Genomic DNA, 288358 nt, shown 5'->3' with positions numbered 1-288358 from the left:
CCCTGCATAACATAAACATACATATAAAGACATAAATAATACATGAAAACATCCTTAAATGGTGAATAGTAAACATGATATACCAGAAAGAAAACAGATAACATTTCAAATGTAAATGTAAACTCAGCAAGTCAAAACAAATCAGGAAAATCAAACATAAACAAATTTTTTAAAACAAATCCTTATATCGTAGTAACAGAGTGTCTAAACATAAGAATACATAATTTGTAGTCTGTAGGATAATTGTGAGAAATACAGTAATATCTAAGTGGTAAGTAGTAGGCCAACTATATATATATTCATGTTTGTGACAGACTCCCTGTTTGCGTGTAATATGTTTTGGCTTTTATTTACATTTTTCTCAAATAACTTGTGCAAAAGGACTGCTTGGTTTGGGCATTTCGTACCAGAAAGATTTCGAACCCTTAGATATTTCAGTTTCTTATATTATGTAACACAGACAGGGTTAGTCTACGTTGACCAGAATCACAATAATGAAAGTGAGAGAGAAAGAGGAGGAGAGGAAAGAGAGAGAGAGAGAGACTCTCACACACACACGCACACACACACGCACATACACACACGCACACACACATACACACGCAGACAGAGGAAGTTCGATTGGAATAGGTAAAATCAGAAAGTAAAAATAGAAATAGGTAGAAAACAAGGCCACAACCGAAGAGAATGGGTTATGAGCAGTGTCATAGTAAAGAGGGTAAACATAGTTTTATTCATTTTAAACCACAATTTAGTTTTTACAATTTAATACACTTGTTTTCATATAAATGGTGTTTGCATTCATGAATAACAATATTCTAGATTTTTGTAGCAGATAACGCTTCTTTATCTAACTCTAAGTGATATACATTCCTTCAGCGAACATTAGATTTGCCCGCACACAATAATGAGACATGTATGTCTATATACGAGAATTGATCAACACACCAAGCAATAATTCCCTTTTGTACAGAAGTCGATGATACACATTTACAGAAATAAATACAAGAAAATTTTAATTTAGAGAGCAAAAGTGATGGGGACAATAAGTGTCGATGCAAAAAAGGGACACTCTACTTTCAAACAGTTCAGGTGACACCAGGTATTGTTTATATTATACCTTTACCTCTACCGAACTACGTTTCACTTTCACTAATAAGCAATCCTGCTAATTGAGAACATATGCATTTCCTCGGTGAGCAAGGGGATTGCGGGGGAAAGCAAAATAATCTGGAAGCCTGTTTTTCAATACACTTAGAAGCACGAAAAGATTATACCCAAGACATTGATACGTGTTTTGTTAGCGTGCATTCGATACGAAAAAATGGGAATTTAGTCATCTTGAGTAAAGCCCCCCTCACATGTTATGAAAACAGTCTCGATTCTTTTATAACGCATGTGCTATGTAATACAATGTAGATAGGATTGGAGGATGAATGACTTTCAATATAAAAATCAGTGCCTGGTGTACAGTGTAAATTTTCGCTCCACAAATCCGGTAACTCTACGCTATACGTACGATATGCCACGGTAACTCTACGCTATACGTACGATATGCCACGGTAACTCTACGCTATACGTACGATATACCACGGTAACTCTACGCTATACGTACGATATGCCACTGTAACTCTACGCTATACGTACGATATGCCACGGTAACTCTACACTATACGTACGATATGCCACGAGATCAAGCTGAATGCTATGAATTGCAAAACACAGTAATCCATGTCCTAAGCTGGGTTCTGCATATGTAACATTTTTTTTTTTTTTTCGGGGGGGGGGGGATACGAGAAATTTCTTAAACCAAATAGTCTAACGCTATGCCGCAGGCTATCAAATGTTTATGTGAAACATTCTCTAAAATGAAACCGCAAGGACCTCTGTTTTGGACACACTCACAAGGAACATTGAATGTTTAAAACATTCTACAGCAAGTGTCATTAGCGCCCAGCAGAGGCGGATACCGGCACTATACAAAAAACAATGTTATCATAAAAATGAAGGCGGACGCAATTATTGAATTAGCATATCCGTTCTGTGCTATACCAACTGCCTTCGAGTTTTGTATGAAAACAGTAAAAATAGGTTTCTTTCTATTCATATTGCTAAAACGACTCATAAATGTATCTTTTTAAAGCAGGCCTCCCAAATAGACCACCTAGGGTATTAATTACATCGACGTGTTACCAGACGGTCTGGTCCGTGATTCTATGGCGGTTACGAGTTCTGAAGTATTAAATACGGGAGTTCGAATTCATGCTACAGCACTAACGTCCTTTGACAAGACATCAATAAACATTAGCCACACTCTAGCCAGGTTAAGTACGTGGTAACCTGGCAGAAATTAACTCCTCAAAAAACCATAGTTTCGTAAAACCAGCCGGGGTAATTACTGTGTAGCGCAGGAGTGTCGAGACTTCCAGACATAAGCGGTCTACAAGTACCCACTAATATTACTATATTTATCATCCATTGGATATGGTGACACGTGACATCTAGTGCACGTTTCTTCCCTTGGGTAATGCCTAATTTGGATTCATCAGTAAACAGTTTTCTTTTCTCGGAACGGATTTAGATTGGATTAAAAAAAATACATAATACCTCCAATATCTTATAGTAACAAATACAACCGTTAATTTCATTGTGAAGGGCGGGATGATTAACCTGAAGGGGGAGGATTATCTGTAATCAAGAAAAGTATTAAAACGCAAAATACCTTACATATATAGTCAGTTAAAGAGAACAACGATTATACTATCTAGATTACAATCTTGAGAAACGAATCCCGATCAAACTGAAAATGACATCCCTGTTCATGCGCTGTCCATTTTGTCTCCTCATTTTCGAGAGGGTACGAAATTAGATAGTGCATCGAATTTCGAGTATACCTTATACGCCTAAATCACAATAGGCGTACAACCGGTTGCCGACTTCTGAAAAAAAAACACCAAAAAAACCCCAAAACGCTGAGATCATCGACAACCGATTTGCAAGAATTGCAAAATGTTACTTTTACCTATACCCCTTCTCCTAACCGTATGTAATTACACCTGACGCTATCCCTATCCTAAAATCGAACTTGCTTTACCCGAACCACCATTGTAGATAAAGAGAGAGAGAGAGAGAGAGAGAGAGCGAGAGGGGGGGGGAACAGAGTCAGAGACAGAGGCAGAGACAGAGCGAGACAGAGATACATAGAGAAAGAGATTTTTTTTAAATCATCCCGCGAAAGCTGATGGAGTATCCCTAAAACATCTTGTTTTCTCTCAAAAATGATTTACAGAAGTCCCGTAAGCACGTCAAGCCCGTCCAAGACCCACTCAGTTGGAGGGGAAGGGGGAGGGAGGCGGAGGAAGGGCGGTTGTATCTTCATGCTTGGGATGAACTAGGTATTCTACCCAAGAGCACTGACGAGAGGAAAATAGACAAACATTTTTCTCAAATCTTGGTTGTCAAAATACAACGCCCACTATCCTAGATGTTCAATTTTTTCTGGTGAATGTCGAAGGAAGACACTGACGAGAAAAGATAAAATTAAGAAGCTACATTTGCAAAAAGTTATATTGTGTAGTTTTACACCTGATGTATTTCATCAAATTTTGTCTACCGTTTCTACCCTGAACAAATGTAATAATGCAGTTTACATCGAGTCCTTTGAAATGCAATACTGAGAAAAATATTCAGCTCTATTAGGTTCCTTGCTCTTTACCTCTTTCTCTACAATATAAACACGATACATGCATGACCGCATTTTTGTACCCACACCATATCAATATGCTTTTCTTTTTACTTCACTCTTTTAATATGATATATTTGTCCTAGTTTCTCATAATTCCAAAAACAACACTAGACCTATTCACCTTTTAGAGACGGCGAAATATACAAGCAGGCGTATTGAAATACATAATTGATTTCATAAGAGATGGAAGAGATTTCCTCTAGGGACAAGGAGTGAATAAAGAAGTGCTTTAATACCGCCACTTTTTTCTCTTGTCCGCATTGACTTCGTTAATTCATATATTGCCTTAAGTATTGCATTCCAAGGAACAAAGAACACCGACTTTGATATTCTATTCATACTCTCGTTCTGATGGATAGGCTTAGGTGTTTTTCGTTCAGGTAGTCTTATATAGAAGTCATAGCGAGAAATCAATTTGTAATCATGTAATGAAGTAACACAATTCGACAACCATGCTAATATAATCATGGATTATCATAGAAAGTGGTTCGTTGGTATATCCAAGTTTCAAAAGCTCAAAGACAGCTTTACCGTTTAAGCATGTAAGATGGATTTTAAATGCTTGAGGTGAAATACTCCTGAGTTTAAATGCTTGAGATTAAATAATTCATTGTAAATGCAACAGAGAATAGATAATTTGATAGATAATGCATGGTTTGGACCATACCGCAAGCTTCTCATGCCAAAATTTCGATCAGCACTTCTCTTAATTTGGACCACTGGTCATGCACCCTTCAAATGCCACGTATAAGTAGATTGTAATGGCCCGGTCCCACTGGCCGATGGACACAAAACGTATGCATAAAGGACACATCGGACGAGCAAAATTTCCGGGGTGGCTCCATCCGTTTTCATCCGCGCCAGAAATGGACAAAATTGGCGAAAAATTTGCGAAAACAGAACGGAAAATAACGGAAGTCGGTAGTATGTAGCGGGGATGTTAAACGGATGTTCATCGGAAGCCTAGCGGATGAAAGCGGATGGAAGTGGATGACAGCTTTGGATACTTTATATACGAGATGCATACGCTTACATCCTTTCTATTTTCGTGCTACTAACGATGTATAGACGTTCTATGTACCTTATCTTTCCTCCCTGTTTCCGTTTTCAGCTGCATAGGATGTGAGTTGCGAGGATGCCCGGAGGATGCAGAGAGGATACAGCGGACGTTTAACGGATGATAACGGACATGGAACGTTTGTTGCTCGTATTTGTCGCGGATTTACATCGTACACGGCGGAAGTTCATCCGTTATAAAAGTTTTGTGCAGCTCAAAACTTTTTGCGCGGATGAAATCACAGTGAACGGATGCTCGATGGATAGAGCGTATGAAACACGTATGCAATGAGTACACAACGGATGCATAGCGTTTTCCAACGGATGGCAAGATTTTTTTTTTTTACGTTTTACATCCTCTTTGCATCCGTAAGTGCAGTGGGACCGGGCCTTAAACCTTCAAAAGCTCACAAATTCGTCAGCTATTGTTTAAAATCACAGGGACAGATTGAATGTGATTTTCGAAGTTGCATTTTAGTTAAAAGAGCGGTAGTTTTTCTTATTTTAAATAATATTTTAACAGTTGAAAAATTTCTCGTCATAACCTTGCGATATCACGATTACTGAAGGATGAAGATACAAGCGTAATAGAGTGTATGGAAAGAAGCAAATACAGCGACTTCGGTGTTCCTGTCCAAAAGTGCGTCTGCCTAGATCTGTCTACATCCTGAGTAGAAGACTTTTAAAGGCACCACTGCAAAAGTTGATTGTAGGCAAATATTAGGGTGATTCAATTCGAGGGGACTATAAATAGCGTCTTGCAGAGTCAAGTAAATGCTCGAGGCAAGGACCAAGAGAGGTGGCGTAAAATAACAGCTGTTCCTTCGCGACGCTTCCCCTAGTCATACACCCTCCCCACGTTCCACGCCATCGACGCGGACTCTCTGTACTATTTTCCAGGTTTCAGGTCCCGTCAAACTACTGCCAAAGTTGGTCATATTATCATATCATGAAAGTTATCTATAAACATCGATTTGAGTTCTGGTCATGCGATAAAATGGTGAAAAAAATTATGTAGAAGCAAAGCGGGTTCTTTTTAAATCCCACAAGAACTGGGTTGAAAGTGATATTCTTTTATAAAATTCACCCAAAACAATTGATGAGAAATAATTGAGTAATCTTGCTCAAAGTCACATAAACTTCACACAAAATAAGTATTTAGTTTGGTCCAAACTTCACAACTGTTTCTCGTCTTTGGAAAATAGGATCATTTTATTTTAGAACAATCCTTTCGAGCATACATTTCTGCAGTAATATTTCTTTTCAAATTGGCAAAGAACGAGAGGCTCACAAATTACTAGACACTTTTTACCGTCACCAATTATATCAGAGGAGGTTTAAGAGGCATCTGTTTACAAGATGTTGGCCAATGCGGTTCTAGTTTGATACAATATTACGAATGTTGCTTTGTTGAGCAAATACAAACGAAAGAGTATACGCCATGTTGAGTCCAACTTAAACCAATTTTTTCAAACTCTTTGGCCCGAATTCACAAAGCAAGGTTTGAGCTCAGACCAAGGTTTGAGCTCAAACCTCCTTTTGTTCCGCCAAACCTCCTTTTGTTATTTACAAACCTCCTTTTGTTATTTACAAACCTGGTTTGTAAATAACAAAAGGAGGTTTGGCGGAACAAAAGGAGGTTTGAGCTCAAACCTTGGTCTGAGCTCAAACCTTGCTTTGTGAATTCGGGCCAGTGTGTATATATATATAGCTCGGGGGAGTTTCACATTTGCCATCTAACGGCAGTCCAACAGAAGTCACACGTCAACGGATAAAACTGTCATATCTGTAAATCTAGTCCATCACATCACATCACATTAAATAAGCTCACCTATTTGAGGATGTGGAATTCTTCTCACGTACATCATAGATCAAATTCCATGCTACATTAAAAATGCGTGATAGTGTTCTAAACGTTGGGGGAAAAAAGAATATTAAGATTGGTATACCTACTGCGGTGGCGGAGATTCAACCATAAGAAGGGTGGGGTGCGCACCGGTCTGTAGGTTCATGAAATGAGAGAAGAAAACACTGAATGAAGGATTAGATGTCATCCTCTTCCAATGTCGCCTTACCCCACCTCTTGTTTTCCCTTTCTCAATTGCTAATTTTTGCTATTTGCATTGGGATCGGGCACGTACCCCCGTGCTCCTTATGGCTGCGCCACTCACGTACTTATATGATTCGCGAAAGATGAAAGAAGGTTTCAAAAGAGTTTGTCTGTTTGTTGTTGATGTGTTTAATTGGCTTCGTGACATCTTCTGATAGAAATGAGTTCGGTTAGCCAGTCCAGGAAAAGATTTTGAAAGGATTATTAGTCATCATTTCTTCAAATTAGAAATACTGGTGCCTTTGTTTGTATACTTGCTTTTTAGAATAAAGAGCCATGAATCATTGAGGAATGGATAGAAAAAAGAATTTTCACCGTGTTTTTAAAAAGAGATTCTATGGAAAAGTATTATCACTCAGTGAACAATTAATCTGTGTAATAATAAACATATACCATTGTGTGAGATATATGATTCAATATCGTAAACCTTTTACCTTATGCCTGGATTACATTTGGCCTGCGATTAGTCTACGGAGCCCGTATCCTGCCCGTATCCCCTTTTCCGTGCGGCCTCTGTGCGGAGGCAGGAGGCGGCCGTGAGATTTTCGTACGGATTCACAATAAAAAAAATTGAAAAAATCGTAAGCCCGTAGTCCGTATACATGTCGTAAGTGGCATTGCACAATCCCCATACGGGCATCGCCCGGAGGCCGCACTGATTGTGCAGCAAACGTACGATTTTTTGGTGAACATGGGGACAAACAAAAATCGTACAGAGATTGTAGACTCGTGGGGCATTCGCACGGCCATTGCACAGTTATCGCAAGGCTGTTGCTCGCTGCCCGTGCACTGTCCGTGGTATTGAGCATTCAAATTGCACGATTTCCGTACAATCTCCGAGCAGCCTCTGTACGGATTTGCCCCGGCCTGCCACCGAGGGCCAATACAATAAATGGCACGATGCTCGTAGATAATGTAAACACAAACACCGTAGCCCGTAGCCTCCTACGATATCTACTACGTAGACTAATTTATCGTACGGCGCCCGGGGCAAATGTAATCCAGGCATTACTCAGCGTAGGTGTGATGGCTATTTGTGGATAGAGCGGAATTCCTCCGGGTTCAAAAACAAGCTGGTACGCTAGAACTTCTTAATAAGGCATTAATCCTTAATTACCAAGTCTAATCGAATTTAGTCCCTTAAATGCACAGGTTGATTGTTTTTTTAATAATACTGTGTAATGCTTGTCTACATGAACAAAATCACTAAGATTTGATTATAAAGCAACAAACATCTCTTAAAGCGCACATGCGCTTGTTTAGGATTAAGAATTTACATTCACCTAGTCGTACAGCTGTGTCAATGAATTTTTTAATGAATGCCTAAAGAAACATAGACCTATTAATCTGAACCCAACTCTTTTTTTCTCATAACATAACTGATACAAACACACCCTGTAAAGAAAACACTGTTTATATGAAAAAGAAATGTCCTTTACTGTGTTATTAAGTATAATAATAATACATTATAAAGAACTGAAGAGTTTGAAAAGGTTAAGAGAAAAACACTTTGAAGGGAGTGTGTTCTGGACACAGATGAAGGGGTAGGGCAAGAATATTGAGAAGGTACAATGTATTTGAATTGAAAGGAAACTTAGTCATGTTAATAGGATAGAAAAGGGAGAGAGGAGAGGAAGAGAAGGTTTTTTTTTTTGGGGGGGGGGCGTGAGTGTTTGAGTTGGAGAAAGAACTGTTCAGATGACTCCCGTGTGTGTGTGTGCGTGTGTGTGTGTCAGGGGCGTCGCCAAATGGAGGGTGTGGGGGTGCGACATCCCTCCACCTGTCAGAATATTGTCGGTAAAATTGCGCTGCCGTCGGGAAAAAAGAGAAAAGGGGGAGGGAAAAAAGAGAGGGAAAGGGAAAGAAAAGAAAAAAGAAAAGGAAAAGAAAAGAAAGAAAGGAAAAGAAAGGAAAGAAAAGAGAAAGGAAAGAAAGAGAAAAAAGAAAAAGAGGGAGAAGAGGAAAGAAAGGAAAAGGAAAAAAAGGAAGAAAGGAAAAAAAGAAGAAAAAAGAGAAAAGGGAAACAAAAGAAACAAGGGTGAAGAGAGGAGAGAGGGGGGGAGGTAAGAGCCTGAGAAAAGAGGAGTGGGATTAAAAGAAGGGGGAGGGGTTGTGGTTGGAGTCGTCTCGTCAAGGAAGCAAGAAAGACATGGGTAAATATGTTGCTGTGTCGGGTCAGCTGTGTCGGTATTCTTGCTCGATCCTCGTGTGCTATATCAATGCAGAAGTTCGAAGTCGGTAAGATGTATATTGTCGGTCGGCCGATAAGTTTTTTCCCCTACGAACTGTGAATTTTTATCCGCTGTGACGACTTCGAGAGTGACTACAACTACAGTACTTGTATTTTCTCGAAGTTTCACTTTCCTGTAATATCAGCTAAAGAAATCAGAGGTTTAAAATTTTCGGGTAAACTAATTCAAACAAGGATTAAGAGTCAACAACGGTACGACGAATCGTCTTCCTTTCTCTATACTTTGATGAAACGCCAAAATTTCCGCGCTTTGCGCGGGTGGGGAAAACTTCATTTAGACGAGTCGAGAATGGTACAACGAATCGTTTTCTATCTCTAATAATTTGAGGAAACGTCTAATTAAGCTTCCGCGATTCGCGCAGAGGGGGGGGGGGGGGGAACTGAATTCAGATAAGGATTAAGAGTCGAGAACAGTACAACGAATCGTTTTCCTTTCTCTATATTTTGATGAATCGCAAAAATTCCGGGGCTTCGCGCGGGAGAGGAAAACTTCATTTAGACGAGTCGAGAACGGTTCAACAAGACAATCGTCTTCTTTCTCTCATAATTTAAGGAAACGTCAAAGCTTCCGCGCTTCGCGCAAGAAGGGGGAAACTGAATTCAGATAAATAGAGCTTAATAAGAGTCGAAAACGGTGCAACGAATCGTCTTCTTTCTATAATAATTAAATCAAACGTCTAAGCTTTTCGCGCTGGAAGGGGGAAACTGAATTCAGACAATTAGGGCTTTATATTAAGAGTCGAAAACGGTATAACGAATCGTCTTCTTACTCTAATAATTGAATGAAACGTCAAAACTTCCGCGCTTTGCGCGGGAGGGGGGAATTTTATTTAGACTCGAGCACGGTTCAACGAATCGCCTACTTTCTCTAATAATTTAATGAAACGTAAAAACTTGCGCGGGAGGGGGAAAATTGAATTCAGATACGGATTAAGCGTCGAGAACAGTAGGCCGACACCGAATCATCTGCTTTTTCTCATAATTTAATGATACGTCAAAGCTTCCGCGCTTCGCGCGGGAGGGGGAGAAACTGAATTCAGACAAGGATTAAGAGTCGAGCAAAGTTCAACGAATCGTCTACTTTCTAATAAGTTAATAAAACGCCAAAACTTCCGCGCTTCGCGCGGAGGGGCAGAACTGAATTCAGATGAGGATTAAGAGTCGAGAACCAAACACCGAATTGTCTGCTTTTTCTCATAATTTAATGAAACGTCAAAGCTTCCGCGCTTTGCGCGGGAGGGGAGAAACTGAATTTAGACAAGGATTAAAATCGAGAACGGTACAGCAAATCGTCTACATTTTATAATAATTTAATGAAACGTCAACAATTTCGCGCTTCGCGCGAGAAGGGGGGGGGGGGGAAACATCATTCAAACAAGGATAAACAGTCGAGATCGGTACAATAAATCGTCTTCTTTTCCTAATAATTTAAGAAAACGTCTAAGCTTCCACGCTTCGTCCGGGAGGTCTAACACCGACACCCCCCTAATGAGCGCGCTATGCTTGCTCACTACCGCCCCTCCCCAAAATAAGATCCTAGCTCCGCACCTGCATTAAAATATACAGTTTTGATGTTGACTAAGTTGACGAAATAATTCGTATATTTATGTCGTCGAGGAAAATGATCATTTGCGCATACGCAATTACTATAGATAGTCCATAGGAAAAACAATTTAGCCTTCGGCCCCGGGTTTATAGGGTTAAATTTGTAGATATTGGGATATTTGATTATGTCGTTTATTGGTGGCTAGTTTTGTCGGTAATTGTTGGCCTCTACACCCCCCACTGAAAAAGGTCTAGCGACGCCCCTGTGTGTGTGTGTGTGTGTGTGCGGACATGCTTTTTAAAAGATGCATATATCAACCTATGTGGCTAATTGTTAACCAATGAAAGGCAAAATCAGGGACAGTTTAGAAGTCCATGATGTAATGTAGACTGATACGACATTATGTCTTTTTCCACCTATTTTCATTCAAATATGAAGAATCTTTATCATGAACATTGAATAATGGTGCTTTATTGTATCACTCCCATTTGTCATACCCATATAAAGAGATTATATTATTCATTTGAGTAGATATATGGATTAATGTAATTTTGTACGGGACACGTTGCATTATATCACCCGCAAAGTGAATATTTTTAGCTTTAATCAATTTTCAGGTCATTTCAATCTAAACATGATGGCAAAGAATTTCGAAATATCAACCTAAAGCAACTTCAATAGCCTTGTAGGTCACGTGTTGAAATTACAATAACGTATTACGTTATTCGACCAGGATTTGTATATGATATACGGCAGGGCATGCCAAATCGCTTTCGGCTTTCGCTGCGATTGTGTTTCTATTACGATATATAAACTTACTCTAAATGCACACGAAAAATAAAAAAGTGATCAATGTTGCAAACTGAACCGAAATATTTTGCTTTAAATGTTTTCAAAATTTGTACTCACACTATCTACAATATTTGCGATTATGTTTTTGATATTGCATTCATTCCTCCCAAAGTATGTCCCAGGGAAGTAAAATAAATGTCTGAATTGGAAGCTGTGTTAAATGAAAGGAAAAGCACGATAGCTTACAAAATGGTTTCGTTGGAAATGTGACATGAACAGATTTTTTTTGCTCTAGCAAGGAATGTTTTTGTTGAAATGAAGTACAATATAGTACGCAGGCAGAACTTATAATGAATCATTTGGGACTAAAACCACTATCACTTTCTCAAGAAATAATAGACAATAGTACAACTATCACCTGGGCAAGGTGCGCCTCGGATATTTTACAGACTAGAGTTATTCTCTACCGCATGCCACACGTAGCTACCACGTGAAAAGATAGTAGAAACCTTTATGGACTGACTAACATCATGGACAATTCTATCACGGGTAATAGTACAACCTGTATAGCCTGTCAAATCATGTATAATCAGTATTATATAAATGGTTCAATCGGGTTGGACAGCTTGTAGGGCCTAGCCCCATGAGAAATTAGATTAAGAGTAACAAAATCAATGAAAACAGTTACTAATTAGTGACCTGCGAGTGGAATTTCTGGATCGACAGACATTTGTTTATTTTGATTTTCTAAGTGAAACAGATATGAAATACACGATAGCTCACAGGAAGATGTTGGAAAATATTCAGACCAATAAACTTAGGCTTGATAAGTATAGTTTAAAGGTTTTATCCTCATCTTTTCTTTACGACAACCATCATTATTTTTCAATGCGTTGCTCTGCTTTCCGTTTTAAGGACACATTTCGAAAGGTGACACGAGGACGACGATTATCATTAAGGTAGTATTAAGCCCATATTCAACTTTATTAAGAATGAAATGAGCGCCCAGAGTAGTGCTCTAAAGACTTTTGTTTGCCTCCTGAAGTCTATTTTAAGGTGCATGTCGGTGGGAAATATGTACAAGTAGTACATGAAAAGAGTCCCCCGTGATCGAACGATGACAGTGTCACTACGAACTTCGGCATCGATGTTTTTCAATGTCTCTAAAATGGACTAAAATATAGCAACTTGAAACTAGTAATCATCACCTGAAACTCCTTTCCACTTGTTACGTCACTTTCATTTCGTAATAATCTAGAACGATGACGTAGTACCTTAGTAGTACCGTAGATGTTCAAACCTTAGTGCATTTAAAGTTGGTGGTGTGTCACTTGGCACTTGGCCACACACCACTGCGCACAAATTTGGCGCCTCTTAATGAGTGGGAGGTGCGGAAGAGTATGTGCGTGCTTCACGTGTATCACTTTCATAATTATACCGGCTCTTGCTTATCCCGCTATTGAACGAAACAGTAAATCTACACGCTGAAGAGTCAGAACTTGAGTTTGAGATATGTATCCGTCGCGCTTCATGATATAATTTATTACGTTCGTACAGAGACCCAAATACCTGGAAGTTGTTTACGCACACCATTTCAGAGCTTGGGTATTTCAGTATGACGAAATAGAACCAGTCTGGTGTGTGCTTTATTTTTGATTAAGCAACTTGTCTGTTAACAGATATAATCTCCGACAGAAATACACTATGTGGGCGATGTTTGAAAATCATCAAGAGAGATTTCGGCCAGTTAGGAAAGGGCTTATTGTGTCAGTTTATGACGTCAGTACCCCTGAAAACTCTACGTACATGTCTGGATACTTTTATTATTTGCATTATTTCGAGCGTCATACACAAATTAGTATACTGCTTTTTTCACGGAATAGTTACTTCATACTAAATACGTATAATTGCTTTTCATTTACAGGATTAAAAAAATTTTGTGAAATGGAAATCTAAAAGGGTATCATTATACAATTTATATGGATTTTGTTCAGTCATATCTAGTCAAAGAATGTTTAACACGAGGACAATGCACAGGCAATATATACTTAAACGATGAATAAACACTAGGAATAGTCATAACAGTGGAATGATACATTGCTTGCAAAACTAGCTATGTATAATGATTCCTGTTTTTCATTATTATTCATGCAGTATTTCGTTATCCTAATCTTTTGAAAGGAAAATTCAACCTTTATAGACAACTACTCTAAAAGCAGAAAAATCAGATAATCACACTGGGAAACGGTTAAATTAAATATAACAAGAAATAAGAAAGATTGTTATTGTAAGTTGTAATCACTATAATGTGCACTTTAAATTGACTAAATAGGTAATGTCACTGTGTCAAAGTTCAACACATAAAATCATTAAAATGCCAATTTGACAAAATGAGTTATTAAGGAGGATCTTTTTCTGATTAGAGGACCTGCAATAATATGCTATGCTAGACATACATCGATGACTATATTGGGGTTGCTACTTGCTCATGGGATAGTTTGATGACGTCCATCGATCACTTCTTCAATATTCACCTTCTCTCCAATTTAACACATCTCTGATGAGTCTGTCCCATTCCTGGATATCAATATCTGGATTGGGGTGCCCGGATAATTACAAAAGTACACTACAAGCCTACAAATGCCCACTGCTACCTCAACATCTCTTCTTCGCACCCATTTAGCTGCAAACGGTCCATTCCATCCTCGCATCTTACAAGAATTCGCCGTCTGCGCAGTGATGAAGAAGGTTTCTTCAGCCAAAGAGGCTACCCAGATCAGGTGATATCGCGAACCATTTAGTGTTGAGACAGCGCTTCACAGGGTCCAAAATGACCTCTTGAAAACTCTAGATGCTCGACAGGAAGCGGTACAAGTGCTGCTATATTTTAACGCAGCGTTTTATACGATTGAGCATGATCTGCTGCTTGAAAGAATGGAATCCTACTTTGGAATCAGAGGAAGTACTCTCCGATGGTTTTCCTCATATCTGGAAAACAAAACGCATGTTGTTATAATAAAAAATCCTCTTCGCAAACCTACCATGATAAACAAGGGGTTAAACAAGGATCCGTCATCGGGCCCCTTACCTTCACAATGTACATAGCGCCAATGGATGACATCATAACATCTCATAGACAGGTGTAAATGTAATGCTTTATGCAGATGACACGCAAATGTATATCGTGTTCTAGCACAGTCAACGTGGAGAATCGTTAGAGAGGCTGAAAGCCTGCATAACTTATGTAAAGATTTAGGCAATGAAAAAACAAATTGTCTTTGAATGATTCCAAAACTGAATTTATCCATTTCACATCTAAGTTTCGTCTAGTTCCGTCCCTATCAAGTGTATATATCGGTGACTGCCACATTAATCCTGTTCCTTGTGCCAGAAATGTGGGGATTATCTTTGACCAGCACATCACCTTGAACGAAATAAACATGTACAAACTGTTTGCAAATCAGCAATGGCAGGAATCAGGTGCATAAGTTAAATCAGATGTTTCCTTTCGAAGCAAGCTTCACTCACACTGGTGCATGCATTTGTGACCAGCAGATTAAAGGTATTACAAAGTTTTGGTAAAAATATTTAATTCATCTGAAACTCTTTGATGTTATAACAAGATGCTATAGGAATATCTTTAACCAATCTCCCCCGCTGAAATACTTTTTTTTTTTTTGTAGTGAATTAAACAGTAATTAATAAATCAATTATTAGTTCCAAGCTGCCTGTATTTAAACCAGCTCATGTTGTTGTATACTAGCGCCATCTACTGTTGTAAATGGTTCATGGTATAATCGATATTGAAAATGGGCTTTCGCCCCGCTCTGCGCTGACCCCGCTCCACAGCGGGAAAGCCACTGCATTCGCATGGCTAAGGTCCACGGTCTCTTTTAGAGCTCAATGGTTCCAGCATCTGTGTGCGTTTGTGTGAGAGCAAGTACCGTTCACGATTGTATCGCACAAATCAATGGAGTTATAGTCTCCTTGCAGAGTGAGTAACCTATGGTTTGACGTACCCGTAAACCCTCCTCCGCAACCGTCTCAATCTAGTCTCAGCTTCGACTGATCAGTCATTTTGATATACATTTATAACAAACAGTTTCAATATGCTACGGGATACATGAAGTCTTATCATTTTTTCCAATTATTATGTCCGTGAAATGCATTCAGAAAAGAATATCAGAAAGAAAGCAATTTGAAAATGAATGACCACACAATCGTTCAAATAAACATGAAAGAAATACAATAAATATGTCTATCCATATACCGCTCTCTCTCTCTCTCTCTCTCTCTTTCCTACAGAAGTTCGTTGTAATGTTCATCATACCAGGGACTAACAAGTCCCTGATCATACCCTTGGAAGTTTCGAAAATAATCATTTTCACCACATAGACCCTCTCTCTCCGAAATATAGACCCAGGCTCTCTCTGTCACTCTCACTCTCACTTGTTCCCTCTTTCCCTTCCTCTCGCACCCTCTCGATCTCCCTCTCTTCGCCTGGACCTCTGCACTGAATGTTTGACTTGTTTTATGATCATTATTTTCTTTCATTCTCATCTACATTATAACCCCATCAAAAAACTATGATCCTATCACGTTGAATGAAAACTTCTATCGTCTTTGTGATTATTATTATCTTTGTCATATCTTTATATCATCCTCATTTACATACACCCCAACAATGGTCCTATCGCGTGAATGAGAACTTCTATCGTTTTTACGGTTATTATTATCCCTGCCAAACATATATTATCATACTCATTTACATGAACCACAACCAAAAAATATGGTCCTATTACGCGAATGAGAACTTCTATAGAAGTTGTCTTCGTGATTATTATTATTGTTGTCATAAACTCCAACCAAACACTACTATCCTATCGAGTGAATGAGAACTTCTCTTGCTTTTGTGATAATTATTATCTTTGTCATATATTTATATCACCCCCATTTGAATAACCCCGATAAAAGAAATATGGTCCTATCACGCGAATGAGAACTTCTATAGTCTTTGTGATTATTATTATTGTTGTCAAAACCCAACCAAAAACTACTGTCCTATCACGTGAATGAGAATTTCTCTCGATTTTGTGATAATTATTATCTTTGTCATATTTATATCACCCTCATTTGAATAACCCCGACAAAAGAATTATGGTCCTATCACGCGAGTGAGAACTTCTATCTTTTTTGTGATTATTATTATCCTTGTCATAAACTCCAACCAAAAAATACTGTCCTATCACATGAATGAAAACTTCTCTCGCATTTGTGATAATTAGTATCTTTGTCATGTATTTATATCACCCTCATTTACATAACCCCGACAAAAGAAATATGGTCCTATCAAGCGAATGAGAACTTCTGTCGTCTTTGTGATTATTATTATTGGTTTCATATATTTATATCACCCTCATTTACATAAGAAAATAAAAAATAACAAAAGAAATATGGTCCTAACACGCGAATGAGGACTTTTATCGTTTTTGTGATTATTATTATTGGTGTCATATATTTATATCACCCTCATTTACATAACCCCGACAAAAGAAATATGATCCTATCACGTGAATGAAAACTTATATCGTCTTTGTGATTATTATTTTTTTTGTCATATATCTATATCATCCTCATTTACATACACCCCAACAATGGTCCTATCGCGTGAATGAGAACTTCTATCGTTTTTACGATTATTATTATCTCTGCCAAACATATATTATCATACTCATTTAAATGAACCACAACCAACAAATATGGTCCTATTACGCGAATGAGAACTTCTATAGAAGTTGTCTTCGTGATTATTATTATTGTTGTCATAAACTCCAACCAAACACTACTATCCTATCGAGTGAATGAGAACTTCTCTTGCTTTTGTGATAATTATTATCTTTGACATATACTTATATCACCCCCATTTGAATAACCCCGACAAAAGAAATATGGTCCTATCACGCGAATGAGAACTTCTATAGTCTTTGTGATTATTATTATTGTTGTCATAACCCAACCAAAAACTACTGTCCTATCACGTGAATGAGAACTTCTCTCGTTTTTGTGATAATTATTATCTTTGTCATATATTTATATCATCTCATTATTTTGAATAACCCCGACAAAAGAAATATGGTCCTATCACGCGAATGAGAACTCTTATCGTCTTTGTGATTATTATTATTCTTGTCATAAAATCCAACCAAAAACTACTGTCCTATCACGTGAATGAGAACTTCTCTCGTTTTTGTGATAATTATTATCTTTGTCATGTATTTATATCACCCTCATTTACATAACCCCGACAAAAGAAATATGGTCCTATCAAGCGAATGAGAACTTCTGTCGTCTTTGTGATTATTATTATTGTTTTCATATATTTATATCACCCTCATTTACATAAGAAAATAAAAAATAAAAAAAATATGGTACTAACACGCGAATGAGGACTTTTATCGTTTTTGTGATTATTATTATTGTTGTCATATATTTATATCACCCTCATTTACATAACCCCGACAAAAGAAATATGATCCTATCACGTGAATGAAAACTTGTATCGTCTTTGTGATTAATATTTTTTTTGTCATATATTTATATCATCCTCATTTACATACACCCCAACAATGGTCCTATCGCGTGAATGAGAACTTCTATCGTTTTTACGATTATTATTATCCCTGCCAAACATATATTATCATACTCATTTACATGAACCACAACCAAAAAATATGGTCCTATTACGCGAATGAGAACTTCTATAGAAGTTGTCTTCGTGATTATTATTATTGTTGTCATAAACTCCAAACAAACACTACTATCCTATCGAGTGAATGAGAACTTCTCTTGCTTTTGTGATAATTATTATCTTTGTCATATATTTATATCATCCTCATTTGAATAACCCCGACAAAAGAAATATGGTCCTATCACGCGAATGAGAACTTCTATAGTCTTTGTGATTATTATTATTGTTGTCATAACCCAACCAAAAACTACTGTCCTATCACGTGAATGAGAATTTCTCTCGATTTTGTGATAATTATTGTCTTTGTTATATATCTATATCACCCTCATTTGAATAACCCCGACAAAAGAAATATGGTCCTATCACGCGAAGGAGAACTTCTATTGTTTTTGTGATTATTATTATCCTTGTCAAAAACTCTTACCAAAAAATACTGTCCTACCACGTGAATGAGAACTTCTCTTGCTTTTGTAATAATTATTATCTTTGTCATAACCCTCATTTACATAACCCCGACAAAAGAAATATGGTCCTATCACGCGAATGAGAACTTATATCGTCTTTGTGATTATTATTATTGTTGTCATAACCCACCCAAAAACTACTGTCCTATCACGTGCATGAGAGCTTCTCTCGTTTTTGTGATAATTATTACCTTTGTCATATATTATTATATCTTCCTCATTTGAATAACCCCGACAAAAGAAATATGGTCCTATCACGCAAATGACAACTTCTATCGTTTTTGTGATAATTATTATCCTTGTCATAAACTCCAACCTAAAACTACTGTCCTATCACGTGAATGAGAACTTCTCTAGCATTTGTGATGATTATTATCTTTGTCACGTATTTATATCACCCTCATTTACATATTCCCGACAAAAGAAATATGGTCCTATCACGCGAATGAGAACTCTTATCGTCTTTGTGATTATTATTATTCTTGTCATAAAATCCAACCAAAAACTACTGTCCTATCACATGAATGAGAACTTCTCTCGCATTTGTGATATTTATTATCTTTGCCATGTATTTATATCACCCTCATTTACATAACCCCGACAAAAGAAAAATGGTCCTATCAAGCGAATGAGAACTTCTGTCGTCTTTGTGATTATTATTATTGTTTTCATATATTTATATCACCCTCATTTTCATAATCCCGACAAAAGGAATATGGTCATATCACGCGAATGACAACTTCTATCGTCTATGTGATTATTATTATTCTTGTCATAAACTCCAACCAAAAACTACTGTCCTATCACATGAATGAGGACTTATCTCGCATTTGTGATTATTATTATCTTTGTCATATATTTATATCACCCTCATTTGAATAACCCCGACAAAAGAAATATGGTCCTATCACGCGAATGAGAACTTCTATCGTTTTTGTGATTATTATTATCCTTGTCATAAACTCAAACCAAAAAATACTGTCCTACCACGTGAATGAGAACTTCTCTCGCTTTTGTAATAATTATTATCTTTGTCATAACCCTCATTTACATAACTCCGACAAAAGAAATATGGTGCTATCACGCGAATGAGAACTTATATCGTCTTTGTGATTATTATTATTGTTGTCATAACCCACCCAAAAACTACTGTCCTATCACGTGAATGAGAGCTTCTCTCGTTTTTTTTGATAATTATTAACTTTGTCATGTATTTATATCTCCCTCATTTTGAATAACCCCGACAAAAGAAATATGGTCCTATCACGCAAATGACAACTTCTATCGTTTTTGTGATTATTATTATCCTTGTCATAAACTCCAACCAAAAAATACTGTCCTATCACATGAATGAGAACTTCTCTTTGGTTGGAGTTTATGACAAGGATAATAATAATCACAAAAACGATAGAAGTGGTCCTATCACGCGAATGAGAACTTCTATAGTCTTTGTGATTATTATTATTGGTGTCATATATTTATATCACCCTCATTTACATAAAACCCGACAAAAGAAATATTGTCCTACCACGCGAATGAGAACTTCTATCGTCTTTTGTGGTTATTATTATTCTTGTCATAAAATCCAACCAAAAACTACTGTCCTATCACATGAATGAGAACTTCTCTTGCTTTTGTGATAATTATTATCTTTGTCATAATTATATTACCCTTATTACAGTCATAACCCCGACATAAGTCCTATCACGCGAATGAGAACTTCTATCGTCTTTATGATTATTATTATTCTTGTCATAAACTCCAACCAAAAACTTCTGTCCTATTACGTGAATGAGAACTTCTCTCGCTTTTGTAATAATTATTATCTTTGTCATAACCCTCATTTACATAACCCCGACAAAAGAAATATGGTCCTATCACGCGAATGAGAACTTATATCGTCTTTGTGATTATTATTATTGTTGTCATAACCCACCCAAAAACTACTGATCACGTGAATGAGAGCTTCTCTCGTTTTTGTGATTATTATTATCCTTGTCATAAACTCCAACCAAAAATACTGTCCTATCACATGAATGAGAACTTCTCTCGCATTTGTGATTATTATTATCTTTGTCATATATTTATATCACCCTCATTTACATAAGAAAATAAATAATAACAAAAGAAATATGGTCCTATCACGTGAATGAGGACTTTTATCGTTTTTGTGATTATTATTATTATTGTCATATATTTATATCACCCTCATTTTCATAATCCCGACAAAAGAAATATGGTCCTATCACGCGAATGACAACTTCTATCGTCTATGTGATTATTATTATTCTTGTCATGAACTCCAACCAAAAACTACTGTCCTATCACATGAATGAGAACTTCTCTCGCATTTGTGATAATTAGTATCTTTGTCATAAACTCCAACCAAAAACTACTGTCCTATCACGTGAATGAGAACTTCTCTCGCATTTGTGACAATTATTATCTTTCTCATATATTTATATCTTCTCATTATTGTGAATAACCCCGACAAAAGAAATATGGTCCTATCACACGAATGAGAGCTCTTATCGTCTTTGTGAATATTATTATTCTTGTCGTAAAATCCAACCAAAAACTACTGTCCTTTCACATGAATGAGAACTTCTCTCGCATTTGTGATAATTAGTATCTTTGTCATGTATTTATATCACCCTCATTTACATAACCCCGACAAAAGAAATATGGTCCTATCACGCGAATGAGAACTTCTATCGTCTTTGTGATTATTATTATTGTTGTCATATATTTATATCACCCTCATTTACATAAGAAAATAAATAATAACAAAAGAAATATGGTCCTATCACGCGAATGAGGACTTTTATCGTTTTTGTGATTATTATTATTGTTGTCATATATTTATATCACCCTCATTTACATAAAACCCGACAAAAGAAATATTGTCCTACCACGCGAATGAGAACTTCTATCGTCTGTTGTGGTTATTATTATTCTTGTCATAAACTCCAACCAAAAACTACTGTCCTATCACATGAATGAGAACTTCTCTTGCTTTTGTGATAATTATTATCTTTGTCATAATTATATTACCCTTATTACATAACCCCGACAAAAGAAATATGGTCCTATCACGCGAATGACAACTTCTATCGTCTTTGTGACATATTATTATTCTTGTCATAAACTCCAACCAAAAACTACTGTCCTATCACGTGAATGAGAACTTCTCTTGCTTTTGTTATAATTATTATCTTTGTCATAATTATATTACCCTCATTTACATAACCCCGACATAAGTCCTATCACGCGAATGAGAACTTCTATCGTCTTTATGATTATTATTATTCTTGTCATAAACTCCAACCAACCAAAAACTACTGTCCTATTACGTGAATGAGAAGTTCTCTCGTTATTGTGATTACTATTATATTTGTCATATTTATATCATCCTCATCTACATAACCCTAAAAAAAATATATATGGTCCTATATCACTCGAATGAGAACTTCTAGAGAGAGAGAGACAAAGTTGGAGCGAAAGAAAGAGAGAGAGAGAGGTGTGTGGATAAAGAAAGAGAGACAGTCATCAGACAGACGGTCACAGACCGACAGAGAGAGAGACTAACAAGTGATATGGATATAGAAATATGTAGAAAGGGATAAACGAGGTGATGCGATGAGAGGGAGAGAGAGAGAGAGAGAGAGACAGATTATATACAATATACATCAAAAGAGAAATAAATAGAGAAAGGGTAGAATGGTATGGGGTACTGAGAAATAAAGAGTGAGGGAAAGAAAATGGGAGAAATAAAGATAGCGAGAGAGAAGAGAGAGAGAGAGAGAGAGAGAGAAAGGAGAGAAGGGATAGAGAGGGATACAAAAGAGAGGGGGGAGATGAGAGGGATATAGAAGCGACAGAGAGAGAGAGAGAGAGGGTGAGAGAGAATATCAAGTGAGAGTGTTATAACATAGACGTAATAACGTCTATGGTTATAACACGGACCTGGTCAATGCAGTTGGTGCATGGTTATGAGACGGAGGCGAAGAATATAATTCAATTATACGGAAAGAGAGAGGTTAACCCAAACACGTGTAGCAATTACTGACCTCTACCAGAGGTCATTAGGCTAAATAAACAAGCGTACCGTACCCGTAAACTCACAAAGGGATGATCTCAAAATAAGAATGTGCAGTATACACATAATCGACTGTTCGGGAAAACGTCGTCAACCTTATTATTGATTTATCTTCGTTTGTAAGATTAAACGTATCTTCTTTATTTTTAATAAAGAAATGCAAAATAAATAATGTTACGTTCTGTATATAAATGATTACCCAAACTGTCCCCGTACAACGACTTTGGGGAGTATTTTGAGATTATCCCTAAAAAAAATGTGCTCGGAAATTCTTCTGGCCAATCCGGCCCTACACACATAGACCAGGGTACACACGTAACATGTACTATACGTACACAGGGATCAATGCACAGGGATCAATGCCAGATCTTTGCAGTTCATCACGGCCAATTGACTTGACCAAAATACAGGCAATATGTGCGTTCGTTCACAGAGCTGGCGAACAACAATATTTTCAAAGTCGAGTAATAACAAATGCATTTCAAAGTTGAAAACACAGAAACGATTAAGAGAGGGAAATGGAAAAATGAGTTGAAGAGAACAACACAGGATATTCCGGTCCGCGCAGGAAATTCATAGATTAACGTACGTAAGTACAGTAAAGATGGTGACGGTCCGATCGATTATAAAATTATATATTGCGATTACAGTGTACAGACAAGTATATTTTTCTTCAAATTTAGGAGACAGTATAAAAATCTTACACTAAGGCAACTCGACTTTAAAATAATTATCTTCATGATTATATATATTGTTTAAGTCTGGTAATATGATTGGGTGTCAAAACATGTTAATTATTACACTTTGACAATAGTGCTATGTATGTGTTATGCTGTTCAGATGACATATAAATTTTCGAACTGAGAGGGAGCTATACCAAATTTACCGGGAGTACCGGTAAATTTTTTTATTTTTTAAAATTTTAATAACTCCAAATCAAAAGCTTTTTAGAGCCCAATTTTTTTAGAGTTGGGTGTTCTAACACTATATTTCACAATAGTAATGCAAATTTTAAATTTCATGATCCAATCCTGATGAAATATTCCCAAAACTTTGTAATACCTTTAACCTCCTGCTACAGCTTGTGGTTTGGACTTCCCGCAATTGATATTTAGCGGATCCAGATGATACAGAACATTGCAGCTAGACTGGTCACTCGCACTCCACTCAACAAAATATAGCTAGTACTCTCAAGAAACTATACTGGCCTCCTGTAGATAAGCGCGTCATGTTCAACTCTTTTTAATTACATAAAGCACAACACAGTTCTTCTCCTTCATACCTGGCTGATTTCCTCAAACAATACCACCCACCCTAACCCTCCGTTCAAGAAATCAATCATTACTTTGTGTATCAAATACATTATGGTGGCAGATCTTTTGCAGTTGCAGGACCTAATCTTTGGAACAATCTTCCCAAATGTATACGACAGGCACCCCTTTACTTCTGCAACATTCAAATCTGTACTAAAAACGCACCTCTTTGGCCTCAATTAATTAGCTCACACTGTATTTTGTCCTGACTTACGTTATTTGTTTAGACCGTGTTAGCTATCTTTCTATTATGTTAAGTTCAGTTAGACATTTTCGTAGTTTTTTTATACTTCTCTATGCTGATTCCTTTTGTGTGATTATATTTCTCTTGTCATTAATGCTTTTCAGCGCATAGAGAAACCTCGTTTATTATGCGCTCTATTAATATTGTAATATTATTATTAAAGCAGCTAATAAAGTTTCTACCATAGTTGACAGCCCTCGTATCCTTTAACAAGACTTATCGCCTCGAGAACTCTTCAAGGAGCCGCCGTTGGTAGCATACGAGAAAGACCACAGTTTAACACAACTCGTGGTCCGCTCACTGTTGACACCTGATGCTCCAGCGATTGAACAACAGATCGGCACTTACAGATGCAAGAGGAGATGATGTAACACCTGCACCCATGTCACTGATGCTACTCACCTAAATAGGCCAAAGATAACATGGTTCATAAATGAGAAGGTCTCATGCACTACTTCCAACATAATCTACGCGATGATGTATAACGCTTGATCGACGATTATGTAGGGGAAATAAGAGCAGGATGGCGGATGGGATTACTGTGCATTTGAGACCCATTAAGCCTAGAACGGAACCCCAGGACGACCCATAGCCAACTACTTCACCTTGCCGGGACATACCATCCAGGATTTAAAGGTCTGTGGAGTCGTTTGATGCTATGGCAGTACGGATGACCAAAGGAAGCTCCGAGAAAAACATATCACCTGCCGGCTGAGCTACAATCACTTTCCACTTATTTCTCATTGTTGACTTCTTACTTCTCTCTCTTCCTCACCCCTCTCCTATTTGTCCTCCTATACTGACTTGTTTTGTTTATTCTTGTCCTCTCTCCTGTACGTTTCTTCTCGGTCTTTCTTTGTTTTGTTCAAGTCTTATTATTACATCACACCTCTTTATTAATATTACCACCTTTTCTAACTTGCTGCGTTCTTCTTTCTTAAAAATGTGTGTGTTTGTGTGTGTGCGTGTGCGTGTGTGTTAAAAACTTATGCGCTTTCAAAATTATATTATATCTCATCTCTCGTTATTGTCCCTTATTGGGTATACAAAGAAGTAGCAAAAATTTCATTTGAACTTATACGGAGGGGGAATGATCGAATAAAACGGGCAATAGTGTATCAGGATTATGACTGTGGAGGATTAAGAATGATTAATTTGGAAATTGTGTGGGTGAGTGTGTGTGTCTGTGGGAGGGATGGGGCAGGGTGGGGCAGGGTTTAAGCCTTTTTGAAATAAGTGAATAACGTGCAATTGCCTTATATATTATATTTATGTACTTAATTGTTGCCAAGTTATATACTGCAAATGAGTTTTTGTTTAATTATGTTTATGTATAAGCAATTCATATCAATATAGAAAACGTTTATTTATTATATTCAATTGTATTTTTTTGTTTGTATAACACATTTGTAGAAAAAAAGAAGTAAAAAAAAGGGTGTGTGTGTGTGTGGATGTGTATATGTACATACAATGTGCCCATAAAGTGAAATAATTGTGACAGTACAGTTTACTTTGACAGATTTATAGATATATAGTTTACATCTTCCCGAAACTTTATTAACGAAATGTTCAAAGAGCGATAGAGTTTGATTAATAGATTGATGAGAAAATGTAAACTATATTTAAATCTATCACAAATAATCCATATTGTCACAATCAGTTGAGAATTTTTTTTCCAACTTTTTTGGCAACAGTGTAGTTATATATACTTCTATGTATACATGTTAATAAATATCTATATACCTTACAGCGTTATTAGAAGGACATATGTAGTTAAAAAATGAGTCATTAAGTAGACATAATCATTAGCAGGACATTGTCATGTCCTGTTAACGATTGAACAATACAATTACTGCCCTCTACGTATGTTTGCAGGCAGGGGAAACTTAAAGGCCTCCCAAGAAAGAAAAAAAAAATGTTAGTCATTAGTTTAATTAGTTATATTTTTTGGAATTTAGGGTTAGGATTAGGGTAATATACCAGTTTTGATGATGTATGGTTAATTCACCGTTGAGGGTTTAGATGTCCTGTTAATACATCATGTAGGTTTTTATATATATATATATATATATATATATACTATTGCATACCACTCATTTCATACTATTATCGTGGGAGTAACTACAATCTAAGACATTTTCGCAATAACGATTTAACATAGGAACATAAAGTTACGTGAACCCTACTGTTCAAGGAACTAAGTCTTGGAAATAGACTACCTAGAAACTTTCTAGTGGAAATGAAAAAGTCGAGAGCTTTATCAACAGCAAGTACGAGAATTTGAAGTGTGCCGTAATGGTCTAATCGAGTGCCCCTATTTAGTATTGTTGATACACTAATGGAATAAAGTCAACATAATAGACAAGTGTTATTCTACGTTATAATGGAAAAAGGCAACGGATTCTTTAAACAATATTTGCGGTATTAGGTCTTGAAATTAAATACTGCAATTCGGGGGTAAATATGAACAATAGCTGGAAAATGTTTGATGTAATCTTCACCATGTTATGATAGAGACACTTAACAATATCTTTTAAATTCATTATTCCATGGGTGAGACGTGTCTAAAATGCTTTCTTTGTATTTCTTTTATTCGTGTCCAACTCGACGTTCATAACCACCTCGTTTTCTTCATAATGAAATAAGGGGAACATTACTTTTAGTGACATTATGCTTTCAAATAAGATGAGGGTATACATATGATACTGATATAAATGAATAACTTTATAACAACATTATAAAACAGTTTCAAATGTGTCCTTTTTTGTGTCACTAGTTGTCCTGCTTATTGCTGTTCAGCATCCGCCTACAACATACAAGGCATGGGAATATAAGGAGGTCAAAATTCCACAGCGATGGTGTTTGCGAATACTGCTTTTCCTCCTGAGATAAAAGGCAGCAAAAAGGCTTTTAGATTAGAAACCTATTAAAAGTGAAGGGCTTTCGTAACTCCAAAATTAATTTTTTAAAGCACACAAGAAATCTTAAACAAAATACAATTATCTCTCTAAGTCCTAGTGAAAAGCTTATATCAAAAACTAAAACGTGACAATTATTTTATAATTATATCTGATCTGTCGTAATTAAGTAGATGTACGGTGTCGCCTTTCATTCTTGTTTCACAACTCCTTCAATTAGTTAATGTCGTTAAAGTCGATATGTCATTTAATATGTACAAAGGATATATTAAAGGTAATACAAAGTTTTGGGAAATATTGAAAATTGGCTGGATAGCGATTCTTCACAATTTTGATATATTTGGATGCCCCTTTGGATATATTATAAGCACTAGAGAATTTAGCTCCTAAAACACTTCTACTCTCGAGGAAAATGTAATATAAATTTTTACCGGTGCTCCCGGTTAATGTTGATAGATTTCAAATAGCGCCTATGGCCATACAATAGTAGCTGCGACCATGAAAATTTCAGAATATGTAGTTGTGATACATAATTTCCAAAAGGGAATAGTCAATTGGTCTATGTTAGTCAAGAAACATTGTTTTATAGCTTAATTATTATCTTGACCTTAAGAGGGAGCTATACAACATAAAGAGTTTATTATTTACAATTTCATAACTTTAGACTCAATTTCAACCGCGACAACGATCACTGAATATTTTAGGATCGCATATGCTTCCAATATGTTAATTTGAACCAAATTCATGACCCCCATACCCAAACTTTGTATTACCTTTAAAGGCACTATTGATTTCTTGGCAAAATTACGTGTTGGCATGAACAATAATTTCCCATTTCACAACGCCCCCTATCATCAGAGTCAGCAGCCTAACATGTTAGCCTATGGAATTTTACCCCCCAAAAAATCGTTAAAAATTCATTTTTTGTTTAAACGAAAAGCACATCCACCCCGACGTACGTCACCACTGGCTCTTTCATTGGAATCCTCATGTCCCATTGACTTTTGAAAGTTCACCCAACGTAAGTTGATCAAAATAGGTTGCAAGCTCGTCATTGCCTATAATACACATGTGAAACAAGTCGAACTTTGGACTCAGTTTGCCAAGCGATTTTAAGATTATAGGTCAAGCACACGAAGGATAAGAAGCATGAATTATCATAGATCACTTCTGCTTGGTTCATTATGCCCATTTCATCTAACCCCTACCGTCATTTTTCCATTTAGTAAAAGCAAACATTTTGACGAGGTAAGCAAAAACATGAATATTCATGAACGGTCAGACAATACAGCCTTTTACTACGTAACGTATGGTGAATGGGATGGGCGATGATCCGTCCAGGAGGTAGAGGTCAGTGGTTTGTGCTGGCAATGTTCCAGCGAGCGAAAATGAGACAACCGGAGCAATATACTCTGATATGTAATTATCATGATGATATCTATGGCTTTAGAGTTGCAGCAAACCGCAGTACGAATACACTTTTAGGTTCCGTTCCGTTTCGATCTGTTCACTAGCCGTGAAAAATAGCAACATTCAAAGACAGAGTCGTTCCTGGTTATCTTCCTTTAATAAAAATGTACAGGACAAAATCAAATGCACAATGAAAGACATACGTTCAAACATAAACTATACAAAAAACATTACAAGTACTATGCGTCAATCATATTTACCTCATACATTCAGGTACATGTATGTGTGACTTTACATTCTAAATTAATACTGAACAATTTAGCTTGATGTACGACCACGTCAAGTTGCCAAATACAACGTAGTAATATAAAACATTATGTGCCTATAAGAATGTAAGTAACGAAAACCCCAACATAAATTTGATAATATTTTTGTGCACGACAAATGGGAGAGTTGTCCATGACTACGTCAGAATGCACTGACTTATATTGCTAATTTAGTAACATTAATAACTTTCCTGTATCCCCTTAATATCATCCGGTTTATTTACAAACTTTCACCAATCTGTTTCTCTTATGTTCTTACTTTTATACAACAAAACTTATTACAAAGGTAGGATTGCCCTTCATGGCAGCATTTTGGTTTCATCTGTTTGTTCTAAAAAGCTCGTAAGTAAAAGAGAGGATGGATATGCATACCTGGCTGTCTCTGATGGTTATACAAAGCTAATGCATCCAATTGTTAACCACACATTGACTCTTACCAAATGGAACGACAAGGTCTTGAATTTCCTTTTAACAACTTTGATTCTGAAAAGAAAATCACTTAAGTCAAGATAATACGGAGCGACTGCTTGTTAGGTCGAGGCCTTACAATACTTTAGTCATTATTTGACCTGGTCAATGAACTCGTACTGTTACATGTGCGTGGGATAATTATGATAATCATTTAAGTCACGTGGCGACACCTGCCTAAAATACATTTTAAGACATACGTTCAACTATTGTCTTCAATGGTATATGATTTAATAGGCTTTACATATTATAAACAGTTGTATCGTTGTGTATTTCATAAGCCTTATCCTGTTCATTCTTGTATAGGCGTATATTGTACTTGAAATAGTTCATGATTATGAAATATGAACAGCATATTTCAAGGATATCTGCTCTCTTTTATCTTTACTTTCAGTTTTTATTATTCAATACAAATGTTCGATATAAAGAGATGTGTTTTTTATCAAAATGAAAACGGTATTCAATGTTATCTGTAAGAAATGTGATCAGTGCTTTATTATTCTAAATTGTATTCTTAGTATCAGAATTGCACTTTATCAGCGGAACTAAGTATCATTTGGAGGTCAGTTACATTAAATATTTTAATATAAACTTATAAGACGTAATATTAATTTCCTTCAAGGATATTTCATCTATAAAATTGTTCTAATATACTTACTATTTTTTGTACTGATTTGTACATATTCTACAACTAGAAAGGAACGTATTCGATTGGAACTATTAGGAAATAGTGTATTGATCTCATGCCCATGCTCGGCTCTCAAACTTATATTGATAATGTACACATCCATATGCATGCCCCGTCTTATATTTTGTTCATTACCGGTCACTGTCAATGATGTGAAAAGAATATGCCATCGGTTCAAGGAACCGCGCCCGAATCTTGTTTCCATATTCAATACTGAAGCAGGAAGTTTATGTGTGACTTGAATCACAAATGCTTCTTTTCTTATTTCCTCGATTCAATATTGTCGTAGAAGTGTTGTAGTCTAGTGTATATGTCACCGAACTGTGGACATAAGTATCATTATTGTTTTCTTCCACAGATACCTGTATCAGCCCATCGGGCAACGATTCTGTACTTTCTTCTGCTGCTTGTCTTTCTGGCTGTGTCCCGTAGCCATCAGGATGCCATGCCCAAGTACTGTTCCATGCGGTTAATACCTCGTTGGCTTGAAGAGGCCTGTGAAGGAAGGCAAGATAGGGATGCCAGTACACGTAGCACACACAGTGAGTAAAACTAATCTCTGTAGGGAAAAAAATATTAGGTAAAAAACTTTAGGGTACTTATGTGTCCAACCAACTCTTGGAATTATATGCCCGACTCGAGTCATTTGAGCTCAATGATTTATAACAATTAATAATTGGGTGTTGTAGGTCCATGCTTATACCAAGTATAACGAAATCAGTATTAATACTCTTCCCGTGAGCCCTGCAATTATTATTACCCCAGCAACTGCAAGGTACCCATTTACACCTAGGTAGAGAGTTTTTAATGTGGATAAATATCTTGCCAAATGACGTAAGTGCCGGGCTGGGATTCGAACCTTCATCCGACGGATTGAGAGTCAAGTGAATGAAACACTATACCACGACACAATATACAATGGAATATCTTGACTGGGTAAAAGCTTAATCAAGTAAGCGAAGGAATTACCCAAAGTTGGCCATTCACATCATTTGGGGACAATACATGTATATTACCCAATATAGATTTTAACATTTTCAATCAAAATGAAGCGGATAACAAATTTGTCAAAAATTTGTCTAGTACAACTACCACCTCAACTACCAGCTCGGACATTAGATCTTACCACAAACTGACTCTGATATGACCCAGGTTCGAAAGTGCGTCACGTCTTTCGGATGATGAGGTTAAAGGTCGGTCACAGGCGTGAATAATCATTTGTGACTGATACCTGTTTATGAAAACCCAATTTAATACACACTATTGCAAGTAACATTGCAATTTCCCCGATATCTATCTCGGACTCCTTAGGACAACTATTGCCTATTAAAAACAAAATCAACTTTCGAAGAAGTAATTCTCCTCTATCAAAGTAAGCGGTCATATTTGCAACTCTTTCAGTTATGGGGAGGGGGAGGGGCAGAAGCCCGGCAGAGGAGAATACATTTTGTTTTTGGTAATAAGTTGTCGATTGCAAGTTCTTTGTGGTTCTTGACTGGAGGTAATAGGTTATTTTCGTAATGTAACCAAATTTAATGCATACGTCTTTGTGAAGTGCCTCAATACAAATTATTTCATCCACCTGATAAAAATGATAGTATTTAAATAGACAGAATTCGAGCTGCATACATAATTTGTTGCCAGGTAGGACAAACATTATGACTTGACCTACCTAGCAACACTTAATATATGCATTTAGCATTCTGACTATTGAAATACTATTATTCTTATCAGGTGAATGAAATGATTTGTATTGAGGCACTTCACAAAGACTTATGCATTAAATTTGGTTACATTACGAAAATGGCCTATTGTCCGAGGGAGGTAGTCCGGTAATAGGCCATTTTCGTTGGGACCTCCCAATTTTAGAAAGTATTTTATTTCATTCATAGAAGCTGGTAGGGATGAGCATCTGTAAAATAATAACTACATGTCTTTTAATATTTCTTGTGAAATGAGAACTGAAAATGAACCAGACATATGAATCCAGCTTATCAGTTCCACGATTCCACACCACGTACAGGTGTAATGTTGTACAGGTGACCTGTATCATCAAATTTATTATTAATGACAAGTTACAATAACTGTTATAAGCTACAGATTTGTTCGCATTATATTGGTTGAGAGTAGATAAGTCATAAAATTCTAGCATTTGTCATTGATAACTCGTTTTTTCTAATAACAGGGACTATAGGTATAATTGATATTTATGTCTTTGGTCAAAGTTGTAAACATCTACAAATGGATTTGACGGAGAAACGCATTACCTAATTTCCTTTGCCTTTATTTGATTATCAAGAGGGGCTCTTTCTACTACAACTGTTTTATCATAGAAATTTGATTAAAGTTTGTCACCATCCACTTCTCTTTGATGGAGTTGAATACCCCTGTTTCACTCAAATTAATTTGCCTGATACACAACACAGACAAATAAGGTGGAATTCAATTCCGTGTTGTTTAAAACTAAGTAAACACCCACATGTGCGTCCTCACCCACTCAAAAGCATTATTCAACCGAGAGACCGCTAAATAAATGTAAAATGAAATGCAGCCTTCATTCAAGTGGTTGATGTTATGTTTATTCAAGCAAAATGAATCCTAAATGTTCTTAAATGGCAGGGTTGAAGAAATAAAAAGAGTTAGATATTTTAAAATAATTTTTTAATAAATTATTCTGGTCAATTTTATCATATGAGACGCAGTGTGTTAACAAAATAACCTCTTTGGAAATCGGAAAAAATAACTTTGAACTTTCATCATAATTTTGATCGACCGTTAGAATGTGTTGTCAGTATTTTACAATGGGGAGGTTTGTAGTTGTGCAGCACAACTTTTATTTACACTTTAAGTGGTCGACATTTACCGAATATTCACATGGGAATGATTGCATCTTCAGTTCTGTTTGATTGAAGTCTCAAAATTGAATATTGATTAAATCACAAATGAGAAACGTCTTTACTCGGAGACCCCAGAGATTCGAATATGTTTTATGCATATACATATCTTCCTACAATTTTTCTGAGAAAGACGATTATCTAGATAATCAATTATAATCAAATTTCCTCATCCATTATACACAAATTGACCATGCAGCGATGTATGTACGCGCTTTTATGAATTCATCCTTATTAATGTTGTTGTGATTATTGTTGTATTCTTGTCATTATGATTCGTATATTTTCCTCAATAAGGACTCGTTTCCTACATGATGTGGTGTAGTTATAATTAGAGGAACAGTGACCAGAATTATTTTACCTGGGCCGAGATTTATAACCACTCACAAAGAGATATTCGTATGTCATATACAGAATGAATACGAACTGGCAGGAAAACCGCCTTTATTCGTTTTCGTATATCTTTCTTTTTGGAGGATTAAGGACTATATTCCAAAACAAGAATAAAGAAATAAAAGTTACCTTTGTGCTCAGTACGTCCTATTTTGAAAACAATAGACCGGCTATTTTTTCTCTCCTCGTAATTAAAATAATAATAAGTAGTTCTTGCCCTTTTCATAATTTTAGACCAGCTATATAACCTATGGATTTGCATCATATTAGGTCACATTTCCTTTTCTAATCCCCTTTTCAGATGTGTGTTTGTCTCTCCCTCCCTTATTCTTTCAATGCACTCCGGGTTGGTCTGTCTTATCATTTCCTCTTATATTTGTCTCGCTCTCCTCTCTGTGATATTACTGCTTTCTTTCCTTTGCATTTGCTTTGTACTTTACACTCGATTGCTTTGAAATTATTACGAAAAGAGTTTTTAAAATATTTTTGTAAGATTGTGAACAAGTGATCAGAGCAGAAACCGTTTAACAGGAAACTAATTTCTTTCGGCTATTCTCAATATAATTTTTCTATTTCCTTGGAGATAAATATTGACATAGGCCTATATACAATAATCGCAATAATTACCATTTAGATGAGTTCGTTTTCCAACAAGCTTAGATGATGGGCTGACAAACTGTTGGCAATTAGAAAGCAGAATCCAGTCATGTTTTAAGCTTCAAGAAATCATTATTGGCCAAGCTCTAAACAAATTATTGTTTATCCTTTGGCCTGTTCGGTCTGTAGTTTTATCCATAAATTTTGGATCTGGGGGAGTCAATCTCTGCTTACCAGGTCAAAGGCATTGTTTAGGTCAATGAAGGCGATAAAGACGGGCATCTGCTTTTCCCTACACTTCTCCTGAAGCTGTCGAAGAGAGAAAATCACGTCAAAGGTAGACCTTCAAGCACGGAACCCGCAATTTGACTCGGGGTAGACATTCTGGGCCTTTTTTTGGAGACGAACCAAGATAACTCGGTCAAAGATTTTTCCTACAACACTTAGGAGGGAGATGATCCTGTAATATGTATCATTCGTCTCGAAGCATTCTTGCTTCAAAGCAGTCATTCCTCTTTGGTATCCATGCTGTTATAGGCAGTACATAGTCTCTCGTAATTTTGTTTCCTCTGATTTGAAAATGAACGAGTCTCCAGGTCGGGCGGCTGTCCGCGCATCTTCAAGGAATTTAGAGAACTGGTCAAATTTCTCTGGTAGTTGCATCTAAGCGATACCAATGCGTGGCTTTCCATCTTGTATGGAGCGGCAAAACTTCTTTGGTAGCAGCCTGATTTTGCAGCATATCAGTGAATGATCAGTGTCGCAGTCGGCCCTGTGGTATGATCGTGTGAGGAGGACAACATTAAGGTATATTCGTATGACAAAAATGTTGCTTCGATCTTGGGTGTCTCCGTGAAACCTTATGCTTTGGCTTGAACTGGAAGATTGGGAGATTGAGGGAGCACCAGAGCTAGAGAAGACGTTGTCCTTATTGATCTTGCCTCTTGCTCAAGCAGGATGGCCAGGAGTCGTGATCGGCACCCCCTTGGGCATTGAAATTACCAAGAAGAATTACATGCTCCTGACTCGGGGTATCACTGATGGCTGTCTCCAAATTTATGTTGAACTAATCGTTTTCCTCGTGCGTGAAGTAGAGACTATGGAGGCGGATACGCTGGTGAAAGTGACTAGGCCGTCAGAAGTATAGGGAGTCGGAGACTCAACAAACGTTAAGATCAATTTTTATTAGGTTTTTAATTTTCAGCATGCTATTCCTGACAGCAAATCCTACTCCATGTTCTCTAGGAGCATCATGTCCCTTACCTTTCTAGAGGAAAGTATAAACTTTCTATTTAAATATGCCACTATCTGCAAGACGTGTTTCCTGAAGTGCGGCTATGTCCACACCGTGGTGTCTCCAAAGTTCATCATTGATCATGGCTGTCTTTTGAACATCGCTGGTGTCCTGAATATTTCCATGTATTCCGGTCCACGTGGTACGCACGTTCCATTATGCTAGAGCGCCGCAATGGCAGCACAGCTAAAGCCGGGGTAATAATCTCCAAGTTTAGAAGCGCTTAGTGATTCTAATAAGCGCCATATAAAAAAACTGAGTATTGTTATCATTATTATTTTTATCTTTAGAGTAGGTCTCTGTTTCGTTTTGGGGTTGTTTCTTGTTCGGTGTGAAAGGTGGGAGAGGATTTTGGATCTTGACTTTACGACTACCGCATGCCTTAAAGGCATCGTTTAACAATGGTAAATCTGAGATACACGGCCCTAAGTGTTATCAGTGTCTGTGATATGGTGTTATATTGAAGCCCTAAAAAATTTGCGCTTCAAAATGATCAAGAAGTGCCTCAAAAAAGTAAAAATCTTTGAGTGACCGGTTTTACCATACTCGTTTATCCCAATAGACTGTAGTGGTATGAAAACTGCCGGTTTCGATTTCCAGTCATAAATATCTTGATAATCAGACAGGCGATCGGCTTTTAAAAGTCATGGGGTTCCTGAATGACCTTAAGAATTATGATTGTCATTGCAGCATGAGCTAAATCCAGGATTTTGTTTCAGAATCTGAGGCAAAGTTACCGGATCCCTTTAAGGTGGGAAGTCCTTAGTCAATAATGTGCTGTCCCGCCGCAGTCTACCTTCCTCACTAGGTGGTTGGAGATTAGGAATTATCCCCGGCCAAAAAGTGGAGTTTACGTGTATATATATATATATATATATATATAATTGTTATTTTACAGAAAACAACAACGACAACAAAAACCATGTGAAAAAATTAAAACAATAAACACAAATATTAGTCAATAAAATTCGTGAACATATTTTCGAAAGCCTTTAGCTGATTGGAGATGTATCCAGAGGAAGAACGGGTTTACTGCATACTTAAGCACCCGTAGTGCCCAAGTAATAACCGTAATTGATCTCATTTTCATGCAGCCATATTTCGGTCACGAATGAATTCACAAGGTTATCCCCCGGATTGAAAATGAATGAATATCATTGATTTATTTCTTTGCCGTTTATGATTGTTTTCTATTTCTCTTTCAATCTCGTGTTTTTTTTAAATTTCTTTGATGAGTCTTCCTCAACTGAATATTTGAGATGTGCTGAATAGACGTCTGTTAATGACTGGGCTGTCTTAGCACGTGAATAATGTCCAGTTCATCAGAGAATTCGAATCGAACATTGATTACACTTTGAACTAAAAAGTTGTACACGCCAATTGCATATACTAATTGTCTCTTTTTTGTTTGTTATAGCCGTTTTACTTTTATTAGAGCAACGTATATTATCTCTCGAGCTTTCGTGGGTTATCCTGTTCAAGCTGATTTAATTTGGATCTGTTAATCTTGTATATTGTTGTATGTTGGAATAAAAACCAATCATCAATTAATCTATGTTTAATTTAATCGTATACAAACAAGTCATATTTATAACAAATGGCCCGCGGGACATTGTTTGAGCCTACTACAGATATCTCTTATAACAATGTTTCGAATACTTACAAACCAAAATATTGTTCATCTTTCACAATATTCCTTATATTATACTTTTATTTTGTTTGCATATATTAGGAAGAAGGCCTATTACCCAAGCCCCAAGATATGGAAAGCGGAACTGGGATTTTGAAGGCAAGAAGTCATCATGGTCCCCATTATTGGATAGAGATCTTCGAGAAAAATACACCCACATCCTCTCTGGCGATTCGCAGATAAGTGATCCAACCCGATTTGTGCCTGCCTATTTTTCGTCGTCGTCGTCGTCATCATCATCATCATCGTCTTCAGCCTCCACATCGAATCCACATCTTCTTCGCCATCGAAATCGACTCGTAAGCATAGACGCAAAAAGCTATCTGGAATCAAGAGAACATCAGCACAGGAACGATGTGCTGGAACGTATACAACGGAAAGCCCGGATACCAGTGGGGGATTTAAACACCTTTACTACGCAAGCTATAAAAGAGACCATAGACAAAATATTGAAGTATGGAGCAAGGAGAAATGCGAGGACTGTGAGGGAGTCGTAGTACTATGTTACAATAATCATGTACGATATGTATTTGGGTGCTCTTACTTTCTGTTTCTTTTATATTCCATGTAAAGTGTGTCTTTGTAACGTATTTGAAATATATACACCCTGCGTATTGAATTGTTTTGAAGCGGGAAGATTGCTCGAAGGTAAGGTCATTGGCCTAACTTCGATTCAGTTTTAACTGCGGATGAGTCCCCTTCAGATTAGAGATATGTCTCCGTCGACGTTCACGTGTATTAGTTAGAAAATGATATTTACTTTTATGAGTTGATTACAAAACCTGTTTGGGAGACGGTCTTTTTTTCACAATCATGTAGGCATAATTATGGTAATCGGGTAGCCCAGGGCATCCCCATTTCTCCCCAAGTATCTGATTGTGAAATTAAAGAATCTCGCAACACTGAAAAAAGGCGGAAGCTGAAAAATACGTAACATCAATACACATGTGGGGCAAATGTTTGACTATTACATATTAGTCATCATTGGGACACTGTTCTGACTACTTTCATCAAAGAGTTGTTTTTTCTTCATTAGGATATTCGGTAAAGTAAAAGCCCGTGCAGCAGTTAATACTTTCCCCAAATGTGAACCTTCTTTTTTTAAACAATTGACCTATTATCTGAAATAAGAATCCCATATCAAAGGGTCAGATGTTATGAAAAAGGCGGGTATTACAAAAAAAAATACGAGTAGATTCATATTTTCTGGTATATGGACCTGCGCATTGACAGAATACACAATGGGAAGCTTTTTCCCGAAGAAACTAATTTTAGCATTTTTTATGAACATCGAAGAATTCCTTGAAGGTTTGCTCAAAGAACATCTTGCGATAGAAATTGCATATTTGTCAAGATAGTCTGTTTAATTTGTGTTTTGTGATATGCATTCTAATCATAAAAAATAAAAAAATCATAACTGAAAATCAAATTAAAGTATATGAACGAAGCATTTTTCAATGAATTGCCGTTTTTTTTTTGATTGATGTTTGTGTCTTTCCATGATAATCTCCTCATAAACTCCTACATAAAATATTATAAAAAAGAATATTTCTGCTTATATATCTGGCCTCTATCCATCAATAGAGTCATCAACTAAGTTCATAAATGTGTCGTAAAATATTTTACTACTTCAAAAGAATTTGCACATAAGTACCCTTACTCCTGCCTTCACTTCTTTTATGACTATAATTACTGCAAATTATAGCCCCAATACGGGGGGGGGGGTCTAATGTATGACCGGTTGAATAGGACAAGGGGTTTAAGAGGTGCTTGCTCCCCCTACTTCTACTACTATTTCTTCTTTTCCTCCTCCCCGACTACTTCTATACTGCTACTACTTCTACTACAACTACTACTACTAGTACTAATCTTAATATTATTACTACTTTTATTTCTGCTACTACTACTACTACTACTACTACTATTATTAATCTTATTATTACTAATACTACTACTACTACTACTAGTACTACTACTACTACTACTACTACTACTACTACTACTACTACTACTACTACTACTACTACTATTACTACTACTTCTTCTACTACTACTACTGCTACTACTACCACTACTACTAACTACTCCTCCTCTTCCCCCTACTAAAACAACAACTACTACTACAACTACTACTACTACTACTACTAATACTACCAATCTTACTATTGATCCTACTACTGCTACTACTAATACTGCTACTAATTCTTCCAATCTTACTATTGATACCACTACCACTACTACTGCTACTACTACTACTACTACTATTATTATTACTACCTTTTCAAGTATAACCACACCTTCTCCTCTTCCCCCTTCTACTACTACTTTGAATACTCCCACTATTAGTATTACTGTATGTATTAAGGCATAGGGTCCTCTAACATTACTTGTCTGCCCCCCTAAAAAGGGGTCCAAATTGTTTGTCAGGGATTAAATTGATTTATCCCGTGAGCTTGGAAGTTTATTTTTTACCAATACTACTACTATTAATTTGATTAATACTAAGACATTTACTTCTACTATGTTACCACACAACCACTTTTACCAGCCATTATATCCTCTCTACTACTTCTACTACTACTACTACTACTACTACTACTACTACTACTACTACTACTGCTGCTACTACTACTACTACTACTATTACTACTATATCTACTATTATATCCTGCATCAAAAACGTACCGCTTTTTGATTGGTTGAGAGCTCTTCACGTGACCAAAAATATTTCAACCATTTTAAGGATGCTCTGAAAAAGTAATATTTGGTAGTTGAATAAAAAATAAATTTCCAAAAAATGAATTTTATAATTTTGTTAGATATAAAAATAAAAATTGTTGGTGGATTTGTTGTTGTTAATGCAGGATATAAAATAAATATGTCCTGCCTTCTTGTCGAAAAACTGGTTAAACCTTTGGACTTCGGTGACTCAAATAGTACCGTTTGCTTCGGGGCTGCGCCCCTCAGAAAAGAGTATTATTGGAGTCAATTCTTGCCCTTAGTTTCAACCAGAACCTCTCAAGACATTGTATATTGGTATACTATTACTACTGCTAGTGCAACTACTACTACTACTATTAATATTACGTCTACTTCTTCCTCTACTACTACCACTACTACTGCGAATACTTCTATCAATATTACTTATACTACTTTCACTATCACAACCACTACTTCTACAACTTCTACTATCATTACTAAAATTTAAACTACTACTTTCACTACTACTACTACTACTACTACTACTACTACTACTACTACTACTACTACTACTATTACTACTACTACTACTGCTACTGCTACTACTACCGCTGCTGCTACTGGTGTTGTTACTACTACCATCACTAATTATACGACTATGACTACTACTACTACTACTACTACTACTACTACTGCTGCTACTACTACTACTACTACTACTATTACTATTACTACTACTGCTACAGGTACGTCTTCTTCTACTGCTGCTGCTACTACTACTACTACTACTACTACTTCTAAAGCCTGGTAATAATATGCTTGCTGTGCCCTCAGGGAGAAGAGTATTAAGACTGATGACGCTACCCTACGTAACCGTCACATATTATTATTATAACAATTATTATTATTACTTCTAATCTTATTACTTCTACTACTTATAATACTTCTAGTACTCCTACTATCACCACTACAACTACTACTACTTCTACAACAACAACAACTACTACTACTACTACTACTACTACTTCTACTACTACTATTTATATTACTTGAACTACTATGATTATTACTATGAATATTAACATTAACATTACTTCAACTACTTCTCATACTACTTATCCTGCTCTTTATACTACTACTGCTACTACGACTACTGCTATTACTACTACTACTACTACTACTACTACTACTACTACTACTACTATTATTATTATTACTACTACTACTACTACTACTACTACTACTACTACTACTACTACTACTACTTCTACTACTACTACAACTAATACTAATACCAACACCACCACCACCAACACCACCACCACCATCACTTCCATTATCACCACAGCCACCACAACTGCTGCTGGTGCTGGTTCTACTGCTATTGCTACTACCATAGTACTAATATCAATTCTACCATTACTAATTATGATACTATTTCTTCCTCTCCTTCTTCTTATTCTGCTACAACTACTGCTGCTGCTACTGCTACTTTTACTGCTTACATATTGCTATTACTGATTACTATTGATAATCATACTTTAACTGCAACTATCACTACTATCTACTATAACTCTGTCTGTTTCCACTGTAATCAATAATGAAAGCACGGTTATCAATCATAGAATATGTCAGGCTCTTGCGTTTCTTTTCGTCATCTATATACTACCTAAAATATTTTTTTACGAATATCATTTTCGCTTTAACTTGCACACTTTGAATGACTAACAACTTAAACCTACAAATACCTGTACCAACAAACGTCACTTGTACTAAATTATCTTGTATACCTCATTGTAAACTATACATTTTAAGGTCTTTGAAGCTAAGTAAGCAGCTACTTCTCTGTGGTCACAATTATTAGATGTGTATGTGTCATATAGGTTATATGCATTACAACAAATCAGTATAAGCTGCTGATCCAATCAAAAACACAATCCATTAATCTTTGAGCATGTCAGTGGGAAATCTTTATGTATATCTATTCATATTTTCTTATGGAATGATTGTCCGTTTGAATGAGCTGTAAAGCTGTATATCATCCTTAACATTTGAAGGCGGCTGGGGTCTTTGAACGAACATTCCACATCTCGTAATAACTCTCTCCTATAACATTGACGCAGAGGCAGCTTTGGGAGTATGCCAGGTAGTGTCTGGATTTGCTAATTTCTGTTGCACACGATGCGTCATTTCGGTTGCGTTATTGCTTGCGCCAATCGACCTGTAAATTTTATAATTCCATGAGCCACTAATAAATGTTTGCGCTTTTCAATTCGCATTTACTTTTAAAACTTAGTCATTTACATGACGCATAACCAATAGATTGTGCCATCCAGTATCGCTAGTAAGTCTGGTGCACCCGCGGCGTCCTTTCCTGACGTAAGATGGAGTCAGGGATTGACTCTCTCTCTCTCTCTCTTAGGTGTGCCATGTGGGTGTGTCATCACACAAAAAGGAAAGGCTAAATGTACAATGAGTTAATAGCGCTGAATTACTGGCAATAATTGCCTTTATAATCTTGACAACTAACGGGCATAAGAATTTCTAACAATACAATGCATACGGTGCATCTGAAGGAACATAACATTATTTTTTTAATGGTTTAGGTAAAACGCTCGAGAAAAAAAAGCTGTGGCTGATCTCCTTAGCCAAAATATATATTTTACCAGAGGCCATTTATATCCCTGAGCCTGCAAGTGAGTTCACTAATCTCAGTGCTTCAGGATGTGAGTCTTTGTGTTGTTCCCTTTAAATCAGGCCAGGTAAACATGCGTTAAGCATCACCAGTAGAGTAAATATTGCCAAATCTATATCGATAGAAATCACAGATACCACATACAGGCGATATGTATTTGGTTTTATTGTAGCCTTTCCCACCGATGGAGCGAATATAATTCTCGTCCATTAATTCTCGTTGGTTGATGGATGAGGATGAGTTGATTATCATCTCTTTGCGATATTGTACGTTTACTCATTAATCACAGCTGTCAAATCGATGATGATTAATGATCTGTATAATGAAATGGTCGTAAAAATATGTTTGTGTGGACCATATGTTATGCCATATGAAATGTAACAATAAAAAGCACTTTACATATATTCTAATTGTGTCTTTATTCTTGTTGTTGGCATGAGTGAATCTGTTATCATATTAAAACAAATGTGCACACACCCATACACACGGTTTTCATGATCCTGATTATACCACTTTATATCACCAGTACGTTCTACCATAACAACGATATGCCATAATAGATTAGAAATTAATACACCAAATGTGCTCATATATAAATCCATTTTTTCTGATAATGTGTATTCAAATACAACCATAAGTCGAGTGTAATAGATATGCATATAGATGTTACCATCTGACATAAGTATATTTTTCTGATGGATGATTTTAATAAAAATCCATAAATGTCATCTAAGGATTCACGCTCTGTTCAAATCAATTTAAAAAGAAAATCCACTTGCCCTTATAAAAAACAAATCGTGTCGTTCAGCATAGATTATAATATGTAAAAATTCATTTTAGGTTATATATTTTTTTCTGCTAATACATAACCCCTGGCAGGTAATAGTTAACAATTTTTCTTTGTCTGAAGGTGGATTATGAAACGACCTCTTAAATTCAGGGGCGCGTCTATTTAGCCTGACCCAGTACATACCAAGAAAGGTAATTTGTTACGCCATTTACACATTTTGAAAAGGGCAACAACATTACAACTAATCCTAAAATAAGAATAATATAAGGGGACCAAGCACCATCTGTTATCCGGCACTGGAGAGGAAAGCCAATGCATTTAGAACGTGATGATCACAAAGAAAAACTATTACTGTATGGTTTGAAATCAAATCACGATTCTTGCTAACGTAGTTGATCTAGCTTTTTTCGACAGTAATGTCCTATGAAGATAATTGCTAATGCATGTCTAGATGATCTTTCCTGATTTAAATTAATTACGTGTCATTGCCAAATGCTATCCCCTGTCTAAATTCAAAGTAAGTACGATTATTTATAGACACTGCATGGTGTTCAGTACGTCTGTTTTTGTTCTGTTAATATATACATTTACATGTACAGGGGTGATTTAGTATGCAGCTGAAGTTTTACAAGAAAATTACTAAAAGTTCATTTACAAAGGTGATGTACAACGAGTGGCATGTACAAAGAGATATACATAACTAAATGATAATTGTGGTACACAACTTAAGCGTAAACAGTGGATTGATAATAATGAATTTATATAGCGCAGCTTTTATTCAAAATATATTCAGCTGCCCTGGTACAGAGCTCCTTTTTAAAACTCAATTCTGCAAAATAGAATTTCTAAATTGAACTATATAATATGTTTTTAATTTGGATTTGAAGACATTGAAAGATGGAGAGCTAGAATACGAGCGACATATTTCTTCTGGTTATAGGAACAAGAGTATAGTATATTCTAATTGTATAAGTGATATAATATATCTACAATGCTGTCAGGTTACATGCGATGAATATCGAAGAACAAATAATAATAGCTATCAGGCACAAGAGAGACACAGTTTTTTGCTAGAATGCAGTGGGAGGATTACTGCTCGTTTAAAGCGGGGGAGAGAGAGTTTGCTTAGGAAGATTATGACACCTTAGTAATATCATTCCGAGAAATTACTTTATAAGAACAAATAATCCAGTACCTAATCTCTAATATGGGGCTTTACTGTGGTCCTTATATTTCCCCTGGCTATATTACTCTCTTCCTCTATCTTGATTTCTCCCTTTATCTAACCATCTTCGTTTTAGATGTCTGCCCTAATTCATTTTCCCCGTAGAATACTTTATTATTCTGTAAGGCTCTTTTGCTTCTCATCCATTTTTTGTGATGTCTAATTGCGATATATCATAAAGTCTAGAAGCTACACATTGGTCTTCCAAGCGGAATGAGGTTTTCGCTAAATTGGCATAGAAATTAAGAAGTTTTGGGTTTGGAGTATACCGGCAAACTAATCCCTGGAATGATTTGTATTTTAAATTACCGAGCAATGGTGTGATGTTCTTCAGGAGCAAAATTTCTTTGAAAAGCAGGGAAAAGCCAACTCAATAACCCTGAAGTTCTAACATGATCCTAGGCACACAGGCCCGCACCCACACACACACACACACACACACACACGCGCGCACATAACCATGTATATATTTCTCTCCTTGTAATTTCGGTGAACTTCTTTCTAATGATAATTAATCCATTGCCTTCCTTTATTTCTCATTTTCCTTCCCACATTTATTTCCATTAATCAAACATACATGTACATACATACACACACGCACATACTAATGACTCTCCCTCTCTCTCTCTCTCTCTCTCTCTCTTTCTGTCCTTATTTCCATCTCCTCTCCCCTTCTCACCCAATGTCCCTACCTCTTCATACCTTTTCCTATTTCATCACCTCCCTTCGATTTATTTGTCAGTGTTAGATCACTGTACGTTAATGTTTTTCGTTTTTATTAATAAAATTGAAAGTAATTCACTCCTAAATTGGCATGTTTATACACCTGTATATATGATTGATGATGTCTATGAACTTCTACCTTGTGTGCTGAAAATTACTCCGTTGTCTTCCTCTTCTCCCCCCCCCCTACATTTTCTCCGGTATTCGCACTCACAAACATACCCAAACACACCACCTCACATACACACACGCGCACACGCGCACACACGCGCACACACACACACACACACACATTCTCTTTCCGTATTTCCACCTTACCTCTTCTTTCCCACTTCTCGACGTCAGTGTAGGTCATGTCTTTCCTTTTCCATCACATCCATTCACTTTATTCGTTAGTATTAGATCAAAGCACATCAACGTTTCTTGGTTTATTAATGAATTTTAGATTAATTCACACTAACAATCTTCTGCTCTATCAAACGAAATAATCCAACGGTCAGATAATTATTGTGTCAGTGCTTAAAACAAGATCGCTGCTGTCTTTTTGTAAACAGATGGAACATTGATAAGTTAATAAAAGTACTTTAAACTTGATGCGGGACTGGATAGGTAGCCAACGTAAATTTCTTAAGACTGGAGATATTCATATTTGTTTAATCGTGTTAATAGTCGCGCTGCTGAGTTTTGAGTGACTTGTTATCTTTGAATTTGATAAGACGGAAGTCCAAAAAGCAAAATATTACAACAATCAAAATGTCACATAACAAAAGCATGAATTATGCATTTAGTGGTAGTCCTGTCCAAAAGAAAATCGAATTTTACGTCTTTTGTACAACCCACAACAAGAAGCTGAGGGACGTTTTTGTGGAACAAAAGTTTAAAAGTGAACTTTCCTTCAAAAGTAACCCCTAGATTTTTACATGTTTTGTTTGCATGAACAAGATTGCCATCTAAATTCACTCTCAATGTTGGGTAACCTAATCTGTGCCGTGAAGAAACATGAAGAAATTCAATCTTGGTACAGTTGAGTTTTAAACCATTAACCCATGACCACTCCTTGACCGATCGCACTCAATTGATATTTCTGTAGTAAATCAACATCACTATTTCCTCTTAAACACGATGAACAGTCGCGTATCGTCATAAAAAAACATCTTAGGAATGTTATGGGTAACAACTAACTTTCTGAAGGAGATGTATAGAGAATAACTAAAATTGGGCCAAGTACGAACCCCTATGGGACTCCTTGAGAAATGTCATGTCTGAATGACCTCTTGCTTCCAATTACTACAGTGTGAGGGCGCTGGGATAGGTAGGACTCTATCCACATAATTGCTTGACTTTCAATTTCAAAACGCAGTCTCAAGCATTGCAACAATATGTCATGCTTAATGGTGTCGAACACGCGTGAAAATCACACGGATGACTTCCTCTTCTTTATCAAGAGATAAAAGGACATAATTTCTGACTCGCAAAATTGCAGTTTCAATGCTATCAAACGAACGATAGCCAGATTGTGACTCTGCATATAAACTGAGAGTCCTCAAGCACTGTTGGAGCTAAAATGCTACAATTCTTTTTAAAAGTTTACCAAAATACCTCAGATTTGCAATGGGACGTTAAGTTTTAAATCGAAAACATCAGTGGCTGGGATGTGAAACCGGTAATTGGATGCAATTGCTATTCTGCATATTATTTTGCACTCTATCAATCCTGTGGTAAGCATTCCAGCTATAGACCCCATTTTACACGTACACACGTGCTAATTCAACCATGTGGACTCCTGCAGTGGCGGATCCAGCCGGTGGGAAGAGGGGGGGGGGGGGCCAATCCGTGAGAAAATAATAGTTGCGACTCAGCCGTCGGTGAATAACGGGGGGGGGGGGGGGGGGGGTAGGAGGCACTTTTTTGGGGTCCAATTTTTCAGGAAATATTTTGCGCCGGTAACCGGTAATTGGATGCAATTGCTATTCTGCATATTATTTTGCACTCTATCAATCCTGTGGTAAGCATTCCAGCTATAGACCCCATTTTACACGTACACACGTGCTAATTCAACCATGTGGACTCCTGCAGTGGCGGATCCAGCCGGTGGGAAGAGGGGGGGGGGGGGGCCAATCCGTGAGAAAATAATAGTTGCGACTCAGCCGTCGGTGAATAAGCAGGGGGGGGGGGGGTAGGAGGCACTTTTTTGGGGTCCAATTTTTCAGGAAATATTTTGCGCCGACTCAGTCAGCCGGTGAATAAGCGGGGGGGGGGGGGGGGGGGGGTGAGACCACTATTTTTTGGGGGGACCTAATTCGTGAGATTTTTTTTCTTTGAATTCTTTTTGTTGTTGTTGACCCGTCAGCCCCCCCCCCCCCCCTCCCCGTGGATCCACGCCTGCAGAGGATCCAGCCGGCGTCAAGGGGGGGGGGGGGCTTTTGTTTTTGTTTTATAAAGGTTAACTTTACGTTATTATCCTATTTTTTTATCGTTTTGGGGGGCTGGGGGGGGGGCCGGGCCGGAAAAATCGCTACGTGGATCCGCCCCTGGACTCCTGGGTGGAGAGAAGCAGTGTACATAGAATGTCTTGCTTGTGGACATAATGTTTGGCGGAGATCCAACCTACGACCCTTCCATCTCGACGTAGTGTCCAAATCACTCCACTTATACACACCCCTGATTTTATTATATTTTCTATGAACACGATCGCAACTAATTTCGAAATAATTATCTACCTCATGCAATGTTAACGTTACCTTTTCAATTGTGCGTACATTTGTAAGGCAAATAAACGGTTTGAGTTTGAGTTTGAGTTTATTGATTTCACATTTCACATGCAGAAATATTTTGATATCGTAAAATAGGACATTGATCCACTGTATAACGAGGTCTCCTGACAAGATTTTTACGATAGAGATTTGGCTATAGTTTTTAGCAACATATAACGGCAAGCAGGAAGGAGGGTCGTCCATTCCACAAACTTTCCGATTTTGAGAGAATATGGAAATGTTTCAACGTAAGGGGCAGTCGGCGATGAAACGGGCCAGAGCCAGTGCCACTTATATAAAAGAAAATATATATCAATACAACCCATGTTTCCACAATAATGCAATATTTCTATCAACGTGCGCTAAATACCTGAATGCTCTCAATACAAAAAATAGATATGGCCATATTTTTTAAAATTGGAGGTCCGTGTCATAATTCTTTCTATTAATATACGGAGCCCACAAACATGAGTTTGGTCATATTCTGCAGATCTGATTAATACCCAAATGCTGGATCTAAACAAGATCAATTTTAACAAAGGGAAACTGTAGACACCATAGACACCAGTCTAACTCCTTTGTTTAACTGACCTTTACTCGATCTTTAAACAAAATGTTGAGTGTGGTATCCTGAAGTGCGGGTCATTCGGTTCAAACAAAATTACACGAAAGCATAAGCGAAGTTTCAGTGACGTTATTGAATTAGAAATGATGTATATATCGAGGTTTCGTAGTCTAGTCACCTCCGGTGGACTTTGTCAAGCCGAGTGATTATTGACACATTGTCTGCGCATTGAGATCACTGGAGAGATAAAGGGTGACAGTGAATTTGCAGAATCCATATTCTGTAATAGTGACTCGGCTATTCATTGTCGTCATCGCTTTTTGTCGGGAGACGTGTGTTTTCTTTTTCATCCATTAACCTGAAAAGGAGCAAAATTAGTGAACTCTTTTGTTGAAAAAGAAGAATTCATCCCAGATTGTCTACAGCATGGAGCTGCGTACTATTAAACAATATGAAGAGATGGCAAGGCGAAAACTTACAGAACCATTTTTCAGATATTATGCGCTTTCGTCAGGAGAAGGCTTGACATTGCGTGACAGTGAGCAGGCTTTCAAAAGGTAAGAGCGTTTCCCATAGTCAATCAGCAAGGTGCGGAATGGGGGGGGGGGGGTAATGTATATGTCGAGAGTTGTAATCACTTTACGAATGGGCTCTAATGTGAATGTAACGTAGTGCCGGATTACTTTCCAATCTGTTCCAGCATATAAAATGGCTAAAAATGTTCATAAGTTCATTGCCCAGGAGGGTCTATTCTTTTTAGAGCACCTTTTATAATATGCTAGCTAAGTAATATTTAATTAAGAGAAGAGGCACTGAAGGGGAGGTGGGGGTGGGGGGGGGGGGGGGGGGGGGGGGGAAGAGGACACTTTTTTTTTTTTTTTGTCTCAAAATTGAAAAATTGACATTTTGCTCCGTTGGGGGGGGGGGTAAGGTCACCTTTTCTTAGGTCAGCCATGGGGGTGATTTTTTTTTTTTTTTTTTTTTTTTTTTTTAAATTAAAAAAAAAAATTAAAAAAAACAAAGGGGGGGGGGGGGGTTTAGGGATTTTTTTAGGGGGGTTTACACACATAAAAATACCAAAGGGGGGGGTTTTAACCCCCCAAACACCCCCCCCCCCTGCGTACGCGCCTGCATGTTGGTACCAAACATGTCGACTGAATGGAATTGAAATTAATCTATCTATATTCACTTTTTTTTTTTTGTCTCAAAATTTGAAAAATTGACATTTTGCTCCGTTGGGGGGGGGGGGGGTAAGGTCACCTTTCTTAGGTCAGCCATGGGGGTGATTTTTTTTTTTTTCAATTTTTAAAAAAAAAAATTAAAAAAAAAAAATTAAAAAAACAAAGGGGGGGGGGGTTTAGGGATTTTTTTAGGGGGGTTTACACACATAAAAAATACCAAAGGGGGGGGGGTTTAACCCCCCAAACACACCCCCCCCCCCCCTGCGTACGCGCCTGCATGTTGGTACCAAACATGTCGACTGAATGGAATTGAAATTAATCTATCTATATTCACAGCAAAAATTTACACTCAGACAAAAGGACCACTTATAACAGGTCCGTATGATTAACATATACCCCCAACAATCTACTAAATGGCTTACAACTTTTCCTTTTGAAGGTAAACGTTCAAATGTTTCCTGACAGATGAAATAGAAAATTGCCTACATGAGTCTAACTTCTTGTAAAGTCAAATATTTGCGCCGATATACTACAACTAGGAAAACAGCCCTACATATTATAGATAGATGTACTTGTACAATAGAAATGCTAATGTTCTGGATTTTCAATCTACACGTGGTAGAGTCTCAAACGTCCTACATTTCAGTGTTACTTGTTTTCTCCTTTTTTATAATTTCTAATGTGTCTCAGTGCAAGCGTGGTATTATTTAATAAAAAATATAAAAACATATTTATTCATGCATGAGCATATAAATTAAAATTATATTTGTACTCTTTTTCAACATACTTATTATCGTTCTGATTTGTAAAGAAAATACATTCAGCAAAGAATAATACTGAAATGAAATGAAAACATGAGCAACAGATATCTTCAACATCAATATCTCCAGCACAAAACAAGTATGAGATTGTTTTTCTTTTCCTGAATGACATTATTCAAGAATAGATACATATTGTATTTTATTTGGAAAGGGATTTCATCAATATATGCCCTTGGCCTTTGTTACAAAACGAAAAAGAAAATGAAGTACGAAATTTTAATTTGAGTGACATTTCGGACACCCTTTAATCTGCACATTGAATCCTTAGAGCAAACCTATGATTAAACCTTCGCAACGTTCGTTAAAGATAAAGACCAGTTATGGTCATGCGATTGCATTGTGAAAGTTGAACGTTGTGGAATCGATCAGAAAAGGTTGATCATCTAGCATATAAGTATTGGTACTGCAAGGTTCTGGAATCGTCAAAATGATAAGAAATTTGGCCCAGTCTTCGTAAAGTTACAAGCACTGTACACAGACAGATGTATATGGGACTACGCAAACGTGCGCGACACGTGCGTTTATCTCTCACAGTCCAATAGATAAACTAATTTACCAAATTTATCAATTAGTAGGCGGTTTCCCGGCAAAATTTGTATCATCATGTATTAGTCAAAACATATTCTTTCACATGATTGGTAATAAGAGCTTCCATTTCATTTTTTGAAATTGGGGCGTTTCCAATACTGGTCTTTACTTAAAAGGTTTCTTTCACAATGCAATCGCATGACCATAACTGGTATTTATCTTTAACCCCACATTGTATGATAACAACGATATCAAAAATGATTGTTATAGGTTTCTTTCACAATGCAATCGCATGACCCCACATTGTATGATAAGAACGATATAAAAAATGATTGTTATATGTTTTTTTAATCAGTGGCGTAGGTTCTATACAAATACTGTAATCCGCATTTGACATGAACAAACTACATGTATCATGATACTACATGTACAAAGTGTCAAGTATCGTACTATACGTCTTATTATCGCGTTGTAGTTCCGGTTTTCACAAAGATTTTATCAGACAACTGCATCTGACAATAAAGAAATGGGAAACAATAAGAAGGATTGTCAGCATGACTGCCGAGTAAATTTGACACTACAAGATGAAATTTCTCATTAGCATCCGTGTATAGTACCCGTACAAGCAAGACCGTCATAACCAGGCGCGTACGCAGGGGGGGGGGGGGTTAAACCCCCCTTTAGTTTTTTTTATGTGTGTATTTTTGAGCAACCCCCCCCCCCTTTTTGTGGATTTATAAAAAAAAAAAAAAAAAAAAAAAAAAATGATGCCAATGGCTGACCTAAAAAAAAGTGACCTTACCCTCCCCCTACGGAGCAAAATGTCAAATGTTCAAATTTCGAAACCCCCCCCCAAAAAAAAAAAAAGTGTACTCTTACCCCCCCCCCCCTCCCCCCTCCCGCTTATTCAGCGGTGGGCTGAGTCGTTGCGAAATTTTTGGCCCGATTTCAAAATGTTAACCCCCCCCCCCTTGAAAAAATCCTGTGTACGCCACTGGTCGTAACAATGGTTACCCTATAATACCTTGGAGTAAGGGACCTCAGGCTTAAGCTTCCTTCTATTCTAATATGTTTATAATTATACTCATGAATAAAGAGGAGTAGTGGTCTTGTGGATAAGTATCCAAGCTATCCGAAGGTCCGGGGTTCTTACTCCTGGCGTGGCACTGGCGTTCTTTAGCGAGACATTAATCTACATTTGCCGTTCTCAATCCAGGTAATGTGCTTGGAGAACCAGTAAGAAGAAATTGCCTGAATAAAAGAGCGGCTTATCATAGTCATCACAATTCAGCCTTTAAAAACAGAGTAACCTCGCTAGTCTTAAGGACCGCTATTCATAACGTGAAACTTCCTATACGTGAATAACTGCTATTCATAAAACAGAAAGGGGGTCACTATTCATAAAGGCATAACGTCCTTATGAATAGCGGTCCTTAAGAAAAGTGAGGGGACACCTTAGAACCACTATGAATGGCTATATGAATTTATCATAGTTTATCACTATCATTGATAGTAGTAGTAGTAGTGGTAGTAGTGTTATTATCGTCCTTAAATCGTTAAAAGTTATTTTAAAAATACAGTAAAAACTGAATAATACTTCAAACCTTGAATGCATATCAACCAACAACAAAAAACACAAAAAACAAAGGAAAACAAATCACAAACAACGAAACAGACAGACAAAAAAAAAAAAATCAAGATTCTTTTTGGCATCCATATCTACTAAATGAAATATTCTTTTGAGTTCTGCAGGTATAGATTTCGGCCACGCCTACTCGTAGATGTGTCTGATATCCAACTGTCAACCAAGGTCTTGGGTCAATCCATTAGTATGCCTATATGTGTCTCGCCAACTGGAGCTCATCGCTTAGCTAATGCTGATGGGGAAAAGGCCACGGCAAGAGGTTAATGTAGTATTCTTCTGATTATTATTATTAATTAATTATCCATATTACAATTTTGTTTTCTTTTATCTTCACACTAGTTAATGAAAAAAGCCTAGCACATTATATTCCGTAGTAAGTGAAGAAAACGGGAAATTAAACCGTAATTTTTTCCAAGGGATAAATACTATTAGTAAATTGAGAGCTGTTCTTGTATATAAGGATTAAAATGATAACTGCAATGATGACAAAGTATGCATGCATGACATTTTATGCATCTCTTCACAAACTTTGAATACGAATATTCGCTCCTCTAGTCTCGTTCGCTCTTAAAAGTAATACAAAGTTTTGGTATGGGGTCATGGATTTGGTTCAAATGAACATATTGGAAGCATTTATATACGATCCTACAATATTCAGTGATCGTTGTCGCGGTCGAAATCGACTCTAAAGTTATGAAATTGTAAATAATAAACACTTTATGTTGAATAGCTCCCTCTCAAGATCAAGATAATTAAACTATAAAACAATGTTTATTGACTAAAATCGACCGATTAGCTATTCTCGTTCGGAAATGATATACCACAACTACATACTCTTTCATGATCGCAGCTACCATTGTACGGCCGTAGGAGCTATTTGAAATTTATCAAAATTTACCGGGAGCACCGGTAAATCTTTATATTCAATTTTTCTCGAAAGCAGAAGTGTTTTAGGGGCTACAATTTCTTGTGTTTTTAATACATCCACAGGGGAATCCAAATATATCAAAATTGTAAAGAATCACTATCCACCCATTTTTCAAAATTTCCCAAAACTTTGTAATACCTTTAAAGTAGCTACAGTTTAATTCACGCCTAATGGCACTATCAAATTTTCCAAATAAGAAATAAAAATGAAAATCATAGTACCTTGGAAGTCGAGAAGAGAAAGAATAAGAAAGTTCTATTGCCCCGGCCTCCCGCCCCCTCCCCCCTCCCCCCCCCCAAAAAAAAAAAAATAGCGTCCAAGAATACCATAGACCCATTTTCACCAGGGACTCGGGCTTTGAAGATTTTGCCCGAAATTAATTACATCTATTAAATATCTTATCAGTTTGGTTTTATTGCCACCAAGCTCTGGGACTATCATTATCTATTAAATGAATTAGAAAACCTCTTCCGACAGATAATCAAGTACTAACAAGTTTCAAATTATTGGATTCAAATAAATAGGAGCAATGGAGGCAGGAACTCTCATGATCCAGAGTTGCTTCTCAAATGAGAAGTATTCCGACGTTGCACGTGCCGCGCCGGAGGGACTTCGCTGGTGCCAGATTATATTTTTAAAGATCGCCAGGTGACACGACATCTCATCAGGGAGGCTGAGAGGGCGGGCTATAAAGCTGTGGTTCTTACCATCGATTCTCCGCTGACAGGGTTTAAAGCTGATGAAGTCGGTCCTGATTACATGTGCCATCGACACGATGAGTACAGGTATGTAGTGTACAATACGTGATTATATGGAGTATGTACATGATAAGCTATTCAACCTTCAAGTTGATAAAATGCGATCTCGGATTCGTGGCACAGCCGTAAAATAATGGGACCGCTGGTTTGTCTTTTGATCCATTCCTATTTTTGTTTTGTTTTGTCACCAATTTCAATAAAAAAATTTTTTTAGAAACTCATTTTCTCATAACTTTGAACCAAATTACACTTTGGATACACATAAACAACATTAAATTTTTAGAAAGGAGTGATTATTACATGTGTATAAGAACTTCTTTTGATAATTGTCCATACTAGGTTTTTGGTATTAAAGGTTATCCAGAATATTTATTTTCATGTTAAGTGGTTACTTTCATATACTAAGTCCATACATGGAACGATACAATGTACTGACAGCCGATTTATTTGCTCTCTTCTAATCTCTACTATTTTTTCTCTTCAATTCTCTTGTCTCATCTCTCTATATCTTTATTTTCTCTTCTTTTCTCTCTACCTCAGATATTTTAACATGGAGATGGACTCATCGGAGTCCCAGGCAGCAGCTAAACGAGCAGGAGATCCAACACTCTTCGTTCATTTCGGAACAGACATGGACAGTAGTGTCACGTGGGATGACGTCAAGTGGCTTAGAAGTGTGACGTCACTTCCTATCGTGTGTAAAGGCATTCTCACAGGTATATGGACATGCACCCTCCTCGCCCCATTCAATGTTGTACGATGTTATACAACACCTACGTGGATCCCTGTCATTTGATTGGAGGATTGTTGGTCACATGATATTCAATAGATGGTATATTGCACGGTCGTGCATTTTTGGTTATATGCGCCGTGCATTTTTGGTTATATGCAGACTGCGTACCTCTCTGCCGTGCGCGCGCGTATCCCTGCGAGTATCTGACGCGAAGGCAATCTGAATGTAATCGAGAAGGCTTGAATCCAACTTGAATTTATCTTTAATATAAGGAGTAAAGCATAATTTGTTGATTAACGTTCTATTAGATCTTCTTCGATGTTGTGTAAAAAAAATAATGAATGTTTTTCATTCGTTCAATGGTGCGAATATTTTCATTCGTTGAAAGATTAACATTAATTCTATTCAACTCGGCTAACGCCTCGTTGAATAGAATGTTAATCTTTCAACTCATGAAAATATTCGCACTATTGAACTCATAACCATTCATTATTTGTATATTGTATTGATTATGTAAATAATGTAATGACAACTAGCACATTGACTGAACTATAGATATTAATCCCTATGGAAATATGGTAGTGAATTACGATGACAATATTATTATGATAACAATGTCAATAATTATGATAAAGATGTATAACACTGATAATATTGATATTTTGACGGCAGGCGCGTACGCGGGGGGGGGGGGGTTAAACCCCCCCTCCTTGAGTTTTTTTTTTTATGTGTATTTTTTTGGAGGCAAAAAAAAAAAAAAAAGTGTCCGCTTACCCCCCCCCCCCAGCTTATTCAGCGGCTGGCTGAGTCGTTGCGAAATTTTGGGCCCGATTTTAATCCCCCCCCCCTTGAACAAATCCTGCGTACGCCACTGTTTGACGGCGAGACTGTAGTAGGTCTACATGTCGTATCCGGTTTGGTGGGGCTGGACGAAATTAAGTAAACACAAACGAACAAACAAACAAAACAATAACAAAACGTTATATTTAATGACACGGTGATGTGGAATGATATACATATCACGTTACGATTACGACTCTTTTTTCATGGAATTGTCTTAATAATAATTAAAAAAAAGGATTTATAAGGCGCCAAATCCACTTGATATTCAAATGCTCAAGGCGCAGCTTGTGCAAGAGATGAAATACGTACATGATACAAAGTGCAATAGGAAAGGTACAGACATGAAAGGTTATGGTAATCAATTATAAGCTAAATTAAGCAGATATTTCTATGATTGTTTTTTTTAACACTTCAGCAGGTGTTTAAGTCGTAAGGCTTGTAAAGTGTGTGTGTACCTGTTACGTTGAAATTGTGGCGACCTTAATGAATAAAAAAATGCACCACCACTTAATGCTAGTATAAGAAAGCGTTTAAGTTTTGATTCGCTATAATTCAACCTCAAACAAAGGCACGTGGGCACCATTTCGGTTAGGATGCTGATGTTTCATGCCCGAATATGAACTTTCACAACTATCAATATTCCGAGTGTGCGAGCAAGTTTTGACACTTTATGGTAGTTACAAGTCAATTTTTTCTTTTAAATGTAATAACATGATGCAAAGGTTATAAATAGACCACCTCGCCGCCCGAATTTCTTGAATATAATCATTGAAGTTGAGGTATCGATTCTCTGAATTTTGGTAATTTCTTAATTCCCACGGAGAGGGGGGAAGGGGTGGGGGGGGGGGGGCTAGGATGGGAGGCTGCAGTTCCCCTTCTTCGCCTATGACCTAACACACACATTCACACCAATACACACAAAAACACACACATATCATAACGTGCACACTAACACATTTTTGTAAATTCTTTCTATGGTTTTTATAATTTAGGTCAAGCAGCTCGACAGGCGGCTGATGCCGGGGCAAGTGGTATATTCATATCTGCTCATGGTGGAAGACAACTTGATGGAGTACCAGCGCCTGTGAGTTATTTCTGAGTAAATTTGAGCCTGAATCTGAATTTGAGTTTGCATTTGAGGTTGAAGATGAGTTTGAGTTTAAATTTTAGCTTGGTGATGTTTGAGTATGGGTTTGGGTTTTAGATTGAGTTTGAGATTGAGATCGAGTTTCTTTTAAAAAGAGTTTTAGTTTAACTTTAAGATTGAATTTGAGATCGAGTTCCCAGATCGGTTTGTGTCCGATTTTAAATTTGAGTTTGGACTTAAATGTGAGTCAGAGATTGAGTTTGAGATTATGTTTCCGATAAAGGGATAAATCTTTTAAATGAAATCCGGAAAAAAGCACAAGAGTTAATCAAGTTTTCATGTACAAATTCATTAAAGCAATATTTGCTGTAAAAATTGCGTTGTTAGTGTACTCCCTCAAACATGGTTGGTGAATTTTGAAGACGTTTTTCTCGTGCTGGAACTAGTTTTTATAACGTTTCTTATTATGGTACTATCATTTTTGTTTAAATTTTATTTATACCCCAAATATTTTGCCTCGTCTAGTTTGTCAAAAGACATGTATTTTTTCCATAATTGAAGATCGACGCATTAGCTGAAGTAGTGGAAGCAGTTCGTGGTCGAAACGTAGAGGTATATATGGATGGAGGAGTACGGGCAGGAACAGATGTCCTCAAGGCTCTAGCTAGAGGTGCCAAGGCTGTATTTGTAGGGAGACCTGCTCTGTGGGGACTGGCGTGTAATGTAAGTTTGAGGATTCGGACCTATTTCTATTCTATCTTGCTACTAGACACGTATAAAATATACTTTAATTTTTGATGGTTGATTATTTATGGTTTGTTTGTCCTGCATGACTACTAATAAAACGTGTGAATGCTTGTAAGTAAACGACCAGGGCACCAACTGCTTTTAGTCCTCTCCGAAGGAATTGGTAATGAGGATAAATGCATTACCCAAAATTTCACAAACGCATCGACTTAGTTTCGAACTCGAGACCTCCCGGTTAAGAGGCCATTACACTACCATTGAACCATCGCTCTTACTGTTATTAAAAGTTGTGGACATGGCTGAGTTATGAACATAACATTACATTATATCTGTCATTTGGCTTTACAAAAAAAAACGTTCTGATCAAAGCTCTGGTAGGACTATTGTAATGCAATAATTATATAACACTTCAAGTAATAAATAGGATCGCCAACGTATGAGACTAAATCACTTGCAAAATCCTGTGGTGATTGACTTGTCCAATCGGTTCGTCTTGAGAATTCACGTCATCAGTAAACACTTTTTCATACACTGTTATTTGTACAGATAATGCAGATAATCATAAACGAAAATATTGTTAAACAAACCAGATATTTTTAAGGTTGGATATTTTGTGGTATATTGACATTCCCGAGTGATTCTTCTTTGAAATACATGTTATAAAAAAAATATATATATATTTATAGAACAAAGCCCTAATGGTGAAATTTGTAATCATAGTTTCTTGTGTTTTTGTACAATATATATATATATATATATATATATATAGTTTGGTAGGTACTAACACATTTGTTTACCCTTGTAGGTATCTTTTTTTTAGAATAAGGACTTCAGTCTCCTAAAGCCAATATTGTGGCTTTCTAACATGGCCACACATTCATATTCATGATTACAGTCTCGGAGATATTTTTTCTTGAACTCCGTTTGTGTATTTACAATGACTTTCCCACACCTAAGGGATACTGCTCATGCATGAATATGTTGCGTATACATATTTCCCTCTGTGGGCAGACCACAGAATATAATCATATCATTTGACACAGATTTAGCGCTCTTCTGGCTTTCAGGAGACGATATGATAATTCCTTTCTCAATACTCGAAACGGGTCAATTGAATATTTACTGATTTACCCAGATTACTAGCTTTCCCGCGCATTTTACGAGATCAGAAAAGTGTGCATAGCCTTCTGCTAAAAAAACCGAAAAGAAGTACGATATTGTCGAGCAACAACGAGCTTCAGGGTGGGCATGTGTCCAATCTCTCTGTTTTGTATTCTCATAGTTTACTTTTGATTTATAGCATTAATAGTGTTTTTCTTTCACCTTTCAAACCTCATTTTCGGAGAAAAGTGAAAATTACTTGGAAAATTTACAGTAGTAATTGTGAGTTTATTCATAGTTTTTTTATTACATTTTTGGAGAAAAGTAAAGATTGACTAAATCTTATTATGCATGGTTTCCATCCGCTCGAGGACATTAATTTGTTGAATGTGTTTATTTTTCTCTCTTAGTTTTTCTTTTACAGCTCCAATCTCCACCTCTTTTACAAACGAAGAACGCTTTATAAGGGGAATTCTGTTTTTTTTCCTTCTATACCACACATAGGCCCGAATTCACAAAGCAAGGTTTGAGCTCAAACCTCCTCTTGTTTCGCCAAACCTCCTTTTGTTCTTTACAAACCAGGTTTGTAAAAAACGCGTAAAACGCGTCATATGACGTACGAAAACCAAGGTTTGTCGACAAACTTCCTTTGTGAATTCGGGCCTTAATGTTGAACAAATATTTATTTATTAACCATACCCTTTTGTTGTTTTTTGTTTCTATTTTGTTCAGGGAGCCAGCGGTGTTACTAATGTGTTAGAAATCCTTCGACAAAATTTGAGATATGCGATGGGACTATGCGGTAAGCTAAATCATTTTAATTGAGTCCCATTAATTTTTTGAATTGATACATATTTATTAACATGACTAATTAAAAATGCACGTATACAATAATGATAAACTTTTCGAACTAACGATTATAAAAAAACACAGTGATGAAATAGCTTAAACATTGATTGGGATGGCTAGACTAGTGTAAATGTCAATACAAATACAAAATGCAAACCTTACATTTCGGTGGCTCATATAAAAAGCCAGCAAAAAAAAAAATCTAGATACTTTTTCGGAAGGGGACACACATTACACTTTTTAAAAACATGTTTAGATGCTGTTGGTATTGGCGACTGAGTATGACCCCGTCCCCAAATCCATCAATTTTTCCCGTTTCCCCTTTTTGGAAAAACATAGGTTAAGCATCAGTTCCCCCCCCCCCCCTGTAACGCCGACCCTCAGTGCAATTACAAAATATCCCCTATCATAGTGTAGAAAACTTGTATCTTTTCTTTCCAGAAATTGTCCTTGGTAGTATGTACCCTTTAATCATGGAGTCGGCGCTTTTGATGTTCTGTCTTCCCTTTATATCTATCATGCATTTTAACCCTCTTCTTCCCATGAATCACTTAATGTGAGGAAAAGGATTATTACCCAATGCATGGAGAGTGACCAGTTTATTAGTAACATGCATTCTTAATCAGGAATTAGAGGGGTTATTGTTTCGTCCAATCGATCATTTTCACTCCATGTCATGTTGTACGTGAGATGATTTATTTATTCGTCGGGAACATTCCTTTTTAGTATCGTGAACATTTCCTCGGCTAACGGACTTCACTTTTGGAAGAATTTTCCAATTTCTTTATTAAGAATGACGAACAACTGGATTTGAACCATTAATCGGTATTTTTTTTTATCTTGGGTTATTTTGTTGTTGTTCTTGTATATTTAGTCATTCATGTTTAAACATTTCTAACATTTGCTCCATTATTGGTCATTTTGTCATTCGCATCGTGCTGAGTGGCGTAGTTAGAATGCCATTATCAAATCTCAAATGACAAAAGAATAATGAAGACTGGTGCCCCCCCCTCCCCCGCCTCAAGCCAGTGCTCCCTTCATGGAAAGACTCATATGCTGTGCCACGGTAAATAGTCTCAACGTTGTATATGGCGTATTCTTTTAAAAAGTTGTGAGCACTCCAGACTGAAGAGAATTAAAATGAAATAATGTTATTGATTCAGTAGTTCGACATCTTTAAAAATATGTTGCCTGGCGTTTTCTTTTCAGGTTGTGCCAATGTCAATGATATCCCTGACGACGTCGTTGTGCATGAATCGTTTTATCACCAGCCGAGGCCAAAATTGTGAGGATAACCTATAACGAAATTTGATCACAGGCGCTTCATCGTTATTCTATTTGTCTTCATTGTTCTTTTCTTTTCTTTTTACAACAACAGTTGTTGATATCGTTTTTTCTTCTTTTCGGTTTGTTAGTATTTAAAGCTCACTCGGCCCGAATTGGTCCGATGAGCTTATACCGGGGCTTGGCATCCCGCCCACAATTTCAAAACGCTTTTCCTTCAGAATATGTATCCTTCATTGACTGATTTTTATTTTGCTTCTTTTCTCTAAACAGAGCTAATTAAGTGAGATACAAGGATTTTTTTCAAAGAATTTTGAAATTTTGCCTTAAGCATTGATTATAATAATTTATGTAATTTTTGTCAAAATTTACAAGTAATGCCTTTTCTCCCATAATCATCAACTGAGTTGTGTTTAATAAGGCAAGATGGGGCATTCAATATTCAACACATAATTGCAAAATTCTTATGCTGGGGTAATTTTGATGTTGTTTTCTTTATAAAGATATTGATTGGATTGGTACAAATCCATCAACAAATATATCTAATTCATTTATCAACTGATTATGATCTGTAGTATTATGTCTAATAAAGCTAGGTTGGGTGCTTAAAAAATCTACTCAGTATCTTTATATTTTGCTTCAATCCTCATCATGATAATTAAAGCACACTCATTTTCAAAAAATGCTTCTTCTTTCATGTTTCAAGTTTGTTTGTTTCCACTTTATCGAAAATAACATAATTGAACATAATGTTCATGGTAAAAGTTACGAAAAAAGATACACTCATAAGTATGATAAATACATTGAAAAAGCAAAATAAAATGGAGAATCTTCTAAATAGCAAAGCTTTTATTATTGAGGTCCCAATTAATAATTGTGTATATAAATTAGGATATCTGAATAAACGTAAGGTATTTAAAATATATGAGTATATGAGGGTTGTCTTTAAGTGACGTATTTTTTACTAAACATAGCGTTAACAATTATGAAATCAGGGAAAAGTTCTGTGCTTTCCTCAGCATAACCAAATGTTTATAAATCATATAAAAGGATCAGTGTTCATTTTAGCAAACCAATTTAGAAGAGAGATTTATAGAATCGTGATAATTACTTTAGCCGAAGGCCGGATGAGCTTTACGCCAGTGTTGTTCTGGTTTAATTGTTTAAATGATTATACGAGGGTTGTCTTTAAGTGACGTATTTTTACTAAACATAGCGTTAACAATTATGAAATCAGGGAAAAGTTCTGTGCTTTCCTCAGCATAACCAAATGTTTATAAATCATATAAAAGGATCAGTGTTCATTTTAGCAAACCAATTTAGAAGAGAGATTTATAGAATCGCGATAATTACTTTAGCCGAAGGCGGGATGAGCTCTACGCCAGTGATGTTCTGATTTAATTGTCTTCGTTTATATGATTCGATTTATTCATTTCGGTTTTAATTTAAGCATAAAGATTGTGCAAGGTGATTTAGTAATTAAAAAAAAGTAAACACACTCCGTGTTATATCATGATTCTATCAACTGAGTTGGAAAAGTATTGCTTCCAGAATAACGTGTATTTTATTGCTTTTTGTAGTGCTTGATTGTGTCTATATCTCTTTACGGCTAGTTATGCTGGGAATGTACGTTGCATTTTTCGTTACGTATCGTAGAGAAAGTTCTTTGAAACAAATGTTAATAAAGGAGTCGGATTACCTGCAGACTTAGGCCCGTATTTTTAACGGCCGTAACTAAATCCTGTTTTACTAAACAGTTGTGTATCAAGAGCTTCCTGAAACCTTGATTCATTTATTTAGTAAATGCACAGTAATTGCTCCAATATGGAAAAAGCTTGCAGATTATATTGATAATATGACGAAGGAGACAACACTGTACTTTCACTTCGCTCATATATTTGGTATTGATATCGGTGGCAGGCATGATGTATGTATTAATTTTGTATTTCTGTGCCTCAAATTTTATATTATTCGATGTAAAGAGGAAGGAATACATTTCCAGGGTTTCTTTTCTTTAGTAAAAATGAAACAGACTAATAAGTTAAACATGAGTTCATAGTTATACACGACTTTAAACAGGACTTAAACAGTTGTTTATTTAGATGTGGACACTACGAAATTTAATTAGACAGGGCGTTTAAGTCCTGTCTTACAAAACAGTTGTTTAAATTTACTCATGACTAGACCCGAATTCAGAATACCGGCCAGTCTTAGGCCAGGACTTAGGTATGACGTTTATTGTATTTGATTATTCAAAATGAAGTACTTTCTTTAATAAACTGAACTAAACGTTAATGTTTGTGTTGATGTGCATTATATTTTGTGTCAATTGAAGTAATGCCAAATCGCATTATTGTTAGGGGTGCATCTCCATTGTGAAGAGAAGTATTGGGTACGTGCTATTGGTATCGGCGTGCATTAAAAATATTTAAAAAAACGTTTTAGCCCTCCATAGGCTATTTTCTTCTTCTAAGAACTAAAATTTGTAATTTTGCTATAAATTTAAACAAATAGTTGATGCTTAATCAAAGTCACCAAGCAATTTAAAGCATCGTTTCTTTTGTCTTCAAAACCAAAAATTACATTTTCTAAATTAAACTCTTTATGTAATCGAGAACCTTCATTTATCCATTTCACCGTTTCATTCCAGATTGATTTACTGATTTCACAATTGTATAAGAAATGTTCTATATTTTCCAGCTCTCTTTTACAAAGCGAACATTTATCATTACTCACTATTTTCATCTTATACAGTTGCTTGTTCAAATACAGAATCCTATTTAATATCTTATACTGAATATATCTTAAACCGATATCTGAAGTAAAATGAAATATCATTCTATGATACTTCTGCATTCTTGGACATTCAGGGTTATAATCTAAATGTCGTTCCTATTTCAGACATATTGAGTGCACACAATTTGTTTTTCCCAGAAAAGTTTTGTAAATATATTGACAACTTTTTATGTCATGTACTAATATTTTGATATGCGACGGTATTAGAGGATCCACTCATTTTTTTCACATTTTTAAATATGCATTTGATATCGACACTTTATAGCCTGAGTTACAGAATAATAAGACAAATAAATTTTTTCATCAATCAAATCATCTGATGCCTTTTTCATACCAAGATTTTTAAAATACAGATTTTTGTCCAATTTTTTTATTGAGCTATTTCTCCACAACGGATTATCTAAGCAATCATCTCCCTCTATACGACTCAACATAGACAGAGCGTTAAACACATGTCTCCAAAAAGGATTAGCAACTTCATGAGACAATGCCGAAAAATATTCATCACCAAACCCTGCTACAAATGGTTTTGTTAAAAACGATTGCATTAAATGACTAACATCATTACATGTTCCTAAAATCATTCTTCGAAACCATAACTTTAGTGACATGTAAAAAAACTCAATATCTGGCATTTTAAGTACCCCTTCTTCATATGTGCCAACAACCTGTTTCCTACTAAGTTTATTTGGCTTATTCTTCCATTTAAAGTTAAAGAACTGAACTTTTATGGTTTCATTAACTAAGCTGGGATTTGGGATTTTAGGATCTGGGATTGCCATAACAAGATGATTAAACTGTGGTATAACAGTAATGATTTAGCACTGAGTTGTAACTCTTCCAAGAACCGTAATGTTCTTTTTGATCCAAGAAATCATCTGGCGTTTTACTTTGTCAAAAATTCTATCATAGTTATAATCTGGTATTTTGTCAATAACAACATGAAAGTCAGCACCAAGATTACGAAAAAAATCATTATGTACAAAATTCACTCAGCGTGCATACTTCAAATATTTAATTCGCCAAAGGCATATTTTCCTCAAACTTGACAGGTCATTTCTGTGTTGAATAGTTGGACAGTGTGTTGATAAGAAAGAAAACACAGCAACAAAAAAACAAGAAAACAAAACAAAAGTAGTGAATGGTTAATGGGAAATAAAAGGTGCCATGCATATTGTGGTGTTCTTGATAAATGTCTGATACAGATAGCTTTGTTTTGTCCAAAATCAGAATAAAACTTCGAAGCGTAAAAGACCGGTTTACTATCCGGTTTTCAAATTTATGGATGTTCCCCCCCCCCCAAAAAAGTGCCCCTTTTTAAATAGTAAAAGTGCCCCTATATCTTCGTAAGAAGTGCCCCCTTTTACATAGGAAAAAAATATCCCATTTTATTTTGCAATAAGTGTTCATTGTCCATTCTCATAAGTGCCCCTTTTCAGGAACGAGAAGTGCCCGTTTTCATTTTAGATAAGTGCCCCCTTCACCTCTAATAATTACCCTTTTCAAATTTGAGAGGTGCCCCTTTTACTTTGACAAGTGCCCCTTATCCTTTGTGAGAAGTGCCCATTCCCCTTTTAATAACTACCCCTTTTATACCCCGATAAGCGCACCTTTTATTTTCACATGTGCTCCTTTTCCTTTCTAATAAATGACCCTCTTCCTTATGATAAGGGCCCCAATTTAAAAAAAGAGCTCCTTCCCCTTCTCATAAATGCCCCTTTTCACCTAGAAAAGTGTCCCTGTTCATTCTCATAAGTACCTCTTTTCACATCTGGTCAGTGCCTTTTGTCAGGTGCGATAAGAGCTCCTTTTCACCTCTGATAATTTCCAGTTAACAATGATACGTGCCCCCTTTCCTTTCTAATAAGGGACCTTTCCCTTTTTTCATAAATGGCCCTTTTCACCTCTTATTAATGCTCATATCAAGATCTGATGAATCTTGGAAAATGTGACTCAGTAATCAGCAACAATACCATTTCAGTGAACGAAATGAGGCAGAATACTAAATGTAAAATATTTTTAATGCCATGTTTCACGAGCAGTCGAAAGGCAAGCACAAATATAAAATCCCCTTTTTTAAAAATATAAAAAATCACACACTTTCAAGGTTCAATCTTATCTTCTTTTTTTCTTCTTTTTTCTTCTTTTTTCCTTGTTGAGTTTTCTGTGACACCAGGACCATTTTGAGCCTTTTTCCTGATTACAGAACTTCCAAACTATAAAACTATCAGCTATGCATGAAGTCTTTCGTCTGCGGTTGATTGTCAACGAAACGGAGTTAAGTCTTTTGTTAATTCTGTTTGTTGCTACGGCAGGTAGCCAGTGAAAACGAATTCGTTTACTAAAATTATGGAAATGCAAGCACTACTTTAAACAAACAGAACTTTGTTATTCCTAGCTCATTTTCCTGACTGAGGTGTAATATGAAAGGGCAGGAACTCGGCTTTCTAGAAATGTGATTTTCTCTTTGAAATTCAGATACCGTCCGCCAAATTACGTTTTGGTTTCCTCTCTTCAAATTCATTTTACTCACTCATACGTGAAATATGCATCATATGAGTTGCATCAAATGAAAGAGAAGGATCTAAGCTTTCCAAATATGTGTCATTTATTGATTATAAATGTGACTAAGTTATGATAAAACATCGACAATTCTCGGTTTCGTTTTTTCTGGAACGCACTGTATAATAACCTTCTCGGTGGTGGTGAATACGAAGAAATGTCGTTAATATTCAAAAGGAATTTTGGATAATGAATGCATCGACGACACAGCCTATGTCTTTTTTCTTAATTTTTTTTCTTCTACTCTGTGTTTGCATTGAAAAAATGTTTGTCCTTAACCGTGGTCGGTCTGCAGCCCCAACTGAGAAAAGAAAGATAGTAAGATCGGAAGAAGACAAAGAAATAGAGGAACTAGATCAAAGAAGAAAGGAAATACGACTGAAAGAATCCAAGACAACAACAGAAAAAGTGGAGTATGCAGAAATAGTCAAATTGGTGAAAAAGAAACGACGCCAAAGGAACAGACGAAAAAATTCTAAACTCATTTTTAGAAACTCTAGAAAGCGGAAGGGGACCAAAAACAATACAAAAGATGGCAAGCAAAAAATCAAGAATGAGCAAATTGAAGCAAAAAGATGGAAATATAACTTCTGAGAGATCGGAGATACTAGAAATATGCGCCGATTTCTACCAGGAACTTTATGGTTCAACGAAAAAACAACCGAAGGATCATATAGATATCTCATCCAAAAAATCAGACATACCACCAATACTACAGAGAGAAGTTGAGGAAGCTGTAAACAATATGAAGGACAACAAGGCACCGGGAAATGACGAAATAACAAGTGATATTATCAAACATGGAGGGGAGGAGACAATCACACAGTTAATGAAACTATTCAACCAGATATTGGAAAAGCAACAGATTCCAACCACTTGGAAAGAGGCAAAAATAATTCTTTTATACAAGAAAGGTGACAAAGCTGATGTAAAAAACTATCGCCCTATCAGCCTTCTATCTCATCTGTACAAGATCTTCACCAAAGTAATCCAAAATAGAATCAAAGATATATTGGACACAAATCAACCCAGAGAACAAGTAGGGTTTAGAGCTGGATTCTCAACAACAGACCACCTACAAGCTATAAATCAACTCATTGAGAAGGCAAACGAGTACCAACTTCAACTATGCCTCGGATTCGTAGACTACCAGAAGGCGTTTGATTCCATCGAACACACAGACATGTTTAATGCCCTACGAAAGATTAACATTGAAGAAGGGTATGTGCGCATCCTGGAAGATATTTACACCAACGCAGTAGCCAGAATTCACATTGATAATGATGTATCAAGGGAGGTCAAGATCCAGAGAGGAGTCCGACAGGGAGACACATTATCTCCAAAGATATTCACAGCCACTATAGAGGAAGTATTTAAAAAGTCGCATTTAAATGGAGGAATAAATATTGATGGGGAAACACTTAATGATCTAAGATTCGCTGATGATGTGGCCTTGATCTCAACATCAACCAAAGACTTGGAAGACCAGCTGACAGGTCTCAACAGGGAGAGCAAACATATTGGCCTAACTATGCACAAAGAGAAAACTAAATATATGACTAACTATGACACAGATGAAAACATCAAAATAGAAGGTCGAATGTTAGAGAGAGTGAGCAGTTACAAGTATCTGGGACAAACTTTGAAAATGGAGGACACCACAAAAGAAGAAGTTATGATGAGAGTAAAAGCAGGATGGATGAACTTTGGAAGATACAAAGACATGTTGACTGATAAAAACATACCCATGCCACTAAGAAGAAGAATGTTCAACCAATGCATTTTAACAACTATGACATATGGATCAGAAACATGGTCATTGACAAAGGATCTAGAACAGAAGCTTGTGACTACTCAACGAGCTATGGAGAGAAAGATGTCGCATTTATCTCTGCGAGACAAAATCAACCACAAAGTCATACGCCAGAAAACAAAGGTTAAAGACATCATGGAGAAAGTCAGAGAATCAAAGTGGAGATGGGCTGGGCATGTAGCAAGACTTAAGGACAATAGATGGACAAATCGTTTAACAGAATGGGAACCAAGGATGGGAAAGAGAAGAAGAGGAAGGCAGAAGAGAATATGGAGAGATGACCTAACATCATACATGAGAACGGCCGCTTGGACTAGGACAGCTAGAGACAGAAGAGAATTGAAATTTCATGAGGAGGGCTTGGTCCAACGTCTGGATGAACTATAGCCTGATAGATAGATAGATAGTGGTCGGTCCGTAGATCTTCTTTTAAAGGTAAAGACCAGTATTGGAAACGCCCCAATTTCAAAAAATTAAATGGAAGCTCTTATTACCAATCATGTGAAAGAATATGTTTTGACTAATACATGATGATAAAAAATTTGCCAGGAAACCGCCTACTAATTGATATATTTGGTAAATTATTATATCTATTTGACTGTGAGAGATATAGGGTAGTCCCATATACATCTTTCTGTGTATAGTGCTTGTAACTTTACGAAGAATGGGCCAAATTTCTTATCATTTTGATGATTCCAGAACCTTGCAGATGCTAGATGCTAGATGATCAACTTTTTCTGATCGATTCCACAACGTTTCTTTCACAATGCAATCGCATGACCATAACTGGTCTTTACCTTTAAGTATTCTTACTAAATCCATCTCCCACAACAAATCCAGACAAATCTTAACTTTATGCATTAGAATGTTAAATACTTTGAAGGAAGGTCGACCGCGATAACCTTGAATTGCAATCCAGTGAACCAAAGATATAAGCAACCAAAAAATAATATCAAGATTAGTGGATTACACATGAGCGGAAATTGAAATAAAAAGTAAATACCCAATTCATGATTGGATACGAAATACGTCAGTAACAGTGGCGGATCTAAGATTTCAAACAGAGAGGGCGTTTGCCTCTGGAGCGCCAAGCTTCATGCGTTCAGTAATCAGCATTACAAGCATAACATTCCAGGGGAGGAGGCGGGGGGGGGGGGGGGGGGGCTTAACGAGGAGGTTAAGTTCTGATAAAGATGCCAACATGATTTAATAGCTTATTCGTTCTTTATAATCAGTTTGGGGGAATATCATAACAGTAGCTATCCCCTGGAAAGGACAACTTTTCCTTGGACCAAAATTTCATGTCAAATGTGTGAGTGGTCCCATGTTCCAATTTCTGGGTGCAGTGCATCTACTGCAAAAAAGACATTCTCACATAATCAACCTTATCAAAAATAGCTTCCAGACAGTTTCTTTCACAATATAAATCGTATGACTAGACATCATCTACATACGTCTTGTCATAACCGTAGTGACCCAACAAAAAAAATCTGGGGGGGGGGGAGGGGGGGGGAGGGACCTGCTCATAAAAAACCCTTGAGATCTACCTCTATATAATCATGGTAAGTTAAAGTTAAAGACAAGAATAATTTCTGCATATATGCTTTCAAACGATTGTATTTGATATCTGTCTATAAAAAACATATTCTTCAATGCCCGCCTAATTCATTCAAGTGCATTCTGATTAAATCAAAGTTGAAGTACAAGCAACAAATTAGAAGTAGAAAGAAGCAGCATAAATCATGAATTTGGAGGATAAGTCTGAGCTGATTGATGCTTAGTTTTAAAGGTCATTTACTAATTTTATCCGATCGAAATATTAGAAGGATTTGGGGGCATACAAACAAATACGCATACAAATTATATAATTAGCAACGTGATTGCTAAAATGGCTATGAGTGGACTCATACAATGATGACCTCTAGTTGTCAATTTGCTTCTTGGCATTCCGGTTGTGGACGCTCTTGATGAGTCCCCCCCCCCCCCCCCCGCCGCATAAAAAGCCTGAGATTCCAGGAAGCCTTGTGTAATGGTTTTGTTTTTGTGTTTGCCTGACTCCTTAATGAAAGTGTAGAAGCTAACAAATTTATGATGAAAGATAATATAGATCTTCTGGTCATACTGGTTGTAATCTAAGATACCTTTTTCCATCTGTTCTCCTACACAAATCTTTGTCACATTTTAACATTCAAGTGGGCTTATGGTTAAACAAACAAAACAAAAACTTTACGGAGAGCATTTTAATAATTATCAGCACCGAAATTGTATATCTACCAGAAACTCCAGATGTCATGAATGTTTCTAATGTTGGCTAAAGATGTCATATGCGTTGATACTTTTAAAGAAACGGTGGTACCCCTTATAGGTCATGTTAACAATCGTTTATTGTTCTGAAGCTATAAGCTGTTTTCATGGTTAGAAATCTCACTCAACCGACGCTCTCATTTTTCAAGTGTGTATTTAATAAATTTTATAAGATGATGATGAGGATCCTAATCAAATGATTGGTTGAGAGCGTACACGTGACCAGGCATTTAGTTTGCCTAACGCGTAATTTGGATAATGACCGGTCATTATCCAATGGTAATGACTGGTCATTATTAAAATCATGTTATAAAACAAATCAAACATAATCTTATAAAGCAAATAATACTCATCATTTTGTTCAGGCATTAGTAAAATTACCCACACTCGGTACCTTCAAAACAGTCCAAACACCCTCGACTATCGCCTCGGGCGTTTTAGACTTTCCAAAGGTACCTTGTGTGGGTAATTCTTACTAATGCCCTCACTGCTGTGTATTACTTGTATAATTTGTTTTACACAACCTCAACTCCCATCGATTATGTATCGCTTCCATCATAAAATTATCTCGGTTCAGCATGAATGAAGGAAAATACTTTCCTCAATTCATTGTTCTTATACATTCTTCCACTCTTCCAACTCTCTCTGTCTTTCTCTATCTTGCTCTGTCTTTCTCTGTATTTCTTTCTTTTTCTCTCTCTCCATTTCTTCCCACCCCTCCCTGTCTCTCTGTTTTTCTCTGTCTCTTTCCCTCCCTCTATCTCTCTTTTTATATCTCTCTCTCCCTCTTTCTCTCTCTTTATCTCCCTATCTTAACCAAATTATGTAATATCTGTTGAAAATAGTATTCTCGTTTTCAGAAAAATCATGCCCTTTGAGGGCAATTTTGTTTTTATTGCGACCCGTAAATATGGTAAATATCGGTTTAAATGAATATGGTTCAATCATTTTTTAATTACCTCGCGTGTTTTCATCCTCATAGCGACGAATATCAGCAAAGCCATATTAATGACGCTTGACAAAGAACAATATCGAATAAACATGCATCATAGTAACATCAAAGACTTGAGAGTTATTGATTAAAACATTAAGCTCAACTGCATACTTTCATTTCAATAACCACTGTGACCATTACGTTGCATTTACTGAAATAATCAATTGATGTGCCGTTATGAATGGAGAAAAGAAACGGCAGAGAACAAATGTTATTTTCGGAGCAACAACAATTAACTACCCCACTGGGGATCTTTACAGAAGAAAAGATGTGAGACTTTCAATAATTACTCTTTTCCGGAGAAACCTTAATAAGTTAATAAGCCGACTTTTGCCCGAATTAGCCATGAATAAGTTATTAATCTCAGGAGTTCTACCTTCATAACTAAATAACATAATCAATCAATGTGACTTAATGATCTTTAGACAGTCATGAAAGCGGGATACCGCAATCCAGGGGTTCGAAAAAGTGATAAATTGCGGTGAATAAAAGTAGGGTGGGTATCTCATTTATCAACTAGATTACACTGTATAGAATCGGCGGAACTGGGATGTAATTTATTTCCTTAATCAATTTCCTTTTCCCATCGATTTTTAAAGTGGGCTTCATGGCCTCAGATATACTCTTAGCCTATCAACTGTATTGGTCGAGAATATTGAAAACGTTTTTAAAATATTGTTGTATGACAACAGTTGGTCTTTACCAAACCGACCCTTTCGATAATTCTGGACTCAAAATCGCGGAATCATTATTAAACATGTCAAACAATTGCACATGTAAAAATATACAGATTTGACGAAGTTTTCATAGAATGCAAACACAATAAACATTTTCTTTTCTTCAAATATACATATATATGAAAAGCATTTTATTTACAATCGTAATTATACACGAGGTTTGTGCTGACGACGTTAAAAGGCACAAGCATTGTCGATGACAGATATCGTCACCAGTCGAAAAAGATGTGAAAATCTAGCTGAGATTATGCAGATGATGACGTCAATGATGCAAGGATGATTATTGTATCAATATTCATTATGTTGTTGCTTAACAGAATATTTATTCAGTTTAATGGTTACGGCCACAATTGATACAAGAAACAATTACTGCTGTGTTTTATGTTGGAACTTTGTTTTGTGCCGTACTCAAAACTTTTGTTGGTTAACAAAATGTCAACTTTAACATGACGAAGTGGTATCATCCAGTCGCTCTATAAAAGAAAAGCAATTTCTTTCTCAATTAAGTGCAGGGAATGGCAATGAAAGCCTAATAGTCAAAGGATCATGATTTTTTTTAAAACCCAACTAAACGCCCCCCCCCCATTATTCCTCAACGCATCTTCATTTAACCTTCGTTTAATCCTGACTACGCCAGTTCAGCAGCCTGAACAGTGAACATAATGACTTAAATAAAATGGTAATAGAAGGAACAGAATTAGACATAAGGAATGTTAAACTTTTGATTTGCCAGTTGCCTGCAACAAAGCCTCTTCTCTCATCAGTTAACAAAGGGGCATTCTAATACTCCTAAAAATGCTTCTTATCATTCGACCATTACATTTCTTTCTTTTTGTGCTCCTTTCTTTAAATATGTTGCGATCTTAATCGCTATAGAACGATTTCAGTAAGAGTCCTTGTACGTTAAAGCATTATCATATGCGATTAGTACTTAGTTTAAATCGGATGAGGCGGCATTTTGAGGGTATTTGTTTCTTTTCACATCTTTTTGACGGAACACTGCCCTAAGCTGGTAAAAGGAAACTCACCCATCCAGAAGGCGTAACCGACATTTAAACGGGTTGTCTCGCAAATTGTACCCACAGAAAAGAAAAGACAGGTGTGCGTGCGTGTGAGTGTGAGGAGGGAGGGAGGGAGAGTGTTATATCCCAATTAATTAGTGCATGCTCAATGAATTTGAACATGGTACTTATACAAAGCATGTTTACATCTCATCCAGATAGCAATATAGAAGAGTCAATTTAATATCATAAAAACAAATTTCTTTTGTACAATACAATTTGTATTCATTACGACTGCGTTAAGGTTAATAGTTATCGGCCAGCCTGTTTTTCTGTTTCCAAGTGGAGAATTTTAGTTATTTCTACTCTCATCTCATCCATCACTATTTAGATTTCAATATTCTCCGTTTTGTATAGAAGTTTAATCGAATTTTAATTAGCAAATGTACGCGATGCATGTGTATGAGACAGCTCTTGTCCTATATGTTGTAGATAGGTGTGTGTGTGTGTGTGTGTGTGTGTGTGTGTGTGTGTGTGTGTGTGTGTGGTGTGTGTGTGTGTGTGTGTGTGTGTGTGAGGGGGTGGGTGGGATATGCCTTTATTCCTCTTTCCTGTCTCTAGTGCAGATTTTCTTATTAATTTTTTTATTCCTTTATTCTTTCGTTTCGCCATTTCTTCAACCCCAAATGCACAGACACGCACGCACGCACTCGCGCACACATCTGTTTTCCCTTATCCATCGCGCAGAGAGGATCACACAATGGTACTTCAGAGACGAAAAGTAATAATATGAGGAGAGAGGATTTGAGGGACTTTGAGCTGATTTTCGTTGATGCGGATCATGACATTTTAGAAGCATTTGTCATCGATTGTAGGAATTGTTATCTTGTACACAATTGGTTAGTATATAGACCAAAGTAGATTAAAACTGCCGAGCAGTCAAGCGTAAGCTATTAGACACTAAACAGCTTTTACCATTAACTTTCCTTAGTCATGTCTGTTTTCTGAGTCATCATATTAATATAACAAGACCTAAATGGTTGTCCATATTGTTCCGTTATTGCAAGTATAATGTCTCACTCTCCACGTTGCATGTTCCTTTCTTGTTACCTATATTTTAACTGAGCCATATTCGATGGTTACTCCATAGTAATAAGAAGATAAAACTTCGTTTATTTGAAGAAAATCGTAACGTCCATCAAAACTCATTTGTGTGTATATATCAGGCGGGAATACTGACAAACATTTGCAAGGCTTGATGTTTACACTTTATCCATTGCAAAATGTCAAATAAAGTACCACATTAATCAATCTTGCAATTGAATATGCGTGAATAAAACGCAAAATAACTTGATACATTTTTTACGATTTCATGACTTCTTTGTGTCCATTATAATCAATAAATTATCATCGAAGCTGCTCAAAGCTTGTATAATTCATATTTCCTTTTCACCAACTCATAATCACCTTTGAAATCTGTCGTTTTCTTAGGGGATCAAATTGATTATTGGTCCCTTTACTCTTGTGAGGTAATTAATAACAATAATAATACAATTGTAAGACGGAATATTTTCCATCGTAAATTCGTAGGATCAGAATAATTCCCATCATTTCAAAAGCTATCTGATTTATATAAAAAAAGAAGCAAAACTGCAGATGCGTTTCTTATAGTCTCTTCCTTTTTTAGTTTATATAATTGGTTTTTACCAAACAGAATGAAACAAGATAGTGCATAAAAGCGAGGGGTTTGAGCAGATTAGTTGAAGATTAATTATCATTAGTCGATCTTTTAGCCGCTCTTATCCGTTTTGATGGCCGATTAGATGAAGGCGGGAAGAGACCAGGAGTGTCAGCATGAGGTGCTTTAATTGCCCCCATCGATTTCCTAATATTGGTGTTCTTCCGACTTGTCATCTCTCCATTCTTACAACTCGAGTGCAGGGATAGGAATAAGTCAGCCATCCTTTCGTTAAAACGCTAGCGTTTTTCAAGCTTTAAAAAGCTATTGTCCATTCAGTCGATTCGTTCTAATTCCTACAGATTATCATGTTTAATTGCATTCTGTCCTACAACTTCTTTGTTCGCTTGGTTGCATTTGTTCCCTTAACTATCCCTCTTCCCGGGGCAGAGTACTCTCGACACAGAGGATGCGATCAATACCTGAGGCTTTTTAGAAAGTTAAACCTGACCGACATGTCTTTGTGTCGCGGTGTGTTTTTCACACTTGGCGCTCTATTGAAGTTCCTCAAAATATCTATTTTGAAAGAACCAAATTGATTAAGTGAAGTGACAGGCATTTTTTCATATCGATCACGGTATGATTAGATACAAAAACTAAAAACATCCCTCGTACTTACGAGTCCCCTAATCCCTATCGACAAATTTTCCTCCTAATGATAGGATTCTGCTAACTCTATTGGGGTTTTCGCATCTTGGGACCGTTATATCCACTTATCCATGTGATGCTCGCAAAAGAAATTCTGCACTTCTTAACAGGATAAGCGGAGAAATTGTCACACATCGCAGGAGCTACAAAGACTATCGATTTTGCCAAGAGCGGAGGCTATTGAGGAGTCCTCCCATCATGCTATAACGGTCCCATTGACAAAACCCTGTAATTATGAGCAGTTTAAAGCTGTGCTTTCATGAGGACCATATAGATTTTTTTTTGCGAAGCTCTCAAAATGAAATGATTGTTGTGGTATCCCGGGATAGTTACCGATGACGCACATGTCTCGAACTCGTTTCCCGTGCTCGTCCCTTAACGATGGCATCATGATAGATAGGATGCCTAATTCCGGCTGTTAAACAACAAGAATCTTGAAAACAACCATCATTTATTCAAACGGTTCCGATGTCTGCCTCATCAACCTTGCCTCAATATGGATTGAAGAAGGCCTATTTATTCGAGAGAAAAAAAATATTATCGTTTGGTCAATGGGGGGGGGGGGGGGATAAAATGAGAAAATTTTGTTCAAAAATAGATGTCAGATTACCAGGTTGTCGCCATGATGATGCTCTATCGGCACTCACCCTTGCATTGAATCTAAATCTCTATTTACTATCAAAGTATCATTTAAAAAAATGTCATATCGTAGATTGTGTAGAAATAGTTAGCAGGCTCTGGGTCTTTATAACAGAGTGAAATTAAAAGTGAATTTATTCCTGCCCAGTTAAATCTTGACATGTGTTCAGTCAGTCCACGACCCCCCCCCCCCTCATACTGTTCTCGACTGTCGGCGCGGTCATTTAGTTACCAATTTTGCTAATGTTACTGCTTATTTTACTTCAAGCTGTACTTCATGCCAGATTATTTTGATACTACTAATACTAATACTACTAATAGTACTTTGACTTCTTGACTTGACTTCTTGACTCTACTACTACAACTACTACTACATATGATAATAATAACAAAGGTATTAATAGTAATAAAAATAGTAATAACAATAAGAATAAGAATAACAATAATATTGATAGAAGTGAACATTTGTAATTCGCCATGTCTTTCAAAACAGACACATCTTCCGCAATTACATGTACGAGAAAATTGTGTAATTGTGAGCACATATCAGTAATTCAAGGAAAGAAAGGAGGAAAAGAATGTTAACATACTTCAGAACATCATTTTCAATATAAAATCAAGGTTACATCTCCTTAGAAAACAGGTTTGAAATTAAAAACGAATGGGAGATACAGTTCATAGTTCATACAATGTATATATCAGTTATAGCTGTATTAAAAGGGTGGTACAAAGTAAGACATGATTAAACGAGCGAAGACGTAGAGAACAGAAACGTTTTAAATCGAGATTTGAACTGTGAAGGTGTTCTCAATTCTTTTTCCAGAAGAAAAAATTCTCTCTTTTTGTAATCGTTTTTTGCTTTTGTCTGTTTCATAAACCACAATATAATATGTAGCTTGACGTATAAAGTGGCGTATTCAGAACTGATTATTACGGGAAGTTGCAGCATCCTCCCTAGAAGGGGAGGGTGTACCTTGCGAGTTCTGTACACCGTCTGAAACCCTTTTCCTTCAAGCGGGGGGGGGGGGGGTATGCAAACTTTACCTACGATGGATGTGCCATGAGTATACAGTGCGTCCCAGAAAAAACGACTTTATTATGCCTGCCGTAGCAACAAACAACAAACTCCGTTTCGTTGACAATTAGCCTTGCATGACGTCTTTCGTCTTCTTTGTTGTTAGGTCAGACAACCAATGGAACGGATTCGTTTAATAAGATTATGGAAATGCAAGCATTACTTTAGAAAAACAGAACTTTGTCATTTCTGGGTCATTTTTCCTGATTGAGGTGTCACATAAAAGGGCAGAAAATGAACTTTTTAGAATATGATTTTCTCTGTGAAACTCAGATACCGTTCGCCAAATGACTTTTTGGTACACTTTCTTCAATTTTTGTGTTGATCACTCATGCGTGAAATTTGCATCATATGAGTTGCATCAAATAAAAGAGGAGGATCTAAGCTTTAAAAATGTGAGTCATTTATTAATAATAATTGTGATTAAGTTATGATAAAACATCGATAATTCTCGGTTTCGTTTTTTCTAGGACGCACTATTAATATAACAAAAAGGGGGTTAAAAAAGACAAGGTCTCGGCATCGACCAGCGGATCCTAGGTCGATTGGCCTCGACACCCTTGCATGTGGTAAGATCAGAACCAACTCGAAGACAGAAAGTATCAAAGGATACCAATTACCTGTACAACAGACTTCTTCATGGGTGTCACTAGACAACAGGAACCATAAAGAATTTTTTCTTAAAGCATTTTTTTCTCTTAAAGGTAAACAATTGAAGGACATTTTTTGTTGCTATCGCGTGTGTGGAAATTTCTTGCAACATAATGGCGGCTTTATTACTTATCTTATGTTGGCTGGGTATTTTACAGGTAGTTTGCGTGAAACATATTTATACGAGAGCCGCCCCCCCCCCCGCCCGCCCTTAAAAATATTTTAACGTTGTCATAATTGTTCTCATTGAATGAAAGTGATTCTTTTTTCTTACTTCAAAACATACCCTAGGATTAATGTATTGAAAATGGCAGCAATAAGTGTAGTCTGTCAATACACACCTCTAATTGTCACGAAAGGCTATAGCTGAAAATAAAAAAAACGTCAGATGCTTTTTATTTGCTTTCGATTATTCTACTTGTTTTGTTTAGAACCTTGTTTGTTATACATTCCAAACACAACTTCGCCTCTTTTAAAAACCAGATATCGACCCTCCACTTGAGGTGCGAAGTTAGGATCAGGCGGTGGAGTGGTACCGCGTTGGTTGTCAAGAGAACCCTGACTGGCAGTGGACCAACTTGCTCCAAGGGGCGGGGACAAGCTAAAACGATTTGGGTCCTCGTGCTGACCACTGGATTAGACACGGTTGAATTGCTCGGCTAGCGGACCGACCTCTAAGTGTTTCACGCCTCAGCTGACCGGTGTGACGCACACAACCGAACAGCAGTGGTGGATGGAGGACACAACTAGACTAGGAACTCATCTGGATCGGCCCATGTCGAAGGCACGGTTCTGGAACAAAGAATCAAGTGTCGGAGAAGGAGCCCCATTTTGATGTTTGGTGTTGGACCGTGGAGGACGAACTGAGGACTTCGAAACAGGATCGCATATCAACATCATCCTTGGGTTAACTAGGTTGTGCTGAAGCCATCTCACTGGCAGCCAAAACATAGACCAAACATAAAAGCTGATTTCAACCTAAGATCTGTGACATTTCTTGAAGCAAGGGCATTTCTCCTGGATTTTTATATTATCTCAAAGAAAAGAATATTTTTCCCTTCGTCTTGGAAGCAATCCTCGATCGGACGAAAACTAAAACAGCGAAATGACGCATAAAGGTAAGAATTGTTGTAAATTTGGGGTAATTGCACTATTGTTTTCAATAGTTTTGATTACAAATGCACGTTTTTTTATATTTGCTTTCAAGAAGGAAGTCCACTCAAAATGTTTTCTCCATTGTGTGATTTAGCATTCTTCTTTTTATTTACTCTCAGTTGCGTATCCAGCAGTTAAAAAGCACCGGATGAAATATGTAAATACACACAACGGGTAATAAACTAAAAAAAACACTACTAATGCTCCAGTATTTTGCATTCTCAAAATAGAAACTTATTGTCATAAAGGAAATAATAAATTGTTCAAAAAGATCGAAGAACAGATGTGGAAATTGACGTACGTTTATACAGGTAATTTATTATGATTCTATTTAAATGAATAGTTCTAGTCGGTGCTTCAATCTCAGAGTGGGACTAAAATTCATTACAAAATTGTCAAGAAAAAGATCAAATCTTCAAAATTAAGCTCTTGTCTGATAAAGTTTACGGTCACGTAGATCAGTAAGCTGCTAAATCGCCTACGGTATTTCCATAAATTGCACGGCCAAAGTTGGGCATCGAACAGACTATCTATCTACACTATATACTTTTAAAAGGAATGTACAGGTTTATTGAGTAAATCTATTGAAATGAAGAATTTAAACTGTTTTCACTCTTGGTGTGGTTATAAATCTTGGTTAACGTTAATGTATACAAATGTGCCTCAAATTTCAGTATTCTTATCACTCTTAGAAACATTACCTGAATGTGGCATGTGACAGTAACCCGCATGAACCCTGAATCTTATTAGAGTAATAAGGTTCAATCATTGTATAAATTGAATAAAATCTTTGACGACCACCAAGTTATGTCCCCATGGTAATTCTTGATCTCGCTATGATAACAACAACATCATTTCAACAGTGATTTTTACAAAACAATGTCACAACCTTTGTGGACCTTTTTAGACATAAAATTGTGACCTTTCAGGTTAGGTCGGATATAAAGCAAAATCTATTGAGCAATAATGATAGTCACATTTATATAGCGCTTAATACTAGGTTTCTAAGTTCTTTGCATTACAATTATTACTATCGCGGTCATTGGATTCAATTATTGTTCATCCGCACACGATAACGCATACACCCCGCTCTCTGAGGAGTATTTCGGCCTGGCGCCATTTTACAAAAGCGGACATATTCCAATCAAATTACATCAACGTTCGCATCCTACAGGGTTATCATTAAGCACCTGGGTGGAAAGTGGCAAATGTAGATTTGTGTCTTGCAAAGGGACATTAGCGCCAAGGTGGTACTTGAACCGCCAACCAAGCGATCCACAGCCCGGTGACACATCCACTAGACCACGACACCTCTACATGTTATCAGCCATCATCTTTCCCATCATATTTAGGCTACATGTGCTGTAACAGCTTAGATACGTTGCAGGTTTTTGTTTAGCGTTCGGTAGTGTTTGCAAATTCATTTTGCGAAAGGGCGTCTAAACTCATTTGACCCAGCATTTATGGAATCGCTCCCTAATCTGACAGTAATTTGTTGTGCCGGGGGGTAAGATATATATACAATTTACTTGAAACAGTTTACTTCACTTAGGGAAAAAAGAGAAGTGGAACAAAATTAAATTCATGGGTTATACATATCTGTATTCAGGGAATACTACTCTTCCATTAGTTATCCATCCCCTGTATTTATATTGGCATAATCTTCAGAATATGGGCATTTTCCACGCTAGCGCCATAACTGGATCACATTGTAAATCACTTGGTTGGAATTGTACGTATACTTCCGTCTAGGACTAGCTTGTCATCACTGTTCATGCAACATTCACAATATATTAGGCGATTTACTTGTTCTCATACGAATACAACTACTACTTATTAATCCTTAAAAGAATGAAGAATGAAAGGAACATTGGTAACTGAATAACACCAGAGAGTTTCTAATTTATCACTTAATATCGCAATAATAAAATGTTGTGCATGAATAACAAAATAAAAGATATTCTGGGCACAGCATTGTCTCTTTTGGCTAATGCATTTTTCTTCCTCTTGCACATCTACACCTACTATACTGATATAAAGCGTCCGCCTCACAACCGGGAGGTCGTGGGTTCGAACCCCGGCCGCGTCATACCAAAAGACGTTAAAAGATGGGAGTTGTTGCTACCTTGTTTGGCGTTCAACAATAAGGGATAGAGCAACGTCGATCTGGCGCTGCTCAGTGGCTGCCGGGCTCACGATCAATTGGGCAAAAAGAATTTCCGTTTCGGTTTAATAACATTTGGAGTGGACTATTATAGGCTATTATTATTATTATTATTATTATATATAGGCCTACTATCCAAACGATCGCAAAGACTAAATTCAATTTCAACAGTCTTGCATGTGCATCACCCGAGTAAATTGTGCGAACATTACGATTACATGCTATAATTCGAACATGATTTTCATAGGCAATACAATGTACTTATTGCATTTGCATTTGAGATCATAATTATCAAACTAGTTTTCATATACGAGAATTGGCATTATATTAATTCTGCTGCTCGTATGTTTGATTAAGAAACTCCCGTCTTATATTTATTAGAGGATTTTCACTTTTTCAGTGAACACTGTCGTACATGACGTGAAGCCTTTTGATTGTCTGTGTCCTAATATTCAATTCCCTCGTCAATATACCCGGAAATAAACAACACAAAATAGACACAAACGCATTCAACGTGGTAAATAATCCTTATTTAGGACCCCCCCCCCCCAAGTAGCTTACAACACATATGACTCAAGGAATATAAGGGTTCAAAATTCAAGTACGGCATTGTGCTTTCAAATTGTTGAAAGCCGTTTGCTTCATATTGTTTACTTTTGTACGGATAAGTCTTATACGCGCTGAACTGAATACCTAGAGAGCGTAAGCATTTTTTTTGGGAAAAAGAGTATGTCTATAAAACGATATACATACATGTACGTACGCAACAACTGCACAAGGTGCAATTTGTTAGTAGGCCAATCTATCAAAGCAGTAATAATGTGTAAATTCCAGTCTTATATTTTAGAATATATATCTCAGTAGTATGTTTCTTACGGACTTACGATTTCCAATTTGAGATGAGTTCCTTTACATAACCAGTGTTTGCATATTATTGGAGTAACCTTGCCGTTAGCTGCCGTCCAATGTTCACTTGTCATTTTCTAAATATAATCAACCATTCCAGGAGCCCTCCTCATTTGGTCCCATTGAATTACTGCGCAAGGCGTGTCGATGTTTGTGATGAAGTCAAAAAACCATGCCCCGCAGGATGTATTTTCTGCATTGTTCGAAAAAAAAAAGTGTAAAAAGGGAAAGTCAGTCGTCTATGCTTGCCATACGCAAGAAGATCACAAAAGACACTAGACATGTTCAAAACAAACAATTATTCCACTGCTAAATAGAAGACGTGGAATTTCTTTCACGCCTTCTAACTCGTCTGCTAGCCGTAAGGAAAATGGAATCAATTATAAATGCACATGAAAACATACCAGAAGTAATGAAATGAAAATGTACCTGTATATTTTTTAAAGCGTTAACAAGAATTTTTCAAACATTATTCAAATTAAGAATTCTATTAAGATGAAACAAATCCGTTACGTTAATTCTCGTTTTGTGCCATCGTGTCTCGGTTATAGAAATCCTCTTTTTCTTAAAAAGAATGCATCATCAATATCATTTCGATAAGCAATGGGATATTGAAAATGTTATCCTCAATCAAAATCTAAAATTGTAATTACATTCCACCTGTTTTTCAAAGGATTACAATGAGTGCCTTTCAATATGAATTGCGTATTTTGATATGAAGTTAGGGATTATTCCAGGATGACTATGTTGACAACCAAATGAGAAGGAGATCGGTGTGAATCTATTTTAGCTTAAAGAATATGGTCGCATCTTAATAACAGAATGAATATTTGCAAGTATAGTTCACTTGTGTTGTCATGCAGTTTCTCTCCGTTTCCTAGATACAATTTATTTTTTAACTGATTTTGTTTGTTTGTTTGAACGTTTTCCATCTTCATTTCATAAAAAGTGTGCTTGCGTATCTACACGGGAGGATGTAGCGTCGTTGTTGTTAGTAGTCCAAGGAGTAGTGAATGCAATGGTAGTTCTACATGTTGTAGTTGTGCTTGTGGGAGTATAGATTATAATAACAACGTATTGTGTAATAGTAATGATAATAGAAGCAGTAGCAGTAATAATAGCAGTTATAGTAGCAGTAATAGTAATAATTAGTAATAATAATAATAACAGCGCTAGTAATAGTTTCTGTAGTAAATACAAATCCGGTGATGGCAGGAGTAGAGAAACTAGTAAAGTAGTAGAATAAGTATAATTATAAGGGCAGTAGTAGTAGTGGCAGTAGTAGTACAGAAATTAGCAGAAGTAGTACAATAATTGTACCAGAAGTACAAGAAGTAAAGGTAGCAAAATAATGACTGTAAGCAGTGAGCGACATCGTATATTCCATACCGTAGTTAAGGCTATTACGACTTATTATAAATCAATAAGACATCGTGGTCCAGATCTATGGAATGCACTCCCAGATTAAATAAAATCATGCAAACCTTAAATTCATTTAAATCCAATACTTTATAACTCCTTTTATAACTCCTGTATACTATAAAATGTCTGTGTCAGCCATATTTACATCAATATTTTTCATTTTAATTCTCATCATCATCATCATCATTATCATCAACATCATCACCATCATCATCATCATCATCATCATCATCATAATTTTTTAAACATTATTTTAATCGTCCACCCAGCCCCGGGATATCATGCTATTAAGCAAACGCTTACTATGACTGCCCTTCTTCTTCTGCAGATTTATTAATTTATAAATTCGTGATAGTGTGTATTCGGTTTACTTTTGTTTTAAAGTCAACGTTTCTATTTTATTATCATATTCTGTATAAGTTCAACAAAATTGTTTTGTTTTGTATAATGTTGTATCGTTAAAATGTAATTAGATTTGTATGTTTTGCAGAAGAAAATGAATTCAATTCAATTCAATTAAAAAAAATAACGTACGAAAACCATGGCATTTAAAAAAAAATCTGTCTATTAACTCTCCAGGCCACGGTGGTATAAATCAACTTGGGGGCATTTTCGCCAACGGTAGGCCACTCCCCATCCACATACGTCATCGAATCCTTGAGCTGGCTCACCTGGGACTCCGCCCCTGTGACATCTCCAGACAGCTTCTCGTATCACATGGATGCGTCAGCAAGATACTTAGCAGGTAAGAGACTGCATTTGCTTTTTTTTTTATCGTGGGCGTATCTCAATGGGGGTGACCCCCATTCTTTTTTAAATATTCTTTTTCTTTTCAGAATGGCAAATACGCGACTCTTTCTCAAATTATGCAAATGAAACAAAACAACCAAAACAACCCTATGGCAAACACTTAAAATGTCTTATTTTAGAATGATCGTCGATACTTTGATCTGATAATATGATAAATTTATGGAGACCTACCGGCAATAAGCTTTGTCACACGTTTCGGCACATTTCAGATTATCAGATCAGACCCATCCATAATTTAACTTTCCAGTTGTCCTTCACTCCAATATACGTGATGTGATTGTTTCGTTCACCCGAATTTTACGAGGGAGTAAAAAATAACGAGTGGGAGAAATAAAGGTACATCCTCAGGCTGATTAAAATTTTCCTGTTTATTTTTGGATTTTCCAATTATTTGGAATTATTATTCATAATGCATTCTTTCGAGGCGGTGAGAAAAATATTGATGTTAATCGGGCCCACGTCATTGTGACTTACATATCTAATCTCTCATACTCGATTACAAATTCCCGTGAAATTATAAGAATTTAAAACATTTTATCAATTCGAATCCCTATAACGACATGCGACTCAAGATGACTTTGAAAATGCATTTATATATTTATTGACAGATGAACTAGCCCGGTGAATCTTGGGTCAGTTTAAATAAGGAATAAAGGAATAGATCATACGTTCGTTTCTGATTAACTACAGCCTACATCGATTTGGAGTTGGAACTATGTCAGCCAACAAAACTCAACAGACAGTCAGCTAACGATGATTTCTATGCAAGTGGAGGAGAATATTCTTTTAAATGCTAATGCTAATACAGTGTTTACTAATTTTGATCAGAATATAAAGAAAATGAACAATGCTTGCTCTTCCCTCGAATAGTCCTTAAGTTTATAAATGATTTTTTTTTTAATTCTTCTTTTAAATAAATCAAACAATCAAATCAACAACATTTGGCTCACAACGTTGCACATTAGAGAGATTTAAACTTTAACATTCAAACTGGTATATTTAAGTTACTTTTCTTTCCATGTTTTACCCAGGTTTGCGGAAACGGGCTCCATCCTACCGGGAGCCATCGGCGGGAGCAAACCCCGTGTGTCCACCCCCGCTGTGGTGAATCGCATCGCACAGTACAAGCAGGAGAACTCCTCCATGTTCGCTTGGGAGATCCGAGAACGACTGCTCCTGGATGGGATCTGCAGTAAGGAGACCCTGCCCAGTGTTAGCTCCATCAACAGGATCCTCCGAAACTGCTCTTCCGAACCAGAGGAGAGAACAGGTAAGTGACGTCATCCGAATCTAGGGACTTCAGATTTTGACCTGGTGAAAATATAATTAAATTGAAATGGATGCTATATATATATATATATATATATATATGAATTATGTACATTGTTTGATCAGTTTTGTCTAGACTCCAGCGGAAACCAGTCAAGTAATTTCACGGGAGTAAATTGTTTGGGTTTTTGATCGTGCATACAACTGATCAAGTAAAATTTGATTTCAACTAACTTGTAGGGCGTTGGATGGAACACAGAAATGTGATAGAATATTGGTTGTTAACAAACCATCAAACCGGGAAATACTTTACGAAAAGGTGTAAATCATTTATTCGAATTGAGTGACTGCATATTTAATTGATTCATTGATTAATTGATATGTTGGTTGAATCATAACTTATATGATTGAGTGTGCGACTGACGATTAATGGACTTGTAAATATACATGTAGACCTACATGATAGATACATGTACGACAAGTAAATTCCTTCACAGACTGTGAAAGACAGAAAATCGAAAAATGGATTTCGACACAAAAAGAATGTCAATAAATCCATTGGATGCTCACCTTTGTTTCTTCTCGACAGTCAAGTCATGTTATATTGACAACTTTTTGCATAATGTTTAACCATCGGTGCTTTCTTCTGCTAATAATTATCTTCATTTCTCTTTTTGATTAAGACAATGTGAATGATGATCCAATGCGACACACCAAAGATGCTGATAGTCTGCACATGCCAGGAAGCCTATCTCCAACATCACTCGGACGGTACCACGAAGACAGAAGGTCCACGCCGACGTCACCGTCCGAAGTCTCAACGACGACTACACCTCCACCCCGACGCTCGTCCTTTGCCGTGGACGATATTTTAGGTCTTCGAGACTCTCAGCCGATGAAGAGACCGAGACTGGAGATCGACAGAGACGAGAAGGGTAGTCCGGATGAACCAGGTAATGAAGATTTGCGACAGACCAACATTTCATCTGTTGCAAAGATAGTGGATTAGTGCTAGACACAATAATGCCGCTCCGAAGTGGGTTTTACGGCACATACTCCAGCGACAATAATTATTGTTCCACTGTCAATTCCTTACTCTGACCGTGACGCTCGACGAAACACTATACCTAACCTTAATCCTTTAACATAACCTAAATACCATCAGCAACCAGGGGCAGACTTTGCATGGATAATCTTTACAGTTTTTGTCATGGCCTGCTCCATACTTTGGTTTGAGGGTAATTTGCTTTGTGGCCTAATCGAGGGCTAGTTACCAGGATTAAAGTGGACAGGTGTCATCAAAATTCCCCATCCAATTCTCAGTCCTTGTCAGCCCCCTAAACATAACCCTAAACATTCGCCCTATATGTTTGAAAAATGAAACCCGGAGCAAATCATCCAGTATTGCGTTCTCTATAGAGGTCGTGTATTTTTGTTTTTGGGCCAAAACTGCAACAATTTCAATTTCAATTTCAATTTATTTATTCAACCATAAAAAAATACATATAAAATAATAATTCATGAAAATATAAAAACATGGGTTAGGAGCCCCTGAAGAAGTTTGAAACCAAACTTGTGATTGGGGCACCAACCATGACACATATATCGAGAAAATTAACAAAAACAACAACGATGTGATATTTCGTACTTGTGTATGCACCTTAAGCGTTCTTAGCGAAAAGTTAAATTCTACTCACAACTCCCAACCCATTTCTCAATTTCATTTTAAATTGATTTTTATGTCATAACGTTGACCCGAAAATCATCCAATGACGATGGAAACGCCATTAATCTCAACAACAACAACAATTGTAGCTTAGAAGAAATGTGAATAGACTTTTGCTATAAAGTAATGTCAATAACATGATGTCCCGCTTGGAAGTATTTCATGATTTGGATGGCCTTACTCCAAATTTTCAAATTCGATATCATAAATAATACTTTTGTTTCTCGTTGTGATATGCAGTCTAAATGTTTTCCCCGGGAGATTAATGTATACTTACTGGCGTAATCCATGTTCGTATCATTAAGTCGGTAGATGAAAGGCTAAAGTGTAATTGCATTTTGATGGAATCGTATACATGCTTGCGGACATGAATCGAATATAATCAATATTATGCCAGCCTTCCGACAAATAAATATAGGCCATTCACAATGAGAGGGACAATCCACTGAAGGTAACATTTTACTCAGCGCAGGGACATAATCCCCTACCGGTCTCATCTCAGTATTCATTAAGGAATCATCACCTTTTCCCTAGCAATGGATCGCAATCAACAAACATTGACCAACGCTGTCAATACTTCATAAAGATGCCGCTAATTAAGGCCAAAATCTGTCAGAATCCAATATTTCACCAGACACTACCCCGCAGGGCAACCGTCTGTGTAATTCGAACATACTATTTTAGAATCAATACGACACGATTATAGGTCACTTTGAACCGATTAGTCGTACCAAATGGTTAGTATTTAAAATTAAAGTATTACGCGCTGACTTGTGGGAGCGCTGTGGAAGAGTGCTTCAAGATAGACTGTGAATCAAGAATTCGAGTCCTTCCCAGGGCATGTATCCGTATTGTCACGTTAATCTATCATTACCTTTCTCGACCCAGATGTTATTAACTGGTTTGTGGTACATGTAGATCGTTTTTTAAAGAAATTGAAAGCACTATAGGACCTATGTGAATGCGCAGCTGTATAGAAATTGTGAAAGTAAAAATTAAGCTTCCTATCGATCCATGAAAAGGAGAATTGTTATCATTATAACCCCCATTTTTCGACGAAATGAATTTTCCCGGTAGACGGAATAACTTCGGACTTATACCCCCAAAAAGGGGGGAATATAAACCGTTAACCTGAACATAAATGGAATTTTCATTCTCTTGTTAGTTTGCTTTATTTGGATATAGTTCTACACTTTATCTGATATCGCGTATCATTATTCTTCAAATCATGAGAAATAAGATAAATAACCTAGATAAACATTTGTGTATAGATTCTCCGCACCCAATCTTGTGAATAACTATGGCTCGGCTACATTTTTACAGGCGTTTGTCATGAGGACAAAAAAAAATATATGGTCATATCTTTCTAAAACGTTCCCGCGTAGTAATGATTTAAAATTGTGCTTGTTCAGCGCTGAATATGATGTATCGTGAAACATTTAAAATTGCCTTTATAACTTTGAGAAGTCAACATCTGTAATCGCATCTATCATCTAGGTATTATAATGTAGAGAAAAGCTTATCTACAAATCGAAATGAGAGGGCGAAATATCGATATTGGAGAAGCCTTTAAAATCATATAATTGGAAGGGAAAACCCAATTAGATAGAGAACGAAATCATTAGAATTAATCTTCGGAAGTCGTTACGAGTAATCCAATGACTTTATACTGTAAATGGAGTCGAGATGCATTAAAAGTCCCATTAAAAACCCGGGATGTAATTGTGCCAGTTGTTCATTTGCATGAATAAATGTTCCGTTGCGCCATTCCCGAGTGATATCTGGCGATCGATTGCAATCAATCGGTTAAAAGGACGGCGCTCACTTTGTGTTGTATTGATCGCTGGCAAAATTAGTCCTTGCATAATATTTACGTTTTCGTTTGGCAACCCGACAAAGGGAAAGATTTTTGAAGCTGGACAATTTAGAATTTGTGATCAGCTCAGTCCCTCCCATCCAGCGTGAAACTGATTTTTCAATCCCCTTTTGTTTGGAAATGACTTCGATTTTACAAGATATGGAAACAGCGGGAAATGAGTTGGCGGTCCTGTTCATCTGTTTTTTGCCCAAATGCTGTCATTATTAAGAGTAATTACAACTGTGACGGCATTCATACAAACGGTCACAGTGGACGGTCACATATCGACCTTATATCACCGAAAGTGGAACGTATTAGGACGGCGTTTTATACGAAGAAAGCATCTAACAAAACGATTTTCTTTCGAGGTCGCTTTTATCCTTCATTAAGCGAAATCCATAGCCCATTATCTCCTTATGATATGGGTTTGTAATCGCTCCATTGGCTAACATCATCATTGGAAGAAAACCCGAACAGAAGAAGTTTTGTTTCGATGTCCTTGAAATAAATCCATGTCGATAAGCTTTACTAAGTTTTTTCATTTGTCCTTTCATTATCATTTTTCTAATTTCCCAGATCAAAAGAAAGCCCGCCGAGAATGGAGAGACGTTGGAGATGTTGATGTGAGGAAAAACGTAGAGCGCCCTCCACATATTGCCTTACCTCACGCTGAAAAGTGGCTGGACAACAAGGTAAACACTCGAAATCTGCATGGGCAATCGCTAGAATGGGAGGGGGGGGGGAGGGGGGAGGGGACTGATTCCCTCAATATCAATTTGTTGGTAAAGTATCACAAATAGTCACCGTTCTCAGCAAATATATTTGTCGTCGATAATCACTTGGCATGAAAAAATGATATTGGCAGGAAGAAAACAATTAATTTCACATACACTGTAAAAAAATAATAGTCGAAATAACTCAATAAAATTAAGGAAAAGAATTGCCTTATTATTATTAAGTAAATATTACCTACGGCATCTTAAGTAGAATTTACTTATTTTGCTGAATAAATTTTTACTCAGTTAAATCGAGTTACATTAACGTAAATAATTTAAGTATTGTAATCATTTTAGATAATTAAAAAAAAGCTATGATAGGATTACATATTGCACGATTTGGTACCCATCTAATCTAACAAGTAACATCCACTAATCATTCACTACTTCTATTTAAGATTTAACCGTATATTTATATCTACCACCATCACAAACTATTACATACGCTTCAATTCGACACATATTGAAAGGCTCCAAATTTTATATATACTTGATCGTAGCATCTTAAAAGGAAAATTGGTTGACAATTTCCTGAAATATCAAGTTTTGATTTGTTTTGAACTGGGTAACAATTAAAAATTGTCTTGTCTTTGCTTAGCCATGTTAAATGAATTGGTAAAAAATATAAATATAAATATTTCTATTACGCACTGCATCGGTCCTTACTTTAAAAAGATAAGAATAATCAACATAAATTGCTTGAGTAATACGTACAATTTCTGATTTTGAGTTAAAATTACTAAATTAATACAAGCTGAAATTACTTAAAGTTCTTATGTATTTGATTTTACTTAAATATTCCACGTATGTTCTACTAAATTGAAAGTTTGAGTTAGCAAGACTTAAATTTAGTGCGTAAGTGGCAAAACTAATGTTTTCAAGTAAATTCTACATGGAAAAAATACGTAAAAATTACCAATGAACAAATTTTTTTTACAGTGTATACACATAAAGACAAACTGAACTGGTAACTGGTTTAAAATTAATTACAAGGAAACGGGGAGTCCTTTATCTTGGGTGTAGGGGCAGTGGTCAAAGAATGTATCCCGTTTCCAGGGGACTGACATAAATAATCAATTTTACAGTTGAATTACAGTATAACAATACTATCTTCTGGTTTAAGTTTACATTACTTTTATCCAATAAGTGCGACACTGAATAATATTATTGCATCTCTTTTCGGCGAAAGCACGAGTTTATCAATCATAATCATTGCTCTCTCTCTCTCTCTCTCTCTCTCTCTTTCCACCTCTTTCTACCTCTCTATACATAATAGTAATGAGAGACATGCCATTTAGATAGATCCAGGTAAACTAAATCTTATAATAAAATGTTAAAGACACATTCTTTCAACACAATAATCACGGTTTGTGCCACATTAAGTGTAACAAATCCAACAAGCAAGTTACATCATGTAATTTACTCCCAATACCATACCAATTTAAGGATTAGCAACAGTTCAAACCTTCAAGAAAGCGCATTTTCTCTTTAAAACATCATATTTGACAGCTATTCAATAAAAACATCACACTAATTTACCCCAAACATGAATCTATGAGAAAAAAGATTATGTAGGTTTTCTGCATTTTGTTCATCTTATATGATAATAGTTTCAAATTATGCCCGTAAATGATTTTGTCCTCGTCTTTGAGGTATTAAATTGGTTATTAATAGATTAACTCTGTGTGTGCAAAGCTTAAAATTGGTTTATACCACATGAACTAACATAAAACGAATTCGTGAAAAGTCGATAGTCAATTGCGGATTACAATGACTATAGCTTAACGAAAATACCTTTGAAAATACCAAGAACAGTTTAAAAGAAGACATAGGAATGAAACATTCGAACTCACATGGGAGGTATTTTTTTCGGATTGGCACATATTCAAAGCTCATCCGTTGCAGGTGCTGTCACTGATTACCGATCTCTAACTGTGTGGTCTAATTGATGCGTGCCTGTCCTGGGGGTGTTTCACAAAGATTTTAAGTAGAACTTAACTCTAAGTTGGACTTTAAAAATATGGAGAGCCATTTGTAGCCTTAAAATAATATATATTAAAAAGCAAAAATTCAAGTATTTTAGACTTTTCATAAATTCCACATCAAGATTATGAAATCTCCCACGATAATAGAAAATATAAATGATTTGAATCAACATTTTATGCCTTCTAAAATAACTTTTACAAAACATGTTCAAAGAAACTAACGGCTTTCCATAATTGTTAAGTCCGACTTAGAGATAAGTTCAACTTAGGATCTTTGTGAAACACCCCCATGGACGTTTATGCGAAGACGGGGGCGGCGTACAGGGGCACTTGCCCCCGACAATTATTTGTGAATCACCTCTTTGACATATAACGCGATTGATTATTGCATTTGCTCTCCAAGTACAGGTACTTTGTTGTGATGTCTTTATTTGAATATTTTACATTATTTTACGGACCCCAAATTATCATTTAAACATCCTGAAATTATCAATTAAGTGCAATCCTGAAATATTCCCCCCACACCCACACACACGAATTGCCTTTAAAAAAACGCGTGCTCCAAACGAATTCAATGTAAATGTATAGTTCAATCAAATTCAATTCAATTCAATACAATGTGTTACATCAAGAGAAAGTTTCAAGCTACAAAATGTACAATAATTACAGTAAATCATAATCCTCGTTTAAAAACTAGACATAGGACCGTAAGCATGATAAACTAGGGATTTATTTCACGAGATTTCTTTTTTTTACAATTAAGAACAGCACAAGTTTTCAAATATCTCCATTTTTAAATTGCTACCCTATAGAAGTCGATGGAAGATAGTAGATTGACAAGGCGAAAATAAAGCAAACAGCGGTAGTTTTGAAAACGATATATTAAAAAAAAAAACACTTATCAAATTTCTTTTCTAACTCTATAAAATAATTTTTCTGGAGCGAGAAAATACTTGAAACATTAAACTGAGCGGTTCATTGATATAACAAATTGATACCACGGTACCCATTTGTGCGTCATCCCATTATCAAACTCGTTGGTAGATTATCTCCCCAGATAATTATCGTTCATTCTTAGCTAAAAAAAATAAGATAATCCATGTTATTCACTGCACTGTTATCATAAAATGTTTTCTTCTACACGAATATAACCTTTCTGATTTAACATTGCAAGTATTTTGTCAAAAAGTTTCATGGCTAATGCCATTTTGTTGTCTTTGTCATTTAAACCAAATTCGATTTTCCCACATTAGCATTACGGTATAGATTTTAGCATCATTCATTCACCAATCTGGCGTTACATTTCGCGGTTTCCAGTCAGAAAATCATGCACTAATCCATATGGACACCGCAAAATGACATATCGAATTGAACAGCGGTATCATGCAATAACGTTTCCCGGAACCACAAAAAAAAAAAAATAGAGAAGTTATTCTAGTTTTAGAAGCGCTGTGTGGTGAAGATGACGTATCACGTGACAGTATGTTTAAGAATGGAATGCAGGTGATCGGATTTCATTTATTAAAAAGATTAAGAGATTATGTTATGACATGGCTGAAACCACCGTTGCCAGAGGAGCAAAGAAAACAATTATAGAGAACGGAAACACATTTCGAAACGAGACAAGACAATGCATGGCAATAAATATTGATTAATTGAATGTGTTCAACGATTCCTTGAAAACCTATCTTTAGAATATCTAGAGATCCACCTTGAAGGCCAGTGATTAAGAATATCGATACAGCTTTTATCGGGGATAGGCAACATTCCACCCCCTCCAAAAAAAATCACCCCACACCCATTGGTCTTTATCTGAGTTGAATGAAGAATATGTTAATATATCTTGCATGTCCGCTTCTGTTTCCTTTTCAAACTTGTTCTATCTTTCTCTCTTGTCACCCTCCCAGGTCTCCTCCTTTTCTCGTTATCCCTTAATTTCTCTCTTCTTTCTCGCTCTCACACTATCCTTTTGTCTAACTACCTATCCATTTCCTCTCCAGAATACACTTTTTTATTCTAAAAATAGTCATCTCTTGCTTCCCAGTCTTAGAAATGTCCAAACAAATAATACAAAATTGGTTCCCCAGCTTTTCTTTCTTGATAAAAATGGACCCATCGATTTCTCCAACCTGTGGATCATAAGTTGAAATCAATGACTGAAGTGTTCGTGACATGTATTAAGAAAAACCTCTTCGTGTTCTTGAATTCTAAAGTAGTGTGTTATTCGATGACCACTTCATCGTTGCCTTATCCACTGTACCAAAAAGGTCACGCCACTCAGGATTTAACTAAAGCAAGATGAATAGCTTTGTGGAGATTGCAAAAACAGGCTGTCACGTTCGTCTCAGTTTCTTCTCCTTAAATCATCATTCATCAAAAGACGAAGACTCGTTAGATTAGGTGAAATATGCATCATATAATGAGTTGCATCAAATGAAAGAGGAGGATCTAAGCTTTACAAATAATATGTGTCAATTATTATAATTGTGATTGAGTTATGATAAAACATTGATAATTCTCGGTTTCGTTTTTTTCTGGGACGCACTGTATATATATATATATATATTTTGTAAATATATATATATATAACTTTGTTTCTTACTCTCATCCCATTGCCTTGGGACTAGATATCGACTTCGTCTAGATATCAAAGTAGCCGCGAACAATTTGAAGGACAATAGAGTGAAACCATGCGCACCCACCCGTTTGTCAAATCTCCTGAATTAAAAGATGACCAAATCGATGAAGAATCGTCATACTTAAGCTATTCTCCATCTCTATACTGACATCAAGGCTACTTGGTAATTGGATAAGCAGGTTGTCGTCATCTATTTTCAATTTGTGAGAAATAAAAATACACTAATGGAAGTACCAAAGGAATAAAATGACCGGTGGGACAGGCCGCCACGTTGCAGCGAAGTAGTTGAAAGGAGTTTATTTATTTATTTTTAAATCAAAGTTTACAGCATATTCAGTGATAGTTGTACAAATCCCCACCCTCTCGTTATGATTCAAATAATAGTTTCGTTAACGTTTATAACTTTTTAGCTACAGATTTGCAACAAGGGGATGCTTCTCATTTAGTGAACGTTTCTTTCGATTCACGCATGTATAGCCATCCAGGCACCGTATATGGTCCATTCTCAGACATTTCTTCCTGTCTATATCCGTTTTCCCCAATGCTCTACATTCCAAATAAAATGCTCTAAGGCCAAGAGTTACTTCTTAGTACATGTATGAACAGCGCCCTGTCGATATTAAACTGTTCGATAGTATTTTTAGATGAAGGCAACTGAATAATACACATACTTTTTTGATTAAAAAACAACTATTTATTGTGCTTCCATTCAACAAATTCATAGAAAACAAAATTACATTTTATAAATAATACAAAAACAAGCTCATACGTTTCGAATGATATGACCAAAAAAAAATGCAAGAATAGAACAATATAACATAAAATACCTTAAACTCCCTCTCCCCCTCAGTCTCCCTCTCCCCCTAAAACCCCCAACCCCCCTAAAACACACACACACACACACACACACACACACATAACGCACACTCACAAATAACCCACTTTCGCGCACCCACAAACTGTTATCAATATATTTTCCCTTCATTTGATAATCTTTGAAACAACACTTTCGTTTGTTGATTGATTAGAGATTTTCTGTGAAGAAGAAGTATTTTAAGTCTAGCACCGAGGCTGCATGTCAGCATATTACACAGTAGACTCTTTTCTGTATGTATTTTTTCGTTTGCTTTCATCTGACATATCTTCTTTGTTTTGTGGGCTCTTTTACTTACCATTATCATATTCTTTACTTCTCGGTAGTTTGTTATGAATACAAATTTAAAAGACCTTTTTCAAAAAGGAAAGACATAATACCCTCACAACATGTGCATTGGGTTGCTTTTAACGCTTTTCTACCATCACTTTCGCTGTTTCCTGGTACACAAAACATTTCTGGCAAAGTACAAATCACTTTGTTTAAAAAAAAAAATCGCATCATGAATGGCTACATTCAAATGTTTATCATGTGTATTTATCGGTCAACTGATGCATTCCAGGCTGTAACACACCAGCCTTCTCCCACGAACACACACACACATTTTTCACCGTTTCAAATGAAACGGTGGGACGTACACGACCACAAACAATAATCCTGCAACTGACAATCAATACCCAACAATCACTCGATCGATACCATTGGTCCACTTGATAGTACTTCAGTCACGCTATTCGATCGAGTTGTCATTCTTCCCATTACACCTGCACGCCTATTAGGGCGATACCAGGTGTTTACCATGGGTGTAATCGAGAACCAATAGTCTTTGAAACAATCGTTAATTACATACCCTACATCGCCGTGTCATTGTCAATTTGTTTTACACAGCGTTCAACTAAATAAAGTAAAACGTCATTGTTTCAAATTAGAAAATAGGAAGAGTTAAGTATAATGTTATACCCAGTCATCGCAGAATTAGTAAATTATACAGAATGACAAGTGTATTAAAGAGGAGGAGGTGGATACACTTTCCAAATTCCAACCCAGAATATAATCATTTAATCTCTCCGTGGATACGTTGTTTGCATTTTGTATGTAAATCAATAAAGTGAAAAGCGATCAGAATTGTTAGACAGAACGACTCAATGAGCAATTTTCTTACGCTCAAATGTCATTTTGTTGGATTGCAGTTTGACAATAACGTCTTATCTTATATGAGACAAGGTCAGAAAGGGCCTCTGTCCAAAAATTCACAAAATCGATTCTTCCAAATGAGCGGCTACAAATAGATCCAACCGTGTTGACAGAAGTAACATATCTAATTGTTTACCGTCATGTGCTTAAAACTGTCACAACGACTTTGTGACATCACTGTTTGCAGATGTTATTAAAAGTGTTCCAGATGTTACCACCTGACATACTTAATTGATTTCCCCTCATTTTTATGGTGAATTGTTTGATCTTTCTATGTGTCTTTCTACTTCACACGTCTTGACGTTTTCCTATCATCTTCATCAAGTACCTGGAACTCTCTCATCCGTACTGCAAATACATTTGATCACATTCTCCCATTCTCACTAGTTGCATAGCTACAAAGAAATGTCGTATGATGGGGGAGGGGGGGGGGGTAAACAAAAAGAAAGGGAGAGGGAATGAAATGTGAGAAGATGATACCATCCCACCACATCTTTCCCTCTATAACTTTATTTGCTCATATTTCATCATTCTAAGAAGTCGGTGCCCCACTCCTTCCCTCCCATAATGATACAGGTCCTTCCTTCAAAACTTTGACCCACGAAACGCCTCTGACACGTTGGATTCTTAACGATTAAAAAAAAATGTTCATGGCCAAAAATAATGGACTCTATTGTTTGCGCGTAGGACATTTTAGTTTTACGTTTTTGCCTATAAATCGCATTCGTTTTTATCAAGAAAATTCTTAACCGATCTTTTTCCCATTATTCTATCATTCACAGGCACTGAGATTATTACAGCAACATTCTCGACCCGAAGCGGCCAAACCAGTCGTCGAATTGCCGCCCTCACCGACGTTTCTTCCAGCTCGTCATCAATCCATTCCTCCTCATCTTCCACTGGCGAACACCAACCTCCCGCTGGCACGATGGGCGTTACCCTTCCTCACCCTCCGAGGGGGGCAACATTTCCCCCAGCACCAGAGGCCACCCCTTCCTCTTCACCCATCTATCATACCTCATCACCCCCATCACCACGGTCACACCCAATCCACGATGCAGCTTCCGCACCTAATGCCACACCAATCGCTCTTACCTCACCCTGCGATCCCACATCCCGCCATGGTGCATCCAAGATTCGTTCTTCCAATCAGGGATCGAGATGAACTCGCTCTTCCTCCTGGAAAAAGAAATGGTATCAAACCCACCTTTATCCGGAATGACATAAAGTCCCGCATTCTACAGTATTGTATTCCCGCTGCCGTTCCAAGTAAAATGATTACATCACAATGAAAATGCACTATTTCATACTGTAATATTGATAATCATTATTTCCAGATTTCGATAGCATTATGCGTTTGAGTGATTTAATTCATAATCATGATAACGATGTTTTTTCATTGCGTATTGACAATCGTATCTTATAATGAGATTCAGGCTAGAACAATAATTGTTTTCACTTGTGTACCTACATGTGTCTTCCTTTTCATCAGGCCTTAATTAATTTATTTATTCGATATGGCTCTGATAATAATAATAATAATAAATAAGCCTTATGCCTTTGCAATTATCCCCCTTTTCTTTCGTCAACGATCGTATAGCGTGCAACCTACTTCTATTTAATCAGGCATTTCAATCAACATGCTATGCTGCACTTTATCACTTGTAAATTCAAAGTAATCATGATCAGCGATTAAATAACTTTGATGTTTTGTTTCATTAAGCGCCTATACAGCGCATGCATGTAATAATGCTCTTCCGAAGAGCTTGATGAACCATTACCCTGACTTTTGTGTACATTTATAGTAATAATCATTACTGGTACTAAAGTTCTCTAGGTTTTTCTTTATTTAATCAACGATTCTGATACATTTTTTTATTATCGATATGTAATAATGGGAGTGGCGTGGTCGGGTGGTTTAAGGCGCTTGACTGGAGATGCGAAGGTCGAGGGTTCGAATCCCGACACGGCACTAATATCCTCTGGCAAGATAATAACCTGTACGTGCTAATCTCCACCCAGGTGTTAAATGGGTACCCGGTAGGATGCGACCGTCATTGTCGGGTCAAACAGTTTTTGAGCGTCAAGAAACGCCTGGCTGGAAATAGTATATCTGTAAAGCGCTTAGAGACATATTTTGTATTAAGCGCTTTATAAAAGCTAAATATTATTTATTATTATCATTATTGTATTTGATACAGTGGAAATTTGGTTCAATCTTCAAAGTTATGTTTTGTTCCCTTTGCCGATAATGAATCCAGGGTGCATAAATTATGTCTGACCAGAATGAATATGATAGACTTCAAACGCACACGTATTGCTCTAGATTGAAAATAACATTTTTTAAAAAAGATATTCATTATGCAAATGAAATAGGCACGTTTGACCCAACAATGCAACAAACAATGAACAGCAATGTTCAAAGTTATTGTTGGTAGAAATGAAACAAAATTATTTAAAGCAATAATCGGATAAAAGGCCTAGTAAAATATATAAAAAGTTCTTATGCAATAAAATATGCAATGATTTATCGTAAAGAACTATTCATGTGATTTTCAGTCAAATAAAATGTCTGCATTTATTATCTTCTTTAAATATATTCTCACAATAATTATTTCTGAGTTTGTTTTACGTATTCGCCTACCTGAAACATTCAAACTATATGAAAACTTAATTCTGCGATATTGTCTTTCTGTTATACCAAAGCGTCTTCTATTAAAAGGTCTAGCTAACTTTGAGGGGGAAGAGTGAGTTGTTCAGTATTATACCCATCTTGCTTGGAAAAAGCATATTGGAATGTTTCAGGAAAAATGTCTATATTTACGGTGTACTTTCAAATTTGCCTCTACTTGTTTTTGAGTGCATGAGAATCGTTCACGGAAATGTGAACAATTTTGAATTAGATTTTCGAGGAAAATATTTAATACATGTCTTCCACACATTTCGAACATGTGTCGTTACAACCCCCCAAACTTGGATAGTATATTTTCATATTACCATAAGTGCTTCATAATTCTGTATACATAAATGCATTATGTTGTTCTTCCTCAAATCCAATGAATGGTATTTGTATATTTCTATATTGATGCAAGACGAATACATATCAGTATTATGAAACGTTGTATATGCAATATTGTAATCAAGAGATTTGTAAATACAGAATAGTGTAAATAAAAACCTTAATGATATGGCAATTCTGTCTGGTGTCGTCCTGTATTATGCTGTGATGAAGTATTCATAATGATTATCATAGATGTGATATTTACATTGGGATAGAGAGAGAGGGAGAGAGAGAGAACGAGAGAAACGGGGGAAGAGAGAGAGAGAGAGAGAGAGAGAAAGAGAGAGAGAGGGAGAGAGAGAAAGAGAGAGATGGAGGGATGGGAGGGGAGAGCGAGAGATAGCGACAGAGAGAGAAAGAGAGAGAGAGAGAGAGAGAGAGAAACATGGAGAGAGACAGAGAGAGAGAGAGAGAGAGAGAGAGAGAGAGAGAGATCGAGGGAGAGAGAGAGAATCGGGGACAAGAGCGAATATGGAATCGTTAGGCACGTGTCAAAATAGTTTTTTTCTGTAGGTTTCATTTATTATGCTTGACAATGCTCGACAATGCCGCATATATATATTTTCGATGTAACGTCAATCAATATATTAATTAACTCTTCCACTAAAAATACAAATTTAAATCAGAGTCCCTACACGAATCATTTTTCTTCAAAAGACCTTTCGATGTCAATGCAATATTTTTTAAATAGCTGGTGAGGTTGCATTATTTCTACTTCATTCAATCCCCGGCCCCCCCCCCCCACTCAGTATTATTTAGGGTACGCATATGCTCGTTCCCTCTTTTTGAAAGCATCTGAGGACTGCCAACATTTCCGAACCCCCCTTTCGCGGGCTTTTCCTGCCTTGGAGACCACCCTAAATCATGAAAAATGCTCAATGTACCCTCCTAAATTCGGAATAATTTCTCAGGAGTCCAAAGAGACGAGAGAGAACAAAAGAGAGAAAAAACACCCCCTTTTTAAAGAAATCTCCGGGTGAAAAGTTATTACACCCCTTTTTTTACAATTCTCGGGCCGGACTTTGTCGCACGAAAAGTACCTCTTTACCGGACATTTTGGTAACACGCATGGGGTCATTCCGACCCCGGAGTGGGGGGGGGGGGGGGGGGGGGCGGGATTCAATCCCATTCATAGAAAATCCCTAGTTGATTTAAAGATAAAGTTGAGCTCTGGTCATGCGATTGCATTGTGAAAGAAAAGGTGTGGAATGGATCAGAAAAAATTGATCATGTAGCATATAAATATTGGTTCTGGAGTCATCAAAATCATAATAAATTTGGCCCAGTCCGTTGGTAAAGTAATTAACATACCGAGAGCTTCTCATCTTTTGCTCTTTTCCCCATTTTTTGTATACTATATTTCGCTCTTGAATTAGGGAAAGAATATCTTCAGGCACCCAAGTTTCTGATCTTTGTTTTATATTTTAATCCGTTTCAGAGGCGCCATCATATTTTCTACCAAAATTGTTTGGAAAGTGACATTTATTTGTAATCTTGAATATTCAGTGTTAGTTTCGTTTGATTCTGTGAGAATTCATTTTCCTTTTTTACCAGAACTCAAGTTTATCTTTAATTTCACTTTCACCATCGATTATAAAGTATTTTTTCTAAGAAATAAACCTTCATCAATGTACATAGACCCTATGTCCGTCCAAACGAATAAACGTATTGTTAAAAATAATTTCATTCCTTTTTACATGCAGGTAGGCTTTTTAAGCAAAACTTCTTTCATAGCGACCCAATTCTTCCAGCATATTCCTATAAAAGCTTGGCAAAGACAATTTACTCATGCTCAATAAAAACACTACTAACACATTTACAGATTTCCCTCAAGATCATGTCTATTAAAAAAAATTGTTTCCATCCATAGAGCTATATATCTCTTTGTTTCCATCGCAACTTCTCTTCGATGCATGGCGCTGGCCCATGCCCCAATCTGTGCCACAGAAAAAAAAATAATGCGGGCGGGCGGCGTAGAAGGCTCTCAATCAATCGTATGTTATCGTTAGGGCTAGCTACTTCCGGTTAATTCAAATTTTCGTGTCCCTGATTCCGAACTGCTGTTTCCGATGATTTTTCCAGACCCTTGACGATTATTGCATTAAAATGAATAAAAATCCAAAGGTAAGAATAGTTTTTCCTATTTTCGTAGCATATGAACTACAAGAAACTAAATGCAGCGTACATAAAATACTTTTAGTTGGTGGCGTCAAGCGTCAGGTTGCCAGGTTACGCTAATTTCAGTCCCACGTACTCAAATTTGTGTATCAAGATGTGACATGAATGATGAAGCAGTAAGTCTAGACTAGGTTTATGAGTAGACCTCTGTGGATGTATTGAATGAAGATTGGAATGCGTGTTCACTGATTACACAAAATTATTCCATTTTTATTTTAGCTACGAGGAAGCAAGGTTGCACAGACAATGGGGACAGGGTTTCTGATCGCGCACCCGATGTTGTGTGCTAAAATCCTGCATGGCGCTAATTGTTCAGAAACCTATCCAAAATTTGACCCGTAACTCCAGCGTGGAGATACCCTACTAAAACATACCTAAAATGAAGTAAATATTCATTAAATCTCCAAATAGAGATCATGAGTTAAAGGTCGTTATGTTTATTAGACTCTAGGCCTACCTGATTCGTGTCAATTTTCTTGTTATTTTTGGAGTATTTTTCAGAAAAACATTGATAGATCTAGATCTAGTAATTAGACAATTAGTATACAATTTTTCACAGGTTTCATGGCAAACCGCTGCACAATACAAGTGCATACCGATGGTGGGTTGAGGGCGGGCGCGCGCCTGTGTGAAGTTATCTACCGTAATTACGGTAGATAACTTCACACTCGCACTCGATTGCAAATTTGCAATTAATCGGAAAACTTACGCTTGATTTTGGGGATTTGCAATTGATTGCAACCTACTTGTAATGCCTCACCAGTCTTATTGTACTCTAAACTTTAGAAGACTAAGTATCACCAGTCTTTTTTAATTTTTTTCTTCAAATATTCTATTTTCAGGTTAATCAGTCGTACAGGTATACGGCCCAGCGAACACGAGGTATAGGGTAAGAATGGACATATTTTCCCTTATTTGTATCCAGGTACCGGTAGACCAAGTTTATTAGTGAACTGTACTCAAGAGTTTATAGAAATCATGAATATGAGGGCACCTTCTGTTTTACTAATATATATTACAACATTTTCTTCAGGTGCTTTGTTGCTTAAAGGGATAGTTGAGTTTTGTTGCAGAGGGCACAAAACAATACTTTGTGAGATAATGAAAAACTGTGTGTCAAATTTGAAAGAACATACAATTTAAATCCCAAAATCATCTTTATTTGATCAAAATTGGTTCAGAGATGGCTGAAATATACATAAATATAACGACTTCTAATATTGGTGGTGCCCCACAAATATTTGATAATTTGAACCAACTATTGAAAAAAACAGAGACAGCGCCTTATACATTTATTTCCAATCAATGCCGATGTTGGCTTTTTGTTGTTGGTTATAATATGCACAACCAGTCGGCCCGTGTATTTTTTAAATTAATTAATTCATTAATTAACGGTCACCATATTTTTTTGAAAGTGGAGCTGAATTGGGATTAACGTAATGGATATATTTCACACATTTTGGGGTCTAAAATTACCTTCATAGCAATTTAAGGTCCTAAAAGAGTACTAAAAATGTATTAATAAGAATAAGAGCAATGACCATACACTTTGAAGGCATTTGCGGTCTGAAGCAAGAACACAGCTATCCCTAGTTTGATGCGTGGAAAATATTCAAATTCTACAAACATAATTTGAAATCACAGAGATCAAAGCTGAAGGTAATTTGACTTTTAAAAATTTCTTTTTGATAATGGCCCATATGTCTGGTTGTTTTGAAGTATATCACAATTAGTCAATCAACAGTTGAACATTCATAATTCCTCTCTATTTCATTGTCAATTTGCAGAGACAGACCTATTCGCTTCAAATGTTCTCTACAAAATACCATCATAGATGTGTTGCGATCTAAAGGATGGGCAGAGGTTCGAGAGTAAGTATAATCCCTGAGAGAGCCATAGTGTAGGTCCAGTCATTGTGCGGGCACTTGCGTCATTTAGGGTACCAGGGGGCTGTTGCACAAAGACTAAGATCGACTTTAAGTTGGACTTAACTATGGTAGGCTATTCATACCACTGGTTGCTCTCACCATTATGATCTTTAGATAATATTTTTTCCTTCAATAATGAAATATCAAAAATGTTAATTCTGTAGAATTGTGACCATGATTTGTACGTCCCTTCAGAGAACAGTGGCATGAATGGCCTGCCATAAGTCCAACTTAAAGTCCATCTTAGTCTTTGTAAAACACTCCTCAGTGACATGACCCCAATTAAGAGCCATTAAGATGGTGAGAGAACAAGTCATAAAGTGTAGGAGGGTGTAGAGGAATTGAATTAACTTCTTTTCATGTTTCCTTGTGTTAACAAGTGCAAATTTTAGATGACTGGATTTTCATGAAAGACTCTTCAGTGCAATATTATGATGGAAATGGATTTTGCAATTGATTACAATTTTGCTAAAAACTGAAAATTTCATACAAATGGGAACTACAAGTTCTCTTGCTATTTGACTCGCTATTTTGTATTGTGTACTCCTAGAATGCAATAAAAATAAACTTCTTGTTCATAAATTATGATATATATGAAAATGATAACAATTGATGCCTCTTATTTTGGGTCATGGTTTCTTTCATGATTTGCCTTGCCACTCCCAAGGGGCTTCATAGTTGTCATCAGAAATTATTGCTGTTTGCAATGAAGTAGTCAAGAATGCACTCTCATCAAGTATTGATGATCACTTTGCATTCTTTCTCTCTCTTTCTACTGCACTTTCAGAGTCTGCACCTAGCTTTTTGTTTAAAAGGAAACCTCATCCCAATAAATAACTTTAATTATTCTGAGAGATTTATTGTATTCTTGCCTGTTAAACTACAAGATTCCCCACCTAAGTGTATTATATATTTTTCTCCAAATATTATTTTTACCTTCTCAGCTATGATTTTCCCTCATTGAAGGTTTTGTTATTGAATTATAAAGACCTTTCCAACTAAAGCTTGGTGCATGATAAATGTACAAGTTCATCTGGTACGTCAAATTATCAAGATAATGGTCAATTTATGAAAAAGATATAAAAGATATTACTTCATGCCAGAAATATCTTCATTTATATATTTCTTGTACTTTTTGGTGAGGAATATTCAATAGACATGAATAAAAACTAATTTTTCAGCATATACACACTGGTACACTTTTTTGTTGGGGTGAGGTTCCCTTTAATTCTTGCATCTGCATGCTGCTGCCTGTTTGTGTGTAAATACTTGCCATCATGCATATAGTTATTATAAATATTCCAACCTACCGGTATATAACTGGGAAGATGCTATTTAATTCTGGATAGGAGCAAGTGGATGGGTTGCAGTCTGGAAATTTCCTTCCCTCTTTATTGGGCAATGGGCTTCCTGGATTTTGGTACATTAAATAATTTTGGTTGCAGGACTTGCTCAATCATTTGCACTGTGAATTTTATTCTTCTGTCACCAACATTTCCATCTGTGCGTTTTTTGATCTTGCATGTCTCCTCAATCTTTCCCCTCTTTTGAGCCTCTTTCTTGTTTTTGTGTTACTGTAAAACCAGACACTTTTACCCCAAAAATTCTCTTTTTCAGCATGAAATTTGTTGGAACTCACAAAATCCACATATAAGTTCTTGATCGTAAAAGCATCTGGTTTTTATAGTACGCCTCACCCTCTTTCAAAACAACTCCATCTTTTTTTTTTACCATCTGTTCCTTCAGTGCCTGTCTTATCGAGAGTTACATTTAGTTTGAATCCTTCGCAGCCAGAAAACAATTGCAACTGTGTACTAGAAAGAAAGGATATTTTAAATTTACAATTGATTGGAAGACTTAATTGTGATGGATTTGCAACTCTCTATAAGACATGGCCTTGCCTGGTAATGCACCCATCTGTGATTGCTCTCTCTATCATTGCAGTGAGGGTGAGGTTGATTTCAATTGGGTTGATGTGGGCTGGATGAAGGAACACTTTGACCGCAACTACTTCAAGGAGCACATCAGGATAAACCACTTTAGAAATCACTTTGAGGTTAGAAAGTTGTCCTTTGGACGTTGAAAAATTAAAACAGAATATATGGCGAAAAGGAGCATAAATTTCACTTTAAAAGTTGATGTGTTGGCACTTAATTAAAACAATCAAGTCAACCTACTTTGAAAGATGATGGTGAGAAGCCTTTGGAATTTCTTGTGTGATTTTACTCATGCTGTTTTGAAATTTAAATCAACCCACCCTCTACCTGCATAATGAGTTTATATCCAAATTAGGCACAGTTTTTACAGCGACCTCCTTCCCTTCCATATGTTCCCCCCCCCCCACCCTCTCCCTTTCCTTTAGAAAAAAGGGGGGGAAATGATCCGCTAGCATTGCCTGCACATATATGTTTCCGGTGAAGGCAGCTCTAACAATATTTCTTTCACAAATTGTTTACTGTGTGTATTGTAGGACTCTATTGGTTTTTACTTGCACATTGCATTGGTCATTCATGGGTGAAACTAAAACCAAGTATTCTTTGAAGAATACTACCCTAGAAGACATTCTGATAAACCAGAAATTTGTTTTCAAATAACTTTGGAAATTGTGTGAACAATTTTTATCATATTTTAAATGTAAAATTTATGCTCTTTTCTGCCATTTACTTTTGAGTGCATTGAACCTCTTCTGTGTCATGGGCGTAAAAGTCTTCCCAAGAAGGTTGTTCATGATAACAAACAAAAAACAAAAAACAAACAAACTTGGTGACACAGAAGAGGTTAAATATATATGTATGTGTATGTTTGCATAGAGAAGACAATGAATTTGATTTCTTCTGGGCGGATCGAGGTTGGATGAAGGAGTACTTTGATCAGTGCTTCATGGAGGACCATGTCCGAATCAACCATTTCCGTAACCATTATGAGGTGAGAAAATATACCAATGTTGACTTCCAGTGGATATGTCATCAAATATGATATGTTTTGAAATAATTGATTTTATATTATAATGAAATAGCTCAAATTGATATGAAATAAAGAGACTTGGTGAAACACGAGGGAGATATCTGCTTCCTTACATTTGAAGAAAAATGTTATGATTATAACAAGTATCCCCCAGAGAATCATACTTATATTTTTGTTTATAGTTGTGGCCACCAACAGGATTTTAAATGTGATCTTCAGTTTAGCCATAATTTTGTATAATATTCAGAAAGGGAGTTGATGTAACTTAATTGTCTCTGCAAGCTCGTAACATTCTATTTGGAAATAAACATATTTGACTGTCAAGGTTAAAGCCGTCTAAAGCAGGTCTACCCCAATACATCAATCCTATTGAAGAAGATGATTATCATTATGTCAGGTATGGTATATACTGTTTACGAGTTCAATGCTCATTTGCGAAAACCCAACCATTTGCTCAATTTTAACAATGAGTGTGACTAGAAATCTCAAGCAGATGCTAGTGATCTATAAAGATCAAATCAACATGACAGCTAGCTAGGTCACATTATGTCAGGCCATTGCACAACTTAATAAACAACAATCTGCATAGATCTTCTTTCGTTTAATACCTCTCTAACTCCCCCACTCCCCTTCTATTTCTATTCCCTCTCTCTCATCCTCTCTCTCTCATCCTCTCTCTCATCCTCTCTCTCCTCTCTCCTCTTTCTCTCATCCTCTCTCCTCTACCCTCTCTCTCTCTCTCTCTCTCTCTCTCATTCTCTCTCTCCTCTCTCCTCTCTCTCTCATCCTCTCTCCTCATTCTCATCCTCTCTCCTCTCTCTCATCCTCTCTCTCTCATCCTCTCTCTCTCCTCTCTCTCTCTATCTCCTCTCTCTCATCCTCTCTCTCACCCTCTCTCCTCATTCTCATCCTCTCTCCTCTCTCTCATCCTCCTCATTCTCATCTTCTCTCCTCTCTCTCTCATCCTCTCTCTCCTTTCTCTCTCATCCTCTCTCCTCTCTCTCTCTTCTCTCTCTCTCTCTCTCTCTCTCTCTCTCTCTCTCTCTCATCCTCTCTCTCTCTCATCCTCTCTCTCTAAACTACAGCTAACGAGAAAGAACTTGATGGTGAAGAACCTGAAGAGACATCGTAAGATGCTGGAGAGAGAAGCTGGCAAAATAGAGGCTTCAAAATGTGACTTCTTCCCTATGACCTATGAACTCCCTGTAAGTTTCCATTAAGTTACCTTTAAATTGAGAAGAAAATAGAAGATAAGTTATGCGCGTTACTTTTATTCCAGATTAAACCATTTGCAAATAGTTAATTGGATCACAAGTACGTTAGGTTCAGCATGGCTGTATTTAAATTTTTTGTGGTCATAGAATTAGCCTGCTAAAACAGTTCTAATACATTTTTCTTTAAGTAAATACTGTTTAAGAATGTATAATGATATGGAAAGTCTATATTGCCTATCTTGCATTAAAAAGATTTAGACAATATAAACAATTGTTATGTTAAATTTTATTCAATGGATGAAAATTTTTGTTCATTATGCATTTATATACTTCAAATGTTTCTTCATCATCTTTCTCTCATACACTTTTTTGTCCTCACATCATCTTTACCGGTAATAATTCCAATAACAATTTTTTTAAATTCTTGTATAGTGTATATCACATTATGATTACAATTTAAGTCTTCTACCTTGATATGAATTGTATGATTCTTACCCTTTGCTTGCAGTCCGAGTATCACATGTTTGTGGATGAGTTCAAGAAGTATCCTGGTTCTATCTGGATCATGAAACCTGTGGCTAAATCTCAGGGTAAAGGCATCTTCCTCTTCAGGAAACTCAAGGACATAACAGACTGGAAGAAGGTACCATCTCTAAAATATACCAATGTTGCCAGTGGATATGTCATCAAATATGATATGTTTTGAAATAATTGATTTTATATTATAATGAAATAGATCAAATTGATATGAAATAAAGAGACTTGGTGAATCATGAGGGAGATCTCCTTCCATACATTTGAAGAAAAATGTTATAATTATAACAAGTATCCCCCAGAGAACCGTACTTATATTTTTGTTTGTAGTTATGGCCACCAACAGGATTTAAAATGTGATCTTTAGTTTAGGCCATAATTTTATGGTCATAGAAATAGCCTGCTTAAACAGTTCTAATACATTTTTCTTTTCCATCTCTATTGTCTATCATTTCATTGAATCTCCTAGACACGTGTGGATTCGGGGGAAGGTATGGTGGGGGGGGGGGGGCCTCTCTTTTTGACCCACTCATTTGTCCTCCTGTCCTTCAAGCTGACCTTGAGGAAGTCTTCTCCAAATCCACATTTCAAGGGCATAATTGGCATCATATGCCTTTAAAGTCCAACTTTCACATCCATATAGCAGAGCTGCCAACTAGTACGGATTTCCCGTAATTGGTACGGAAATTAACGACCATTACGGAATGTTGTCTCAAATTACGGATTTAAAAAAAAAAAAAAAAAAAAAAGTTTTTTTTTTTTTTTTTATATTTTTTTTAATGAATTAAATATGATTTATCGTAGCGAGTGCTGTGAATAGGAGCCATTTTTCATGATAAACTGTGTTGTGATGACCTGAAATTCAATACTTAACATCTTTGTGTGAGTAAAATCACCAAAAATTTCAGATAATCATGCGTCCGCGCAGTGTTGGCGTGTCGTTTTTTTAGATTCATAGCGCCGCATAAGAAATTACTGATTTATACCCCAAATTACTGATTTTGAGCCTTGTGATTACTGATTTTCTGTTCTGGAGGTTGGCAGCTCTGATATAGTGTTATATGCTCCACATGACTAGGTTTGGGTTATTCAAGCCTATTGATTACAATGTGCATACTGGTAGACGGGGCAATTTTTGGGATATATTTCCCCTTTGTCCTGTATTTGTATATACTGACTAATACTAATACTAATACACTGTTTGCACACACAAAGCAATCATAGTTGCCACTATCACTAACAGAACAAAACTAATAAATTGATACATCAAGTATAATGGGATCTTTATTGGTTGTTTTTAAGTGAGCATAGTGTACTGGGCATATTGTAAGACATTATCAAGAGCTCCCATATGTGCTGGCTTTTACTACCCTTCTGATTTTTCCCTTGATATTAAGGCTAGCTTGAACAAAAACATCATAAAATGTCCCTCTTTTTTCTATTTTTATCTTCAGAGTGACACCTATCGTCCTAAAGAGGAGAAGAATGATGACAAAGAACCTGTAGAGACATACATTGTATCCAAGTACATTGAGAAACCTTACCTTATAGGTGGAAGAAAGTTTGATCTCAGGATCTACGTTCTTGTAAATTCAGTAAGTATAGGATGAAATATGACAGAAAATGTTCATAGCAGATTATAAGTATTTCTCCAGCTTTTCTATGATGTCTGGATGTCAGTCCTATATACACAAACATGTCTTTTTTAAATTTAATTGTGTACATTATTTGTACATCATTTGCTATGGGATATCTATAATGTATAATGGAGTAGGGAAATACTAGGATGGTATATAATCTCAAATAGTGATGTCATGAAAATCAGAATGAAAATAAATTCCTTTTTTTTAATGGACCTGCATGAAACATAAACTCACCACTGCAGAATATGATTGACATCACATTCACTTGGTCCAGGTAAAGTAAATGGGTACTTGGTAGGATTATTTCTTGAATGGTACTATTTGCTGATAATGGTTGCCAAAGCTAATTTAACTACTGGTAAAGAGTACTAATTTGAAGCTTCTTAGGGACATACCCTAATGTCATGTGTTATATACAAGAACAGGATATTGTTATTTATTAGTATTCCATCATTTAATAATTTTGTTCTCTTTTGTTTCACAGTACATCCCTCTGAAGGCTTGGTTGTATCGGAGTGGCTTTGCAAGGTTTTCCAACGCTCGCTTCTCCCTCGATTCCATTGATGATTCCTGTATCCTTTCTCAGCTAGGCCAGGAGCTCTAGTGTAGCTGGTCCATGCAATTAAACGTAACATGACTACTACTACTACTACTACTACTACTACTACTACTATGTTACGCCATAGCCCATCTGGCCATTGGCTTCACTCCCACTACCCTAATTCCACCTTCGAAATTCTTGATGTTGTTTATCCATTCCACAGAATGCCTATGTTTACCAACTCAGTACTGCCCTTCAACTTCGAATTCAATAGTTGCTAGTTCAACTCTCTTCTCTTCTTTTCTAGTGCCCATACTTGATGTCCTATATATGCCTTTAAAGTCCAACTGTCATATCCAGTATAGCGCAATGCTCCACATGACTAGGTTTGGGCTATTCAAGCTTATTGGTACAAAATACATTAATGGGGCAATTCGCGGGATATATTTCCTTTCTTTCCTATATTTGTACGTACCTACCAAGAAATCTCACTCATGCCACTTGTTTATACTCACACAATTAAAGCAAAGATATTTGCCATCACTAACAGAACAAAACTAATGAATGGATGGCTCTACATCAAGTGGTTATTTTTAAGTTATTATCTTATACTGGTGATATTATAAGACATGTATAGAGAGGAAAAGCAGACACTGGATTATTCATACTTGTACGTGCTATAAGGCAACAATCAACTTCATCACTACACTTGTACACATCGTGCTGATGTACATATTTTTTTGTTGTAATTTTGCTGTGTTTTCACTTGTAATGCTGGCAGAATGACTATGCCCTTAACCTTGAGACTGGTATTAGATGTTCATTTGACCAACGTAGCCATCCAGAAGACCGCACCAGACTATGATGCAGAGAAGGGCTGTAAGTGGTCCATGCCTCAGATCAAGAGATACTTCACAGCCAAACATGGCATCGAAAATGTAGGTGTTCCAGCTTTTATACTTGCACATGTATTTGTTTTCTTCATACTCTTTTGCTTACCTTCTTAAAAAAAGAATAAAATGATATTGTAATTCAGTCTGTAACTCTTCTTTTCCTAAAACATATTTAGTACTCATGAGTAATTCTAAATCTTTAGATTCACAGACTGATTTTCAAGCTTTTACTTTTAGTGGTCACTTTTTTAAATGTGGTAGTTTATCCTATTATGTTGTAATAAAACCCACAATTTGTTTGTCTAATAAGTAGCTCTCCTGCCCTCCAGTTTCCCATACCCAAGCTTGAAGTTGATGAGTCGGTTATATACATGTATGTCATATTGTTTGTTGCAATAAAGCTCTATATCCTACTATTTTTACACTGTCTTGTTTAGTTATAAAATGCTTTTTGAAACATTTCAGTAAAAATAGGTAAAATGTGCTCTTTTGCCTTGCAGGTGGAGCAGATGTTTCGGAGTATTAATGATATCTTCATCAAGAGCCTTCAGAGTGTTCAGAAAATCATGATCAATGACAAGCACTGCTTTGAGCTCTATGGTTATGACATCCTTATAGATCAAGACCTGAAGCCGTGAGTCATTAATGCCCTAATTCATTGTCACATTTTAATTACTATGCTCTTCATGTTTGATGTACAGGCCAGAAGTTTTAAACTAGTTGGTTATGAATTGATAGCCTATATACTGCTTGTGTTTTCACAGAGGATAGTGATGCTTTTGCTGTTTTGCTGCTCTCCTTCCCCCACAACCATCATTGCTATTATACTCTGTCTTGATCTTTACCATGCAGGTGGCTGATAGAAGTGAATGCGTCTCCGTCATTGACTGCCAGCAGTGAAGAAGATTACATCCTTAAGTTTGGTCTTCTGGAAGATCTCTTACACATCATTGATATGGAAGGAAGGTATGTTGCATGAAGACAGTCAAAGTTTGACAAAACAGACAAATGAAATTGGAAATGGTTAACACATGCCGATGGATGAGGAAGGAGGAAGGATTTTCTATCATTTTTGTTTACTTTGAGCATTTCAGAGATTTGCATTTGAGTTGAGAAGAGACATATGATCTGATACAAGGAAAATGTAGAATGACTGTTTCTTTGTCTTCTTTAACTCCAATCTAGTTTCATCCCTTCCATCACACCTTACTCTTCACCATTTTACTATAATAATAATTCCGCTTTTATATAGCGCTTTATACATCTACAACATGTATGATGTCTCTATAAGCGCTTTACAGATATATTATTACCCCGGTCGTTTCTTGTCAGTATGGCTGTCATCATATTATGAACTGTCTGTTTAACTTTTTATACAGTAAAAGCATGAGCAGAAAGGATAGCAATTAAGGAAATGCTAGATTGTGAAAGAATGGAAATACCATGGAATATTATAATATTTCTAAACTTTACTTATTTATTTGATTTGAGTCGTACAGTCAGTTTGAGGTCTTTGCATTCAATACAAATTTCAATTGCATTTGATCAGAGGATTGTTTCACAAAGACTAAGATCAACTTTAAGTTGGACTTAAGTACTTAACTATGGCAGGCTGTTCATGCCACCGTTTGCTCTCACCATTTACTGGTGTTGGTCTCTCAAGGGATGTACAAATCGTGTTCACAAATCTACAGAATTTACCTTTTTTGATAGTTCATTGTTGAAGGAAAAAATATTATCTAAAGATCATAATTGAGAGACCAATGGTGAGAGCAACCAGTGGCTTGAACGGCCTGCCATAGTTAAGTCCAACTTAAAGTCGATCTTAGTCTTTGTGAAACACCCCCAGGTCTTCCCAAAAACTTAAAAGCAGAAACTATCCCAGGAATGAGAAGTACCTGTATAAAACATTATATATATTTTTTTGTTTTTTCTTTCTTCCTTTCTCTCTCTCTCTCTCTCTCTCTCATTGTAGAATGACAGGTAAGGAGAAGAGGATAGGAGGTTTTGATCTGATGTGGGATGATGGACCCGTAATGGCTGAAGAAGGTGGTGTAGACTGTATCAGTCCTCCCTCATACTCAACAAACACATTTCTAGGTAAGTCAGAGCTCTCCCCTCTTAATTTGCTCATTCACACAGGACCCAGGAAATTATTTATTTATTTATTTATTTATTTATTTATTTATTTATTTATTTATTTATTTATTTATTTATTTTATTTTGTTATTATTTTAAAATGTATTTATTTATTTATTTTCTATTTATTTGTTTATTTATTTAATTATGATTATTATATATATATATATATATAGGACACAAGGTAGATAAATAAAAATACCGGAGAAGTGAATATTCCACTGACGTTTCGGGCATAGCCCTTTATATATATATATATATATATATTTTATTTTTTTTAACTTTTTTTTTGTTGGGGGGGGGGGTGGTGATTTTTGTTGATTTTTTTTGTATATGTGACAATGAAGGACTAGTGGGGATAAAGAAAGTAGCTGCATGCAACAAAAGTCATACTCCCTATATGTTTGTTATCAGAAACAGAAATCTGAAGGTCATTGCATTTATGTCATTAAAAAAATGTCGCCGTTGAGCGCATCATATGTGAACTGGCCTTTACTGAGTACTTCCACAACAAAGGGCATAGAACCTGACAATAGATGCAACAGATGATCACAACATATTATACACAACTCCCGTACAATGTTAGATGCAGAAAGAATTTGTTGGTAAGGGTTTTTCTGTCCATTACTGATACATGGACTGCATCAGTCCTACCTTCTACTAAACAAACCTAACCTTAACCTCTTAAATTTCTCATTGTAAAATCACAGATGAAAAAGGTTATGAGACTATTAAAGTCATGTTGTAGCACTCATGGCATATAATGTTACTTACAATAGCCATCTTTTGATCACCCCTATTTAAATCTTATTGATAATAAGTGAATTAATGCTTACCTATACAGTTAAGCAAGAGCTATATTTCATTTCATAAACATCACAACAGCGCTTCTCCCTAGTTAACAAACTTTTAGTAATTGAATTTGTAACTTATTTACTCCTATGTCTTTATATTTATGTAATACACTGTAGAAATTAAAATAAAATTAAAATTAGAAAGTCTTACTGAATTTAAACACACATTTAACTTTATTTGTTGTTCAACTGTATAGGCTGCCATAATGACAGGAAGAGGCAACTGAGGCAACTCTTCAAGCAACTAGCTGCTCAACGAAAGACGTGACATCTATCTCGCTCACCTCTGTCATAAACTGTTGTTGCAAACTACCTAATGTGTGCTATTTGATGAAGTCAGCTAGATGCTGTATGTTTGATACAACTCAAAGACTTTGAGAGCAGTACAGTCACAGGCTGCGATATGGCACCTGAAGCTTCGAGGGGAACATTCCACAATGAAGATACTAGTGTCAAGCTACAACCCTCAGAGCTTGGATGTGTTACATCTTCCCAGCTCTCTGTTCTTAGCAGAGAAGTCGTTGAGCTGATTAAACTGCCATGAGATGTTATCGTTTCCTTTGAAAGTTTTGTACAGACTGCCTGACCCCAGCGAGACAAGAAATGTCTTTATTAGCAGGTGGTCTTATGCCATAGGCCAAGTTAATAGTAAAAGTGAAGAAATGTGTAGTTTCACATATTTCAAACAGTACATATAAATTGAAATAATACTGATCTGCAAAAAGCATTTTAAAAGGGATAGAGTGGAGCCAAACATTTGACTTGTTGTTGCTGTTTCTTGATGCCTCTACCTGTCTGGACTATTTTTTTTTGTCAGGAGGGAATTTTATTTTTTCTTCATCATTTCTCTTTTGTACCAGAATATCAAATTATACATATATAGGAAATGCATTTGGTATAAGCGTGATGTTATGAGTACATTTAATATACCTGTAAGGAATTGCAAATTGGCATTGCAATGTATGTTGATCAAAGCATTCTTTACAGGTCAATTGTTAATGTGTTCATTACTAATGTTGGTATTCAAAATTCATAAAAATCCATCCATAATATTGCTATTTCTGAAGTTCTCCAACACTATGTATAATTACCAAATATATAAGTTGGCTAGACCTACAGATACTATTTCATTAAGCCCCCCCCCCCCTCAAAAAGACGCCTTCTGTCCTGAATCGTGTCCAGAAAACAAAATGATTGGGGGGGGGGGGGTTTGGAGAGTATTAGGGACATTTTAAGCTTCATTTTTATCTAGTCTTTTGATGATGTGAACCTATGATGAAAAACATTACATAATCAAAATGAAAAGAAACCCATTTTCTTTTATTATACTTAACTAAACAGCTTTGACCATTTTAACTAAATGAAATGATATTCCCCAGATTTGATGGTATTCAATAAGTCTTCTAGAGTTATTTTCTGGTATTCCATTAAAATGCTAGGTAACAGAAAATAAAATAAAATGTTGATATCACACAAGAATTGTATTGTTATTATATTCATTTTTCTTGTCAGTGGCTACATTGTATGTAATATCTTAGTTCTGCCAGAAGGAAAGTCACAGGTGCCCTTGCATGGATCTTAAAATGTTGGCATTAGCTGATTATGCGTATAATATATATCAAGTTATTCAAGATGTGAAACATTTTAGGAACAATGTCCAAAATATATGTACTATCAATACTATGAGTCTATACACTTTTTTTGTTGATGGATGAGAGGGATTTATTTTGAACAGAATTTCAAAAGTTCTACTTACATATGCAGACTCAAAGATGCTAGTTTCCTAGCTATATCCCATCTCTCTCAGTGTGTGTGTGTAATTGGATTTTTACAGATGTGTATCAATCAGATTTTGTTGTTGGGTTTTAAAGAGAAGGTCGAGTTCTGGGAAGAGGAAAAATAAGTTGGGAGCATTATCATTGTTATTATGGAAGTGTGGAAGAACATTAGAGAAAAAATATTCCATCTTCAAATGCCTTAATATTCTAAATATGGCATGTAACAGCATAAAAATCGGGACAGATTTTTATGCCACATGTTTGTGTTGTCCCATATACATATTTCTGTGTACAGTGCTTGTATCTTTACCAAGACTGGGCCAAATTCCTTATCATTTTGATTATTCCAGAACCTTACACTACAGTACACACCAATACTTATATGCTAGATGATCAACCTTTTCTGATCGATTCCACACCCTTTCTTTCACAATGCAATCGCATGACCAGAACTCAACTTTATCTTTAAGGCTGTCTGAAAAGATTATTTATGACGTCTGTGTAAAAGCAAATATGGGTATGATTTTTATTTGTTAAATCAAATCACAGGATGTGAAAAATTCAGGGCTTTTGGGGGCTATTTTTTGTATTCTAACAATAATTTTCATTTTTATATTGATGTCAAATAATACTTTGAATTAAATGATTAGAGTTATTGTCTGGACTGTAATATTAGTCTCAACCAAAAAATACACTGAGAAAATATTTCAAAGTTTTGTTACGTGGCTTCATATAGGAAGATCCTTCTAAAGGTTTCCTTTTTATTTCACATCAATTACAAAAGTACTGGTGACGTGGTCACTATATATCATTTAAACAACTTCTTTATAATGTACAAATAGTCACTGCATTATCCTTGCAGAAAAAGGCAAATGTACAGAATTTACATATGCAGAGAAAGGCAATTATTTCGAATTTACATGTGAGAGATGAGCAATTTCACAGAATTTACATTCATAATTTTGAAAGAAAATGCAACATATTTACAGCTGTGCAAACAATTTTTTTCTCATCATCACAAAACAATGAAGGAATAAATAATCATGAATTCTTTGATGATGCACCAATATTTCATGAAAATAGTATTTAAAGTGTACCAATCACCTGGAATAATTGGTGTAAAGCTAGAAAGTAAACAAAAAACTTTACCTGGCATTCTATAGGTAAAACAGTTAAAGGTAATACAAAGTTTTGGTATGGGGTCATGAACATATTGGAAGCAAATGCAATTTTACAACATTCAATGATGGTTGTCGCGGTTGAAATCGAGTCTAAAATGATGATATTGTAAATAATAAACTCTTTATGTTGTATAGCTCCCTCTCAAGACTGATATTGCTTTGGCTTTAAAACAATGTTTTTTTTACTATAATCGACAGATGTGCTATTCCCGTTTAGAAATTATATATCAGAACCGCATATTCTGAGATTTTCATGGTCGCAGCTACCATGGAATGGCCTTAAGCGATATTTGAAATATTAGAAATTTACCGGGAGCACTTGTAAATTTTTATTATTCAATTTTCTCATAAGCATAAGTGATTTTAAAAGGGGCAAATTTTCTAGTGCTTATAATACATCTACAAAGGCATCCAAATGAATCAAAATTTTAAAGAATTGCCATCCATCCAATTTCTAAAACTTTGCATGAATAAAATATAAGATAACATGAAACCCAGCGTATAGCGCTTGCATGGAACCCAAGTCGGACTTGAGGATAACAAATCTCTTGCTACCAAATATGACATTTCAACCATAAGTGAAAATATAAATAATTGATGGCTGACAATTCTGAACTTATTGGCTTATAGTTGTAAAATAACATGGGATCATTCATAAAAAAGATACTAAATATGCCGATTACTATAAATTTCACTCACTTCGCAACAGAAGTCTAAGGAAGGAGAGGGAGATTGGGGGATGTAATTTCTTTGAATTCTGTTGCAGGTGAAAAGTCCAATTTAAGGTAACGAATGGTAGAGAGTACATTCATTCACCACACACTGCATTCAATTTAGTATGATACATGGATCTGGGAAGAATTTTTTGAAAAATCATGGCAATTGTTATGTTTGGAACCATTGCTGCATCCAAAGTGTGTTAACTGTCCAAAAACTGACAAAATTCCAAATCGTGGTCCAAGAAGTGTGGAGGGGTGTGCAGAATTTCTGTGAAATTTGTTGCATTTGAACTGCATGAAGTAACATATAGTATATTGTATACCAATTCATCACAACCTGCATTGACTGATGTATTATACACAAATCACAAGATTAATATGCTCTCTTCAACAATACTTCCCAGCAGCTGACTTTGACACTAGTGCTGCATCCAAAACAATAACCATTCAAAAAGCAACTGTTTGCATCTGATAAGTATGTTTTATCATCCAGTTTCAGTTGATCTTTCCAAGTAATTTTGGGGTAGAAATATTAATAGTTTACATACACTTTAGATACTGGAAGTATTTTGCAATGAGATATGTGCATGATCATTGATAACTTGCTTGTTATACTTTTCACTTTGGGTTAAATTTCAAATATGTCTTCACTTTAAAAACAAGACCGCTTATGTTTGTGAAAAAAGAGATGGATCATATGAACACCACAGTGGTAAAAATCCCCAAACTTATCACAAACTGTAAGACCAGAAACATGACACAGTTTCACAACAGCCATTTTTAAATATCGACTGTTGTGTCAGTCGATATTAAATCACCGTTCATCATGTAACTTTCCAAATTTAAACCACTCACAAGTTTTGCAAACGTTTCTGGTTTAACAGTTTACAGGCACAAGACCATGGTACAAGGCCATATTCTCCATAAATTTCAATACCACTTCATCTTGCTTCTGCCCAGTCCACACCCATCATCTCTGTGAGCTACCATACCCCCTCTTGGCAGCTAGCTTCTCGATTTTGACTGTGGATCCTTTTTAAGTCAACATTCTCATCACATATTCAATGTCCATACCACACTATCTTCCTACTGCCTTGCCCAAATCCAAAAGATGTTATTCTCCATGCGAAGCCGTCACCCTAGTTTCAGCCCCACCAAAATCCATCAAGTCTTTGTCTCTCTCTGAGCTACAATACCCCTCTCAGCAGCCAGTTTCTTCATTCTGATAACCAGGGACCCGTTTCACAGAGCTTTTTTTCAATGACAAATGTCAAAAATCAGTGACAAGTCTGCTGATAACCAATCAGAAGCAAGGATTTCACTAGCTGATAACAAAAACTGGCATTTGTCACTGATGACAAGTTTTGTGAAATGGGGCCCTGGTATGTGGGTTCTATTAACCCTTTGCCTTTGGGAGCCAGGTGGACCCTGTATTAAGTCTATGGGACTGAGACAATTCAGCCGTCAATGGGTTTATACATTCAACATCCTGGGGGCTGTTTCACAAAGATCTTAAGTTGGACTTAATAATTATGGAAAGCCATTAGCATCTTGAAAATACTTTGTAAAAATTATTTTAAAAGGCATAAAATGTTGATTTAAATCATTCATATTTTCTAGAATCAAGAATATTTTCATGTTCTTGATGTGGAATTTATGAAAAGTCTGAAATACTTTTGTTTTGTTCTCCATACAAATGGCTCTCCATAATGTTAAGTCCAACCTAGAGTTAAGTTTGATTTAGAATCTTTGTGAAACAGCCCCCAGATCATGTAACCTGTATTTCTATCTTGCTTCGGCCCCGCCCACATCCATCAAGTCTTCGTCTCTATGGGCCGCCATGCTCCTGTCTGCAGCCAGCTTCTCAAGCCTGACGGTATAGAATCCATTGAAATCCAACCTGTGGATAATGTTCATCATGTTGTGCTCACAGTTGGCTGTGCTGAACAGACTCAGCTTGTCCAGGAGCGAGATGAGAAGCGAGGAGAAGTTGGAGTCAAAGTTGTGGACGGTGTTGGTGAAGTCGTCGCTGGCATTCAGCTGTTCAATGTGCTCACTTACAACCTACGGAAAGAGGGAAGGATACAAAACGTGAAATATGATATGTTCTCGTTTATTCCAAATTTCATGCACAAAATAGGGCAAGGATGTAAAGACACATGCTCAAGCAACAATTATTCTGCAGTCAATAAGCCAGTTCATAGGCTGCAGTCTGAGCATGAGCAGATAAAGGTCATTGCAGAACAAATTTTTGAAATACACGGTGAAGCAATACCGGATACGTCCTCGTGAAAGTTATGTAATCGTTATTCATTCATGCACATTCAGTGCACTCCATGATACACAAGTAGCAGTATTCTTTGAAAAGGGGAAGCAAAGGCTATTTATATAGCACCTCCATCGCTGTAGGAGTGATTATTTCAAAAATGTACAAAGTGAGACCTCTTCATGTTTTGAAGATCTGTGGATATTTGGGGTCATTGCAGTAATGTGCTAACCGTGAACTCGTCTATTCACTACAGTAATGAAAGTCCTGACTTCAACCTTGAACCTCAATATAAATCAAACCCTAACCTAAAATCTAACCTAAAACCCAACCCAACTTTACCTTAATCCTATTTCAGATCCTAATCCTACATTTGACAAAATAAATCTTGGAGCAATTGTTGGTTAACAGCCAGGGACATCTGACCTAATATCCAAATAATGCACAAAAATATTATTTTACCTAAGCAATGGTTAGGTGAAGCTGAATGAAATGACTATACCAGCCTATATGATAACAAATGGGAAACATTCATTTAAACAAATTGAGCAGGTAAGTTAAATATTCAATATCCAACCAGTGTGCCATTCAAAGATAACTACATACCTACATATCTATTTATTTGACAATGACTGATCAAAAGTTTCCTACAGCCATTACATGACCAACATTCAATTTGAATAAAAATATTAATACAAGCTGTAGGGTTGTGAAAATTGTGATAATGCATGTAACTAAATTTTTCATAAATGTGAAGGTTAACTTGAACTAACTGCCTAAATTATGTAAATTGGAAGCTGATTTCAACTGATGAATTGAATAGTATACATTCTCCTCTCTCCATCCTTTTCTCTAGCTATTCTCTCATTTTATTACGGGCCCTCTCCCATCGGTTGCCAACTCTCATTTTCTTTATATAGTACTTTCTTTTCATTAAAAATAAAAACCCAAACCAAAAAAATGGGAATTGTTTCACATAACCGTCATAAGTACAAGTTTTCTGACATCTAATCAATATTAACACATATTTCAATGGGATATCCGTGAAATCATGACAGTTTCGTGAAACGTTGCCTTGGTTACCAACGTCAAGTAAGCTACCTTTGTGGTTGTTCTTCTCCTCTCAGAATCCTGTTTATCTTTGTCCTTGTCACTCTTTGGTGGGGTACCAGTATCTATAAGCCGGCTTACCTCTGCTTCCACATTCATCGTCTGGGTTACTCTCTGGATCAATGAAACAGGAGAATGCAACTCAACTACAAATTCATTCTCATTTTCAAATTTCATTTCATTTCCATATCCATATTCATTTTCAAATTAACTTAAAGATCAGATTTCAAAGCGGATCGGATACAAATGTCCACAGGCATAGATAACGAGTAGGGTATATCAGGAGGTATTGCCTTTAAAAGTCAAACTATCGTCCATGTATGAAATGAATACCGGTAAAACTTTCAGATTGCAGTGAAATATATAATTTTAAAGCATATCTTAACTCTAAAAAGTAAAAAAGTCAAATTGAATTTTCAACTTACTCAGGTAAAGCATCAGTAGCAGATAATAAAATTAAAGGTAGTAAACTAGGACCTTCATTTCCTAGTCTCATAGAATTATGTGCTTGTACTTGGTTTCATTCAAATTTGCCATGTAGCATAAAAATTATATCTTAATAATGCTGTCCATCGTGGATATCAATCAAAAGCTATGTCCACTGTATCCCCCTTCTCCTCCCCCGACTGTGCAGCAATTCAGAATTCAGAAAAGAGTATGTAAAATCATTTTAGGGAAAAGTTATGATAATTATGTAGACGCTTGAAACGATGCCAGCTTGAACGATTACAAATAAGACGTGTTTTTGCTGAATCTCTTATTAATAACCCACAGTGCAAAGGCTGGATTCCTGAACAAAATTTTTTGGGCATGTCATTTACGAAATAAACACAAGTATAGTCAATATAAATGCAGAACCTCTCGTTTTAAACAAAGTGCAATACCATATTTTATTGATCTTCTTAATAATTGCTGATTGTTTTAAGTTTTTCTTTTCAAACCCAATCTTTTTTATTTGTATATTTGAACAGTTGTCTTTTTAACAAAACCAGTATTTTATCTGTCATGGTTTCATTTCTTTTCTATTTTAAATGTACCTTGATCATTGTAAACACATACATTTCAGCTTTTTAGCTGCAGCATGTGCATCATTGTACTCTATGTTTTTCGAAATAAAACCTTGAATTGAATTGAATTGAATTGAAAAACAAAAGTAGTTGATGAAACGACTACGGTAGAAGTAAAATGCCTTTGACCTACCTGTATGCAATTAGCAAAGGTGACACAGACGAGCATGAGTTTACTGACATTCTTGATAATGTCTGGATTGGTGAGCATACAATCCTTGAGGCACTGATCTAGGAAGTCTGTGTGATGGGACAGGACATCATCAATGTTTGACACCTAGGCAAAAGAGAATTGCAAACAAAGGTGAAATATATGGAATGAATTCAATTTCTCACATTGTTTTTGACAAAATTTGACAAATTGCCCTGGTGAGAGCCATCAAGGCAATTCTATGATATGTGTCCCATAAGGCATTAATCTATATCTATTTATTTCATCCAATAAAGAACTAGATGGAACTTCGACTGCGCGCAGTCGGAAGTGATGCTTCCATCAAAGAGCAATTTTACAAACCAAAACGGAAGAAATTTTTCAAATTCAAGTTCGGTTGTAATCCATTAACAGGTTCTCAGAATATCGTGATTACAAGCTATTTCTCATATACATGTATGACCCTTTGATCTTTGACCTCATGACCCCAAATGCAAGATACATACATGTCTTGAGTTTGATGGTAATCCATCCATCGGTTCTATTTATAATGCAATCACAAGCTATTTTTGCATACATAATGAGCCCCATGACCTTTGACCTCATGACCCCAAAATCTAATCAGTTCATTGCCTCAGCAAGATACATACATGTCCTGAGTTTCATGGTTATCTGTCCATCTGTTGTAATGATAATGTGATCACAAGCTATTTTTGCATACATAATGAGCCCTGTGACCTTTGACCTATGACCTCATGACCCCAAAATTTAATCAATTCATTGGCTCTGCAAGATACATACATGACTTAAGTTTGGCAGGAATCCATCAATCGGTTCTTGAGAACGCGATCACAAGCTATTTTTGCATACATAATGAGCCCTGTGACCTTTGACCTCGTGACCCCCTAATCTAATCAATTCATTGGCTCTGCAAGTTACATACATGACCAAAGTTTGGTAGGAATTCATCAGTCGGTTCTTGAGATAACGTGATCACGAGAACGGGACGTGCGTACGTGCAGACGTACGGACAGACGGACAACCCAAAAACATAATGCCTACGGCTACTTCGTAACGGAGGCATAAAATCTCTTGGTATGACCACTGCCTTTTGATAGTGATATCAGAAAAAACCATTAGTCGATGGTCATATCAAGGGATTTCTAAATTTTGAATGAAAGAAAAGGACAAAAAACTATGTTATACCGGACCATTTATCAAATTATCTACCACAGAGTAAACACCCTTTTGGCTCAAATACAATGATACATTTAAACTGGCTTTGCAGGATAATCCCATAATTCACTGTATTATTTTTTCAAAGAAAATTATTAGAGGTGTATTTCCGAATAGTCATGTACACTCATTATTATTATTATATTTATTATTTATTCGACCATTCATATAAAAAGCACAAATACAATACAGCATGGCAAGAGACAAGTACAGAATAAGAATGAACAAACACATGCGATGAGATAAGGGAGCAGCAAGTGGGTCAGGGTGCACAAAAGTGAAGTTCATCACTTGACCCTCTCAGATAGCATTTGATACCATAAGAAATGAAATACACTGAGCTGTTGATTTACTAATAATAGTCACTTAAGAAGCACTAAGAATGAATAATCAAATCTAAAATACCTTTCTGAGGTTGTCTTGCAGTATATGCCAGTGGGGCTCCACGACTTCAAACATCATATAGTACTGGAGATTCTGCACCAAGTGAAGCATGCGCTGACGAAGAGCAAATGCTGCAGCATACCAACGTGATGAATAGAGGGTGAACCGCTTGGCCTCCTTGTTCAACAGCCAGATACTTGGGAGAGGGAGAGAACCGATTCAAAATATGTAATGACCGCATATAAAATTGTCCCTTTTCTACATATAATTATGTAACATTTAATGTTTGCAAATGTCAATAATTGCTGATGTACATATAATTTGTATGTAATACAACGTTGCAAGCATATTTTTTAAAGCTATTATGGGGATTTCGAGTAATTACGTCAGCAGCTCTCTGGTTGCGGAAGAGACTCCCAAAATCAGTGATCATAAGACTATAGATGACTTTAATAGAAAACTGAAAATACACCTACGGTAGTGACAAATGTCTTCTCCTAACTATATGTCTTGTTATGTTTCACTGCAAGCACTTTTCAAAGTTAACCCACAATGCATTTCTGTTATTACATAGTTTAAAAGACTTAAGAAGATACAAATCCCTATGCCTTTAAATAAACTAATATCTTATAATTTTATTTCACGGACCCAACTCCCTCTTTATACTAAGTAGTACTTTATACCTATTTTTTTTTTAATAACTTGAAACAGCAGCTCTTCGTTTGATCTGTATGAAGTTTATTCTATTTCAACTATTCTATTTTAACTTACATGCTATAGCTACAACGTATTTCTCTTTAATTATGTATAAGTCTTAATGTAAATTCCTCTCAATTCAAATGTTGAGCTGCCATGTCACGTGGTTTTTAATAAATACCTTTTCAAATCAAATCAAATCAAAAGTTTTTCGTCATTTGTGCATTTATTTTAAGCACCATCTGGGTGGCAATGTTGCGCAATATGAATGTCTGCACCTTTATCATCATTACCTCATCAATCTAAATAAACCAAAGTTCTTGACAAGGTCCAACATTAACCTTTGAAAACAAGCTCAAATTGTCATGTCATAACACTTACTTGCAAAGTGTTCTCTCAACATGCTTGCAGTAGAATAGATGCCTGAACAGCATCTGATATTTGGTCAAAGCCTGTGAAAATAATTCAATAGAACAAGAAGTAATATGCAGCAGTCACAAGACCACCCTGCAACAAATCAACCACTAGTAAAGCAGTGGGCAACTGCATATGTACCCATCCCAAACAACTACGCATAGCATGTCTACTCCAGGACTATTGCCTCCAGACAACTAACTCCTCATTGATGAACCATTTAACCCCAGGGGTGATAGTGAGCACTAAAAAAAAACAAAGGTTTTTTTTTTTCCCCTCAACACCCCCCCCTTGAGTAAAAAAAAGAAAGAAGAGGATTCGGGGGAAAAAATGGCATCTAACAAAATTCCTCCCTTTTGAGTAAGAAAATCGGGAAGATAGGGATAAAATCTGGAAAAAAAAAAAAATTGGGTTTTAAAAAAAAATTGGAAAGAAAACAAAAATCAGGAAACCGATTTAAATCAGGTAATTATTAGGCCTGTAACCCCTATGATCAGGATAACACACTTTTGTGCGTCATATGCCGCGAACAGTATCCGTGAAATGTTCTAGTTTACATGGATTGTGATATCAGATGTCACCGCTGATTTACAATTTGCACAAGGCCAATGGGAAATGTATTACATCACACAAATTGCTATATAGACTAATGGTTTGATGGTCTGTTTTAACCCGACTGCTAAGAAAGCATGTGTGTGCTAGTAAGTAAGTAACCAAGGGACAGATGGCTTTAAGTCCTCTCCGAGGGACTTGGTAAGGAGAATTAATGCCAAAGGGCACTAGTGCATTGACTGGGTTCTGAACCCGGGACCTCCCGGATACGAGACCACTGCTCTACCAGACTACCACTGAGCCATAGCATCTCCTCTCTCTCATCAAATGCACAAATTCCATTTATTATATTAGGCATCTGTAGAATATATTTAACAGGATGCAAACTGCCACCCTACTACTTGGGGTAGTAAACAAAAGTTAGTATAATAACATTGATTTTTACAGTGCTAAGAGAAAGTTTTAAAGAGACTCGTAAGGAAAAGATGCTGGATTACAAGTAAGATTCTGTGAGTATTGTACGACATACATACCTTCCTGCTGAGAATGAGTGATTCTGGCCACCTCACCACATAGTCAAATGAGAACGCTTCTAAACCTGAGATGTTGAGCTCCGTAGGGTCCATTTCATGAAGCATGGCTGTTAAAAGAAAAGGCAGTCAAACTAACACATATCTACTCTAGTATAACATATTCATGTGCCAGAAATAAGAATACAAACTGCTATGGTATTTGTGTTCCTTTTTAAAATTTTTTTTTTTCCTCTTAATGGTTTTTGTTTTATTCTGCCAAAACTCTTTTTCAAAAATATGAAATTTCCTGTTATTGTAATACATGTACAGACAAGTACACAAACAGAAAAGTAATGTAAAACTTATTCATTCATTCAAAAAATAGTCTTAGAGAAGAGAAAATGTGCTTCAATATTAAGCCTAAAGGTGCCATTAAATGTACAAGCTTGTTTACATTTCTGTCAAATAATTTTACAATTGCTAGGCCCTTTCAATTCTTTCTCTAACTCCAAACATTGTTCCAAATTTTACATTGTCCAATAATATCCAATATATTAAAATCTGACTGACATGAGCGCTATACAAGAACCCACTATTATTATTATTATTATTATTATTATTATTATTATTATCAAATCTGAGCAATTGAAATGGCAACAGCAATGAAACAGAAAAGCACTATGCAATGATGTTGCACACGCAACATGAGGGCAAAGTGTCTGTGTCCACACATCAGTGTGGCATGTCAGAATGATAAATGCTGGTAGCAATGATCATAATTTGATTTATTCCTACCTTTTTCTTGCCTGGATTCAATTGACAGGATTCTGAGGAGCTGGGTGTTGAGGTCATAGGGCAAGAGGTCAACTCTGGAAGGGCATATATATATCAAAGAGAATGACAAATAATAGCAAAAAAAAAACAAGGAAAAAAAATAAAATAAAGGCAAGGTGAAATAACTATTCTTTTCTACTGAATAATGGACAGATTCGTGTTATCAAGATATTATAAAAAAGAACATTGAATGCATTTCAAATTTCAAGACTTTCAAAGGAGGTGAAGTTAAAATCTCTCACATACATTAACCTTTTAAAGCATCTTGCACATAGATTTTTTAGCTACAAAGAAAGAAATGTGAGATCGTACAACTCACAAGATTCATTCTGTTTCCTTTACATTACCAGAACTAAACATGGTCTTTATTATCATGTGTAAAGCTCAGTTGTATAAGGTACATGTATGATATATCATTTTAATGATGTAGTCGACAATACCTAAATATGTATATAAAAAAGTGAAGCTGAATTCATGTGCACAGAAAGAATGATACAGTTACCAGGTCATGTTAGTACCGGTAGATTGAATTTGGCATAGAATGTAAGAACAACTTCCTTTAAAATGTCATGAAATATTTCAGTTCAATTTCAGCTTCTTCTTCAACAAGTTTTTTTTCTTCTAAAGTTCCAAAGTACCTTGAATCATTACTTCACTAATTACCTAAGATCATCTTTGAATGGATCTGAGTTAGCCTGGCTGGTCCTAACAGCTAGCTCCAGAAGAGATTCCAGTCTGCTTGGTATGATATCATCTACTCTCTTCTTCATCTCCTCCTCTGTGATGTCCATCAGATGCACAAAGAAGTCTCCTTGCTCCATTAAGAAATATCGCTTGATAGACCTATTTAACACAATTTTAAAACAGTGTACTATATACATACGCTCCAGAGATTAGACAACCAAACAACATCTAACCCTATACCTAAATCAACCCTTAAACCCAAATGATTTGCTTTACAACATGCTTTACCAACACTTCTACCTGCAACTGAAATGGTATTATATCAAAACAAAGGTCAAATATCGCTCTGAAATCACATATCATTTCAAACTTTAAATATTTTCTTGCGATCTCCAAAAGACTCCAGCATTACCAAATCAGGATCTGCCTTTAACTCGCTGAATACCCCCAAGGAATCTCATAATAGAAACATCAGGAAATTCATGCAGGTATTGAGTGAAAATCAACATGTCACAAAATGGATAAACAAGTCATGAAAGACACATATGACCAACTCTTGACTGGCTATTTCATCAAATATGCCATTTCCAAATTGCTTCTTTTTATTTGCAGCAAACAGTAGCAGACAGTCAGTGTCATTTACCCCAAGTCTCTGGACCAATTCTCTCTCCTGGCTGTAGGCGCAGCTTGCTGGCATACTGATATGTCTTGTATATCTGCTTCTCAATACAAGTGTCAAACAAACAGAGTATACTGTCTATCTCAGTGAAAAAAATACATGGGGGCTTGGGGCGAATAGCCTCCGAAATGCCCAGAAGAGCCCCCTGAAAATCAGAAAAGAGCCCCCATTTTATACCAAATTTACACAGAGTTCAATGCAAAACAAATTTTAGAATGTTATTTTTTAGGCAGGCAAGCTTGAAATGTAGCCCCCGAAACATAAATATTAATTTTTTCCCTGGTCTATCTATTTCACTTACCCAAGTCTCTGGACCAATTCTCTCTCGTCCATGAGTAGCTGTAGAAGCAGCTTGCTGGCATACTGGTAAGCCTTATCTATCTGATCCACATACTGTCTCTCTTTCAGTGTGTACAGGATCTCTTCAGCATTGGGACATCTTGGATCATGGCCTGTTGGAAAGAGAGGAAAATGTTTGGATTAATGAAAACTATCAGTCCCACGAGTTTCATTCGCATGGTATAAAATATGTAACCTGCATTTATTTCAGCACATTTATCTCTTGGCAGTTTATGGTTACCAAAAAGAATCCTCCAAAGGTAAAAATCTTGATATCTATCTTCCTTATCAGGGGGACATGATTTAATGTATCATGTACATTAGACAACGTAGAGAAGATAAAGTGAGAATACATCCATTAGTAGTTTAATACCCAAGTTGTTGTTCACTTTTATTCAGTAAAACATCGTCATTTCAGGAAGGGCTATAAGAAGTGAACTAACCATAAGAAATAGATAATATTAGGTCATCTTTTGGTCAAATTTATTCTCTTCAAGTTTGTATGCTGACAAACTGAACGATCATAATAATGGGTAGAATCAGACTACTATAATAGTTTCCTTACTAATAAGGTTAAGAAGTCCTAAACACAAAGAAACCCTACTAGAAGTGATGATCTGACATTTGCCCTAGCCTGAATTTCATCTACGATATAGAGTTATGGCTTGGGTTGTAATCTTTTATTTTCTTAGCATTAGGATTATGATATGGTTTACCATTGGTCCAGGCTGCAGAGTTAACCTTGAGAAATCTTGTTAGAAATTGATCACAATGTAACTGTAGCCGAAGCACATGTCATACACTTAGTGGAGGCCGGCCACACTTGACTTACCACACTGTCTGACGACGTTGAGGTATTTGCCAGTCCTGAGGATCTTATCAGCGATGGTCTCCAGGAAGATTGGGCTCCTTTCTCGGCAGTTGGTGTAGCGCTGCTCCCAGTAAGCATCATTGTATTCCTGCTGAAGCTTCTCTTTTTGTAGGGCTTCATTCTCTTCAATCATAAACTTGAGAGAAAACAAGAAAATTTGATTGGTATGGCTGGCACTCTTAAAAACATTCTAGAAATTCTGATTTCACAAATTGATAATAGATCTAGATTTAACGAGTTGATTTGTATCGTTAGCAACTTATTATAGCAGAGGATCCCAAAACCTTGATTTTCAACCAGATTTGAAAGAGATTCACCGTTAATTTATAATGATTAATAATGTGATCATATTTGCCCAAGGTGCCACATTATTCCTCCAGCATTGCCAGGTTAGGTAACAATTTAAAACCTGGTTGAAGCACCTTGTCCAAGAACATAAGCACCAGGGATTGGGACCTCTTGTATGAAAGTCAAGAGCCTCCATCAACTGACCAGATTTTTATTAAATTCCTTTCTAATAAACACATTTAATTATTTGTTTATATCTTTTCTTTCTTTAAATTAATACTTCCCTCTTTTCCAGTCCTCTAGTTAATCAACATTCATCCTCCAGCCTGTCTATCTGACTGTCCACCATCCCTCCCTCCCGTGCTCCAGCTCTCTCTCTCTCTCTCTCTCTCCAACTCTTCTTGCTAATGCTTACCTCACAGTATGGGTCTTTGATGATTCCCTTGTAGATCCACTTCTCCAGGATCTCAAAGTAAGGGGCACAGGCCGACTGGGTAAGGAACAGACACAGCTCCTGTGCTCGCATATCACTGTGCATGCAATAGAAAGTCATATCTCACCTATGTCAGTGCATTGAAAAAAACTTCATCGTGTACAAAGATCATCTTTCTCTGCAATGCTAATGCATCACCTCCTGCTTCTGTCTTCTAAACTCCTCAGTTATTACAGGTGTAGTTGAGGGATTTGGATGACTTCCAATAACACCAACACCAGATGCTAACACCCAACATGCATGTCTACTCTAGACTCCTCAGTTATTACAGGTGTAGTTGAGGGATTTGGATGACTTCCAATAACACCAACACCAGATGCTAACACCTAACATGAAATTGATAAAAGCCTACTATTTGCCCAAGGTGATATCAATAGACTCAGTTTACTCTTCTGTTACCTAAGGTGTTACAGACAGAATTGTTTTAGCAAACACAATCATTGGACACTACACCAGAACATGAAAGTTGCAAATGTCCTTATAATTGGTGTTATTTGTCACAGCTTTGCATTTACTTTAATATGTTCACTGAATCAAACAGGTATGAAGCTAGAAGTGACACTATACCAAATACAAGATCACCAGTAGGCTCAAAAGTTGTGATTTGGCATTTACTCTGGTGATTGATATCTCCAGGCTTTATTTTGTCAATATATAATGTTTGGTATTGGGTGTTAGGGTTTATCATTGGATATAGCGTTGGATATAGAAGGAACTCTCCTTCCTTTTCCTGTTCCTCTTCTTGCCACCGCTGGGCCGAGGGGCCTTGACTGCCTTCTTGGAGCCTTTCTTAGCAACTTGAGCTGTTGGAACTTGGAGCTTAGCAACTTCGAGCGAATTGCCGGCGAATCTTCCCGCCTCGCTCAGTACAACAAAAAGTCAACCATCAGCCAACCATCCAGGGTTATCAGTTTCACAGGAATTCCATTGGTGTACGGAATTGACCGCAGAGCAGTTTTCACAGAAACTTGGCGTAACAGCCTGAAAAGCAGCAGGAACATGAAATTCTTCCTTACCCAATCATGGTGACAGTCTTCTCATGCAGCAGGCTAAGCACCGAGCCTCCAGCGCAGGCTCCCCTGTCCACTGATGATGAGATAGATGCTAGTATCTCCATGGTCTGCATGCAGGGCTGCATATAGAACCAGAACCTCTGTAACGGTAGCTGGCCTTGCTTGAATTGATGCTCCAGCTGGGCTATTAAAATGTTGTACTCCTGCAGGGAAACAGCCATACATTTTCAAATATCAGCTGAAACAAGTGGAGTTTTTTGTTCTTTGTCATGCAATATCATATCAAAGAGTATCAATAAGCCGAGAGGCCAATCCTAAAATAAAGCATGCAAGCATACTGTAGGAAAGATATCAAGACCTTAATCAAGAAGTTTATCTATTTTTTCTTCTTTCTTTGCTTGTTGTGTTTTCATAAAGAGCATTATTGTGATGTGGTCTAATACTAACTTATGTCCCAGTACCAGTGCCAAGGAGAAAGGATAGATGGGGTTGAAAAACAGACTTGAAAAAATACCAAAGTTTTCACAAAACCTATGGCTTCTGCAACTTTTCGACCCTCTTTGTCTAAGTTACACAATGCATCTTCCTCAATGTGCATAATTGTTATTAGGATAAATGGTACTACAGCTCGATGGTATTGAAACAAACAAGTGCAACATTCAAATCCAAATATATGTGCAAGTGCACTTGGGTGGGGCAATCATCCTCAATTATCTAGTCCCTCAGATAGGACTTCATGAGCTGTAGATCCCCGGTTTCTTTATCTGAAATTACGTTTAAAGCATACCTATGCCTAATAATAAACCAATGATTGAAAGCTGCACCTACCTTGACTAATGTCCTCATGGCCCCACAGAGAGCGTGGTTGACAACACCAAACTCAAAGGATGACTTGTCCTCGATAAAGTGCATGACCGTGGAGTAGTTATTACATATGGGAAGGATTCGATTGACCAGCTCTTGGAGGGACGTGTCCAGAGAACGGTCAACTTGGAATGTGTAAGGTGTGACTGATCCGTCTGAAGACTGCCGTACCAGGATGTATTTCCCTTCCGTGCCCTGCGTACAAAAAAGAAAAAGAGTAAGGTACATGTACTTTGTAAGCATGGATTAATTTTAACTGAGATTGACGTTTAATAAATAGAGCATTCAAAATTTGCAACTAAATCCCCAAACTCATCAAAATGGACAAAATAACTTCTTGTTCTCCCACTCCCTAATCATACTTTGATAAAAAATTCATTTCAACTTCTAGATCATCAAGGTATCATGTACAAGTAAGATTTGAAATGGGCACACACAAAAAACACGAAGATTGAGAAAGAATTGCAAGGAATCAGGGGAATTAATCAGGATGGAGGTTGAAGAGGGCAGCATACAAATATATCTTAATTAAAGCATAGATGCATCAAGACTGGCTGCAGACAAACATACTTGGCATACCATCACCATACAGAAGCCATCACGAGGCCCCTGGCCTGCGTGGACGGCATAAGTCAAGTCAAGTCAAAGCACAGAGTGATATCTTCCATCAATATCTTGATGTATCTACAATATACTATAAAACCATAAACAAATAACAAGTGGTCTATTTTCACAAACATACCATGAAAAAGACCTATCTGTCACAACAATTTTGCAATTTGCTACAGATATATATATATATATATATATATGTTTTTTTTAAAGGTGCAAACACAGATAATTGATTAATTGTACCTTACCAGTTTCATGCTATGAAAAATCCAAATTCAAACTACACAAGAAATTCCATACCTTTATCCCACTCCCTAAATTCAGTCGATAATTCTCTTACCATCATAACAGTGAGCAGATCATGGACTATGGTCATCTCCTGCATTCCCAGAGGGAGTGTGCCCAGAGGAATACCTGGCTCTATGGTAGGCCTTGAGACCTTGACAAAATCACCTGTCAGGAATGGTCTCTCAAAGACCCAGGGTGATAGGACGGGAAGGCTCAGAGATGCTAAGAGAGATGACAGAGGCATTAAAGATAATATTTAACAGTGACATAAAAGTAGATCATGGACTATGTTCATCTCCTGCACGTCCCAACAGGCGTCGCAGGTCAGAGTTGGTCTCTCGTATACCCATGGAGATAGGATGGGAAGGCTCAGAGACGCTGGAGGAGATGAAACTTAAAGGGAGTCACTCGTCAGTTTCCATGTGCAGAAGGCCATAATTCGCTGACACCAGAGTTGGTGGCTACAAATCATTAACGTGTGTACAGGCACTAGGTCTGCACACAGCAAACCTGTAGGCCAATCAAAAAATACCGTCGTCTCTCGGAGAGTGTCTTCGGGTGACTGGGTGAGGGAAAAGTGAGATTATAACTTTACAATGTGGGGGAATGGGTGGAAACCGCAGTACGTTACACAAGGCCTGCTTGTCATAAAACTGAAGGCTAATCCTGGTCATTGACAGCACCTCTTAATGGGTAAACACCCAAACAGTGTTGAATTCCCCATGTGAGCTAACTACTGAGTGTATTTAAGCATAGACGTAATACAATGGACTATCGACGAAGCAGTTTCTTTGATCCTATGAGTTCCACCGGCAAGGTTTAAATTTCGCGCCGATGCAAAAACCCAGCGGTGGTCCCACCGCAACCCGACAGCTGGATGCGATCACTTGCGCAATCTTTCATAATCGCAACAGCAAGCTCGCGATTTGGGGTTGTTCGCTGCTCCTTCAAATCGTTGAGAACCTAGTGTTAAATAGTATGAGCGCTCTCCGCCATGCGGTCGTAGCGAACATGTTTTCGTCTTTGTGCCTGACGATATTATTGTTATTGTTTTCAGCGTTGTATTTATACTAACAATTATTATTTATTTCGATGTGTGTATTGTTCCATAATACATATTTTTCTCGTACTCATGAGCCATGTGTTGTTTATAAAGTAATTAGAAGGGCAGGATTATCATTAGATGACATAAATAAGGAAGAACTTTATGATTGTGATGGGCAGTCCATATATCGACATAGCAGACGACGGAAATGTTGAATATTTTGCAATGGTCAATTCCCAAATTTACGGACACAGATATTTATCCCAATTCCTAGATTCTCAAAAAAAACGTACACATATAGTAGGCCTAGAATCTACATCAAGATAAAATAAGATAAAATCTGAGGGAAGAAAAAAAAAGCAGTCACTCTCGGATTAACAAGTCCAAAATATAACTTGAAAAAAACATGCACCCGCCGATCTCTATCAATGGGACTACGTGTGCAATTTGGATTAGACAAAGGCACGGCAATTTAGTGGTCATGATGCGAAGAAGTCACGCATTACCACAGATTTTCTGAGCACACACGAAAACAACCCCATTCTTCCAATGCCTATAAAAAAAACGCACGCAAACGCAACAAATAACGAATGATTGTATTCGACAAACGAAGGATTTGTGATCACCACACCGTCGTTGGTTTCACAGAGAAATTAACGGAAACAGGAGAAAAAAACACTTTTTAAACTGTATTTTGTAAGCTCTTGTGGTGACTTTCCTTGCTTATATGATGAGTTTGCTACACACCAACACAAATTCGTAAAAAATCGAAGAAATCACCGATTTCAACGGCTTTTTTTACAGATTGGCGAGCATGAACAGGACGTAAACCTCATGTTTACATCCGGGGCACTATTGACGTAGTATTTAGCTGCGCATGGGCAGAAGGCTCTCCTGTCACGATTCATTCATGAAATGAGAAGCGCAAATCGTGGGAAGCATTGGTCAGTGCGAAGCGACTTGGCCGATAGAGGTCGGCAAAATCCCGGTGGATCTCATAGGACCAAAGGACCCTTATCGGAGCTTATCAAAACATGCCCGCAGCGTTGCGGTCAGACTTAAAACATAGAAGAAAGTAAGACATAAGAACAGGTGGTAGCTATCATTACTTTTACTACTCTTGCCGTCAAAAGTCCATTTCTATTACGTCTATGATTTAAGAGACATTGAAGGTATTATGTAACAGTGAGAAAAAAGAAGATCTTGGACTGTGGTCTTCTCCTGCATGCCCAGAGGGAGGGAGTGTGCTCAAAGGAACACCTGACGCTATGGTAGAACTTGAGATTTTGATGAAATCACCTGTGAGGAATGGTCTCTGGTAGACCGAGGGGGGAAAGAATGGGAAGGCTCAAAATGTAGAAAGAAATGACAAATAGGTTGAATTGTTCACATACCAGCTACAATTGGGCATCAACCTGCATGAAACAAATTGTTTGTGAATGTATATGACAGACACTAGTCTATTATACTCCCTTATGTAAGATAATTTTTTCCTACATAAACCATACATGAGACTTGTTTCAATCATTTCATAATTCGACCTGTCTTCACAAAATGCATGCATATTTCAGATATCTACACATTGGCATGAATAAGAATCTACCAGTATGTAAACAACAGGGATTCAAATTTCGAACTTCATATCATACTCTTTCATAATATTGTCTTCAACAATCTATCCAACAAACTGGGATTGTGAAATTGGTTGGGATAGGCTATTCCTTGCAGTCTTTCTGATTTGTGCAGTGTGTATTAAAGAAAGAGGTATTTCACCCCATAAAATAATAAATATTGTCTGCTGACAGCCATAAGGACATTAACTCATTTACTTTTAATGTCGTTTGGGCTCTCAAGAGATCATAGTCTATAAGGACCTACTGTTTTTCTTTGCTTGTTTCTCTCTCATCATCTTTCTGAAGACTTCTGAAGCTTGGCTAGATGCAACAGAGGATGCGGCAAGTAGCTGGTTACGCAGCTGTAATGGAAACAGACAATAGTTTAATTCACACACTGACACACAAGCTTCCTGCTACACAATGAATGTTTGTCTGCAACCATTATCAAACAAACTTGACAACATCGAAGGAAACCCCTACCGGGTTAGGGTTACAAAACATTTTCTTTCCTCAAAAAGTATGAAATTACATGTATGTGTATATAAAATAAATTTCTTTTAATTACCAATACTGCATTATCAAAAATATTCCAAATTGCTGGAATAAGTCAAAAGCAAGCAGTGAAAATAAATTCCCATTATCAGTGATTTGCCAGGTCTTTATTGAATATCCCATTAGGAGCAGTTTTGTTGATACCGAACACAGCAGACATCTAGCAAAGGTTACAATACTTTTATACATTGTACCATCATTAACCACACAGAAGTGAGAGGACTAAGACTGAGGAAACCAAACTTGAGATACCTCTAATACATCTTCCTCTGACATCTTGGTGCCTGAAGCTGGAAGACTGATCTTGTCCATCGGCATGAGTAGCTTGTCAGAGTTGTCCTTGAGCGTTGATACCACATCTTTGTCCTCTGACAGCTTGGAGAGCAGGTACACCAGAGCATCTAAATCTCTCACACTGCCGGCCGGACAAAGCATTAAAAGGCATCGTTTAACAGTGTTAAATCTGAGATGCACGGCCCTACATGTTATCAGTGTCTGTGATATGGTGTAATATTGAAGCCCTAAAAAATTGTGCTTCAAAATGATCAAGAAGTGCCTCAAAAAAGTAAAAATCTTTGAGTGACCGGTTTTACCATACTCGTTTTCCCCAATAGACTGTAGTGTTATGAAAACCGTTAGGCGAAACGCAATATTTGGTTTCGATTTCCAATCATAAATATCTTGATAATCAGACAGGTGATCGGCTTGTAAAAGTCATGGGGTTCCTGACTGACCTAAGGTTTATAATTATCATTGCAGCATGAGCTAAATCAAGGATTTTGTTTCAGAATCTGAGACAAAGTTACCGGATCCCTTAACATCCATGTATTACCAGAATTTCTGATTTACCTTTGACCACTTATGAAAAAATGTTGGGCAAGCACATGGTATGTGTATCATCCATGTATGCAAGGCAATAGATATTTTATTCACAAAGGTTTTTTGAGAGGTTTTCATTGCCCTCCGGGGTTTGGAGTGGCAAATGTGGAGGAGTATCTTGCCAGAGTACAGTAGTGCCAGGCAGGCTCAAGATTTGAACGGTGAATTGGTTAAAGGACACGATTTGTCATCAAACCATTAGCCGGACTCAGTGGACTTAAACTGACAATTGATATAACTTATACATATGAAGACATGAAATATATTGTCCAACATCTTTAGAAACGAATGTCTATTAATCATAAATGGTCATTAGGTGACTGCTTAAATATGATATGGTGGTGGCTGCCAAGAGATTAACTATTATCAATCACTTGGTCAGTTTATGTATTGAACCAAGATTTGACACTGCCATTGTTGCTGTTGGAAAAGCAGCATCTATGTCTCTGTCCCACACGAGACAGGAACATCAGTTCAAGAATCATAAGTTTATTCAAAATAATTTTGGGAAATGTTATATTCATGAACTAATTTCATCGTCGAGTCTTACTTCTTTGATTTGAGTTCATCATATTTGTTGAGGAATTCAGCTGGGGATTTGGTGAACTCTGCAATCTTCCTCTTGGCAGAATGGGACGAGACTTGTGTGGTGATGTAGGGAGTGACATTCTTCAACAGGAGATCTGTGTAGACTTCAGGACCCTCCTTCCCTTGTGTCCTGACAAGAATAGAGAAGAACAGAGATGGTTGTGCATATGCATGATACTCCCTTAACAAAGATAATAATTCAACTTGAGCAAGTATGACTTTATTTGATGGATTTATCAGAATCTACCAATAGTCTTCAAAAGAAATAGATAAGAAACTTGTACATCAGTAAGTAACTTGTTAAAAAAAAAACTAGAGGAGAAGCTGGGAATCTACTTCAATTCATCAGGGCATTGTTTCATGAATATGTTTAAAGTACAGGGTCACAGACATACAATCGGTAACTGTGTTGATTTACTACACGCATTTCAGTGGGATGTCTGCAATCCTACTATTTAAAAAAAAAATTTGTTGTTTTTACAATGTGAATGTAAGAATATTTATAAAGATTATTACATGTACTTGTAATTAGGCTGGGCTTGGGCTTGGGCGATTCTCTCGAGAACCGACTCCAGTTGCGACAAACGGCTTCGATTCCAAATGGAATAGACTCCCACTGGATGCCAAATAAATGAGGCTAGGACGGGAGTCGGTTAGAACCAATTCCTCGACTCTGGCTTAAAATCAATATCAATTACATCTATATGGTAGGCCAATTCCTTGGGAAAATCAAATAGTTTTCCATCAAAGAAAATCAATATTTTCTTAATTATATTAATTACTACCCTGCAAGTACTATATGCAAGTAGAGAAATTTGACTGTACAACACATGGTCTGGCAACAATGGCTCCACAGTCAATTTCCTACATCTACACTGAATTCTAAAACTTAAACCCTTGACCAAACAAAATAACTTATCTTAACACTTACCCTAAACCTAGCCATGAACAATTTTGTAACCCAAACCTAACCTTATACCTTTGACGAGACTTACCCCAAGACTTTCATCAGCTCACTGACCAGATGGTGTATCCTAAATTCACTCATTGTGAATTGATCAGGATCTCGATTCAATCATCAGGTAAAGCTGAAAGATGACAAACAATCAGGAGTCAATAGATCAATGGTCAAATGCAGCCTAGCTTTAATAGCATACCTTTAAAAAAAAAGTGTTAAAAAATGAAATGCAGATTAATCAAGATTTTCAACGTCGAAAACAGCCATCGCTAGCTGATTCTGATAATTGTTGGTATATTGATAGCTGCCAATGCCTCACTCACATGACGTTAGAGTCTAGACTAGATAGCTTGAAATCTATTTGACATAAAACTAAATATGTTAACTGTGAAACAAACAAAATAAAAAAGTACATTTTGCAAAATAGGATTTTAATTCCTGAATTCAATTTGCTGCTTGTTTTAAATGACATTTGCAGGTTTATTTGACATGAAGTATGATGAATAACAGTTGTTTGGGGCTTTACGAATCGTTTACTGCCGATTATTACAAAAAGCGATCAATCAAAAATAAGTTAGTATAAGATAACAGCATATTTTGCAAGGCAAAATATCATACAATAATCAGTTGGTACCACTTTTGAATTACAATTTTGATGGAGGAAGAAACAAAGGATAACATAAGGAAAGGCAGAAAGAGAAAGTGATAAAAATAGAAGAAAATGGATAGATAGAAGAGAAGATGAATGATAAAAACAGAGAATAAGAAAAGGTGATAGAAGGAAGAAACAAAGGATAACATTAGGAGAGACAGAAAGAGAAAGTGATAATATGATAAAAACAAAGAATACTGTAACATAAGAAAAGGTGATAGAAGGAAGAAACAAAGGATAACATTAGGAGAGACAGAAAGATTAAGTGATAGAATGATAAAATAGAGGAACAACATAAGAAAAGACAGAAAGAGAAGGTGAAAGAAGGAAAAACAAAGAATAACATTAGGAAATACAGAAAGTCAAAGTGATAGAGTGATAAAAACAAAGAATAACATAAGAGAAGATTAAAGAAGGAAGAAACAAAGAATAACATAAGGAAAGACAGAAAGAGAAGGTTATAGAATGAAGAAAAAAAGAATAACATAAAGGAAAGACAGAAAGAAATAGTGACAGAATGATAAAAAACAAAGAATAACATAAGAGATGATGACAGAAGGAAGAAACAAAAAATAACATAAGGAAAGACAGAAGGAGAAAATTATAAAAATAGAAGAAAATGGATAGATAGAAGAGAAGATGAATGATAAAAACAAAGAATAAGAAAAGGTGATAGAAGGAAGAAACAAAGGATAACATTAGGAGAGACAGAAAGAGAAAATGATAAAGACAATGGAAAGATAGAAGTGAAGATGAAGAAGGAAAAACAAAGAATAACATAAGGAAAATAGAGAGAGAAAATAATAGAATAAACGAAAAATAACATAATAAGTGAAAGAAGGAGAAATTGAATAAGCACGTGCAGGGGCAATTACATCATCGTGAAGAGAGGGCGTCGACTAAAAACGAAAAGGATTATAAGGTAGTGAACAGGTTTACAGGACGGGTGTCTGACGCCAATTCATATCGTTAGAGGACGGGAACGCCATCCTCGTCCACACAAACGAAAAACCCCTATTATTGGATTCAAATACTTCAAAATCTGCAAGATCGTCAACAAATGGTGAAGACCGTTACAGATCCGTGATTACCTATGTTGTGGAGTGTATAATTGTATTTTTTTTTTTTTTTTTTATTCAATAAAAGAAAATAGACCTAGTCTAGACTCTAGTCTAGATGTCGAGATCTAGACTAGATCTAGACTCTAGATATTTTTATTTTGTTTTTTTCTTTCTGGCAATTTTCTGAACTGGACGACGAGTGCACAAATCGTAGGTGTATTCTAGAAGCCTTACGCCCTGGTATTGGACTCCCTAAAAAAAGGGTTCCTTTCACTTTTCAGCTTCAGGTTCACACAATTCACAATCATCACACTTTCACACAAATCAGGTTTCGACGGTTTCTTTAAAAAAGGGTCATTTCAGAAAAGGTGCGATACGCCTTTAGGATTTAGGGTCCATTTCAATCAGAGGTTGATGGCCACGGGTGGGTAGCATTTGTGTATGAGAGTGACCCCCCGGGTAGATCTACAATCTAGTTGGCTGTCGAACTGTCGTAGATCTAGACCTCTAGCTCTCTTCCAATATTCACAACATACTTTACAACATTACCCCACCAACTCATTTTCATGTTGCAGTCCGATTCCAAACTCTAATTGATAGTACTAATTGCTTCAATTTTACATTCAACGTGGCACGATAATCGTCCTGAATATCTAATATTATAGAATAAAGAGCTGAATATACACAAATTGAAGTACAAAGATATCATATGAACTTTTACCGGTACTAACTACTATGAATGAATTAATTTAACTTACGTTATTCGCGGCGGCAAACTCTTGATCCTCGTTCCGCAAATTGTTTTTTTTTCCTGTTTTTACCTAGATAGCTAGCCTCATTGCAGTTGAAACATTTCGAGGAAAAATTAAATGCATCGTGGTGACTCGATCAATTTTGAAGTTGTATTCAATTTTAGTAGATTTCAATATCTGTTAACTATATATTTAGTTGTCAAAATATTAGTCTGCTAAGTATTTGTAATCGCGTACGAACGGCAACGAACCAACGAACTCAAACCAAGTAGAAGGATTGTGTCCGTTCACGTTTCACGCAGCGCAATGGCACCGCTCGAGTGCGCCCGCCGCCATTTTGCGTAGTACAGGAAATTGCCTGCGCATACGTATTGTGTACAAGCTCCTATTGCAATTGGAGGAAGGGACGTCCAGAAACCAGGGTTTTATTGTTAGTTTTGGTGAAAAATATCTTTACATATTTTGTTTATGCCCTTTTCCAAGTCCCATACAGATGTTTGATGACTTGAATATTAGAATAAGAGCGGCAGCTTGGACAATAGGGGAGTTGAAATTTTAGGGTTTTTTTTGCATAAAGACTAAAAGAGCTAGACTATTTGTTAAATATCATTTGTGGTATTAGGCTAGTTTTGTCTCTTTCTGTGATAGAAAGAATATATCAAATTATATAGGCTCTATCTATATAAATCACTCCCACTTTCTCTTTACACACACTCGTAAATTCTCAGTCTTTGTGTTTGGCTTCCCACTCCCCCTCTCTCTATCCCCTTCTCTCCCTCCCTCTCTTTTTCTTTCACACTCCCCCTCTCCCCTTCATTCTCTCTACCCCTTTCTCTACTCCCTCTCTCTTTCTCTCTATCCCCTTCTCTCTCTCCCTCTCTTTTTCTTTCACTCTCCCTTTCTTTCTCTCTATCCCCTTCTCTTTTTCTTTCACTCTCCCCCTCTCTCTTTTTGTCTCTCTCCCCTCTCTCTTTCTCTATCCCTTTGATTCTTGGCACTGCAGAAGTAGGCCCACTGAATATTAATATTATTTCTTTTCTTTCCCTTTGGAGGCTACCATTTAGCTGCCAGATATTATTTTCATCCCATATAGGCATATTAAAGATTTATCTAAGAAGTGTTAAGTAATGACACATTGTGGCAACTATTCACATGTCTTTCCACATAATTGTGAATACTTTCATCTTTATTAAGTTTCTTTTTAACCTTGGCATTGCGCTATGTATTACATGAATGTATACAGTACATATCAAAACACCCATGAACTATTGCAATGGTGGATATGAAGAAAAAAATCCTCAATGGTGTGGAAAAAACGTTCCTCAAGCAAGCAATCATGGCACATTATGTTTATACCGGCACATTTCTTATTCATTTTAACACACAGAGAAATAATCACATGTACATTTGCATTTGACTGACTACAATGAACAAAAGGCAAGATTTTCTCCCTTTTAGCACTCAAAACTTGAACATACTTCATTAAAAAACTAGACATCAACAAGATATAATACATATGAATCAGTATTTCCCTCTCTTTGGTTTGTTCATGAAGCAATGTATGGATTCATGTGATTTCAGTGAAAACTTTTAAAACAGATTTTTACTCTAGATGAAAGTTGCAACTTTCATTTAGCTCAAGCTCTTTCAGTTGGTAAACATGGATACAACCATTGCAACTACAGTTTGAATTCAATAGTGTAGAATAGATGACACTGCACATTGAACAATAAAATCATTGGACAATATTTTATAACAAAACAGGGATCGTTTGCATACACCGTAAACCTCTGTATACAGATTTTCATACAACATAATGAGTCACTTCCTTATCTAATTTGACGAAACAATTTGTTTGTACACACATGTATGTGGCACTATGCCATCACCGAAACATTATCCATTATCAAGAAACATTTGTAAATAGCTTTGGGAACCATAAGTGATCAGAGTCAAGTTAAAAATACAAAATTTAAAGAAAATCCCTTTCCCTGAAACACGTTGACAATAATCCAGTTTTTTTTTTTTAATTTCTTTGATGCCTCTTTCGCAAATTCTAATCTCAAATCTAATTTATGCAATCAGATTCAAACTATACCTAAACCTGTCAGACAGAAGACAGGCTAGTGTCAATAATAGAATCACACAATTCCTTTCTCTCTGGGTAAGCCTAGATGTATAAAACACAGAATAGACCAATAGGGCAAACATCGTAATAAATATCGTATACTATATCCCTGTAGTGCACATTCTGTCATTTCATTGGGAAGGAGAAGATGAAATAGTCTGTTTGAATTAGTATATTTATTTCATCAATGGTGAAATATTATGTAAAAAATACACATAAATAAGATTGACCAATTTTTTACCCTTTTACAGCAGAAATCCTCAAATATTTCAAAATGTATATGTCTTTAAAGATATACATGTACCAGAATAATGGGAGCTTCGCAAAATATTGCCTGGTGTTTTTTGTCTTGATTTGTATTTCAAGTGCTGTGCTTTACTAGGCCATATGAAATCTATATTAATCTACACATATTCATCTGAGGAGTAAGTTTTAGAGGACGTAGGAAGGTTCATGCAGGTAGCTTCTTTAACTGCCATGACTGACAGGTCGTAACTTTCACAATGACCAACTTTGATGAGTAAAATTTCTTGTGTTTTACAACAATTTAAATGTCCAAATTTAAGGTTTAAATTTTGAGTAAATTCCAGTAAATTTCTTACAATGATGCTTGAAAGTCTGACGAATCACGGGAAATTGTGTCACTATTAATACCAGCGCCGCGATGCAACATGTTCATAAGTTCAAGTTAATCTTCAAAGTAACTTGAACCAAGTTTCACCAAGTCAAACAAAGAAAGTGACCTGCTTATGCCCCAATGATTCCCCCCCCCCCCCCCAAAAAAAAAAACACAAAACAGTACAGTATTCTCTGGATATCATGTATTCGATATTATCGGTTTATAATACTTTGCAGCTCTGTGGAATTCAATATTTTTGATAGTTCATAGCCGATGTCATTGAACTCGAGCGAAAACAGTTCACAAACATGGAAATGAATAGATGGGACCGATGTACAAATACACGCTTTAGTCTGTGGCTTTCTGCGTTCGGATTATCATGCAAAACTGTTTATTTTTGCCATGTTTTTAATGAAGTGATCACTATATGAAAGGTTATTCCAGAGCCTCTTTTAAGGCGATTGGTGCAGTTGAAAGCTGCACAATATGGCATTTAGCAGACGAAAGTTGAGCATACACATAGCACGTAGTCGCAGTTCGCTTTCACAACGCTCGTTCTATCCAAGATGGCGCACGGCGGTGCAATTCAGCGGTCTCGGAAAATCCTTCTACTTACTTGGATTTCGATGCAACGAACTCAAACGAACTTGGATTTCGATGACTTCACGAGCCATGTACAATTAACCGTCAACGAAATTTCTGCATTGCCAATTTAAAGCTCGGAATGGATATTTGGTATAGGTGTGTGTGGGGGAGGGGAGGGGGGGGGGGGCTGGTAGCACAACCAGTTTTATTTCCCTGTAAAACCCTAATCTACATAGATCTACATCATAAGCAACAACAAAAATTGGCAAAAATTGCTCTCCCCCCCCCCCCAAAAAAAAGGTTTTACTTGTATGTGCCATTATTTATTATGCCTCAGCCCCACCCCTTTCCCCAATTTTGTAAAGGCTCTATGCCTGTGTAGCTGGTATGTAAAGTGCTCACGTTATTCTCCTCTCTTTATCAACACTCAACTTCTTTATTTTCTCTTATGCCACATGTTCAAACAATCTCAATATAATTTTCCCCACAATAGTTTAGTTCTTGAGATCTACCACCTCGACCTTTCCTCTATAATCTTTTACTGTATGCAACATCAAGTTTAAAGCAAGACCCCCCCCCCCCCCTAAAAAAAAGAAAAGAAAAAAGAAGCTGGTTCATATGTTTAAGGAATAACAAAGTTCTGTTTGTTTAAAGTGATGCTTGCATTTCCATAATTTGATTTAAAAAGTTTGTTTTCACCGGCTTCCTGCCGTAGCAACAAGCAGAATTGACAAAAGACTTAACTCTGTTTCATTGACAATCAGCCATGCATGAAGTCTTTCGTCTATGTCTGATTGTCACCGTATATATGTTATAATTCATAACATAGAGTCAGTAGCGAGTGTGTAAAAACAAATAACAAACAGTCATAAAGAATAAAACACTTTAATAAAAATGATGAATTGTTGTAGGAAAATTTATTTACAACATAAATACAAACTAGATGGAATTCGACTGCGCGCAGTCGAAAATGATGCCTCCGTCATAGAGCAATTTTACAAACCAAAACAGAAGAAATTTTTCAAATTCAAGTTCAATTGTAATCCATTAACAGGTTCTCAGAATATCGTGATTACAAACAATTTCTCATATACATATATGACCCTTTGAACTTTGACCTCATGATCCTAATATCTACTCAGCTCATTGGCTCTGCAAGATATCCAGAGTTAAATAGTAATCCATCTGTCAGTTCTAATGAGAATGCGTTCACAAGCTATTTTTGCATACATAATGAGCCCATGACCTTGGACCTTATGAACCAAGAATCTACACAGTTCATCGGCTCTGCAAGTAACATACATGACCTAAGTTTGGCAGGAATCCATCAATCGGTTCTTGAGATAACGCGATCACAAGCTGTTTTTGCATACATAATGAGCCCTGTGACCTTTGACCTCGTGACCCCAAAATCTAATCAGTTCATTGGCTCTGCAAGATACATACATGACCAAAGTTTGGCAGGAATCCATCTATCGGTTCTTCAGATAACGCGATCACGAGCCGTTTTGCATACATAATGAGCCCTGTGACCTTTGACCTTTGACCTCGTGACCCCAAAATCTAATCAGTTCATCGACTCTACAAGATACATACATGACCAAAGTTTGGCAGGAATCTATCAATCGGTTCTTCAGATAACGCGATCACGAGCTGTTTTTGCATACATAATGAGCCCTGTGACCTTTGACCTTTGACCTCGTGACCCCAAAATCTAATCAGTTCATCGACTTTGCTAGATACATATATGACCAAAGTTTGGTAGGAATCCATCGATCCGTTCTTCAGATAACGTGATCACGAGAACGGGACGTACGTACAGACGTACGTACAGACGTACGGACGGACGGACGGACGGACGGACGGACAACCCGAAAACATAATGCCTCCGGCTACTTCGTAACGGAGGCATAAAAAGGTCTCACATGTCTTTACAGCAGGGATGGATTGTAACGAAGCCAACATGATAGGTACTAACAAAATGAAATATGATAATTAACTAAATTTGTAACAAAAACTAACCAAAAGTAATCAAAATCTGCATATAAACATTTGTTAAGGTAAAGAAAAACAAAATGAAAAGCTCCAACTTTAATCAAATGAGTAGCAGCTATGAAAAATTGCATCAATTTTAAAGAGAGTGTCCAATGATTCATCCTCTATCATATTCAATTTCAAAAATAATACTGGAATCAATCATTTGAAATGAATTGTACAATGCAGTGATTACTTATTATACAAATATAATACATAGCAGTGAGGGCATTAGTAAGAATTACCCACACAAGATACCTTTGGAACAGTCTAACACGCCCAGGGCCATAGCCGAGGGTGTTTGGACTGTTTCTAAAGTACCGACTGTGGGTAATTTCACCACTGATCTAACAAAATGATGTGTATTATTTGTTTTATAAGATGATGTTTTATTTATTTCATAACATGATTTTACTAATGACCGGTCAAGTATTTACTTATGACCGGTCATTAGTAAAATTTCTGCAGTTCGCTCACATACAAGACTGATTGGAATTCCATTGCGATTACTTATCTCGCATGTAGAAAAAAAAGAAGGGTACCAGAGAAGGGTATGTATACAGTTATTTCCTGTGGGGGAGGGGAAGGGGAGTATAGAGATGGGGTAAGGGGAGGAGCTGTTCTTTGAAGTTGTTGAATGGTATTTGTGTTAAAGCCCTACTGTACCACTTGTAGCTACTTGCTCCCTCTATATAGAAAACAATGCCTCATTGGTGACCATTGGTCCCCCATGATCCTCTTGTTCTTATGTTAATTGAGAGCTGAGTTGATGAGATAGCCACCTGTCAGTGACTACCCTGGGTGGTCTAATCCCTCCTAGCCAAACTAGTACAGACGGCCTTTAGATGAGACTTGCCCATCATACATTGCATTCCTGAAGATTCATTACATCTGCTATCAATGGAAAAGATCAGCAGATCAATTTACACTGTGACACCTCTGTCTTTTTTACAAGAGTCCAATGTCCAATGACACGATGAAAACATTTCTAAAAATTCTAGGTAAAGGTGGCAGAAGTATCATCTTGGAGCAGCATAATCCTCATCCTCATCATCGTCCTCATCATCCTCCTCCTCCTCCTCATCGCTCTCTTCCATGTGAACATCGTTGCTTTGTTGGTGAGCCTGTCCATATTGGGTTTCAGACTTTGGTTTCAGGGACTCCACCTGCTGTTCAAGTTTGCTGGTGTCGTACTCCAGCTCCAGACACGCCCTCTCAATCTCAAAGTTCTTGGACACCAAGCTGGCCCAGCTGGGAAAGCAAAGAGGTGCAAGATTATTGAGCATTATAAGATGATGACGTGGATCCTGATTAAATGATTGGTTGAAAGCGTACACGTGACCAGGCATTTATTTTGACCAGTCATTATCCAAATCATGTTATAAAACATCATTTCATATAACAAATAAAACATAATCTTATAAAACAAATAATACACATCACTTTGTTCGGGCATTACTAAAATTACCCACACTCGGTACCTTCAAAACAGTCCAAACACCCTCGGCTATCGACTCGGACGTGTTAGACTGTTCCAAAGGTACCTCGTGTGGGTAATTCTTACTAAAGCCCTCACTGATGTGTAATATTTGTATACTGTCTGCAGGTATACTTCTCAATTTTCCTTAGAAATTTAAAAATAAATGGCTATTTTCAACAACAACAAATTTGCTTTTATTTCAATGTGTTCCTGGCTCTGCTCCATAGTACAATATTACTTTGATAAATCATTACATTCCGTCCAGATCTTTACGCTCTCAAAACCCAGAATTTTGTGTTCTTCCTAAGCTCAGTACTAAGCGATGGGAAAGAACATTTGCTCATGCAAGGCCTTCACTGTGGAATGCTCTCCATCCAGCGATATTGGTTTACAGTAATAATGCAAAATAGAGATGCAGTAGAGGTTATTCATAGAGTAGCTGCACTGTATACAAGGACAGATTATTATCATTAGAAACATAATGCCTTTTAAAGATACTACCGGTATGTCCCTTTTGCAGCCGACATCAAATTCTGTAGAACTTTGCAGGAATTATGAATATGTCATGTATGTCCTATCTGTGAAATTTTAATGTTAGCAGTGTCCTAATATTCAAATTATGCAAGGAAACCTGTTTACTTGCTACACTTCATTGTCAGACACTATTGAGTGACTGACTGGCTTTTTTCCTTCTTTGGTAATAACATACATAAAATGAGCTGTAAAAGATACATGAGCATTTGTTTACATCAATAACCCACTTCTTGTCATGGCCAAAATTAAACTGATTGAATCTTTGTGCAGCATAAAACGTACGACCATTCGGTACAATGGTCTGAAAAAACCAGACTTTTACTTACTGGCTCTATAGCTCCTAAGTCGATTTGACAACTAATAGTCGTTTTTTCCCACTTAAAGACATTTTCAAGCCCCCTTATTTTTATGGAAGTTCTAAATTAGGATTATCTTTCAAATGCCGTTGCAATATAACCTTTTCATTTTTTGTGGCCTGCAAATGGGACAAAGTACCTTTAAGTGGGCATGATACATGGTAATCAAATGTATACAAAGATAATGAGCCAAAGAAAGATGCAAACAGAGTAAGAGTGTGGAAGGAGTCTCAGTGTTCTTTGATCATTTTTGTGTTTGTCAATGTGTTTGTGCTGCTGCCATTGCAACTCTATCTTTGCACATTTTATTACTGATTATATCGGATCCAGTGGTCAAGCAACATGTCTGAAATCATCTTTCCTGTAGAGTATTGGCGACATTGCTTAACATGCTTTCAATTTACATTCCATCTTTTCAAGAATTTGTTATGGAGTCAAGAAATTTCAATGTTTGCTTAGCAATCTAGCATCATTATTTATTATTACAAGCATTACCTTTCTTGCAGCCTTGTGAGTTCTGGTCCTGAAGCAGTCTGAAATTAAAAAAAAAATAATAATTTTGTGAAGTATAATTACAAACATTAATCACATATTTAATTTAGTTCAAGTTCAAGTTTAGTTTATTCAATTCCAATAAAATATACATAACATAATACAATCATGACAGAATAAGAGTATAAGTCGATCAATAATACAAAATAAGGTAAAATTATAAAACTATAAAGTGATACATCAGATGACAACATAAGATAAGAGCATTATTGGAATTGGGTGGCCATAAAAAACCATGTGGATTTGTCGAGACGACCACCCTATTCATAATTCCAAAATGAAATTAGAATGAAATAAAAGATGGTTATGGACATCTGTCCCTAAGTCAATTTCCATATAATAATCTACCCGATTGCATACTTCAACCTTGGACCGAACACTACACTGAATGCTAACGCTAATTCCATACCTAGCCTAAAACCGTATCCAAAACACTATATCTTTGATGAAATAAAACCTGGCACAATTGCTGTCACATGTCAGATCATATTAACACACTCTAGACCTCTATAGTCCTCTCCAATTTTTGTTTTCTTCTTCTTTTTGCTTTCATTTTGTTTTACTGGCCACATACCTGCTTATTTTTCCTCTTCCAGTTGACTTCCTGGATCTGTTTCTTGATGTCCTGTACCTGATGCTGGGCCATTTCCACCATCTTTACTAGGATACTGATTTAAATTAAAACAATGGAAACAAGACTCAATTACCAAACACAGAAATATGCTGATTTGAAATGACGATAATGTTAGATGATGATGGCGACCATAATAATGACAATATTGGTGCAAGTGTGCTTTGCTATTGCAAATTTCAGGACCTTTCGGTTTCATATTAGCTATTGAAAACATTGATTCAAACACAAATTTAGTCATATTTATACCAGAAAAAAAAACATGGAAAGGCATACAGTTTAAGTTGTGTTTTTTGTGTCAGTCATATTCAAATTTTATTTTGAAAGTCTCTGACGTCTAAACTTTTTTCAAATGTGTCTCCACTCCAGAAATAATACAATTCTTGATCAGTAATTATAACTACATCCCACCAGCCCTCTCAAATAACAAAAACAGTTCATCATCTCACTCATTGTGTGACCTCCAGGCGTGACTGCCATAGTTCTGGAGAAGTTCTAGATTGATGACTCGTTCAGCCTGATGTTCCAGCTGGGCCATGGAGTTCTCAACACACTCAGTCCAGGCTGTGATGTCATTCTGACGTCCAATGGGAGGGGGTGGTAACTCGTACCTTTGGGCGTTGGGAAAGGGGAGGCAAAGAGTAGAACATGGTCCATGGATAGAATAAAAGTAATCTCGAAAGTGGTAAACCATGATATTGGATAGACGAGATGACCAAAATAAAAACTTAATTTCACAACTCTGTTCAAATTTCAAAATAAAACAGGGAGATTGGGACACAAGGGGCACTTCCCCTCCACCCCCCTTAAAAAAAAAAACCTATTCCCAATCTGGCATACCTTAAATGCACAAAACTTATTTGCCCCACTTAAAAAGTTTAAGACTTCTTAGGGCACCTAGAAATTGTGATAACTTTTCATTTTCTGGACAGAGACTTCTTAATTGTGCCCCCCCCCTCCTTTTTTTCTTCTTCAAACAGAATCCTTGATTTTTCTCATATTCTACATTACGGTACCTCTTCATGCTTAACATATCCATGGGCTGCCTCATAGCCATCCTCTCAAACTCATTCTTCAGGACTTCAGTAACAAACGGTGTGCTGTCAATGGCTGCCAGATGCTCCAGGTAGTTCTTGGTAGGCCGATATCTCCTGGTCTCCTCCTCAACAAGGGCATATGCCTAGAAGGAGATTAATAGATATAGCTAGATAGATAAAAAGTACTGCATCATCTGAAGCCTTTGAAAGTGAAAAAAGAGGTGTGCAAGCAGGAAGTTGGCAAGAATCAGCAAAGTCCGTCCGTGCATGCACCTTCGTTTGCTTTACTGATCGTTATTACTGTATTACTATTACTGTATAGTTATTATCAAATTGGCAACGCAAAAAACAGTTTCGACGTGTATACCACATGTCTATTTCAGCTGGAACTAACATCATGAACTTGTGTAAAAGTTCAGCGCTTTTAATTGTCATGTAAGTCGCACCATTACTAAAAAAACACCAGGAACCCATGGAAGGTACCCAAATTGCTACCACTATGGTAGCAAAATCTGACATTTCATTCTTATTCTTTGACCAATTTTTAAATGCCTTTTATTTTTAAGAGTTTCAAGCTTCAAGTTTCTCTGGAAGTATGGTAGATCTAGACTATGATACTTATAATATCATTGTTTTTCCGAAAAATACTCCAAAAATAACAAGAAAATTTACACAAAACAGGTAATAAACATAACATTAACAACTTTTAACTCATGATCTTTATTTGGACATTTATTTTTAATGAACATTACTTCATTTTGGGTATGTTTTAGTAGGGTATCTCCACAACGGAGTTACGGGTCATATTTTGGATACCTTACTGAACAAGCGCCCATTTTCCTATATAGGGCTAGGCGGGCTCTCGAGCAGCGACGCCAAAGGCGTCGCGTCGGAGCTCATGGGATTGGGAGCCGGGAGGCGACTATGCGTTTTACACCCTGGCCTGGACCTTTTCCCAATAAATTTCAAGGAACCGACTGGGAAAAGTCTATCCATGACAAGATATTGCGCGCGCACGTAGCTCTTCTGCAATGCTCAACGTACGTCCTATATGTCCAGTGTCGCGGTACGCGGTACATGTACTTTTGTATCGAGACGTACGAGTGAGAGAAAAACAACGAATAACAACAGAAGGAAATAGAGAAAAACAATAAATAATTAAAGAACAGAGAGGAAACAAAGAATGTCATAAGCAGAGAGAGAAAACAAAAACTAACTTGAAAGAAAGAGAGAAATTAGAGAAGGAATTAATCAAAGTAAGGAAAGAGAGAAACCAAATAATATTATGGTTTTTGTGGTTTAATTCCGCCTTCTTCAGGGTTTCAATTTTTGACGTGTAGCCTACTTTCAAACCATTTGCTGATTCGGACCCCCCCCCCCCTAACACACGTGTACACATATCGACACATACACAGACTACACTCGACATAATATGTGTAATGGTAATGTAATACATAAACTGTGATTTAAATATTGCACTCGTACCATTTTCTATTATTGTGGGATCACGTCTTTCATTTTTTAAATTCATGTCATTTGTTTCTAAGACCTAATTTCTCTAATTCTCTTGACCCCTCTCCCTTCATATTTGTTTTCTAAGACCTCCCCCCCCCCCTCATCTCTCTTCATATTTGTTTTCTAAGACCCATTTCTCCCCCGCCCCCCCCCCCCCCCCCCATCTCTATTCATATTTGTTTTCTAAGACCTCTCTCTCTCGACCCACTCTCTCTCTCGTATGTATTTCTCAGACCCCTCTTTCTTTCTCTCTCATTAACCCCCTCTTCATATTTGTTTCTAAGGCCTCTCTCTCTCTCTTCATATTTGTTTCTAAGACCCCCCCCCCCCCCTCTCTTTCTCATTTCTTGATATTTGTTTCTAAGACCTCTCTCTCTCTAGCTCTCAATTCATGATATTTGTTTCTAAGACCCCCTCTCTTTCTCATTTTAAATTCATGATATTTGTTTATAAATAAGACCTCTCTTTCTCTCTTTTTCCATTCATCACTTTGTCTAGTGTAATGTACAGACACATAACATATAAAGGAAATTATACACCAGTTTTACATGAATTCATTTGCACTTTATTTACTGCTTTACATTCATATACTTTTTTTTTTCGTGAAGGTAATCTAATCCTTCAATGTCAGAGAAGTAATACAAAAGATACAGGAGTATGTGTATGCATAAATAGTTATATAAAGAAGAAATATGTAGTAAAAGTTAAAGCAAACAATAGTAGAAATTTGAACAGATAATTTGACAGTGTGTTAAGATTTAGATGCAAGAAATGACTATAAGAAATTTTTATTTGAAAATACATGCACATGTAGATAAAAAGAGATCTGAACATAGGTCTAGGCGGATTCATGGGCGCAGAGGCGTGCACCGCACTTTACTTTGGAGATAACGAACTGTACGATTCGATTTGGAACTGGCGCGCCCGATCGAGGAGCGTAGACTAGACTCATTCAAGCAGTTTCATTGCTATTTACCGGGAAAATGTCCAGGCCAGGGTGTAAAACGCAAAGTCGCAGCCGGGAGTTACTGACAAACATGTGTTACTTAGGTCCCACATATCAGCTTTCATGTACCGTATGGCGTATCCACTGACACCTCGTTCAAGTTCAATGCAAATAGATGACTAATAATATACAAGTAAGAGTAATTCGTAGTACGAACCGCTTCTCTGACCCCTGGTTCATCATATCCTTGGTCAACGTAGGGTAAAGCATCCACTATCACTTCTCCTGCCATGGTTTTTAATTGTCAATTTTAGCTCCGCTTTCAGTAGTCCGAAACTGTAATGCTTTTTGTGATAGATGGCGCTAGACACAAAAACAGCTGTAGATTTATTTTCAGTTCGGTTGCGCTTGTCAACCCGCGCGCTAGCCCAGGCCAGCCGCGTCTCGCCCCCGAGTCCTCGACTCGTGCTCACCTCACCTAGCTAGTTAAGTTCAGCTCAACCAAGAAGTACGTACTAGCGCAGTCGTGTCGTTCGTGATCGTGAGATCGAGCGAGGACTTGAGCTTAAAAAAGCGAACTCAACAACGTACTGTCGAGCTTCAGTTTGGTTTAAGTTATCTTTAGCCAAGAGGTTAGTTTGTCATTTCGGTATTTTTTATATTTCCTTCATGATGATCTTGCCAATTATTCTTGCTTCACCATGCTCACTGAGCTGACTGTCTTCATCATCATTATGCCAAATTGCCAATCATCCAATGCAATGCCATTTAAATTTATTTTGTCTTTTAAATGAGGATTTTTTAAAACTTACTCTTGAGCAAATAACATTTCACATGTTTATAATTTTATTTTACTCTATAGAATCTAGACCTGTCTCAGTGTCTAGCTAAGTTGATTCAGATTAGCCTTAAGGGCTCTCTCGAAATGTTTTTTTAATGATATTATTCGAGAGAGCCTTAAACGGCTCCCATACCCCTGCACGGAGAGGCATGTAAACAAAACTCAAAAGTGGTCCAAAATCACACTTTCGCGCACCCGACCAATATTGGACAGTGGCTTTGATAAATTTTGTCGTAGTTTTGGTCTTAATTAGCGCTTTAATTTCAAAATCGGATCTAAAAATAACAAAATAAGAGCAATTTTCTTACCAGACCGATACAGCTCAGCTCCCTTTTCACGTGTACCGTGTGAATTCACGATGTCTACACAATGGTGATGACCTCTGACTAGCACTTCGTAAATGTGCTGCTTCCGTATAATGCGCTGAATAACACTCATACAGCGCATTATACGGAAGCAGCACAATTTACCCACAATTACGGAAGTGCCAGTCAGAGGTCATCACCATTGTGTAGACATCGTGAATTCACACGGTACACGTGAAAAGGGAGCTGAGCTGTATCGGTCTGGTAAGAAAATTGCTCTTATTTTGTTATTTTTAGATCCGATTTTGAAATTAAAGCGCTAATTAAGACCAAAACTACGACAAAATTTATCAAAGCCACTGTCCAATATTGGTCGGGTGCGCGAAAGTGTGATTTTGGACCACTTTTGAGTTTTGTTTACATGCCTCTCCGTGCAGGGGTATGGAAGCCGTTTAAGGCTCTCTCGAATAATATCATTAAAAAAACATTTCGAGAGAGCCCTTAAGGCTAATTCAGATCAGTATTTCACTAAAGTTTTAAAGTTTGAACAATTCTCTTTTTCGTCAATTAAGGTACAACCTGGAAATTTATTTTGAGATGTTTGTTGATTTTTCTATTTTATGTGTGTGCAATTTCATATCTGCGTCAGTTATGTGTGAAGTGCCACACCTGTTTAAAGCATGACATGTCAAAATCTCTGTGGTGTGACGTAAATCGTAATATTATTACGTATTGAATTTGCCATTGAACTTAAGTTGCGCTTAAGTTAAGTAGGCCCTCTCTCACTTAAATTCGAAGCCACTCGAGCGGATCAGCCCATGAGAGCACGTAAACTCACTGTACAGCTCTCAATGCGCAAAGTTCTTTGTGCACCTTTCAGTGACCACCAATCGGTTTGCTTCCAATGCCCTGTGTACAGAGTTTAACAGTTCCGCATTGAGGTACACCACATGCGCAATATAAGCAACAGCTCATTGCATGTGCATAAATCTCTTCTCGCAAATACCTTGCACACACTCGCACTTGGAAAAACTAACATCAAACGATAGAATCCATAAAAATATTTCACAAATTATACAAAATCAGTCAAATTTACTGTTTTAGAATAAGGTACAGTTTTTATGCCCTAGGGCTGCTAAAACTCGATTTTAACAGGAATTGTCCGGGAAAAATAAATAGGCTTTCATAAATGATGCTCGAACAATCTTGGTATCATTGTATGGGGAATGAGGTAAATAACGCCATGATTTCATTTCTGAACTTCATAGGGGACGGGCTTTCGGTGAATTGGGTAGAAAGAATTTGACAATGGTCCGATAACAGAACGATATCATAGCGAATCCTCGTCGGCTGCTATGGTACCATCGGACAGCTGTGCCCATGCGCTGCTGAACGAGGCATAACGTGCGATCGGAACCATGGGCATGGCTAAGCAAACCATTGTGTACAGGGAGGTCTAAATCCCTCGGTCCTTGCCAAACTATGGCAAAAAGACTTTAAAGTTAAAGATCAGTTATGGTCATGCGATTGCATTGTGAAAGAAACATTGTGGAATCGATCAGAAAAGGTTGATCATCTAGCATAAGTATTAGTGTGTACAGCAAGGTTCTGGAATCATCAAAATGATAAGAAATTTGGCCCAGTCTTGGTAAAGTTACAAGCACTGTACACAGAAAGATGTATATGGGACTATGCGACACATGTGCGATATCTATCAGGTCCAAATAGATTTGTATGATCACGTACAGTATTAGTCGAAACATATTCTTTCACATTATTGGTAATAAGAGCTTCCATTTCATTTTTTGAGAGTGGGGCGTTTCCAAAACTGGTCTTTACCTTTAAAAAGAATTAAAATATGTCTACCTTCATTACCACAGTACCAGGACTTACATGTATGTACAATAGGCCTGTTTACTAATGATATGCGAGTGACGTCATAATCCCTCGCACCCTAGCGATTGTTACTACGTAGGGCAAGCTTTGCGTGGTGCGGCACGGTCGCCACATTGTTTTTCCATGCCCGCTACGCTATACACATACAAAGCCATTGCTAGCGACCGCGACGTTTTTTCACCCTAATTTCTACAATGGCATCGCCTTCGACATCGAGTTGTAGTTCCAGCAAGCCGTTTTCGTAGTGGACAGTGAAGGAGCTCACCGATTATTTAAGAAAGAGAGGAGTTACGACATCAGGGTACAACAAACAGAAACTAGTTCAACTTGCGACTGCTGTGGCCGATATCGCTTTGCCCCAAGACCCGGACCTTGCGAGCTTCGACTCCGCACGGTCGCTGCGGGAGAAGTTGGAGCGTGCGGGGTGCTCGTTCGACGACCCAATGAAAATCACCGGCTACACCGAGAACTTTGAAAGTATACCAGATTTCGGATTATACGACATTTTCAACTACCTGATAGTAAATAGAACTGACTACAACAGAAAGAAACTCAAAGCATATAATATGTCGATTCCAAAGTCCTTTCTTCCACAATTCTTAATCCATATTTTACACTTCTCCAGGTTCGTCTTTGGTTTGGGGAACGGGATGAAAAACACACCATTATTATGGGGTCTGTCTGCGTACCGTGAATCGCTGTTACACGTGCCGTAACAGCAATGCTTACCTCCCATTTTTGCGATATTTCGTCGGATTTCGGAAAATAAAATCGAAGATTTGTCATGTACAACTGAGAAAAACTATATTTATTTTAATTATACCCTAAGGTTGGAAAACAAACAGTTTTAAACGAAGTTTATTAGGACGATGATCAGCCTTTTTTTCCTCGCATTCCCCACATCGCCGTATACAAAGTGTGTGTAGCAGGGCCGTAGCAGACACTGCGCTCGGTTTGTTTGCCAGAGCTTACAACCGTGTGCAAATTTAAAGGTCCGTGAATACATTAGTAAACAGGCCTATTCAATTAACTTTGATTAGATACAAATCCTTGAAATTTATGGTAAAACACCACTCACCAGTCTACCTAATGTGTATTTGCTATCTATCTATCTAAAGTATCTTCTCCTGGTTCGGAGGTTGATTGCAACATCTCTCCATTTCACTCTATCTTCTGCCATTCTGGTGCACTCTTGCAGTTTTAGTCCACTCCAGTTCTTGACATTCTCTTCCCAGTTGATTCTGGGTCTCCCTCTAGGTCTACTTCCTTCCACTCTAGCTTTGGTGCCTTTTAACATGGCCAAAGTATTTGATTTTTCTCTCCTTAACTAATCCTACTAGTGCAATTTGTTTACGTCCTGCCATGTGCAATATCTCTTTGTTGGTCTCCAGGATATTTTCATCATTCTTCTGTAGATCTACATTTCAAAAGATGTTATTCTATTTTCCATGGCCTTGTTTATTGTCCATGTTCCTGCTCTATACAATAGGACAGACCATACATAACAGTTTACTCGTCTCAACCTAAGCGCAAATTTCACCTTTCTATTTGTGAATAATCCTTTATTTGCAGACCACTACAAAGGATCACAGTCATCATCTGGTCATCACATAAAGCTCACCATGGCAATACCAGACAGTACTCTTGGTGGTAATGGATTCCAATTTGCCATAGACAGGGGCGGCACCTTCACAGACATCTACTGCAAGTGCCCCACTGGCAAGGAGATTGTAATGAAGCTTCTGTCTGTGGATCCCGCCAACTACTCTGATGCTCCCATGGAGGGTATACGTAGGATTCTTGAACAGGTGTGTAAACCAAAGTGTCTATTTAACTAATTGAAACAAGTGTAGATCATAAAAGCTCACAGCAAGGTTAAATGTTAAATTACAAGTTTGAATCTGCCATGTTGATATGTTTAGTTTTTAGTTTTAAGAAAATTTAAGAAGGATAGAAAGAAGACTAATTAAAAATTATTTTACAAAGCACATTATATTTCTTTGTTGAAACTGATAGTCGAAATTGTTATGGTGTATAATGAGACAGGTACAATGTATAGGGCAGGGGCGGATCCAGAGGAGGTGGGCCTCTGGGCCGGGAAGTTGTCCTAGGGGGTAGTTGTCCTAGAGGATGGTTGTCCTTGGGGGGGGGGGGAATTGTCCTAGGGGGTTGTTGTCCTAGGGTGGTTATCCAGGGGGTAAACTATGACCTTCTGCACATGGAAATACCGGAATGGTGTCAAATTCCTTTTGAGAGCCCACTTCTACGTGTCTTTAAGTCTACCAGTATACACTACATTTTTATACAAATTCCTTTCACTAGGAACTTGTAGGAAGTCTCTGTTGATTATGCAACAACACATAAATGTAAATGAAATGCATTGATAAATTACTTCACAACTTAAAATTCTAGAGTATATTGGCCAGCCCCAGCATTGTCAGTGCCACAATGTTGCTATGCTATTGAAATTGGTCAAACCTCATAATGCCAATGCTGTCACATGCATCACTGACAGGCATGATTGCTAGCCCGTCTCCCAATTCTTTCTTTGTGTGCAGTGGCCATGTAGACAGACATCTAGCCAAATAGCTTTCATAACTTGGCCTGGAATCAAATCTAAGATATTAAAACAAATTCCTCTGGACAATTTCATAACATCCTCCTCTTGAATTATCTCTCTTTAACACTTTCCTCCAGGAAACTGGAATCTCCATGCCTCAAGGTCAGCCCTTGGACACATCCATCATCAGTTGGATCAGGATGGGAACCACAGTGGCTACCAATGCCCTCTTGGAGCGCAAGGGGGAGAGAATGGCACTGGTCATCACCAAAGGCTTCCGAGACCTGCTTCACATAGGCAACCAAGCTCGCCCCAAGATATTTGATCTGGTAGGCCGAGTTGCTTGCCATTTCTACTAGATTCAGCAGTTGTATATATTAGAAAAGCCGCAAAAATTAGCGTGCATGTGAAGTGAAGTGTATAGAATACTATGGTAATTTCAATTTTATAAAAAATTCACTCATTTGCATATTTAACCCTTACTGTACTGGGGGGGGGGGCCTGGGAGGCCCCCCTTGTCATTTTCGGAGATTGCGCAGCAACCGCTCAGAATTTTGAATTGTCGTTTCATGACTTTTTTCCCTCAAGTCTTACGCACATTTTGATACCATTTTCGTCGAAATCGGATATACCTGTAAGGTGTTACATAACAATTAGTACATGTGTATGCGCATGTCATCAAAAAAGTGCTATAATTGCATATATTCATGTACAAGCAGAAATGTGAAGCTACATGTATGAATTGATATCAAATTGCTTTTATAAGTTTCTCAAAGTAACTTGATGTATTTTAGAACAAAAGAATACATTAGAAATAAAACAATAGATATAATAAGAAATAAAAAACAATAAAATACATAAGAAAATAAATAGTTAAAAATCGCATCAAATTTGTATAAATTATCATTATAAATTACTTCAAATAACTTTTTTGTGATAGAAAAGAAGTTTCATATGAATAATGAATGAGTAACAACATTCAAAAAGTGGAGTCTGACAATTTTTGTAAGGATTCTAGTTCCCTATATATATTTCCGGATTTGATATTCATGAATGCGTATTCATAATTTATGCAAATTAACCTATGGATTTTCAAATATCATAAAAATAATGAAACCTCATGAATTTGAGATGAAGGAAACATTTATTCAATACATTTTCAAGATTCTTTACACAAGTCTACGGACAAATATGTAGAGTTTTCTGTAAAATCCATAAAATTAGCATTTTGCATAATTAATTAGGGCATAACGACAAAAATTTGCATATTAGCAAAAAACTAATTATACCATCTTGTTCCTTACGTAAATATCTACAAACATGCAAATTTTCGCATTAATCAGACATTCAACAGCCGAGATCATAGGGGGGGGGGGGGCCTCCCCCCCAGTCAGAGAGTGCTCGAAATAGCCCAGTACAGTAAGGGTTAAGGTATTTTATGCAAATATGGTCATTAAATCACATTTTTACCCATAAATCATATATTATTCACATTTAAGCATTCTTTTTCACTACATATATTCGTTAGACCATTTGGAATAATAATACAACAACAAAAATTGGAAGAGCCAGGTATTCCTTATGTTATCTCTTGTTTTGATAATTTCTTATGTAGGCCTATATCATTGTTTTTTTAACTAATGTATTTTATTGCTTTTGTTGTTTTATTTCATTTCTAACTACAAATCGACTACTTTGTCCACAAAACAAACACCTAAACTTTAAACAAGACCAAATAACCAATGTTTTATCTCTTTTTAGGAAAAATTATATTTCCATATGTTTTGTACACAAATCACAAAAATGAGCGATTTTCAGGCACATGACTTTCTAACTACGGTATACATCCGATTTTCAAAAAAATTGTTTTAAAAGATGCATAAGACTAAAAAAAAGGTCATGAAAAGAAAACTTTATATCCGTGCGGGTCAAATTGACCCCCCCCCCCCCCCCCCCGGTTAAAATAGGGTTTAGAGATAATATGCTACAGGTGATTAAACCTGTTGATATGAATGTACCATATGTCACTCCTAATTCAAGGAAGAAAGGCCCATAAATTAAAGGGATAGTTGAGTTCTGTTTTCAGACCGCAAATGCCTTCAAAGTATACTCTTATTCTTATCTATGATATTTCTACTGCCCTTTTAGAACCTAATATTGCCATGAAGGTCATTTTAAACCCCATAATGTGTGAAATTTAGCCAATACGATCTTACCAATTCAGCTCCACTTTCCAAAAGATACGGTGACCGTTTAGGTACGAAAAAGCGCTATTTCGTTTTTTCAATGGTTTTTTTCAAATTATCTATTATTTGTGGTGGTACACAAGTATTAAAAATCGTTATATTTATGGATATTTCAGCCGTCTCTGAACCGATTTTGATCAAACAAAGATGATTTTGTCATTTAAATTGTATGTTCTTTCAAATTTGACACTCAGTCTTTCATTATCTCACAAGAATTTTTTTTGTGTGTAGTGCCCTCTGCAACAGAACTCAACTATCCCTTTAAACCCAAATTTATTTAACAGGGCTAAATGCTGTTTCAGTAACAGAACATACAGGTATTTATCGTTGAAGTGCTTAGTGACAACTTGTTTTAATCACCTGCTGTGAGTTAATGCACTTAACATCGATGCAAATTTACGGGGGCTCTTTTGGCCATTTCAGGGGCAAATTTGCCCTTAGCCCCATGTATTTTTTTTTACTGCAATCAATTGCTGGAAAGCTGGACACAACTCAAACATTACTCAATTTTGCTTTAGACTCAAACAATGTACTGCTTAAATTTACAGTATTAAATGACACTTGTATACTGAAGAAAACAAGTTTACGACGAAAAAGCGCTATTTCGTTTTTTCAATGGTTTTTTTCAAATTATCTATTATTTGTGGTGGTACACAAGTATTAAAAATCGTTATATTTATGGATATTTCAGCCGTCTCTGAACCGATTTTGATCAAACAAAGATGATTTTGTCATTTAAATTGTATGTTCTTTCAAATTTGACACTCAGTCTTTCATTATCTCACAAGAATTTTTTTTGTGTGTAGTGCCCTCTGCAACAGAACTCAGCTATCCCTTTAAACCCAAATTTATTTAACAGGGCTAAATGCTGTTTCATTAACAGAACATACAGGTATTTATTGTTGAAGTGCTTAGTGACAACTTGTTTTAATCACCTGCTGTGAGTTAATGCACTTAACATTGTACAAGATATACACATAACTATGTGTATTACTGGTACTTATATTAAGGAAATTTGGGAACTAGAAGTTTGCACGAGTGCTAGTCAAGCCTAGTTCCATTCTTTGGCAAGATCTTCTTTTGAATATATGCACATAAACTAATATGTTTTGAATTTACATGTTACAAGGCTTAAAAGGTCTGAAACATGGAATGCCATTCACTTGAAAATTTGACGGTTGATCGTAAACTAAATCTTAAGTAGAACAATGTACAATCGATGAGGGAAAAAAATAATATTTATTTTTTGGGGGCTACTTTTCAAGCTTGCCTGCATAAAAATAACACTCTAAAATTTGTTTTGCATTGAACTCGATGCAAATTTACGGGGGCTCTTTTCTGATTTTCGGGGGCTCTTTTGGGCATTTCAGGGGCAAATTTGCCCTTAGCCCCATGTATTTTTTTTTACTGCAATCAATTGCTGGAAAGCTGGACACAACTCAAACATTACTCAATTTTGCTTTAGACTCAAACAATGTACTGCTTAAATTTACAGTATTAAATGACACTTGTATACTGAAGAAAACAAGTTTAGGTCTATATCTGATCTGACCCTAAGGGGAATTGACTTTGTTACAGTTTTAGAATATATATATATATATTGCTAATTTCATGGATGCTTCTTTTTTCTCTCAAAAAATATAACAATGAACTATTTCATAATGAAGTCATCCTTTTCCTATAATGATTATGGCTTTTCAGGAGATTGTTTTCCCAGAGGTACTGTATGAGGAGGTGATTGAGGTGAAGGAGAGAATGATTCTCCAACAAGACAAATGTGGTCTACCCGTCCAAGACAGTGCACACACCTTCACAAGTAGCACCTCAGAAAAGGTAAACTTATTCACCCTGTTTGCTTTAATAGTAATAAACAGAACGAGCAGGAATATCAGTATCCAAGCAACAATAAATAATGTAGATGTTAAAAAACATTAGGTTGACAGTGACTGAAATTTAAAAATCTAAATTGTAGTGAAGTTTGCACAACTTAAAGTGGAAGAGTTACCGGTAGGCTAAATAACAAAAATAACATGTTTCTCGTCCGGACTTTTAAAAAAAAGGAGGAGGCAGGGCATTACTATTTACTATTTTTTTCAAAGATGGCTGCTTTGCTAATTAGGCCTTTAAAAAAAGATGTTGTATTGCCAAAACATGGGTCGGTCGGTCAGATTTTTTTTTTTTAATCTTTTTTTGTTGTTCTCCCTCCCTTTTTGTCATTTGGCCTTATTTTATGTTTCCATCTAATTAAAAACAAAAAAAATGTCCACCTTTTAAAACAACAAAACAAATTTTGGTTTGTCAAAAACCATTTCATTGCACGTGTCATTAGATGGGTACCAGTAGGAAGGAATTCCTTGAATGCTTACAACCCAACATCATGTTGAATCCATGACAGGTGAAGTAAAGGGTCTTTATTGAACCTACATGTGGAATAAACAGTGACATTGTTATGTTATGAATTAGAAAGTAGAAACTTGAGTATTTTGTTTAACTATTGAGTGTTAAATTATATTAACTTAACTCTATTTATCTATCCACAAATCTTATTAAGTTGATAGAGTGGGATCCTGTGGACAAAGTATCACTCAGGGCAGACTTGCAGAAACTACTGGATAAGGGTATCAGAAGCCTGGCTGTGGTTCTCATGCACTCCTACATGTAAGAGCAAACATATCAACATTATTTTTTCCTTTCAAGCTTAACTACTGCAGTTGTCAACATGCATAAAGAATAAAGAAATACTTGTTGATGAGCACTAAGTATTCTACTTTCAAATTCAGTTAGACCTGGCTCTGGGTTTAACATCATATTTAACAAAGGAAAACTAAAAACCTCAATATATAGTTTCCTTTGTTAAAGGTACTACATGTATGTCCCATTTGCAGGCCAAAACAAATTAAAAGGTTAAATTCCAATGGCATTCGAAACATAGTACTAATTTAGAACTACCCTCAAAACAAAAGGGCCTAAAAATGTCTTTTTGTGGGAAAATAAACAAACGTTAGTTGTCGAATCAAATTTGGCAAGCGTTTTCGTTTAATTAAATAGTCTGATTTTCAACCACTGTACCGAATGGTCATACGTTTTGTGCTGCGCAAAGATTCAATCAGTTCAATTTTGGCCATTACAAGAAGTGGGTTATTGATGTAGACAAATGCCCATGTACCCTTTACAGCTCATTTTATGTATGTTATTATTAAAGAAAAAAAGAAGTTAGTCAGTCACTCAATAGTGTCTGACAGTGAAGTCTAGAAAGTAAACGGGTTTCCTTGCATAATTTGAAAACTAGGACACTGCTAAAGGTCAAATTTTGACATATTCATAATTCATGCAAAGTTCTACAGAAATTGATGTTGGCTGCAAAAGGAATACACTACCTTTAAACCTGATTTTGGACGAAAGCTTAAACCCAGTGTTTGGTTTAAATTTTGATAGAATACATAAATGTGGGATCTCTATAGTACAGCTTTGACCTTAGAGTATCTTTGATTGCAGTGTTTAGCCCATACATTGTACATGAAGTTGTTTCATTTTATGATTCACCTTAAAAGTTTTATTTTAATTGAAGTCGACATGTACTTTAAGTTATACAGGTGCATAAAACTTTGCACCTTTATCAGGGCTTCACACTAACTTTTTATTACTTTTTTTTTTTTTGGGGGGGGGAGGGGTGTACGAACTGCAATTTGGGGGCCTATGATTGAGCCCTATGCAAAAAATCTGAAAATTTGGGGGGTCCGGTTTTAGATTGTGGGCTCCCATATAATGTGTCTCGGCCACTATTGGTGTCGAGCCCTGTTTGGACCCATTCGTCCTGTGTTAAAATATTATTTAAATGAGTACATAATTCATCAGCAGAAAAGATACATGTGAATGGCAGAGTGACTGGCATTTTACCTTCATTTGGTGCCTTATCAGCAGAAAACCAACATAGCAAACAAGAGTGAACTCTGCTCCCTTGTTTGTAGAGCATGATCATAGATAATCCAGGGCTCTATTAATACAAACATTAGAAGTTAGAGTCAACTATATAATTGATTGGACATATTTCGAAGTATATTGAGGGTACATGGGGCCCTATGGGGGCATTTTGATCTACTTTGAGGTCAGGTCAGCATTCAATTGGTATATTCTTATAAATTTGTTTGTTCAAACTGTCTAACAAATGGTGCATACTAAATATCATTGCTTCTGAGAAAGCAAGTATTATGATCACATAATGTACAGTTCATATATGAAGCATATTATGTCATATTGTTGGACAGTTTTTAAATAAATTTTATACTAGGGCTTCAAAAATGTATATTTATGTTTCCTTTTCTTTATCAACACTCACATAGATGTAGCACATAATCCCAGTATATATAAATGTATATTTTTTTTTACATTAGTCACAGACTAGGCCTATATTACTTTATTTTTCAACCTTGGACTAACATTTGAAGGTCATTGATTAACAGATGGTTCAAATAAATCAATGTAGATTGTAGAAAGCTAAAAAGCTAATTTACCAGTGTGCACCATACACACTATATATAGTCCGAAATACAAACCCAGATGAAAAAGATCTGTACGTGTTTCTGTAGAGTTCACACACAAAAAACTGTTACATAGTTTAATGAATGCAAGTCAGTTCTACATGTTTTTAAAGAGGCAATTCGTTTTCCATAAATAAATGTAATCAAACAGTCTTGATTGAGGAGAACACACTATTAAAAAATTATTTATCAAATACATCTTTAAAGACTTTCAATTCAATGTCTTTAAAAAAATGGTATTAAAAACAATCGTCAATTGCATCATTTTTTTGAAATGTGCAAAATTTATCTATAGGAAGTAATAAGCATTGTAGGTTATTTATTTATTCAAAAGAACAATCTACTAAAATGATGATGAGAAATAAGGCCCCCCAAAATAAATCCTTTGGTTGTCCTCCACTCCCGCTTGTCATTTTCGGCCCGCTCATATTTTTAATTTTGTTTTGTTTTTTTGGAGCAATTTTAAAAGCCTTACATACCATTTTGCAAGGATCAAAATGCTTCCCGTCGCCAGTTTGGTCTTTTCCGTACGCAATTCTGTATTTATTAACTGGCCATTTTTATTTTTCCATGTCAAAATGCTGTTCATTCAAATCAGGTTCTGAGCATTCTTAAACTCATTTTAAAAGGTGCTTTATTTTAAAGCCAAAAATACTTTATGTGTTGGTATTGATATTCATTGTGCATATGTTTAAAAAGGTGATATTAAACTACTAGTCTTTTACCATATCAAAGTGGTTTATTGACTTTGTTTGTTTAAATGCTTGACATCCCAATGATTTATGATTTATTTATTTTTTATGGAAAAAAGAAATTTAAAAAAGGGGAAAAAAAATAATTTAAAGAAAGTCACACACAAACAAAATCAACCCGCCCGCCCCTACTCCATAAAAGCAATCGAGGACAACCAAAGGATTTTTGTTGTTGGCCTAATGGTGATAAGTTTATAAGTATCATACACGGAAACAAAGATATACATTCCTTTTTTTTACGGTTCATCCTTCCAGGTTTGAAGCTCATGAGAAGGAGGTTGGAGAGTTAGCCCTGTCAATGGGTTTTACTCATGTCTCCCTTTCTGGTTCCATCATGCCCATGGTCCGCATTGTACCAAGAGGCTTTACAGGTGAGCGCTCTACCTCTTTCAAAAGTTCTTTTTTTTCCCCAAAAATGTTTATCTTCCATTTTACAAGGTCTGATGGTCACAATACATTCAATTCAATTCAATTTATTTCACATCTCTTTAAAAACACATCAAAATATAAACAAACAAATCAGTATAAATTAAACAATATAAATATAAAAACATTCATTGACATGGTACTGTGAAGGATGAAGGGTGGTGGATGCAAATTGGAAATAGATATTTACATATATATGACTAAAAACCATTAATTGAGTCAATTTGACTGAAGTCCTAAATTGTAGCAATACAACATCTTATTATCTTACAATAATTCATTTATACCACAAATGATGAATCTTTTCATTTTAATGAAAGAATCACAATTACTGCAGCGTCCACATTTCAGTTAGTGCTAAATTTAGATCTTATAAGCCTAATGTAAATTTGACGGGAACTCTAAATATGTTCTCTCTTTTATTTAGTTTGATTCAACAAAGAGCCTTCTAAACAGGATGGCATCCCATTGGTCCAAGACTCCAGGGGCCAGTTTCTCGAAATTGTCATAAAATTAATTTCGTGGACATCTCATAGAAATGTGTGTTAATTCTATAACACACGTTTCAATGGGATGTCTAAGAAGTTAAACTTAATAATAATGAACGTTATTTGTATAGCGCATATCACCAACACAAAGAAAGTCCCTATGCGCTTAGAAAAGAAGAAAAAGGGCGGAATAGAAATGAACATTTATGCCTGATACATGAAAATAATTAATTACAACAACAATAATGATACATAATTCCTATTTAGCTTACATGTAATAGGGTAATTTAGGTAATACAAATTTAAACATGAAAATTAAATAAAATAAAATTAAATATTAAATATGTACATGATACTATAACCAAAGAAGTCACTAAACAGCTGGAACAAAATTAACAATTTACAAAAAGATAGGTCTTCAACAGAGTCTTAAATGATGGTTTAGAGAAACTGCCCCCAGTAGTTCTATGTCATCTATTTAGAGCCAGCCCAGGCAGAAGGGCATTGATTCATATACTGTAGCATAGAGTTAATGCCCTTTTGGCTCCAAACAAACGATATGCAGATTCCTAAAGGCCTCGCAGTCAAGAAATGTTTTGTTAGTGTAGGATCGGTGTACCAAAGGAATAGTCAATTGTATGCAAAGTAACCCCAAACAGAACATAACCGGTAATCAGAAAAGGATTATGTTATTGTAAGACCGATAGTGCAAAGGACTTAGGATTGGTGATTGTAAAGACACCCATTTGAATCTATTGAGACATCACCAGATATGCACTTTTGTCATCTCGAAGTTCAGTTCATATCTGTAATCATATATTGCCACTTTGTCTGGGACAGCTTAATCCTTGCACACTCTAGAACTCCTGTTCATACATGATAGCATTAATTGTCTTACTGCAGCCTGTGCGGATGCCTACCTGACCCCATGCATCAAGTCGTACCTGACCAGCTTCTCTGCAGGATTCAAAGACCACCTCAAAGACACCAAGGTTCTTTTCATGCAGTCAGATGGAGGCCTCACACCAATGGACAAGTAAGTTCCCTAAACTCTTTCTGAATTCTGGCATATGAAATATTTTCTCTCTTTATATATATCTTCAAATGACTCTGTCCAAACATCAGACCCAATGCCAATGCTTATTTCTGTAGCCCTCCTGCATCTAATGTATGTTAATTATGCATTCAATATATTTGTTTAATTTCGTTTATTATCTGTATAAAATTTTATACACTTAAAATATTGTATCAAATCATATTATGTTCATGAAAATGTATGATGAAAAAAAAGGAAAAAAGATGCAGAAACCAATAAATCAAATCAAATCAAATCAAATAAAAACTTCACAAGAGTGCTGAGGTTCTCTTTGCCTTCTTCATTCCAGGTTTAATGGATCGCGAGCTATCCTGTCAGGGCCTGCTGGTGGGGTAGTTGGTTATGCTCTCACCACGTACAATAGATTCTCCAATCTACCCGTCATTGGGTTTGACATGGGAGGTAAGGTTCACAATTATAGCTGGTGGGGTAAAATGGAATGCCCTCAATTCCGTCAATATTTATTTTTTTATTTTGTATTTATTAAAATATCTTTATACAGGATAATATGTTCAGGTATCAGGTATTCTGTTTTTCAACATGGTCCTGTTAACATTAAAAAGCAATAACATATGGAATGTATAACAGAGTTTTAAAATACAATCATTTAACTGCATAAATTGACTTTAAATTAAAAAAATATTAAAAAATCAGAAAGGTAAGTATCATTAGACATAACATACAACTGTATTATACTTATAGTTAGATTTTGAAATAGGACAAATTACAATATGGTAGATATATATATTTACAAAATAAAATTAAAAATAGAACTTCTTATAAATCAATTTAAAAGTTTTAATTGTTGTATAAAGTGGGGAATGCCATTCCATCGTTTAGCACAGGAAAATTTAAAGGCTTCTTTGAAAATTGAGAGGTGGACTTCAGGTGGGACTACATTGAGGCTATCATTATGTCAATCACAAAACATTTTGATATCATTACAAAGCTGTGGAGGGGCTAGACCATGTATACATTTAAACATTTGTGTGGCAAAAGGGGATCCAACTTGCATGTACCTGTCAGTGGATTTGACATGGGAGGTTAGGGTTCATTAACTTCATTTAAATGATTTAAATCTCTTGAATATTCAGTGATACACCATGATTAATGTGCTTAGCAATCTAGGGTGCCATTACAAGAAGTTATTTTGAGATCTGAATATACCCTTTGGTTACCAAGCCTGAGATAACTTGGAGCCAAGTACAAATATATGCTTAATGCGCACACAAATGTCTCCAACAGATTAAATGTCTTCATACACATTGTAATAGTGAATGAAGTCGTAAATTTTGTTTTGACTCAAATTTAGTGTTGTATTGTAGATTGATTGCTAATATTCGGAAATGCACAATATACCGTGTATTAGGAATATAACAAAAGATCTTGAAAGAATGCATGACTTCTTTTAAGTAGTCAACTTGGCTACCTGTCTTTCCCTACAAAAACGTGTTTTAGTGACTACCTGCATAAAAAGACCGCATTTTCTGTTTCCATTGAATATTATTTCTCACTGGAACATATATCTCAAGGAACCTGTACATAAGCTCACCTGCCTACATATGAAGAAAACTTTACTTGTCACCCCTGAGCTGTTTCCATAACAGGTTTCACTGCATAAGCAAAACAAAGTTTTAATTGCTGTGCATCTCTGGATAATTTGTTACAACCTATTGTTATCTAGTGAGACGAAACTCAGTTATTGCTTTGTAATTTTGATACACTTCGTTGTATGTATTTACTGTTCCCTTTTCCAATTAATATTGATAATTGTATGCTATCGATTTTTTTTCTTCTTCTCTTTTCCCCATTATTTAAGTATTTTTTTATGTGTATAAACGTGCAATGTCCTCAGTATCATCATGATTTCAATTGTTAACAGTCTGTATCTGGCAATGTATCGTGTGTCATTTATAACATGGACCTTGTGGCAGATATTTAGCCATGTGCTAAACAAGTTATCCAATATATTCTACTACATGCTAATGGCAGGAAGGAAACCATTGTTTGTTTATGTTTCAGGTACATCAACCGATGTGAGCCGGTATGCTGGGGAGTATGAACATGTGTTTGAGACTACAACAGCTGGTGTGACTATACAAGCACCCCAGGTACATGTACATTTCATGGCTTATTCTGGTCAATAGACCTGGGACCTGCTTCACAAAATTTGTCATCAGTGACAAATGATAGTTTTTGTGATAAGCTAGTGAAATCTCTGCTTCTGATTGGTTATCAGCAGATTTGTCATTGATTTTTGTCATTTGTCATTGAAAAATGGCTTTGTGAAACGGGTCCCTGGGTCCATCTTCATAAACCCTTACTAAGCCTTGTTGTCAACTATATTTACTATAGCCGATGTAATATACTGTTGCATTAACATATTCAAATATATGGATGTTTCTTTCCTGGGGACCTAGTAACGAGTCATCCATTAACCATTTATTAATGAATGAGCTACTATACTTGGAATCCAGTCTGCATACATTAGTTGTTGCTATGTCAGGCAAGCCTTCAGGTTTTCAAGAACAACCTTTGTTTAAAGAGTATGCATAAAATGTTAGTTTACCGGCTTATTAATTGACAACCAGCTAATTAGTAAGTTTTTATGAATACGGGCCCCGGCTAGTAATTTATTTCAACTTCTGCATGTTTCTCTCCAGAAGCCATGGTCACCAACTATTTGATTCACCATCTTTGCATAATGGCCACTCAATGAATGGAATTATTCACCTTGCATACTTTACAGTGTCATTTTTGCTTTGTTGGTCAAATTTCTGGCAAGCTTTTCAGTTGTCAATAGAACCTTGTGTTAAAAAAGTATGCATGAAGTTAGGTCTATTACCCAATTAAATGCCCACTGGACAAAGCTCATCATCCTAATAAGTCATCAGCAAAGAAATTGTCAATGTTTGATTCGTATTTACACATACACACCATGATTTAGCTTTTGATATCACTGCAGTTAGTGATGTAACCCATTGAAATGATTCACTAGGTAACCCCCCCCCCCTACACACACACACATACACATTCTCAAACTTGCTCATTAACTTTTCAATCTCGTAAGATATACCCTGACCATAATATCAGTTTTCAACCAATCGCGAAGAGCACACAGCAGAATTAATGAATGGGCATGACGTAGTCCCAAACTTTCTCACACAGACTTGGTAGATTAAAGTACGCACACACAAGTTTGAGCAGCCCATCGCACCACATACAGCCGAGTACCGTACCGGCATAGAGTGAGAAGGTTGATTGATTTTAAGACAGTGGTACGGTGCGAGTGTAATGCATGGTGATTAAAATACCAAGTGCATATTCCAATTGTTTACAAGGGTTACAAAAGAGTAAGAGACTTTTGAAAAATGAGAACTTTCCCACTTGCTGTTGCGAGAAGTGGAATCACAGAGTGATTGTTGCAAGCGCTGCTACATAATAAGCTGTGTATAGCATGCTTAGTGAGTGTGGCATAGGAGGGGGAGTGGCCAAGCAAATGGCATTGGCGATCGAGATGGCGCAAGAATAATTTTATGCTGATATTATCGCGCTCCGTTCGTATGTTCGTGTGTTGATAAATTTGTGATAATATGCAATTTGCAAAAATTAAACCCTTACCGAAAAAAGAGCTTATACAGTAATCATACAGAGGATATGTCAATCAATCCATCTAAAATATACCAAGGGCCTTCATCTTGCAATTTTCAATAGAAATCAGACATTTTATTGAGAACTTGATTTAGCTTGAACATTTTTTTGTTGTTGAAATAGTACAAAATCCTTTTGGAAAAAAAAATATATTCATAAATTTTCAAAAGTAAGCCAGAGTCCTGGTTAAAACCCCATAAGTGTATATTAGAAACAAATGATTTATGTTGTAAATTGAAAATGATTTCATCTCCTCTCGTCATACATTTTTCAGTAGTACAATTTTCCTTTGTTTGTGTAATCATTGCATGATTGCCATATTTCCAGCTTATAATTTGACATCATATTGTTCCTTTCTCACGGCACCTCCCATCTCTCTGCTCACATGCACTATCAGCTTGATATCAACACAGTAGCTGCGGGAGGAGGCTCAAGGCTGTTCTTCCGCTCTGGGATGTTTGTTGTTGGACCGGAGTCAGCTGGTGCCCACCCTGGTCCAACATGCTACAGAAAAGGTCAGTGCTTCAAACTGCCCCTCAGTGGTATATCATGTTTACTATTCACCATGTAATGAAGTTTTCATGTATATGTATGTATTTTTTTGTTATGCAGGGCCCCCAGTATAACAGTATTTTAACTACTGATGGGGCTACCCTGTTGAAATAAAACGAAATACATAAATAAATAAATAGGTGTAGTTCCTTGGGTCAAGTGGGTTTAGCTTCACGTTTTCTATTGATGATTTAAAACTGGTGTAAGGGTACAGACCTTCTTCTAAACACCAAAAAGACAAAAATAATGGTTTTCGATAGAGATTGTGATAACACTGACTTCACGGTAGCTGGAAATAAGATTGAAGTAGTAAATCGGTTTGAGTACTTGGGTTCAATTATCACTAACAAAGGAGGGAGCACCACAGAGATAAGAAGGATGGCAATGGCAAGATCAACAGTACAGAATATGTCCCACATCTGGAAGAGCCAAGGCCTATCTCTCAGTCTGAAGGTTCGTCTGCTTCAAGCAACTTCTTTCTCTATTGCTACTTACGGAAGTGAGTCCTGGGCCATGACAAAGAATTACAGAAAGAGAGCCTTTGAAATGTGGTGCTACAGGAGGCTGTTGCAGGTGTCATGGAAAGATAAAAAGACAAATGTGTGGGTCCTGGAAAAGATTGGAACAGACTTGAACATCAGAAGGGGAATCATGGAAAGAAAACTTAACTATTTTGGGCACATTGTTAGGAAATCTGAAGGTATTGAGAAGCAAATACTGCAAGGAGCAGTCGAAGGAAAACGGGGTAGAGGTCGTCCACCAATATCTTGGACTGATGATATCAAGAAAGTGTCTGGACAAGGAATTAAAGGTGCAACACAAATGGCAGGTTAAAGAGTTGCATGGCGTGCTCTCGTGAAGTTATTTTCCCACCTTAAGACGTTTTCAAGCCCCCCTTATTCTAGGGAAGTTCTAAATTAGTATCATCTTTCGAATGCCATTGGAATTTAACTTTTTCATTTTTTGGCCTGCAAATGGGACATAGTACCTTTAATGAGGAAGATTTTTAGCGCCTATATCCATATTAAAGTACCTTTTTTCTTACAGGTGGACCTTTGAGTGTGACGGATGCCAACTTGTTCCTAGGACGTCTTCTACCAGAATACTTTCCAAAGATCTTTGGTAAAGAGGAGAATCAACCTCTTGATAAGGATGCGTCTATGCAAGCCTTTATGGAACTAACAGCTCAGGTGATTAGGCCGGTTCCCCTTGATGATCATTCAAGAAGAACCTTCTAAACTTCAACTATAACTCATTGAATATATACATATAGGTGTACACAAGAGAGCTCATGGACAGGCGCGGATCCAGGATTTCTTAGGGAGAGGCCCAAATTTGTAATCAATTTGAAATTTAGTGTGCTGAAATTTAAAAATCGTGCTGGTCGATATTTGGCTCAGTGGGGGGGGGGGGGGGGGGGTACTAATTTTTCTTTTTTTTTTTTTGCCCCCGCAAATTTAAAAATCGCGTCGGCCGATATATTATGTTCAGTGGGGGGGGGGGGATGGCACTCAACACCCCCCCCCCCCCCCCTCCTTGAAAAAACAAAAAAAGGTTAATTTCTGGTCACAACTTTCTTTTTAACCGGGGGGGGGGGGCATTTTTTAATTTGTTTGGCCAGGGGGGGGGGGGGGCAAGGCCCACTTGCCCCCCCCCCCTCCCTGGATCTGCGCCTACTCATGGAAAGGTTGGATCTGGAAAAAACTTTGGTGGAGGTGGTAAAGAGAAGTAGATTGAGATGGAATGGTCATGTGTTGAGAAGAGAAGATGATAAACCTGTGAAAAGAGTGTGGGATCTGGAAGTGGATGGCATGGAAAGATATGGTGAAGAAAGAAAGCAAGTGAGGTTGGTGTGAATGAGGAGGATGCTCGAGACAAAGAAGAAGAGGGAGGGAGTGTGATTGGAGCACAAAGTGAAAGGTCATTAACCCCTTGTAAGAGGCAAAATGCTGACTCTAATATTAAAGTGATGATGATGATAATTTGCATTCATGACTGATAGCTGAATGTAATTGAATTGAAGATATACATACATTGCGGGTAATCTCCTACACAAACCGAATTACTCACTGGACTAAACGCTATGTCTAACTCTAATGCCTATTAAACTTAACCGATTTGCAACCATATTTCTAGCCCTGTACCTATGACAAAATCAAAGCAAAAGCATTTATTGGTTTGACTTGTAAAAACCTGGGTTTGGCATAATTCAAGCAAATGCTTTATAAATGGCAGTCACAACTGTATGTTGTACTAAATTTCCTTTGAAAATATTTATTTATTTATAGTTTTCTTATTTTCTTATTTGATTCAATTTTTGGATAAATGATAATGACTCACCGCATATAAGAATAGAAACATGAAGAAGGGGGCATACAATATATGTCTTTGAGCACAAGATGCTTTTATTTTTAGGTGAATGAGTTTTTAGCGGGTCAAGAGGGAAACAGCAGAACTGACCCTATGACCTCAGATGAAGTTGCTATGGGGTTCATTCGTGTTGCTAACGAAGCTATGTGCCGTCCAATCAGAGCCCTTACACAGGTAAGACTCCATGTATTTTCTCTCATTTTCTGTCTTTCAAAGTATTGAACTGTGATGTATGCGCCATTTAGCATATAGACCTGGGCTGGTGTTCAATTCAATACTTAGAATAAGTAAGAAATTTACTAAGTAAATTGCTAAGCTACAAACTTTACTTATCTTGTATTCAAATCGCATTTTGACTTTTACAATTAACGTATCGCAATAAATGCGAACTTATATAATTGTGCGCAGGTTACAATACTGCGTAATAGAAAAAAGCATATGCCTGCCAATCAAGGCCTCCAAATAATTGGCTTAGTCTGGTAAGCAGCTGTCTTAAATTAAGGGTAAAAAGGCTTACCGGTAGCCAAAAGTTTGAACTGAGTATGCTTGGTAAGTATTTTATCTAAGCCGAATACTAAATAAAAAGCTTAAATTTTGTACTTAAGTATGGAATTGAATACCGGCCCTGAGCCCTGTATTATAAAGAGTTGCAATTAATATTGGGATTGATCCTTCAGTGGCTTCCAAACTCTTATCTCTTTAGTCCAGAGCCCGGCCCCTCCACTCATTGTTATTTAGGGTACGCATATGCCTGTTCCCTCCTTTTGAAAACACCCCCTAAGTCCGGTGTGTAAAGTCTGTTTTGTGTATGTACGAGCTGAAGTGGGGGGGGGGGCGGGGTCCAGAGTTGCAATGGACATCAAGCTGTAATCGATTTCAATGAATTCCCAGCTAATTATTTGACGGGACCCAGCAATTCCCTATTGTATGATGGCGGCTACACATTAGGCTTCAATGCCTTAGCAGCAATCAAGAACTTTCAGGCATATAAATGCATGGGACAGCCTTATCTTGTGCTGTTCGCTGTTTACTGTGATATGAATCATTTTGGTTGAACATACTAATTGGTACAGAGTAATAAATGAATGAGCAGTGTAGGGCACCCTGGGGTGTCTGTGAATTCCTAATTGGGTCCCATATATCTGATGGGGATGGAAGATGATGCTTCCAGATGTAGATAAATGTATTTGATTGATAACTAACCAATAACAGAAATTGCTCAATCACATTTGTGTTTGCACTTGTATCTTCTTATCTCCTTCATTGTGTATGTCTTGTGTTGTTGTGTAATTCCATATCCCATAACTAGGCCAAAGGTCATGACACATCCCATCATGTGCTAGCCTGTTTTGGGGGCGCTGGAGGTCAGCACGCTTGTGCAATAGCCCGATCTCTGGGTATGTCAACGGTCTTTATACACAGGTATGCACTGCATGGAGTGAACCCCTGAAGGGTTCCAATAGATCTATGTTGATAGGTATTTACAAAGGTATGTCATCAGTTTCTTAGCATTGAAAGCAAAGGTACATGTATGCTTTATGAATGCTAGAAGGGTGTGGTAACATATCATATTCACAAAATGCTGTCTGTTTTGTCAAAGCCTACCCGTACTTTGGATACGTATAGTAAGATAATTTTTTAATTTTTTACAGGTACCTTTTATCTATCCATATCGTAAGAATATTAGGTTTTGTTGTTTTTTATGGGGTTGACACAACATATTTCACAGGAACATGTCATCTGATTAATAAATGGAAGAATTGTTTTTGGTGGCTTTCTCAACTTTGAAAATGTTTAATGAAAAAAACAAAGTGTAAAAGGAGACTGTAATAGATTTTTATTCAGATTGCATTACATGTATTGTATTGTATTGTATTTATTAAACTTCATTGATGTACATGTATATGTGCATTTAACTGCTCTTATAAATGAAGAAAACAAATTGTAAAATTGTAAACTTAATATCTTCACAATTAGTTATTCACTGCTTGCCTGCAACCTCAGTTAAATGCCCTCCATGTTTCAAGCTGATAAAATATCATATTGTTTGGTGGTTCAATTTCTGTGTTTTTCTTAATCATAACAAAAATAATGACAATAATATATACAGTGTAAGATAATAGAAACTCCTAAGATGTTTGAAAACAAAATTGTAAGGCATAGTCCCAAAAGTATACACCATTCACAAAAGTCAAATACATTACAGAATAAGAACAAAACAAAAAGCAAACAAGGGGGGTGTTCACAAAGATCCTAAGTTGAACTTAACTCTAGGTTGGACAATGGAGAGCCATTTGTAGCCTTAAAATAAAATGTGTTCAAAAGCAAAAAATCAATTATTTTAGACTTTTTATCAATTCCACATCAAGAACATGAAATCTCCTTGATAATAGAATATATGAATGATGATTTGAATCAACATTTTATGCCTTTTAAAATAACTTTTAACAAATATTTTCATAGATGCTAATGGCTTTTCATAAATGTTAAGTCCAACTTAGAGGTAAGTTCAACTTAGGATCTTTGTGAAACACCCCCAAGATCTACACATTCTAGCATCTAGGATGTGCAAGCAGGCCCAAAGCATTGCTGGCAGTGAGATCCTAGAGAATCGTAGAGGAAAGAAGATGTTTCATAGGTAGGTATTGGTCAGTCCGTACTGCCTGTCAGTCCTCTGCTTAGCTTGTACAGTGCATGCTGTAGTGACTATTGCCTTGGAACCAATTTCTCACACAAACCAACAGCTAAACTGCAACCCGAGACCCAATCTAACCCAATTTAATCAAGCCTAAAACCCAATCGCAGCCAAAGGAGTAACTCTCTATCTTTGGCTAACAACTATAAAAGAGAAGCAAATATTGCTGAGCACCATTGTTCGAATACTGCTTCCATACACCTGCTTTGACAATGGCTCTCGATTAAACAGGAATATACCATGGATTTACTTTAAAGGCATCGTTTAACAATGTTAAATCTGAGATGCACGGCCCTACGTGTTATCAGTGTCTGTGATATGGTGTAATATTGAAACCCTAAACAAATTGGGCTTCAAAATGATCAAGAAGTGACTCAAAAAAGTAAAAATCTTTGAGTGACCGGTTTTACCATACTCGTTTTCCCCAATAGACTAGTGTAAACGGTTTTCAAAATTTGTAATTCCGATCATAAATATCTTGATAATCAGACAGGCGATCGGCTTGTAAAAGTCATGGAGTTTCTGAATGACCTAAAGGTTTACAATTATCATTGCAGCATGAGTTAAATCCAGGATTTTGTTTCAGAATCTGAGACAAAGTTAACGGATCTCTTTAAATATCGCAAAGCAATCTATGATCTGTGCCATGGGTAGGCCATCTACATTTACATTGGTAAAAACATCAAGAAAGTACTACATAATAAACAATAACTGGCAAAAGTACTGTAAAGTTGTATCTTGAGTGCAAAAATAATTGTGTGGTAGTAAAAGCAACAACCCGATGGCATAACCGCACCGATTCTGCATTTCTATTGCAATTTTATTGACTCTAAATGATTTAGGAAATGTAAAGATCATTACTTCACAATTATCATGTTTAGTAATTGTCTCTGTAGTGCTCTTCAATGTTTTGGTAGTCATCTTGATCCTATTTTGTCTGGTATAATTTGTGGCTTGTTTACCAGTTTAATCTGCATCTGCAAAGAAATGGATTTGATATTGCACTGCTTTAGAATGCTACTGAAATTAAAAAAAAAACAAAAAAACAGCGCACAATGATGTGGATTGAGATAATGAGCTTTGCAAGATGGCAATGGTAATTGTGAGGATGTGAATTCTGGAAAGTTTATGAAACCGATAGGACCATATTTTCAAATATGATTTTCATGTAGTTGGAACTAATGGAAGAGATGGTTTTGCGAATCTTTATTACAAGTATGAGCCTTGCCTTTGTCCTTTTTTATTTTAACATGTATGTTCTTTCCTATTTTTATTTGACTTATGATTTTGTCCCAAATGGAAACCCTGTGTCCTTTTGTTTTAATACTTTCATACAGCTAATTTAGGAGGCAAGAGTCTAATATTGCGTAATCACGACTTGATTATTAGCTTTTCTGTTTATCCTTCCTTTTCTACCAATCTACCATGTGTCTATCTCCTCTAGGTCTTATGTTTATTAGACCCCGTTCTCACTCACTTCGTTGGAGCGCTCTGGAGCGCTCTAACTAAGACCCACTCCTCAGGAGCGGTTCTTAGGTGAGTGAGAACGCTCAAAGTGGTCCAGGAAGCGGACTTCTGGACCGCTCCAGAAGTCCACCTTCCGAGGTGGTCTTGAGGAGCGGGTCTTATTAAGAGCGCTCCAGAGCGCTCTAATGTGCAATGTGAACGGAAGGCATACTTTGAACGGAAGTGAGCTAGTGACCTTCGGTGCGAAACATGTAGTACGGTACATACGATTTGGATTCCGCGCACGAAAAAATTGACCCGCCTACCTGAGCTGCCATAGCAACAAGACCGCTTTGACTCGTGGAGCGGTTTGAGCCATAAAAACTGCTCGGAGTGTGAACGCTCGCAAACCGTTCCTCAAGACCCGTTCCTCTGGAGCGGTCTGGAGCGGTCTAACTAAGACCACTTTCAAAGTGAGTGAGAACGGGGTCTTACACTCTCCTTTTTGTCACTGTGTCTCCCTCCCCCTCCCTTGATCCCTTCTCCCCTCTCCCTCCCTCCATCACTCCCCCTCTCCTTCCCTCCCACTCCCCCTCCACCCATCACTCCTTCACTCCCCCTCTCCCTCCCTCCATCACTCCTTCACTCCCCCTCTCCTTCCCTCCCACTCTCCCTTCACCCATCCCTCCTTCAATCCCTTTCTTTCTCCTTATGGCCACACTATTAATTCACAAATTCAATCTTCTTCTTCTCTGTGCAGGTACTCAGGTATCCTCTCTGCCTATGGTATGGCCCTGGCCGATGTCGTCTATGACACACAGGAGCCCTGTGCAGATTCTTATGAGCAGGCAGCATTCAAGCATATTGATGAGAGAATAGAGGTGCTGACACAGCGCTGCATTGAGGAGCTTACCAAAGAGGGCTTTTCAAGGTATTTGCAGAAGAAACAAGAACATCTCCATTCTATCATAATAAGGCAAATTAATAATGTTATTACATCGTTGAAAATTTCAATATATCATTCAAAGAACACTTCTAGAGTCTCTAGAACTACCTGGGCTCTAAACTCCATTTTTATAGGCACAATATCCATTTTCAACTTTTTCACAAAAAAATCTGTTGCAACAAGCAAATTATAAATATATTTACTAAAGAATCCCTGTTAATACATGTACATGTGTATAGAGATAAAATAGTCTTTTAAAGAATGATTTAACAGGAATAACCCCAACAAGTCATGCAGGAAAATATGACATTAATATATTTAAGGGGGAAGTCCACGCGGATAATATCTTGGTTGTAATAAAAGCAGAAAAATGAGAGAAACATGTAAGTCAAAGTTTGAGCAGTTTCCAATTAAAAATATTTAATATGGCTTCAGTGAAACACAAAGTGGCAACACTGACGTATCTTGCAAGCTCCTCTCCAATATGCTCTTTACAGACAATTTCAGAAACTTTCATTTTCTTAGTTATCGATGAAGGAATATCATTGTTTCACACAGGGGTTGTATTAAAAACATAATTGCAAAAATAATATTTAGGGTGAATATATGATTGAAATTTTCTTCAGGGAAAATATAAAATGTTGACGTTTTTTAGTACAGGGCAAATTGGAGGAGGCCTCGCTAGAAAATTATGTCACATAGTTGCCAATTTGTGTTTGATTGATCACACCTTAAAAATTCATAAACCAACTTCATATCAGAGTTGAATTTCCCTTTAAAATTTCTAAAAATGTGAGTTATTTCAAATTTGTATCCAAATTTTGTATAATTAATATTTTCTTTACTATCTCCTTTACTATTTCCTTTGCTACCCCCTGTGGATAGAGACCACATAGAGACTGAACCATTCCTGCACATGCGCTATGACAGAACAGACTGTGCTCTCATGTGTTCTGCTGCCTCCTTCCCTGTGACAGGCTCTACGAGTTGTCATGGCGATTTCCTAGCATCCTTCATGGCAAGGTACAACAGGGAGTTTGGCTTTGTCATCCCGGAGAGGAGGATCTGTGTGGATGATATCCGCGTCCGAGGAGTGGGCAAGACGTTCATCCCTCTAGACGCTAAGAAGAAGTCCTCCGGAGCTCCGCCAAGGGTAGAAAAGGTAATGTTTATACGTGGCGGCTATGCAGAACTTCAAGGTTTTACATGCTCTATAGTTTCTTCTCTTTGTAGATAAACTTGAGTTTTGGTAAAAAAGGAAAAAGAATTCTTACAGAATCAAACAAAACTTACACTAAATGTTTAAGATAACAAAAAAATGTCATTTGCCAAACAATTTTGGTAGAAAATGTATAATTGCTGAGTAATGAGCATAGAAAGATAAGGAAATCAAGGTGTCGGGCCCCGACGCCATTTGTGTAGTCCCATATACATCTTTCTGTGTACAGTGCTTGTTACTTTACCAAGACTGGGCCAAATTTATTATGATTTTGATGACTCCAGAACCTTGCAGTACATACCAATACTTACATGCTACATGATCAACTTTTTCTGATCCATTCCACACCTTTTCTTTCACAATGCAATCACATGACCAGAACTCGACTTTATCTTTAAAGTGTCCTAGCCATGGGCAGGTCCATACCTCAGTTCCATCTTGTTCATCCTGTCTCCATTCATCTCGGTCTGATGCCTTTTCCATTACGTTTGAGAAACATACCACCAGAAAGAAACATGGTAGTGTGTTATTTAGAGGAATGCATTAAGGGTTGATGGAAAGCTTTGAATAACAGGGAAACCCCTTATTTATATATTTGTAGAATGCACTCTGTGATATCAGGTCCAGAGTATACATTTTAAATGTCAAGTGAAAAGTTAGAGCCATTTGTTGCAAGGATAATTCGAAGACTGTTGATAGAGAAATTGGGAATGTAAGGTTATCTCCCACTTAGCTCCAAACCATTTTTGAAAAAAATCTTTGAATTCAGTTATTTTCGATTCCATACGTCTTCCATCAGATGACCAAATGTTACTTTGAAGAGGGATTGCTGGACACGGCTATCTATCTTCTCGACGACCTGTCAAGTGATAACACCATCAAGGGGCCCGCTATCTTGATTGAGAAGAACAGTACGATCCTGGTAGAAAACAATTGTGTTGCCACCATCACAGAGAATGGGGATGTTAAGATACAGGTAAGGCCAAAAGATAGCTGAATTATGATGTGGCAAGTGTCAACATGGCTGTATTATAATATTATCGTAATTCTTGATTCTACAAAGATAAGCTGGAAGATATACAGTATAACAGGTTTAATCAATGATAAATTTTGAAGATGCCTCCATTTCAACGATAAAACTCTTTTGGGCACAGGGTAGCACTCTAGATATGCTTTATTGTCGCATATTAAAGGAAATGCAGGAGTGAAGCAATTTGCACAATGGACTTGAAATCAAATATATTTGGTGTGGAACCAATTTTGTGTATCAAGCTAGTGCCAAAGGATATATTCCAGCATCTGTATGCTACGATTTAAAACTTACTACTTACTTAATTTACTACATGTACATTACATACATAGCCATGCAGTACTATATTATTTATAGATACATGTACAATAGTTATGTATCTTCATTACCTGCACAAGTTCCTAGATTTTGAGCCTAATATGTGCAATATCATTAAACAAAAATTAGCCTTTGCATATCACATAATAAAAGATATGTTGTGGTCCAGTGGATAAGTCTCTGGACTATGAACCACAAAGTACAGGGTGTGAATCCCTGTCACAACACTAACGTCATTTGGCAGGACGATAATCTATATTTACCACACTCCACCCAGGTGAGGTAAATGGGTACCTGGTAGGATTATAATAATACTAATATTTCTTGTTTACCCAGGGTAGCCTCATTGGTATTCAAGCTGTTCTCTTTGAGGCCCTACAATCATATCATTACTCCGGCTAAAGGATTATTCCTTGAAATGCACTGTGCGCTGATAACAGCTGCCAGAGCTAAAGCTAGGGTAATAATTTCCAAAGCTCTTTGGAAGCGCATAATGAAATTATATCACAATGTGTTATGCGCTATACAGGAACAGAATATCATTATTATTTCTCATTGTTCAATCAGGTTGACAGTGGTAATATCAAGGTGATTGGTACAGACCTTGATGCCATCCAGCTCTCCATCTTCTCTCACCGGTTCATGAGTACTGCAGAACAGATGGGTAGGGTACTCCAGAGAACATCCATCTCAACCAACATCAAGGTAGGCTTCTCAACATCCTCTTATGTCTTTCATGGTTTCAGAGTTCATGGAAAGAAGAAGAAAGTAATGAATAATTAAAATAGAAAAAAATTCAAGCAACCGATGTGATTGAAAATGTACTGTGCAAGAATATTTTGTGTGTTTTATGTACCGGTATATTGTTTTCTATTCTGTACTGCATCTGTAATGCAGATGGAAAGAAAATTTCCACTACAGTCAAACCTGTCTGTAGCAACCTCCCAAGGGAGGCACAAAAAGTGGTCTTTGTAGACAGGTTCCTTTACTACATGTTTTAATGAGAAATCATTTTCAATGGAAACATTTGGTCTTTGTAGCAGGTGGTCAGTAAAGCAGGTTTGACTGTATTTGTGGACAATGAAATTTATCGAAGTTATTATGAGTGGACATGTATAATTGGCTTGTTAAACGTAAAGAGAATTAGAGAATAAAGAGTAAGGAAGATCAAGAGGAAAGGAGTAGAGGAGGAGGAAGAAGAAGAGTACATTTTGTTTCAAGAATTTTGTTAAGCTTTTTTTTTTTAAATTTCAAATAAATATGACACCATTTGACTTCATAGGCAGGATCTGCCACCCACACTTTGGAAGGGATGACATATTGTTCAAGATGTATACACTTAAAAACTTGCTTCTAACAGTTTATCATTTGCAGAGTCTTCATCAAGTAGTTAAGCAAATCAATCAAGTGTTGGGATAAAGCAATCACTGCCAGATGAATTCTTCTTTCCCCTTCAATTGAAGGATCATGGTAGAGAATTAATTTCCTTTCTATTGTCTTCTTTTTGTGTAGGAGCGGCTTGATTTCTCCTGCGCCATGTTTGGTGATGACGGAGGTCTGGTTGCCAATGCACCCCACATTCCAGTTCATCTTGGTGCTATGCAGAAGACTGTACAATACCAGGTATTTCACAACAACAATCAAAGATACATGTTTACAAACACAATATCGAGTTGTTACATTGCATCGTAAATTATTTACAAACAGAATATCGAGTTGTTACATTGCATCGTAAATTCTTTACAAACAGAATATCGAGTTGTTACATTGCATCGTAAATTCTTTACAAACAGAATATTGATTTGTTACATTGCATTGTAAATTAATTTATATGTTTATAAACAAAATATTGATGTACATCAATGAAGTTTAATAAATGCAATACATTATTATCTCTATAAGGCTTCTAAGTGGTACAATAAATCAGTGTATTCAACATCTTTAGTGCAGTACCCGGATGACTGATCAATATTGTTTTTGTATTGCTCAGTCATCCGGGAACTTTAACTATCGATATCGATATCATTGCTATATCACACGAAAACAAAGCCATATTTACAGAGGACGACGGATAGTCAACCTGTTTGAAATGTCTAGCCACTCTCGGCACTCATCCTCTCCAAGCGCTATAGTTCTCCTTAAATTATAAGCTAAGAAAGATAACCAACAGTCTTTTTCAAGACTACACAGACAGTCCTTTTCAGGACTACACACCCTCAAGAAAGATTACAGAGAATCGTTTTCAGGACTCCTCAATTCTCTCTCTCTCTCACATGATGCACCCGCAAGCCTACTGTATATCTACATCACCATGCAAGCCGATACTTACAAGCAGCATCTAGTATGGATATGTAGCGGCGAACCCCCTGCAAAAAAACCCCTGCATTTTTGTATGTATAAATCAATGGCAAAAAAAACTCTGTGCCACAAATCGTATTTTGTGCTGCCTGGTGGCAAATTTGTTCATCCAATCAAGTTTTTACAAAGTTAGAATAAAATATGACGTCACGAGTACAGCCCGTACAGCTTTTGGCAACCCTCTCCTCGCGAGAACCTTGAAACGATGGCGAGGTTTCACAGCACCATTTTGTAAAATTAAAAAAGATATCCAGTGTATTAACTCTTTGTTTGCTTTGTTCGCCGATTTGCACGGACGTAGGCGTGCCAACTTCGCATTTTTGCACAGATGTATACGAGTCAATTAGACATTCATAATACCGCTCGCAGTGTGTAGCCACGCGTTGCGTTTACTATTGTTTACATTGTATACATCGCACACTTTCCGGTAAACTGTTTTTCTTCATAGTGTTACATTCGAAATTACCGTGTATTTAGCGGTTTTCTTTGGATTTTTTTTACTGATGTTACGATGGCACCTGCTGGAAAACGTCAACGTGTGTTTAGTGTAGAGGAGGCTCGAGATCTTGTTACTATGGAAGCATGGAGCATGGACTCTGATTCCGACGAATCGAGCAGTGACGAAGACTCTAGTGATAAAAGTGTTCCCTGAGAGTAGACTGATAGAATAAGAATGAATAAAAATTAATGAAAGAGCTAGAGATGACAGCAAGAAAGAGAGTAGACTGATAGAATAAGAATGAATAAAAAAAAATGAAAGAAGGAGATAGAGATGACAGCAAGAAAGAGAGTAGACAGTGATAGAATAAGAATGAATAAAAATAATGAAAGAAAGAGATAGAGATGACAGCAAGAAAGAGAGTAGACTGATAGAATAAGAATGAATAAAAATTAATGAAAGAGCTAGAGATGACAGCAAGAAAGAGAGTAGACAGTGATAGAATAAGAATGAATAAAACTAATGAAAGAAAGATGTATCCTGTCTTGCCGTCATCTTTATATCTTTCTTTTATTATCTTTATTCATTCTTATGCTATCAGTGTTTACTCTCTTTCTTTCCGTCATCTCTATCTTATTATTATTATCATTTTCCTATCTATATGTACCCTATGTCTTGCCGTCATCTGTATATCTTTTTCTTATTATCTTTATTCATTATTATGCTATGAGTGTAATACTCTCTTTCTTGCCGTCATCTCTATCTCATTATTATTATCATTTTCCTATCTATATGTACCCTATGTCTTGCCGTCATCTCTATATCTTTCTCTTATTATCTTTATTCATTCTTATGCTATCAGTGTTTACTCTCTTTCTTTCCGTCATCTCTATCTTATTATTATTATCATTTTCCTATCTATAATTATGTACCCTATGTCTTGCCGTCATCTCTATATCTTTCTCTTATTATCTTTATTCATTCTTATGCTATCAGTGTTTACTCTCTTTCTTGCCGTCATCTCTATCTTATTATTATTATCATTTTCCTATCTATATGTACCCTATGTCTTGCCGTCATCTGTATATCTTTCTCTTATTATCTTTATTCATTCTTATGCTATCAGTGTTTACTCTCTTTCTTGCCGTCATCTCTATCTTATTATTATTATTATTTTCCTATCAATATGTATCCTATGTCTTGCCGTCATCTCTATATATTTCTCTTATTATCTTTATTCATTCTTGTGCTATCAGTGTTTACTCTCTTTCTTTCCGTCATCTCTATCTTTTTATTATTATCATTTTCCTATCTATATGTACCCTATGTCTTGCCGTCATCTCTATATCTTTCTCTTATTATCTTTATTCATTCTTATGCTATCAGTGTTTACTCTCTTTCTTTCCGTCATCTCTATCTTATTATTATTATCATTTTCCTATCTATATGTACCCTATGTCTTGCCGTCATCTCTATATCTTTCTCTTATTATCTTTATTCATTCTTATGCTATCAGTGTTTACTCTCTTTCTTTCCGTCATCTCTATCTCATTATTATTGTTATTTTCGTATCAATATGTATCCTGTCTTGCCGTCATCTTTATCTCTTTCTCTTATAATCTTTATTCACAGTAAAGTCCTTTCATTTCATATCACTATTTCTCTCTCATAATGTCTCTCACGTCCGTTCTCCATATTTTATTCATTGCATACTCCACTCGTCAATCATTTCTGATAATAAGCTCTCTCACAATAAAGTAAATGGAAAACAATGCAATATAGTTTATATTTTAAGATTGATTCATTCTTTCTTTGTATATCTATGGCTGTGATAAATGTACTTGAAATCAATTTTATTGAGGGGTAAAGAAGGTGAGAGAACAGATGCGGTGAACATTCATAATGAGACATTTCAATAAGATGCTGATTATGTCATGTATATCACATATAATATATTATGCCTATACCATTTTTACATGCTCATACCAGTGGGCAAAATCAATAACATTCTCTTATTTCTTATTGACTTATCATGGCACAACAAAGAAAAACATCCCACGACGTCCCTTTTCATGCCCCGCTAAACCGGACATTGACAATAACCTGGGGTAATAGGGATTTCAATGGGCAGATTAGCCCATTGTCAAGGGTGGCTGAGCGGGGTACTTTCAAGTCTCTCCCTATTGAACTTCTTTTCTTCAACAACCTAAATACTAACCTTCTGAATTGTTAGAATACTTGAGCAAGGTATGTAAAGAAAGGTAAGAAGTCCACCTTTCTAATAGATTCGATTTGAAGATGTCTTATCATTGCTAAATAAGAAATTCTAGAGGGATAAAAAACTGCCGTAAATAAGAAAAATTAAACATTATATAATTATGATTATTATAAAAATGATAATTCAAAATATAACAAATGACGGTTCATCGAAAAGCACGTTTTCCGGTCTACAACTTTGCTGCACAATATTTTTCATCATGATCATCCAGTGAAGAGTTATAGCCTCTTGATTCAGCAGAGTCAATAAAGATTCCCTCGAAATGTGTGACCCTAAAAGAATGTGGCACAGGGGGGTTTTTTAAGTGGCGCATAAAGAGTTAAGGAGGAACTTTTACTGGTTGAGTAATGCCTAACAAGTATAATTGAACTAAATTTGATATTTACTGCGCATCTCATTACCCTAAGTGTCATGGTTTGCCGCGCCATATCTAAACACTAATAAACCACCGGGGGGGGGGGGGGGGGGGGGGTGCCGAATGCGCCTCTAGTCTGTTTTTCTTTTCAATTTCAGTTTCAAGTCATTTTTTCTCCAAGGATCAAACAATAAGAAAAATTCCATTTTATGCAATCTATGTCGTGGAGGGGCTGTAAAGTGAATCAAAGTTTGTTGTTGATAGTCCCCAGATTTAAGATTAAAGGGATCCGGTAACTTTGTCTTTGATCCTTTAAAAAAATTCCTTGATTCAGCTCATGCTGCAATGATAATTATAAACCTTTAGGTCAGTCAGGATTCTCCGAACCCCATGACTTTTACAAGCCGATCGCCTGTCTGATTATCAAGATATTTATGATTGAAAATCGCAATCAAATTTTGCTTTTGCAAAACGGTTTTCATAACACTACAGTCTATTGGGGAGAACGAGTATGGGAAAACCGGTCACTCAAAGGTTTTTACTTTTTTGAGGCACTTCTTGATCATTTTTAATCACAATTTTCTTAGGGTTTTAATATAACACCATATCACAGACACTGATATCACGTAGGGCCGTGCATCTCAGATTTAACATTGTTAAACGATCCCTTTAAAGGAGCTCTTCTGTCATTTGTTTGTTGTATGATGTGTAGATGGAAGCATTGGGAGATGATCTGAAGGAAGGAGATGTGATCCTGTCCAATCACCCTGCAGCAGGTGGCAGCCATCTTCCTGATCTCACTGTCATCACTCCGGTAAGCTAGGAAGCAACTCTTACTTTTGCTTAATTTTTTGTTTAATTCTTAGTTTGTTTTGGGGTTGTTCTTTGTTAATTGTTTGCTATTTTTGTGAGTGTCATTTTATTTCTCTGTGTACGTTCTTGAAGATGTGCCAGTTTTTCCTCATTGAGAAGGCATATGCATATGTTGATTTGAATAAACTATAGTATCAATTATTTTCTTCAAAGAGGTTAGTAATATTCTCTCAGAGTTTTTCCTGTTAATTCTACTTGTATGCTTGACAACATTATCTTCAACAGGAATAAGAGTTCAAAAAGGAGAAGAGCTCTCTAAAAAAAAATCTGGTTATAAAATCTCGCTTCTATGTTGGATTTTATATTTGTAGTAAGAATGTACGGTTAGAATTATTTATTCATGTCATTTTAATAAACAGTGCCTTACAAAAAAATTTGGATTGCAGGAAAAGTTTTAGGCATTGAAGTTGAAGCTCATTTTTGTCTATGTTTGATTATTTGTAGGTATTTTACCCTGGCCAGCCAAGACCTGTGTTCTATGTGGCCAGCAGAGGGCATCATGCTGATATAGGGGGTGCCTCTCCAGGCTCTATGCCTCCATTCTCCAAGACAATCTTTGAAGAAGGAGCCGTCTTTTTCTCCTTCAAACTCGTCAAAGAAAATGTCTTCCAAGAAGAAGGTATGTCAGCTTAGCGGACATAAACAGGTTTATAGCAAGAAACATGGGTAAAGTTATGCTGAACTTAATAACCAATGTGAATTATCATCAACGGGCTTCGGCCTGGCATATCTTTACGTGCCAGCTAATTATCACAGAGAGGAATGAGATCCTGTGAAAATGCAGGAAGTATGGATTATTTACATTATTTCATCATCACCTTGTATGCATGCAAATGGAAGATGCACATCGAATACATGCTAGGAAGTGGAGATAGTGCACAAATTGTGTAGACTCTAGAAGTCCCATGATCATTGTGATCAATAACTGCATTTAATGCAATATTAGGAAGATGATGATGATGATTCGCAACATTTTCCTGTCTGCCATATTCATATAGACATGTATGTTCAAGTTCCAGAAATGCTTACTACATGTATAATCTTAAATACAAATGTAATAAACATAATTCATTAAATTTGTTTGAATTCCAGCCGTCACCGCAGAGTTGATGAAGCCTGCTCAATACCCAGGATGCACTGGAACAAGGAATCTCCATGACAACCTAAGTGACCTTCGAGCACAGGTGGCAGCCAACCACAAGGTAGTGCCTATTGTTATTATCCTTTTAGTTTGTTTTCATGTAGAATATATGTTGCTGTTCATTCTTTATACATTCTACATACCGGTATATGCTTTCCCTCAGGGCATTGTGTCAATCAAATAACTCATCGACTACGACATGAAGCCCAAGATTGAATCACATCTTCGATAAATAACCACTACAATATCCATATATATGAGGTATGGTCATGAGTCAGGAGCTATTATATAGACTGATCATCTCATCTCAGAAAAAAAAAGATTGAATAAAATTCAGCATATTCACATTGATACCTTCTTTGACTTTTCCTCAGGGTATCGTCTTGATCAAACAACTCATAGACTACTACACCTTACCTGTGGTCCAAGCTTACATGAGGCACATCCAGAATAACGCTGAGATAGCAGTCAGAGACATGCTGAAGGAGATTGGTCAGAAGGCACTCAGAGAGACCGGTCAGACCCGTCTCGCTGCCTTGGACCATCTGGATGATGGCACAGAGATTGCTCTCAAGGTGGACATCGATGTTGAAAAGGTCAGTTTTACTACAAATTAGTTATTTTGGTTAGCATCAATCTCAAAACATGTACACTGTATGTATCTTGCTAAGTTAATGAACTGAGTGGATTTTGGGGGTCATGAGGTCAAAGGTCAGAGGTCATTTGGCTCATTATGTATGCAAATATAGCTTGTGAACCATTCTCAATCTCATTTGAACTGACGGATGGATTGCTATCAAACTCAGAGCCAATGAGCTGATTACCGGTAGATTTTAGGGTCATGAGGTCAAAGATCAAAGGGTCATTCATGTACATGTATATGACAAGAAAGCTTGTAATCATGATACTTGAATTTTAAAAATTGCTTCTGTTTTGGTTTGTAAAATTGCTCTATGGCAAGGGCATCATTTTTTACTGCTGCAGTCGAACATCCATCTAGTTTAAATATGTGTGTGTTTTCACTCCAATACATGTACATATGCAAGCACATCATGGCTTACAATTTAAGCTACCCCAAATTACTTTTAAGTATTGGTTTTCATTCATGCTTTGCATTCTAATATTTTCAGGGCACTGCAACATTTGACTTCAGTGGTTCAGGGCCTGAGGTGTATGGAAACCTGAATGCGCCCTCTGCTGTTTGTCTGTCTGCAGTCATCTACTGTCTACGATGCATGGTGGGACATGATATACCACTCAATCAGGTACGCAAACCACACCCCGTATTTCCTCCATCTTGTCAGGGAAAATTTAGGAGTGAAAGCCTCTTTTCCAATTTATTTTGTGGGATGCATTCTCATGGCTCCCAGCCATCTAAGAAATCCTGCAAAATAAATTCCATTTTTTTTTCTCAGTCAGGTGACTGAAAAAATTATTAGAATAAAACCATGTGATCTTTTTTTTCTACTGGTACTTGACCACTTGACAGCGTGCCACATACATCTATGTGTTCCTGCTCTTGCATGACTGCGCGTACCACGTACATGTACGTGCTTAGGGCATTGCATTTTCAAGACCGTAGCACTGCATAGTGCCTAGCCCTACTGTGTAATTAGCACTGCAATGATGGTATACAGGTCTTGAACAGTAGATGGCGCTCTTCAAAAAAAAATCTGGCTTTTTTTTTGTGTGTGTGTGTGTATAGTTTTTGTACAGTACCGAAATGCTGTAGCACAGGGGGTATGAACGCATTTTAAGCCAATAGCAGTTAAGCGTTTAAAATTACCATTTCTTACCATCATATCTTCCAAAGGGTTGCCTGAAGCCTATCAAGATCATCATTCCAGAGGGCTGCATTCTCAATCCTACCCACAATGCCGCAGTCATCGGTGGTAATGTAGAAACATCGCAGAGGATGGTAGATGTCATACTCAAAGCCTTCCAAGTCTGTGCTGCTTCACAGGTATTATATACACCTAACAATGAGTGACTTTGAGATTGGTAAAAGCTCCACCATTTTAGCTCTAGGTGATTTGAGGCGAATGTTTCATTTTGTGAAAAGATCTTCCAAATGGAAAATTAGAAATGAAGTAATCGATGGAGAAACAAAAGATTCATGTATCATATTTCAGTTTTTGTTCAACTAAAATTCAACGTATGACACTGATACTTTTTTTAATGGATTGTTAAGCCCCAGATTTAAGTTGATTGTCGTATCGAAATCCCTCTTTGCTAAGTTTGAGCAGAAGTTAAATACAGAATACAGTGTTAACCAACCAATAATGGACCATAATACAATATACTAAGCTCTAAATTTCACCTTGTGTATCAATTTTTGCCCTTGTTAACAACAGGGAACCATGAACAACTTCACATTGGGCGACGAAGATGTAGGATACTATGAGACAATAGCAGGAGGTGCTGGTGCCGTAAGTTTGTTGTTGTTTTATGTTGATGTCTTACCGGTAATGAGAATTTTGAGTTCTGGTTTAGGTGAAAAATCCTTTGTGAGCTTTCTTATTCTTCGTACATGTATGTCATTTTAGAAGAAATTCTCCATATGTGAAATGTGACGAGAAACACAGGAGCCTGAATGCAAGTTCTATTTACAGTTCAATATATGCTGAGTTCAGCAACTCTCAATACAATTACATTTGAAATTCATGTCCTTTTGATTAATTAGAAAACTTTACTATCAGGAAAGTTTTTGGGGAGAGAAACAATCTTGGGATGGGTGACTTAAACATGCTTGTGATTGGTCTATGGTGAACTGTCTATCAGGGTTGCTATCATGGGGAGTGGCAATGGAGAGTGTCAGTGACTTGGGTTGGGCCTATCAGTCAGTTCTTGGAATGTGGTTCCTTGAAGTTAACTCTCTGGGGTGGTCATTAATGGTCAAATGTTTTTAATAAAAAGATAATTGGGACAGTGTCTAGGAATAATGGGGTACTGTCTAGGGATAATAGGGTTCTGTTTTAGATCATGGAAGTGGGGGGGGGGGGGGGTGAATGGCTGAAGGGAGACAGGTAGAAATGCATGTACATGTACTACTTAACATTAAATCAAATGTCAATTCAATTTAAACAATATATCTTATTCCTTTAATCATTTCATAGTAGATGATTAATCATGGACTTGAAATGAAATGATACAAAATAGTCCATTTTAGCTGATATTTTGACTGTTCTCTTATTTTTTCATTTCAGGGTCCCACATGGGAAGGCAGGAGTGGTGTACACGTTCATATGACCAATACTCGCATCACTGATCCAGAGATCTTTGAAAGAAGGTAGGCTAATTACTTGTACTAGCTGCTACATTATCTCAATCATAAACCATATCTTTTCTAGGTCTTTGTAATACCTAGACGTATTTGGTTCTTTGAGAGGGGTTGTTGTAGTTTGTTTGTCATAAATTGTTTTAGGGTTGCTCACCTGTTCTAAAGGAGGATTCTTGTTACCAGATGGGTTTCCTCGCTTTGTTTAGATGTTACTCGTGTGTATATAGAATCCATGTATACATTTTCCCATCAGTATTTTTTGTTTCCCTATCTGGATTTCTGAGTGTACCAACTAACAAATTTGTCCTCACAAAATATTGTGCTCATTCAAAAAAGAAATCAATCTTTTATATACCAATGAGAATGTCAGAATAAAGAAATTTATAACACCTTTTTTAACAGTTATTGTTCTTGTTTCTGAATTATCAATTCAAACCTCAAAAAAGAATCCTGTAATTTGTAATTTATTTGATAATTGTATTGATGTTATTTTCTGATTTTAATTTGTATACAACAGATATCCTGTTGTATTGAAGCAGTTCCAGCTCAACCCAAACACAGGAGGAGCCGGTCGATTCCGAGGAGGTGACGGGGTCATTCGTGAGGTCCTTTTTAGACGACCTTTGACCATCTCACTCTTGAGTGAGCGTAGGTCGTTCAGACCGTATGGAATGAAAGGTAGAGGAAATATTTCAATTTGCTCTAGCATTCATTGCAAGAGAATTAAACATTTGGAGACAAAATTTACTGTTATCTTAGTAATGGTAATGATAGATACCCAGAGTAGCCTCATCAGTATTTGTATTATTCTCCCAGAGGGTCCTTCAATGATATTATTACCCTGACTTAGCCTGGCTACCAGTGACCTTCACAACAAGTTTTTAATTGCCTACACATTTTTTCAATGACAAACTGGGTTCTTGTAATAGCAATAGTTGATATGACTGAGGGCAAAAGGTAGGATGCCTGATCCTTTCATAATAATAATGATAATAGTAGAGTCATGTCTTGTGCTCCATTATTGTTACCCCGGCTTTAGCACGTCTGCCATTACAGTGCTCAAGCATTTAAAAGAATGTATTCCTGCCGGGTATCCATTTACCTCACATGGGTGTAGTGTGGCAAATGCAGATTAATGTCTTGCCAAAGGACATTAGTGGTGCGACCAGGATTTGAGCCTCATACCTTGTGATTCACAGTCTGGAGACTAATCCACTGGACCTCTCTATCCCGTGCTGCTGATCATATATTACTCATCCAATGAATAAATTAACTAATTTTACAAATTCTAAAGCCTTCGAAGAGCAGTTTCATGAGTGCAAGCTAGAAGTTGACATGAATTGTTCTTCATCTGATTGTAGGTGGGTGTGAAGGAAGACGAGGCAGGAATCACTACATCTTTGCCAATGGTCATACCATCAACCTTGGAGGCAAGAATACCATTAAGACCAATCCTGGGGTGAGTGCATACATGTACATTATCTATTCTTAGCGGGGAATAATGACCGGATCACCCCACCCCACTCCCTCTTGCATTAAGCTTTTCTATGCCACCGAGGATGTGTAGCGATGGCAATTGTCACATGAAGAATATGTTATGATCTAGTTCAGTTTTTAGAATGGATAACTGTAATAAAAAAGGACAGCTAGGTATGTCTCTTTCTCAGAAAATGTTTAGTAATTGCACCTGTCATTTTGTGATCTTGTTCAGCTTGTAGGTATACCTGTAGTGTCACTGTAACTACCAATCTTTATTTACTTGAATCCACTGTCTGAGAATTTTTTTGGGAGATAATGAGCAAATCAAACAAACAATGACATGTAGATGGCAGCAAGGTGATGTCGTTTGTTCTATTTTATTTTATCTTTTTATTGTAGCTTTTATAGTATTGCAGACACATGATGTGATTCACTACATACGCTGAATGGGAGTCTATCTTAGTAATTCTCCTTAACATTTTTAAATCTCTTTCTTTTCTTATCTCAATCATTTTTCAATCCTTTCTCACTCCTTCTAACATTTCCTGTCCTCATCTCACGCTTCGTTCTCTTTTCACTTTCTTACTTATACTCTCTCTATTTCTTTTTTGCCCCCCCCCCCCCTTACTACAACTTTTTCTTTGAACAATACCTTTCCTTTTTTTCCTCTTTTTTATATTATTTCTCTCTCTCTCTCTCTTTCTCTGTCTGTCTGTCTCTCTCCCTCCCTCCCTCCCTCTTTCTCGCGTGCTCGCTCTCTCTCTCTCTCTCTCTCTCTCTGTCACTGTCTCTCTCTCTCTCTCTCTCTCTGTGTCTCTCTCTTATAGGATGTTCTGAAGATCTGTACTCCTGGTGGAGGTGGCTATGGATCCCCCGAGGAGTATGAAGATGATGAGGGCAGCGAGAGACCTCGGAAGCGATCTCGCAAGGATGACGATCCCAATAGTCACTTCCTAGAGCGTGGAAGCGTCTATGCCTACAGACTTGCCCAAGAACAAGTCTAATTAATACCAACATGTGTTAATTACTTTGCTTGTTGTTTATCAGTTGTGTGTTTTGTGGACAGAGCACACAGAAGTGCTGATACTATTAAACTAGCATTTATGGTGTGGGGGGAAAAATGTAACCTGTTCAATACCCCAAGAATTTATAAGAACCAAGACTAGCGGCTTTGGGTAACAATTATATATTTTTCATTCTTTTAAGTATCATGGATAATGATATTGTCAAGATTCAAGATTAAAATTGTATTGTCCATTCATAATTATACAGAAATTTGCTTTCCATTGGTGTTATATACAATGTAAACATATCAGGGATAAACATGATATTGTATGCCGAGAGCCTGAAGGGTCTTAAGTTGGAGGGAAATCCAACCCAAATAGACAACTACTCTATTAAAAGGAAGCGGAAAAATCAGAGAAGCAAACTGATGAAAGTTTCAATTCAATCTGACTAAATATAAGAAAGTTACGAATCATATGTGTAATCACTATAGGTATGGGCACTTCAAATTGGCTGAAGCGGTAATGTCAATGTGATGTAGTGCCGGACTATTTTCCCATATGTTCTAACATATAAAATGACTAAAATTTAAATTTGACTAAAATTCATTACTTAGGAGGGTCTATTCTTTTTAGAGGATAATAATATGCTATCTATAATTTATTTTGAGAAGTGCCCCAAGAGAAAAGGAACTTATGAACAAAACAGAAATTAATGATATTTTTGTACACAGCGTATGGGAGAGTTATCCAGTTCCTACGTCACAACCCACTGACCGAGCTACCAATTTGAGATTCACATAGACTTAGTGATCTCATATTTCAAACATTCATAACTTGCTTTCTATTGGTCCGATTCATTTCAAACTTTTGCCATTCTGTTTCGGTTATATACCTGCTTTCAAACAAATCAACTTATTACAAGGGTTAAATTGCTCTTTAATCCTGAACTAGAATGAGTCGTAGGCTACCCTTCCAGCTCCCAGCAGACGGTACCTGACTAGAACAGTATTCTGAGTCTTTTATGAATGTATTCATACATAAATAGCAAAGTGATAATACCGCAACTTCCCCTGATCAAAAAGAAGAAGAGAGAGACAGATAGAGAGTAAGAAAGAGAAAGAGAGAGAGAAAAGGCAGAAAGAGAGAGAGAGGGTAGAAATGGATCGGGAGCTGCAAAGACATGTACATATATTCTACTCAAAAGTCAGTGCAATCATTTCAGATCAGAGAGACTATTTTTTTAGCAAATTTTTTGTGCAAATGCAATATACCATAGTCATAACGAATATGATTGTTAGCAGTGGAGCATATACCAGCATACTATTGTTCTTTTATCAATTATTTCTTCAGATTATCGTTTACATGTGCAATAACATGCATGTATTTGGGTTAAAATTATAACGTTATGAGGTAGACATGATGGAAAATAGCAATGTATGTGAATTTAATGTTATTGATTTTTCATCATTGTAAGTATTAAGATGGCCTAGAAATTTTAATGTTTATCACGGCAAGCACTCTTTTCCACTGTGCACTGCCTTATTTGAATATTAACATGCAAAATTAGTTTGCAACTTTTATTTCTTGAATTTTAGTGGTTAAATCATACCTGGACTAGATGTCGCCTATTAATCCTTTCTGTTTTCTAATAAACTTGAGGTTGAGGGAACTTTTTATTGTCAATTGATGAAGAAAGGTGGTTTGACAGTTATGGATGTCATGTATTCAAATATCAATGGTCACACGGCAATTTACTCACAAGTGTTATATTATGTTGATTAATGCAGATAATAATAATTTTTACATTCCTGTTCAGATCTGCCTCTTTCAATGACAACAACAGCCAGAGAAAATATGTATTTTCTAAAGTTTGATCAGAAAGTATTATAAATGGGTTACATTAACTATTGTATGTATACTCGAAAGTGTGGCATTTGACAACTCAATCCTTTTATGGATTCACTATGTAATAGGATGCGTTGTTTTTCTCTCATTTATCTTGCATAATTAATGTATTTTTATATGGGCTTCTGGATGTTTCTTTCTTGATTATAGTTATAATTAAATAATACACTAAATTGATCTCATAATAAACATTGTGCATGTTTTCATTGTATTGATGTGTATGTGTGTGCTCAGCTGTAGAATAGTATGAATGATACAAGACGGAATGTAGTGAAGCCTGTTTGGAATCAGAAGGACATTATGATTAACCGGTATGCTCTGGCCTGCATTTCTATGCCCTATAGCTGTTTCATAAAAACTTGATTTGAGAATAAAACTACCACATTTGTATCGCAAATAAATTTTGCTAATGGCGGATATTTCAGTAGCTTATATACCGTACCCACGATTGTATCAATTGAAATGATTAGAAGTTAAATAAAGCGGCTCTGGGCCTAGCTGTTTCATAAAACTTGTTATTCATAAAGAAATGCTAAATCTCTATGACAATTTTGCTCTCAGCCAATCAAATGCAATGATTTCAGTAGCTTATAACTGTTATTGTGACTTAATTGTTATTGATAACAAGTTTTATGAAACGGCCCTGATCATGCTTCTCCAAAGCTGGTAGCCTACAGACGTGACAGTGGTAGAATATAAACCCATGGACACAACAAATTTCAGAGAGGTTCACATGTCCTATCTCTTTCGATACATATACTCACTATAATGAGTGCATGCCATTCTGCTAGAACGGGTGCAGGGTTGGGGATGTAGGTTTTGGTATAGAAGCAGAAAAATGAGAGGAACAGGTCAGTAAAAGTTTGAGCAAAGTCTAACTAAAAAATTAGAAATTAAGTTATGAATCTTCTATGTTTCGATCAATCAAACACAAATTGGCAACACTGACGTATATCTAATTGCGAGTTCCTCTCCAATTTGCTCTGTACAGAAACTTTCATAAACTTGATTCCTTTTCTTTGCTATATTGATATGGAATAAATTTTTCTATACAGGGGTCGGAATATATAAATTTGCAATGATTAGATATGGATGCACGCTGTATGATTTGAAATTTTCTGATTTATTTAGTACAGAGCAAATGGGGGGGAGCTTGCAAGATATGTTCATATACTTTTTTCTTTTGGTATTAAAGAAAATTCTGCCCCTAGCTGCCCCCTAATCCTGGAGATCTAGCTCCTTTCTTATTGTTAATATGGATAGTAAGGCATAATATGTTACTCAGTTATCAATTTAATTGTCCTTTGAAATAAATTTTTTTCATACATAGGATCAATCTTGAAACTGTTCGAGAATATTATATTCCCAGATCTAAATTTCAAGAATTCATGCAAGCGCAGCTGGCCATATATCTACCTACGTGTACTTATATTGGGGCGGCAGCGCCCACGTGTACTATTTAGAACGTACAGTAAAATTGTTGTACACAAGCTGAATGCGCGTGCATCTTCAAATGAGACAGCTGTCGTCGATTGCTGGAAATTGTACAGACGTAAGCTTAATTTTTACCTCTATTATGCTGTGTTTGAAAAGAAAATGTTGATTATTAAATGAGTGAATGGATATCACTGAGTTTAAGCAAGATTGTTGCATGTACGTTTCATTTTAGAGTGGTTTGTGTTGCAACTAGTCGTAAACTGTTTTGGCTGCCCTTGCACCGACACACAAAAACTGAGCATGCAGCCTCCCCAAACTCTGGGCGTCATCTACCGTACCTCGGTATCGCGATATGACTTGTCGAACTTTCGCACCCAGGCCCAACACCGCGCCGCGCCGCTCTGTTTTAGTGTTGAAAAAGATTACATCATCCACTTACTTTCATTTCGTTGCATCATATTTCCGGCTTTAATAATTAATAGGTTAGATCTACATCTCATTAATCAATGATGATAAAGATGTATGATTTATTTTGATCATCAGGATCATGTCTAAATGGGTAAATAAAGGGTATGAATCTGGGTGGATTCTGAATTGACATGGCTTGCATCATCTTCAAAATTTCAATTGATTGAACAAGAATCAAATTAAAAAGTTTTTATAATTATTTCACCAGTTTTGTTAAAAGCCAAAGTAAGTTTCTTTAAAACATATTAGTCTACAGGCTCTATTCAACTAAAGCCTGATTCACCTGCTCTTTCATATGACGCCTCATTTTTTTAGTATCACCTTCAGGATATCACAAAGAATAAGAGTTTGGATGATTTGGATCTTGAATTGAAAAAAAAAAATTGACCAATTTTGCATGGTCGCGCAATGCACGTAGACTGCATAGGGATGCATGCAATCTGTATGGGAAGAATTTTAGCACACAACATCGGGTGCGCGATCAGACAACCTAGTATTAGTTTGAGAGACGCTGCTACCTGCTGTAAGTTGCCAATCCAATCAATCATTTTGAACATGTACCTGCTTACTTCTGCTCGGTCAGATTTGAGCAAACACCATTGTATTTGGAATAGTATTTATTATTTGATTTCACAGGCTTCATACAGGTGAATTGACAAACTTGAGTGAGAATGGATGCCAGTCTGACCTCGAAGGATATCCGTCAAACTTTCATTGACTTCCATGTGAAGCTGAATGATCTGCCTCATGACTTCTGGAGGTCATCTTCCGTTATCCCTCTGGATGACCCTACCCTCCTCTTCGCCAATGCGGGTATGAACCAGGTGAGGCCTTGGTTTTATTCTTTCCCTCAAGTTCTCCAGTTTATAATGATGACAAAGAAAAAAATCTTACAGATATATATAGAAATAGAATATGACTAATATGTACTGCATGTTATTGACTACTAAACATGCAATCCAAAATTGAAAGTGATTTACTTTTGGGGAAGGCATCCATGACAGTAGATGAATACATCTATCTCAGCCACTCTTGAGATCATTAAACTGGGTTCCTTTGAAACAAAGAATAATTTTTAAATTACTCTTTGTTTGTATTCAAAATATTCAATAATCAAGCTCCACAATATTTAGATACCTGTTTGAATTTATATACACCTGCCAGGGCATTGAGGTCAGCCAGTGATCCTCTCCGTCTCACATATTCAGTTACCCGCACATTAGCCGGTGATAGGACATTTACTGTATCTGCTTCAAAATGTTGGAATGATCTGCCTCTTAGAATCTGGCAGTCTCCATCAGTTAATATAACCTTCAGAAAGGCGCCTTAAAAACACTTTTTTTTTTTGCAGTTTGAGTTGTAAGACTGTTTTTCCTAATTATATGTATTTCTGTAATTTTTATTTTCATTCACTTTAGCACTTTGGGCCTTATGAGAAAAGCGTGGTATAAGTAGTAATAATAATAATGCAGAATTTTATGTACAGCACAGTTTGGAACATGCACATGTGCTCTTCTTGGGATACACACACAAAATGTTTGTTATGGGTTGTGTATTATTTTCTTATAACTAGTAACCAGTTAGTTACCATGGGTTGAGAATAGCTGATGTAGGTCAATGTCTTGTGAAAGGATTACTGTGCAGTTACAGGGTTCCAAACCACATGCCATGATATCCATAGCATGCTGACTTATCCACTGAATGAAAACATTCTTCCAAGATCTGAGTAACGGATAGGATTGTGAATAACTGTACGAATGAGAAGGAAGTGATGAGTGTTTTATTATTGCAATCACTTTAGATAATTTGTATTTTATAGCCTTATTTGTAAAATGGGCCGAGTCTATCATTACATTTTTTTTTACTGATCTTCAAAGATATCGTAGACTGTAATAGTGACTTGGGATATTTGGTCAGTGGTGTTTACGACCAAAAGCACATGTATCATTGAATAAATGGTTGCTATCATGAAATATATATATTTGCTTAAAGCTAAAGACCAGTTATGGTCATGCGATTGCATTGTGAAAGAAACATTGTGAAATTGATCAGAAAAGGTTGATCATCTAGCATAGATGTACTGCAAGGTTCTGGAATCATCAAAATGATTAGAAATTTGGCCAAGTCTTCATAAAGTTAGAATCACTGTACACAGAAAGATGTATATGGGACTACACACACGTGCGCGACACGTGCATTTGTATCTCTCAACAGGCGAGAAATACACTAATTTACCAAATATATCAATTAGTTGGCGGTTTCCCGTCAACATTTTTATCATCATGTATTATTCAAAACATATTCTTTCACATGATTGGTAATAAGAGCTTGCATTACATTTTTTTAAATTGGGGCGTTTCCAATACTGGTCTTTACCTTTAATACCAGTAACTCTAATTGGCAGATTGATCATGGATCCTGTGCCAAATTAGAGAATAGTGTGTCTGGTGCTATGATGATCTGCTATCTGCAATTAGGCCAAACATAACATACATTTTTATATCTTTTCCACCAGTTCAAGCCTATCTTCCAAGGAACAGTAGACCCTAACAGTGACCTTGGACGATTGGCCCGTGCTGTGAACAGCCAGAAGTGCATCCGTGCCGGTGGCAAGCACAATGACTTGGACGATGTAGGCAAGGATGTCTACCATCACACTTTCTTTGAGATGTTGGGCACCTGGTCATTTGGTGATTACTTCAAGGTGAGATGAGGTCACAGACAGCAATCTTTATACAGTAGCCTTCTATTGGATGAGCAGTAAATGAGTTCTGGTTCTCAGCAGACAAAACACACTGCAGCTGAGAACTCGGGGGAGGGGGGGGGGAATGTTTGAGTGACAGGAAAGCTAATGTTTTTATATTAAAAATCTAAAAAGCTTCTATGAAGTAAGAGTAGTTTCTAGGCTGCTATTTGAAGATTTGTAACAAAAACTAATATATTTACAATCTGATGAGGCAGTAATGCTTTTACAGTAGTTGGTCAAAAATAGTGCTGTAGCCGAACCGCCGAACCGAACGGAAGTTCGCCGAACATGGCACTTCCGAACCGAACCGAACCGAACCGAACACAAAGGCCTGGTTCGGACGTTCGGCAGAAAAATGTAAACGTTTTTGCAAGCTAATAAACTTGTCATTTTTGTACCTAATTTTCATGTCATGATTGCTCATTTTATATTTACTTTTTCCCCATTTTCTGTCTTTGTGATTTATGCCTATCCAGTGGTGGGCGCGACTTCACTGGCGCCATTTAAATCCCAAATCCTGACCACGCTACGTCGCGATCGCAAGCCATAAACAAGAATACATGTGGCATGTGCATGATCAAAACAAGTTCAGCTCAAACCCATTCAAATTAATATTTTGATTGTAACAATATCGGACAAATTTTACAATATAAATAATGAAATAAATATTCAATTCAGTATGGTATTTATTTATTCAGGAAAAATAGGGATTTTATATTTTTCCTATTGAAAATAAAATCTTATAAAAAACGGTTATTGACGAGCCTGAATTCTCTATTCAAGATGGCAGCTTTCATGACTCTAACATTAGACAACAACCGTCTCGGAAAATCTTTAAAAAATATCATTTATTGACAAATTGAAAACATGATTCTTTTAAAATTGAAAATAAAACACGATTCAAGACGGAAATACGAATGTAAGTAGTATTTTTCTTCACAAATAATTACGCTTAGAGCAGTTTTTTAATGTGAAATTCGTGCTGGTCGGTGGCAGTGTGCAGAAGTCCTCCGTGCTGGTCGGGCCCGGCAGGCCGGGCGGCCCGCCCAGTGCCGACCGCCGTGGCTATAACGCTGCTTGCTATTACATTACCGAACCCCGAACCGAACCAAGTTCGGGTGAAATATTGCCGAACTCTGCCGAACCGAACCGAACACGAACATAGCGTCTGACTTACAGCACTAGTCAAAAAGCAATTGTAACAATGATATTTAAAATTGATAGCTGTTAGTTAAACAAATAATTTGTTTGTTTTGTGTCCTTTAACACATTATATAATCGTTTTATTTTCTCGGTCGGATGAAAGTAACTGCAATCAGTGGCATCGTCTTTACAGTGGTAATATGAGCCCCAGCACTTTGCTTAACAAGAGTTGATAATTCAATATAGTCATGGAAATACTGTGAGCAAACTATGGATATTTTATTTACTTCATGATACAGATTTTCAATCGAATGTCAAACTATGTAGATTTGACTAATCAAAGTGATAGCTATTATGACTTTTCCATCTTGCATATCCCGATTGTAATCTTTCTTTGGAACTCTTAGAAAGAGTCTTGTGAGATGTCCTGGAAGCTGCTGACCGAGGTTTACAAGCTCCCTGCAGAGAGGATGTACATCACATACTTTGGAGGAGACCCTGAAGCAGGACTAGAGCCAGACCTGGAATGCAAACAAATCTGGCTTGACTTGGGGTAAGTACTGAAGCGGTTGGATTAACCAGAAAGGCACCCACAGGAGTTTGTTTTCATAATGAATCGAGTGTAACATGTATAATATGTAATATGTGTAATTTTGTATCTTTAAACACACAGATAAGTAAGTATGCATAGGGTCGTGATAAACCTACCATGTTCTAGCCTCATGACCAAGAGGAAAGCCAAGAACCAATTTCCAGGAGAACATCAAATCTTTTCTGGAAAAACCCTGCAAGAGTGCACTAGAATGGCAGAGAAGAGATATGAATGGAAAAATGTTGGAATGAACCTTCCAGCAGGGAGAAGATACCATGATAGCTAGATAGTTAATGAAGAATAATGAACACATGATAGGAAAACCAAGTTGTCCCCCTTAAGCCCATAAAATATAACATTTACTGCTTAAATTGATTCAATCCCCCCCCCCCCTCTCTCTCTTTCTGCCGCTCTCTGTATCTTTCTGTCTCTTTTTCTCACTCTTTATCTGTCTTTCTCCCTCTGTCTGTCATCTGACTACCTCTCTTTTCCTCTCTTGCTGTCCTCTTGTTCCCTTGCTCTTCCTCTCTCTCTCTCTCTCTCTATCTCATCTTCCCTTCTACTTACTACAGCATTCCTGAAGAGCGTGTGATGCCGTTTGGCATGAAGGACAACTTCTGGGAGATGGGTGAGGTAGGACCTTGCGGGCCTTGTACTGAGATCCACTTTGATCGTATTGGAGACCGTGATGCTCGCGCCATGGTCAACATGGATGTCCCTGACGTGCTGGAGATCTGGAACCTTGTATTCACGCAGTTCAACAGGTAGTTCATGATGTTTACGTATACTTTGTTATACCTAAAGAAAACAAAACAGCAGTGTTCCCACTTGCTTGTCCTGCCCTAAGTTAGAACGTGCAACCATAGATCACAACAGTGTTAAAGACCTTCTGCTACATCCTATGATCTCCCACGCTGTGGGTTGTCCTCAATCATGCTTGTATAAAAAAAAAAAAGTCCACAAAATACTAAAGATTTTTAATTATCAGTAGACTGTTAATTTCAAAACTACAGTAAAAATTGCTTCCAGCTGCAGTGTATTCTGTATATTTCTCAAAGGGTATTTTGTCCTATTCAATATACATCACTTCTGAAATGAGGATTAGAAGAATGTTAATTTGATAAACGTAATAAATACCTGCAATCTTCTTTAGTTTTGTTTGGTGTAAGAATTGAAAAGACTTGAAAATGCTTAACTTTTTACTTTTAGATGCATGTGCAATCTAATGAAAAGCTTGCAAGTGTCATGTGAGCGGAAATATTGAGCATGAAACTGTCACCAACACGGATCAATATTAATCGTATTTACTTTGTATTGCATTTATTTGAATTTTTTATGATGTAAATTCCACTCAATTCAACTGTTGAGCTGCCATGTGGTTTTTAATAAATACCATTTCAAATCCAACCCTCTGTTTGTGACAGAGAATCTGATGGGGAGCTGAAGGTTCTACCAAAGAAGTGCGTTGACACAGGCATGGGTCTGGAGAGGATTACCTCAGTCATCCAGGGCAAGTCATCCAACTACGATACTGATCTCTTCCAGCCAATCTTTGATGCCATCCAGAAGGTGAGTGCTGGCTGGCGGCAGTTCTACCTGCATGAACAAATGGACACCATGGGGGTGTTTCACAAAGATCCTTAGTCGAACTTAACTCTTAAGTTGGACTTGACAATTATGGAGAGCCATTTGTAGCCTTAAAATAAAATTTCTTCAAAAGCGAAAATTCAAGTATTTTAGACTTTTTATACATTCCACATCAAGAACATGAATTCTCCTTGGCATTAGACGATATGAATGATTTGTATCAACATTTTATGCCTTTTAAAATAACTTTACAAAATATTTTCATAGATGCTAACATCTTTCCATAATTGTTAGGTTCAACTTAAAGATAAGTTCAACTTGGGATCTTTGTGAAACACCCCCCATAAGGCTTATTCTCATATTCAGCTGGTGCTCATGGGTTTGTTTTTTTGTGTACTAAATTGATGGCAAGTAGGGATGGAAAAAGCTGCGCACAACAAAGGTTTCACATGTGCTTGCTTATCTGTGTGTTATGAGATACAAAAATGTGAAGTGCAGTATGCTTTAAAAAAACCACCCACAGTTCACCACAGCATATGAGAACAAGCCGTATGTTGCATGGCAATTGCAGCTTGTACCGACAGCTGATCTTTGTTATGTAATAGTATGTTTCACTGATAACGTTCTTTATTACACTTCCGAGCTCCATTCACTTTACCTTTTAAGGTTTGTCTATTAGGAAAATAGTCAAATATTGAAATAGAGAAAAGATAGAGAGAGATGTAATATTGCTCTCTTGCTTTGTTCAGGCAACTGGAGTGCGTCCATACACAGGGAACGTTGGAGCAGATGATGTTGATGGTATAGACATGGCTTACAGGGTAGTGGCTGATCATATATAGTATAATTTGTGTTCTCTTACTTTGTTCAGGCGACTGGAGTGCGTCCATACACAGGGAACGTTGATGCATGTGATGTTGACGGTATAGACATGGCTTACAGGGAAGTGGCTGATCAAATCGTATCATATAATATAATTTGTGTTCTCTTACTTTGTTCAGGCGACTGGAGTGCGTCCATACACTGGGAATGTTGGAGCAGATGATGTTGATGGTATAGACATGGCTTACAGGGTAGTGGCTGATCATATCCGCACATTGACCATAGCTCTCTCGGATGGAGGCAGGCCAGATAATGTTGGAAGAGGGTCAGTCCTTTAAATGCATTTTCTAGCCTTCATTTGTTCTTATTACAGTCAATGGTTGGCAATACCATACACGCCATACAGTAAAATTACCTACAGTTTTGTTCTTTTTAACAACACATTTGATACATAACTCACAAAAGATTGAATTAGTTTAGAAGATGGAATATACAAAATAAAAAACCTTTTTGACACAGATATTTATGTCTTGCATGAAATATCTGTGAACACTTCTATGTCAGATTTTACATATGAATTAATGAACCAAACCACTTTATGAAGACCTTTTTAGATTAAATCAACTGAAATCTCTTGTAATAAATAAAAGTTCCGAAAAAAAGAAACAAGGATTATTTCTTGTCTAAATTTCAATGATGTCAGAGGTATCACTGATCAATACTACATGCCTAGTGCTCCAACACTTAGTGGTGTAATGTTTGTCTATCACTCATTTTCTTTGCAGTTATGTTTTAAGGAGAATCCTGCGTCGTGCTGTCCGCTTTGCCACAGAGAAGCTGAATGCCAAGCAGGGTCTCTTTGCTTCTCTTGTCACAATCGTACAGGATAACCTGGTGAGGAATAGTACAATATTTGGTTTCTTAAAGTCCATCTGCACTAGTTTGACCAGGAGGGATTAGACTCCCTGCAGGGTCACTGACAGGTGGTTGTCTCATCAAATCAGCTCTCGATTAACATAGAAAAAGGGGACCATGGGGACCAATGGTCACTGATTAGGCACTGTTTGCTATATAAAAGGTGCAAGTAGCTATAAGTAGTGCAGTGGGGCTTTAATTTTCATAATTATTATCATTATATTAATATCATGGGACTTAAAAGCAATTAAGATTTCATTTCATTTTATGTATTGCCAGTTTTTGCCACTCTAGAAAACATGTTCAGACATTTATACAATACTTGTCTACAAGGCAAGGCATATTAGGGTACCCCCCCCCCCCCTCTTCTTTACTGTTGCTTACTGTTTCAAAGTATTTATCCTGTAACATCAATTCTCCCAAAACTGCTGCCGGCAGCAAGATAATCAATAAACTAAAGGTTGAGTGAGATATTTATTTCGGTGTAATGAATGTAAAATTAGAACATTTTTTTTCTAGACTTTTCGTCGCCAATTAAATGACAGGAGTTATGCATCGTTAAGCTAGCTTTAAAAAAGCCTTTTGAAGTGTTGAATATGATTGGTAATATCGAAAATAATATCGCTAGTGACATTCGTTTGTCTCGCAATATATGGTCAACAAGGGATCTAAACGATCACAACGTTTCGTGTGCCGCTGCTACAATATATTTTATCACCTGACAGGAGTTATGCATCGTTAAACTAGCTTTTAAAAAGCCTTTTGAAGTGTTGAATATGATTGGTAATATCGAAAATAATATCGCTAGTGACATTCGTTTGTCTCGCAATGTATGGTCAACAAGGGATCTAAACGATCACAACTTTTCGTGTGCCGCTGCTACAATATATTTTATCACCTGATGAAGTATCGCAGCAGCACCCGAAAAGTCGTGATCTTTTAGATCTCTTGTTGACCATACATTGCGAGACAAACGAATGTCACTAGCGATATTATTTTCAATACTATATCCGCAATGAGTAATATATGTAGCATTAAGATAGGTAATGTTACAATACTTTTGACCCTTTTAGGGTGAAGCCTTCCCAGAGATCATGAAAGATCCTCAGATCGTGATGGACGTCTTAAATGAAGAAGAGGCACAGTTCCTCAAGACTCTCAACAGAGGGCGTCGTGTGCTCGAGAAGACCATCTCGCGGCTTAGCCCTGATTGCAAAGTTCTGCCAGGTAGGGAATTGTGAAGGTTTATAATTAGTCAAACATTTTTTGTTTTTCTTGAATAAATGAATTGCAGATCTCTATCATGGAGGAACTTTGACATTTCTTGGTACATTGACTGTAATCATTATCAGATTAGTGATAAAATGGAACCCTCTGTGAAATATCTGGCAAATTTTGAAACTCATATAGGATAATGGCCAATTTATTGAAGTATGTTAGCCAAAATGATGTTGAAAACGAGGGAGCCATTTCTTTTTTCACGCACCACACTTGCTTAAAACTTGGGAAACAGCAAACAACATATCATACACTTAAGTGGAAATGTTGTCCAATTTTCACAAATGGAAAAAGGATTGTGATAAGTCCACATGATACCATTGCTTTGGACATTCTGAGTCAGTATCTCGTCAAGGAATTCAAAATTGTGTGCTTTTTCTCCTGGAGATTAACCTTTAGATTAACTTTTTCACTCTGTTGGCACACAGGTCGAGCAGCATGGCTACTGTACGACACCTACGGGTTCCCTGTAGATCTCACAGGGCTCATGGTGGAAGAGAAAGGGATGTCTGTTGACTGTGCAGCTTATGAAGAGGCCAAGAAGGCGGCGCAGGTAGGTACCGAAGAAGAGACCACTGTGGTATCTAGGTGAATGTCACCTTCACCTATAGATATGTGTACTGAGAATAGACCTTCGTCGTATTAGTGAAGGTGACATTAAAAATGTTTTTCATTAAACAAATTATACAAAAAACTATACTTCAAGATGAAAATGATTCCTGGTGTTCTTGTTGGTTTTTCTGCCATGTATTTAAGTGGTATCTTCAAATTGAAATGCATTTATTAACGTCATGTTACAATGTTTATGAGTTTATTGCAATACCGTTTACACCTTATAAACGGAATTAGGGGTGACATTTTTTTCAGATATATCATAATTTCACATCTTTCTCTTTCTCCTTTGGCTTATACTTGTTGATAAGTGTTTGCTGCTGATGTTGAATCTTGCTCTAGGCTTGCCAAATATACTTTTTGTCTGCAGGCTGCTTTCAATTTATGCTGTTATTTGAAAGACTTACAGGTTGATGTAGCAGTGTGATATCTTACTTAGATATAAAGAAGTGAATAAATTGAAATTGAAATTGATTCTGTTTATTGCAATAAAAGAACATGCAGCTGGGAAGCTAAAATTATTCAATTTACAAAGTCAATATACAATACAATAAACGATCAAAATATGAATGACTAAAACGGACGACTATAAATCATGCATAATGAATAACTAGGCGTTGTGGCGTGCGCCTGTAATCCAGCTAAAAAGTGGAAGTTACAAACTGATTCAGCCGAGGACGCAGGTTTGAAACTGAGTCACGTCTTTCGGATGGTGACGTTTAAAGGTCGGTCCCAGACGTAAATAATCATATCTGATTGATACACGTCTGTAAAAACCCAATACACACACACACACGGTATAATGAATAAGTTTGTAAACTGGGGGGGGGGGGGGGTGTTGTACCAAGACTAAGATCAACTTAAGTTGGACTTGAACTATGATAGGCCGTTCATGCCACAAGTTCCTCTAACCATTCCTGGATTTGGTTTCTCAAGGGACGTACAAGTCGTGGTCACAAATATACAGAATTAACAGTGGCATGAATGGCCTGCCACTATTTAATCCCAACTTGAGTTGGTCTTAGTTTCTGTGAAACACCCCAGGTCTTTTAGAGTCTGTCAATGGCGGTTAACTGATTGCTTGGTCTTTGTGTTGTTTCTGCTCAGCTTCTATCTCAAGGTAAGGGCTCTGGTGTGGATGATACCATCGGTCTGGATGTCCATGCCATCAATGAATTACAGGAGAAGAGAAAGGTGCCTCCAACCAACGACTCCGCCAAGTACAAGTACGAAAGCAACGATGGCTCATACAGTAGGTCACTCCTCATGAATTGCTTTACCTCCATTGTTGAAAGACTGGAGAGAAATCCCACTTACTCTAAGGGATAGCAACAATATTACGTAGTCAAGGAAATTAGATATGTTCATTTCTATTGAAAAAATTGTCACAATGATTTACACAAAATTTATTTAAAGGGACTTGGTAACATTGTTCAGATGAGAGAAAATGGTGCTAAGCTGGTGACTTCAATGCTAGATGTACAATGTTGGAGCGCCTTGAGGACCTTGCAAGGTCGATACGTGCGCTATATAAGAATCCAATATTATTATTATTAATTAAATATAATCTGAAAGTTTGAGTGAAAATGGACTATTATTTATGATAAAAATTGGGAAAAACTGATCTGATCGATTATGTGTTAGGTGAATGTTATGTTACTCGTCACAAAGCAATAAATTGGCTCTATATAACATTCCAGACATTTAAGTGTTGAAAGATTTTTTAAGGCCTGTCTTCAAGGAAAAACGGTTGGGGAAAATTCAAAAATGGTTGGGAGAATTTACTGTTAATCACTGTTAAAGGGTGTTGCACCGTGACGCCGTCAAAGAAAACCATAAATATCTTTGTAGTTTGAGAATTTTCTCAGGATTTTTTGCCTGTTAGAGGGTAAGTTCAGTAGAAGGAATATATTAAGTAACATTTCATACAAAAATTACACATTTTTTTCATCAACCTTCAACAATCTTACCGAGTCACTTTAACAGGCTCTCTTTGTCACCCTCCCTATCTGCCTGTTTCTTTCGTTCATGCACGCTTCACCTCTCTTCACCTCTCCCGCTTTTGTTTTCATCCCTCTATCTCTCTACTTTCTTCTGTTTCTCCCATTTCCATTTTCCCAGCTCTCTGTCTCTGTTCATGTATCTCTCTCTTCATACAGCTTGCTTATCATAACCGTGAAGAGGAGAGATTGAAAGTTGTCAGAATTTGTATTACATTGGTCATTCCTTTGGGAACATCTCTCTTTCTTTACTCCATGTAATCATGTCTGATTCTTTTTTCTTTCCTTTTTTAAAATGTATTGTAGCTTTTGAGTCGACAGTGGGTACAGTGATAGGCCTGAGGAAGGACAGGCAGTTTGTAGAGGAGGTCAACCATGGGGAAGATTGTGGAGTACTCCTAGACCAGACCTCTTTCTACGCAGAGTCTGGAGGACAGATCTTTGACGAGGGCTTCATGGAGAAAGAAGGAGACAAGGTAAGGAATTGCCCCAAATAAATGGCACTTTGCAGGGTAGAATAATACTTAACTGTCATGGAAGATGAAGTCATTGGCCAAAGAAAGTGACAATTCCAGGGTAGTAATAACAAGTTTAGCATTCCTTTATCTATCTGCTCTTTCATTTAAATGTTGTGGCTGATATGACTTGAGATCTTATTGGAACCCTTTATGAGGTTCATCTGATTGTTACAGATAACTTTTGTTTTATTTACCCGTTAAGATTTTCATATACATAGCCTTCTGTAGTTAAGTTTCCAAGTCTTGTAAAGTAAATTGATTTGAACATGTATTAAATAATTGATTCTTATTAAATTTGGGGAAAATTTCTTCTAAATTTGCTTGACTTATGCCAATAAGGATCAACGTCCTCAGAAACCGGTGTGTTGGCTCAGTCAGTAGAGCGTCCGCCTCAAAACAGGGAGGTCGTGGGTTCGAACCCCGGCCGCGTCATACCAAGAGACGTTAAAAGACGGGAGTTGCTGCTACCTTGTTTGAAGTTCAACGATAAGGGATAGAGCAATGTCGATCTGGTGCTGCTCAGTGGCTGCCAGGCTCACAATCAATTGGGCGAAAAGAATTTCCATTTTCGGTTTAACTTAATAAAATTTGGAGTGGAGTTTAAAAGATTATTATTTATTATTGTTACCACATTGACTTGATGATTATGATGATCGTTGCGATGGAAAAAACCAAAGAAAGAGGATTTGACCACAATGGGATTTGAGTTTGAATGGGTATAACTAAAATATTTGTTGATGAAACATTGCATCTTCTCTCTGTCACCCCATAGGATGTAGAGTTCCGTGTAACCAACGTGCAGGTCAAAGGTGGCTACACACTTCACATTGGAAAGGTGTCTGCTGTAGGAGACACAACCAAAATCAGAGTTGGAGACAAGCTGAATCTCTACATTGATGAGGTATAGCAATGGAACAATTGCTTAAAGATAAAGACCAGTTATGGTCATGCGATTGCATTGTGAAAGAAACGTTGTGGAATCGATCAGAAAAGGTTGATCATCTAAGCATATAAGTATTGGTGTGTACTGCAAGGTTCTGGAATCATCAAAATGATAAGAAATTTGGCCCAGTCTTGATAAAGTCACAAGCACTGTACACAGAAGGATGTATATCGGACTACACAAACACGTGGCAGAAAAATCTGTCCCGATTTTTATGATGTTACATGCCATATTTAGAACATGAAGGCATTTGAAGAGCCATGCTTTTCAGAGAACATGTTTTATCTGATCTTCTTCCACCCTTGCGTAATAACAATAATAACGCTCATAAATTATTTTTCACCTCTTCCCAGAACTCAACCTTCTCTTTAAGACTGGTTAGCCTTATTGATACGATGTGTAAATGCAGTGTGATTGAATGTAGATTTTCTTCTGTGTATCACCAGGGTGCCATAAACAGTTGTAGTTATTTTAGAATCATGCTTTATTGAAACCATTATCTGTAGGGAATGTCCAGAGTTCAGCCTTTGAAACAACTTTCCTGCAGTAGGATGACTTAATATCACTCAATACTTTGTACCTGAGGTCCAGTCTACAGACCTGATAATTACCTGATTTAAATCGGTTTTCCTTTTTGGGTTGTTTTTTTTTTCTTCCTGATTTTAACCCTATTTTCCCTCATTTCCCAAATTTGTCCAAAATTTTCTTATTCAAAAGTAGGGGAATGTTGTTAGATGCCATTTTTTTAAATGTGAATCCTTTTTTTTTTTTTTTTTACTCAAAGGGGGGGGGGGGGGTGGTTTAGTGCTTACTTTCACCCCTGAGTCTATGATCTGGGTGAATGGATCAGTACCCTTTTCGACGAGACAACAAAAGTTGTGAAAAGGCCAAATTTGTATTATGTATTCAATCACGTTTTTTGTTGGCCGAGTTTTGTTAAGGGTTTGCTTTAGGTCAAAATAGTTTTCTTGAATGTTTGTAATTTCGGTATCTGTAAAGTCAGTGAAATCAATAGCAGGAACAACAAGAGGAACAAACATATTATGAATCACCCATAAGTTCATTAATGATCCTCAAGTTCTTTATTTTCTAACCTTGAAAGGTGAGAAGAAGACCTGTAATGAGCAACCACACTGGGACTCATGTCTTGAACTTTGCCCTCCGCAAGGTGCTGGGTGAGGCTGATCAGCGAGGCTCACTGGTGGCGCCAGACAGGCTACGATTCGACTTCAGTGCAAAGGTGAGTACAACATTAAAGGTAATACAAAGTTTTGGTATGGGGTCATGAATTGGTTCATGAATTGGTTCATGAATTGGAAGCATATGCGATCCTACAATATTCAGTGATCGTTGTCGCAGTTGAAATCGAGTCTAAAGTTATGAAATTATAAATAATACACTCTTTTTGTTTTATAGCTCCCTCTCAAGGCCAAGATATTAATTAAGCTATAAAACTTTGTTTCTTGACTAAAATCAACCATTTTGCAATTCTTGTTTGGAAGTTATATATTACATCTACATATTCTGAGATTTGGTAGGCCATAGGCGCTATTTGAAATTCATCAAAATTTACCGGGAGCACCGGTAAATTTTTATATTCAAATTTTCTCGAAAGCAGAAGTGTTTTAGAGGCTAAATTTTCTAGCGCTTATAATAAATCCACAGGGGCATCCAAATATATCCAAATTGTAAAGAATCACTATCCACCCACTTTTCAAAATTTCGCAAAACTTTGTATTACCTTTAATTTCATTATTTCATTTTGTGTTATTATCAGGACCCAGTTTTAGGCCTGTTCCCACATATATATATATATATATATATATAGTTTGTTGATATCACATGTTATCATCATCGATATTGTCAATGCCATCATTGTTGTTTTCGTCATCAATTTTTGATTCTCATTATTCTTGCAGGGAGCCATGAAGACAGAGCAGATTAAGAATGCAGAAGAGATTGCCAATCAGGTCATCTCTAAGAAAGAAACGGTCTATGCCAGGGTCACACCTCTCGTCGAGGCCAAGGCCATCCAAGGGTTACGTGCTATATTTGATGAGGTAGGTCTTGTTTCATCCCTCCAGGTTATGGGATCGCTGTAACGGATTAATACAAGGTTCACAGCTATCAAGGTAATCAAGGAAAAAATGGGAAATGTCATTCCCCTTTTTGACAGTCAGTGACAAGTCAGGGAATTGGAAAAACTACTCAAATTAAAAAATAAGGGAATTTAGTTGGTCTTCAAATTCTATATCTCAACTAATACAACTCTGCCTGTCTGCAATTTGAATGCTTCAGATAAATGTCCTCATAAGAGACAATAATTGTTTCTCATATTTCAGACGTATCCTGATCCAGTCAGAGTGCTCTCCGTTGGTATACCTGTAGAAGATATGACCTCTGACCCCGCTGGGCCTGGAGGTACCGTCACATCGGTGGAGTTCTGTGGTGGAACGTAAGTCAATCTGCTTCACCTCTATGTTCCCAGACACTTATTGTTCAACGCCCAAAGATCTTAAGACTGTAGCACAGTCTGTGTGCATGCAAAGTTCCCAAATTCTAATGTTTCTACTCTTGAGAAGGTTAAGTTCTGTTAAGGTGGGGGGGGGGGGGGTGGGGGAATATTTCATGAGCTACAGTTAACAACTAAATTATACATGCCCTTTCCAAGTTTTGCAAGTTCTTTAAGTATGTGAGGGGAAAAAAGATATTTCTAGATTCATGTTTCTTGGGAATGTGACATATTAAAGCTTACATCTAAAAGTATTCAACAAAGGCCCTAATTCAACCAGTCCACCTTTCATTCTTGAGTTACAAAAAACACAAACATACATCAGATTTACAAGGAGTTTGAATAATTCAGTTGTTAACTGTATCTCATGGCAGTCATACCAATGGTGGTCAATGGCATAATATCAGTATCATGAAAAGAATACCTCTTGAAATTCCTTAATTTCCTAGATATTATTAGAGAGAGTTTGAAACTGTAGACCAAATTTTGAATGCATGTGTGTGTGTTTGTGTGTGAAGTCAATTATACCAGTATCCGTGTGTAATGTGTTTCACTGTGTGTGATTTACAGCAGTATTGAGTCGGTTATCTACGCTGTAAGGACAGAGGTGAAACCTTTTCCGACAAGTTTCTTTTCTCAAACCATTCACCTAGCCAGTACTCTTGATGCATGTTCCTGTTGTTGTCTGTTTCAGCCATGTACGCAATGCTGGTGACATAGGAACCTTTGTGATTTCATCCGAGGAAGCCATCGCCAAGGGAATCCGAAGGATAGTAGCCATCACTGGGCCAGATGCTGATAAGGTAAGTCTAGGACTAACCATAGTTTTACATATTTTGATTGGCACATTAAATTCATGCTCTGTTCACAATATGATACAGCGTACTTCAAAAGAAGGAACAATTTGCACAATATCTACTTCTTTTGTTCCATTTCAAATATATATTAACATTTTCAAATTTACAACATCCATGTATTGATAAGTTCCAAGTCAATGTATTTCCATGATAATTACATTATATATTTTTACTATTTGAATGTAAGTTTTTAGTACATATTTTCATGGAATATTTTCCCAGGTAATAAAAAAATAATAAAACAGTGATAGCAGTGTTTATATTTGGCATGTCAAGATCCTATGCCTTTGATTGTTCAAAACTGCAGACATGAAATTCACTACTGACTGCTGGGCAGTATAGCCAAAGATATTGACCGGGCATAGTTCTACTTGCCGTACAATGCAAGGATGGAATACATGTGTGCACTTCTTCTTCTTCTTCTTCTTCTTCCTTTTGAGTACCGTACAGACCTCTTTACAGAGTATTATCGTACTATACTGGGGTGTGTGCAGGTGGACCACTACACCGGGGTTTCTTTAAATTTCACCACATTTTCAAATACAGTTTGATCAGGACATTTTTTTCAAAATATCCCTTTTTGAGAATCCATAGGTTGGATCCAGCTTATAAAAGAAATATTGACTGCTGAATTGTTCGGTCATGGTTTAAACTATTGCTCCTCGGTGATCTTGAGATTGCACTGTGCCCCTCAACTTTGTTTTGGGGCACAGTACAGTTTTGAGATTGTCTCAGGCTATAATTCTAACTGTGCCCCCCGATGCATTCAATAATTGTATAATATACGTTTCTATATTCAGAATTGGGGGCGGGGGAGGGACAAAAACACATTCTGCTCTCAGTTCTTGAGCAGAAATTGAGATGGTTCTCAAAGTATTGGAACAATATAAACAACATGGATGGCCCTATCTTAAGGATATCTTGTGTTTGTGTATTTCAGGCCAACGTGCGTGCGGAGGGTCTAGAGAAGCAGGTAGAGGCCCTGGCCACCAAGATCCAAGCCAAGGGAGCTAACATGATGCAGAAGATACTCTCAAAGGCTGTCTATGAACTTGGAAATGTAAGTTATCAAATGTTTTCGGTGCAGATCATGCCAGGAAGTGGCCACGCTTGGCCATTGTTTTCAATCTCATGAAGTTATCTAGCGTGCACAGCCATTGTGACACACCTAGTTACAGTTGTTTCAAATTACTATTTCATGTTTCTCCCCATATTGTCTCCCCATATTATTTCTCAGACATTAGTAAAACACTTGTTAATCTGTCCATAACAACACAGTTCTAAATTTAGGAGTGTTTGTGAAACGGAGAAATCACTGTGGCAACAATTTCAGAAAGAATTTCATTTTAGTTTATGCATACTGTGGAATGCAGAGGCCATGCTCCATGCTTTGTGCACATTTATTAATAAAGTACATTTTCTTCTTTACATAGATATTAATCATATGCTTATATAAGGAAAGTTTTGTATAAACTTACAGTTTCTGATTTACATGTGTTATTTCTCCCTGTCCTCATGCTATACTTGTCGGATTAAAAATAGTGTATCCCTTTTACAGCCAACATCAAATTCTGTTGAACTTTACAGGAATTATAAATATGTCACGTATGTCCTATGAAATCCATGAAATTTAAACGTTAGCAGTGTCCTAGTATTCAAATTATGCAAGGAAACCTGTTTACTTTCTAGACTTCACTGTCAGACACTATTGAGTGACTGACTGATTTCTTTTTTCTTTGGTAATAACATACATAAAATGAGCTGTAAAGGGTACATGAGCATTTGTCTATATAAATAACCCACTTCTTGTAATGGCCAAAGTTAAACTGATTGAATCTTTGCGCAGCACAAAATCGTACAACCATTCGGTACAAGGGTCTGAAAATCAGACTATTTAATTAAATTTGATTCGACAACTAAAAGTCGTTATTTCCCAACAAAAGGACATTTTCAAGTCCTGTTGTTTTGAGGGAGGGAAGTTAAAAATTAGTATTATCTGTCAAATGATGTTGGATTTTAACTTTTTTAATTTTTGAGGCCTGCAAATGGGACATAGTACCTTTAACTCATCTTTCATCTCTCTCTCTCTGTCTCTCTCTGTCTCTCTCTCTCTGTCTCTCTCACTCTCTTTTTGTCTCTCAATCTTTCTGTCTCTGTATCTCTATCTCAAATTGAAATGAATTGGGTCTCTCTCTATCATCCTGTAGGATCTGAATGTAGCTATTGTTCCTCAGTGGAGGAAAGACACAATGCGCAACAGGCTCAAAGAGCTGAAGAAGTGCCTTGATGACATGGATAAAGCAAAGAAGGCTGAAGTCATGCAGAAAGTAAGTTTGTTTACACTTGAACAGTACTGGTTCGTTGGTGTGGTTGGTAGTGATGTCAACTGTTTCAGGATTGAAATGAAGCTTGGAGTAGACTCCATATCTCGTTAGCTCAAGCAGTAGTCTTTGAACTGGGAGATCCCGTAGTCAGTCCATTGGTGCTCTGATGTGAAGCCTTGGTCACTCTGATGAACTGGGAGATCCCTTAGTCAGTCCATTGGTGCTCTGATGTGAAGCATTGGTCACTCTGATGAACTGGGAGATCCCCTAGTCAGTCCATTGGTGCTCTGATGTGAAGCATTGGTCACTCTGATGAACTGGGAGATCCCCTAGTCAGTCCATTGGTGCTCTGATGTGAAGCGTTGGTCACTCTGATGAACTAGGAGATCCCTTAGTCAGTCCATTGGTGCTCTGATGTGAAGCATTGGTCACTCTGATGAACTGGGAGATCCCCTAGTCAGTCCATTGGTGCTCTGATGTGAAGCATTGGTCACTCTGATGAACTGGGAGATCCCCTAGTCAGTCCATTGGTGCTCTGATGTGAAGCATTGGTCACTCTGATGAACTGGGAGATCCCCTAGTCAGTCCATTGGTGCTCTGATGTGAAGCATTGGTCACACTGATGAACTGGGAGATCCCCTAGTCAGTCCATTGGTGCTCTGATGTGAAGCATTGGTCACTCTGAATATGATTTACCTCCAGGAATTGTGGGTCCCCGAATCACCATCCCCCTAGAGATAAAATGAATATTAACCAGTTGTTGATCAGTAAAGAAGAGAATCCAGAAGAGGAAATAAAAGTCATCTCTGATCATAAGACACTCTTCCAATGTAGTTCTGTAAATTCTTCAGAAACCCTGTTATACCGTCTTCTACCTTATTGTTATTTAGCTTGAAAGGGATCCAGTAACTTTGTCTACGATTCTGAAACAAAATCCTGGTTTTAGCTCATGCTGCAATGATAATTATAAACCTTTAGGTCAGTCAGGAACCCCATGACTTTTACAAGCCGATCGCCTGTCTGATTATCAAGATATTTATGATTGGAATTACAAATTTTAAAAACGGTTTTCATACGGTTTTACACTACAGACTATTGGGGAAAACGAGTATGGTAAAACCAGTCATTCAAAGATTTTTACTTTTTTGAGGCACTTCTTGATTCTTTTGAAGCGCAATTTTTTTAGGGCTTCAATATTACACCATATCACAGACACTGATAGGACCGTGCATCTCAGTTTTAACATTGTTAAACGATGCCTTTAAAAATCTTAGATTTTTCATGTATTAGTGCCTTTTTGTTTGCATAGAGGAGGATGATGATGTCTTAAACATCTGTCAAACGACCCTACCGACAGAAAATTAATTTTTCCTGTGATCAACTCTCTTCCATCAGACCAAGGAGGCGGCTAACGAGATAATTGCCAGCAACCCTGATGTACCCTTCTTGGTGGCCCGTCTAGAGGCTGGCTCCAACTCTAAAGCCTTGGATGCTGCTCTCAAGGAGTTCAAGAGCAAGTCACCCAAGACCTCTGCCATGCTCTTCAGTGTGGACCAGGAAGCCAACAAGATTGTCTGCCTGGCACAAGTACCTAAGGTAACTAACCATGGGCCTCTTCAACCCACTTGAGACAGTGACAGTTTCATCTTTCATGCATTTTAAGAGGGTTTTATCAAGGAATGTTTCTTGGATTGTGAACTTTGATACCATGGAACAGTGTTATTATATAGAACAAAAATTCAATAAATTTTGTACAACCATAATTTATTGCAAAAGAAGCTCAAGTTGAGGAATCCTTCAATTAGATAATTATTATTTTGGCACATGTTCACGCTCATACTCTTATACATTTTACAGGAACCCTTAATCGAAATGAACAACCAGTAATTATTCACAGTGATGGCCCCAAATCCTATGTCTTATTAACAGCTTAATCATTGATCTTACTTCTTTGTATTAAATGGTGGCTTCATTATGTTTACTCCAACAGGATGCTGTCGGCAAGGGACTAAAGGCCAACGAATGGGTGCAGGAAGTAGCAGGCATCATGGGAGGAAAGGGCGGAGGTCGTGACGTGTCCGCACAGGCCACAGGAGACCAAATAGGAGTTGTGGACCTGGCCGTGGAGATGGCACAACAGTTTGCTCAACTTAAACTAAGCAGTTAAGGCTAACAGTGATTTGTATTTTTCTTTCTTCATGTAAATCTATTATAGTTATAATGTTATTTTAATGGCTAAGTTTAGTTATTGCAAGTGCTGGGAAATACAATGAGAATCTACTCTTCTATTTGCTGAAGGCAATTTCTATAAAAAAACAAGGATATTAAATATAGATTTTACCTTCGAATAAATGACTACATGATATGAGTGAATGTAAAAAACCTTTATTTAAATCCCAAATACAGATGATACTTGTGAAGTTGCAACATCTGTTTAAATTTCAGGTATCTGCAATAACCTGAAATTTTTGAGATTGATGTCTGGCACTTGCAATTAGTTTACATTGGCTAAAGATTGCATGCATATTAAGTACCGGTATATGAGACTGATATGTGGAATGCATGAGAAACCATAGAGTGCCCTCATGTATCCTAGTCAGAGTTCATATAGAAGGAATGTCCTGTGAGAATCTGAATAGCCTACTTTTTTAGGAGGTTACATCTATGTAGAGTGGACCACAAAAAAGGGCTTTCGTAATACCTTTTTTGAAGTGATACATTATTGTTTTACAAAAATAAGTGCCCCACACATGTGCAGCAATTGGTGTAGCGCTTTGTAACTGCAAGGAAAAGGCGCTATGTCAAATACTGTTTGGATTAGATTGGAAACGATATGGGACCAAGGTTTCCAACAATTTCACCCATAAAGCCTTGTTAAAGGTAATACAAACTTTTGGTAATATTTCAACAGGATTGGATTATGAAATTTAAAATTTGCATTTTTATTGTGAAACCTAGTGTTGGAATAAGCAACTTTGAAAAAATTAGTCTGTAAAACGCTAAGGATTTTGAGGAATTAAAATATCAAATTTATCGGTGCTCCAGACAAATTTCAAATAGCGCCTACGGCCAAACAACGGCAGCTGCAACCATGAAAGTCTCGGAATAAGCAGTTCTGATATATAGTTTCCAACCGGTAATAGAAAATTGATTGATTTTAGTCAAGAAACATTGTTTTGAAGCTTCAAAGTAACATCAATCTTGAGAGGGAGCTATACAACATAAATATTTTATTATTCACAGTTGCATCTCTTGGACTTGATTTCAACCGCGACAACGATCATCAAATGTTGTAGGATTCATTCAATAGGTTCATTTGAACCAAATTCATGACCCCATACCAAAACTTTGTATTACCTTTAAGATACGAAGCTGTAACCACAATAATTTTGTGGTAGTGGTGACGGAAGTAGAACACGCTTGTTTCAGGTGCTCCATTCTCTTTCATAGTCTGTAGGTCCCCTAGTTGTGTATGTACAAACATATATTCTCTGCTTTTGTTAGTTGTTCCACCCAAAACAAGCATAAAGTGTCAAGCCAAGATTTAAGAGAATTGGGTCTGTGCATTAGTTTATTTGATGGGGTAATGATATATGTATGATATACCAGTATAGCTTGTGTTTGTTTTATTTTGTTTTCTTTTAACTTAATTATCAAATTTTTCTTTAGTCATGTAATGCAAACTAATCACGGCTAAATTTTGCAAGAAATTGAATATATTGGTATTCAAAAATTGTTGAATACAGGAAGTAGTACTGATTAAGGATCTGAATAGTTGTGTGATCAAAATCAAAATGCAGGGTTATTTTTGATCTTTCCATGGAGGAGAAATTCCCTCTTGGTTTTAATCAGAAACAGTTGTACAACCGTCTTAAGACATACATCACTCCAGTACGTTGGCTATTTCAGGATCTTTCCAATCAAATGATAACTTTATGTGGAATGCCTCACAATGTTAATGTTACCTCATGATCTTCCTATTCACACTCGGTCAATTCTTTGACATCTGGTGCATTGAAAAGGCTGCATGTTTCATATGTGCATGAGCAGAGATGGATTTCCACCAGCTATACAGCTATGAATTGTTGGATAGTTTGATGTAATAAAGAATCCACATATCTGAGCTTGACTACCATTGAAGATGTAGTTGTCTTTTCTTGCCGCACATGCTCAAAGTAATATGAACACCCCTCGTGTGGATACAGGGTGTCGCAAAAGGTATTCAATGTTGAAATCATAAAGTAGAATTAATTAAATTGTTATGTTTAACTACATGATAAAAATGTTGTGACAAGGCAAAGTTATTGTTGTGTTTGATGAACCATGAAGAACAATTTTGATCTATTCTTTGAACTTGGCCCACATGTTGATTACCGGTAATCCTTTTAGCTTCATTCATGTAGGAACGTTTCTTGTAAAAACAATACATGAGTAGTATGAGTATGTATGAGTAATGATTTAGGTCAAATATTTACAGGATTAATAGTGAAAATAGTTGATTTGAGCTGTGATATGCAAGGCTATGTTTCTACAGTAACAGATGGGTTTACCTTATAAAATAGGGTGAACAAATATTAAGCTAGCCTTATTTTCTTAATTGTCATGCAACTTAAGTATGAATGTATCATCCAGAATTCCAGACTAACATGGGAACATAAATTAAAGGATGTGGTTTAACTTTAGATGTACATATTCCAATTCATTGTACGTGTATTAAGTCTATTTCAAAGGTACTGCTAAACATCTTTTAGGCAAATATATCATGTATTAAATAATTTACATTGAGGTTCAGGATTACATTCAAGGTCTAAGAGTGTTTACATGTTGACTAAATGGGTGGGTTTTTAAGATTAAAATTGGCTGTTCATGTATTCCTCTGTAGTGTTTCACAGAGCAGTTAAGGACATTAATTTTGTGTAATTGGTATAAAGAAACCTAACCCTTAATTCTTTGTATAAGCGGTTAATTTTACTAAATCGCCAAAATATATTTACAGCGATATTCAATGAAAACAACTTTGGTGATGTTCCAGCATGAAATTGAAACTGGAACTAAAGAGGCTTTCAATAATAATTTGTATGTGAACTAGAGGAACACAATTTTCAAATTAGATGTGATTATGTCAATGATGAGAAATTATTGAATGGTAATTGTAAATTGACATGGAACAGATCTTTATGAAGGTGTATGGTAATGCCATTGATGTAAGTGATAATCAAATCATCATTCTTGCATTTTCAGCTGAAAAATTGAAATGTAAACATGCTCAAATGTAATAACAAAACAAAAAAATATTAATTCCCAAGAAAGCATACTGTTTTGTTTTGCTTTTGTGTATTCTGTTGCAATACAACTTTTATTAGGCGTCATTCCATTAACATATATCATGTCTTTAGTGAATTCGACTCATCTGGTATTCAGAATAAACTGACAAATTTATAAGATAACTACAATGTTCTGAGTGTTGTTTTTTTGTATGCAGTGGCATGTATGTTTGTATGTTGTTTTGTTCGTTCTGTTTAACTTATGTTTCAAGATTTCCAATTCCAATATTATTGAAAAGACTATTCCTTGGTAGATAAGAGGTCGGATCTCCTGTGGAATATGCAAGATGCTTATGGTGAAAACACACCTCAAAGTTAAACTTGTAATAGGGATAGGGGAATGTAATAATGCATGTATGTATTATTGTACATCTAATTTTATCTTGTTTTGTTTATCTTTGAACACTGATGTTTGTGAGAGAAATTTTTATGTCTTCAATGAAGATTTTTTTTGTCATAATGCAATTAATGTTTTTCTTTGCATGGCCGGGGCAAGGCTAATCTTTCAGTGTAACTCCCCCCCCCCCCCCCCCCCCCCCCCCCCCTCCCCATAGCCATTAAAGTTCACTAATCTATAAATCTCAGTTTATAGAAGCAGTCTTTATTAAATGAATATTTCATGTCAATTAACAATGGATAAACCATACTATAAATAGGGAATTCGAATTTGTTGTTTATTCTATAGGAGTAGTATTTCTCTAGGTAGAATATAGGGCAAATGGTAAAAGAAAACATAGTGTAAGAGCAAATTATTTCACATTGAAAATCGTAGCCACTGTTCATTTCAAAGGCCTATTATCTGAAACTTTTTGTTAGAGTGAAGGTCCGTTTGGTAAATGATACTCCCCAATAACCAAGTTCCAAGTACTAAGCTATTTCAAATTTCTGGCTGACGTGTTCCCTAGTAATCTGTCTTGCCTCATGTTTTTCACCACACCTTATAATGAACCTCGTCGTTCTTTCTCATTAATCACCAATGACACGTCAGAAATATTGTTGAACCCATTTTTCTGGTTCGCTGTACCCAATAGTACATGGAACCCCTCTTCTTGAAGCGATTGTACTTTTTTTTTCCGTCTGATTGTTTTACGGACACGGGGTGACAATGACCGAACCAATCTACCCCTTTATGGAACATACCATTAAACTTCGCCTGAGCACAACGTTGGCAAAAGCCTGATCCGGGTTAGTCCATTCAACCGAATAGGGAGAGAGTAACATTTAAATTGATACAAAAACATACATTGGATTCGGAGGGACTGTGTAATTGTTCACCTTGTGAAAATGAATCGACCCGATCTTCGAGATATAGGGTTATTTCATTTTTCCGCGGGGGACTGATTGTCACAGAGAGGTTGCCCGTGAAGGCAGATATAAAAAGTGCAATAGTCCGTTCCATGCGATTAGCCATGGTTGTTGTGGTTGTCTCGGTCTCCGGCTCTATTCTTAGTTTGTGTCAGTCTGGGGGTATGCTTGGTTTGTTGAGGGGTTGACTTTTTTACAGTCACGCAAATGAAAATCGATGAACTATTCCCCGCTCCGTGATCGTCTAAGGCGAAGTGAACTGTGAACTGCGTCGCCGATGAAACCAGTACCGTATGAATGCTGATTTTTTTTATTTTTATTTTTTTTGGGGGGGGGGGGGGAGGGGGGTATTGGTTAACCGAGCTCAATTTCATATGAGAGCGATATCATGATATAAAGAATAAAAAAGACATACGAGGTTCACTTTTTCATACTTTTATATTTCCAATATTCTCCTAAAGATGAAAAGAGTAGATCTACCTGTAATACGACTGAGGTATAGCCGTAGGCCGCCTATATGGGTTGTGTAGCATTTCAAGAATAATCTTTACATTGCATCTATCACAACAGGAAAAAAAAATTGTGAATACTCGAGGAATTATGTGCAGCTCTTTCTGAGTTGTATTTGGCCTTTATTACCTTTATTACCTTTCCGACGAGAGGGTTCCAGAATAGGATTGTACAAAATAACTGATGGAAATTACAGAAGGGTAATATTCTTTTTATCTGGATCACTTCCCTTATTCATCCTATTTGACACTTTTTCGGGGACTTGTTACATTCCAAAACCATATTGCACGCATCCAGAACGTCCACAAAAGTTTCAGGTGATTCCATTCTCCTTGTCAAGGGGGTGTTGATGTATTTTCCTCCTGTATATAAACTGGACGATTCCACTTTCGCATCAATTTGTTGTTATGGTTGCAGTCACTTCCTATTATTGATTCAGTTTAATATTATTACACAAAGTCTGTGATGAGTTATCCGTTTGAATTATAATGGAATATAGTAATTACAAACTCAACCTTGCCTATTTCCCTATCCTGTCTATCAAATATTATTCGATTGTAATTGAAAGAACAAGACTTCCCCTCCATTTCCTTATTTGCAGCGATACTTATTACAACTTCATTCATACAGTGCATGCAGTCGCAAAGCCGGGGCAGTTGCCCCTGGACCCCTTTGTAAACTCGGACAATAGGTCTATATTGTCAAGTACGCAATGTAGATTATCGTCCTATATCAGCATAATTTTTTTTTTCGTCACAGCAAATGTTTTCCTCTTACTCCTGAATAACGATTACCCCCCCCCCCCTCCCTACAAACACAAATACACACACACGCACTCACACATAAACACGAAACTGCCTTTTTAGGGAAAATGCCTAATTGCGATGGGGGGGGGGGGGGGGGGTCATCGCAATCGATACTGAAGGGTATACTAAATGTGAGGTTTTGACTCCTCGTTAATCTCCGCGGTTTCTATAGGCTTCCGCTAAACTACCGCAGAGTGCCCCTCCAAACGAACCCTCTTGTGCGGTCTCGTTTGCGCCCCACCAATGAACCCCCAATCGGCCTATGCGGTCTTCCCTGTCGAGGTGTATGCCCCCACTCTCGTGCAGTCACCGTGTCTGTCGACCATAAGACAATTTGACTTGTGGGACTTGTCTACAGTTCATTGCCCTTAATTTGTTTGTCAAGAGACAACTCGTGTTCGATAGTCCTTTGTTTTGACTGAGGTAGAAAGAGGATATTACACGGATTGAAATAATTTCGATATTTTGGACGTCTCAATTTCGCTAGAGGATATTACACGTACGGATTGAAATAATTTCGCAATTTTGGACGTGTCAATTTCGCTTACCGGTATGTGATCGGTTCCCCTTTGATAAACATGCAGCTAGGATGGCTTTTTAAATATTAATGAATAAAATATACACATTGTAGATGTTCATGCTATTAAAGACAAATTTATCGATACCGGGCCTATTTAAAGCCCAATGCATGGAAATTGCATGTCATACAGAAAAATGCACATCGATTTACTTTTCTTTCCTGAACACGCTTAAAGTTGGATTAACTTCCCTACTATTTCACAATGGAACAACCAGCTAACACCAGAACTTACTCAAGGGGGAAAAAAGGGGGGGGGGGACAAATTATCCGCATTGTCGGGTATGATTCGATCGGACCCCCCCCCCCCCCCCCCCCCCCCCCCCTCACATGGTGCAACCGTATAGCCAAATGTAGAAGAGTATTATTGTTTTATAGTAGTTTTAATTTTAAAAAGCTCAACTTTAAGGCTGACTCAAGTGAGTATATTCTTCCACCCCAATAATTATCTGCTTGCAGACTACATGTTAGAAACACCCATAGCTAAACGGCATCTGAGTATATAGTCACTCTCTGTTTACAGTACTGTTGTTCACGGAAAAGACGATAGGTGCAACATGGGGGGAGTCAGAATAATAATGATGAAGCGATCACCAACGCTGAAAAATAATAACAGAAACCCAACGGTTAAAATAATGGTTATTCAATTTGTCTACGTTTATATCGTATAAATACGACATGCTTCACGACTATTAATATTTAGCAAGTTCCCAATGATAGTAACATCACGTGAGTCCACCTCGGCATAATTATTGTTGACACCCCTTCTTTAGAGTGGTTGCGGTCCGTGTTCAATCATTCATTCCTTCATTCATCTCAGGGAGTGGCCTTCATTGATTAGGACTCAGTCGTGTTTCACCTCGTCACGGTGTAGATCCAAAAACGATAATCGGATATGAGATTATTACACGGATGAAAAGAACATTGACATTGTTGAAAAGTACAATAAGGGGTCAAAATACGGGCTTGGCATCAGACAGAAGTACAAGGGCCATATCCATTCAGTCACTCATTATCTCCGTGTTGTGTTTCGGTATTCCTAATTATTATTCGACATTGAATTATTATCCTCAAGGTTATTCAGGGAAGAGGGGGGGGGGGGGGGAACTATCTGACATAGAACCATTAATGAAAAGGAAAGTCCTTTATTTTAATCAATCCTGCAAAATCTTTCTGTTGAGTATTTTCGATGGCCTTTCCCGACCTTGCCAATGACTTTTATCTCCCAGTGTAAAAACATTGCACACTGTCTCGTCAAAATCAAAAGGGGCACTCTGAGGGGCGGCGGTGCGTCTTCCTTAAAGGCGGGGGGGGGGGGGGGCAACAATAAAAAATGGAACTTTCTGGAAAAGGGGCACCTACAAAGGGAAACCGCAAAGCGAAAATATACTTTTTGTAGGCATTGGTATTAACCCCTTCATTGTAATTACGTTATCAAGGATAATTTCAATATTGATTTTGAATCACTCTGAAACTCATCAAGTGCAGGTAGCCTACATACCGGGTACAGGCATACTTATTTTCAATTTTGCAAGGTAGTGAAGCAAGCGAGCCAATAAATGACATCTTTGATATGTTTTGAAAAGCGAGTTATTTTTTAATCAACGCACTAGATAAGGTATAATAACGTAATGTATGCGGGAATCCCACCGCCAAATCTTCATGAAAATGCATGAGAATATTCGGATATCTCGTTGCCCGAAATTATCCCGTTTGTAATTGTTGCAAACTAGTGAAGTGAATGAGTGGTTATACATTATATGAAATATATTCGGGCACTTTGCTGACAAATAATTTGTTGGCCTTCGAATATTTGCACCCCCCCCCTTGAGCGCCAGGGGGAGGGGGGCATCTCCTCAAAAAGGTAAAATTAACGTGTTTTACACGTTTTTTTTTTCCAGGGGGGGGGGGGCCTGGCTTCCCTCCCGCCCAATGATGCATAGGCCAGGCGCGGATCCAGGATTTCTTAGGGGTGGGGCCCAATTTTTTTCTTTTTGCACCCGAAAATTTGAAAATCGCGCCGGCCGAAAATGCACTCAGTGGGGGGGGGGGGGGGGGGGGGGCCTCGGAAATGTGAAAAATTGAGGGAGGGGGGATGGGTGAGGGGAGGGGTTACCGGTAGCCCAAGTAGGTCAAGGTTGAATTGAGGGAAAGTTAGAAAGAAAAAAGAAACAACTTTCGAGTTCGTGCGATTACCGGTAAAACTAGGTTCTAGGTTCGAAATCTGCCGTAGGGAGTTGGAGGGGTGGGGAGGGGTTGGGTGGAGGGGGGGGGGGGGGCTTGGAGGCAAAAATGTTGGTGCTGCTCCCTGTGAATTCAAAAAGAAGGACAACTAAAAACTACTACTACTACTACTAATAATAATACTAAGCCTACTATATTACTTCTTTAACTCACTGGCATACTGATGGGGGGATAGATGCCCCCTTTCCCCCAATACAATTAAAACGTGGTTTATTTCTAATTACCAAATTAGTACTATATAGCCTCATGAGTAATTAACATTGGGGGCGGGGAGGCTCATGTATTCTCTCCCCTATAATAAAAAACACACACACTTTCCCATCACCTCACAATATTTCCACGATATGCGCGTATAACTATATAAAATCCTCCATTGATAGTTTACTCCTTTTTATATACTCCTTCACTCACCTGATTTGTTTTCGAGGGGGGGGGGTGGCTTTTAGGAGGGCGAAAATGCGTTCCCCCACCCCACTTTTTCGTTTGGGGGCGAGCACCCCCTGCCCCCTCCCCAATTTCCGGCGCCTATGACTATACTACTACTACTTCTGCTTCTACTACTACTACTACTACTACTACTACTACTACTACTATTACTACTACTACCAGGGGCACTTTCTGGAAAAAAGGGCATTCACCTTCAAAGGGAAATCTCGAAGCGAAAATATACCTTTTTTTTATAGATATTGGTATATATCCCTACATTACATTATCAGGGATGATTTCAATATTTGTTTCACTTCATATACCATACAAGTTAAGCATCATGCTTTACAGTTTGGTGTAATGGTCTGAAAATTATTTGCGAGCGAGGAAAAATTATACTAGATTTGAGAGGTCTCAGTGCGAAAAATTACGTCTTCTAAAGAGGAAAAAACCTAATCCTGATGGGGTTATGAACACATTCTCATGACGGAAGACTGAAAAAACTTTTGATAAAGTTACATAAGTATATCATCTATAAATGCGTGCGAGCGTAATTAGCGTTCTTTGGGGGAAATTGCTCTCAGTCAGTCGCTTGAAATTAGGGGCGCGTTCAAGTGAGAGGAAAATGGGACACTTATCACAAAAGAAAAGGAGCATGTGTCAAAGTACAAGAGTAATTTCGGAGGTGAAAATGGTGCACTTCTTAGTAGTAGCTGTCTGTCGCGAAGGGCCCTCACCAGGGATGGAAAAAGTCAGTCATGAGCCTGAAAAAATAAATGAATGGGCAATCAGATTTTGATAGGGGCATTTATTAGAGGTGAAAAGGGGCATTCGGGTGATAGTTCCCTTATTAAAAAGGAAATGATGGGCACGTTTCATTGTTAGAGGTGAAAAGAGGCACTTATCGCACCTAGCTGAAAGGGGGCAATGACCAGATATCAAAAAGGACACTTAAATGAATAAAAATGGGGCACAGATAATAAAGGAAATGGTGCATTAGTTGAAAGAAAATGGGCAGCGATCAGATTTTAAAGGGGAATTTATCGGAGGTGAACTTGGGGCACTTATCTGAAGTGGAAAGGAGTAACTTCCCGAACCTGAAAAGGTCATTTACCCGAGAAGGGGCACTTTTGAGAAGGGGCTCTATTTTAATGGGGCACTTATCATTAGGAACATGGGCACGTATATAGAAAGGAAAAGGGGCACATGTGAAAATATGAGGTGCACTTATCCGAGTTAAAGTAAAAGAGGCACCTCTAAGATTTGGGGCACTTATCACAAGTGAAAAGAGGCACTTCTCGTACCTGAAACGGGCACTTACTAGAGATTAAAAAGGGCACTTATGAGAATGAAAAAATGGACACTTATTGCATTTTGCAAAGGAAAACCGGGGAACTTGTTGAAGGAAAATATAAATTTGAAAACTGGGCCCCATTTCACAAAACTTGTCATCAGTTTTTGTTATAAGCTACTGAAATCATTGCTTCTGATTGGTTATCAGCAGATTTGTCACTGATTTGTCATTGAAAAAAGGATTTGTGAAACGGGTCCCAGGGGCCGAGACGCGCACGCTGCCGCTATATTCATAGGGCATGCATGCACTGTACGCGACGTACGTACGTCGTACGCCTGTCTTTATTTTTGTGTATATATATGGCACGCACTCTTTCACCATCCTTCTTTCGTCGTGGCTCTCCTCACCAGAAGACAGGTATGACTTCGTCAACTTTTTAAAGCTAATCTACTTTGATTTCAAAGTGGCTTTTATTTCTGAATAAATTGGAAATATCATATCAATAGATATGTAAGCTTATTAATTGTGGATCGTATGGTGAGAAGGAGATATTTGTGGATTCAGTTGACTTAAGCGGCGGGTGAATGTGCGTGTGAATGCAGCAAACGTGTGCACACGTGTCAACGTCAATTAAACAGTGAAGTGGCATTAGGTATCATGTGAGCTGTGTGGCTTTATTGCAGAATACCCTACCATATTAGTCTTCATATATTTGGCTGAGATATAGATTTCTGTTTCTGTTCTGATCCTGGTCCTGATCCTCAAGAGGGATATAAAGATGACCAATAAGAACGTTATCGTCAGAGAGAGAGTGTTGGTTGCTTCTACTGTTCTAGAACATTTTAGAATTGAGTCGCATCACATTGCAGTTGTGGGGAGGGACTATGATTATATTACCCCCTTGCCCTTGGATGGGGGTTGTGATTGTGATTGTGATTTTATTGTTTGCGATAACGGTGATACAGGTAGACTATTGAAGAACTATAATGCAAGTGTTCATAGACTATTCTTTTGCCTTTTGGTGGATGAAAAGTTTGGATTTTAAGCTGTTTACTTTTATGCATCATTGCAGCGTTGAATTTGGTGTGTTCATCTCTAGAGTCTAATTTGTGACCAATTTAGATGTCTCTCCTGAAGAGATTTCATGCAAAATTTGTGTTAGGTCTAGATCTATTCTATATTGATGAGCACTGATTTTGTCCTTGTTTCTCTTGTTTCTTGTCTGTTATGGCTATTTAGTAGATGAATTAGGGTAGCGCGCCCGGTATTCGGTCAATTCCCAGTATTCGGTCAGACAGCCGTTTCAACAGCTGTAACAATTAAAAAATAATTAATGAGCCGCGAAACTTGCACAAATCAGGCAGCTGAACAACTTTTCTTAACTCTCAAAATTAAATCAGATTTAGGGCCCCGGAAAGATCTCCAACTTAGCTCGAAATTGGTCAGTGTCGCACCACTTTCTGCACTTCCGCGTTCTGTTAGCACATGCGCTAACATGCATAGCCATATGTAGAAGTCTATTGCGAAACAACTTCGTGTGCTATCGCAATGAATTTAGTATGTGTGTGAAGAGGAGCTCTTCCGTGTTCGCTCCATCGCAGCGAATTTGCAAATGACGCACTTGCCGATGTGCAAGAGGTATTTATACGATACCCTTGCCATGCGGTATCGCTCGTCCAGTATTCGGTCAACGCATTGACAATCAGTGCTTTATCGCGCAATTGTGTAAAAATAGCGCGCAAATACGCTTCGCTCCTTTGCAACGGAGATTCCACGCACAAATCGCGTGACCGAATTCTAGTCGGCGCGACCGAATTCTGGGCAGAAAAATGCTCCGTCTTCTTTCGAAAATATTTTTCTTATCATCATTCTTTATTTTAAGTGACTATTAAATCCTGTTAGAGGAATATTTTTCTGTTCTTTTGATGGGTAGATTGCAAAATAAAAGAGGTAAGAATTCAAAATATTAGTGATTTCCCCTTAAGTGACCGAATACTGGGCACTCTACCCTACTTGAATTCTGAGTGCTATTTCTGTAACGCAAAAATTCCAGCCGGAGAATAAATAATCAGACCTTTCTACGATCTAGTCGCACACATATTTGTATAAATGTACCTTGCTCGCTAAAGTTAACGCCACGCTGTGTGTCTTCAGACCTAATCCTGAAACGTGAATTAAAAGGCGTGTTGTGGCGACATTTTTTTCGAAATGATAGTAGAGGTCTAGACGTTTAGACTAATTTAATTTTGACCTGGACTAGATCTACAACTCCTCTGGGCATCCCGGCCCTCACTTGGAATTATAGTTTGAAGAAGTCTTTGATGGGAAAAAAAAGTGATTCTTCGTCCTAACCCCACGATTCATCCATGTTTATCGTCCGTTCAACATGGCGAAGAGCAAATGCGGTAGCGGCGCAGCAGATTTGAATATTCATGCTGTAGAGCGCCGTTCACTCGAAATTGCTGAATATGCATGAATCGATGAAAAAGAGTCCTTCTAAACCTCTTGCATATTCAGCAATTTCGAGCGAACAGCTCTCTTCATCATGAATATTCGTTTTTTTTCTGTGCCGCTACCGCGCATGTGACAGTTGGTGACACGTTAAAGCTTAATTATGAAATAGCAGCAAATAATTAATTTCATTGATATTGGAAAAATACTTTCAAATGTTAAACAACAAATTATTGTCAATCCTGGCAGAGTGCAGTTTTGTATTCATACTATAGCATACATTTCTTGATAATTACACTGCCACTAGCAGGCGAGTGCTTGAATCTCTAAGGCAAAAATTGCAACTCTACCCCCTTCCCCCCCCCCCCCCCCCCAAAAAAAAAATTGCAATTAAGAGTCTCACTCCATTTAGGACTAGGAAGGGAGTGAATCTATTTATTATAATTAAAGCCATTGCTGGGGCTGTCCGCAACCAAGAATATGGCCAAAAAAAATTATGTTCAGGCATTTGTATGATGATCCACTCAGCTCGCTTTGAGTAATTCAGTGAAGAAAACTCTTCGTTCCCTATATGAAGATGTCTGAAAATGCCTGATTCATTTCTCCTTAAAGGTATCGGAGAATGCAAATATAAGATTACCCTCAAACTAATCTGCATAGTGCTTTGTTGTCGGCCGATTTAAGATATGAAATGACATGCGGTTTGCCTGTGCATCGGTTCTTTGAAATCTTTTTAAACATGTTTTTCTGTAACCTATTGAAATTCATCATAGTAAATATAGTAATTATTTCATTCTCTTTGGATTAACAGATGGCTACTAAGACAAGGATACATTGTGAAGCAGAACCAAGATGTTTGCCTACTTGGTAAGTGTTCAAAAAATTGAAGCTCTTCTATAGTCTACAACATACAGATACGGGCTGGAACAGGCTCGGTCAGTTTAAGAGGGACTTTCAAATGTGCCGACAGGAATAGAAAATGCTCTTTTTAAAGCAAAAATATCATTGCAACTATGCTCTTACATTCATGTTCATGTATATGTTCAGAGATATAACCTTTCTGTACAATATTATTAGCAAAAAGAATTTCAGTGCAGGTAATGTGAGTATGTGATACATTTTCAAGCCATGTTTCTGCCACATCATGCGACCTGTTCAGTGGTTGCTTGGCGTCCAAACAATGGCTGAGAGTAAAAACAATCCGGTCCTAGAAGCAATACTACCCGTGCTGTCTGACAGCCATGTAGTCTTGTGCCGACAGACCAGATACAGTATCTTAATTTAAAAATAATGGGTGCATTTTCACCTACATGTATGTGGTTAAATCGCTTTGGTAAGATTAATATCTTCAGTGACATATCAGGGGCTGCAGGGCTAGAGTTGGGATTAGGTGCACGAACTCCTAGGAAGTGCATAAAGACTTTGCCAAGTATGCGATACGAGTGGGGTATGAATGGAAAGATCACTATCGTAGTAACCCATATTAATTCTAGATAGATTTTAGTGCACATCTGACTAGACTTGTTACTGTGTGAGTGCTACCGCATGACACTTTCTAATAAACTGCCAAATGATTTTTCTCTCCAGGCATATAGTGACCTTTGGCCCCCTTCATGATCCAAGCGATGAGATGCAAGCAATCATCGTCTGGGATATCAAGACGGCAGGGAGTCGAGAAGAAAGGTTTCTTGTGCGATAATGCCCTCTAATTGGCCAGTGTTCAAGTGAGTAGCATAGCCCTCTTATCCTTGTCATAAATTTTCACAATCCTGTGATTTTTGCCTCTTCACACATGTGATTTACTTTTTATTATGTTCAATCTTCTTCTTCTTAATTTTTGTAGCCACATATTGTCATTGTTTTTCTCATTGTGCTGCGAGGTACTTTCACTAGTACTGCCTATATTGTTCACTTAACTAGAATCCACCCTATTGCCCTCTATAGTAAAAACATAGCGGTAGATTCACGCATAGTGACTAGCTCAAACAATAAAGGTGCAGCAGGTCTAACAATTTTCCTGTAAATTATTATAATTTCAATGTAGGCAATGCGATACATTTTTAAGCCATATTTCTGACACATCATGTGACCTGTTCAGTGGTTACTTGGTTCCCAAACAAATGGCTGAGAGTAAAAACAATCCGGTCCTAGAAGCAATACTACCCGTGCTGTCTGACAGCCATGTAGTCTTGTGCCGACAGACCAGATACAGTATCTTTATTTGAAAATAATGGCTGCATTTTCAACTATAAGTATGTGGTTAAATCGCTTTGGTAAGATTATTATCTTTAGTGACATATCAGGGGCTGCAGGGCTAGAGTTGGGATTAGGCGCACAAACTCCTAGGAAGTGCACAATGACTTTGCTAAATACGCGATATGAGTGGGGTATGACTGGAAAGATCACTGTATTCCATAGACTTTAGAGCACATCTGACTAGACTTGTTACTGAGTGCTACCACAGACACTTTCTAATAAACTAAATGATTTTTCTCTCCCAGGCACATAGTGAGTGACCTCTGGCGACCTTCATGATACAAGTGATGAGATGCAAGCAATCATCGTCTGGGATAGCAAGGCCAGTGTTCCAAGTGAGTAGCAGTGTCCTTCTATCCTTGCCAATTATTTTCATGATCCTCTGATTTTTGCCTTTAATTTTTTGATTCCTCAAATATTGTTTTTCCTGTGGCATTTCTTAAACAACTATTGAATTCTTTTCTAAGTTATAATAGTTACCTCTTTCAATGTTTTTTCATAGTTCACTTTGTTGATGATATCTTGGTATGATCTTGATATTCACCAAGTAGTGTGTATAATGGCATATTTATTGTTCTCACATATTAAAATAATTGATTCTAGGATAATAATGGTAGCAACATCCATGTAGAGCATTTCAATGATGATCCACCTAGCTCGCTTCGAGATTTTCGGTGAAGAAAACTCTTCGTTCCCTATTTATGAAGACTCTGAGAATGCTCTCTCACATGTATGCATTTTAATACAAAATCTCAGTAATGGAAGAGGTGGTCTGGTCACCCCTCTTGAGAGGAACGAACCATTTCTTCTTTATTATTCTAATCCATCTTCTGAAATCTTTGATTTTTGGAACCCAGCTTCCAGTATTGGAGATATCTTTTTCCTTCATCTGATTTTCCTTCGGGAGAACTCCTTGTGAGGGAAGAAATGCTTTCCGATAGAGCAAACAGATGCAGTGGGACTGGTCACAGTACAGGTCTATATGGCAATCCTTTACAAGTAAGTCTTCTCCCCTCTCTTTATAAAATTTGTTTATTTCATATCATTTTAGTGTGTGTGTTTGGGTTTTGGTTTTGCACTGAAAATTGGAGACAATAGCAATGATGAGTACTCACTTGCCGCTCTCAATGCTTTACTAGCATGTGTGGACAAAAAAGTGTTTCAATCCTGGTTTTAACTGAGCTATTGTTTCAATCCTACCATTGAGCAGGATTCTGCAGATACAGTTCTATGATAGTAGAGCAAGCATTAATGGTGTGTTTTGTGCGATAACAAATTCTTGCAAATTAGTTTTAAGTCTTGGATGTTTTAAAACTCGTCCATTGAACATGTGCTTCATTTCCTATTTCTACAAATTCTCATGTAGCTTTGTGACATTGGTAACCTGGCAGAGATGAGAGATAAGACGTGGTATTCTTCCATCCGATGCAGACTCTGGAGAACTGATGGGACTGTCAGTTTCCTGCTCCTTGTCCTGTTCATGGTAAGTTCATATGTTGTCTGTTTTGCTCTGAAAAAAACTGGAGACAATAGCAATGATGAGTACTCACTTGCCGCTCTCAATGCTTTACTAGCATGTGTGGACAAAAAAGTGTTTCAATCCTGGTTTTACCTGAGCTATTGTTCCAATCCTACCATTGAGCAGCATTCTGCAAATACAATTATATGATTGTACAGCAAGCGTTGCATGTTGCGTTTCTGCGCTTAAAGTCTTGCTAATGATTTAAGTATTGAATGTTTTAAAACGGCAATTTCATTCGCTTTCAATAACAATGTTCTTTGATGGCCACTAATTGAACATGTGCTTTATTTCCTATTACTCAAACTGTAGCTGTGTGATATTTGTAACCTGCCGGAGATGAGAGATAAGGCGTGGTATTCTGCCATTCGATGCAGACTGGAGATTTGATGGGCCTGTCAGTTCCTGATTTCTCATCCTGTTCATGGTAAGTTTACATGTCTGTTTTGGGCGGTAAGGACGCTAACCCTGTTTTACAGTATATGAGTTGATCTCTTTGTCATTCTAAGCAGAACATTAAAAGAGTTAACCTTGAAATAACTCTACATCTTGCAAGATCCCTGAAGTTACAAATCCCCAAACAAATTTTTGCAAACAATGACATAGTTCAGCTTTTTTTTCTAGGCCATGCTTCAGTCTACTTTATCCATTTAAAAAGGTCATGCTATTATGATTAAATCGATCTACCTTGAGCTAGAAGCTCTGTAAGATTAGGTAAAAAATTGTTTGTGATCGCCTCCCCCCCCCCCCCCCTCCCATAAATGTCCTGTGTGACCATCTTTTGACAAGTTATTGCCTAGGATCCAAGCTAGACACACCTCGACCGCGTCACTCTTTATCATTTGTCTTGGCAAGCACAATTGTGACATTGGGTTGTGTGTAGTTTTTGACGAGGAGAGCATTTCAATGATGATCCACCTAGCTCGCTTCGAGTTTCTCGATGAAGAAAACTCTTCGTTCCCTATTTATGAAGACTCTGAGAATGCTCTCCAACACCTGGCAATAAGTACAAGGCCAGCTGCTCTGTACATACAATTAGAACTGTACTTGCTGTGAATAGTGATTTTACTCACTCTTGCAATAACCCCACCCACCTTTTTTTTCTTCTCTTCTACAGTGTTCTTCACATCAGAAATCATCATCAGTGCTGGCCGAAATAGGTAACTAATACAATATAATGTATTGATGAACTATTCATTATCGGTTGGGGGGTGGGGGGATTGTTTTGCGTCATTTGAAAAATATTGCTTTTCAAGGGTTCCATAAATTGAATAACGTCTAGTTCTTGATCTTTTTCACCAAGTAGTTTGTATTGGCATATTTATTATTCACACATACTTGATTCTAGTAAAATAATTGTGGTAACATTATACGTGTTATGGTAACAACATCCATGTAGAGCATTTCAATGATGATCCACCTAGCTCGCTTCGAGATTTTCGGTGAAGAAAACTCTTCGTTCCCTATTTATGAAGACTCTGAGAATGCTCTCACATGTATGTATGCATTTTAATACAAAATCTCAGTAATAGAAGAAGTGGGTTGCCATGGCAATTATCTCTCTTGAGATGAATGAACAATTTCTTAATTCATCTTCTGAACTCTTTTTGTTACCCAGCTTCCAGCATAGGAGATTTGTGATGAAATTGCTGTTGGGAGATGGAGGCACCTCGTTTTGACGAGACTGGTGTAGGTAAGATATCCACTACAAAAGGCATTCATTCAAGCTATTTTTATTGTGTGAAACTTTGAAATCTGTACTAGTTCATGTTCAAGGCTAGCAAACTCAACGCTGTTTTGGATTATCCCACAACTTGATGTTGAAGGAATGTAGAATACACCTTATTGATTACATGAACTGATCTGTGATTAATTGCATGTATTTGCTACAAAAGATAATGAATTATTCAACATGGTGAGTAATGAAAGCTAAGCTGAGATTTTGGCCCAATATATGCCTGGGACATTGAGCATTTTTAGACCATATTATGATGATTGTTTGCTTACACAGACCTGTTCTGAATTATCAGTGTTGATTAACAAGCAACTGAATATGGTTTAGCATTACATCGGTGTTTGTACTAGGATTCCATAAAATTGATTTGACCAAGATAGGTAATGATGACCAAGTAAAAAGATACTTATTAAGTCTTTGTAATACAACATTGTAATGAAGATTATTTGAAAACCATACTTTTTAAAGTAACTGGGACATTGCAATAGTTCTTATGCATGTGTTTGACTACTTTTCTCTACTTTCTACAGGAAATCAGAGAGATGTCCCTCTTAGAGTAGTGGTAAGTTGAAATATATGAACAGTCGGCATTATAAATTGTGCTTCAAATATATCGTCCTTGTTTTCACGAAGTGACGGTAGTGAGGAAAATCGTAACGCAAAGTGAATGCAATTTTTTTCACTACCGTCACTTTGTGAAAACAGCGACGATATGTGTGATTTTTTTTAGCAATTTATTTATTTTTCAGTTTGTAGGTCACAACAATACAAATTCGTTCAGTTTAGGTTTGTCATGTTATTAAAATTTAAGATGTAAATAAAGCACAAAGGCAATGTTGAGCTTGAGCAATCAATGATGCTAATTTACAAGCATATGTCTGACTGTAGGTGACAGACACCATAGGATACTGAGGTTGCTCCAAGCTTTAACATGAAACCTGCCGTGGCAGATACATTTTTAAACATTCTCAACATGAATTGTAATTCATTTTCCCTCCCTTTCTCTAGATCTCTTGGCCCTCTGCAGTAGCCCAAATGGATAGTCCACTTCACGGCTGTAAGATTCTCGCTGCCTACATGTGGAGTCTTCTGGACATATTGAGGTATGTATGACACCTAGTTTGTTGAGTGTTTCTCAAAATCTGACATTTTATTCACACGCCAAGTTGGCAAGGACAGTATTGTTTGATCCTTTGTTTTGTATTGTTTTTTTTCAAGTCGGGCTAATGAATGAATGATTCTTCTGAAAACTACTGGTCTGATTGGAAGTGTTTGAAAATCATTATAGTGGCAGAATAAGGTTTTGCAATCTATGATGCTAATTTACAAGCATATGTCTGACTGTTTGTGACAGACACCATAGGATGCTGAGGTTGCTCCAAGCTGCCTTGGCCATTCAAAATCAATCAAGTCTATCATCATGGTAACATTTGCATCATTTTCTTCCCCTTCCAGGAGCATTCCTTCTAGTTGCCCCATTTTTCCATTTTGGATTAGTAACCTCTTCAAGATTCCTTTCAGACCCCATCATGAAATACTGAGGTAAGTAGTATTGATCAGCCTATAATAGTTAATATTTGTTAGTTGCCTGTCCTATATTCCTGCGCCAAATTAACCAAAAAAGACTTGGAAGAGCATCAACTTTTCTTAAATATTGAATTATTGGCAATCAGAAGGGCATTTGTTGAAAAAATAAATAATCATCCTTCAACGTACAATTTGATAGTTGATCAATGTTCATAGCTTATTCATTTGCTTTGAAATGGTATGTGCTGAGATAATGTTGCCATACACGTAAGAACAATTTTGATGGCCATGGAGGACAATCACTTCATTATCAATACAAATGAGCTGTGATGATAATACTTGTCTCGTTCGTATGATGTCTTCATATGATTATTACTTTTATGTAATCTGAGCTCATAACCATTGCGTAGAGACCTTCCTTTCCCCTCAAATATTGGAAGACCTTTTCAGGGGATAATTTAAGAATTGAACTGATTTTCATTACTTCTCTTTCAAAATGTCTCCTGATTTGAATATTAATGCAACTACATGTATTTTTGCATAATCAACTTCAGGGCAATATCCCAATGTGTATCCCATTTAATTCATGTTTGGTTTATTTGAAACGCCTTTCAAAATTTAATAGACAAGGCTTTTGAAATTGCCTTGAAATGATTTACGTATTTCTTTGTGTGTTTAGTGTGCGTTCCTCCTCTTGACTTCTTGTCCTAACTATGTATTCTCAGGTATGCCGTCACTCGTTGCTGGTATGATCTAGAATGAAATTGGAGCCAGATGATCAGTTTCTGAAGGTATGTGAATTTAACTTGACTTTCATATGTGAAAATAATTCATTGGAAGGAATTTTCAGAACTAAAACCCCAGTTGCACCACCGAGACTAACGCTAGATTGACTTGCAGACTGAGCAAAAATTTACATTACCCAAAATAGCAAAAATACAGATTAAATGGTTGGTATAGAGTGATATGTGACTACGAAGCTAACATTATCGTCATGTATGGATAACTCCAATCTTTAAAGTGCCGTTTTCCATTGAAATCAATATCGTAGCACAAGTGGGATAAGGATAACATTGGTTTGTTTCTGTGATGAACTACATACCGCCCCAGGCCGACTAAACCATGGTGGATTGGTTATATATTTCTGAGAAATGTGCGGAATTGAAATCATATGCTGTAGGGTTAATGTCTTGTAGATATCGCAAAAAGGCTTTGTGTAGTCCTACTTGCTGATGCTCATGTGGGTCAATGCTGAGATGAGGATCTTATGGTGGAGATGTTTCATAGATTCCTTATTGGTATAGACACCAACCACAAATTTGTGAGCATGAAATTGTAGTGAATCAAGTACGTTTCAATGGGATCAAACGTAAGTGTCTATTACGTCATGTGCACTTGAAGTAATGTGCGTTTTTTTTGTCTTTCAGGCCACTTTCACAAAGGGATTTTACCCGACTCTTTTGACATCTGTTCATGTTGAGGGAAATGAGATGTCCTATACTACAAAGGTGTGTATGAAAGTGTTTTGAAATTCTTTATATCATCTGTTTGGAACCAGAAGGATGTCAACTCTGTTAATTGATTCGAGTCCAGAGACTTTTGGCTCCAATCAGATAATATTGTGTTTAAAGGATTTAGATTAATTAGTTTAGAAAGTGTGCTTAGTATTGTACGGTGCTGAACTTATGACTGAAACAGCAATGATGGCTATATTTCTGTGATGACCTTTATACCGCCCCAGTCCGACCTAAACCGTGGCGGATTGGTTCTTGTGTCTGAGAAATATCTAGTCACCAATTCTCGCTACCCTAAATAGGTACGAAAATCTCGAAATTCGCGAGACGAGGTAATTTTCACTCTCTCGGGTCGTCACTACAACTTCCGGTATAGAGTCCCATCCCAAGTCACGGCTTCATCCACCCCCATTTTTCAGGGTTCTTACGCTTGGAATCATGAGCCCAGCACTGTGCAGCCTCACAAAAGAAAACCATCGTCACTGATGTCAAAAGACGCAAAAAACAACGAATGAAATGTTCAAATAAACGTTGAAATATTTGCGAAAAAAAAACAAGACCGAGCAGACGACATATTCGGTGCATACACGTTGTGTGGTGACGGCGTTTTACGTTTGCGCTATCGCGCCGCCTGCACAGGAAGCTGTAATGTCGAAAAGCTATCCCATAATGCAATGCGCGTTTTCAGGATTTTCCCCGGATCTCGGCAGAATCGCTATTTGGGGTAGCGAGAATTCTCATGTCAAACTTTCCACACTCAAAGTAAGTCGCATTGATGTAAGAGAAAGTATGCAGTAAGGAGATGTTCGCACTTGTATGTACTATGTGATGTCCATCAATGTCATTGCACATGTTTTTTCTTGTATGTAGAAGCTAATTGTATAAAAACGATGAGAACATAAAGGGGGGGGGGGGGAGGGGGTCTAAAAAAAATGAAACCTATCTTTCTTCTATCAAGTCTTCAAAAAAATATCTTTTGTTTATTTTCTTTCTGGTCTCCCATTATTTGCCCATACAGGAGCCCTGAAGACTCGTTCTTGACATGAAAGTACAACTGGAATTGCACAAATGGTTGTGTAGTCTATGGAATCTGCCACACGCCTACGCTATCTCTTATACTAGATGGCACTACACGAATTAAAAGATGTCTTCTATGATTCTAGGATTAAAAATCTGAAGAAAAAAGTTACATATTACTGTGGAGTGATTTTAGCAAAGTCCTTCCTTCGTGAGAAGGGGGGGGGGGGGGAATACATTCTTAGATGCCATTGACACTCCTGTACGGAAAGTGCCCAAAATATTTTATTACAGAAACAAAAGATCAATGTCTTGATGGTATTTTCTTGTTGGTGGTGGAGATATGTGTGGTATTCTCTGGAATCTAAGTTTTGTTGTGATGTTTATGAGCAAAGATAGTGGATTTTGAAGTAGTGTGAAAAATGTGAGGTTGCTATTTGGTGAGCAAGTTTCAAAATTGGGTTGTGTGCACAGTTTGTTTTGGCCCAACCTGGATGGATGCTATTCATCATGCTCTCTGTCTTACTATTTTTACCATGTGGTCTTTCAAGACGCCAAAAGATGTAAAATTGTAAACCCTGAAATGGGATAGGAGTAACGCCCTTCTGGCCCATGTACGATATGTTGGCCCTGCAAATGGATAGTTTTGTCCAGGGTTTTAGACATTGAGCCGTGTCCAAATGGCAACCCAAGTCGTGTGACGAGAGTGTCGTAAGAAGTGAGGTCTTGGGGGCATAAATCGTATGGTAACTATAAGGTAATGCACCCTTACACATCGCACATATTTCCAAATTACAGTGGAATCTCGGGACCATAAAAATTGCCTTTAAAGTGCCTCTGTAACATTGTTGAAGGTTGATATATAATGTTACTTACTATATTCCTTCTACTGTACTGACCCTCTGACATGCAAAAAATTCTCAAACTATGAAGATATCTACGGTTTTCTTTGAAGGCGTCAATCTATGAAACCCTCTCTAACAGTGATTAACGGTAAATTCTCCCAACCATTTTTGAATTTTCCAAACCCATTTTTCCATGAAAAAAAAGACATAAAACATCTGTCAACATGTCTGGAATGGAATGTGGAGTCACATTTACATTCACCTAAAATGTAATGAAATTGTAATAATATAGTTGGGAGAATTAAGGAATCGATCAGATCAGTTTTTCCCAATTTGTACCATGAATAATGGTCCATTTTCACTCAAATTTTCAGATTATCTTTAATTGTACATCTAGCATTGAAGTCACTACCTTAGCACCACCATCTCTCATCTGAACAATGTTGCCAAATCCCTTTAATATAGCAGGGTAAAGAATATAAATAACTGGGACCAGCAAGATCACCTTGTAAGGGATACCTCACTATTGAACATTAACAAGAAAACAATTTGACCTGATCATTTTTTAATCAAAAATCCTTTATTTGTCAAATTTCTAAAGAAATATATATATATATATATAGACTCTATATAGATTAGTCAACGGCGCATGGATTACACCACTAACATTGAGGAAATCACGAACTGAATCTCGTTGAAGCACACCCTACTATGGAAATACTGCCTGGTTGACAACCTATGGCTCTGGCAAGTGGTCTACTGCAAAAAAAAAAAAAAAAATGACTTGTCCTATAACCAAATCCTATTAGAATATAAAGGAACTAAACCTACAGTATAGTGATACAAAAAACAGACAATGTTATATTAATACACATGCAAACACAAAACAATAGTAAATCAAAAGGTATAAAACAATTATAAAATGAGGCATAATCTCAAATGACCTTGACAAATTGTTATAAAGAAATAACATTATTTTACATGTGGAATTCAAATACACATACATATCATACTCTTAAATTGTAAAACGTAAACCCTCGCACTACTTTTGTGCGTACTCGTAATATTTGTATCTTTTATTTTAATGATGATATCCGGTAAAGAACTTAAGCCCCACTGTCCTACTTGTAGCTACTTGCTCCCTCTATATAGAAAACTTCCCAAATCGGTGCCTGTTGGTCCCCCATGATACTCCATTTCTTATGTTATTTGAGAGCTGAGTTGATGAGATAGCCATCTGTCAGTGACCTCGCTGTGTGGTCTAATCCCTCCTAGCCACAATAGTGTTGATAAGTTTTAAAGCCTTTGTTCTCCTTCCTTAAAATTCATTCATAAAAAAATCATTGACAAAAGTCACAACGCAAACAGTGGAATGCCAAAAAGGAAAATTTAGGGCAAGTCTTGCTTCTTGGTACTACGTAGACATGTATATATTTGATGACTATAAAAATACACGCCCTATATTACAGCTTGATTAGACCAACTATCAAATACTTTGGATGTCTCATAAATGCCTCAATATTTGGTAATTTAAAGGACAACACAATAAAAAAACACAATTATAATGTATAACATACATGAATTTCATTATATGTTTGTAGATGTCACATTCAAAATGAAAACTTCTATCCACAGGATTATTACGATCAAAATGAGCAGACGAACACTACGTTGCAAGTTTGATAATTGTCAAACATCGAACATTTCTTGCATTGGTAGTCGAAAAGCCTTCCTTCAATAAAAACAAAATTATATTAAATTTGTCAAAGAAATGTTCATTGAACATAATTATTCAAACACTAAGATACTCCCTTATACCGTTTACAAAATGTAAACTTCTTAATAATGCTTCCACAAGTAAAGGTTTAATCTATGTGCAGAATCACCATCATTCTACACATTACTTTCTACAATTCACTGGATATATCAGAAATAGTTCGTTCTAGTTTGGACTTCGCCCCGTCTTTCCCTGTTACCAACATAATTACAACGTTCAGTTACAATTGTCATTGTCCTAATGACAAGTCTGTAGATTCCTGAATTCTTGACTCTCACTAGGATCTCTTGATATCCATCGTCGGCAGGTGCCTCAACTACACGAATGTCATCCATTATTAATAATAATAATAATAATACATAACATTTATTAGGCGCTTAATACTGATGTTTCTAAGCGCACAGTGTTCTGATTAAGAGAAGACTATAACCCGTAGAATTAAATTAGAAGAAAAAGCAAAAATACAAAAGTAACATAGATAAGGTAAGAAAAACAGTGGCAATCAACTAAATAAAGACAAATATGGTGCGCACCTCCATTGACCGACGCACAACTGCAATTTACAATTTGAAAAGATAGGTTTTGAGTAGAGATTTGAATTGAGATACAGAGGGGGCGCAGTGAATAAAGGCGGGCAGTTTGTTCCAGAGAGCGGGGGCAATAACTGAAAAGGCGCGGTCACCATACCGGGTGTTAGTGCGGGGTCCAGGTGTTAACAGTAATGTGGAAGATGAACGAAGTGTTCGTGACGACGTACGGGAACGTAAGGATATGAGATCGGAAAGGTAAGAGGGGGCTAAGCCATTGATAGCTTTGTAGCACAGGAGAAGAATTTTGAAGGATATGCGGTGGTGAATTTTAAGCCAATGTAGTGAGTTCAATATTGGAGTTATGTGCTCTGATTTACGCGAGAGAGTCACAAGCCGAGCAGCGCTATTCTGTACCCTTTGAAGTGGGACTAGATGTGACTGAGGGAGGCCAGAAAGAGAAGAATTACAGTAATCGATATGGGTCGAGACAAAAGCATGGACTAATTTTGAGGTTGTGGGTCGGTCAAGTAGCCTCCTGATTCTACTGATCTTATATATACCAAAGGAAGCAGACTTACAAATATTACTAATGTGTTGTTTGAAAGTAAGATTGCTGTCAATATTTAAACCAAGGTCATGCACAGAAGCACAACAACTGAGAGAGCCATCACTCATAACAAGATCAGGAAAGGGGTCTGAGTTCCGAAATTTAGAAGTAATATGAATCCTTTCAGATTTTGAATCATTAAGGCAGAGACAGTTTTGAAAAGACCAGGTTTTGATTTCATTGAGGCAACTGGTGAGTTTGTTCGCGGCTACTGTCCTGCTGTTTGGGTGAAGAGTTACATAAATCTGGGTGTCGTCTGCATACATAGTGTGTTGAATATTCTGATGAAGGTTAATAACATTTGAGAGAGGGCTGGTGTAAAGAATAAACAGGAGGGGGCCGACCACGGAACCCTGAGGAACGCCGCAGATGAGGGGAAATGATTCCGAGTTGGTGTCATTGATGATCACCTTCTGAGTTTGGTGCATGAGATAGGAGCGAATCCATTGAAGTACGGTGCCGGTGATGGAGAAGTCGTTCTCTAAGCGATGGAGTAACAGGTCGTGGTTGATAGTGTCAAATGCGGCAGTGTAATCAAGCAAGATGAGGACAGCTTCATTACCCTTATCTACAGCTAGAAGTAGGTCATTTAGGACCTTGACAGTTGCAGTCTCAGTAGAATGATGATTCCGATAGGCAGATTGGTGGATTGGAAACAAACCGAGATTGTCAATGTGGGCTTTCAGCTGTAGTGACACAATACGTTCCAAAACCTTCCCAAGGAATGGCAGGTTTGCGATGGGCCTGTATTAATTCTGAGGCGGGTGGAGAGGTAGAGATGTTTGCGTGAATCGGTGGTAAATCGGTGTCAACATTTATAGAGTTCTTCTTGGGACATCAAGGTACCAAACAAAGACAAGTGCAAGGTGAAATAATTAAAAAATGAAATTCTTTCCTTTCAAAAATCAAATCAATTTTCATCAAAAATTCTTCTTCTTTGGTGTTTACAGTACTTACCGGTATGATACATGATTCACAAGACATTGAAGCTATGAAATCTAACCACATGTTACATAGTTGAAAGACGGGCTTCTCTCTTTATCAAGCCCTCCTAAGTCAAATTAAATCATTACTTTACAAGGCCCTAAGGGCGAAAATTTGTTTCATCATCATTTCTTATATTTTTTGTGTGTATTTTCTCAAACTTCGAACAGAACTGTAGACCTGTCTCTTCCTCTCTCTCATATACATGTGTATATACACATTGTGACATCATTATGGCCTTATCATGTTCCATCAAGACCTTAACAAGCTAATTGTTTATTTCCAGAGTCCAGGTACAGCCAATTCGAAGGGGGAAATGGTGGTCTTCTTGAGAAGAAAAAAAGAAGGTCTGTTTGTTCGCCTTTTTTTTTAGAGGCAGGATGCTATCAAAATTGTGTATGTACATGTATCTAAATTTTAAAATTGTGCGTTTTGGAAACAAGATACCATTGAGAACTTAGACGTGATAGGAATATACTCTGCACACTATTCATAATAAATCTTTGATGACATGATTACCAAACATACAAATTCACTTCAAAAATATACTATGCACATGATGAGTATTCATAAGAAATGGAAAAGTGGAATTGCTGCCCTTGAAATGCGACTGTCATGGAAAGACATTGGTCCATTATCTATGTATGAGAATCTAACATCAAGCTAGGTTCAAACAATTAATCCTTACCTAGTTTTACACCGTGACTTGAATCAAGATGTTAAGTGTTTGTATTCACATGTACAAAACTACATACTCTTTTAAAAAAATACAGTACCACCAAACACTACATAGTTTAATTGAAATTTACTGGGTGATTTTCAATCTTATCAAGGCCAGCGAAAGGATCATCATATGTAGCATGCACAATGCACTCAGTTAACCCTATTACTAATTGTAGCTTAATAGTATAAGTTCCACTTGGCATGTGTGCTAAACAAAGGTTTAAAGGTAAAGACCAGTATTGGAAACGCCCCAATTTCAAAAAATGAAATGGAAGCTCTCATTACCAATCATGTGAAAGAATATGTTTTGACTAATACATGATGATAACAAATTTGGCGGGAAACCGCCTACTAATTCATATATTTGGTAAATTTGTTTCTCTCATGGTCTGTGAGAGATATAGGGTAGTCCCATATACATCTTTCTGTGTATAGTGCTTGTAACTTTACGAAGAATGGGCCAAATTTCTTATTGTTTTGATGATTCCAGAACCTTGCAGATGCTAGATGATCAACCTTTTCTGATCGATCCCACAACGTTTCTTTCACAATGTAATCGCATGACCATAACTGGTCTTTACCTTTAATCAAGTCCAACCGAGCTAAGGGCTCATTCACATTTGACACAAAAAACAGCTGTAATTTACAGCAGGTTTTTTATTTAATAGATGTACATGAATAGCAGGTGCGACATATAAAAGTAGCTGCGCGCGAGAAGGTCCTACATCTATCCGCTTATCTGAGTGCTAGATACAAAATTAAACGAAGTGAACAATTTTCCTGAGAAATAAAATTTGAAAATAAACTATCAGCATTTTCCCCCAAGCACATACATATTTATAAATGGACATGTAAAAATCAAGAGTCAGATTTACCTGCAATACATGAAACAAGAATATTTCTGACAAAAATGTTACAAAGCACTTTTTTCAAAGACTTTTACAGACACACATTAATGATTTACAAATTTAATTTAGAATAAGTTGAATATATAGTACCTTTCAACATGACATGTAATGGAAGCTTATATCTAAACACCAATCAGACCTACACCAGATCAAACAAAAATCCCCACCACCAAACTGTCCTGTGGAGGGCAGTGTGTTGGTGTGAGTGCACTGGGAAATAAACCCTGTTTCGGTTTAAACTTGGTTAGCAGTATACCACCCATGGTGCAGGGCGGGGGGGGGGGGGGGGGGGGGGGGGGGGGGGGGGGGGGCGCTCAAACTTGGTTAGCAGTATACCATCCATGGTGCAGGGAGCGCTCATTTCTTTGCTTGGCGGTCTCTGTGTCTGAGGAGAGCTTGACGTATGACTGCTACGGTAAAGTCAGCATCATCCTTAGTGATACACATGGGTGGCTTGATACGGAATACCTGAGAGAGAGAGAGAGAGAGATAGGAGGGGAGAAAGGAATATGATTTAATAACTGCTGTACATGCATTTACAACTTTATAAATTTGATTTGATTTGATTTGACATGCTTTATTCCTTCTAAAAGGAATAGAACCTAAAAGGTGAATTAAGATTCTTTTAAAGAGGGACAAGATATAAGGGTCTGGCCTCTGCCAGTAACTTACTGCTTTAATGACAGGAATGAAGGAAAGCGGACGGGAGAATGATCAAATGAGGGCTTTATAATGACTATCCCTAGTTTTCAAACCTTGTTTTGTTTAGATTCGACAAGGTTTATTTTATCTAAAAACTAATAGTAGCTACAAAGGTGAGTACACCCTTTCACGGTTACAAGAGTGCGCATGCTCCGACATGGGCGCCATTTTACTTTTATTCTATGCAGCATGCAAAGCGCATGTGATATGATGGGAGTGGGCAGCACAGGCACTGACGCAACAATACATGCGCATCTGAAAACACGCAATGTTTACTCACAAATTAAAATGGCAACCTTAACCATGAAGGGGTGTATTGAGATCCTTTTAGACTGTAAATAAGGAGGTCTGGCCTTCTGTTGGTAACTGGCTGTGCAATGTTACAAACACAGCACAACCCAGTTAATTTTGTCTTGGTTCTGCTTTGTTTTCCTGGTTACAATTGACCTCTCATGCAGAAAAACCAATATGTCAAGGCGATATTCCTATACCAAAGCAACAAACTTTCAGCACCCACAAAAATCTTATCTCTACCTGTTGTTCGACCCCAAGTTACGTACAGTTTTTGCCACACCACTATTAAATTACTTACACTAACAGAAGAGGCCCCAACAAATTTCCAATAAAGTACAGAACAAGCCTAAATCATAAATTGTTTATGTTTACTACTAGATGTATTGATAGTGAGAAAACAGCTCAGTGATGATACATCTATAATGAATGGAAGAAATGAAAAGTGTAGATAGACAGTAGAGTACAGTACAGGCTATCAACGAATAAAATGTCACATCTGGTGACTACAAAATAAAAGAGATTCATAATGATCATAAAAGAGCTCAATGATATAATGAACAGTAAAAAGTACAGAACAGGCTAAAAATAATAATGGAATACATGATTTAAGGCAGATTCATAATGGCATGCAACTGTTGAAACAATGTAACAACTTGATGATGAAATAATGAATAGTAAAAGTAATATAAGAATACAATACCTGTCCATAGAAACCTCCTTTGCCTATAAGCAGTCCCATCTCCTTTGTGTCTTCCCATATGTCTAACATTTCATCTGCAGGGAGGGGTGCTCTCGTTTCCTAGCAAATAAAAATGCCATATGATACAAATACAAATTGGATGGTCTTGTGGGGGATATCAGTATACAGTGCGTCCCAGAAGAAAACGAAACCGAGAATTATCGATGTTTTATCATAACTTAATCACATTTATAATTAATAAATGAAATATATTTGGAAAGCTTAGATCCTCCTCTTTCATTTGATGCAACTCATTATGATGCATATTTCACGCATGAGTGATAAAAATCAATTTGAAGAGAGGAAACCAAAAAGTCGTTTGGCGGGCGGTATCTGAATTTCAAAGAGAAAATCACATTTCTAGAAAGTTGGGTTTCTGCCCTTTCATATGACACCTCAATCAGGAAAAATGAGCAAGGAATGACAAAGTTCTATCATCTATCACAAAGATTGAGGCTGTGAAATTGTTTGGTTTTACAGTGTGTATGAACATGCTTAGTGATTAATTTCTCACCTTATCTGCAACCATTTCCATTCCGATCATGAGGCCTTTACCTCTGACATCACCAACGACCTCAAACTCATCCCGGAGTTTTGCTAACTCGAGGAGGAGGTGGGTTCCAACGTTTTCTGAGTTAGCCTGGAGTCCTTCATTTTCAATCACCTATAACAATTTAAAAAAAAAAAAATGGGATCATATAATAATACTAAAAGCCCACTAAAAGTAATTCAAAAATGTTGTGATTGAGGAGGAGGATAATAACATTTGTGGCTTCCTTGAATAGCAGTCAAATTTTAAGGCCCCCTTTGATCTTGGCCGGCCGCGAATATATTTGCATGCATGTCAAGTGAAGTGTATAGAATACTATGGTACATGTAATTGCAATTTTTTTTTGAAAAATTCACTCATTTGCATTTTTATGGTAATTTATGAAAATAATTTAAAATTAATAAAATTCAAATTTTTACCCATAAAATCATATTTTCATATTTAAACATTAGTTTTCACTACATATGTTCTTTAGACCATTTGGGATAATAATACAACAACAAAATTGGAAGAGCCAGGCTATTCCTTATGTTAGCTATTGTTTTGATAATTTCTTATGTATTTTATGTGTTTTCAACTTATGTATTTTAATGATTTTGTTGTTTTATTCATTTTCATGTATAATTCAACTATTTTGACCCCCAAAATAAACACCTCAACTATAAACTGGACCAATTAACCAATGTATTATCTCTTTTTTAGAAAAATGAGATGTCCATATGTTTTGTACAAAAATCACGAAATTATGATTTTCGGGCTGACATGCAACGACAAACAGTCATGTGACTTTGTAACAGTAGGTCCGATTAAAAAAAAATTGTTTCAAAAGATGCGCAATTAAGACTCAGAAGAAAAAAGTCATATCATTTCAGCGAAAGATTCTTTTGCGTTAAAAATTATCGCAAAAAATGTAGAGGGGAGGCTTCTAAAGCCCTCCCCCCCCCCCCAGGCTAAATAGGGTTAAGACCAAGAATCTGTCATCTTGGAGTGATTCAGAGTCATTTAGGCTGTGTGGCAGCCGTTACTGTACTGACTACACAAGCACTTTGTCTAGACAATATGCATACCTCTAGTACAGCAGAGCCTACAGCACATGATAGTGGGTTTCCTCCATATGTGTTGAAGTGAAGGGCTTCTTTCATAGTAGCAGCAATTTCTGCAAATACAAATTACAGACAAATTATCTAAACATGTTTCCATTTTCTTCATATTCTGCACACGAAAAATCCACTAAAATTATTTGAAAATGTTTGCTTCTATAATTTGTATGTCAAAATATACTATTTTTTGAATGTATGCTGCCATGGATAATATAAAAAGTCAGAAAGTGCATGCACCACAGATTTTCTAAATAGTTTCAAAGATCATACCTTAATTTAACATGAAATTGCCAAATAAAGAGAGAGATATGGACATGTTTCACCCAGTACATGTACTTGTTTTTAGTGTACTATAGATTATGATTCCTGCCCATGCAATATATGTATGCATTCAAGGAGCATATATACCGGTACAATTAAATTATTCATTTCTGACATTTATGCAGGGTATCACATTTTCACCAATAGTGATGGTCTTCCATATGGCCCTGTTTGCTAACAACAAAATGCAATAACAATCATGAATATAAGCTCATTTAGTAACAGAACAAAAAACAGTGAAAATAAGTACTGTATACAAATGTATACACATTCTGTGGTATCCTCTTATTAAATGTGTACCGGTATATTTAAAACAAAATACTGTTGCATATTTGTAATATTTTATAGCATGAAAAGACAGTGATCCCTTATAAATTAGGTTAAATGTAATCATTTATTCTTTAAACTTCTTTATCAAAAAAAAAATTAAAAAATAGCCTCATATAGTTCCAGAAGCTAAAATGTAAAAAGTATATATGCAGGGCTTATATTTCTCCTGGCTCAATTTATTCATAGTCCTGTAACATATCCAAATAAGACAAATGCAACTGTGTCTCCAATATGCATACAAGTAAATTCAGTTAATATCATGGCTTGAATCATTCTTCAAATATTACAATGAGAATCAACATCACATTTGATGGGGGGGGGGGGAGGCATAAAAAGAGCATATCAATACCTCTACACTATGGGAAACTAAAGATTGTTGGATACTAAATGGGAATATGAGGGAGCATTTAGTAGAAAATAAAAATCATTATTAAAGTCATCTTAGGGGCAATATAGACAAAAGTCCAACTTTTTTACATACCGGTTGTTGTCACAACAGCACCCAAAGGAAATCCATTTCCAATTCCTTTTGCCATGGTCACTGCAGATCAAATGAAAGATGGTTGACTATGTGAACTTTAATGTGATAAAGAAACAACTTTTTAGGGCCAAATAAAGAAAACAAACATGTTTAGCATCCTGCCTTTTTGAAAAATAGGAAGGAGTAGGTCCTTTTCTTCCCCCCTCCAAATGGCCGCTGAAATTGGGCGCTTGGTACGTTTTCCCTGACAGCCGCCAGCAAAATTCAGAAATAAATCATTTTAGCAGTGTGTTTTTCATGTATTTTTATTCTTTAAAAATTTTTTTTTAAAATAAATGAATGAGGCAACCCCCAAAAAGGAAGCGGGCAGGGACGCTAAACATGAATTTTTTTTTTAATTGGCCCAATGTTTGCTGGGTTTGTATTCAAACACAATTGATTTGATTATTGAGAACTTTCTCATGGTTCACATATCCAAAAAGTTTGCTTTCCATCAGCATGCTATCACATGCCTGCATTGAAAGAAATCACATATAGTGTTCATACATTTATTAGCAATTTATTTGCAAAGAACCTCTATATACAGGGGTGATAGTGAGTACTAAAAAAATATAGGTTTTTTTTCCCCTCCACCACGCCCCCCTTGAGTATAAAAGTATAATATCTAACAACATTCCCCCCTTTAGAGTAAGAAAATTGGGAAAAAATTGGGGAAAATAGAGAAAATAAGGGAAAAATCAGGAAAAATAGGGATAAAATCAGGGGGGTGGGGGGGGGGGGGGGGAGTTGGAGAAAAAAATCGGGGAAACCGCTTTACATCGGGCAATTATCAGGCCTGTGTGTAAAAACATATTATAGAGCAACAAGAAAATTAATTTGCCTATAATAACAATTACAACTATTGCAGGTACGTATGGAAATTCAATTTACCTATATCACATGCATGAACGTAATAGGCAAACAGACAAAGATTTCCTTTTTACCTAACAATGTGTTCATCAAACATATATCCAATGCAACAGCTATTGCACTTTTTTTCTTTCTTTTCTTCCACCCTTTTTATATCAAATGCACAAATATCTGTAGTAGTAATAGTCACAATAATTTTGGAATTGGTGGAGACATACACTTTTATAATGAAGCTCGTACAGTTCTCCTTTCCCTTCATATAAACAAAAGGATTGACTTTCATAGGGTCACCAACTTCTTCATCCCTTGTCCTGTTCCTTAAAGTGCCCATTCAAAGAAAATCACAAATATGGCAAATAACGTATCACCATAGAAACTGGTAAGCTAACAGATGGCCATCGTACAAGTTTTAGGTCAACTACATATCGGGTGATTTATACAAATACAAATGAAACCACCTCCATAGCATCGGGGATATCCGAGAGGTTCGCCAGAAAAATAATGATGTTTTAATGCCGTCACAATATGAACCAATCCTGCCCAAGCAGACAACATCCCATAAAGAATGAACATAATTGCAATGCTATTATTTCTCAAATTATAAAGAGTTTATTGTATATAAATGTGATGGAATTTTACACCATTCAAAAAGGGATATGAAACAGATTCTGATAACTAAATTCTTTTGTTTGTAAATACACAGGATAGGGGTTAATAAATAATCAAAGAAACCACACTTTCAAATTTAAAACTCCCCCGGAATGATAGCATGGACGGATTTTGTTCCCTCTTGAAATGCTGAACATACCGCGGTGTATGCAGCTGAAAAAACAATGGCGTCTTATTTTGTTTACAAGCGACGGATTCCTTTATTTTGTTATTGCTGCATTTTTCATCAAAATAAAACCATATGCGCGGGGTTTAGAGTGAGGCAATAAACATCTAGCATGACGGCAGTGAAGTAATAAAAATAACTGAAGAGAAGATGACAAAACAGGCACTGAAAATGTGTGAGATGTCATGGGACATCGTCTGCTTGTGCAAATCATGTTCAACATGTGACGTCACACATCTCAGCAGCGATCAGAGAGCTTTTCAGGTGCTATGCCAGGGCTGTATTTAAGCGTTTTGTAATTGATAATAATCATTAATTTAAAAGTTTCCAAGCGATGAACTTTGATAACCTTGTCCAATCAAAGTTCACCTTTGCAATATTGACAATAAAGTTAGTTTTTAAAATCAATGAACTTTCTCCTTAATGCTATCAGTACTTACCTATATCAGGCATAACCCCATGGCTCTCAAAGCCCCAGAAGTGGCTGCCAAGGCGACCAAACCCGGTCTGAACCTCATCTGAGATGCAGACCCCGCCCTTCTCCCTGGTCAGTTTGTACATCTCAGCCAGGAGTCCTCGGGGATACTGAACTGTACCTCCCACACCCTAGGGAAAGGGTCAGGGGTCAACATGATCATGATAACAGCTAGTGTATGGTAAAACCATGTGATTGCCAACATTTCTAATAATCCCCATGCATGTTCATCGTTTCCATCACAATCATCCTTTCAATATTAATAATACTCAGTTTTTATGTAGTTTTTCCAAACTTGGAAATTATTACCCTGGCTTTAGCTGTGCTGCCATTATGGCGCTCTAGCATTTCAAAGAATTCTTCCTGCCAGGTACCCATTTACATCACCTGGGTTGAGTGTGGCAAATGTAGATCGTCATTACCAACACAAACACCATCTAAATCAAGCTTATCATTATCGATCACTACAATCACAGCATCACCAATCAAAGAATCTGACATTTTGCTTTATATAGCCACTAGCCAGTGCATTAGACCACCGAGTAGATGAAAGCACCAATCTTAACTACACCATAGCACTGAAACGGCACTACTTAAGATTCAGACGGATTTACTTCAAGCCATTGACAGTCAGAAAGGAGTAATGATGGTCCTGCTTGACTTGTCTGCTGCGTTTGACACAGTGGACCATAACATTCTGCTGAATCGTCTTGAAGACCATTTTGGTATTACAGGTCTCGCTCTCAAGCTTATCCATTCATACCTTGAAAACCGGAACAGCCATGTTCTAATCTCTGGTCAGCTTTCGAAAGCTTGTAGATTGCCACATGGAATTCCACAAGGTTCTGTCATCGGACCCTTGTTTTTCACCCTTTACATTCGTCCCATTGGTGATATTCTTTGGGCTCATGGAGTATTCTTTCATATGTATGCAGATGACATTCAGATCTACGTGATGTTTGACCCAACTGATCCAGTGGCAATTGATGCTGCGCTCGGCAGACTCAGTAGTTGTATCACTGAAATTCAGTGTTGGATGAATGCGAACAAGCTCAAACTCAACGAAGGCAAGACAGAATTCTTTGTCTCTGCTTCACCGCATCATCGGTCATCCCATCTAATGAATGATGTCAAACTGATGATTGGTGAGAAATCCTTCCCACCATGTAAGTCCATCCGCAATCTGGGAGTAACACTTGAACCATCTGTGAACTTAAGTCTTCATGTTAACCTTCTCAGCAGAAGCATCAAGAACCACCTACGTAACCTGTGGAGGGTGAGGCGGTTTATTGATCAGTCAACATGCCACGCTGCGGCGAGGGCTCTCATCCTTTCCAGACTAGACTACTGCAACAGTCTCTTCAGTGTTCTCAGCCAGAGGGACCTTGATCGTCTTCAGAGACTCCAAAACTCAGCGGCAAGGCTTGTCTTTTCTGCTCCTCTTCGGACTCACATAACACCACTTCGACTTGAACTCCATTGGCTGCCTGTACGACAGAGAATAGCTTTTAAGATCCTACTACTGGTCTACAAGTCTCTCAACCACCGATGTCCCCCGTACATAGCTGACTGCTTGGTTCGTCGTCCTCGAGTCCGAAATACCCGCTCATCATCATCCATCTGGCTCACTCAGTGTCTCTCTAAGAAACGTGCTGGTGAATTGTCTTTTCCATCGGTTGGTGCAAAACTGTGGAACCAACTACCTACTGCTGTGCAGACGGCCTCATCTGTTGACCAGTTCAAGAAACTACTCAAGTCACATCTTTTCTGCTAGAAATTACTTTATTACCAGCCTACATATACTTTGCTGATCTCTGAGAAGTGTCTAACTTTTGTTTTTAAGTGGCCAAAACATTGTCGAGCATGTGTGCAGCGCTTTGAAACTGCAAGGAAAAGGCGCTATATCAAATATCTTTTGGATTGGATTGGATTAACTACATCCATACTTCTCATACACTCTTGTTTGTGAACATAGATCGGACTCAAATTCACTTTCATTAGAATGAATATCATGGTTTTTACACTAAATCATGGGAACCGGTTAAAACAAATTATCTACTGGAGAACTGCTCTTATTAATTAATGTTTATATGTATTCAATTTTACTGATATTATCTGCATAATTGTATTGATAATTGTAATTATTATAATCTTAATTTTTAATCTTGTATATATACATGTGCAATTCAGCCTATTGCTACAAACCATGTTGTCTAATAAGCCATATTTTAATTGAAAACATTTTTTAACTGAATTGAATTAAATTAAACTAGATGGATCTTCGACTGCGCGCAGAAATTCAAGTTTGATTGCAACCCATTAGCAGGTTCTCAGAATATCGTGATTACCAGCTATTTTTCATATACACGTATGACCCTTAATTTGATCTTGGACCTCATGACCCTAAAATCCAATCAGTTCATTGGCTCTGCAAGATACATACATGTCCAGAGTTTGATAGTAATCCATCCGTTTGTTCTATTGACAATGCGTTCTCAAGCTATTTTTGCATACATAATGAGCCTTGTGACCTTTTACCTTTGACCTCATGACCCCAAAATCCAATCAGTACATTGGCTCTGCAAGATACATAGATGACCCAAGTTTGGCAGTAATTCTACTACTTTGTAGCAGAGGCATAACAATATATATATCATCACCATCATCTCACACCCCACACTGAAGGAAAACTTGTATGTATAATCCATTCAAAGAAATCACTCACTTATCCATTGGTTCTGTTATTAAATGCATACTTCTAGTCCCAAATCAACAATTAAATGATATGACGTTTCTTTAATACCTGAATTCCCTCTGCGAAAAAGCCGGCAATTTTCTTTGCCGTGGAGTACCTGAGCACATCTGCATATTGTTCTAGGTAGAGATCCTTTGCCATGCATTCTCCTGTACAGTCACAGTCACGGTTGGTCTAAGAGCAAAAAAAAAAAAAAGTGTGCGTGTTCATTTGTGCAGAGCACACATTTAATTAGGTTTTTACAGCTGCGTATCATCGGATATGATTATTTAAGTCTGGGGGCCGACCTCTAATGTTACCATCCAAAAGTGTGACCCAGTTTTGAATTGGTCTTTCAGAATTAGTATGTATAGGGGGAGTCAGAGGGCTGCGCGTACATCTCCTGTGTAACCTACAGTACTTCATCAATTTTGAACTCCAATGCAAATATGTTAACAGGTGAAATATTTTTCATCTCCCCAAGCATCCTCTGGAACATCAGTTAGTATTTAGGATTCATGTTGTTCCTGGTCAAAAAGTAATACAAAGCTTGCCTGAACAGTTCTTATCATTAGACCGTATGAAATACATGTATGCTCTGGTGACAATTCCCATGTGGTTGATTTCTAATACAGGTTGAAATTCCTAACAACCACCCCATGCAGACACAACAATTATACCCTCAATGTCGAATCCAAACCCTCAACAAAACTATAACCCAATCGGTAATCAAGGTCCAACTTAAAGAGAGGGTTGAGTTTTGGTAAAGATTTAAAAAAACTGGCAGGCTTCCCCATTCTTGCTATTTTGCTTTGAAAGAACATCTCATTAGAAATGTCTCCCTGAAATGCATTCTCCTCTTCAAGTGTCTAGCTCACCTGATCCAAAATATGATGAAAAGTGTATGAAAATTTGGAGCAGTCTGTCATGCCACACGCATGGAGTCCAACGTATACATCTGTGCACATGAGTTTCAGTAGGCTGGAGTCAATGCCTTAAATTTTGGACGATTCAAAACCTCACAGTATAAACAAATCCTTATGGACTACATACAAATACTCAACCTTACCCAAATGCTTCAAGACATTATCTTTCGCAGCATAGTCCCTTGAACATACTGTAACAAACCTATATCTTGAAACTAAATCTTACATGAAATAAAGCCAAGTGCAAATGCAGGGAATAATTTTCCTCAAATTTTTTGATTAGCAATTTCAGCCGATGGATAAATATTTCAAATGAAATTCTGTACATTTCTATGGAAGAAAACTGCTACACAAAAGATATTTTGTATAGCAGTCATGCAAAAATGCATAGCAAATTGCGATGCGATACCAGGAAAATTATTCCCTGAAATGTCTCTCCCCCAAAAACACAAATGTGGGGCGGATCAATATCCCTTTGGGTGATGAGCTCACCTGTACAGGGGAATCGCGGCAGTTCTTTCCTCCCCAGAGTCCCCTGTAAACGTCTGGGTTCATGGTGTTCCTAATCCCGAAGCCGAATGGTGTCGGATAGATCCAACTACTCATGGCTGTCAAACCAAGAAGATTTGGGCTTGCCCCATGGTATGCATTCCTGGTAGAGAATTCAGAGGAATAGATAGATATAGATAATCAAATTTATTCCATTCATCATAAAAAACATTTAGATACAATAACATACAAAATCACAAAGATATATAGTCAAAATAAACATACATTACAAAAGATAATCGTACAATATATATATACATCATAAAGGTGATCTGGACAAAAAAAAGAGTATTCATCAGAATGAGGAGACAGCTAGAAAGGAAATACCTTATTGGTGCTACCACCTACACAAAACTGAAAATTTGAAATTAGGATAAGAAGAGAGTATAACAAGACCAGATTGAAGATTTACAGAATAAGTACATTGTACAAGCAAAATATTAACAAAACAAAAAAAATCCAAAAGAATTGTTTTTGTTTCTTACATTGACAAAGACAAAGACAGCAAACAAAACAACCAAACTAAAACACTAAAAAAAAAATTTGTTTTAAATTATTAAAAAAAAACCCTGATCAAACATTGCTAATATATCTACTGAGTAATAAGGTTTTATATCTCCTTTTAAAGACATTTAGTGATGGACTAGTTTTAATATACTGGTAAACCGTTCCAGATTTTGGGCCCTTTGAAAAAAATACAATGAAAAAAAACCTGATTGCAAACATCTCTGGTAAAAATATAAAAGTCATGGATTATATAGCTGGTTTATAGCCGTTTCGTCTACAACTAGTTTGCCACTAGCCACATGGTCTCATAACCATTTGGTCCAATGACCACTTAGGCCAATAGTCTAATTTCCATTTTGTCTAATCTTTAATCAGTTTACTACCGATTTGGTCTATCCCACATTTGGTCTATTTGCCAGTTGGTCTAATTCCTAGTTTGTCCAATGCCCATTTCATCTACCATCTAATAAGGTCTAATAATCATTTGATGATAATTATTATTTATAATTAAATGATATTTAGACCATATGGATAGTCGACAAAATGGCAAATCATATAGCTAACATCCACACAATGTTACTTCATCCTTCAACGTTGAACTTCGTTTTCTCTCCCAAGTTTGTCAAAATTGTTATTAAAGGTAATGCAAAGTTTTGGTAAATTTTGAAAATTGGCTGGATAGTGAATCTTTACAATTTTTATATATTTGGATGCCCATGTGGATGTATTATAAGCACCAGAAAATTTAGCCCCTAAAACACTTCTGCTTCCGAGAAAAATTGAATATCAAAATTTACCGGTGCTCCCGGTAAATTTTGATAAATATCAAATAGCGCCTACGGCCAAACAATGGTAGCTGCGACCATGAAAATCTCAGAAGATGTAGCTGTGATATATAATTTGCAAACGGGAATAGCCAATCGGTCGATTTTAGTCAAGAAACATTGTACTATAGCTAAATTGATATTTTGACCTTGAGAGGGAGCTATACAACATGAATAGCTTATTATTTACAATTTCATTACTTTAGACTCGATTTCAACAGCGACAATGATTACTGAATATTGTAAGATCAAATATGCTTCCAAAATGTTCATTTGAAACAAATTCATGACCCCATACCAAAACTCTGTATTACCTTTAAGGGAAAACATAAATCATCTATAAGGAAAACCAACCTCTTCTTCACGTAATGACATTGACTAAAACTCTACTACTAATAAGGACAAATAGGCTCTTTATTTCATAAAATAAACAAAACACCAACTACAACTGAAAGATGAAAGTCCTAAAGAGATATACTAAGTGTTATAAGATACAAATGTTTCTCTCAGATATACTTAAAGAGGTGTTTCAGCTTCCAAACAATTCACCAATCTGCATGGCTATTCTTTTTTTTTTATTGTGTGCTTGAATATACATTTTCACACAAGATCTAATCTTAATATTATTTAGAGGCCTTTTAGGAAGTCTATTTGATTCTTAGTTTGAATATATATCTCACAGAGTTCTGATTTTCTCTTTCATCTGGTTAAAGATCATATGGGAATGCCCAGCTTTTTTAAAAAAAGAAATCGTACCTGGTAATAAAAATCAACAAACGATCACAATTATTATAACATCATTATTGCTATACTTCATTGAGGGGAGGTTAAAGGGTATATTGTGTTCAAAGTCAGAATTCAAATGTTGGGTCCTCTGTGCAGGGTCTTTGGCCAAAATCAAACATACCTGAAACTGATGACATCATAAGAACCAGTGTGCATGCGAGCCATCTGCATAGCCATATCGTTAGCATCAGTTCCGCTGTTGACGAAGTATATCACCTGGAGAGAAATATTCAAGGAGCTTGCAGTACAAAATTTGAGGCATAATGAATAGTTAGGCACTACTAACATTAGACAGAAATAACCGTCTGATTTGGGTCATTTCTTTAATAAAACTGACATTTGTTGACATTCCCCAATACATACATAATCGGAGGTCTAGTGGAGCCAGACGTAGTCTCAGTGAAACAACGGACGATTAGAGAGACTGAAGTTTTCGGTCTATACTAACATATACAATTCATTCATTTTTGTATTACTTATTAATGTTCAAGCATGAGAGTATCTATAAATTCCGTAAATGGAGCCAACAAATAGCAAAACTTAGTTCACTTTTTTTATTTATTCTTGATTTATTACAATTGGTGGATACAGCAGCAGTTGGCTGACTTACTCAAAATTTACAAATGCATTTAAAAACATATGGAGAGACATTAAATATAACTACATGTACAATTATATACTGTATATGATAATATGAAATAAGACAATTATAGATACTGGACAATATAAACATGAATTGAATAACAGTGAGAACATAAACTCATGGAGAGAAATCACCATAATCATCTGTTATATAATAAGTATTATAAATCTAAGTAGAGAATGTACCAGAATAGGCAAAATCAGGCCTGTTCAAAGGCACAGTGACAATTTGTTGGCTATATGTATGTATACATGTATACTGTAAACCTAGTTTAATTATTTTGCTATTTAATTTTAAAATGTGTTTACCTTGATAGGGGCCTCATTTACAAGCACAAGTTGCTTCTTAGAGGTTGTGACCTATTATTTGTTCTGTATTTATGATCTGTTATGTTTTTTATGATGCCAAATAAACTGAATTAATAATTAGTGACAGATTTCTTCCAGGCGCCTGCTGTGACACCCTATTGGGGCGTTGCAAGAAATGTGCAATCAATTGCAAATCCCCCAAAATCAAGCGTAAGTCTTGCGATTGATTGCAAATTTGCAATTAATCCCGACTCAACTTTCTTGCAACGTCCCATTAGTAAGAGAGAGAAAGAGAGAGAGAGAGGGGGAATGGGGGGAGGGGGGAAGAGAATAAAAGCTAGATCTGGTTACCTTGATTTAATTGTTAAAAATTTAATCCTAACGATAACCTAGGAAATTTAGGAGACTAATGGGGCATTGCAAGAAAGTTGAGTTGCAATCGATTGCAAACTATATCAGTTGCATAGTTTACAACTTGCAATCAATCGCAACTTTCTTGCAAACCCCCCCCCCCCCCCCCCCCCATATATCTTACATGTTTTTAGAGTTACAAGGTTGGTTGGCCATCATCAGTACAGCTTATACAACTCACTCCTAGATCCTTGTCAAATCATTAGTCAAGTGCGGTCACATGTGATTCACGAGACTATCACACGTTTTTTTCATAAAGTGTACAATAGTTTTTTGTTTTTTTTTAAAGTATGCAATGCGCATCAGTGCACAGCTGGATGTCAGTGCTGTGTGTGGGCTTATAGTTGCGTGACCATCCTAGTCAAGCATCCCTCATGTTTGGGGCCCCTGCACTTTTTCCACAGATAGTTTGGATACTACTTAAAATTCATAATGTTATAGAAATATCAAGTTCGTTATTATATGTATAGGTTAATAACATTTTGACATGAAGTTATTATGGTTTGTACATGTATATACCTTATGTTTATATGTTCTTTGTTATTTAGTTATTGTATTTTGAAGGATGCAGAAATAAAATAAAATCAAATCACAGCATTTGAAGCCCCTCTAAAGTGTTGGGAGCCCCAAAAATTTGATGGCAAAAATTTCACTTAATTTGTATCATGATGTAAAAGAGGATGTCATTTAAGACACATTTCTGCTTGGATTTTCAAAGCAAATGTGTTTAAAGTCGATTATTGATGAAAAGAATACAACATTTTGGTTTTCTGCGTACAACAGAAAACCCCAATTATGTATTCTTTTATCAATATTTGTATTGAAACACATCTTTTGGGGGGGAAGTCCTCTTTTACATTATGATACAAATAAATTGAAATTAATTAATTCAAATCAACAATTTGCGAAATTGGGGCTCCCAATAATTTAGAGGGGTTTTAATGCACATAGAGGTACATTGTACATGTTTATATGGCTCTTGGTGTCTACACTTAATAACATCCAAATAATATGTGTGTTAGGAGCTACAATCAGAGCATCAACTCATGTTCTCTACCACATACAGAACATCCTTGTATGCAGCTCGAAACAGACTAATCCATTATGATAAGCTTTCAATGTACTCACATTAAGGTGCTCAGGCAGTTTTGCTCTTAGGTCTTTAGCGTACTGATGTATTGCAGGATGCATGTAGATGTTAGTGGTATGCCACAGGTTGTGCGCTTGTTTTACCAGTGCATCCGTCACATACCTTGGGAAAATAAATCAAACTTGGATATCAAAAAAGAAGATCTCTTAATAAATATTCAGTTTAAAACAGATTACCGGTAGGGCACATCAATATCTTTGTTTTACCTTTCTGTTGGAAATGAAATAAATATGAATATGAATATCAAAGTAAAGTCTCGGACAAGTTTTGTTTTCCATTGGGTATTTGTGACATGAACTGTTATTTTATAAACAAATACCATCTACAGGTGGCCTCCGATCCCCCACCCCCCCCTCCTCCCCTCCCCTCACTCCTCCCCTCCCCTCCCTAACAGGCCTTCCCACTGTACATCAACCCCAAGAGGGAGCACATTCAACAACAAAATAATTACTAACGTACCAGGTAATTTACTTTAAAACATTGTCTGAGGGGTGGTTTTCCAGGGCGTAAGAGGGGAGGATATGGGGTGTTATTGTCTCTATTGCTTGATTTGTGCTCAAGAACTTTGAATAAACTGTAATGAAGTCCCAGACTATTGTCAGATGTTTATGACAACAGCACTGCCAGAGTTGATAAATTAAACCATTGAGGATAGATTCCCTTTCAGAGTTCCTCAAAGAGCATATGCACAACAGATTACGAGCGCACTACATGGATGTCTTTGTTTGCATTCGGTAGTCTTTTATTTGTATTGCACAGCTCCTGTGTATAATCTAATATTCTCTGTCATGCTTGGGTAAGGAAGGATGCAACCAAGTTTTGCGGACCATAGTAGGAGACCAGCCTGCAGGTTCCGGGACCAATCTCTGGGAACAAAGGTTTGAAATTCTATGAAGCACCCACATGCACCCCTGCTCATTTATTCATTTCTTTACAACAGCTTTGTTCAAGATCACAGCCATGCAGTATTCATCTCTCGATCTTTTCTGGTCCACTTGGTCCAACAAACCAAGCACTTAGTAAGTGCAACAAAACAGACTTGATATCTATATTCGTCACAATAGGGGAACAAACATGACAAAATGATATGCCTTGAAGCAGTTGAGCTATAGTGGACATCAGTATCACAAGCTTACTGTACTGTGAAATATCTTGGGTGCTCAGTAATAAAGAAGAAGTATAATAATAACAATATTCTGGTTTAACATTACAGAAATTGTATTATTATCTATATAAGGCTTCCAAGTGGTACAATAAATCAGAGTATTTAATATTTAGCGCACTTCCCAGATGACAGATCAATATTGTATTCATATTGATTTGTCATGCTTCCGGGAACTTCAACTGTCGATACAATATTGCTTGATTTTCGAGGCAAATTTTGTTATTTCGCTAGTCGTCCTGATATAGTTAATAATAATAATATTCTATGGCTATGTTTTTGTGTGATACTAAATAAATATTGCTCTCGCTATGACAATATATTCTTGAATCACACTCAAAGCCATCTAATAACATATAATTATTTACAAATATTATATTATACAGTAGGTTTGCAGTTGCACCATGTGTGAGAGAGAGAGAGAGAGGTTTGAGGAGTCCTGAAAAGGATTCTAACTCGGTAATCTTTCTTGGAGGAGTGTAGTCCTGAAAAAGACTGTTTGTTATCTTTCTTAGCATATAGTTCTCAGGAGAATTATAGCGCTTGGAGAGGATGAGTGGCTCGACGTTTCGAACAGGTTGACTATCCGTCGTCAGGAGTGGAGAATAGCTGGCGTGCGTGCGAGCTTAAGTCACCGGGGTGCGGACGTCAGGGAAAAATAGGTGACCGTGTCGGCTTGAGTCATCGGGGAGTGGGCATGGATGTTCGGCTGGTAAACCTACTGTATATCTACATCACCATGCAAGCCGACACTTACAAGCAGCAAATATTATATTGTTCATATATAGTCAAACTTCAAGCAGTGCAAAAGGACATTGTATTGACGAATCCATGCCTTCACATAGCTATATCTATAGTCCCACCTGCCATAGCGGTGACCTCTCTGAAAGCTCATTCAGAAGTCACAAGGGGGAAATGCCAGAAACTAGCCCATATGAATTAAGGCTATCCTTTTTCCGTTGCCACTTTTCCAGCTTTCCTGTGAAAGGCCTTGACACACATGGCTTATTATACTTATTTTGTACTGATAAAAAGACCCTAAGATACAAAGACTGATTAAACCATTATTGGAAGAGCTTCCAAGGCTCCTGTCAAACAGACAAAAACAAACTAATATTATGTAATCTATGTACAATATATAATTCAGGTCAGTGTAACATCAATCTTGAAGAAAATTACACTAATGGGAGGATCCCTACTGTCTGTGTAATGTGACAATTTAACAACCTGTCACCTTAAAAAGCACCCTGGTGGTGTTGTTTCACATTCAAATGGTTTAATGCATGATCATTAGTGGACTTATTAATGATCCCCCCCCCCCCACCCCAAGTTTGCACACTTCCAAGGAGAAGGGTATTTGATTGCCCCTCGATAGGGTGCAAGGAAACGAGATCATAAATGATTAGTTATTCATACCGTTGTTAACGACAGTATTTTCAGACAGTATTTCACAACAACAAAATAATAACAACAACAACAACAGCAATATGAAACCAGTGTAATGCCCTTCACATTGATACACAAAGATACAACATGTAAGTGGTTTTTATGGCTAATTAGCTACAGAGAAACCTGTACACAAAGACTGCTCAAGAGGGACAAGAAAAGTTTCTTTATGGACAGGTTCATTTAGTACACATGAACAAGTTACAATGGAAAACTTATTCATAGGAAACGGCATCCCTTACAGGGATGCCAGTTAAAATTGATCAGAGGGCCTGAAAATCACCTAAAATTAGCTATTTTGTACACAAAAAAGCCTAAACTATGGTCTGAAAATAAGTCGTCAGGGCCTGAATTCAGGCTATTGCTTGAAAACTGGCATCCCTGCTCTTATACATTGTGTAAGTTATATGCCTCCACCTTAAATTCAGTACAGGAAATGGATGGAAACAAAAAGCCTACAATGAAATGTCAACTGACGACTATGATCTTGACCTACTAGCCCCAAAATGTAATTGGATCTTCTTCCTATAGTAATGCTATCACCATGTTTGAAGCTCATATGTTCTTGACATATTGTGATAACAAGGAACAGGTGGTTGCTATTTTTTTCACCTCCATGTAAAATATTCTTATTTTTGTCACAGCAGTTTCTTTGAGTGGGTTTAATTTACCACATCATACAGTACACATGGGTGGGAAAATGGCATCTAACAGCATTCCCCCCTTTTGATTAAGAAAAATTGGGAAATAATAGGAAGGAATAAAGAAAATAAGGGGAAAATCTGGAAAATCTGTAGTTTTGTTTATTCATCTTTATTCAGGAAGGTATACATATAACATAATAATAAAGATGTGACATAAAACCCAGGACAGAGATTTGTATTACATTAAATGCATCTCATGCAGGGTTGAACAATTACAATACACAAAAACAAAACGGAAAAGAGAACATCATAACGTCAGTGTTTTAAATGAAAACATTAATAATTCCTAACAAAATAACAAAAACAAAAATAATTATTACTTTCTTAGTTAGCAATGCCAAGTGAGCTCAGATAGGCTGTAAAAAACAATATAAACCCACAGAATATACTTTTGAAATATTACTTTTCCCAATTACATAATTATGCCACACCTTACATTTAGGTACCGTCATCATATCTGTCAATATAGTAGCATGCGTAATCACACCACGAGAACCTGTCCCCATAGAGAGAGGGGGAGAAAGAGAGAGAGAGAGAGAGAGAGAGGGGAAGAGAGAGAAAGAAAGAAAGAGGGAAAGGAAGAGAGAGAGAAAGAGGGAGAGGGAGAGAAAGAGGCCTCGCTATTGCAAGTCATACAAATTAGTTAAACCACTTACACTCCCAAGTAATGTTGTGATTGCCAGGTGCGTTCCGACCGGCTGTGAAAAATAACATACGACCCAAACAGTACGGTTTTCAAGATTTCATTTCTCAGTTGTGGATACCTTACTTTGCATTTACATGTTTTCAACATATCTATAAGTCTTTTCTTGTTGTCAGGAGTTATCAAACCTCGGGAACCTATCTCTATACACATTAATTTGGGAGTCCAGCCGGCTTCTGAGATATCATGTGTTAGTCCGGCGTACCTGTCAAGCTTTCTTTGGTGAGCCTGTTGAATGTTGGTTTCAAATGGAATTGTCAACTCAAATACTAGTATTTCCTTTTTTCTAAAATTAATGAAACATAAATCAGGTCTTTGTTGTGTTGGAACAATGGTTGGGGGAACCGTCCCTCCACTGATTGTCTCCCCTTCCACGTCAGCATATACTTGGTGATCACTATCAAGGCCGTTCTGTTTGATGGTCTTTAGCAGATTATGTACAATGTTATTGTGGCGCCACGTGTATCTATTTAACATTTCCTGACAATTATTCAATACGTGATGCAAAGTACCTTTGGCTTGACATAAACTACACAAGTCATTTATTCGCTTACCCCATCTATACAAGTTTTTATTACTCGGCAGACTATCAATCGCTGCATTTATTGCAAATTTCATAACTCCTTGTGGAAGATTGAAGATGATGGACTTCCAGGACAAGTCACAGTTTTCTATTTCTAGTACCTTCATGAATTCACCTTGGACTAGGAGAGGTTCTATTTCATTTTTCCACTTTTTCCTGCTTTCCTCTTTCAGGTTCATTTTGACTGATTTTTTAGTATCTTTCCAATTCGTTTGTAAACTGGTTTGATGAATTTGGTGTGCAACCTGAATTGTAGATGACTTTCTGGTCCAGTTTTCCTCTCTGGCCAGTTGTTGATCTACATGTAGGGCGTGAACTACCATTTCGTCGCCTTTAACTTTCGATCTACTGTAGGCAAGGCAATGACATGTTTGGTAGAGTTCAGAGATAGTGGGAATATTAAGCCCCGCTGGGGCATGAACTACAGCAATATTGGCACCACACCGGGGGATGCCCATCCATTTTTTAATGTATTTGTCTAGAAGTGTATCTAGTTGTCCAAGGTGAGTTGCATGAAGGTCATGTACAGTTAACATATATCTCATAGAGGAGAGAGCATAATCATTAAGAATTCTTAGCTTATACTCGTTTTTTATGTTTACACTATCTATATTCGTGAGGGTACTATCAACCTTATCTCTGATGAAATCATGTTTCTGAAGTCTTCATCCTGAAAGTTATTTGAGATCCGAGAAATTTAATAGGATTATTTTGTACAGATGCAATTTGTTCCCTAGCTAAGCAAAAATCAATAACTGTTGGTTTACCGCCTGAAATTGATAAGGAACGACACTTCTTAGCTTTGACTGTTAAGCCCATACTACTGAGAAGTTTATCTACTTCTTGAACAAGTTTTTGATGATACCTATGAAAATAAGGGGAAAATCTGGAAAATCTGTATAAAATAGGAAGAAGAAAAAACCATTGGATTTAAAAAAAAAAAAAAAAAAAAAAAAATATTGATCGAGGCATGGAGGGGGGGGGGGGGGCACTGGGCCCCCAATGGTTGACTTACGGATGGCAGTGGCCAACGCTGACTGTGACGATTCCTCCAAACAGATCCAGGTACCTTTTGCCTTCTACGTCCCAGAGCCATTGCATCTTGCCTTGATGAAGCATGACAGGGTTGCGGTAGTATGTGAATAGGGCCGGGTTGATGGACTCACTCCGCACCTGCTTGGCTTCCTCATAAGATATACCCTAGAATGTGCAACATAGTGAAAGGTCCATGTAAAATAGTATCAAGGACGGTGGTTTTCAAATTGGCAAAACCTATATTTCTCTTTTTTGTTGTTGCACTATTCCTACAGAGAGCGGCCAGGCAGATATATCTAGTGATTACCGGTATATCTGATTATAATGAAAAGATGAGAAATGCTCATTTTTTTGTGAGGAAAATTTTTTAAAAAAATTTGCAAACACATTTTCCTTTTGATTTTCTTTTATGAATGACAAGAATTTCCATTTTAAGGTGGAACAGAATCGAGATGCAACAACACATATTACAGTGTACGTGTACATAAAAATAAAAATATTTTTAACACATCTAGTTTCATGACACAATTTCTTGAATAGAAACATGGCTGTCATCATTTTAGAGGGGTATGATTATTGATTACCCTCGAACAAGTTGAACTCATTAACACTCCTATGGTTTCTATCACATTCTCACCTCATATTTGTTGGGCTGGAAATCACATGTTGGTAGCTCTGGGCCATCAGCGAGTATCTGTTGCTTAGCAACTCCTAGTGAAGATGGAAGGGGGGAGGGGCGGTCAATAGAAGGAAGGCAGGAAGTATGAGGACAAAGCAATTAGAAACCAACATTCTTTTATTGAGTATTCATCTGATAACAATGACTCTAGAAGTTATAACATATGGTATAGCACCAGAGGATAGCAGCCCCGTATCGCCAGGTGCTGAGGCCGTCACTTCCGGGCATTGCCTGCCGCTGTAGCCCCTCCACCGTGGTTCACAGCCTCTGAGCAACAAATGGTCTTCTTGAAACTTTCCTTGGACAAAATTCCTTTGTGGTAACTGTCAATATTTGAGAAGTTATGCTGATTTTTGTAATTACATGTATTGTATATCAAAGACAAGATAAAGGGATTTAAAGAAATACCTAATAATACAGATTTAAATCCCAAAACAATATGGGATTGTTTAAAAATGTTTATAACAGGTTACTGTATCGAATATGGAACCAGAAAAAATGAAGAGGGGAAGAGAAAAAAGGAAGCACTAAACGGAAACTTGCATTACATTCAGATGCGATTAATGATAAAAATCAATCTTCTATATGAAGAAATTACATGGATGGAGATAGATGATTTAGAAAAGAAATTGAATGGAATTCTTAATCAGGAAAGAGCAGGGTTAATTGTGACATCAAGAATAAGATGGGCAGAACATGGAAAAATGAACTTTGCAATATTTTGCTAGCTTTTCTGGGAGTAGAATAAATGTAAATAAATCTGAAGTTATTAATATTATTTTGCAGGTCTAAAGATATACCAATACATCCTATCCAGGAATAAGGTTTGAGGTGGAGGACCAAGTAATTAAGGCACAAGGTGTATTTCTAGGACAATTATCCCTGGGCAATCAACCCTGACCAATTACAAGCGGGACAACTACCCCCAAGGACAATTCCCCCTCCCTCCCCCCCCCCCCCACGAGGACAATTTTTAGGGGTGAGGGGTAATTGTCCTCAGGGGGTAAATGGCCTAGGGGGTTATTTCAGGGTTTGTCCTTAGGGCTTAATTTTTAAGGATGGGGGTAATTGTTCTCAGGAACTGTATAGCATAGAGATGTACCTGTACATTTTTTTTTTTTTTGTCCCAAAATTTGACCGATTGACATTTCGTTCCTTTTTTAATTGAAAAATATTTAAAAAAGAGAAAAGGGGGGGGGCCGGGGTGGGGGGGGGGGGGGGGTTTCATTCAAAACACACACAAAAAAATGAAGGGGGGGGGTTAACCCCACCCCCCCCCTCCCTGCGTATGGCCTGCATGTAGAATAGATGGAGATATATGTACTTCTTCTTCTACATGTAAGTTCCAACACTAAATAAAGATTTTAAAGCATTCATGTCTTTATTTGTAAATGTGAACACAACTTTAGAATACATTACAAGAGAGCAGAGAAGAACAACACCGTTTCATTACATTTCAAGAAATGTACATTGAAGCTTGATGTTTCATAGTCTATGTTGCATTTTAATAGGTGAATTAGGCCTATGTGGTTTTTAACTTTTTGCTCACTAAGAGTTATAGACCTACATGTAGACCTATGTTGAAATTTGAATATATTCCAGTTTCTGTTCGACTTTTAGTTTGAGAGTGCTTTATGTTGTTCTTATACTTATAATTATCATTCTTATTTTATTGTAGATCTAATTCCTTGTTGTAAGGCATTTGAGATTGTTGTTGATGTCTACTCAAAGGTTTGGATAATAAAAACATAAAAACAAAGAAAAGTTACCATGTAAGGTTCGTCTCTGTGTGCTCTCGTTCTGTGGTCTCTCTCCACTGGTATTGACGCCGGAGCTGCTGGCTTGCGCATTTTCAGAAGAAAGACTCAAACTTCGGCAGGCAATGTTTCTCCCAATATCTGTGGATCTACCTCTGATGAGGCCGGGTAAAAACCGTTGACATAAACGAAGTCTCATGTACGATGATTGCATTTTTACAATCATAACGTGTGGTGTCCTAACTTGACCAAAGACAAATCTCAAACAGAAATCAATCAAAATGTTCGTTGATCCTGGCCGGAATCACGTAGATTATTGGTATCCGAAAAAGGCCAATTTAACGGTGCCAATTTAATGACGACTTTATGAAACTAGCGATTCATTATAGTGTAAAAGGCATGGAGATTGTCGCCGAATGCGAATCCCACTGGTGCGAAAGAGCATTATTCTAAAAACGTATCCGAAGTATATTCATTTTTTTTTACAGGACAAGTTACGTAGTCTCTCATCCAGGGTCATTATTATATTTTTGTTTCTAAATTTTTCCTTTCTTGTTTGCTTCAGTGTTAGAGTATTTTTCGGATTTGTGTTGACCATCGGTCGAGTGCTGTAATAGTAAACAAATCCTGGCTTCATGCACGGTATCAGGGGCGGGGGGGGGGGGGGGGCGTTGGGCGGTGGGGGGGGGGGTGGAGGCGGGGAACGTTTTTTTTTTGGGGGGGGGACACGTCTCCCCTCATTTTTTTTTAAGGGGGATCGTCCCTCCCCCCTCAAAATTTGAAAATGTGCCCCCGAAAAAGGTAGCAAATACTAAAGACTGCAACAAACTTAGGTTCTGGAGGGCCCAAAAGTGCAGCGTGTAGACAAATAAAAATGCAAAAATCTTTTCACTCGGAAGCTACGCTCCCTTGCATAATAACCTTCTAAATGTATAAGTAAATAGGCCTACTGAGCAAAACGAAGTGTGAAAAAAGTTTATTGCTTGTTTTTATACTATAGTTTTGCTAAGAAATGTAATTTTTTAATAAAACCAAAACTTCAAAAATCCGTAAGGGGTAGTCCCTCTCATTCACTATGCTCCCTCGCAATATTGATGGGGGGGGGGGAGCTTTGGGGAAGTCCCCCCCTCAAAAAAAATCATTCAAACGTGGTTTATTTCTAATTCGATACCAGTGATTTACAAATGTTGCTGAAATGGCATTTTCCCTGACTTTCCGGGGCTCTGCCCCCTGGACCTTACGGTCCACTTGCTTCGCTCGGCTTGATCTACCTGATCGTAAATACTTTAGCCAGGACCTGAGTAACATGTAAGAGTGATGGTGATGCGGGTTCTTTTCTGCCCCCCCCCCCCAAACGTTTTTCCTCATTACGCCACTGCTCCCTCGTCCCTCGCATTTTGCCCCCCCCCCCCCGGTCGTGAAAGGAAATCGCCGCCCCTGCACGGTATGCACCATTATCAAATTCGATCTAAACAAAATAATGTCACTGCATCATTCTAAATTCAGTCAGCCTCTTTTGGGCTGCCACGCAAAATAATGTGGAAAACTTTGCGACATTTTAGTCAGGATGTTAAAGCCCGTCTGTACTAGTTTGGCCGGGGGGGGGGTTAGACCACACAGAGTGGTCACTGACAGGTGGCTATCTCATCAACTCAGCTCTCGATTAACATAACAAAAAGTGGATCATGGGTGACCAACGGGCACCGTTTAGGCGTTGTTTTCTCTCCAGAGGGCCAATTAGCTACAAGTAGTACAGTGGGGATTCTAAAAACAGAAATAGCACGTATTAATATTTGTTCTTCTTCTAATTCCGATATTTACTTCAAGCTTGCTAATATCAACATTATTATTTGTATTCCCGATTTCTTTAGATTTCTTTGGATATATTGTTGTTGATTCTTAATTTTAGAAAACGGTCATTATTCATAAGGGTCATCATTCATATTTAATGACCCCGATTCATAATCGAAAATGAGGGTTGCCATCATAATTATGAGAAGAGGGTCGTACTCGCTATAATACAAAATCGGGTCGAAATTCATAGGCCTAAGGGTCCCTATTCATAATACGAAATAAGGGTCGCTATTCATAATACGAGAAGAGGGTTGCTAGTCATAAAAATCACATAGCAAACAAAATGATAAGAAAGGGAAATGTTGGCTGTGGCGTAGCTCTGGGGGGGGGGGGCGACACATGGCCCCGAATATTTGTCGCAAACATTATGAAAATTTACTTTCGTGACAAGACGAGATAGTTTACAAGCAAACCACCTCATCAGGCCCATATAAATAAATATGAATGTCTGACATCTGACTGTCCGAGTCGTCATCATAAGCGTAGAAGGCGAGGGGAAATATTTCATAATGTAGATGTGTTTGTTTTATAATGATCTATCTTGTTTAATGACAATTCACGTCAGCCTTACTCCTCGTTTGTTTTGTTCCCTTTATTGTATTTTTTTATTTTGTTTTGGCTATTTAATGTCATTGACTCTTTATATTTTGTGTGTGAACCTGTATGGATGCATACGTGTATTTGAATAATTAATACGTGTATTTTATCTGTTGCTTAGGATTTATCAGGTCTCGAATTAATTAATATTAACTTTCCTGAACCTGCATGCACATTTGTATTTACATTCCGTTTTTTTTTGTGTTTGTTATGTATTCATCATTATATCCTGCCCCCTTGTTGCTACGAGGAGGGCTAGATATCCCACCCCAATTATAAACAAAAACAAATTCATCACGGCATTTATTTTTATTTATTTTTCGCACTAGACCTTATCAAAACCTTCTGACCCATCACCACAAGGCGTCGCTAGACCTTTTTTCAACGGGACGGAGAGGGGGGGGGGGGGTGTAGAGGCCACCGATTATCGACAAAACTAGCCACCAATATTATTACCGACAAATATACTAATGCCAATGTCCCAATATCAACACATTTCACCCTATAAACACGGGGCTAAGAGCTAAATTAACGTGTCAAAGATCTTGAAAGTTGTATTCATGATGTACGAAAATGGATGAATGATTGCTATCTCAAACTAAATGACGATAAAACAGAATTTCTCTTGTTAGGCTCCAGACAACAACTTTCCAAGATTGTTATAACTCATATACGTGTTGGTTCTGTGCACATTGCTCCTTCAGATAAGGCAAGAAATCTTGGTGTCATTTTCGATACAAGCATGTCTCTTGATGCACATATTTCAAAATGTGTGAAAGCTGCCAATTATCATCTTCGTAATCTTCGCGCTATAAGGAAATTTTTAACCCCCCAAACCACTCAACAATTGATTCATGCTTTTGTAACATCTCATCTCGATAACTGTAACTCTCTCCTTTATGGACTTCCTAAATACCAAATTCACAAACTACAAAAGGTTCAAAACGCAGCTGCCCGCCTTGTCACTAAATCTAAACGATCGACCCATACTACTCAAATACTCAAGAAACTTCACTGGCTTCCAATAGAACAGCGTATCAAATATAAAATTCTACTACTCACCTACCGTTCACTAAATGGATCAGTCCCTGAATATATTTTCTCTCTTTTTAATATCTCTTTAAGTTCTCGTGCAGGTATTCGTTCCTCTAATTCAACAAATTTAACACAATTAAGAACAAAGAGGAGTTGGGGAGACAGAGCTTTTACATCTGCTGCACCCCGGTTATGGAACTCCCTACCCCATTCAATCAAAATGTCAGCCAATCAAAATGTGTTCCAAAAACAATTGAAAACCTATCTAATGTCTGAGTTCCTTAGTTAAGACGTAGTGTATTTCAAAATATGATGTAATTAACGTTGTTGAATTATATTTGATTATGTTAAATTATTTTCGTTCAATGTACTTACCTTGTTAGGCGCCTTGAGTCTCTCTTGGGGTGGATATGTGCGCATTACTTTTTTTTTTCAGTGCGAAAGCTTTGACATTTCATTAAATTGTTAAAGAAAGAAGACGATTCGTTATACCTTTCCCGACTCGTAATCCTATTCTGAATTTAGTTTTCCCCCTCCCACGCGGAGCGCTGAAGCTTTGACATTTCATTAAATTATTAGAGAAAGAAATTCTCAATCGCAGTTCCCGGCCTCTTCCGCTTTGCCTTTTTTTAATTATTAGAGAAAGAAGACGATTCGTTGTAGCGTTCTCGACTCTTAATCCTAGTCTGAATTCAATTCACCCCCCCCTCCTCTCCCGCGCGAAGCGCTGAAGCTTTGACAGTTCATTAAATTATTAGAAAGAGAAGACGATTCGTTGTACAGTTTTCCATTCCTAATCCTTGTCTGAATTCAGTTCCCGGCCTCTTCCGCCTTGCCGTTTTTTTTTATTTATTAGAGAAAGAAGACGATTCGTTGTACCGTTCTTGATTCTTAATCCTAGACTGAATTCAGTTCCCCCCTCCCGCACGAAGCGCTGAAGCTTTGACATTTCATTAAATTATTAGAGAAAGAAGACGATTCGTTGTACCGTTCTCGACTCTTAATCCTAGTCTGCATGAATTCAGTTGCCCCCCTCCTGAGCGAAGCTTTGACATTTCATTAAATTCAACTGGGTTCTTTAATGTACGACTTCGATTCTGGTGTCCTTCCACAGGCTCTAGTCAGCATTTTTAAGAAAAATAGTCAAGTTCATGACCATGCTACACGAAATGCCTCTGCGTTTCACTTACCCCAAGTAAGGACAAAGTTAACTTTTAATACTTTGGTTTTTACTGGACCTAAATTTTGGAACTCTCTAGGCTCTAGCGTTAAGCAATCTGTTAGTCTCTCTTCATTTAAGTGTAAACTTAAGGTTTATCTTCTCGATAAATACTGTGACTCATAGAGTAGTTCATTTTTGTAGTTATTATGGTGCCAAGATATATTATGTATTACTATAAATGTAAATTTTCTTCTTGATATTAATATGTGTCTAACTGAATATTTTCAGATTGTCAACCTCTTATTCCCTCCCCCTGTTGTCTTGTGCCCGTTGTGTGCTGTGCCTATTGTCGATGTCCTGTAGTCTTCTATTATTTCTCATATTTTCTATTTTCTCCCGTCTTGTCTAGTCTCGTCTCTCGTTTTGTTGTTGTTGTTGTGTGTGTGTACACTTCTTGTTTTGTTATACCCCCTTTTCCCTATTGTATTCTTAGGTAGTCACAAATATCTATTCATCATGTTTTATCCGGCTCAGAGGGGACCCTAATAATTACAAGCTCTGCTTTTACCAGGGTCTCCTCGCCTTTCTTTTAGTTAACTTTGTTTTTATCATTGCCATAATTTGTTATTTTGCATTGTAAATGTGTTATGTTCCAATGTTATGCTCTGTATGTCATTTGAAAGAAAGACGAATAAAATCTTATCTTATCTTATCTTATCTAAATTATTAGAGAAAGAAGAGGATTCGTTATAATGTTTTCGATTCTTAATCCTTGTCTGAATTCAGTTTCCCCCCTACGGCGCGAGGCGCGGAAGTTTTGCCGCTTCATTAAATCATTGAGAAAGAAGACGATTGGTTGTACCGTTCTCGACTTCTAATCCTAGTCTTAATTCGGTTGCCCCCTCCCGCGCAAAGCGCGGAAGCTTTAACGTTTCATTAAATTATTTTAGAAAGAAGACGATTCGTTGCACGACTCTTAATCATTGTCTGAATTTTCAAAAATGTTTCTTTGTCCGATGAAAAGTCACAGTTCGTAGGGGGAAAAAATGCCGGCCGACCGACATAATACATCCCACCGAATTAACTTCTGCATTGATATAGTACACGAGGATCGAGCAAGAATAGGGACTTTTAGATTCGCACGAAGACAATAGGTCTATGCTACGCTCGACGTCCTTATTTAGCACTGCCTTGAATGGACGTCACACGTATTAGTCCACGCAAATCTAAAAGTCCCTAATACCGAAACAGCGGACCCCACACAGCAACATATCTATGCGTATGCATCATTCTTGATCTCTGGACGTGGCGACTCCACCAAACATCCCCTCTCTCTCTTACTTCCACCCCTCCTCTCTCTCTCTCTCTTTCATCCCCCGTTTGTTTTCTTCTCTTTTTTCCCTTTCTCCTTTTCTTTCTTTTCTTTCTTTTCCTTTGTTTTCTCTCCTTCCACTTGTTTTATTTTCTCTTTCATTCTTCTCTTCTCTTCCTTTCTTTCTTTTCCTTTTTTTTTCTTTTCTTTTCTTTCCCTTTCCCTCTCATTTCCCCCTACCCTTTTCTCATTTTTCCCGACAGCAGCGCGATTTTACCGACAATATCTTGACAAGTGGGGGGAGGGGGAGGGGGGTGTCTCACACCCCTTTTAGCGACGCCCCTGACCACACGTCCACTACCCCCAACCACATCCCAACAAAAAGGATGTAAATGTTTGGTTCATATTCGGATCGCATTACCTCTTTGTACGCTATACATAACGCGAAAACCTATATTTTGAATAGCGGTCCTTACGAATAGCGAGGTTACCCCCTCTTCCACTTCGTTTGCTTTGATTTATTAAGCCATTTGTTTTTTAAACTCATACTAAAACCCTTTAAACAAAAAACTCTCACTATATACCTATAAGGGACTGTTTTTTATTCTCCTTGTTGATGGTTCGGCTCTTTTGAAACAAAGCCATGGTTGTTGGAGGTGGGGGCGTAGGTTTAGGGTCTTCCCAACTGTTTATGGTAATTGTAAAACTTGCGTACTGCCCTCAAACTTTACAACACACACAACACACACAAAAGGTAGAAAAAGGAGAGAGGAAAAGGAAAGAAAATTAGAAGAAACGAAAAGAAAACTGGAGAAAAGAAGAAGGAAGGAATGGCTCTTTTCTCGGTTTCAAAAACTTCATAAAGCATTCATTCAAGGGGACGGAGGGCGGCTCCCCCTGGATAATGCTTAACATTTCCCCCACCCCCACCCCCCCAAAAAAAGAAGTTTATTACCCATGTCTATATTAGGGGAAGAGTCAATTCCGGAGCTCCAGTGGATGGAGCCCCCTGAAGCTCTTGATTTTTAGCAATTCAGAACCTTCATGATAGCTGTCTTGAGTGTCTTGGGTTTCGCGGGCCCACCTGCAGCCCCATGGAGAGTTGCAGCCCCTTCTGGGGTCCGAGAGCGAAGCCCCCTGTTATAACAATTCATAACCTTTCCCGATAGCCGTCACGAGTGGTATAGATTGCCAATAGAGCGTCTAGGTTTTGCAACAAAATGCAGGGTTTTCGGTTCAAGTGAAATTGGGGGCGGCTCTCCCAGGAAAATTTAGAAAATCTCCCTTCCCATTTCGAAATTAAAAAAATAATTGCTTAACCCATCCCTAACGGGACAAAGATGTGTGATCTCAAGGTACTCTAAAACCTTTCCGGGAGGGGTCTTCGGGCGGTGCCGCTATTGCTCTTGAGTATTAGCAATTCAGAACCTTTAAGATAGTCGTCTTGAGCGATAGAAATCTATCCATCAACATTTGCACTGGCCCTACCGGATTATTTTTCTCTCTCGCTCTCTCTTACAACCATAATTATGCTCTCATGAAGATAATTGTATAGGATAAAGGGTTGTCTTGGGAACCACTTGTAATCTAACGGGTAGGGTCCAGGGGCCTAAATCCCGGCAAAGGCTATGCCCCTTATTCCCGTCATAGACCTTATATGACGGGAATAAGGGGCATAGCCTTTGCCAGGATTTACAGGTAATAGACACCAATAACCTCTTGACTTTTATGCAATCTAGAACCTTGCAGAAGAGTGGTTGAAATTGCGATTGTTTGGAGGACTTGCGATTGATTTAAATAATCACAACTCTCAATAAGACGGGGCCCCTGGTCTGTATTTTGGAAGAAACGAAATATACAAGGACATACACACTTGCGTACTGATGGGGGGGGGGGGGAGGAGGCCTCAGGGGCAGTTGTCTCAAATAAAATTCAATCGAGGTTTATTTTCAATTTATACTATAGTGATTTACAATATTAATGTTGCCGAAACTTTCTATGCGTTTGTTTGAAAATGACAAATTCCCAAATGTACAGTCAGGCCCAAAGTATGCTTATTTCGAAGCCTACATGTCAGGGTCCGCAGAACAGCGGTGCCTGGGGACTCGAGCCCCCCCCCCCCCCTCACTGTTTTGAAAAAGTATGTTAAAGAAAATAGAAAGAAAGAAAGGTGACCTGCCAATATCACAAATGAAGTATCAAAATATGCTCAACTGACCATAATTTTATGCCTAAAACCCCTGAGCTTCTAGAGGCTCTGCCCCCTGGACTCCACGCCAACTATTGACCTGACAGTGGTAGAAATTTGCCCATCTGACCGTAATTTAAAGTCTTATACCCTTGAGTTTGCGGGCATGGCCGGGCGCGCCGGAAGAACTTTGGGATTGGGGGGGGGGGGGCAAATATTCCAGGGGGAGGGGCTCACCTTCCAGGCGTAATGAGCGAAAACGTTAGGGGGCAGAAGAAAATATGCATCACCACCACTCTTACATGTTACATGCAGGCCACGCGGAACGTTTTTCAGAGTGGAGTATTAATGATCCGGTAGAGCGTAGCGAGCGAAATGACCCGAGCCTGCATAGGCTTGTGGCCTCGCTCTGGCGAGGGTCAGGGGACGGATCCACCGGAAGCTCAGGGTTTTTAGGCATAACATTACGGTCAGTAAAGCATATTCAGATACCATATTTTGTGACACTGGCAGGTCACTTAATGGCGGGTAGTCCAGGGGGCCGAGCCCCATGAAGCTCAGGGATTTTAGGCATTATTTTAATGACGATCAGATGAGCATCCGGGTCCCTCCTCCAGGGGCAGAGCTCCCGGAAGCTCAGAGGCTTTAGGTACTATTATTACGGTCAGATGAGCATCCAGGGGCCCGCCTCAGTCCCTTGGTAGGGTCCAGGGGGCCGAGCCCCCGTAAGCTCAGGGTTTTTTGTGACACTGGCAGGTCATTTATTCTTAGTTTCTCTCTTTGTTTCTTTTTCTTTTTAACATACTTTTGTTTAAGTGTGGGGGTTGGGGGGGGGGGCTCGAGCCCCGAGCCCCCCGTTCTGCAGTCCCTGACATGTAGGCTTCTCGATAGGCATATTTTTTTCCTGACTGTATGTTAGGCAATTTGAAATTTTCAAACAGAAGCATAAAAACGCATAATTTACCCCCAAAATGAGAAAAATCAGTACACCAGTGCATAGGGCCTCATGTCTTATCGACCCTTTAATGAAAAAATACGCACGCTTTCCCATCCTCTCACAATATTTCCACGATATATATAGTCCTTCATTTATAAATAAAGGGGAATGCGGAATGCTTTGAATTTTTTTTAATTCCTGTTTACTTTCCTTTTCTTTGAATGGAATATAACTTTTATATGATTAAATTCAGGTATTATTATTATTATTTTTTTTTTTTTGGTTAAAAAATACAAACAATTTTTACTCCTTTAGAGGGGGGGGGGGGGGTGTACTCATATTAGCCTCGAAACCCCTTCCCATTTAAGGGTCATTTGGGTGATTTTTTTCGAAGAAAAGCCCAAAGACAAATCCATAATTTTCCATATGTTGTACACTTAGAGTTAGGAAAATGACTGTCTGCAGGAAGACTAGTTCGCTATCGAAGAACCATCTAACTTTTGATAAAATAGCATTTTTTCGAAAGATGAGACCTTAATCTTGAACTTCCATTAATCTCTTTAATATTTATTTTCTCTGAGCGCTAGCGGACCGATCCAAAGTTATCCCCCCCCCCCTCCAATTTTCCATACGTTGTACACGTAGACTTATGAAAATGACTGTCTGCAGAAAGACTAGTTCGCTATCGAAGAACCATCTAACTTTTGATAAAATAGCATTTTTTCGAAAGATAAGACCTTAATCTTGAACTTCCATTAATCTCTTTAATACGTATTTTCTCTGAGCGCTAGCGGACCGATCCAAAGTTATCCCCCCATCCCCTTCCAATTTTCCATATGTTGTACACTTAGAGTTAGGAAAATGACTGTCTGCAGGAAGACTAGTTCGCTATCGAAGAACCATCTAACTTTTGATAAAATAGCATTTTTTCGAAAGATAAGACCTTAATCTTGAACTTCCATTAATCTCTTTAATACGTATTTTCTCTGAGCGCTAGCGGACCGATCCAAAGTTATCCCCCATCCCCTTCCAATTTTCCATATGTTGTACACTTAGAGTTAGGAAAATGACTGTCTGCAGGAAGACTAGTCCGCTATCGAAGAACCATCTAACTTTTGATAAAATAGCATTTTTTCGAAAGATTAGACCTTGTTCTTGAACTTCCATTAATCTCTTTAATACGTATTTTCTCTGAGCGCTAGCGGACCGATCCAAAGTTACCCCCCCCCCTCCAATTTTCCATATGTTGTACACGTAGAGTTAGGAAAATGACTGTCTGCAGGAAGACTAGTTCGCTATCGAAGAACCATCTAACTTTTGATAAAATAGTATTTTTTCGAAAGATTAGACCTTTTTCTTGAACCTCCATTAATCTCTTTAATATGTATTTTCTCTGAGCGCTAGCGGACCGATCCAAAGTTATCCCCCCCCCCCTCCAATTTTCCATATGTTGTACACGTAGACTTATGAAAATGACTGTCTGCAGGAAGACTAGTTCGCTATCGAAGAACCATCTAACTTTTGATAAAATAGCATTTTTTCGAAAGATGAGACCTTAATCTTGAACCTCCATTAATCTCTTTAATACGTATTTTCTCTGAGCGCTAGCGGACCGATCCAAAGTTATCCCCCCCCCCCCTCAAATTTTCCATATGTTGTACACGTAGACTTATGAAAATGACTGTCTGCAGGAAGACTAGTTCGCTATCGAAGAACCATCTAACTTTTGATAAAATATTATTTTTTCGAAAGATCAGACCTTAATCTTGAACCTCCATTAATCTCTTTAATACGTATTTTCTCTGAGCGCTAGCGGACCGATCCAAAGTTACCCCCCCCCCCGGAAAATTTCCGTATGTTGTACACGTAGAGTTAGGAAAATGACTGTCTGCAGGAAGGCTAGTTCGCTATCGAAGAACCATCTAACTTTTGATAAAATAACATTTTTTCGAAAGATGAGACCTTAATCTTGAACTTCCATTAATCTCTTTAATACGTATTTTCTCTGAGCGCTAGCGGACCGATCCAAAGTTATCCCCCCATCCCCTTCCAATTTTCCATATGTTGTACACTTAGAGTTAGGAAAATGACTGTCTGCAGGAAGACTAGTCCGCTATCGAAGAACCATCTAACTTTTGATAAAATAGCATTTTTTTGAAAGATCAGACCTTAATCTTGAACTTCCATTAATCTCTTTAATACGTATTTTCTCTGAGCACTAGCGGACCGATCCAAAGTTACCCCCCACCCCCTTCCAATTTTCCGTAATGTTGTAGACGTAGACTTATGAAAATGACTGTCTGCAGGAAGACTAGTTCGCTATCGAAGAACCATCTAACTTTTGATAAAATAGCATTTTTTCGAAAGATGAGACCTTAATCTTGAACTTCCATTAATCTCTTTAATACGTATTTTCTCTGAGCGCTAGCGGACCGATCCAAAGTTATCCCCCCCCTCCAATTTTCCATACGTTGTACACGTAGACTTATGAAAATGACTGTCTGCAGAAAGACTAGTTCGCTATCGAAGAACCATCTAACTTTTGATAAAATAGCATTTTTTCGAAAGATAAGACCTTAATCTTGAACTTCCATTAATCTCTTTAATACGTATTTTCTCTGAGCGCTAGCGGACCGATCCAAAGTTATCCCCCCATCCCCTTCCAATTTTCCATATGTTGTACACTTAGAGTTAGGAAAATGACTGTCTGCAGGAAGACTAGTTCGCTATCGAAGAACCATCTAACTTTTGATAAAATAGCATTTTTTCGAAAGATAAGACCTTAATCTTGAACTTCCATTAATCTCTTTAATACGTATTTTCTCTGAGCGCTAGCGGACCGATCCAAAGTTATCCCCCCCATCCCCTTCCAATTTTCCATATGTTGTACACTTAGAGTTAGGAAAATGACTGTCTGCAGGAAGACTAGTTCGCTATCGAAGAACCATCTAACTTTTGATAAAATAGCATTTTTTCGAAAGATAAGACCTTAATCTTGAACTTCCATTAATCTCTTTAATACGTATTTTCTCTGAGCGCTAGCGGACCGATCCAAAGTTATCCCCCCATCCCCTTCCAATTTTCCATATGTTGTACACTTAGAGTTAGGAAAATGACTGTCTGCAGGAAGACTAGTCCGCTATCGAAGAACCATCTAACTTTTGATAAAATAGCATTTTTTCGAAAGATTAGACCTTGTTCTTGAACTTCCATTAATCTCTTTAATACGTATTTTCTCTGAGCGCTAGCGGACCGATCCAAAGTTACCCCCCCCCCCCTCCAATTTTCCATATGTTGTACACGTAGAGTTAGGAAAATGACTGTCTGCAGGAAGACTAGTTCGCTATCGAAGAACCATCTAACTTTTGATAAAATAGTATTTTTTCGAAAGATGAGACCTTAATCTTGAACTTCCATTAATCTCTTTAATACGTATTTTCTCTGAGCGCTAGCGGACCGATCCAAAGTTATCCCCCCCCCCCTCCAATTTTCCATATGTTGTACACGTAGACTTATGAAAATGACTGTCTGCAGGAAGACTAGTTCGCTATCGAAGAACCATCTAACTTTTGATAAAATAGCATTTTTTCGAAAGATAAGACCTTAATCTTGAACTTCCATTAATCTCTTTAATACGTATTTTCTCTGAGCGCTAGCGGACCGATCCAAAGTTATCCCCCCATCCCTTCCAATTTTCCATATGTTGTACACTTAGAGTTAGGAAAATGACTGTCTGCAGGAAGACTAGTTCGCTATCGAAGAACCATCTAACTTTTGATAAAATAGCATTTTTTTGAAAGATCAGACCTTAATCTTGAACTTCCATTAATCTCTTTAATACGTATTTTCTCTGAGCACTAGCGGACCGATCCAAAGTTACCCCCCCCCCCTTCCAATTTTCCATATGTTGTAGACGTAGACTTATGAAAATGACTGTCTGCAGGAAGACTAGTTCGCTATCGAAGAACCATCTAACTTTTGATAAAATAGCATTTTTTCGAAAGATGAGACCTTAATCTTGAACTTCCATTAATCTCTTTAATACGTATTTTCTCTGAGCGCTAGCGGACCGATCCAAAGTTATCCCCCCCCCCTCCAATTTTCCATATGTTGTACACGTAGACTTATGAAAATGACTGTCTGCAGAAAGACTAGTTCGCTATCGAAGAACCATCTAACTTTTGATAAAATGTCATTTTTTCGAAAGATGAGACCTTATTCTTGAACTTCCATTAATCTCTTTAATAGATATTTTCTCTGAGCACTAGCGGACCGATCCAAAGTTACCCCCCCCCCCTCCGATTTCCCATATGTTGTACACGTAGAGTTAGGAAAATGACCGTCTGCAGGAAGACTAGTCCGCTATCGAAGAACCATCTAACTTTTGATAAAATATCATTTTTTCGAAAGATCAGACCTTTTCTTGAACTTCCATTAATCTCTTTAATATGTATTTTCTCTGAGCGCTAGCGGACCGATCCAAAGTTACCCCCCCCCCCTCCAATTTTCCATATGTTGTACACGTAGAGTTAGGAAAATGACTGTCTGCAGGAAGACTAGTCCGCTATCGAAGAACCATCTAACTTTTGATAAAATGTCATTTTTTCGAAAGATCAGACCTTGTTCTTGAACTTCCATTAATCTCTTTAATACGTATTTTCTCTGAGCGCTAGCGGACCGATCTAAAGTTACCCCCCCCCCTCCAATTTTCCATATTATGTTGTACACGTAGAGTTAGGAAAATGACCGTCTGCAAGAAGACTAGTCCGCTATCGAAGAACCATCTAACTTTTGATAAAATGTCATTTTTTCGAAAGATGAGACCTTATTCTTGAACCTCCATTAATCTCTTTAATACGTATTTTCTCTGAGCACTAGCGGACCGATCCAAAGTTACCCCCCCCCCCTCCAATTTTCCATATGTTGTACACGTATAGTTAGGAAAATGACCGTCTGCAAGAAGACTAGTCCGCTATCGAAGAACCATCTAACTTTTGATAAAATATCATTTTTTCGAAAGATGAGACCTTGTTCTTGAACCTCCATTAATCTCTTAATAGGTATTTTCTCTGAGCACTAGCGGACCGATCCAAAGTTACCCCCCCCCTCCAATTTCCCATAGGTTGTACACGTAGAGTTAGGAAAATGACCGTCTGCAGGAAGACTAGTCCGCTATCGAAGAACCATCTAACTTTTGATAAAATGTCATTTTTTCGAAAGATCAGACCTTGTTCTTGAACTTCCATTAATCTCTTTAATACGTATTTTCT

At 37.1% G+C, this 288358-nt stretch overlaps 9 protein-coding genes, 1 long non-coding RNA gene and 1 other non-coding gene across 14 annotated transcripts; 8 read left to right on the top strand and 3 right to left on the bottom strand.

The window, feature by feature from the left end:
• The first annotated feature begins 30499 nt into the window (after nt 1-30499).
• On the top strand, nt 30500-38430 carry LOC105444100. The gene is made up of 2 exons (XM_030975854.1): nt 30500-30720; nt 37089-38430. Exons 1-2 carry the CDS (start codon nt 30624-30626, stop codon nt 37541-37543), a joined length of 552 nt encoding a protein of 183 aa, XP_030831714.1. The 5' UTR covers nt 30500-30623; the 3' UTR covers nt 37544-38430.
• A 10333-nt stretch (nt 38431-48763) lies between these two features.
• Nucleotides 48764-63297, top strand: LOC583653 (hydroxyacid oxidase 1). The gene is given in 9 exon segments (XM_030976054.1): nt 48764-49054; nt 52780-52931; nt 54125-54223; nt 54226-54385; nt 54899-55074; nt 56927-57018; nt 57583-57744; nt 59602-59671; nt 60928-63297. Coding segments are annotated over 9 exon segments (1122 nt in total). The 5' UTR covers nt 48764-48923; the 3' UTR covers nt 61008-63297.
• Nucleotides 63298-78634: 15337 nt separating this feature from the next.
• Nucleotides 78635-98814, top strand: LOC583610 (paired box protein Pax-9). The gene is made up of 6 exons (XM_795141.5): nt 78635-79078; nt 84187-84352; nt 85449-85687; nt 86370-86639; nt 89847-89962; nt 97520-98814. The coding sequence occupies exons 1-6, from the start codon at nt 79066-79068 to the stop codon at nt 98027-98029; spliced, it is 1314 nt and encodes a 437-aa protein (XP_800234.3). The 5' UTR covers nt 78635-79065; the 3' UTR covers nt 98030-98814.
• Nucleotides 98815-101791: 2977 nt separating this feature from the next.
• On the top strand, nt 101792-115802 carry LOC583590 (probable tubulin polyglutamylase TTLL9). 3 transcript variants are annotated; one of them, XM_783494.4, is made up of 13 exons: nt 101792-101922; nt 102819-102865; nt 103764-103847; nt 106715-106829; nt 107954-108073; nt 108591-108725; nt 110071-110211; nt 110744-110831; nt 111617-111738; nt 112194-112327; nt 112546-112659; nt 113669-113793; nt 114884-115802. In XM_783494.4, exons 1-13 carry the CDS (start codon nt 101905-101907, stop codon nt 114952-114954), a joined length of 1314 nt encoding a protein of 437 aa, XP_788587.2. In that variant the 5' UTR covers nt 101792-101904; the 3' UTR covers nt 114955-115802. The 3 variants fall into 3 exon arrangements, with proteins under 3 accessions (XP_788587.2, XP_003726979.1, XP_030831195.1); XM_003726931.3 differs by lacking the exon at nt 106715-106829 and adding an exon at nt 105849-105960; XM_030975335.1 differs by lacking the exon at nt 102819-102865 and having other exon boundaries at nt 101809-101922.
• Nucleotides 115803-120056: 4254 nt separating this feature from the next.
• On the bottom strand, nt 120057-141873 carry LOC583566 (gamma-tubulin complex component 2). The gene is made up of 19 exons (XM_030975385.1): nt 141827-141873; nt 139393-139485; nt 138360-138527; nt 137183-137345; nt 136641-136737; nt 133770-133939; nt 132782-133012; nt 131957-132156; nt 130863-130977; nt 130121-130295; nt 129251-129401; nt 128250-128429; nt 127548-127621; nt 126774-126880; nt 125656-125726; nt 124600-124774; nt 122941-123084; nt 121732-121854; nt 120057-120428 (listed from the first exon to the last, which is right to left on the bottom strand). The coding sequence occupies exons 2-19, from the start codon at nt 139443-139445 to the stop codon at nt 120150-120152; spliced, it is 2676 nt and encodes an 891-aa protein (XP_030831245.1). The 5' UTR covers nt 139446-139485; nt 141827-141873; the 3' UTR covers nt 120057-120149.
• A 5541-nt stretch (nt 141874-147414) lies between these two features.
• Nucleotides 147415-154589, bottom strand: LOC576181 (pre-mRNA-splicing factor SPF27). The gene is made up of 6 exons (XM_776520.5): nt 154455-154589; nt 151756-151919; nt 151189-151350; nt 150683-150776; nt 150052-150089; nt 147415-148437 (listed from the first exon to the last, which is right to left on the bottom strand). The coding sequence occupies exons 1-6, from the start codon at nt 154527-154529 to the stop codon at nt 148206-148208; spliced, it is 765 nt and encodes a 254-aa protein (XP_781613.2). The 5' UTR covers nt 154530-154589; the 3' UTR covers nt 147415-148205.
• A 195-nt stretch (nt 154590-154784) lies between these two features.
• On the top strand, nt 154785-198916 carry LOC589767 (5-oxoprolinase). Its single transcript, XM_030975256.1, has 29 exons — nt 154785-154869; nt 158852-159087; nt 159977-160168; nt 163787-163918; nt 164637-164743; nt 167631-167746; nt 169193-169325; nt 169675-169787; nt 171408-171496; nt 173434-173551; nt 174636-174778; nt 176004-176132; nt 177268-177380; nt 180860-181030; nt 181931-182207; nt 183064-183240; nt 184180-184317; nt 185125-185235; nt 189755-189856; nt 190360-190534; nt 191008-191117; nt 191431-191652; nt 192187-192321; nt 192870-193019; nt 193411-193485; nt 194263-194345; nt 194854-195014; nt 195698-195795; nt 196643-198916. Exons 2-29 carry the CDS (start codon nt 158902-158904, stop codon nt 196817-196819), a joined length of 3933 nt encoding a protein of 1310 aa, XP_030831116.1. The 5' UTR covers nt 154785-154869; nt 158852-158901; the 3' UTR covers nt 196820-198916.
• A 1265-nt stretch (nt 198917-200181) lies between these two features.
• Nucleotides 200182-224928, top strand: LOC589790 (alanine--tRNA ligase, cytoplasmic). Its single transcript, XM_030975139.1, has 21 exons — nt 200182-200279; nt 201269-201456; nt 203148-203336; nt 204929-205074; nt 205686-205877; nt 206538-206682; nt 207702-207847; nt 208308-208416; nt 209511-209664; nt 210144-210268; nt 211435-211579; nt 212634-212803; nt 213618-213746; nt 214891-215028; nt 215708-215848; nt 216131-216243; nt 216995-217103; nt 218098-218217; nt 219365-219484; nt 220877-221077; nt 221472-224928. Exons 2-21 carry the CDS (start codon nt 201304-201306, stop codon nt 221646-221648), a joined length of 2922 nt encoding a protein of 973 aa, XP_030830999.1. The 5' UTR covers nt 200182-200279; nt 201269-201303; the 3' UTR covers nt 221649-224928.
• A 7412-nt stretch (nt 224929-232340) lies between these two features.
• Nucleotides 232341-244288, top strand: LOC105442788. 2 transcript variants are annotated; one of them, XR_004062259.1, is made up of 15 exons: nt 232341-232384; nt 235230-235285; nt 236006-236142; nt 236920-237009; nt 237532-237673; nt 238041-238157; nt 238506-238620; nt 239311-239353; nt 239812-239886; nt 240459-240490; nt 240937-241031; nt 241384-241470; nt 242181-242246; nt 242883-242963; nt 243988-244288. It is a non-coding gene; the product is annotated as an uncharacterized LOC105442788 (long non-coding RNA). The 2 variants fall into 2 exon arrangements; XR_004062260.1 differs by lacking the exon at nt 238506-238620.
• On the top strand, nt 243167-243240 carry LOC115920431. The gene has a single exon (XR_004062371.1). It is a non-coding gene; the product is annotated as a small nucleolar RNA SNORD31 (small nucleolar RNA).
• Nucleotides 244289-249951: 5663 nt separating the features above from the next.
• On the bottom strand, nt 249952-274287 carry LOC594821 (alanine--glyoxylate aminotransferase 2, mitochondrial). The gene is made up of 14 exons (XM_030975476.1): nt 274016-274287; nt 272205-272278; nt 271548-271732; nt 265913-266036; nt 263544-263638; nt 261249-261408; nt 259900-260025; nt 257062-257227; nt 254878-254937; nt 253713-253801; nt 252610-252759; nt 252057-252155; nt 250672-250828; nt 249952-250639 (listed from the first exon to the last, which is right to left on the bottom strand). The coding sequence occupies exons 1-13, from the start codon at nt 274227-274229 to the stop codon at nt 250718-250720; spliced, it is 1653 nt and encodes a 550-aa protein (XP_030831336.1). The 5' UTR covers nt 274230-274287; the 3' UTR covers nt 249952-250639; nt 250672-250717.
• Between the last annotated feature and the right edge of the window lie 14071 nt (nt 274288-288358).

This window comes from Strongylocentrotus purpuratus, unplaced genomic scaffold (assembly GCF_000002235.5).
Source record: "Strongylocentrotus purpuratus isolate Spur 01 unplaced genomic scaffold, Spur_5.0 spur5_scaffold_8, whole genome shotgun sequence".
In the NCBI taxonomy this organism is placed as follows: Eukaryota; Metazoa; Echinodermata; class Echinoidea; order Camarodonta; family Strongylocentrotidae; genus Strongylocentrotus; species Strongylocentrotus purpuratus.
Note: the sequence above shows the minus strand (reverse complement) of the source record. Positions and strands in the feature narration are given on the sequence as shown.

Coding starts and splice junctions, on each gene's coding strand:
- LOC576181 (XM_776520.5), bottom strand. CDS start 154,529: ATGGCAGGAGAAGTGATAGTGGATGCTTTACCCTACGTTGACCAAGGA. Junction 151,920..154,454: donor AACCAGGGGTCAGAGAAGCG/GTTCGTACTACG, acceptor ATCTCCTTCTAG/GCATATGCCCTTGTTGAGGA. Junction 150,090..150,682: donor GGAAGAGGAAAAATAAGCAG/GTATGTGGCCAG, acceptor TTTTAATTTCAG/ACTGCTTCAGGACCAGAACT.
- LOC594821 (XM_030975476.1), bottom strand. CDS start 274,229: ATGATTGTAAAAATGCAATCATCGTACATGAGACTTCGTTTATGTCAA. Junction 263,639..265,912: donor AACTGCCTGAGCACCTTAAT/GTGAGTACATTG, acceptor ATTTCTCTCCAG/GTGATATACTTCGTCAACAG. Junction 252,156..252,609: donor TGGAAATGGTTGCAGATAAG/GTGAGAAATTAA, acceptor TTTATTTGCTAG/GAAACGAGAGCACCCCTCCC.
- LOC583590 (XM_783494.4), top strand. Junction 106,830..107,953: donor ATTTCCGTAACCATTATGAG/GTGAGAAAATAT, acceptor TCTAAACTACAG/CTAACGAGAAAGAACTTGAT. Junction 111,739..112,193: donor CCAAACATGGCATCGAAAAT/GTAGGTGTTCCA, acceptor TTTGCCTTGCAG/GTGGAGCAGATGTTTCGGAG.
- LOC589790 (XM_030975139.1), top strand. CDS start 201,304: ATGGATGCCAGTCTGACCTCGAAGGATATCCGTCAAACTTTCATTGAC. Junction 203,337..204,928: donor CATTTGGTGATTACTTCAAG/GTGAGATGAGGT, acceptor TGGAACTCTTAG/AAAGAGTCTTGTGAGATGTC. Junction 218,218..219,364: donor CTGTCTATGAACTTGGAAAT/GTAAGTTATCAA, acceptor ATCATCCTGTAG/GATCTGAATGTAGCTATTGT.
- LOC105444100 (XM_030975854.1), top strand. CDS start 30,624: ATGCCCAAGTACTGTTCCATGCGGTTAATACCTCGTTGGCTTGAAGAG. Junction 30,721..37,088: donor CAGTACACGTAGCACACACA/GTGAGTAAAACT, acceptor TGCATATATTAG/GAAGAAGGCCTATTACCCAA.
- LOC589767 (XM_030975256.1), top strand. CDS start 158,902: ATGGCAATACCAGACAGTACTCTTGGTGGTAATGGATTCCAATTTGCC. Junction 191,118..191,430: donor AGGTGGCAGCCAACCACAAG/GTAGTGCCTATT, acceptor ACTTTTCCTCAG/GGTATCGTCTTGATCAAACA. Junction 195,796..196,642: donor CCATTAAGACCAATCCTGGG/GTGAGTGCATAC, acceptor TCTCTCTTATAG/GATGTTCTGAAGATCTGTAC.
- LOC583610 (XM_795141.5), top strand. Junction 84,353..85,448: donor GTCAGCAAGATACTTAGCAG/GTAAGAGACTGC, acceptor TGTTTTACCCAG/GTTTGCGGAAACGGGCTCCA. Junction 89,963..97,519: donor AAAAGTGGCTGGACAACAAG/GTAAACACTCGA, acceptor TATCATTCACAG/GCACTGAGATTATTACAGCA.
- LOC583566 (XM_030975385.1), bottom strand. CDS start 139,445: ATGAGTGAATTTAGGATACACCATCTGGTCAGTGAGCTGATGAAAGTC. Junction 137,346..138,359: donor GATGAACTCAAATCAAAGAA/GTAAGACTCGAC, acceptor TCCGGCCGGCAG/TGTGAGAGATTTAGATGCTC. Junction 129,402..130,120: donor CAACGTCGTCAGACAGTGTG/GTAAGTCAAGTG, acceptor TCTTTCCAACAG/GCCATGATCCAAGATGTCCC.